The sequence below is a fragment of the Eubalaena glacialis genome, chromosome 6 (genome assembly GCF_028564815.1).
Source record: "Eubalaena glacialis isolate mEubGla1 chromosome 6, mEubGla1.1.hap2.+ XY, whole genome shotgun sequence".
Classification (NCBI taxonomy): Eukaryota; Metazoa; Chordata; class Mammalia; order Artiodactyla; family Balaenidae; genus Eubalaena; species Eubalaena glacialis.
The window spans coordinates 18,528,286-18,816,643 of NC_083721.1; the positions used below are offsets into that span (position 1 = coordinate 18,528,286).

Genomic DNA, 288,358 nt, shown 5'->3' on the forward strand with positions numbered 1-288,358 from the left:
CACAAGTCTCCTAGCAATTAATAAATCAAGCAAACAAAAGATATGGAAGATTTGAACAGCATAATTAACAAAGTGTTGGTCATATATGGACTGTTGCATCTTGTAATTACAGAATACACATGAAATTTTAAAACTGGAAAGACATTTTAGAATTCAAATCATATTTAAACAAAGAAGAAACATTGCCATAATATAGAATATGATATTAAATTTAAAATTCATAACAAAAAGATAATGTGAGAAAATGGAAACATTTTGAAATTACAAAACATGTACATACATAACTTTTGAGTCAAGGAAGAATCATAGTAGCAACTATAAAATACTTCACATTGAAAAAGGTGAAAATATTCACATCAAAATTCATGGAATTTAGGTAACTCAGTTTTTAGAAATTTATAATAATAAATTCTTATATAAATACAGAAAACTATCAGCAAAACAACCAAAGAGGTTAGAAAAAGAACAACATGGAAACCCTAAATAAGAGTAAGAGCACACTTTCTTAAAAATTACAGAGGGAAAATAAAATAAACTCAGTAAACATACCCAAAAGCTATTTGTTTGAAACAGCTATTTAAGTAAATACACCTCTAACAGGTGTTTGTTTTTTTTTAAGAAAAGAAAAGACACAAATAAACAATATAGGAGTAGAAATACACTCTGACAAAATAATACATTGAGCAATATTATACCAATAAATTTGAAAATTTAAATGAATTGTAATATTTCTTAGAAAAATAAAACTTGTCAAATCTGACTGAACACTTATAAGATTCCATTGCTTATAAATTATATTTTATCCTTGTCAGCTTGAGTAGTAAGACAAGATGAAGAAATAAGGATTAAATAAGAAGAAATCAGATCTCACAAATGATATGATTAGCTACATAGAAAATCTAAAACAGAAAAATTATTAGAAGTAATAAGAATCAGTGAGTTTGCTGAAAATAAGAATCTAACAAAAATTACTTGTCTCTCAATTAATAACCAATAAAAGTTTTTAAAAAGTACTTTTTATAATTGTAACAAATAAGTTTTCTGGAAATAAGTGTACCAAAATCTGTAGTAGAGCTATATAGAAAATACTATAAAATTTTATTGAAAACATTTACCTTGTAAATTAAATGGAAGCATACAGTCATGGATAAGAAGGTGTAATATTGGATAAATTGAATATAGTTACAATAAAAATTGTAACAGGATCTTATTTAAACTAATTTAAATTTTTAATCATTTTAAAACATTTAAAAAATGTATTTAGAAGAACTAAGGGTCAAATATATACAAGACAATACTGGAGAAATACTAATTTTGACTGGTGGAGAGGGTGATAGCCTACTGAATAGCAAAGCTCATGATGAAACTGTAGTAATAAAGACAATATATTCTTGACATAATAATAAACAAATAGACCAATTGCACAAAATGGAGATCACAGAAAAAAAAGAGACTCACATGAATATTATAATTTAATGTAATCCAGAGATGGTATTAAAATTAGAAATGAGGAGGATATAATGTGACCATTCAATAAATGGTGCCTGGACAACTGATTATTCAAATGGAACAAAATAAATCCCTGTAACACTTTACACAAATGCATGCATGTATACACACATGCCCTTCTAGATGGATTAAGACTTAAAGTGAAAAAAGCAAGGTATGAAGATTTCTTAAAATATAAAAGAATATATATATTTGTAGCCAAGGTATGAGTGGATTTTTTAATTAAAAAAGAAAGAAAAGACAAATTATGAACTGTAAAGGGATAAATCAGACTACATTAAAAGTAAAAGCTTCTATATATCAAAAGGTGCCATCTAAAAACAAAACTGCAAGCCCATGGCATAAAAATGATATTTGCAATGCATATAATTGATAAAAATATTTAAATATAGAATGCATCAAAAAACAGAAAAATTAGTAAGAAAAGTACAAACAACCCAACAGAAAAATAGCTAATGGATATGAAAAAAAAATTCCAAAGTTTGTGCATGAAATCATGCTTAATTTTATAAAATTGAGAAAAACAAATTTGAGCAACATTGAGATAACATTTAATCTGGTCACATAAGCAAACTTAAAAAGAAAAGAGAAAAATAATTACAAATACCATGTGATCTCACATATACGTAGACTCTAAAAAATTTCGGAAAAAAAGCTCATAGATACAGAGAACAGATTGGTGGTTGCCAGAGACTGGGGGTAGGGTGTGGGTGAAATTGGTGAAGGGAATCAAAGGTTAAAATTTCCAGTTATAAAATAAATAAGTCATGGAAATGTAATGTGCAGCATAGTGACTAAAGTCACTAATACTGTATTGCATATTTGAAAGTTGCTGCGAGAGTAGATCTTAAAAGTTCTCATCACAAGAAAAAAAATTCTGTAACTATGTATGGTGATGGAAGTTAACTAGACTTATTGTGGTGATCATTTTGCAGTAGACACAAATGTTGAATCATTATGTTGTACACCTGAAATTCATATAATGCTGCATGTCAGTTATACCTTAATTTAAAAAATGTTAAAGAAAATAAAGAAAAATCTAATCATCATAGCTGGGCCAGACTGTGGAGCACCTGGAACCCTCATACACTGTTGATGGGAGGGCAAATAGCCTCAGGCAACTTAGGAAGCATTTTGGCAATATTTTATGATATTAAACATGTATATATCCTGCCCTATGGTCTAGCAATTCTACTTTATATGACCTAGAGAAACTGACACTTATGCATAAGGATTATGAGATTGTTCATTGTGTCACTGTTTCTAGCAGGCAAACAAAAAACAAAAACAAAAACTGAATATTTCACCAGCAGATAAATAAAGAAGTTGGGATATGCTTTCACACACTAAAATAATGTAAAACAGCAATTAAAAACACATGAGCCATAACAATACCTATCAAGACAGATAACTATCAAACTGTAATCACACCCTCCTAAAGTTAATAATCATTATTTCAAGGTTAGTATTTTGTGAGATAAAGCCTTTTGATTTTATCTTACCACTTCTGAATAGCATGACCACAGGCGTTGCTGCCAACCAAATGTATTGAACTGGTGACTTACCTCTAAGACTGAGGCAGAAAGGAAAATTTCACATGCGTACATTCTACTTTTCAATTTTATTTTGAAGTCTTAAAAATCAAAGTCCCCAAACATAGAGCATTACCAAAAATTTGGTATTCAGTGAAATACTTACTGATAAAATTTTAACAGGAGATGAACTGAATTACTTCCATGTCATTAGCATTCCATTTGCTTCTGTAATGATTTCTGCATAATTTTATGTGCAGTAACACAATTGCAGAGATTATAAATACAAATTGATAAGAAAATGCACTATAGAAAAAGTCTGTTATTTCCAATGAACAAGACTATGATAATTTTTCAAGATGAAAATACACTTTTTAAAAGTGTAGCATATAAAGTAATGATTATTCCTTTCCATTATACATTATCCTATAGAGGAAAAGTGAAAAATTAAAATAACTATTTAAAATGAAAAGAGCAGGATAATTGGCACAGTGTCTTCTTTCTAGAGGTTTCCAGGTTCTAAAACTGCCAGATACACTTTTAGCCTGGAGCTTTAACAAGCATGAAAGGTCATTAATCCAAGGTCATAATAGCAAACTTCCATGGGAAAATAATCAGTCATGTAGAAATTATTTAAATGACCACAGAAGCATATCCAATTTAGTTTGGTATTTTGTATGATCCCTGTTGACCACTTTTCTACACATGATAGCAATACTTCAGAAAACTCATCTCTGGACGAGGGGAGACACATTTTAATTTTCAAACTCTGTTAGGTAAAGAAAGAGGGAGCCACCATGATTACCACAAACCACACATACGCTTACACACAACTCCTGAAAGCTGTGTGCCCACCTTAGTTTAAAAAGCTTGAGCACAAGATTCTCTTACCCCATTTGAGGCCATATTGTTGAGAATTTAGCTCTGTATAAATTTCAAAATTGCCCCTTATTAGGTGTATGATATTATACTTTTTTCCCCCTCTGCTCTAAAATGGGAGCAAAGATAATTACCTCTGCCAGGTTTTTGATGGGAAGAAAAGTTTAGCTAATCTTTTTCCTGTAGCATCTAGTAGGGTGGCAAGCAGTATTGCATGCCCCCCAAATGATAACCTTTTACTTAGGGACTGTACAAAACACCAGCACTGATAAATATTAACCAAATATTTTTCCTTCTTTAAACTTAGTTCAATTTTAAGACATTTACTTAACTCCTACTATGTATTAGGCACCGTGATCAATGAATAAGAAATAGCCCTCAACAAATTCAATGTCTAGTAGGGATGATACAAGTAAACATAATTGTAATATAATAAATGATAAGATACAGTAATTTCCAACAGCAGGGAAACTTAATCCAACAAAGTGGTAAATGGAAGGCTTCAGAAAGAAACACCTTAGCTGAGTATTGAAGGATAAATAAAAACAAGCTAGATTTTTTTAAACTGAGAAAGATGTTCCAGGCAGAGAAAATAGGCTGAACATATATGTTTGAGAAATACAGACTCTTTAGTTGGGTAACAAGTGCAAAGAGTAAAATCTCAGGCATAGATAACGGAAATGAAGCTCTTGAGATGGGCAAGGGCCAGGTCAAAGTGATCTTATACAATAGGGGTAGAAAATGAGCATCCTTAGACCATTTTTTTAAAGGTCAGATTTATTTGGGATAGCTATTTCTGGTGGGTGGATGGATTTCAAAAATGTCAAGCCTGGAAAATGGGAAACCAATTAAGGAGTTATCATAAAAGTTCAGGTGAGAGAGACAATAAGAGTCTCAAAGAGATGGTGGGTAAGGGCAGGAGTCTAGAAATCTTTAGGAAGTTAAATTGAGAGGATTTGGATGAGTGGGTTAAGAGAGAAGACCAAGGCCAAAATGACTCTTAGATTTCATGCTTGGGTGACTAGGTGGCTGGAGATTTCTCAAGCACAGATCTGGAGTATAGATGAGAGTGAGAGAGAGAGAGATTTGGGCAGAGAAGATGATGAGCTAAGTTTTAGGCGCCTGGGGAGAATCAGGATGGCAGATTTTGAGGATATCAGCATATGTGCAGAAAAAAAAAGAAAGAAAGAAAAATGGATGCAGTACTTACAAAAAATTCAGAGTTAGAAAAGACACAATTTGGAGCAGAACTCTGGGGAAAGTCTGGTACTGAGAAGATATGAAACGTGAAAATGGCTGAAGAAAAAATAAGAAGAGAAGTTCTCTTATAAATCCCAAGGAAGAGGAATTTTAAGAAATCAACAGCCACATATTTAATAAAACTCCACCCTAAAACAATTAATATCCACCCCCCACTGCATACTTTTTCTTAAAGATTTTCTAAAGTCATTTTAATTTACCTGAAGATAAATAGTACTTAACTGTCCTTTAATGCATATTTCCCACAGCATATATAGTGCCATATTAAAAGTATAAAGGATATTTTCTGTACTCCCAAGATAGTTTTTGGCTTGTTTTGAGTTTTTTTTTTTTTTACTAGTTTTAAATTTCTTATAGAAGTAAAACTTCAGTGAGATGTTCTTATACCTTTCCAAGCCTTGAAATCTTATAGGAAATTATAGGCAGTCTCACTTGGAACGTAAATTCATTCTGTAAATAAGGAAAGAAACTGAGAGTTTAAGGTATACATTCAACTGAACACCAGAAACATTTTAAAGAGACCTTTCAAAAATCAGAAGGGAAGAATTCACCAAATCTTTAGTACATGACTTGATCCATGTTCGTTCAATAAAGACTGAGTGCGGACCACTCCCCATTTTCCAGGCACTGTGCAGTGCGCTGGGGACAGAAGGACAATGAAAACACAGCATTGGTCCAGCATCCAACATCTCACAGCCTGGAAGAGACATAAATAAGGAAGCCAATCATTATCATAATGGGCCAGTAGTCTAAGACGTCTACAAGATGCTATGAGGGCTCAAGAGAAAATGATCAGTGATATTTTTACATTAATCAAATCACCAGCTTTAAAAGGGACAACATATTAAAAATTAACACTTCATAAATTAAAGTAGGATGTTATATGAAAACTCTTAATCAGGGAAAAATATTTTGCTCTTTCTCAGCTTGGTCATAGGGTCTTTACATTGAGGAAACAGGTTTCATTTGAGTAGGTTCAGTTTTGAGTTTTGCTCTCATCTTCCTAAATGATACAACCTGGGTTGAAGAACACTTAGAAAGAGAAGTTGGTGTTTGTTTATGGAAACAAATAGCAGGACATCTGTTATTGTTGTAAAATTTAAAGAAAAACATGTTATTGAGAAAATTTAATTCAGTGTACGCTTTATTTCTTGTAAACCAACAGAGACCAAATTAACATGTTTGAATATTATTTATGCAGTATTTTCATGTAAACGCTGTAAAAAGAGGAAAAATAATTTTCAGACTTCTTATGCTTTTTCTCCTTTTCCTGCATGTGAACAGCAAGCACGGAAAGTTATTTTTATGAATATTCTCCATTCACTGTGTAAATGCATTCTTTTCCTTGCCAAATGCCAATCTCTTACCTCCATATTTTCTACTTTGTTATGGAAAAAGATGACTGTCCTACAGATTTACATGCCTTGCTCTGCTGCCCTACAGATGTATATTCAACAAAGAATAAAAAGGATTAGAGAATGAGAAGCAGACTTAACTCATGGGCAGTCAAAACCAGAAGAACGTTGCTAACATCAGTTTCACTGGGATTCATAAAGGCAGTCTCCATAGCAACATCATTTTCACAAGACACAGAAATGCTGCTTTTTATTTTATTTTTTAATGGAAAAGCTGAAGGTCAGATTATCATTTTTTTCTCATATCCCATTTATCCTCTACCCTCAAACAGGTCCAATCGCATTCAAATGATTTATGGACATGAAAGATGGCTCCGTATTTAAGTGGAATAATACTCAACAGAATTTCTTATAGAAATATAGTGTTAGAGGATTTGGGACAAAATAAATCTGAGGGGAACTACTCCTGAAATTAGAAACAGATTACTTGACTCTTACTCTGAGAGCTTGGGAGCTAGTTATTTAAACCTGATGTTGTAAATCCAACAAAGGAACTCATTTAAGAGTCGAACTAAATCCAATTTGTGTGACTAAACAGCTAAGGGAAACATTTGGCCTCTTTCTGTTTTTCCACTTGCTTTGAGGATTAAGTTTAGGAGAATGATTATAGCTTTAATAAGTTTCATTAATAAAAATGTATCTATATTATCCTTCCAGATATTATTGCTTTTAGAATGCATATATTTTTTCTTCATGAAAGGTAATGGTGGAAGAAGAAATGGAAGGAACATTTGGCAATATTCTTTATTTACTAGGCTGTTTAAGGGATTATTCCTAGAAAAAAATAAAATTCCTTATTAATTTAAAATGGTCTCTTCTTAGTATTCAAACACTAAATATCTAACATCTCTTCAGTTTTAATGCTAAACTGCATTTTAAGATTATAATTGTATTACAATTATATAAGTGCATTTTAAAACTTTTTTTGGAAAATTCTAAATCAAACTTTCACTCAAGAGACTGGAATAACTCCATCATGAACAAATACCTATTTACTCAATAAACCAGAATGAGTCTCTTTGGAGCGTTCACGGTCCATTGACTAAATGCATTAATAGGTGAGAGGTTTTCTGATGTTTTTAAACCAATCACACCTTGCATCAGGCAAACCAGAATGCTGCTAATGAAAATATTTTACGCTATCAGTTAAACAAGTCATTATTTTGTAATACATTCATTCTATATAAAAGATTGCTAAAATTAATTTGTATTGATTATAATTACAAAAATGAAGAAGAAAATATGAAATTCAAATATATATATATATACTATAAACCTTAACAGGTCCTCCAGTACAATGAGGTTTTTTGTTTGTTTGTTTAGTTGCTTGATAATAATGGAACTAATGCTGCTAGAAGGAAATTATGCAATAACTATAGAAATTGACTTTTATATATTTTATTATGTATAATATCAATTATATAGCTTCTGGATATAAAATGTAGCTTTTTAGTTAAGGTTTATGTTTTCTAAGAAAAGTCAAATTTACTTGTCCACAAAGAACATTTGGTTGATGGGGGTCAAGAAATAGCCAACTCTAATGAAATAAAACAAAATTGACAAATGACTAAAAATCTAAACAGATGCAAAGCCGTAAGAGTAAACTGAGTTCTGAAAATCAAACCAGTTTCATAAAGATTATAAAAATATGTTAAACAGACATATCAACATCTAATCTTGGTGTTATCCTCCTTTGAATATGGAATATTTATATATGGCAAAACTTATTTTATTGAAGGATCAAAAGCAATCAAATATTATTTATCTTAATGTATCCATTGAATGAATGTAGTCTGTCTACTGCTTACATCATTGTAGCATAGTTTTACCAATATGTGGTTCCAAAATAGACTGTTAGCTTAATAATTCCAATTTTTCTTATACTTTAATACATGTTTGCTATTTAAAACCCTCTAAGGACTTTCTTATCTTTTATAGCAAGGAATCAAATAGAAACATTTTTAGTATCAAACAGAAACTTACTATTGCATTTACTTTTCTCTGCAGATATTTCTCACCTTATCCATCTGTTCCAATATCTATCATGTTTCTAACCCCCAAACACCATCAGTGCCAGCCTAATTTGTTGTGGTGCTCTGCACTCATTTTTCTGTCCTCCACCTATCAGTTTTGGGGTCCCTCTGAGCCCTGTATCACTTGATGTAGTCTTTTTATCCTGCCTGCTATTTGCACCCCTCTCTTCCTTTCAACAACAGTATACACCTTGAGTCTTCTGAAAAACCTTTTCCAAATAACCTCACTCTTTCTTAAACCTACCAGCAGAGTATCCATCAATGGGACTCCTATAATTATTGTTCGTCTATATTTCTTAAGGCTTCATGCATGCCTTCTCTTACCCTTCATATTGTTAATTCTAGAGAACAGGGAGAGTAAATTTATCTTGGATAGGACATGACTTCTGACAAACTTAATATATTTGAATCACTGTGAAAATGACTAATTTATGAAGTATTTCCAAATTCCCAGCAAATGGCTGATTACTCTGATTTATATACTATGTACATTTATAAATGAATTTTACTTTGAGGTTATAGTCAATGAATGATGTGATTATGCAAAAATTATCACTGGTAAAAGCTCATGCTTATGTTTGACTGGAACATGAATTATGGATCAAAATCTTTTGTTGGATGTATATCCTGTAGATCGACTGTCTCACCCATTGTTCCCACACAGATGAAAAGGAGAAAAAAACAAAAACAAAAACAACTTTCTTAGACTGGAGATGATGTAAGAAACAGGGAGGAAGGAAGAGAGAAAGAAAACTCTGCTGATGATGTATGTGACTGAAAAAGGAAGTTCAGGAACAGAAAATCTTAGGAGAGCCCAAAATAGGAAGTATTTTCTATGACACAATGTAGATAAGCAGATAAATACACACCCCAAAGAAATATAAGAATACATCTCTCTTAAATTAGTGTTATTAAGATATAAAACATGTAATGATGGTAGTCCTCTTGTGAAGAATTGTCTTCAGATATCCATCAGAATCTTCAGAATTTATCTAGGATTCCTTAACTACGGGATTTGTGTATAGAATTCAGAGATCATTGAACTTGGAGGGGAAAAAAATAAATTTTTATTTTCATTAACGTCTAAACAAATCAGCATTTCTTCTAATTATGAATGTGGGTAACAAACCACAATAGTTTTAACAATACCTATGCTTGTGTCGCCAAGAAATTACTGATACTTTCTTATATTGTGACTTTTACAGTTGCAAAATAGCATTTATGCTCAAAACTAACTTCAAATTACAGCAATCAGCCCACCGCTAGAACATATTATTTTATGCATTACTAGAAAGCACATATATTACTATCTCAAAATATTGAAAGCTTATTATTTTGATAATTGCATTTCCATATAGTTGATCTTCTTTGTGATTCTATTTATTTTTATCTTGTGAATTTAGAAACATACCGAGCAGGGCTTCATAGGCTTCACCAGACAGCCAAAACTGTTCATGGCCTACTAAAGGCTGAGGACCCCTGAACTCAACCTAACGTTTAGAAGCCTGCCTTATAGTCAGTTACATTAGCATGAAAGAGTTAAACTGTAGCACACACCCAGGAAAATTCACTTTCTTATGTTCTTTCAGGAGTCCACTCAATCTAGTTAGATGAAATCTTTTTGTGATGAAGTGATTCTGATACTTCCGTAAGAACTGAACAGGGTACAATGAGAATATGCCCTACACTAAACAGGACGCTATGTGCAACACATAGTGTGCAGTAAAGCAGGCAAAGTCCCTCCCTGGCCCTGTAGTCCAGGAGACACCAATGGTTATGTAGAGCTACAAAGTACAAATATGTGATGCCTGGTCATCGCAATACAACTTGTGGATGATGGAGCACATGGTGCTGGAGGCGTAGTTAGAAATCAGACCTGGAATCTGGCTGCTAGAGCCAAGCAACATGGCTTAGTAAATGCAGGTTTGCATCCACATTGTTAATTATTTAAATGTGACCTGGTGGGGGAATGAGCAGCTTGGTAAGCCCCAACTCAGCTTCTTTCAATCTGACAGGACCTCACCGTGGTCAGACAGAACACCATGACCAGGTCTTCTCCAGTGAAGACCTGGGAAGACTCAAGAGGTCATGATCACTGAACATCTCCAGCCTAATAGCCACTCTTATGCTTTGCTGCAAATCTGTCCTTTGAACTTATCAGCCAAAACTGTAAATGTGTCACAGTTATTATGTACACCAAACCCAATCATCTGCAGTATATTTGGGACGTTGCAATCTTTCTCTAGTTCTGTCAAGATGTTATTTTGATATTCTTTGATGTTTAACCTAAATTACATTCTAACCACAAAGGTGGAGGTATATATGTGCATTAAATATATACAAATAAACATTACATAGCAAATAAAGAAATATGCATGCATATACCAATTCTATTTCCCTTTGATAGGATAAATCACCCCAGGAAACACTACCATTTCTTTTCTCCTTCTTCTCCTTCTCCTTCTCCTTCTTCTTCTCCTCCTCCCCCTTCCCCTCCCCCTCTTTCTTTTTTTCAGATGTTCATCCAGTGGCTGTAAAGCCTGAGGCCTGAAATGGCCAGTCTCAATTTGAAGAAACTAGTGTGCCTCATGATAAAGCCATTTATTCCTTGGTTCCTAAATTCCCCCAACCAAAATATCCCAGAGTCCGGGGATAGAAGCAACATTTTGCAGGTGTGTACAAATATGAGAATTGTCACTTTCCCTTCCTCCACCTCCTCTCAGAATCAATATATTCTGGCTTGGGAGAATCAGCAGTACATATTAACTTCTGGTTCATAATGTATCTTGCAAAACTAGTCTCCTAGCTGGGCCATAGCTAGGTCAAAATAATTCTTTCTTTATTTTGGAAGATTGAAATCTTCTAACTTACAGGGTACATGATAAGACTAGTGAATCCCATGATTCTCAGCCCAGACCTTTTTTTTTAACTATAAGATGAGTTCTTTGGTTAAGAGCAATGTTGCATATGGTACTATGATGAAGCTTATAGATATTCAATAGGTTCAGGGATGAAGGTGTTTATGGCATGGTAAGAAGCAAAGAAAATCTAAATCCAGGATGACAGCATAAGTCAGGGAGAATAAATTACTTCCTTCCATGGTGGAAGGAGCCCAAAATCATCAACCTAGAGCCTGGGAAATTGCTGGTACCCCTCCGCCCCATGTATGGTTCTATATTAAAGGGAGTATCCATTAGAAAGCTTTCAGATACAAGTGATAGAGTACCCAATATGGTAGGCTGAATAATGGCACCAAAAGATACCCAGATCCTAATACCTAGAACCTGTGAATGTTACCTTATATGCAAAAAAGGGAATTTGCAGTTGTGATTAAGTTTAGCATCTTGACGTGGGAGATTATTCTGGATTATCCATTTAGGCTCTAACTATAATCATGATGGAGAACAGTGAGAGGGCTAGCTTTCTTCCTCTTTTTATTTTTTATTTTTATTTTTTGGTCACCCTGAGCGGCGTGCAGGATCTTAGTTCCCCGACCAGGGATCGAATTCGTGCCCCCTCCAGTGGAAGCACGGAGTCTTAACCACTGGGATGCCAGGGAAGTCCCATTTCCTCTTTTTATAAGGACACTATTTTCATCATGAGGGCTCCACCTTCACGACCTAATTGCCCTCCAAAGTCCTTACCACCAAATATAATCACATTAGGGTTTCAACATATGAATTTGGGAGGGACATAAACATAAAGTCCATAGCCGTGGGCACTAACATGGAACACAAACGACCTCATACTCCAGGCTCTTCCACATACCTCTTCCTCATCCTTCTTTTTACCCAATCTTCACATCCCAGACCACCCAGCAAAACCAAGGAAATAATGTTAACTTATACTTCAGACTATTCTTCCAGGTAAAATAGACAATCCAGTGGAAAGCTCTGTCTACTTCCTTTCTCTGGAAAGAATTCCTTTCTCCACTGTCCTTCAGAGTTGCACCTGGTAGGGTTGTAATGTTGCACATCTACTTACAGCCAATTTTAGAATTTTTGGAGGAACCTTCTATATATTAGGATTTATTCTCTTTTTTTCTCAGTCAACAGATCAAATGGAACTCCCCAGGGGATTCTAGCCGTGGGTAGTGGGACAGGTGGCAAGAGTGCAGCATGATGTATGCTGGGAGGAAGGACAACCAATTTTCTTTACTTAGTGTGTGCTCTGTATCAGTTAGTACCTGATCCCATATGTGCCACTTCCATTTGATGATATGGTGGCGCTGGGCAGGCCCTACTTTACAAATGGGTGGATCAGATAACACGCAGTTCATGAGGAGCAAAATGGTCCTCTGGTGTTACCATCAGGGTCCTAGTCTTTGCCTTCCAGTTTCCAGTACCAAGTCAAGAGCTGTTTCTTGAAAGGAAACAAGTTATTTGACCAGGCAAGCATGACTTTGCTCAAATATTCTAAAGAAGCAGCTTCCAAAAATTGTGGCCTCAGGACCCTGTAAGAAATGCATTCTAATTTGTAAACCAGTATAACATACTCAGAAGATCTTGAACAAAAGTAAACAAGTTTCAATAAATGTTGCCTTACTATAGGCTATGTACTCTGATATTTTCCTTTCGATTCTATCCTCTTTCATATTTTTTTAAACACTGCCCAAGACCTGTTAAATGGATCTTACAACTCACTAATGGGTCACAACACACAGTTTGAAACATGCTGCCCTAGAGGCCTCACAGTAATTCTCCTACTGGGATCTGTTAGAGGAACCACAGAACAACCCAATCAGCTAAAGAAAGTTCAAGCAAAATTGATTCTGCCGATTCAAAACATCCGAATGGCAGAGCTGCTTGCTCTGCAGGACCTGCTGAAGAAGATTTCCTGGACCACACTTAAGCCCAGTGGCCCACAGGATCACCCAGTAAGTGGGTCAGAGCAGTACCCCCAATGTGATATCCATTGCCATCAAAATAAAAGGGGCCTATGAAGCATTTTTCCTTCTCCTTAATATAAGATATAGCAACTGGTCTTTCAGTTTTGAGGAGATTTAACTTCATGTTTCAGTAGTGGGAATGATACGTTTGTTTTCAATACTACCTAAAGTACCTTTCTTACTGATAATCATCCTTCCTCCAGGGAATGTGGAAAATGAATCCCACTTTAGGAAGTTGGAGGACAGAACTGATACAGGAGAAGTCCCTCCCAGACCCAAAAAAAAAAGGAATTGAGAGAGACTTTCTAGGTCCCAGGTGGGGCTTGAGGGAAGAGGAGAAAAACGTGGTCAGACGTTCATGTTCAGGCTTATGCAATGGATGAATTTGCTGAAAACAGCCAGAGAAGTTTAGGAACCCCAGACCAGTAGGGTTTGGTTCCCAACGGGTCCTAGGGTATGTTTATGGTACCTTAGATGAGGGTACCATAAATGTATGTCAATGTGCCTTCCAGGCTGGAAATGGCTGATTGGCAAAATGAGCTGGAAGAAGACAAAGATCATAGAATTGATTTCTCTTAGATTTGAGATCAGTGTGGCAGAAATTCCGAGTTTTACGTGAGCCTAGAGAAGGAAGCAGGGGATTGCTCACACACAGGCCAACTCTCCCGACTCTCAAAAATATCCCCCAGGAAGGCAAAAGAATCCTACAGAGGGGCAATATTTGGATCACTTGCAAATGATTGGGAGGTACGGGTAGCAATCAGCACTCCACTGGATCTTCAGCTCCAAGATGCTGTGGAGGAGAAGCCTGAAGACTGTCAATTACACTTCACAAGGAACCAGCTACCAGAAGTCATAGCTCCAGAAACCAGAAGGATGGAGCCTGTAGAGAAGTTTCCCAATGCCCGGACATCAGCAGGGGAGAAAACACAGCTCACAGTATAACCAGAGCAGCCAGTTTTACAGCAGAAGACACAGAGCAGGTGCCCAGCTAGACAAGAGACCCATGAGAGTCTTGACAACACACAACAGTTCACAGATAGATCTGGAACCCTCCCCTCGGCTTCATGGGAACATGTGAACTATCTCTGCACTTGGGACATAGGATGGGGAACACAGAGGCCTGAAAGGGCGTTTGAATTTTTCTTGCCTCCAGTGACAATGGAAGGTTGTTAGGAATTCTTGACCAATTATGGAAAATAATGAAACGACTGTATTTTATAACATATGATTTTATTGCTGTACATAATTGATCCTACTACAGCTTCGAACTAGATTTAAGCTTATGAAACCAAGTGAAAGTGTAATGTTTGAAATTTAATGGTGCACCAAAATGACCTGTGGAGGTTGAGCGACAGTGAATAAAGAAAGATTCATTTTCTTTGAAAAAAATGAGCGTTGTGAATAGATAGAAAATGTCCATCTATTCATTCAGCAGACAATGAAATTGGGGTTGAGCAGTGTCGTTAAAAGTCATGCAATTCAAAACTGCACTTTGCAAATAATACACGAGACCAAGAGAGATAAAACTGTGCGGACAATGTCCCACACATACTTAACACAGAACAAGGACTGGAATCCAATCTAGTTCACTGTTTAGTCCAAAAATTAACTCACTCCCTTAAACTCTCTTTTATGAACACCCAACCTAGATTTGCAATGGGAGCATAAAAGTGGAAGAAAACATCTGTATATTAAATTTCTACTCACTACACATCAGCTGAAAAGGTGATGGCAGGAGATAAGTGAAACACTTCAATAACCTACTTCTGCAGTATTCATCTATTATGTATGAGCAAAAAGAAAGTATAATTGCCATAGAACCTTCAAGAGGAGATTAGAGGGTAAAGAAAATTTTTCATTAAGAACCTGTGATACACAAATAAGACATGCATCAGAAATATAGATAATTATCATAAGAGTAAATATTTAGCTGTGAGTCTAAAGGCAGAAAGTTACCCTAAAGTAATAGATTTTATATAAAATGACATTTGTTTCAAAGATAGTAATAAATTGTGTTTGTAACATATATTGAACCATATTCAGGTGAAGCAAAGATCTTAGACTAACACCACAGCTTTAAATATGGACATGTGTATAAATTCTCATATGGGAAAACTTCTTCTCAAACACAGAAATATAGTCCCAGATTCCAACCCACCTCTTATGTTCTATAAAAGGGCAACATTACTACCTACCTCTGGTTCATCCAATTCCCTCTTTCTTAGCTCACTTTCTGCATCCCCTTAACCTCTCAATAGCCTGTCTTCACTTCTCTCAACTCCCTCTAGCGGACGCTCTGGTTTGGGTCATGAATTCGCCCTTCTGGACTGATGTGCTCCTTCCCCAGTACTGCGCTTCCCCGCCCTCACCCCTCCATGGGGTTACCCTCTGCAGAAGAGAGCCACCTTGATCAAAGTCACAACCCCTTCCCAGGGGCTCCTGGCATCTAATGACTGGTGGATCCAAGGGTATGGAGGCCTGGACACATTGGCCTCATTTGGCCCAACTCTAAAAGGCCATCTAGCTTCAGCTACATGCCACGTTGGCAGAAGCCTAGGTGTCGTTGCAATAGAACTTGGCTTCTCTCTCTGCCCAGTTCTACTTCCTTCTCTCTACCACAGTGTTGATCCCAAGAGTACTCCCCACTGCAGCTTCCTGGACTTTAAAGCCAGCATCAGAGTCAGCTTCCTGGGGATGTGTCCCTAGCTCCCCCTCCTTAACCTGAAATCCCAAACTCTCCATGAAGCTACTCCTACGAAGGGGCTGTTTTGCTCCATCACAGCTACAAAAACTCACAAGAACAATACCTACAAATAATGAACACAAAATCAAATCTATTACATACATTTAGCATTTTTTTTATTGTGGTGAAAACCACATAACATGAAATCTACCATATGAACCAGGTTTTAAGTAAACAGTATAGTATTGTGAACTCTATGAGCACTGTTGTAGAGAGATCTCTGGAAATTTTTCATCTTGCAGGACCCATTGGATGGTAACTTCCTATCTTCCCCTCCCTTCTAGCCCCTGGCAACCACCATTCTACTCTCTATTTCAATGAGTTTAACTACTTGAGATGTCTCAAATAAGTGGAATCATACAGTATTGTCTTTCTGTGACTGGCTTATTTCAGTTAGCATAATGTCCTCCTGAGGCATCCATGTTGCCACATATGACAGGCTTTCCTCCTTTTTCAAGGCTGAATAACCTTCCATTGTATGTACATACAGCATTTTCTTTATCTATTCATCCATCAATGGACCTTTAGGTTGTTTCCACCTCTTGGCTACTGTGAATAGTGGTGCAACAAACATGGAAGTGCAAATATCTCTTCAAGATCCTGTTTTCAGTTCTTTTGGATAAATACCCAGAAGTGCATTTTATTATTAATTGTCTTGTTCACAGATTAACCTTATATACATGTCTTAATATCCTTAGAGACCAATTGGAAAATATGTAAATATGCTCATTTGTATTATGTCCCTCATGTCATGATCTTTGCACATTAATCTTTTGTTTACCTTAGGAAATTGTGGTGGGAAGTGTGTTATATACAGGGCTGATTTTATCTTGCCTGAGATCAAGAGTATGAACTAGACCAATTTTTCACAACTTATGATTTGTGAATGACCAGCAACGTGTCAAAGCATTCCAGAAAGTTCATGACAACTATTTCCATTTCTCTATTGCCTCATAAAACAATGTAAATAGTTTCCCTTTACAATGGAACAAGAGTGAGCTGATAGAGACCAGGGGAGTGGTCTGTTATTCCCCTGAGTATCACCCATGGATTTATGACTCAATTTTACCTGACTGGACACCATGGTAGTTTTGAGGGGTGTGAAGGTTTAATTTTTTTTTTTTTTTTACTCTTTCTTGCAAATCAAAACTACAAGGAGTTATCACCTCACACCAGTCAGAATGGCCATCATCAAAAAGTCTATTGAAACCTTCCAAGACTGAACCAGGAAGAAATAGAAAATATAAACAGACCAATCACAAGCACTGAAATTGAAATTGTGATTTAAAATATTCCAACAAACAAAAGCCCAGGACCAGATGGCTTCACAGGCGAATTCTATCAAACATTTAGAGAAGAGCTAACACCTATCCTTCTCAAACTCTTCCAAAATATAGCAGAGGGAGGAACACACCCTAATTCATTCTACGAGGCCACCATCACCCTGATACCAAAACCAAAGATGTCACAAAGAAAGAAAACTACAGGCCAATATCGCTGATGAACATAGATGCAAAAATCCTCAACAAAATACTAGCAAACAGAATCCAAAAGCACATTAAAAGGATCATACACCATGATCAAGTGGGGTTTATCCCAGGAATGCAAGGATTCTTCAATATATGCAAATCAATCAATGTGATACACCATATTAACAAATTGAAGGAGAAAAACCATATGATCATCTCAATAGATTCAGAGAAAGCTTTCGACAAAATTCAACACCCATTTATGATAAAAACCCTCCAGAAAGTAGGCATAGAGGGAACTTTCCTCAACATAATAAAGGCCATATATGACAAACCCACAGCCAACATCATCCTCAATGGTGAAAAACTGAAACTATTTCCACTAAGATCAGGAACAAGACAAGGTTGCCCACTCTCACCACTATTAGTCAACATAGTTTTGGAAGTTTTAGTCACAGCAATCAAAGAAGAAAAAGAAATAAAAGGAATCCAAATTGGAAAAGAAGTAAAGCTGTCACTGTTTGCAGATGACATGATACTAAACATAGAGAATCCTAAAGATACTACCAGAAAACTACTAGAACTAATCAATGAATTTGGTAAAGTAGCAGGATACAGAATTAATGCACAGAAATCTCTAGCATTCCTAAACACTAATGATGAAAAATCTGAAAGTGAAATTAAGGAAACACTCCCATTTACCATTGCAACAAAAATAATAAAATATCTAGGAATAAACCTACCTAAGGGTACAAAAGACCTGTATGCAGAAAATTATAAGACACTGATGAAAGAAATTAAAGATGATACAAACAGATGGAGAGATATACCTTGCTCTTGGATTGGAAGAATCAACATTGTGAAAATAACTCTACTACCCAAAGCAATCTACAGATTCATTGCAATCCCTATCAAACTACCACTGGCATTTTTCACAGAACTAGAAAAAAAAAAATTCACAATTTCTATGGAAACACAAAAGACCCCGAATAGCCAAAGCAATCTTGAGAAAGAAAAACAGAGCTGGAGGAATCACACTCCCTGACTTCAGACTATACTACAAAGCTACAGTAATCAAGGCAGTATGGTACTTGCACAAAAACAGAAATATAGATCAATGGAACAGGATAGAAAACCCAGAGATAAACCCACACACATATGGTCACCTTATCTTTAATAAAGGAGGCAAGAATATACAATGGAGAAAAGACAGCCTCTTCAATAAGTGGTGCTGGGAAAACTGGACATCTACACATAAAAGTATGAAATTAGAACACTCCCTAACACCATACACAAAAATAAACTCAAAATGGATTAAGACCTAAATATAAGGCCAGACACTAAAAAACTCTTAGAGGAAAACATAGGCAGAACACTCTATGACATAAATCACAGCAAGATCCTTTTTGACCCACCTCCTAGAGAAATGGAAATAAAAACAAAAATAAACAAATGGGACCTAATGAAACTTAAATGCTTTTGCACAGCAAAGGAAACCATAAACAAGATGAAAAGACAACCCTCAGAATGGGAGAAAATATTTGCAAATGAAGCAACTGACAAAGGATTAATCTCCAAAATTTACAAGCAGCTCCTGCAGCTCAATATCAAAAAAACAAACAACCCAATCCAAAAATGGGCAGAAGACCTAAATAGACATCTCTCCAAAGAAGATATACAGATTTCCAACAAACGCATGAAAGAATGCTCAACATCATTAATCATTAGAGAAATGCAAATCAAAACTACAATGAGATATCATCTCACACCAGTCAGAATGGCCATCATCCAAAAATCTACAAACAATAAATGCTGGAGAAGGTGTGAAGAAAAGGGAACCCTCTTGCTCTGTTGGTGGGAATGTAAATTGATACAGCCACTACAGAGAACAGTATGGAGGTTCCTTAAAAAACTAAAAATAGAACTACCATACGACCCAGCAATCCCACTACTGGGCATATACCCTGAGAAAACCGTAATTCAAAAAGAGACAGGTACCAAAATGTTCATTGCAGCTCTATTTACAATAGGCAGGACATGGAAGCAACCTAAGTGTCCATCGACAGATGAATGGATAAAGAAAATGTGGCACATATATACAATGGAATATTACTGAGCCATAAAAGAAACGAAATTGAGTTATTTGTTGTGAGGTGGATGGACCTAGAGTCTGTCATACAGAGTGAAGTAAGTCAGAAAGAGAAAGAACCTAGGGGCAGGATGGGAATAAAGATGCAGACCTACTAGAGAATGGACTTGAGGATACGGGCAGGGGGAAGGGTAAGCTGGGATAAAGTGAGAGAGTGGCATGGACATATATATACTACCAAACAAAACAGATAGCTAGTGGGAAGCAGCCGCATAGCACAGGGAGATCAGCTCGGTGCTTTGTGACCACCTAGAGTGGTGGGATAGGGAGGGTGGGAGGGAGGGAGATGCAAGAGGGAAGAGATATGGGAACATATGTATATGTATAACTGATTCACTTTGTTATAAAGCAGAAACTAACACACCATTGTAAAGGAATTATACTCCAATAAAGATGTTAAAAAAAAAAAATCTATTGAATAGGAGCACACATTTAAAGTGATTTCAATCATGCATTGTCAATATGCTGTGAGTTTAAGTAATCTTTATTTCCAAAAAGGCAAAAATCAAAGTAGAGGTATTCCATTTCTGTGTTTTGTCTTTTTAACATTAATTTTTAAACTCGAAGAATCATTTTAAGATTTTAGTTAAGAATTCTGACCTAGTAAAGATTACCCTGAAATTTTAGATTTCCATCCTTTGTATGCCTCTAATTACCTTCAATTCAAAATCGTTATTCCTTATGCTTCCTGCTTTTAATGAATGGTCTAATATGACTATATAGGGACTTACTTCCCTGGCAGTCCAGTGGTTAAGACTCCATGCTTCCAGAGCAGGGAGCGCAGGTTCAATACCTGGTTGGGGAGCTAAAATCCCACATGCCACATGGCACGGCCAAACAAACAAATAAATAAATAAATAAAAATAATATAAGTATACATTATACAGAATATGACCAAAATTAAAAACAGTAAAAAATTTTATTTTTAAAAATTTTTTTATGTATTGGAGTATAGTTGATTAACAATGTTTTGTTAGTTTCAGGTGTACAGCAAAGTGATTCAGTTATACATATAGAAGTATCTATTCTTTTTCAAAATTTTTTCCCATTTAGGTAATTACAGAATATTGAACAGAGTTCCCTGTGCTATACAGTAGGTCCTGTTGGTAATCTATTTCATTTTATTTATTTATTTATTTATTTTTAATTTTTATTTATTTATTTTTGGCCACAACTTGTAGCCTGTGGGATCTTAGCTCCCCGACCAGGGATCGAACCCATGCCCCCTGCATTGGAAGCGCAGAGTCCCAACCACTGGACTGCCAGGGAGGTCCCTGGTTACCTATTTTAAATATAGCAGTGTGTACATGCCAATCCCAAACTCCCAAACTATCCCTCCCCCTGCCCCAATCCTTTCCCCACCGGTAACCATAAGTTTGTTCTCTAAGTCTGTGTTTCTGTTTTGTAAATAAGTTCATTTGTATCATTTTTTTAGCTTCTGCATATAAGTGATATCATTTGATATTTGTTTTTCTCTGTCTGACTTACTTCATTTATTATGATAATCTCCATGTTGCTACAAATGGCATTATTTCATTCTTTTTAACAGCTGAATAATATTCCATTGTATGAATGTACCACATCTTCTTTATCCATTCATCTGTCAATGGACATTTAGGTTGCTTCCATGTCTTGTCTATTGTAAACAGCACTGCAATGAATATTAGGGTGCATGTATCCTTTCGAACCATGTTTTTCTCTGGATATATGCACAGGAGTGGGATTGCTGGATCATATGTTAGCTCTATTTTTAGTTTTTAGTTTTTTAAGGAACCTCCTCCTTAAAAAACTGTTCTCCATAGTGGCTGTACTATTTACATTCCTACCAACAGTGAAGGAGAGTTTTCTTTTCTCCACACCCTCTCCAGCATTTATTTTTTGTATTGATATTTGTTCAATCTAAAAACAAAACACAAAATTACCAAAAAATTACAAATAGCAAGATTTCCCAATGGCAGATGATTAAAGTTGTTTTTATATATTTTCAATACGATACTATTTAATATTCCACATACATTGGCTTCAAATATAAATGACATCTTTTTTATTATTTATTTTTAAGTCACACTTTTCCTGCATAATTAAGATAAATTAACCAGTGAATGTCACTTCTCATTTGAAATAAAAGCTAAAACTTGTCTTATGTGTCTTAAGAATAGTCATAAAAGTGTACTAAAATTTAACCTATTACACCAGGGTGTCCCAGGAGACACTGTTTCCTGGTCTATCTCAGCAGAGAGAATACATTTAGATGAAGCACCAGTATGACATCCAAGAGAAATTGGAAGGCAATTTAAATTTTTACTGCTGCTTTTGGAAACCATTAAAGAGGGACTATATTTTTAACTCTGAGCAAAATGTGTTAAAATCTCTTTATCTGAGAATCTCTTTCAATATCTTTCACAGTGTGGCAAGGTAGTCACTCCCAATCTCCCTTCTCCTTCCAAACCAACCATCAAATTCTTTCTCCCTAAATCTTTGCAGTTGCTTCCACTGTCCTGATTTAAGTTATAGATTTAAAGTAATAATAAAATAAAAAGGCAACCCTGAATGCTCCTCAAGCAATAAAAGAGTCTTTCTCTTAATGTGGACATGGAGAAAAGTTTGTTACTATTCATAGTCAATATTTTTTTCTTTGATCCTTGAACTTCTATTTTCTTCCAGTACTCTTAAAAATGATGTATGATTTATATTTTATAAAATGTACAGATCTTAAAAGTACAGTTGGATGAATTTTGACACATATGTACACTTGTGAATGTTCAAACTATATGGAATATTTCCATTAGCCCAGAAAGTTCCACTGCACCCTTGTCAACCAACAGGTTCCCTACAATTAATGGAGCCATTCAGTGTTTGATTTCTATTATTATTTTATGATTTATTCATACTTTTCATGTAGCAGTACTGCATTCCTTTTTATTGCTTGTTTTTATCCATTCTCTTCTTGAGGTACATTTGGTTTTTCCAGTTTTTGGCTCTCCTGCTATTTTGTGTTTAATAATATACAGATCTAATATGTTTTTACTTAAAACCAGTTTGTTAATTTCTCATCTATCATATACGCCAAAATTGAAGTCTAACAGTTGCCCATTTAGGGGAGATTATGGAGCAGCCAGAACTCATATATTCTGCTGGATGGAATGTAAATTATTATAATCACTTTGGAGAGCAATTTGGTAATATTTAAGAAAGCTGTAGAGATGCATTCTCCATTATCCAGTAATTCCACCCCTACTTACATATTTTAAAGAAACTCTCAGATATATGAATAAGGAAACATCGACAAAAATGTTCACAGCAGCATTTTTTATAAAACCTAAAACATCAAAACAGCATCAATGTGGTGTCAGAGAAGAATGGAAAAATTGTGATATATATCCTTAAATTGAACATTATTTGGCAATGAAAATAAGTGTGGGTTACTTGTATCTACTTGGATAATTCTCACAAATATAATATCAAGCAAAAAAGTTTAAAAGAATGTTATGATGTTTTTAAAAATGTATTTAAAACAACAAAATAGCACATATGTAGAAAAAACCAAGAAATACGTAAAAATGATAATCATCATATGGAGAATAACAGTTACCTCTGCAGAAACTAGAGAGAGATAAGAGACAGGAAGCTTCAACTAATTTTCTTTAAGCCGGGCTGCAGATACATGAGTGGTCACTATAATATTCCTTGTGTCTTCTATTATGTCTGAAATATTTAGCAATAATAACAAATTTTCTTTCATGATACTAAACCCAGAAGTGAACACATAATTCAACAAATTCCTAAGAGGATCTTTCAGAATGTATATTAACATTAAAAGAGTCTAAGCAAGAACGTTTGGGAAACACTGAAGGGGCAGAACTTCCAGATTACTGATTCTTTGAATCGGCATTGCAAACAGTCAAACATGCTGCGTGAGGGACTGAGTACCTACTGAAGAGGATCTGGTATCTTCTCAGGACTTGAAGGGTTGCTTTGAAAAGACATTTTCAGATGGATCCTTTTTACTAGTTATGCTAAAACATACCATTTAAATAGATCAGAATGTATATGCACATATAGATAATTCAGGGACAGTGATATGCTGGTAAATGTTTAACAACCAGCTTAGGGAGAGGAGGACTGATTTAGTAGGAGTGGTCAATTGCAATGTTGTAAACACTCCCACCATAGTTGATATACTACCAACTTGCTTTTGATGAATGCAAAGTTGGGAAGAGATGTTCACATTGGCTGGTACCAGCCAGCTCTGGCACATCACGGTGGGAGACAGGTGTCAGAGAAGACTTACCCTGAGATGGGAGAAGTCTGATACAGTGGAAGTCACCCATGGCCCAAAATGATACTGGGATTTTCCCGATGATCAAACTAATGCAAAGTGATTCAAAAACTACACTGAAGGAAGGGTAAAAGAGGAGAAGAGAACTTAACGGAAAAAGTTAACAGTATTTCTTATGTGAACCTAAAAGTAAAAATTTGCAACCTTGGGACTTCCCTGGTGGTGCAGCAGTTAGGAATCCACCTGACAATGCGGGGGACATAGGTTCATGCCCTGGTCCAGGAAGACCCCACATGCCTTGGAGCAACTAAGCCCATGCGCCACAACTACTGAGCCTGCGCTCTAGAGCCCACGAGCCACAACTACTGAGCCCATGTGCCACAACCACTGAAGCCCGTGTGCCTAGAGCCTGTGCTCCACAACAAGAGAAACCACCGCAATGAGAAGCCCACGCACCACAACAGAGTTGCCCCCTGCTCGCCACAACTAGAGAAAGCCTGCGCGCAGCAACGAAGACCCAATGCAGCCAAAAATAAATAAATTAATTTTTAAAAAAGAATGTATTTTTTCATAAATTTGAACTGATGCCTAAAATTTTTGAAAAAGAAGTTTTTTCCCTAATCTTTTGGTGTATGAACACTACTTGAAATGTCACCAAGACTAATCAACTAAAAAGTAGCCCCAGTGTGAAAATTACTGACTTTTTGGAAAAAAACATGTGCTCCTTTAAATGATATTTTTTTCACTCAGTAGTTTACCTACAAGGGAAACTTTCAATTAATATCGTAACAGCTACTTGAATCTCAAAGAGGAGCAGGTTGCCTGAATTGACCCAGGTTAATTACATTAGATGGAGACAATCTCTCCCAAAGCAACTGGATCAGCCTAAACCTTTAATTAAGGTTTATTTATTCCTTGGTAGTCTAAAGGGTTTTGGGGGGGTCTTTCAGACTCCCATTTAAAAGAAATTTTGCTATTTCTTTGTATCCATCCGTATTGTTTTTCTTTTTTTTTAACATCTTTATTGGAGTATAATTGCTTTACAATGGTGTGTTAGTTTTTGCTTTATAACAAAGTGAATCAGCTATACATATACATATGTCCCCATATCTCTTCCCTCTTGCATCTCCCTCCCCACCACCCTCCCTATCCCACCACTCTAGGTGGTCACAAAGCACTGAGCTGATCTCCCTGTGCTATGCGGCTTGATGCAAAGAAAATATGCTGTTTTGGAATGGGAGAAATATATATACAATGTTCCTACATAGGCTAATATTTAAGCTGCTGTCAACTAACACCTTGATGGCGATGAACTGACAGCTAGTTGAGAACTTTATAGTTACCTTTCAAGGCATAAGTGAGACAGAAATAAAGGAGGAAGATGGTAGAGAGAAAGGCGAAGAGCAAAGACTTATCTTCCCCTCGTTCAAAACACTGTCTCCGGGACATCTGTTTCAGATGCATTTTCTCATGCTGCCTTCAGGAAGTGAACCAAAATGACAGTAAAGAGATTAAAAAGGTAAAAGTCATAATTCCGTAAGGATAAAGAGAATTGTAGAAGAGACAAGAGCAGACAGGTCCAAAAACAAATTTTTTTTAATTAATTAATTTATTTATTTATTATTTTTGGCTGCGTTGGGTCTTCGTTGCTGCACGCGGGCTTTCTCTAGTTGCGGTGAGCGGGGGCTACTCTTCGTTGTGGTGCGCTGGCTCCTCATTGTGGTGGCTTCTCTTGTTGTGGAGCACAGGCTCTAGGAACACGGGCTTCAGTAGTTGTGGCACTTGAGCTCAGTAGTTGTGGCACACGGGCTTAGTTGCTCTGAGGCATGTGGCATCTTCCTGGACCAGGGCTCGAACCCATGTCCTCTGCATTGGCATAGGGATTCTTAACCACTGTGCCACTAGGGAGGTTCCCCCCAATATCTAGAAATAGAAAAACAGACAGATGAGTGATAAAGGATTTAGCTGGCTTGAGAAAGCTGAAAGTCACCTGCCTTCCCAAAAAGCAAATCTGCTGGCTCTACAAAAAAAAACGGCTGATGCAATATCTTGTAATAACCTCTAATGGAAAAGCATCTGAAAAAGAATATATATTCTTTTGCTGTACACCTGAAACTAACACAACATTGTAAAACAACTATACCTCAATTAAAAAAAAAAAAAAGGCTGAGGAACTGAAAGTGGGGGGCAGATAGGGCTTGAAACAAAAGGGATAATTGAGATACCCTAGAAGAAGCTGTTCAATAATAGATCCTTCCCCTACCCTGTGCCCCAGAATTGAGCACACTCTTGAGAAGAGGAATGAATGTTGGATTCACAATAGTGGGAGCCATATTCTTACCATACTCCATCCCCAGTCCTGGACAAGAAGGAAGGAAGGGGAGGAGGGAGGAGGGCAATTTTACTTCCTTTTACACACCCCATGGTGTAATAATGAAGTACTGAGATCTGCACTTGGATTGAAACAGACATCTCTCTTGGGATGCTGTGGCACATAACTCAAATGAGCCAATAATTAAAAAATCATTTCTATTTAGCTTTGAACTTCATTATGAGGATGGCAGCTTTTTAATTTTTTACACATTTTCTTAATTATGTTTTACTTTGTGCAATATTAAAATTAGTTTTAATTTCCTATTCATTTGCTGACTGAGAGTGGGGAGATACAGTCTGAAAGTGGAGTGGATGCTTAAAAATGTAGCAGCCACAGAAATGGATACCTGGTAAACACATTTCCTTCATAAAAATGTCAATTAAGTTAAATTTATATTGGATCTCTAAGACTAGATTCCAGCCATCTTAAGAATCAATAACAATCAGTAGTAATTCTAGGAATCAAGATGATCATTTAGAGTATATTTATTCCAAGTGAATAAAAGGCACATGACTTGAGTCCACAGGAAAATAGTCACAGACAAACTTAAATGCAAGGAATGATGTCATCTAAACCAGCTTCATCTCCTAGAATAGTGGCAAAACTCAGGAGTGTAGTCAGCAATGTATAAGAAATGTACAGAATGCTTTATCCCCAGTCCTGTTACTTGACAGATTAAAGATGCTCATTCCCACATGTTAATATGGCACCATAGGTTTGATGTGATTCTTCATTATTAAAAAGCAAGTAAACAAACAAAAAAGCAGACCACAAAATTTTACAGAATTAGCAGTAATGGTTATTTGTTCCAAGTGGATTTTCATCAGTTATTGTGAACCGCCAGATGTGGTTGGCCATTTGCATATTTCCATGAGCTCTTTTCTCACAAAGATTTCTAAAATGTATGATTTCAAAAATAATTTTATCCCAAACCAGCTTATGTCAAAAGAGAAATCATTTCTCTCCCTCTCATATTCTCTCTCTCTCTGTCTTTACATCCCAGTTGATAAGATGTTCATACTACCATGGACATAGATATAACTACAATGAAATAAACTGTTTCCTATAACACAGGGTTGAAGTCTATATTCTTCTCTCAGACCTCTTCTTTTCAAGGATAATTCTTTAAGTTATATTTATTTAAAGAAATAATAAAGTATTTTATGGAGAAAGATGTTATGAAAATTTTCAAATAAAATAAATATACTTTTCTTGACATTTTAATGTTCAACATGTCAATGATCTAGAGATCATTTTCCTTGCTATATTCATATATACTATTAGTTTTCATTTCTTCCTTTTAGAGTTACTCTTACCTTATAATTACTATACACATATGATATATACATTCCTACATATATGTGGGTTTTAAAACATGAATGAAAAGGTGTACATAGGAAGAAAAAATAGGAGTAAAGATAAAGGACACCAAATAGAAAACAGTAACAAATATGGTAAATATTAATCCAACTATATCAATAATCATTTTGCATGTCAGTGGTCTAAATGCACAAAATAAAGATGGAGATTATTAGAGTGGATCAAAAAACATGACCCTACTACATGTTGTCTACAAGAAACCCACTTTAAATATAAAGACTTATTCAGATTAAAGTAAATGGATGGTGAAATAAAAACCATGCTAATGCTAATCAAAAGAAAGAAAGCAAGGGTAGCTATATTAATTTCAAAAAGAGCAAACTTCAAAACAAGGAACATTATGAGAGATAAAGAAGGGCATTACCTAGTGATAAAGAGGTCAATTCTCCAAGAAGACATAACAGTCTTTAAGGCGTATGCGTCTAACATCAGGGTGCCAAATTCCACGAGGCAAAAATTGATAGAACTGCACAGAGAAATAGATGCATCTACTATCACAGTTGGAGACTTCAAAAACCCCTCTATCAGAAACAGACAGAAGTAGCAGCCAGAAGAACATAGTTGAATTCAACACCACCACCATCAATCAATTGGACATAATTGACGTCTATAGACTAGTTTATCTAACAACAGCAAAACACACATACCTCTCAAGCTCACGTGGAACATTCTCCAAGACAGACTACACGCCTGGCCATAAAACACACTTCATCAAATTTTAAAAATAGAAATCATAAAACGTCTGCTTTCAGACCACAGTGGAATTAAACTAGAAATCAATAACAGAAAGATAACTGAGAAATCCCAACACACATGGAGATTAAGCAACACACTTCCAAATAACACATGGATCAAAGAAGAAATCGCAAGAGAAATTTTAAAATATTTTGAACTAAGTGAAAATTAAAATACAACTTATCAAAATTTGGGGGGCACAGAGCAAGCAGTGCTTAGAGGGAAAATACAGAATTCAGTGCATATAGTAGAAAAAACAAGAGATCTAAAATCAGTCACCTAAGTTTCTACCTTAGAAAACTAGAAAAAAAAAAAAGAGCTAATTAAACCCAAAGTAAGCAGAAGAAAAGTAGTAATAAGAATTAGAACAGAAATCGCTGAACCTGAAAAGAGGAAATCAATAAAGAAAACCAATTAAACCAAAAGCTGGTCATTTGAAATGTTTAATAAAATCACTAAGCCTCTAGTCAGGCTTGGAGACCTGAATCTGAATCTTACCACTGGCCACATAGGAGAAAAAAAAGACCCTAAAGGCAGCAGTGCCAGACTTTCACGGAGATGGTTAGTCCCATCTCTCAGTGGAATATGTGCCAACTGACTTTCTCAATATATCTGAAGGGGAGAAGAAAAAGAATAGAGCAAAATGAAGTTGCTCTTTCTGTGGGCATGAATCTGATTCAACACACCTTTTCCTGCCACTGGGGACAAGGGACAGAAGAGAGAGCCATAACCATTTGTGCAGCCTCTAAACACAATTTCACCTACCCACTTGCAAAAGTATCCCAACTAAGGTCATATAATCTTACCACTCAGATGAATAACCCATTCTCTTCCTCGGGCAGAGAAAGAGGAGAGTTTCTTTGAGAGCTTTCTTTCCATCCTATCCCCACCACCCTCAACTCCACCAAACCCTTCACCTTCTCACCCTGAACCAGCACCCAGCAGAGAACCATTAAGATAGAAAGAAATTTGATCTTCACTAATGTAACTCCTTCATTTTGCCACTGTGGAAGCTGAGGGTCAAAGAGACGAAGCAACCTTTCCAACCAGCTAATTCCTGCCAATGTCACCTTTATTTATTAACACTGAAGTAGTCATCTGTATTATACTTTGTATCACAGTTAGAAAATTCCTTAAATGTCCTCTGCTTATATGGGTTCATATAAAATCTTGAACCTTGATAATAATAAATGAAACAATGTTTTAATGACCCATATTTTAATATCATGAATTGTGTTTTTATACTAGGGATCAATCACAGCCAATGCTTCCATACCTGGGAGTGAAGCATAAGGTATTTTTTTGTAAATCAATAATTTTCTGTAATTAAGCCATCCAGAAAGAAAATAAATAAATCAGCAAATTATTCTTTTTATTGCCATTAGCCAGGATTGCATTTTTAATTTGCCACTGTACACTGCTAATATACTTTAGATTTTGTTAATTTTCATTACTTTTAGGAAAATGTCTTATGATAGTGTTATGGCCTGAATTGTGTAACATCAAAATTCATATGTTGAAACCATGTCCTCCAATGTGACTGTATTTGGAGATAAGGCCTCTATACAGGTAATTAAGACTATATGAGGTCATAAAGGTGGGGCTATAATCCCAAATGACTGGTGTTCTTGTAAGAAAAGGAAGATTCACCAGAGATGTGTGCACAGTGGAAAGGCCATGTGAGGACACAGCAAGAAGGTGGCGGTCTGCAAGCCAAGGAGAGAGGCCTCAGAAGACACTAACTCTGCCAACACTTTGATCTTGGACTTCCAGCATCCAGAACTGTGAGAAAATAAATTTTTGTTTTTTAAGCTCAGCCTGTGGTATTTTGTTATAGCAGTCCAAGAAGACTAATACAGAGAACTATTTTTGTGAACTCGTAACCACTTGCCAAACAAAAATTCTTTTCTTTGAAAGTTTTACATTTGGAGGGACAAATGATACCATATATGCTTTATTATAATGTACTTAAGAAAATCAAACAAAGGAATATGGACCTACAGCAATTGAAAAACTGCGAATGCTTCTTTTGATGGATGGCAATGCTTGTTGTTACTTTTGCTTATGGTCCCCAGGATAATAATATTATTAAATTGCATAAAGTTTTAACGTTGAATTTTTAAAAAATCAAATGTAGGGTTGAAAATACTTGTATTCCAGTCTCTCAATATGTGATATGGAAAATGGCATACTACTTACTATTAACATTTTAAAATATTTCCATACATGTCTTTCACAGAGTCAAGGGATTGGGCTTTAAACAGATATAAGAGTTCATCAAATGGTAAAAATAATAACTTAGGAGTGTATATTATATGTCTTATATATGTTATTTTATTTTATTCTTACTATGATATAAGTAAGCAGAGAAGGTATGAATGCTCCTATTGCACTGTCCAGGAAATGAAAGTTCAGAATGGTAAAGGGTTAGCTAGCAGGACTCACTGTAAGTGAGCATTATTTGGAATTAGAATCCTGATCTTTTGATGTATACATTGCAATTTTTCCTATCACTCCATACTGACTGACATCTCACTCTGCTTTATTTCTAATAAAAAGAATTTACCTAAAACTTATTTTCCAAATATAGTTAAATACACACGTCCAATTTACACCCATCTTATAGTTTCTGGATTGATTTAGTAATTAAACACTATTTTCTTCATCCTTCCTCTGGCAAATTTATCACTCCCCATGGGTCACAAAGAGTACAATCGTTATTTTTCATTGCATATTCTCAGGGTTAGAGGGAAGAGACATTTGTTCTTGTGACAGAGGAGGGGAAATGAAGAACTATTGAAGGTAATGTTTTATTCTCTAGGCTTGAAGGTCACATATCTAGGAATGCCCCCAAAGTGCCATGACTCTGAGCCCATATACACCCTTCTAGATACTTAAACATATTCTAATCATATCTAGGAGTCTCCTGCGATCCCTTCTGAAATATGCTGGCCTTCTCCTGAAGTTGGCCACTGCTGCCCTGGCATAAGATTGCCACTCTGCCAGACTCAGCCATCCCGGACTGGCGCTCATCACTGCTGTCACTATGCTAAGCGTGTCTGACCACATCCTCAGCAATAGAACCAAGACCAGGCTGGATCTTTTAATGCCTCACTGAAGATTCAGTGATAATGGGGAAAAGTACAACTCAGAGAGTAAATTATCAACCTCTGCTGTATATACATGATCTCAGAGCCCCCAAGTTCATGCCCATTTTCAGGGTCCTACAGTATTCCTAGGTGCTGGTCACACACACACATGGCAGCACCAACTCACACCTCTATTCATCGTCCTGACTACCATCACGCTTCTGAGCGTAGTCGCTCCTATCCCAAGACCTCATCTGAAAGAAAACTTTCCTTTTCATCCTACTGTGAGCTTTAACTTCTTGTCACAGGATCTCCATTTTTCCTGGTTGATTAACTGAAGGACTATCTTCTCCCTTAAGGAGAAACCCCTCCCCACCCTCACAGAGATGTGGCATTTTCCACTGGCCCCAATAGAACCATCATATCTGAACACAGTAGCCCTGTACCAAGTCATTTCTCAGCATCCTTGTCATCCAGTCTTAGACAACACCACTGATTAGAAATCAAAGGTCCACAAAAACGTTTACGCTCAAAAACAAATGACTTTCCTTTTTCTCGTTTCTTTCCAGTATGTCTAAAATTATGTCTATCTCTTTCCTGAAATCCTCGACATCTGAGATCCTCATTCCAGAAAACAGCTGCTCGAGCAGTAATACATGCAATCTCAAAGAATAAATCACAGTATACAAGCAGACTACTTTACAAATATATTCATAAAGCAGAAACACATCTCTCAAAGAAGCAGCAAAATCTGTAGAGACATGACTTTGCCAGAAACTTATGCACAACAGTTAAAATCACCAAAGAGACTATAGCGTTTCTCAGTTTATAACATCTGCAGTCATGTTTACACACTGAGGAAAAGAGGCAGGGAGGAAAGAAAGAGATGTTAAAATGCAGAATAAGAGATCCATGCAGAAAAAAATTCTCCTGGGAGGATTGTAACCAGGAGATAGAAGGAGATGGAAGTTAGAACGTTAAGTGGACAGATTAACCTCAGATAAGAGGAGACGCTGGAGAAACCTTGGGAATAGAGGTCTGGGAAAAGACTCTAAGCTAAAACTGAAACCTCTAATATGATCTTGGGAATGGATAGAAAAAAAACACTAGATTTATTTCAATTCCACTTTTAGCACCTGGGTGGTTAGTAAAGAAGCTTTCTTACCTTCCTAAGTTTGAATTAACCTTATAAAAAAAGAAGTATTACTGCACCCCTGCTTACTTCTCACATTAAGAAACAAATAGAAAATATGTGATCACAAAAAAATGGAAGACAGCAAACCTTCATTAAAGTATATAATATCATGTTCATAGTCAAGAGGGAATATATACGAGAAGCCTTGTATGGTGGCTGGATAATTATAGAGCAGAGTCATTCCTTCCAGGAGACAGAAGATAGGATTTCCTCCTCATTAGCTTGAATGTCTCAGATTGAGTGTAGGTTAATCATTCGGTCTATGATATGGAACATGGGCCATATCATATGAAGGAGAGTCTGTGAGTCCACTAAAGCAGACCACCACCATGCCCACAATGTCATCAAGGCTGCCTCCTCTCAGGGCTGGCATAACAGGTTATAGGGAAAAGAGAATAAGTTTTGAAATCTTCAGATTTTAATATTCTGGATCCTTTGTTTATTAGCAGTGAATTAGACACATACATAAACTCCTTTAACATATGGTAATAAAAGTGGTGCTTCACGAGGTTGCCAGCTTTTCTCTCTCCTGTCTTAGTGAGGCAACACTGGTATGAGTCACTGTAAAAGACAGAACCACAAAAACAACATCAAGGGCGACCATGATCAAAACGTCTGGAGAGTCTAGGTAGGCTATCTTCAGCTTGTCTATGTGGGACAAAGCACTGGGCTTAGAAACCAGTCAGAAACTGGGGCAACGTCATAGAACCTCTCGGTTGGAGTGCCTCATGACTCAGTTTTTGGCCCTCTCTCTGTATATTTTCTCACCCTGAATGTTTTCATTTGGGTCCCTGACCTTAAATTCCATCTTATGAGTTTCCTGGGGTGCCATAGCCTAGTACCACCCACTAAGTGACTTAAACCAACAGGAATTTATTGTCTCACAGCTCTAGAAACCAGATGGTCAAAATCAAGGTGCCACTGTCGGTGGGAATGTAAATTGATACAGCCACTACAGAGAACAGTATGGAGGTTCCTTAAAAAAACTAAGAATAGAATTACCATATGACCCAGCAATTCCACTACTGGGCATATAACCAGAGAAAACCATAATTCAAAAAGAGTCAGGTACCACAATGTTTACTGCAGCTCTATTTACAATAGCCAGGACATGGAAGCAGCCTAAGTATCCATCGACAGGTGAATGGATACAGAAGATGTGGCACATATATACAATGGAATATTACTCAGCCATAAAAAGAAATGAAATTGAGTTATTTGTAGCGAGGTGGATGGAGCTAGAGTCTGTCATACAGAGTGAAGTAAGTCAGAAAAAGAAAAACAAATACCGTACGCTAACACATATATATGGAATATTAAAAAAAAAATGTTTCTGAAGAACCTAAGGACAGGACAAGAATAAAGACGCAGACGTAGAGAATGGACTTGAGGACACGGGGATGGGGAAGGGTAAGCTGAGGTGAAGTGAAAGAGTGGCATTTACATATACACACTACCAAATGTAAAATAGATAGCTAGTGGGAAGCAGCCGCATAGCACAGGGAGATAAGCTTGGTGCTTTTTGACCACCTAGAGGGGTGGGATAGGGAGGGTGGGAGGGAGATGCAAGAGGGAGGGGATAGGGGGATATACGTATATGTATAGCTGATTCACTTTGTTATACAGCAGCAGCTAACACAGCAATGTAAAGCAATTATACCTCAATAAAGATGTTAAAAAAAAAAAATCAACGTGTCAGCCGGGCCATGCTCCCTCTGAAACCTGTAGGAGAATCCTTTTTTGTCTCTTTCCAGCTTCTGGCAGTTTGCTGGCAATACTTGGCTTTCCTTGGTTTGCAGCTGCATCTTTCCAATCTCTGCCTTTGTCATCCCATGGTATTCTCTTCTTGTGTGTCTGTATCTCTGTGTCTCTTCTTATGATGACACCAGTCATGCTGGATTTAGGGCTCAAACTACTTCAGTATGATCTCATCTTAACTTGACTAATTACACCTGCAATGATCATATTTCCAGAAAGTTTACATTCTAAGGTACTGGGGGTTAAAACTTCAACATATCTTTTTAAGAGGTACAATTCAACCTATAACACCACTAATATACTGGTGATTCCCAAATTCATATCTTTAATATTGATTGACCCTGAGCAATCTCTCAGTTGCCTACTTGGCATTTCCATTTGGTTACCTAAGTAGGCATGTCAACATGTGCAAAAGTTATTAACTGTCCCAACTTCCCACCTCTAAACCTTTCCTTTCTCAGCCTTCTTCATCTCAGTAAATGGGGCTAACATCTGCCTCATTGTTCAATTTAAAAATCTAAAAGTCATCTGCTGTTCTTCCCTTACCCTCATCTCTTGCATGTATTCTAGCAACAGCTTTTTCTCACTCTTCTGCCTCCCGGACAGAAGCTGAGTCATCCATTTCTCTTATCTATTCTGCCACCACACAGGTCCAAATCACCATGGAATACAAAAAACTAGCCTCCAAAATTATTTCCTTATATCATTGTCTTTCTATAATCCATTTTTTCATAACAGCAATCAGAGTAATTTTCTAAAAAGATAAATCAAATAATGACATTCCTCTTCTTGAAATGCTCAAAATCTTCCTGCCATTTAGAATGACTTTTATGTATTTATTTTTATCTTTGGCTGTGTTGGGTCTTTGTTGCTGCACTCAGGCTTTGTCTAGTTGCGGTGAGCGGGGGCTACTCTTCGTTGCAGTGTGCGGACTTCTCATTGCGGCGGCTTCTCTTGTTGCAGAGCATGGGCTCCAGGCACGCAGGCTTCAGTAGTTGTGGCTCACGGACTCAGTAGTTGTGGCTCGTGGGCTCTAGAGTGCAGGCTCAGTAGTTGTGGCGCACGGGCTTAGTTGCTCTGCAGCATGTGGGATCTTCCTGGACCAGGGCTCGAACCCGTGTCCCCTGCATTGGCAGGCAGATTCTTAACCACTGCGCCACCGAGGAAGTCCTTAGAATGACTTTGAAACTTCTCACTATGGTCTACCAGGACTAACAAGGCTTGAGTCCAACACCATCATCTCATACCACTACCCCGTTGCTTGGCGGAGTCATGCTTGGGGGTCACTGATTCTAAAAACTCTCTCGTTCAAATTGTCCAGGGTCCAAATATGAGGTGCTCATAAGGATGCAAATGGGGTTGGAAGGAGTGGAGGAGGAGGGAGAGGAGAAGGAAAGCATAGTAACTGGCATTTCATGGTTGCAGAGGAGATATGGAGTCCACCCAGTTTGATAGATCCACTTTAAACAATCCTTTTTTTTTTTTAAATCTTTATTGGAGTATAATTGCTTTACAATGGTGTGTTAGTTTCTGCTGTATGACAAAGTGAATCATCTATACGTATACATATATCCCCATATCTCCTCCCTCTTTCGTCTCCATCCCACCCTCCCTATCCCACCCCTCTAGGTGGTCACAAAGCATCAAGCTGATCTCCCTGTGCTATGCAGCTGCTTCCCACTAGCTATCTATTTTACATCTGGTAATGTGTATATGTCCACTCTCTCAACCTCATCCCAGCTTACCCTTCCCCCTCCCCCTGTCCTCAAGTACATTCTCTATGTCTGCATCTTTATTCTTGTCTTGCCCCTAGGTTCTTCAGAACCAATTTTTTTTTTTTTTAGATTCCATATATATGTGTTAGCATATGGTATTTGTTTTTTTCTTTCTGACTTACTTCACTCTGTATGAAAGACTCTAGGGCCATCCACCTCACTACAAATAACTCAATTTAGTTTCTTTTTATGGCTGAGTAATATTCCATTAAACAATCCTTCTTGTTTCACCGGTCTTCATACCACTACTTTCCATGTTATCTGATACCTCCAAGTTCTGAGCATTGCAACTGGATTATCTTTTACTGATACTTAAGTTGTGGTATCTTTTCCCTCTGCCAGGTCAGATATTTCTCCTCAAGTGACTTTTTTAAAAGATTTTTTTGATGTGGACCATTCTTAAAGTCTTTATTGAATTTGTTATAACATTGCTTCTGTTTTATGTTTTGGTTTTTTGGCTGCAATGCATGTGGGGCCTTAGCTCCCCAACCAGGGATCGAACTCACATCCCCTGCATTGGAAGGTGAAGTCTTAACCACTGGACTGCCAGGACAGTACCATCTCCTCAACTGACTTTCTAGCTTCCAAAATTCATAGCAATCTCTTGTCCATGTGTCTCATCTCATTCTCTTTGGCCTTATGAATTGATACACTTTTAATTCTTAATTCTTCTTTAGTGAAGTTTGGGAAAGAGAGTAGATACATGTATGTAAACAATCTGCCTGATTAATGGGAAGTATCCCTAACATTAATGGTGATTTCTCTATTTCAACTCTTCTGTTATAAGTGGCAGAAAACCCTTAGATTCGGGACAAAGTGAACACTATATCATCTGTATAAGATCAATGAATGGGATGATAATTAAGAGCAGTGTTTCTCAACTTCAGCACTGTTCTCATTTGGCGACAGATAACTCTTTGTTGTGGGGAGCTGTCCCATGCATTGGTAGGATGTTTACCAGCATCCCTGGTCACTACCCACCCTCCAAGTCATGACAACAAAACGTCTCCAGAGACTATCAGATGCCTCCTGTGGGGGAGGGGGGAGGGGGGATTTCCCCTGGTTGAGAAACTCTTATTTAAAGATAAATTAGAGTACTGTTACCAGGGTAAGGAAGAAAGGGGCAAGCAAAAGAAAGATACTCTACTCCTTAATTTAATCAAAAACAAACAAAAAAATGACTTGGAAAACCTTGTAGAAAGACATATCTTAATACTTTTGACCATGTCAAAAGATACAAACTTCCAGCTATAAAATAAATGTCATGGGGATGTCATGTACAACATGATGACTATAGTTAATAACACTGTACTGCATTTTTGAAAGTTGCTAAAAGAGTAAATCTTAAAAGTTCTCATCACAAGAAAAAAGTTTTTTGTAATTGTATGTGGCAATTGATGTCATTTGACTTATTGTGGTGATCGTTTTGCAATTCATACAAATACCAATTATATTATACACCTGAAACTAATATAATGTTATATGTCAATCACACCTCAATTAAAAAATACTTTTGACCCTAAATTATTCTATGATCTCAGTAAAAAGAAATCAGACTCCAGGAGAGGTGAAAAATGGAAAGAGCCAAGGAGGCTCTGAGGAATCCAGTGGTAGTATCCCTTGATCGTCACACAAGTGTTTTACTATTTACAGCATTCAGTGTCTCTCCAGCAATCAGTATTTCCTTTGTCTACATTATATGTCATTATCAATTTATAATTACTGTATATTTTTAACAAATATTTATTTCTCACCCACAATATGTCAGGGACCACTGGGGACACTGCCCATACAGCAGTGTGTGTGATATTTAGGGCCCCCACCTTCACGGTGTTTGTATTCACATGGGGCAGTTGACAGTAAATAGTAAGCCAATCAATAAATAAATTAACTCTGGTGGTGAAATGTGTTAGAAATGATTGGTGATGGGGGAAGAAGCACAGAAAGGAAGATTAGACTGGGATTCAGCGAAGATCCACTGCAGAGGTGACACTGAGTCAAAACCCAAAAGATAATTAGAGGAGATAGTTAAAGGTTTCCCATATGAAGTTCTGAAAAGAAGACTCCAGGAAAAGAAAAAAGCCAGAACCATATATGTGTATGTATACATATGTGTGTATGTGTGTGTTGTATGTGCTATGGTCTAAATGATTGTGTTCCCCCCAAATTCCTATGTTGACATCCTCATCCTTAAAGGAGATGGTATTAGGAAGTGGGGCATCTGGGAGGTGATTAGGTCATCGGGGTGGAGCCTTCATGAATGGGATTAGTGTCCTCATATAAGAGATTCCATGGAGCTCCCTCAGCCCTTCTGCCATGTGACAATGAAAAGACAGTGAATTAGGAAGTGAAAAGACAGCCAAAGAGGAAGCAGGACCTCACCAGACACAGAATCTGCTTGCACCTTGACCTTTGACTTCCCAGCCTCCAGGACCGTAAGAAATAAATTTCCATTTTTTAGAAACCACTCAGTCTATAGTATTTTTGTTAAAGCAACCTGAACAAAGTCAGTATGTATATATTTGTATATTTAAGTTCACTTTTTCTCTACCTCCTTGCTCCTCTCTGGCTAACTTAGGCCAGCAAACGGCCCATTCTATCGATACTTGCCTGCTCTCTCCTAGCATCACCCTCCTCCACTTTCAGCTCCCACTATTACCTGTCTCATTATTTTGGTATTTCCTAATTTGAATTCATTTGATTGGCTGAACTTATCTTTTTGTTCCAAGTAATGCCAAAAAGTGCTTGCCAATATAAGGATTGACTACTTTTGGATCAGATGCCCTTTCCTAATCCAATCAAAAAGTGGGAAAAGGTCAGTTAGTACCAAAATACTTGCCTGCAGTTTCCCTTGAGCAGTACTGCAGTCAAGTCAGTTTCTCTTTAAAGAGTCTGTGGATAGGCAAGCTTCCTGACTGACAGATCTCCCAAAATCACCAGCTAAATCACCCTTTGCTGTGTACTCAAGGTCTTTCTACCCTTCAGCTCTGCTATCATTCATGTTCCATTTTTAATTTATCACCTGGAGAAATCCCTGGGAGATACCAGAAAAAATCATCCTAACAGTAGCAGAGGTTAAAAGTAAATATAAGTATATTTTTCCCTCACAACAGTGTAAGATTGAAACTGATTTTCCCCAGACACAGAAATGAACTTATGTTTTATATTTCTTAATTCACATTCTCTGGTGTGAGTCATAAACACATTTATGGAACCAAAAATTATTGCCCAGACATTTGAGCCAAACCACATTTAAAGCTTTGGATAAAATAGCCATGAACAGAATAGATGCAACTGTTACCTTTTGGAGCTTACACTGTAGTGGGGCCATGCAGTGACTATTTACCATACCTCTCTGACTGCCCAGCACTCCCTGAGTGCCCCTCCAGTGTTTTGTAAATTTTCCACCTAAGCAAGCCTGCCTCCCTAAGGAAGATCCCCAAAACTCAACATTCCAGGGTCTCTTACAACTAAATCACAGGCTTATGACCATAGCCCTGCCCCTCACATGCATTGTTGGTATTAAATGCAAAAGAACATGCCGTGAAGATGAAGGGACACACGGACTCCACATTTTGTGAGGGTTACGTGACATTGCAAAGTCATCCAGGCTAGAGAGGGATCAGTAAGAGGGATTTTTATATTTGGAACCCAAGATGCAGAGTCCTCAGTTAAGAAGCCTTATGGTCTAATTTGTGCATTTTCTACATTGGTGAGGTCCAATATGGTAGCTAATAGCCATACGTAGCTATTGGACTCTTAGAATGTGGCTGGTGTAACCGATAAACTAAATTTTTAAATTAAGATTTCAAAACTGCTGCTTCATTTAGTTATTAGAAAACTTTTACATATATTTGGTATTACACTGTATACATTACTTTTTATTTGAAGTCTTCAAACTCCTGTGTGTATTTTATATAACAGTCCATCTCGATCTGGGACATGGGGAGGGGGAAAGGTAAGCTGGGACGAAGTTGAGAGAGTGGCATGGACATACATACACTACCAAATGTAAAATCGAGAGCTAGTGGGAAGAAGCCGCATAGCACAGGGAGATCAGCTTGATGCTTTGTGACCACCTAGAGGGGTGGGATAGGGAGGGTGGGAGGGAGACGCAAGAGGGGGGGGGATATGGGGCTATATGTATACGTATAGCTGATTAACTTCGTCATACAGCAGAAACTAACACACCATTGTAAAGCAATTATACTCCAATAAAGATGTTAGTAAATAAATAAATAAATAAAAATAAAAAGTAATGTAAAATATCTCATTAGTGATATCTTAATTACATGTCATAATAATATTTTGGGTGGATCAAGGTAAATAAAATATATCCTTAAATTAATTTCACCACTTTCATTTTACTTTTTTAACATGACTATGGAAAACTTTACATACGCGGCTCATGTTATATTTTTATTGGATAACAATTTTCTAGACCAATGGTTCTCAAATTTTAATATGCATCTGAATTAACTTGAAGGCATGTTAATCAGTGTTTTAATTGACAGTAACAGAGGGTGAATCAAGGAAGAATCTGAAGAAGTAACCTTTCAGGTGAGGTCTGAAGTGAAGATTTAGGGAGAAACCTGCTACAGAGTGATGGAATAGCATAAGCTAGGATTCTGAGGCAAGAAATTGATTGGTATTTCTGGGAAGCCCCAAGAGGCTCTTGAGGCCAAATCATAGCGGGGAAGGATGAAAAGGTGGTAAGAAGTTGAGAAAGGCAGATGGGAACCGACCTGTGTGTGGCTTCTGTAGGTCTTCGTAAGGAGTCTGAATTTTACTCAAAGTGCAAAGGAAATAGATGAAAGAATTTCAGTCAGTGGATTATGGGGATCTGACACAATTTCTAAAAGATTATTCAGGCCAATGCCTGGAAAACTGATTGAATATGAGTAAAGTGGAAATGAAGAGAATAGTAAGAAGGCTATGACAGCAATAAAGGGAGGTCTAAGTAAAATATGTTAAGACAAGCTAATGGAATTCTAAATCGCTATTGACAATAATGATTATGAAGACTGTACAAATACTAAAAAAGTTTAGGATACAGTGTTAACTGAAAAGAGCAGGATATAAAATTGAACAGATATTATGCTTCAACTATGTGAGCTACATATGCATACAAAGACTTAAATGAGACTACACCCCAACTACGCCAAAAAAGAAAAAAAATATGGATAATATTTTTCCTTTATATTTATATTTTCCTCCAAAATTTTAAATTAATGTAATATTACTTTACAACATAAATTGGAAAATTTTCTTTAGTTAATTGAAAGATTTCTCTTGCCTGTCCTCTTGGTAGGGTGAAATATTTTTATCAGCCCAGAAGATAAAATTGTTGAGAAGTCAAATTTGCATTTGTGTTTATCATGGTAGAGGGTTTCAGTTTATTGTTTTTAATACAAAGAGGCATTCCATTAGCTTTCCTATATCATTATTTGCATTACAACCACAAAAAAGATATTATCTGCTTGAAGAATTCCTAGTTTTGTTAAAAATAATGCATCAGATCTCCAACTGGAAAACAATGGTGACCATCTGATTTCAAATCTCCCCATATAACCTCTCAGCAACAAAAAGAACATAATATTTTCCAAACAGTTATGATTTATGTACTTAAATGCTTAACAATTGTTACATGCTAATTCTATATCCTCTTGCCCTACTACCCTACAAAAAGAGATCAAAATGTATAGAAACTATACAAGTATGATTATTGAAGGTGAATTCCTCTATAACCTTGGAGTAGAAAAAGGCTTTCTAACTATGACTTCAAAATCCAGATACCAAAAAATAAAATTTAAAAATTTGACCTCTTAAAAATAAAAATTATTTGCATAGCATGAGCACCACAAGAAAAGCCAAAAGAGAAATGACAAACTGGGAGAAAATAATTGCAACATATGTCACTTTAAAAGATTTAATATATTAATATACAAAGAACTTTAGTTGAGAAAAAAACACCAAAATCCTACAGAAAAATGGGCAAAGATTTGAACATATAATTCACAAAACGATGAAAAATAATACATTATGAAAAGATGTTCAGGGGGGCGCCTTCAAGATGGCAGAGCAGTAAGACATGGAGATCACCTTCCTCCCCACAAATACATCAAAACTACATCTATATGTGGAACAACTTCTACAGAACACCTACTGAACGCTGGCAGAAGACCTCAGACATCACAAAAGGTGAGAAACTCCCCACGTATCAGGATAGGGTAAAAGAAAAAAGGAAAACCAGAGACAAAAGACTAGGGACGGGACCTGCACCTCTGGGAAGGAACTGTGAAGGAAGAAAAGTTTCAACACACTAGGAAGCCCCTTCACTGGCGGAGACAGGGGGTAGGGGGGTGGGGGGTGGGGGGGAAGCTTCAGAGCCACGGAGGAGAGCGCAGCAACAGGGGCGTGGAGGGCAAAGCGGAGAGATTCCCGCACAGAAGATCAGTGCCGACCAGAACTCACCAGCCCGAGAGGCTTGTCTGCTCACCCGCCGGGACGTGTGGCGGCTGGAGGCTGAGGTTCGGGCTTCGGAGGTCGGATCCCAGGGAGAGGACTGGGGTTGGCTGCGTGAACACAGCCTGAAGGGGGCTAGTGATCCACAGCTAGCCGGGAGGGAGTCCAAGAAAAAGTCTGGACCTGCCTAAGAGGCAAGAGACAATTGTTTTGGGGTGCACGAGGAGAAGGGATTCAGAGCACCGCCTAAACGAGCTCTAGAGACAGGCGCGAGCCGCGGCTATCAGTGCGGACACCAGAGACGGGCGTGAAATGCTAAGGCTGCTGTTACAGCCACCAAGAAGCCTGTGTGCAAGCACAGGTCACTATCCACACCTCCCCTCCCGGGAGCCTGTGCAGCCCGCCACTGCCAGGGTCCCGTGATCCAGGGACAACTTCCCCAGGAGAACACACTGTTGCAAAGTCATGCAGGCCTCTGCAGTCGCAGGCTCACACTGAATTCCGTACCCCCCCCCTCCCCCCTGCCTGAGTGAGCCAGAGTCCCCTAATCAGCCGCTCCTTTAACCTCATCCTGTCTGGGCAGGGAACAGATGTCCTCAGGCGACCTACACGCAGAGGTGGGGCCAAATCCAAAGCTGAACCCCAGGAGCTGTGCAAACAAAGAAGAGAAAGGGAAATCTCTCCCAGCAGCCTCAGGAGCAGCGGATTAAATCTCCACAATCCACTTGATGTACCCTGCATCTGTGGAATACCTCAATAGACAACGAATCATCCCAAAATTGAGGCGGTGAGTTTGGGAGCAAGGGTAGACTTGGGGTTTGCTTTCTGAATCTAATTTGTTTATGGTTTTATGTTTATTGTAGTTTAGTATTTAGAGCTTATTATCATTGGTAGATTTGTTTATTGATTTTGTTGCTCTCTTCCTTTTTTATATATATGTATTTTTTCTTTTTCTTTTTCTCTTTTTGTGAGTGTGTATGTGTATGCTTTTTTGTGTGATTTTGTCTGTATAGCTTTGCTTTGCCAATTGTCCTAGGGTTCTGAGAGTCCATTTTATTTATTTATTTATTTATTTAGTATAGTTTTTAGTGCTTGTTATCATTGGTGGATTTGTTTTTTGCTTTGGTTGCTCTCTTCTTTTTCTCTCGCTTTCTTTTTCTTTTATTACGTTTTAATGTTTTTATTTTCAATAATATTTTCCATTGTAATAACTTTATTTTATTTATTTATTTTTTCTTTCTTTCTTTCTTTTTCTCCCTTTTCTTCTGAGCTGTGTGGCTGACAGGGCCATGGTGCTCTGGACGGGTGTCAGGGCTAAGCCTCTGAGGTGGGAGAGCCGAGATCAGGACACTGGTCCTCCAGAGACCTCCAGGTCCCACATAATATCAAATGGTGAAAGCTCTCCCAGAGATCTCCATCCCTACGTCCAGACCCAGCTCCACTCAATGACCAGCAAGCTACAGTGCTGGACACCCTATGCCAAACAACTGGCAAGACAGGAACACAACCCCACTCATTAGCAGAGAAGCTGCCTAAAATCATAATAAGGTCACAGACATCCCAAAACACACCACCGTATGTAGTCCAGCCCACCAGAAAGACAAATTCCAGCCTCATCCATCAAAACAAAGGCACCAGTCCCCTCCACCAGGAAGCCTACACAACCTACTGAACCAACCTTACCCACTGGGAGCAGACACCAAAAACAACGGGAACTACGAACCTGCAGCCTGTGAAAAGGAGACCCCAAACACAGTAAGTTAAGCAAAATGAGAAGACAGAGAAATACACAGCAGATGAAGGAGCAAGGTAAAAACCCACCACACCAAACAAATGAAAAAGACATAGGCAGTCTACCTGAAAAAGAAGTCAGAGGAATGATAGTAAAGATGATCCAAAATCTTGGAAATAGAACAGAGAAAATACAAGAAACGTTTAACAAAGAACTAGAAGAACTAAAGAGCAAACAAGCAATGATGAATAACACAATAAATGAAATTTAAAATTCTCTAGAAGGAATCAATAGCAGAAGAGGCAGAAGAACAGATAAGTGACCTGAAAGATAAAATAGTGGAAATAACTATTGCAGAGCAAATAAAGAAAAAAGAATGAAAAGAATTGAGGACAGTCTCAGAGACCTCTGGGACAACATTAATCATACCAACATCCGAATTATAGGGGTCCCAGAAGAAGAAGAGAAAAAAAAGGTCCTGAGAAAATACATGGAGAGATTATAGTTGTAAACTTCCCTAATATGGGTAAGGAAATAGTCAATCAAGTTCAGGAAGTGCAGACAGTCCCATCAAGGATAAAGCCAAGGAGAAACACAACAAGACACATACTAATCAAACTATCAAAAATTAAATACAAAGAAAAATTATTACAAGCAGCAAGGGAAAACCAATAATTAACATACAAAGGAATCCCCATAAGGTTAACAGCTGATCTTTCAGCAGAAACTCTGCTGGCCAGAAGGGAGTGGCAGGACATATTTAAAGTGATGAAACGGAAAAACTAGAACCTAGATTACTCTACCCAGCAAGGATCTCACTGAGATTTGACGGAGAAATTAAAACCTTTACAGACAAGCAAAAGCTAAGAGAATTCAGCACCACCAGACCATCTTTACAGCAAATGCTAAAGAAACTTCTCTAGGCAGGAAACACAACAGAAGGAAAAGACTTACAATAACAAACCCAAAACAATTTAGAAAATGATAATAGGAACATACATATTGATAACTACCTTAAATGTAAATGGATTAAATGCTCCCACCAAAAATCATAGACTGGCTGAATGGATACAAAAACAAGACCCGAAAATATACTGCCTACAAGAGACCCACTTCAGACCTAGGGTCACATACAGACTGAAAGTGAGGGGATGGAAAAAGATATTCCATGCAAATGGAAATCAAAAGAAAGCTGGAGTAGCAGTTCTCATATCACACAAAATAGACTTTAAAATAAAAATTATTACAAGAGAAAAAGAAGGACATGACATAATGATCAAGGGATCAATGCAAGAAGAAGATTGTATAACAATTGTAAATATTTATGCAGCCAACATAGGAGCACCACAATACATAAGGCAAATGCTAACAGCCATAAAAGGGGAAATCGACAGTAACACAATCATAGTAGGGGTCTTTAACGCCCCACTTTCACCAATGGACAGATCAACCAAACTGAAAATCAACAAGGAAACACAAGCTTTAAATGACACATTAAACAAGATGGACTTAATTGATATTTACAGGACATTCGATCCCAAAACAACAGAACACACTTTCTTCTCAAGTGCTCATGGAACATTCTCCAGAGTAGATCATATCCTGGGTCACAAATCAAGCCTTGGTAAATTTTTAAAAATTGAAATCGTATCAAGTATCTTTTCCGACCACAACGCTATGAGACTAGATATCAATTACAGGAAAAAATCTGTAAAAAATAAAAACACACGGAGGCTAAACAATACACTACTTAATAACCAAGAGATCACTGAAGAAATCAAAGAGGAAATCAAAAAATGCCTAGAAACAAATGACAATGAAAACACGACGACCCAAAACCTATGCGATGCAGCAAAAGCAGTTCTAAGAGGGAAGTTTATAGAAATACAATCCTACCTCAAGAAACAAGAAACATCTCAAATAAACAACCTAACCTTACACCTAAAGCAATTAGAGAAAGAAGAACAAAAATATGCCAAAGTTAGCAGAAGGAAAGAAATCATGAATATCAGATCAGGAATAAATTAAAAAGAAATAAAGGAAATGATAGCAAAGATCAATAAAACTAAAAGCTGGTTCTTTGGGAAGATAAACAAAATTGAGAAACCATTAGCCAGACCTATCAAGAAAAAAAGGGGGAAGACTCAAATCAATACAATTAGAAATGAAAAAGGAGAAGTATCAACTGACACTGCAGAAATACAAAGGATCATGAGAGATTACTACAAGCAACTATATGCCAATAAAATGGACAACCAGGAAGAAATGGACAAATTCTTAGAAAAGCACAACTATCTGAGACTGAACCAGGAAGAAACTGAAAATATAAACAGACCAATCACAAGCACTGAAATTGCAACTGTGATTTAAAATCTTCCAACAAACAAAAGCCCAGGACCAGATGGCTTCACAGGTGAATTCTATCAAACTTTTAGAGAAGAGCTAACACCTATCCTTTCCAAACTCTTGTAAAATATAGAAGAGGGAGGAGCACTCCTAAACTCATTCTATGAGGCCACCATAACCCTGATACCAAAACCACACAAAGATGCCACAAAAAAAGAAAACTACAAGCCAATATCACTGATGAACATAGATGCAAAAATCCTCAACAAAATACTTGCAAACAGAATCCAACAGCACATTAAAAGGATCATACACCATGATGAAGTGGGGTTCATCCCAGGAATGCAAGGATTCTTCAATATATGCAAATCAATCAATATAATACACCACATTAACAAATTGAAGGAGAAAAACCATATGATCAACTCAATAGATGCAGGAAAAGCTTTCTATAAAATTCAATACCCATTTATGATAAAAACCCTCCAGAAAATAGTCATAGAGGGAACTTATCTCAACATAATAAAGGTCATATGTGACAAACCCACAGCCAACATCGTTCTCAATGGTGAAAAACTGAAACCATTTCCACTAAGATCAGGGACAAGACAAGGTTGTCCACTCTCGCCACTATTATTCAACATAGTTTTGGAAGTTTTAGCCACAGCAAACAGAGAAGAGAAAGAAATAAAAGTAATCCAAATCGGAAAAGAAGTAAAGCTGTCAGTTTGCAGATGACATGATACTAAAGATGCTACCAGAAAACTACTAGAGCTAATCAATGAATTTGGTAAAGTAGCAGGATACAAAATGAATAGAGAGAAATCTCTTTCATTCCTATACACTAATGATGAAAAATCTGAAAGAGAATTTAAGGAAACACTCCCATTTACCATTGCAATGAATAGAATAAAATACCTAGGAATAAACCTACCTAAGCAGACAAAAGACCTGTATGCAGAAAACTATAAGACACTGATGAAAGAAATTAAAGATGATACAAACAAATGGAGACATATACCATGTTCTTGGATTGGATGACTCAGCATTGTGAAAATGACTATACTACCCAAAGCAATCTACAGATTCAGTGCAATCCCTATCAAACTACCGATGGCATTTTTCACAGAACTAGAACAAAAAACTTCACAATTTGTATGGAAACACAAAAGACCCCGAATAGCCAAAGCAATCTTGAGAAAGAAAAACGGAGATGGAGGAATCAGGCTCCTGGACCTCAGAATATACTACAAAGCTACAGTAATCAAGATAGTATGGTACTGGCACAAAAACAGAAATATAGATCAATGGAACAGGATAGAAAGCCCAGAGATAAACCCATGCACACATGGTTACCTTATTTTTGACCTTTTTAAAAGAGGAAGAATGTACAATGGAGAAAAGACAGCCTCTTCAATAAGTGGTGCTGGGAAAACTGGACAGCTACATGTAAAAGAATGAAATTAGAACACTCCCTAACACCATACACAAAAATAAACTCAAAATGGATTAAGACCTAAATGTAAGGCCAGACACTAAAAACCTCTTAGAGGAAAACATAGGCAGAACACTCTATGATATAAATCACAGCAAGATCCTTTTTGACCCACCTTCTAGAGAAATGGAAGTAAAAACAAAAATAAACAAATGGAACTTAATGAAACTTAAAAGCTTTTGCACAGCCAAGGAAACCATAAACAAGATGAAAAGACAGCCCTGAGAATGGGAGAAAATATTTTCAAATGAAGCAACTGACAAAGGATTAATCTCCAAAACATACAAGCAGCTCATGCCGCTCAATATCAAAAAAGCAAACAACCCAATCAAAAAATGGGCAGAAGACCTAAATAGAGATTTCTCCAAAGAAGATATACAGATTGTCAACAAACACATGAAAGGTAGCTCAACATCACTAATCATTAGAGAAATGCAAATCAGAAACTACAATGAGGTATCACCTCACACTGGTCAGAATGGCCATCATCCAAAAATCTACAAACAATAAATGCTGGAGAGAGCGTGGAGAAAAGGGAACCCTCTTGCACTGTTGGTGGGAATGTAAATTGATACAGCCACTATGGAGAACAGTTTGGAGGTTCCTCAGAAAACTAAAAATAGAGCTACCATACGACCCTGCAATCCCACTACTGGGCATATACCTTGAGAAAACCATAATTCAAAAAGAGGCATGTGCTACAATGTTCACTGCAGCTCTATTTACAATAGCCAGGACATGGAAGCAACCTAAGTGCCCATCGACAGATGAATGAATAAAGAAGATGTGGCACATATATACAATGGAATATTACTCAGCCATAAAAAGAAATGAAATTGAGTTATTTGTAGTGAGGCGGATGGAGCTAGAGTCTGTCATACAGAGTGAAGTAAGTCAGAAAGAGAAAAACAAATACCGTATGCTAACACATGTATATGGAATCTAAAAAAAAAAAATGGTTCTGAAGAACCTAGGGGCAGGACAGGAGTAAAGACGCAGACATAGTGAATGGACTTGAGGACACGGGGAGGGGGAAGGGTAAGCTGGGATCAAGTGAGAGAGTGGCATGGACATATATACACTACCAAATGTAAAATAGATAGCTAGTGGGAAGCAGCCACATAGCCCAGGGAGATCAGCTCAGTGCTTTGCGTCCACCTAGAGGGGTGGGATAGGGAGAGTGGGAAGGAGACCAAGAGGGAGGAGATATGGTGATATATGTATAGCTGATTCACAGTTATACAGCAGAACCTAACACACCATTGTAAAGCAATTATACTCTAACAAAGATGTTAAAAAAAAAAAGAAAGCATGTTCAATTTCAATCATAATAAGAGGAGTTCAAGAGATACCACCAATCCCATAAAACTGATAAAAATGTTAAAATCAAAAGGTTTACAGTATATTTTGTTGGCAGAGCTGTGGGCAACAGACAATCAGATGCAATTCTTGTAGAAATGCAAAATGGTATATTCCCTCTATAAGAGAATTTGGCAATATTTAACAAAACTACACATGCATTTACCGTCTAACCCAGCAATTACACTTGTGCTTATTTACCCTGAAGATATAGCTGCAACAATAAGAAAATACATATTCCCAAGGTTATTCATTGCAGCATTATTTGCAATTGAAAATACTGGAAACTATCTAAAGATCCAGACATATGAGAAGGCTATACAATGAGATACTACAAAGCATTAAAAAATTAATGAGGACAATCTTTATGAACTGATATAAAGTGATTTCCAAAATGCATTATTGAGTATAAAACACTGAAGTGCAAAATAGCATGGATGACATGCTACCTTCTGTGTAAGAGAGAAAGGGAAATAAGGACATCTATACCAATAATTCCAATTTCAATCTATCACCCCAGATTTCTCCCTTTCTATTTCCAATTCCACAATCCTATAATGCATCTAAAATTTCTTTGCCCACTACAAAAAATAAGCTGCTCCTCTTTACAAACAAAAAGAAACACATGAGAGACAAACTAGAAAACAATGAAGCTGGTTCCACTGAAGGCACGGGGAGACTGAGATGAAAGGCCTATGGGAAGGACTGACACTTCTCTGAATACATCTTACTGTTTGCTTTTGACTTTCAGAAGCTCTACATATTCAAAAAACAAAATTAAATCAACAAAGATGGGGAAAAAACCCAAAAGAAACAACAATGATAACAGCAACAACCTCAAAAAACTAAAACTGAAAACAAATGGAAATAAATGAACCCAACTACATTTCAATTAAATTAAAGTTGGGGCTAGAGGGGGAGAGTTTGACTAATTCAAGTATATTATGAACACACTAATAAATTATATACCCTTAGTCTTGGGTCGAGTAGGGCGGGGGAGTAATGAAAACAATTTCTGAACTCTTTTTAGTGTTGGGTGTTTTGGGTTTTTTTTTGCATTATCATTTTTGATAGTGACATAAGCAAAGTAATTCTGAAACAATTTAAAATGTATTATAGGAATGCAAAACTAAGTTAATGTAAAAAGAGAGTTACAGATGTGAAATGGTGGAAATTGAGGAAGAGCCCTATGGTGATGAATTGGAATTGGAGCGTTGGTGTAGACTCATATATCAAACATGCATATATTTCTTATCTCTGCCCACTGGAAGGCCCAAGAAGCAAGGACACTCCAGTAGCAACAAGCACATCTAGTGATGAGATCTTGATTTCTAATACCATTATCCATTAAAAGGAACCAGGACTCCTCAGAGAAAGACTGATTCCAGGGCTGGGGAAGGGAAGATTCAATATGGTCCTGGAACATCTTTTATATCAGGAAGTTAAGAAGTGCCTGAAGTAATTATGGGATGTGTCACAAGGACATAGGAGCTAGTTTGAAGGGACTCCACTGGCCAAATGTGGGAGATTTTGAGATTAATAAATTATAAACCCTCAAAAAATAGGAATTCATGAGTCCTTATTGATGATCAATCAATCAATCAATAAAGGAGAAGCATTCTTGTTTTGAATGCCAAGTGCCAATTGGCCAATGCAGAGACAGATTTGGAGTTTGAAAAATCATCATTTTGCAACCATCATAGTAAAGACTGCTTCAAGCAAAAAGCATTCATATGTGTTAAATCTGAGGGAGAGAGGGATTTTGCTGAAGAGCAGGACGTTTGGTTTAATGTATTCCCACAGATTGCGTATTCCTAGGAAAGGAAAAAGCAGCAACTATATAGTAGAAACTTCCAACAAACTGACCTATACACTAAAGTATTTGGGGGAAAGAGATATGATGTATGCAACTTACTCTCAAATGGTTCAGCAAAACAATAATGCATACACATATATAGAAAAAGAGCAAATGATAAATATATGGGACAAAATGTTAACGATTGGTGAATCTGAGTAAACGAAACATGGGTGTCTTTGTACTACTCTTGCAGATTTTCTGTTTGACATTATTTCCAAACAGAAAATAAAAAACAAAGCAAAAAATAAATCTACACAAATGTCATTGTTTCATCATCCTCTGAGTAAATGAAAGTGTCACAAATGATAGAACAAACAAGAAAATATCCAAATGGTAAAGTTTCCATCTTGTCCTTTGTCCTTCTTTGAATTAGGGACAGATTGTTGGATATTTTACACAAACTTAAAGAAATGATGAAACATCTGATTTAAATAGTTAAATAAAATAGGCTACATTATGTACTTAGTAGCGATACTAGTATATTTCCTCTAAAATGTGAAGTTCTTACACTGCAGTCTTTTAAGAGCCAAGCATTTAATGCCACACAAGATGGATTACAAGAATAAAATTACTTCCCTGTGGATAGACTTTTAAAACTAAATTAATATTTCAAAGCATATGGCTGTTACATGAATTTCTCCCAAATTCCCTTTGAAAAGCTAATATGGTCATATTGAGTGGGAAAAAAACCCTCAAACTCAAATCCCACTTTTAATTATGAGATACTCATCAGAAATCCTTGTGAGACGTAAAATTAGAACATTTAAAAGGTGATTTGGGGGCTTCCCTGGTGGCGCAGTGGTTGAGAATCTGCCTGCCAATGCAGGGGACACAGGTTCGAGCCCTGGTCTGGGAAGATCCCACATGCCGCGGAGCAACTGGGCCCGTGAGCCACAACTGCTGAGCCTGCGCATCAGGAGCCTGTGCTCCGCAACAAGAGAGGCCGCGATGGTGAGAGGCCCGCGCACTGCGATGAGGAGTGGCCCCCGCTCGCCGCAACTGGAGAAAGCCCTCACACAGAAACGAAGACCCAACACAGCCAAAAATAAATTAATTAATTAATTAAAAGGTGATTTGCAGGGCTGTTAATAGTCGAACCATGGTGAAAATGTGAAGATGAGAAACAGCAGTATACTAAAATGGGTATAAGAGCTAGAAAGAGAAACCTGGATTTAAAACCTGCTTCTTTCTCTTAGAAGTCACTTGAGGCAAGGGGCAAGATTCTCTAAGTCAGAATTTTCTAAACCAGTGGTTTGGTTCTAGTTGTGGTACCCAGCCAGCAGCATCCGCATCAACCAGGAACTTTTTAGAAATGCAAATTCTCGGGTACCACCCTAAACCTACCAAATCGAGTTATGTCCAGTGACCTGTGTTTTAACAGGCCCTGCAGGTGCTTCTGATACACACTAAACTTTCAGAACCATACTTCTAAGCTACAACAAAAATAACAGCAATAAAACATAATAATAGTAATACAATCCATTTTAGGATTATGATGATTAAATGAGATATTACACATGCAGAAATGATTTCTAAACTGTAGCAAAAACACTCATCATTAATGGTAGATTATTATTGTGTGACATAGAATTGTGAGAGAAAAATCTTAAAACCAATAGTACTTTGTGCTTTTATCAAACTGCCCTTCTACAAAGTTTCAAAGAAGGTTAATTCCTTAAAACTTCCCACACTTGGTACTAGGTCTTGCACATAGGATTGCTCATTAAGCTTTATTGATGCTAACTGAAATAATTTCAGTTGACCAAGGTCATCGGCAAGTATTTTATCTCTTGTTTTTGATATGGTCAAACTGGGAATTTTAAACATCACCGAAACCAACCAAGCTATTAATTTTGAAAGGCAATTTAGCTTCTGTGTTTAGGGGCAGATGCTCTGCTTTGGAGTTACACTATCAGGCACCACTCGTTGCTGTGTGACTTTGGCAAAGTTATTTACCCACGCTGGGCCTCCTGACTTTGCTCATAGAACAAGGGTGATAATAATAATAGTATCCACCTCAATGGGATGTTGAGAGTATTAATTGAAATTTTAAAGAACTTAAAAATGGTCCTGGTACACAGCATTCAATATTCTTTCTACGCCCTGAATGCCATACTTAGTTCATCTCCCTTTTACTTCTTCATTTTTTCCCTCCTTGCTTTCCTTTGGGTTTTATGCCCATGTCTGCATGAACACTTTCTTTTCTTGGCATCTGCACATCTTTTAATGAAGATGAAGACCAGGCACACATAGAAACCTTAAATGTACATAAAATGATGTATATACTCTTATCCCCTATTATGAATTAGCACAGCTTTTGAAATATCAACTTCGTTGAGGTAAAATTTACATACACTAAAACATACACATTTTAAGTGTACTGTTAAGTGTACAATTCCATGACTTCAGCACATGTATACACCTGTAGAATAGCCACCATTATCAAGATATAGAACATTTCCATCACCCCAAAAAAGTTCCCTCATGACCTTCTGCCATCAATCTCCTCTTCCTACACACACCCTCAGGCAACCATTGATCTGCTTTCTGTCACTATAGATTAATTGTGCCTTTCTAGAATTTCATATAAACAAAATAACAGTAATTTGTTTGTGTCTGGCTTCTTTGCTCAGCATGTTGTTAGCAGAGATTTATCCGTGTTGTTGCATGTACTTCAAACTTTCTTTTATTGCTGAGGAGTGTTTCATTGTATGGATATACCACAATCTGTTTATCCATGGGTTACTTCCAGTTTTCCTTTCCCATTTTTCTTTTTAACTATATATCTTATGGATTTTCCCCATCATTTTAAAGTTTGGATATAACATGCACATATCCTAATTTACTTAATTGTTCTACCTCTGTTGGACATGCAAGCTCTTTACCATGTTTTAAAATGATAATAAACACTGTTATAAATGTCTTCATGAACTCAAATATTAATGGAATCCAATTTGGGAATAAGATTCTTGGACTATAGTCTTTATCTTTCAATGGTTTAGAAATATTTTCACTCTCTTTTAAATTCCAAGGTTGCAAATGAGAAGTTTAATGTCTGTCTGATTCTTTTTCTGAGACCTTTTTAAAATTATATATGAAAATTTATATGATTTTAATTTATACAAGTTCAAATAGGTCTCTGGCATATGTATATATGCATGCCTCTTTTTTAAAAAATTTTTTGGAACTCACCATTTTACATCAGAAAATTCAAATATTATTATAGCTCAGAATTTTTTTAAAATCTCTTTGCTGTTTGCTTCTTCATTTTTGTTTCTTCTAAAACTGCTTCGAGCCTGCATATTATTCTCATTTTGGGCCTCCTCTATGTGCCTTGGAGTTTTTTAATATTTTTATCGATGATTTCCTCATCTTTGTATTTCTTCTCTATGTTATGAATATGCTCTCTATTTGATTGAACAGTCTAAGTTGTTTTTGAACGTGACCATTTTATAATTTTTCTGTAATTTTTAAAAAATCTCAAGTCAAGCTTTATTTTACTTTCCAGAAACTGTGAGGCTGTAGGACCAAGTGATGAAGTTTCTCAGAAGCCAAGGATTAAATGTTTGGATTCTAACTTAAGGGCAACAGGAAGCCACTGAGTTTTAAACAGGTGAATGAATGTGATTAAATCTGTAGTCTAAGAAGAAATAATCTAGCTTCAGTCTGGCTGACGTCCCTTGAGGCAGGAGAACGGTTATCATGGAGACTACAAGAGCCTATATTAGGGCAGAAATGGAGGCCAAAATGCAAATTCATTTGAGTGGGGTTTAGGCGTACAATCTGGTACTTGGTGATAGACTGGTTATTGTGGCTGAGGGAGAAGGAGAAATTGACCAGGCTTCTTGCTGGACCTGGTGGATGGTTAGCTCTGCAATGATGCATAAAACACAGTAGGAAGCTCAGGTTATGTTTATTTTGGAGGTGATGTATCCTTGCATCCTCTAATACCCATGTGGCAGTATATTTATAAACTCCTAGCGGAGGACTAACTAAAGTGTTTGTGCATTTGAATTTTGATACATATTGCCACAGTGCTCTCCTTAAACCATACACTGTTTCTGTACTTTCCAATTCTCCTAGGTTTTCCTCACTGGCTTCTTTCTTTGTCTAACATCTTAAACCCTGAAAATTCCCTTCATTTGTGTAAAGATAAAATACAAAGCTTGTCTTCACTCATTACTTCCAAAAGAAAAATTGGAGGGGAGAGCAGGGCGATAAAGGAGCTTATTAAACTCCGTGTCGATAGCCAAAGCACAGGGTTAGAAAAAGTTCCTTCAGGAGAGGACCAAGCTCCTAGAGTCACTCTATAGAAGGAAGAACTGGAGCGTGGGGAGGAGTCGGGGCCACCCCCGCCCCCAGCCTCGCGTAGGTGCCACCCGCGGAGATGAAATGTGAGCCCGGGTGGCCGAGGACGCTGGGTCGGCCGCTTAGCCCGCCGCCCGAGCGCCGCGGGGACAGACAAAGAGACCTCCGCCCCAGCGCAGCCCCGCGCGGCGGCCCGGGCTCCCCTCGAAAGCTCCCAGGGCGATGGCCAGGTCTCCGTGCCACCCGGCTCTCCAGAGCGCTGCCCTCTCCATCTGACCGCCCTCCAGCTCCCCCGTCCCCTCCCGGTGCCGGGCTCTCCCTTGGCTCCCAGCCCTCTCTACAGACCGGTCTGTCTGTCTCTCTGTCCATCTGTCCTGGCGCGCAACCTCCGGCCACCGGCTTGGATGGACGCGCGGAGGGTCCCCGGGTGTCCAGGGGTCTTGCTTCCGAAGTTGGTCCTGCTCTTTGTCTACGCAGGTCAGTGACCTAGGGCGGCGGGAGAGGGGAAGGGGGCTCGGGGCGGCGCTGGGGTCACACTCCGGGCAAACACGGGTTGGGCGGGATGCGCGGGACCGTGGTGGGAGGTCAGAGACTGTGTGGTCCCCGCAGGCAGGAGCAGAAGCCCGCGCCCGCGCGCTACAGCCCTGGGCTTAACCTCCACGCGGTTGTGTTTTGTCCCTTTCCTTACACGTTTCCTTTTTTTTTTTTTTTTTTTTTTTTCTTTTCCTTTCTCTCTCTCCGCGAAGCAGCTATCCCCAACCCCACATTTAGGGGTTATTGTTTTTATTTTCTGGATAGCGTGCATTTTTTTTCAATCGTATCCAGGACTCGGGAATTTGGGGTGAGAGTGGAGACTGAGCTGTGAGAGGAAAGCATGTTTTTTGAAAAGCACCTGAAGTTAGGGAGGCATCGCTGAGGTTTCAAATAAGCTAATCTGATGACTTTTCCATTTCAGTAAATGCTACCCACTGGCCCCTCCACCTCCACATTCCGAATATTCCGGATTTTCCCTTTCAGAAATAAAAAAGCCTTAGACCTCTGTTTTTCTTCCTTAGAAGATGATCCTCAAGTGTGGTGGACAGGGTAATTGGAAGCTTTGAGTTGAAATATAGGGTTTTCGAGAGGCATAAATTCACCCAGAATCTGATCTGTTTTCGCTGAATTTGTTCAGCACTTGCTTATAGGTGACGGGCATCTCATTTCCCTCATCCTAATTATTCTTAGCGAGAATTGCTAATAATTGATGAAGCAAAGCAGTTTTCTTGTTTTGTGACTGATGGGGAGCCCAAAATGGCCTTTCATTGGTTATTCATGTATAAAGTTAATTACACATGCGGCTTTGCATCTGCTTCGTATTTTAAAAAACAGGATAAAAGCAGAGTTCTTTGTAAATGTTTTCATGTCTCTAAATTCCTATAACAAACACCACAGGCTTACCTATGACCTTGCAGTAGTAAGTTTATGTATAGCACTGTGACTTGCCTTTTGATACTTACAAAGATATTGCAACCAAAATGAAGACGTTCTTCAGCGTTCTTACCTGAACATCAGTAGAAGTGAATTTCTCATTCAACCTTGCCAGAAATGAATCACAATAACTTCTATAGAAGTTTCCAATCTGTTTATTAAAATGTAAATTAGTGGCTGTCTATAAGTTGTTTTAAAGATATTTTATTGTAGGGGAATAGCTGACCTTCAAATACAGAAATTTATAAAATAGGAAAAGTGCTTTCTATTTAATGAGGAGAGTCCACATTCTAATGTGTTTCCAGCACTTATTTCTTTTACTTAAGTCGTATAAGGTTTTTAGAATTTGAGAGTCTAACAGAATCAATTGCATTAATATTTGTTTTATATTAAAATCTCTTTATTAGTTCATTTGAAACAATGATAATTCTTTCCACTTCCTCTGTTTACCGAAAGAAAACAAAAATAAGAAAATAGAACGCAACAAATGAAACTTTAATTCCCTTGCTCATCTTCAGTCACACCACTGAACAACTTTTTCTTGTTCTTTTGTCCATTTTATTCTCTTTGGTGAGCCGAAAGCTTCTAATTTGCACTTTTCCTTCCCTTCTTCCTGTTCCCCCAATGTTAAGTGCACAGCTCCCCCAGGATTCAGGAAACCCGCCCAGCTGGCCAGCAGCAAGCTTGATCAGTTTAAAAAGTTTTCATTCCATTCATTTCTTCTCTCCATCCGCATCCCTCCCCAGTACGCTACAAAGTCATTGCAAGCCAATACTAGGTCGAGTTATCATCTTTGATAAGAAATGATTAGCTAATTGCTTTTGATATTAATTCCTGAACTCTATTTCAGAGGCCTTTTTATGCTTGCCGTATTCACTCAACTAATATTTATGGAGTGAGATGTGTTGAATGATACATAGGACAGAGGCCATGCTTTGAGTCTTGTCTGGGAGATCAGGTGTGCCCATTACTCTAAGGTATAAAAAGCTGTATTATAGGAGAGATACACCATGTGCTCTAGGTGTTCGAAGGAGGGGACCTTATTGCTGGCTTAGGAGTATATGCTCCATGAAGATGATGTCTATTTTGTTTAGCATAATATTCTCAGAGACTAGCAAAACACCTGGCCCATAAGAGGAACTCAGGAAATATTTGCTCAGAGAAATTAAATTGAGGAGGACTTTTTAGGACCTACACCTTTGAATTATAGGAAGCCTTGGACATAGGAGATGTAGTAGGATAGAGTGTGAACAAAGGCAAAAATCGTGAGATTTGTATATGCAAAAACAGATAACACAGTTGGGTTGGAACTAAGAGATAAGGCTGGAAGTGAGGATTGGGGTGAGATGGGGGAACACTGCAGAAATAGAATTAATCCAGATACCCTGTTAAATAAATTGCCAGCTTTAATGGGACGAAAACCTATGTAGATGCACTGTCCATAACCTGAATTATTTTCTCCAAGGAAAATGCATTAAATACAGGTTCCATTCGTTAAGGAAATAAGAGCAAGGTTTCTATACCTGAAGCATCGTGTCTGACTGTGGAGTCACTTTTGGGAAGGGATTCAACGAAGTGTTTATATTATTATCCAACTCCCACTGCAGGCTACAAAGACAGGATTTGGCCAAGGTTTTAACCTTCCCGACCCTAGCCAGTGATTTCTGTCCCCTCCCTTTCCTTCCTTTCTGATCCTTAGCTATAGATTACAAGAGCCAATTCTGAGCAAGTGCTTGGAGCCAGATGCTTTCCTGTACTACACATTTCTTAAGATGGGAGTGGGGAAGCTTCTTCCAGATCCTGCCTTTAACTAAAGTCATTGAAGAAAATTGGAATTAGCTAATTTTCGAGGATGTTAACTTGAATATTAATAATAATATTATTTATCTTCTGAGGGCCATTGGGATGTTTCATTCTTTTACAAGTGAGAAAATGCTTCTGTACTATCCCAACTGTGATCTTTATAGGATTATTCTCAAATAAACCGGAGAAAGCAACTAACATATCAAAATAAGTTTGAGGTGTGGTTGACCCCCCAGTTTGGAAATGTTGTGATTGTGAATGTATTTGCCATACTATTAAACTTTCCCGTTTCAGTTGTTTAATTCTGGGAAGTAGACAAGAGTGCTGGAAAATGCCATAAAAAATAATGAACAATGTGTGACAGGATCTAGATGTTTGCTGCAGGTATAATCCAGTTTCTTGGCTACAAGATTTGGGGCTTGGTTTCCTGTAACATTGGCTCAAAATATTTTGATAACACCATGTCCTTACAATAACAGTAATTGAATCTTCGATAATCATGGAGAGCTTAATAAGATGTCACTGTCTTGGGCATTATCCAAAAGGCACCCCATGAAGCTACTTAAAAATCACTTGTCCTGCTCTGACAGAATAAGGCGGGATGTCAGCTCTCCCGCTATCTGAACGGCTTTTAAGAGCATAAAGCAAAACATCCCAGCTAAGCGCTTGAGATAACTGACTAGTCTAAATATTTGACTTAATTAAACAGTACTAAAAATAAGAGCTATAGAAATTCCCTGGGAAAATGATAAAATAAACTGCAAAAAGCAGACACTGTCAATAAATCATTAGATCGTGTTTTCTGTCTTCAAAATTTTGGATTTAAGTAGAGTTACTGAATCTTACAAAGGTAGTTATTTTTTCCTTTCATGTCTTCTTACCACATCCCAGAAGAAAACATTAAGGTTTGTTCATTTATGAAGTAGAATAAAACTGAGGAAAAGAAAACATGAACTTCTGACTTGTTCCACAGAGGCCATGCATTATTGATAAAGGTGAAAGAACTTTGCTGGGTTTTGATTGCATCAATTTGTAAAGAATCATCTTGTCAGGGAGGTGATTTAAAAGCAAAATCTGTATTTTCCTCTCTAGACAAATCAATTACATGGACATGTAGGCATATATATAACATTTGCACTTTTATGTTATGACTTTGACAGAAAAACAAAAGTCTTATATAATTTAGATAGTAGTTATTGCCTTCAGAGATTGAGTTGGAAATGACCTATTTTGTGATTCATGAACACGTAACTTAAATTATCAGACTGTACTTAATGTTTTCCTACATGTACCTGAAACTCACATATCCATTGTAATATATACCATTGATTATAACTAAATGATAACCTTAACTTGTTAAACATAAACAATTTAGGAAGAATAAACAATTTTTTAAAGGTAGGGTAATTTTTATTTAACATTTTGGTATAATTTTCCTTGCCAAAAACACGGAAAAAAGACAGTAATTTGGTTTTGTCAGCTCTGGTATGTCCTTTTTAATCAGAAAATACATTTCCCTCTTCACATAGTGCTGTTTCATAGCTTATTGATTCTTAAATCTGGCATCAAATAAACTCTTAATTATTCACCAGTGAATTATCTATAAGAACTTTTCCCCACAGCTAACTAACTCATTATCTTCCAATCCAAATGGATTGACAGTATATGCATACTCATCTGTGGTACCCTATGTATACAAACTGTAATTATGAAGGTAAAAAATGGTAGAGAAAGGAAAGCATATAATGCATTGTGGTGAAAAATATACATTACTTAAATATTATCTCCAGTTGATATTATTCATGTCAACAACACTTTCCATTAAATGTAGTTGAAAGTAGCACCCTGAAGTCAAAAGACTTTATCATTTAAAAATAATTGCAAGAACACTGGTGACCAATTTAATGTCTGATTAGTTGGATCACTCATTCCTCCCTTCAATGTCTCATTCAACCAACTCTGACTACCAATTATGGTGCTCGATGGAGGAGGTTCAAAGACTGGTCTTTGCCTTTTCCAGATTTATGTCCAATAAGGAAGGAAGACTAGTTTAGATGCTTACAAATGTTTTAGAATTGTGAGCACGTAAAATGAAAGTCTAAATGTGCTAAAGAGTGGTCGTTGACCGATCAAGATGTGAAATAGAGTGATTTTTCGTAAAGCTGGGATTTTCAGAAATGTAACTGCACGGATATGGTTTTTATTTTGTAGAGGATTGCCTTGCTCAGTGTGGCAAAGACTGCAAATCTTACTGCTGTGATGGAACCACGCCCTACTGTTGCTCCTACTATGCCTATATTGGGAATATTCTCTCGTGAGTATTAATCGAATTTGGCCATATTGATACTTTTTCCCTTGCCCAGTTATGTTTTCAAAAAGTACTAAGTTATAGTTATGAGTAGGAAATTCTAAGATTGGCTGTTGACATAAAATCTTTACTGGAGACACTCAACACTCATCACTATCTAGTGTATTGTATTATTTAACTAAATGTGGAAATTAATATACAAAATAAATTGCTTTTGTTAGAAGGGAGTTTAAAGAATATTTTTTATTGTCTAATTTGTTTTATGATAATAATAATGTAATAGTAATAATAATGTTTTAAGTAGACCATATTCATATATTGATCAATTTTTAACATTGTAAACTATATTTTTTTGTCTGTTTTGTTGAAGGATTAGTAAGTTAGAATTTGTCATTTAATGATAGCCAGTTTATTTTGCCACGCATATATTTGTCTGACTCAGCCAGTAGATATCAGGGAAAAGAGACATTATGAATAAAAAACAGTTGAGATATGAAACGTCAGTTTTCTACATGATGCATCTAAAGCAACTTTGGGAAACAAGATAAGAGCCCAAGAAATCTAGCCTCAACAGGGTAAAGTGATAACCAACTACAAAAATCAATGAAACATACATGCAGAGAAGGTGTTAAGTATTTCTGTCTAACCAATTAAGGATTTATTTTAGAGATGCTTCTAGGCGAAGGGAAATGGACGAGCAGAAGCTGTCTTCAGGGTTGTATGTCTGAGGACTGTGCAACTCTCTGTTCCTCTACACGCACCTTCAAGTTGAGAAATAGAAGGTAGAGAATAGGAACATAAGAATTTCACCCATGGGTGACCATCACCCATGGCTTTCAGGAGTCTGCATTTTGTATTTTTCAATTGACTGTCAGGATGATTTGAAAGCTGTTCCATTGTGACTTAACTTGTGTTTTATGAAGGCTTACGTGGAGCCAGGAAAGATTAGGCAATAAGTGATGTGTGCCTGGCTATTTTAAGCATATATCCATTGAGATGGCTTATAAGTCATCCTCGGTTTCCTGAGAATAGAAAACCTGGCATCGCATAGACTTTCTAGAATCAAAGTGGGGCTGATCTTAGGGATCATGTCTCCATGAATAAGGCCAGAAAGAATCATACTTCAGGATATTCTTGAAGACTGTCATGGCGATGGAAGAAATGTCAGGCTGTAATAAAGATTGATGAACAGAATTTAAGCATTCTTTGAAATGCAAATAAACTCTAAAATGTTTTAGTTTTTTCTCATGGAAGATTTGGTGGAAAAACATTAAGTCCCTTTACATTTAGAAAACAGTCAGAATCAGCTCAGAATATAAATACATAATAATGTTTCTCATTTGTATATCACTTCATACTTTTTAAGTAAATTAAAATACTTCATTACTAAATTCAAATTTGATTTTTCCAATGATCTCCACATGCCAGAGGCTGTTGTTCCAGGTAGATGTGTGAGTGGGCCCCAAAGGTGGTATAGATTTGAGGAACCTGGGGTCAGAATGACTCTGATTCTTTGGTCCTCTGGCTCCTGGCCCATTTCTCTGCCCACTAACTACATCACAATGTGTGTGTTGTGCCCCTTTTTCTCACCTCATAGATACCTCCACCCTGATAAATATATATAGAAGACATAATTACTTACTAATCAAAATAGTTAAAAATTTTTTAATTTACAGTTGTGCTTTACATGTTTTATATTTGCAATCAGATTCATTTTTTATGGTACCTATTCTTAGAACTAATTTTATCACTTGGTTAAAGTAAAGAATTCGTTGAGTTATATCTTTATCTGGGTTATTAGGGCCATGTACTTGTTATGTTTGAAAAAAAGAATTGTGTTTTTTGGAGGGCGGAAATAAACACAGATGGCATTATATTTTAGGCAGTTAAACTGAATTTTCTGTTCAAAATAGAAACCACTAAGTAAATCCCTTGCTAAACAATTCTTAGAGAAAAAAAAGAGCTTTAAAGTGTTTTCCCCACTGGATAAAGGAGAATACATTTTCAGGATTTCCAGTTATTGTTTAAGATTTGAAAAGAGTTAACTCCACCCAAAGCTTTTCTCTTTTCTGAGTTAGGGTGGGTGTGTGGGGTAGAGAAAGAGAAAATAATTCCAAGAATGCTTACAAAAGTTCTTTCATGCACATGTTTTCAAATATTGCTATTTTGGAACTCATAAGCTATGCTTCTTCTCTTCCAAGCATCCAGGCACATTCTTAATAAAATCATTTCAGTCATCTTAACAGAGAATTTAATCTTCGTGGTCATCAGTAAGGTAATAGGGAAGAAAGCACTTAACACAGTGGAATGTTTTGTATCCTAAATGAATAACTTTATAAATCTGGCTTCGAGTCTTGTTTATTTTCAAATAGAAAATGTCTTGGCTTACCCTAAAATGAGCTAAAGAGAGTACAAAACACGATTTGGGTCATTCTAGACTGTGTAAATTGGTAAGGTAAGGCACGCTTGATCCTTCTTGATGAGGCCTCTCTAAAATAATCAGAGTAGAGATATTTAGCCCTTAATTCCGTTTACTTCAACTGCTCTTTCTAAACTTTTGCAAATTAACCGTTAAGATTTGTTTTCAAAGATATCACAAGATCTATCTTTCAATTTACCTTTTATACAGTTGAAAAGTATTATTTTACTCAGGTCTTTCCCTTTTACCCTCTTTTTATCAGTTAGGAATTTTAAAATTTATTTGTGTCTTGTGAAAACAATTTAAAAATTAAACTTTAAAAATAACGTATATACTTTTTAAAATTGAGATGTAATTGACGTGTAACATTATATTGGTTTCAGATGTACAACATAATGATTTGATATTTGTATATACTGCAAAATGATCAATACAATAAGTCTATTTGACATAAATCTATTAAAATGGCATGCCTACTTTTGCTCATTATGGTCACAGATATTGACTTCCATATAGAAAAGTAACAGTATTATTTTCCAGAATTTAAGAATAATTTTTGCAAAAGTCAGCATATACTATGCAATCAGTTATTTACAAATTCATATTGAGTGCCTGTTACCATGGCAGCATAGGATCCAAAGATGAATAAATGATGTTCCCTGACCTTTACAATCTCACAATCTTATAAGAGAAGAAAATGTAGACAAATAATTGTTCATAGAATTAATCTATGAAGTGTTATTGAAGGGCTGAGAAGAGAGAAAGCAGCTAAGTGTGTGTGTGTGTTTAGAAAGAGATGTTTAGAGGAAGTCTCATAAATAAGAAATTTGAACAGAGTTTTAAAGAAAGAGTAGATATTTACATAAGTGGACAGTGAAGAAAGGGAAGAGCATTCCAGACAGAGACAGTGTCCCCTACGAAGGCAAAGATTTGAGAAAGAAAATGGTCAGTTTGGGAAAACCCATGTTGTTCAGTGTTGCTAGAAAAGGAAGGTTAAACTTTGAATATAACATATAAATAAATAGGTAAGACAAAAGATACATCCTTATTTTACAGACTTTTATTGGTAGACTACATTCTTTTATTGGTTATGTCTAACAAAACTAAAATAAAATAGTTCAGTATTCTTCTGGAAATAAGAGCTGGTTTTATGTAAAACGGACGCACTCTTAGATACCACTAAGACAAGGGACAAAGGTGAGAAGGCACCAAATGAAGATTATTTTTACTTATTCCATAGAGAAAATATTTAGAGTGAACACTTTGAGATGTTACACTATTTAATACCATTTATGACGGAATATGTGACTTTGGAATTTTTTCTCCATTTTTGATCAGGAGTGTGACTACCTGACAATTAGAAACCTCACTGTGTTTGAAAATGAGAATTGGGCCAATTTACAAAGTAAACAATTTCTCATCAAACTGATTCTCAAACATTTCATCCAGCCACTTTTCTCCATGGAAAATAAACATTCTGTGATGAATATGGAAATGGGTATTTCAGTTTTGCTGCTGATGAAATTTGACTGACATTTCCTAGAGATAGGATCCAACATAAAGATAAGTTTTATGGAGTATTCTTTAGAACTAGTAGAATTCAAGGGCTCAGAGGGTTCAGTTGAGTGGCTAATTACTATTAGTAATGGGACAGACTAAAAGCAGGACTTTACTGAAAACGAAGAAAGAGTGTTATGTGAATAGGAGAATAATTGTACAATATTGAACATGAACCAAATAATGACTGGGTTGGACATAATGAGCCAGATGATAAGATATAAAATTTAATCCCCTCATTCAGAAATAGATTTTTGCTTTTCCATGTTGCTTTCATAGAATGCAGATATGTCTAGGGATCCTTCAGTGTGCCGTCTGGCCAACACAAAATCCCCACGGGGAAAAATGAAAAGGAAGAACTAATAATGGAGATGCTGGTGAGATTAAGTTTCTTTTCTTCTCAATGAAATGTAAAAGATGTATTGCCCGAAGTTTTGCAAAGGCAGCTAATAAATATCACAACTGTGATGTTAGAACCATGTTATTCATGAACGCAAAACTGAGTTAAAAGATAAAGGTTTCATATTTCCAAATGGCATTTGAGGTCCCATACTCACTAAGTAGCTGAGCATTCTGAATAAAATAAGTGAGGCTGTTCAAATAAGGACAGAAACGTAATACAGTTTGAAAGGCCTTTGGCATTGGTAAGAACATTATTTAAATTAAATGAATTAAAATGTTCTTAGGACTTAGATATGGTAAAACACCTCCGAAAGGTACATTCTGAGCAAATCAAAGTTTGTGGGAGTCTTGTTTTTGTTTTAATAATGACAGAAAGATAAATAACTAATATAATGGTAAAATGAATATGAACTTGGTTTTAATGTTAATGAGGTGACTTTTGGAAAGCACCTGGGGATGGGGGCTGGTTGCCAGGGAAACGAACCATGTGATTAGGGGGTTGGAACTTTCAATCCCAACCCCCGGACCTCTAGGGAGGGAAGAGGGTCTGGAGATTGATTTCAGTATCAATGGCCAATGATTTAATCAATCGTGCCTTTGTAATGAAACCTCCATGAAAATGCGAAAGGACAGGGTTTGGAAAGCTGCCAGATTGGTGAACACATGGAGATTTGTGGAGAATGGCACGCTCAGAGACATTTTTTTTAGTTTAAGTAATTGAATAAAAAAAATTTAATGTAGTAACAGATAATGTTTGCTATAAGAAGAAAGTCATTGTTTCTCAGAAGACATGTATTTTATGTATTACATAAATACATTTTATGTATTATTAAGAGCAAATATAAATGTGTAGATATCTAGAATTTTTTGAATCAACTATTCAATCATAATTGCCTTTGTAAATTAAGCTTCATTGTTAAGAACATAATTTGTTTTTAGGAAGGGCTAGATAAGTTTCTAGAACATGTTCCCAGCAATTTATTTCTATAATATGTACAGAGATATTCTATGTTCTACAGCTGGTAATGGAGGACATAGCCATGAATCAAACACAGTTCCTGCTCTTGAATCACTTATAAGCTACTGGGAAACATGAACTTAGAAAACAGACAGTTTAGTAGGCTGTGGAAAGGACTAAATGTAGTGGAATCAGAGAGAAGGAGTTTTTAGTCCAACTTTAGGGTGCTAGGAAGACTTCTTGAAGGAGAGCAATTCTAAGAAGAGCCTTGAAAGAAAGGTCAATTGATGAAATCCATCACTCGAGTTAAAAAAACACTTAGCAAACTATGAATAGAGAGGAAAATTTCTTAACTGAATAAAGATCTCAAAAGAAAAAACAAACCCTACCTCAAGAACCATACTCAGTGCTACACTGTTATGACCATTCCCTTTTAAGGCAACTATAAGACGAGCTAGCATCTAGCACCACTGTATTCAGCATCTTACTGGCTTGGTCCGTGTAACCAACGAGACAAATTAAACAGAGATGATTCCAATTGGAAAGGAAAGAACTAAATTGTTATTATTTACCAATGATACGATTGCCTATACTCCTCAGACTATAAAAACAAATAAGACAATTCATCAACACTGCAGGATGTAAGATCAGTGTACAAAAATTAGTGCATCCCTATACATCAACAACACTCAGAAAACGTAAAATATATGTGTGTACACAAATCTCACAACACCAGAAACTAAGTACCTAGTAAGAAATCCAATAATATGTGCATGGCACTTATGGAGTAATATAAATACATAAGAGTTTCAAGAGATGAAAGGGAGACCTAAAGAAATTAAGAGATATACCAAATTGTGGATGGGAATATTGTAAGGTTGTCAATATCGGGTTATGTCAATTCTTCCCGAACTATATGTATAATCAATACAATTCTAATAAAAACCCACAGGACCATTTTTTATTGAGTTTGACAGACTGAACCTAAAATGTATATGAGAAAGAAAAGGGTGTAGACAGAAGAAAACAGTTATGATAAACAACAAAGTGAAAAGACATGCCTAGGAGACATCGAGATTTATTATAAAGTTATGGAAAATAAATAGTGTCATACTGGTTCACAGATAAACTGATAGAATATAAAGCTTAGAAATTGACTCATGTGATAACGGAGATGATTACTGATTACAAACCGGTAGAGGTGGGTAGATTATTTAATAAATGGTGCCAAGACAATTAACTATCCATACAGATAAACGTTAAACTAGATCACCCCATCACACCACACCCCAAAATCTATCCTAATGGACTAATTACATAAAGGCAAGAAGCAAACATTTACAACATTTTAAAAAAGAGTAGAATGGCATTATAGTATCAGAATAGGAAAGATTTCTAAAATAAAAGCTAGAAAGCACAAACTGTAAAAGAAGAGATATACTAAATCACTGAACTCTACACTTTAAAATGATGAATTTTATGGTATGTGAATTATATCTCAATCTTTAAATTTTTAAAAAATATATAAGGCAACAATTCCATAGGCGAAGGGTCAGGCAAATTCCCCTCTTGGAGAAGATACTTGCAATTCATATGATTCACAAAAGATTAGTATCCATAATGCCTCAATAGGAAAATGGGCAATGTGTGTGCTCAAAAGAAGTAGTAGAGCAGAAAACCAGAAGGGCAATAAACACATGGAAGATGCTCCCCCTGGCTAGCTAAAGCAGGGAAATGCAGTTTAAAACAGTACAAGACTGTTCAGAGCTGTCAGGCTGGCAATACTCTGTAAGTCTGATAGCGCCAAGCCCTGTGGGCCAACGTGAAAGGGAACTCACACTGCTGGTGGGAAAACACAAACCATTATCAACACTTGGGAGCAATTTGACCGCATGCAGAAAAGATGAAGATGGGCATCCTTTAGGACTTAGCAATTTACCCCTTCTACACATATTCCCTGGAAAATCCTCAAATACGCACAAGGAGACATTGTAATGTGGGTTGGTATTATTTAAAATAGCAAAACATTGGAAGCAACCTAAATTTCTATCAGAGGAGAATGGATAAGTAAATTAGAGTATATTCATACAGTAGAATGGGATATAGCAATTAAATCCATGCATGTTAGTGTATCATTAGAGTAAATCTCAAAACTGTAATGCTGTGTGGAAAAGAGCTAACAGAAAAAGAATGTGCCAAACACGATACTATTTGCATAAAGCTAAACATATAAAATAATTCTGTGTATTATAGAAACGTGCGCATGTGGTAAATGTGTGGTAAATATGTGGGGGAGGGAAAGGTACAGATGACTTTCAGTATTTCCCAGAACTGAGGGGTTTTCTGGGGTGCAGGACTTTCAGTGCTACAATTTGGGACAGTCCTGGGACAAGTTTGTCACCTTTGGCAGAGGAGTAGGAAGGAGACCTTCAACTCTAATATTTTATTACTTAAGAAATACAAATCTGAAACAGATATTATAAACTATTAACATGTAATAAGTATGGGTAGTGGGTATGTGGGTGTTTTATATTAGTATCTATAATTCTCATATTTTGGAAAATCCTTATAATTAAAAGAAAGAAAGCAATGGAAATGTTTGATGAAGACAGTAAGAGATCACGTGGATACCTAAGATTTTAAGACCAGTTTCATTGTGTGGGTTTTCCAACACCACAAGCAATTAACTCCGTTCTGACACTATGTACCTGGAGAGAACATCAGATCCACAGGTTACGGGTCCAGTCCTATAAAACTACTCGCACCTCCGCCAACTTTAGCCACCAGTTGCAAGTCCATGGTGTCACCTGAGCTTCTGAACTATAAATTAGAGGTTTCAATGACCCTAGGATTCAATAAATTTGCTAGAGCACTCACAGAACTCAGAGAAACATTTTACTTACTAGAAAAAAAACATTATAACTCAGAGACAGCCAGATGGAAGAGCTGCATAGGGCAAGGTATGGGGAAAGGTTTGAAGCTTCCATGCTCTCTCCAGTCATGTCCCTCTCCCTAATTCTCCACATGTTCACCAACCCAGGAAGCTCTCCGAACCCTGTCCTTTTGGGGTTTTACGGAGGCTTCATTACATAGACATGATTGATTAAATCATTGACTGTTAATGATTTAACTCAATCTCCAGCCCCTCTCCCCTCCCTGGAGGTCTGGAGGTTGGAATGAAAGTTCCAACCCTCTAATCACAAGGTTGGTTTCCCTGGCAACCAGCCCCCATCCTCAGGTGCTTTCCAAAACTCACCTCATTAACATAAACTCAGATGTGGTTGAAAGGGGTTTGTTATGAATATTAAGACACCTTTATTACTCTTATCACTTAGGAAATCCCAGGGGTTTTAGGATCTCTGTGCCAGAAATGGGACAAAGATCAAATATTTATTTGTTAATATGAATATCACAGCACCTTGTTAACATGTGGATCCTGATTTGGTTAGGTCTGGCGTGGAACCTGAAATTTTGCATTTTTAACAAACTCCCAGGGGGTTCTGATGCTGCCCATCCTTCAAGCACACTTGTAGAGAGGGCTGGTGCTCTTTGACAATGTCCTGTACTGCAGGGCAAAGTGATAAAAGAGACTAAGAATTGGGGCTAAACAAGAGGAATAAGTACAGATCAAGTCTGAAGTTTTGAATGATTGCGTAGATAGTGTGTTCTGGGAACTAATGAGGAACATTCAAGAAGGTTCAGAGAGGGGAATGAATTCATTTTTAATATGTTGAGTGGTGGGGAGTGGGGATAATAGGCTTTATAGCCTATAAGACAAATTCAGTGAACCTTTCGTGGGTGGAATACACCAACTGAACCTCATTGGAGAGCCTGGAGCATCACATCTAGATTTGGGAGTAAAAGGCCTAGAGGTGCTGGTTGAAAAAGGTGTGGGAGGAGTGAATGGGATGTTCTGAAGAGAAGCGTAAGAAAGAGAACAGCAAGCCCACCATGGAGCCCATGAAAATTCGGGAATACACTGTATTTCTCCCCTTTCTGCATCTGATCAGCCTCCTGAAAAGTGTTCTACATCTATTTCAGCTTCCCTAAAAGTGTTCTCCATCCCTTCAAAATTCCTTCACTGTTAAAATTGACCTTTCCTTCACTAATCAGCCTGAATACACCTTCCATGGTGGCGGGAACAGTGAATACCTTAATTCTCTTCTACGTGCTATTTGTATTTTAAATTATGTAAAAGATAGGATTTGTGGTATTTTGGTTCATTCTGAATTGAATATGTTGCCATAACAAAGCAGTTTATGTGAGGATCCATCTTTATTTATTCATCCATGGGATTGTGCCCCAAACAAATCAACTCACAGCTGGTCATATATTCCAGGTTTTAGGGGCTACCTTCATTTGATAGAAGTCAGAGTTGGATATTATAAGGGAAAGAGTGTTTAGCGGTGGCAGAAATTATTAGAGTGAAGGGAACTATCATTTATTTAATGCAATCTCTGTCCCAGATGCTTAAAATATATTAGTTTATTAATCTTCAGAATAGCCCCCATTACCTGGGTATTATTATTCTTCTCTGTACAGATGAGGAAGTTGAGACTCAGAGTTAAGTAATTTGTCTAATTTCACACAGCTACTGTGTAATAAGCTGGCATTTAAAACTATGTGTGCTTGACCTTTTTCTGCTACTCCCCACTGGCTCCTGAAGAACTGATGGTTTCAAGATGGGAAGAATGAAAACTATTTATTGCTATAAGAACTTATGAAGATCTAAACACCATATTTTGGGGGGAGCTTTTTCTTAACTTCAATCTGGATTAAATTCCCTCCTATATGTTGCCATATTAGTATCCTTTCTCTGCCCTGCTATTATTTATCACTTTATTCAAGTTCCTAAATGATCTGTCTGTCCTTCCAAGAGGACAAGAAGCAGGTCTGCCAACTTACCATGGAAGGTACGGGGCCTGACCAACTGAATGATCCAGAGTGGATCATTTAAACACAAGTAATCCTCCATTTAAGCACGAAAAAGCTGACATTTTGTGAGTTCTAAATAAATATGTATTATCTGGGTAAATATTTGCTTAGAAATATCAACTCATAATTCAAATATGTTATTGATTTCAGAGAATTTCTTTCATGGGGTAAAAATCAGGTATCATTACAAAATAAAAGGAGTGATTTCTAGGGAGTCAGCTATCACTTTCGAGTCACACTGTTTATAATAAATTATAATCAGATGATAGGAATTAGAACTCAAAAGGCAATTTGATTATAATGATTTAACTTCTTGTCATATTTCATTGTAGAGCACATATTTGAATGTGCTCTAGCAATGCTCAGTGCTTCAGTGGAAAAAGTTGAAAAATGGCTCCACTACAGAAAATCCAGAACCCAAAGGTAGAAGGTGCTTTGCACTGAAGTTTGCTCAGCCATATACTAGGAGGCCTAGCTTTGGTCCTACCTACCTCCCATACAGGCTTTTGCACAATTCACATATTTGAATATGTTCTATCAATGAGACAGTATGATCTGCCAGCCTGTGACTCATCAGGCAACAGGCTCCTGTACAACTCTATTCAGCTGCATAATTTTTGGAGATAAAATGTTTTATCGATAAAATTGAGGAGGCAAGAATTATGCACACACAGTGATTTTTATTCCATTATATTGGAAGAATTCTGATGGACAGCTGCTGGCCAGAGCACACTACCTTCCAGCTGTCTCCCAATTGCCAAATGTTAGGATGAACACACCCATAATGAATGCAAATTTCAGAGGGAGATGATAACCACATAAAGTATAATAGGATACCATCAGAATGTTCCATGGGTGAAAGCCTTGGCTGTTTAACCCACAGTACCTCAGAGATAAATAGAATTTGTGGTTTAGATATGCATTCTTAAGGAAAGAGAAAGAAGAAAGAAAATCTTACAGTTAACAAAAAGATGTTTTTCATACCTTTGCCCAAATCTGACAAAAATAGAAAAAAACATGACAAATTACTTCAAACATACTTAGTATGAATTCACACTGTCAAAAAATGTAAACAGAATGATATCTCTCTGTGCTTCATTTTGCAAAAAATAAGTGCTACCTGTGGTTGCAAATAACCAGCTGTACAGGGAGACCTTCAAGATGGTGGAGGAGTAAGACGTGGAGATCACCTTCCTCCCCACAAACCCATCAGAAGTACATCTACATGTGGAACAACTCCTACAGAACACCTACTGAACGCTGGCAGAAGACCTCAGACTTCCCAAAAGGCAAGAAAGTGCCCACGTACCTGGCCGTGTGGCTGAAAGGGTCTCGGTGCTCCGGCCGGGTGTTAGGCCTGTGCCTCTGAGGTGGGAGAGCAGAATTCAGGACATCAGTCCACCAGAGACCTCCCGGCTACATATAATATCAAACGATGAAAGCTCTCCCAGAGATCTCCATCTCAACGCTAAGAGCCAGCTCCACTCAACAACCAGCAAGCTACAGTGCTGGACACCTTATGCCAAACAACTGGCAAGACAGGAACACAAACCCACCCATTAGCAGAGAGGCTGCCTAAAATCATAATAAGGCCACAGACACCCCAAAACACACCACCGTATGTGGTCCAGCCCACCAGAAAGACAAGATCCAGCCTCATCCACCAGAACACAGGTGACAGTCCCCTCCACCAGGAAGCCTACACAACCTACTGAACCAACCTTAGCCACTGGGGGCAGACACCAAAAACAACGGGAACTACGAACCTGCAGCCTGTGAAAAGGAGACCCCAAACACAGTAAGTTAAGCAAAATGAGAAGACAGAAAAACACACAGCAGATGAAGGAGCAAGGTAAAAACCCACCAGACCAAACAAATGAAGACGAAATAGGCAGTCTACCTAAAAGAATTCAGAGTAATGATAGTAAAGATGATCCAAAATCTTGGAAATAGAATGGAGAAAATACAAGCAACGTTTAACAAGGACCTAGAAGGACTAAAGAGCAAACAAACAATGATGAACAACACAATAAATGAAATTAAAAACTCTCTAGAAGGAATCAATAGCAGAATAAATGAGGCAGAAGAACGGATAAGTGACCTGGAATATAAAATAGTGGAAATAACTACCACAGAGCAGAATAAAGAAAAAAAAATGAAAGGAATTGAGGACAGTCTCAGAGACCTCTGGGACAATATTAAATGCACCAACATTCAAATTATAGGGGTCCCAGAGAAGAAGAGAAAAAAAAAGGGACTGAGAAAATATTTGAATAGATTATAGTTGAAAACTTCCCTAATATGGGACAGGAAATAGTCGATCAAGTCCAGGAAGACCAGAGAGTCCCATACAGGATAAATCCAAGGAGAAACATGACAAGACACATATTAATCAAACTATCAAATATTAGATACAAAGAAAAGATGTTAAAAGCAGCAAGGGAAAACCAATAATTAACATACAAGGGAATCCCCATAAGGTTAACAGCTGATCTTTCAGAAGAAACTCTGCAAGCCAGAAGGGAGTGGCAGGACATATTTAAAGTGATGAAAGGGAAAAACCTACAACCAAGATTACTCTACCCAACAAGGATCTCATTCATATTTAACAGAGAAATTAAAACCTTTATAGACAAGCAAAAGCTAAGAGGATTCAGCACCACCAAACCAGCTTTACAACAAATGCTAAAGGAACTTCTCTAGGCAGGAAACACAAGAGAAGGAAAAGACCTACAATAACAAACCCAAAACAATTAAGAAAATGGAAATAGGAACATACATATCGATAACTACCTTAAATGTAAATGGATTAAATGCTCCAACCAAAAGACATTGACTGGCTGAATGGATACAAAAACAAGACCCGTATATATGCTGTCTACAACAGACCCACTTGAGACATAGGGATACATACGACTGAAAGTGAGGGGATGGAAAAAGGTACTCCTTGCAAATGGAAATCAAAAGAAAGCTGGAGTAGCAATTCTCATATCAGACAAAATAGATTTAAAATAAAGACTATTATCAGAGACAAAGAAGGACATGACATAATGATCAAGGGATCAATCTAAGAAGAAGATATAACAATTGTAAATATTTATGCAGCCAACATAGGAGCACCACAATACATAAGGCAAATGCTAACAGCCATAAAAGGGGAAATCGACAGTAACACAACCATAGTAGGGGACTTTAACACCCCACTTTCACCAATGGACAGATCAACCAAACTGAAAATCAATAAGGAAACACAAGCTTTAAATGACACATTAAACAAGATGGACTTAACTGATATTTATAGGACATTCTAGCCAAAAACAACAGAATACACTTTCTTCTCAAGTGCTCATGGAACATTCTCCAGGATAGATCATATCTTGGGTCACAAATCAAGCCTTGGTAAATTAAACAAAATTGAAATTGTATCAAGTATCTTTTCCGACCACAACACTATGAGACTAGATATAAATTAGAGGAAAAAAATCTGTAAAGAAATACAAATACATGGAGGCTAAACAATACACTACTAAATAACCAAGAGATCACTGAAGAAATCAAAGAGGGAATCAAAAACTACCTAGAAACAAATGACAATGAAAGCATGACGACCCAATACCTATGGGATGGAGCAAAAGCAGTTCTAAGAGGGAAGTTTATAGCAATACAATCCTACCTCAAGAAACAAGAAACATCTCAAATAAACAACCTAAACTTACACCTAAAGCAATTAGAGAAAGAAGAACAAAAAAAACCCAAATTTAGCAGAAGGAAAGAAATCATAAAGATCAGATCAGAAATAAATGAAAAAGAAATGAAGGAAATGATAGCAAAGATCGATAAAACTAAAAGCTGGTTCTTTGAGAAGATAAACAAAATTGATAAACCATTAGCCAGACTCATCACGAAAAAAAGGGGGAAGACTCAAATCAATACAATTAGAAATGAAAAAGGGGAAGTAACAAGTGACTCTGCAGAAATACAAAGGATCATGAGAGATTACAACAAGCAACTATATGCCAATAAAATGGACAACCTGGAAGAAATGGACAAATTCTTAGAAAAGCACAACCTTATGAGACTGAACCAAGGAGAAATAGAAAATATGAACAGACCAATCACAAGCACTGGAATTGAGACTGTGATTAAAAATCTTCCAACAAACAAAAGCTCAGGACCAGATGGCTTCACAGGCGAATTCTATCAAACACTTAGAGAAGAGCTAACACCTATCCTTCTCAAACTCTTCCAAAATATAGCAGAGGGAGTAACACTCTCCAACTCATTCTACAAGGCCACCATCACCCTGATACCAAAACCAGACAAAGATGTCACAAGGAAAGAAAACTACAGGCCAATATCACTGCTGAACATAGATGCGAAAATCCTCAACAAAATATGAGCAAACAGTACCCAACAGCACATTAAAAAGACCATACACCATGATCAAGTGGGGTTTATTCCAGGAATGCAAGGATTCGTCAATATATGCAAATCAATCAATGTGATAAACCATATTAACAAATTGTAGGAGAAAAACCATATGATCATCTCAATAGATGCAGAAAAAGCTTTCTACAAAATTCAACACCCATTTATGATAAAAACCCTCCAGAAAGTAGGCATAGAGGGAACTTACCTCAACATAATAAAGGCCATATATGACAAACCCACAGCCAACATCGTTCTCAAAGGTGAAAAACTGAAACCATTTCCACTAAGATCAGGAACAAGACAAGGTTGCCCACTCTCACCACTATTATTCAACATAGTTTTGGAAGTGTTAGCCATAGCAATCAGAGAAGAAAAAGAAATAAAAGGAATCCAAATCGGAAAAGAAAAAGTAAAACTGTCACTGTTTGCAGTTGACATGATACTATACATAGAGAATCCTAAAGATGCCACCAGAAAACTACTAGAGCTAATCAATGAATTTGGTAAAGTAGCAGGAAACATTATTAATGCACAGAAATCTCTTTCATTCCTATACACTAATGATGAAAAATCTTTAAGAGAAATTAAAGAAACACTCCTATTTACCATTGCAACAAAAAGAATAAAATACCTAGGAATAAACCTACCTAAGGAGACAAAAGACCTGTATGCAGAAAACTATAAGACACTGATGAAAGAAATTAAAGATGATACAAACAGATGGAGAGATATACCTTGTTCTTGGATTGGAAGAATCAACATTGTGAAAATAACTCTACTACCCAAAGCAATCTACAGATTTCATGCAGTCCCTATCAAACTACCAATGGCATTTTTCACAGAACTAGCACAAAAAATTTCACAATTTGTATGGAAACACAAAAGACCCCAAATGACCAAAGAAATCTTGAGAAAAAAAAACAGAGCTGGAGGAATCAGGCTCCCAGACTTCAGACGATACTACAAAGCTACAGTAATCAAGACAGTATGGCACTTGCACAAAAACAGAAATATAGATCAATGGAACAGGATAGAAAGCCCAGAGATAAACCCACGCAAATATGGCCACCTTAGTTTTGATAAAGGATGCAAGAATATACAATGGAGAAAAGACAGCTTCTTCAATAAGTGGTGCTGGGAAAACTGGACAGCTACATGTAAAAGAATGAAATTAGAACACTCCTTAACACCATACACAAAAATAAACTCAAAATGGATTAAAGACCTAAATGTAAAGCCAGACACTATCAAACTCTTAGAGGTAAACATAGGCAGAACACTCTATGACATAAATCACAGCAAGATCCGTTTTGACCCACCTCCTTGAGAAATGGAAATAAAAAGAAAAATAAACAGATGGCATCTAATGAAACTTAAGCACTTTTGCCCAGCAAAGGAAACCATAAACAAGATGAAAAGACAACCCTCAGAAGGGGAGAAAATATTTGCAAACGAATCAATGGACACAGGATTAACCTCCAAAATATATAAACAGCTCATGCAGCTCAATATTAAAGAAACAAAGAACCCAATCCAAAAATTGGCAGAAGACCTAAATAGACATTTCTCCAAAGAAGATGTACAGATTGGCAACAAACACATGAAAGGATGCTCAACATCACTAATCATTAGAGAAATGCAAATCAAAGTACAATGAGGTATCACCTCACACTAGTCAGAATGGCCATCATCCAAAAATCTACAAACAATAAATGCTGGAGAGGGTGTGGAGAAAAGGGAACCCTCTTGGTCTGTTGGTGGGAATGTAAATTGATACAGCCACTATGGAGAACAGTATGGAGGTTCCTCAAAAAACTAAAAATAGAACTGCCATACGACCCAGCAATCCCACTACTGGGCATATACCCTGAGAAAACCATAATTCAAAAAGAGTCATGTACCAAAATGTTCATTGCAGCTCTATTTACAATAGCCAGGACATGGAAGCAACCTAGGTGTCCATCATCGGATGAATGGATAAAGAAGATGTGGCACATATATACAATGGAATATTACTCAGCCATATAAAGAAATGAAATTGAGTTATTTGTAGTGAGGTGGATGGACCTAGAGACTGTCATACAGAGTGAAGTAAGTCAGAAAGAGAAAAATAAATACTGTATGCTAACACATATATATGGAATCTAAAAAAAAAAAAGGTTCTGAAGAACATGGGGCAGGGCAGGAATAAAGGCGCAGGCATAGAATGGACTTGAGGACACAGGGAGGGGGAAGGGTAAGCTGGGACGAAGTGAGAGAGTGGCATGGACATATATACACTACCAAATGTAAAAGAGATAGCTAGTGGGAAGAAGCCACATAGCACAGGGAGATCAGCTCGGTGCCTTGTGACCACCTAGAGCGGTGGAATAGGGCGGGTGGAAGGGAGATGCAAGAGGGAGGAGATATGGGGATGTATGTATATGTATAGCTGATTCACTTTGTTATAAAGCAGAAACTGACACACCATTGTAGAGCAATTATACTCGAATAAAGGTGTTAAAAAAAAAACCTACCACAAATAATGAAAAAAAAAAAACAACTGTACAATGTTAATACAACATTTTTCCTCTATAAACACCAGGAATAATACAAGGTCAACTTCCAAAGTATTACATATAGGGAAATATTTGAATTTATATTTATCGAATAAATGGGGAACACTTCTTTCTGCTTTCAGTCTCAAGTAATTCCCATCCTCACATTAAGTAAATAGACCTTCTTGCCCTTTGTCAGGTGAAATTAAACAGGAAACAACTCTCTGTGATTCTATTCTTAATTAATATTTGTTTTAGCAATAGGGGGTGTAGAAGAACAACCAAGTTCACCAAATTGGTCTTGAGTTCCTCTTCTTTTATGCTGTGTAAACTCTATTCTTCTAATATCATTGAGCCTCTTTATTAATTTGTTAAGGGGGAATAAGAGTAACAACTTGCCTATCTCCCAGAATTAGACTGAAGGGTATATTAGCACATAAAAGTACTTAGAAGAGCTTTGAAATATGTTCCTGTCATTAAAGAAAACATTGGGCTTTGAAAACGTTTGGAGTCTGGGAAAAGAGGAAACAAATGGGGAGCAAAGTGACTTCTCCAAGGTCATTCAGAAAACCTATGACTGAGCTGCAGAGTGCCCCTTCATGTGCGAGGCTCTCTTTCTGGTTCTCTGGGCCAAAACATGGGCATCTCTCCTCAGGAGAGCTTTCTCAGCCTTGAGTGAAATAAACAGCCTTCTTAATCAAATGTGATTGCAGCCTGATAACTGCAAAGGCAGCTAATTAAGTACTGTCTCCTGCTGCCCAGCCATTGCTATAAGCATAATACAGCCAAAAAAGTCATGTGCCTTAAGTAGCAAATCTGCCATGTTGCCCTAGGCTGACCTGTGAATTAGAGAAGCTGACTCAAAAACAGGGTAAACAAGTCTAAATAAAAATATATAAATCAGCTTTATGAAAAAATCATACATGTAGTCCCAAAATCAGAGGGCAATGATTTTGCTTTACAAAAGGATTCATTGTAGAGTTCCAATTAAGTTCCTTTTCATAATTTATTTCACTCACAACTTTTCAGAAATATGTAGTGTGCATATGACTGGTTCATCTCTATTGATGACATGTCAATAATTAATGCAGAAAACGTATCCTAAGTGCTAGCCATTTCAGCGGAGTGATCCCAGTATGCTATAGATTTGAGCATGCCTTTGCATATAAAAGTTTAGAATTGCCCTGATTAGACTTTTTTCTTAATTGTTAATCAGCAGTTCTCTCAGTAGGTCAGTGTTTATGACTTACAAGAATGAAAAGGGGGATGAGTTTGCCTCCGATGATATCATACCTAACCAACCTTAGCAACAACCGCCAGACAAAGTGTTTTCAGTGCCAGCAAATAAATGCCAGATGGCATGCTGAATACAAAGTCATTGACCATAGCAAGGATCAGCTGAGGTCTATCAGTTCTAAAATGAGTTTCCTTTTACTCAGCTTGTTGGCTTTAAACAGCCAGCTTACTATACATGCTATGTGTTTCGCTTAGTGTTTCCTGTAAACTTGTTTTCGTCTCCTTACCTTTCATTGGGATGATTGGCTCCACTTCTGCATAAGACAGAGAGAGCACATCGCACTCTCTGCTCCCCACTGAGTGCAGCTATAGAATTTGGATGGAATGCCTGGAACAGCTATTTCACGTAGATGAAGAGCAATTTTATGCAGATTAAGGAACAAGACCAAAACTCAAAGTACTACCCAACTAGCTATGAGTTTACCAGTTCTTTCCCCTCTGTTTACTCCACTCTGGACCAAACACAGCCCAAAATACATAAGTAGGCTTCAGGACATGGGCAGAGAGAGATACAGGAAAATCTCTCTAGTTATGGCTAAATAAGCAAGATCTCTTCATGCTCAAAGACAGTGGGGGAAGTACCCCCAAAAGTTTTCTTTGTTCTCTTGTGTGGCTCCTAAGTGACCTTTTGGTTGCCACAGCAGTGGCAGTGACAGTGACAGCAACAGGAGCTGACAGGAGCCTAGAACTCTGAGAATGGCGAACCTTCCTTTCTGATCAGAATGATGTAATACTAGGAGAATGGGGTGAATCCCCATTGCTTTTTTTTATCTTTGTCCTCCACCTATTCAACCCTGGAAATAAGCCCATTTGAGCAGAGTAAATAAAGCCCCTGTTTCTGACCAGAGAACCACAAAGGGTGGCCCCAGGAAACCAGATCATCAAGATAGAAGAACTTAAGAAAGTGACCCCTAAAGTTGCTTGTGAACCCCTGGGCTCATCTCAAGTTGAACATGCATGGATCTGACCCTAAACAGTACACCATAGAACTTAAGAATTGAATACAGGATATACAACCACCCAAGTCCTAGATTGGCATTTGAGTGGTGTACGCATGGAACAGATCCAAACATGACTACAGAATCTTTGAAAATGGAACCTGCATTGAAACCACAACCCACAGAAATCTGATTGGAATTTGTGGTCTAAATTGAACCTGGTTGGTTGCCAGCTAAAACTAAAATATCAAAATTCCCCATAGACTTAAACAAATCCCAAGGTCTCATAACATAATATTCAAAAAGTTCAAGATATAGTCCAAAAATTACCCAGCATACAATGAAACAAGGAAATCTTGACTCACAGAGGAAAACACAATCAGGCAACAAAGATGTTGGATTTATCTGATAGAGACTCAGAAGCAGCTCTTATGAAAATGACCCAGAAAGTAAGGGTGAGCACTATTAGTGAAATTAATAGTGAAAAGACTGAATTAGAAAAAAGGAAATAGAAAATATCCAATCTGAACACCATTTTTCCAACAACATTTGCTCACTTCATGTCTCTGTATCATATTCTCGATATTTAATGTAACTCTTTCAATATTTCAAACTTTTCATTATTATTGTATTTGTTATAGTGATCTGTGATCAATGATCTTTGATGTTAACTACTACAACTTACTGAAGGCTCAGATGATGGTTAGCATTTTTTAGCAATAAAATATTTTTTAATTAAGGTAGGTATATTTTAGACATAATGCTACTGCACACTTAATAGACTACAGTATGGTGTGAATGTAACTTTTATATGCACTTTGAAACTGAAAAATCCATGTGGCTTGCTTCACTGTGATATTCACATTATTGCAGTAGTCTGGAACCGAACCCAGTCTCTCTGAGGTATGCCTATAGTCAAAAGAAGGCAGGTAAAGGGAATGAATCAAAAGAATGAAAAACAGAGAAAATAGCAGAAATTACTAATAAAATGATGAATCTAAATCCAAACAGATCAATAATTACATTAATGGTCAAAACAACACCAAATGAAGGACGGAGAATGGATTTTTTTAAACAGACAGAAATGTATCCTATCTACATGAAACTCACTTCAACTATCATGATATAAGTAGGTCAGAACTATGGGAGGAGGGGAAAATGGAGTTGGTCAAAGGGTACAAAGTGTCAGTTATGTAAGATGAATAAATTCTGGGGAACTAATGTATAATACTGTGACTGTAGTTAACAATACCATACGTGTAATTGAAATTTGCTAAGAGGGTAGATCCTACTTTTTCTCAAGACAGGCACAGGCACACACACACAAGAAAAAGGTAACTGCGAGGTGGTCAATATGTTAATTACCTTGATTGCAGTGATCTATTTCACTATATATGTATATAAAGTCATCAAGTTGTACACCTTAAAGGTAAACAATTTTTAATTGTCAATTATACCTTAATAAAGCTGGGGGAGGGGGGGAGTGGAGATGAGCTATCAAGCCAAGAAAAGAAAAATAAATAAATAAAAGGTTGAAAAAAGATTTACCGTGCAAACATTAACCAAAAGTAAGAGTGGTTATATTAATATAAGACAAAGTAAAGTCCAGAACAGAGACACCAGAGATAAAAAGTGATATTGCTTTATGAGAAAAGGGTCAATCAACCAAAAAGGCATAACAATCAAAAGGAGAGGTTCAAAATTTTGATATTTGGTTTTTATAAGCAGCAAATAAAGAAACTAATTTTGTTTTTTGAAACTAACCTTCCAAGAGACAAATAACAACATGTGTATGTTGACTTACATGTAGGATTAAATGAAATTATTTACATTTTCCTTTTCTTTTTCTTCATTTTTAATTATGTCATGTCAGTGAATTGCAGATAATAGCATGGAAGGTTAGATTTACTCTATTCTAATTCTAAACCAATCTAGAACTTGACAATCCCTGGCGTTTTTATGTGTAAACACCTCAACTAGGAAATGAGATCTTTAAGGAAATGGCCCACATATAATCCACCAAAAAGCCATTGGAGTGATGGTAGAAATATTAATTTAACTTACAGCATGGAGAGTATGCCCTGTAGACGACATAGAATAAAGATCAAGACATGAGCAGCAGAAAATTGTGTCGATAATTAAATTTTGTGATGAAAATGACTAAAATGATTAATTTCAACTTAGGTTTATTTAGAGAAATATATTGTTTCATGAAATGTGGAAGAGAATTTGGGAAAAGAAAAGAATGTAATATTAAACCCAAGACCCTTTAATCATTGGCAGGATTTCCCAACTATGTTCATACATTTTTAAAAATTCATTAAGCTTTTTAAAAGAATGGTCCTGGCTTTTTTCTTCTAATCTAAATATTTATGAGAAGAGAGAGCTTACTCAGAACTGCAAGACCCCAAAATTCATTCCTTTCAGGGTGCAGGAAGGAAGTAGTTCATAAGGGAAAAGAGCTTATCCTCAAACAATTTATCCAAAGCCAGTAAAATCTGTTCTACTTTTTAGATTATGCTATTAGGAAGACTAACCTCCCAGGTGTTTCAATTAATCGATGGTCTGATTTAAAGATCTGCAAAATCTTGTAGTTTTTTTTTTTCCTGTACTGCATCATTTGTTTCAAATAACACTTTCAAGCCTATATTAGCATACAAGAAACAAAAGCATATTTATTCATTTCCTAAATCACATTCAAGCTTTTAAATGTCTTGCAATTATAAACACTAGACAATTAGTTATGTCTGCTCACTGGAAAGTAGAGATTTCACAGCATTTAAATTACTTTAAATTAGGGGTTCCCAAACTTCAGTATGCATTATAATTACCTAGGAGAGCTTGCTAAAAATCCATTTTCTCGGAACCTAATCTAGAAATTCAGATTCAGTAGGTCCAAAATAGGGGCAGTAAACATATTTTTATTAGCCACCTCCCATTAGGAAATTATGGAACAGATGGCCCTTGGACCACACTGGTCTAAATAAACTATACCAGGGTTTCCCTGGTGGTGCAGTGGTTAAGAATCCACCTGCCAATGCAGGCGACACAGTTTCGAGCCCTGGTCCAGGAAGATCCCACATGCCACAGAGCAACTAAGCCCGTGAGTCACAACTACTGAGCCTGCGTGCCACAACTACTGAAGTCCGAGCACCTAGAGCCCATTCTCTGCAACAAGAGAAGCCCACGCACCACAATGAAGAGTAACCCCTGCTCGCCGCAACTAGAGAAAGCCTGCGCGCAGCAACAAAGACCCAACGCAGCCAAGAATAAATTAATTAATTAATTAAAAAAAAAAAAAAAAAACCATACCAAGAAACATTTCATTTTGGACTCCTATTATCTTGTTTAGTAATCAAATTAAGAGATATAATCTGTGATTTCATGAACTATGTCTTTTTCATACATACATAGACTTACATAAAGAGTTATTTCCTATTACTATGGTGAATATATTCAGGAGCCTTGAAAATAAAATCCTATGAAGATTTATTTATGTTTGCTCAAAGTAATTGGACATAGGAGGAGATCAATGAGTTCTCAGTGACCCCATGGGCAGTCAAATTTACAAAGCTTTTAGCACTGCCCAAAATAGGGTTGTAAAAGGGTGAGACCATTAGAATCTGTCCCATAGGTGGCTACAAGGAGTAAATTTGTTAATACTTGGGAACCACTTTAGAACAGCAGCTGGTGCTCAGTAGCCATTAGCTACCGTCTATTCTTCTCCAATGTGTGTTTCCATTACATCAGTTATCTCATACGTGATAGGCAAATCAGGGATTGGTATTAGTGCAACAGGAAAGTTATGTTGGTTCAAGCATGATTTTTCCTTGGCAAAGAGAGTCAAAAAAAGTGAGACTAGAATTACAATCTTCAGCGGGTAAGGACAAGACCTTTAGTTTAAATCAGCAGTCCCCAACATTTTTGGCACCAGGGACCAGCTTTGTGGAAGACAATTTTTCCACGGACCGCTGGGGCCCGGGGAAGGGGGCCGGTGCGGGGGAGGGGAGCGGGCGGAGAGGGGGCGGGGATGGTTCCGAAGGTAATGCGGGCGTTGGGAGCGATGGGGAGCATGAAGCTTTGCTCGCTCGCCCACCACTCACCTCCTGCCGTGCGGCCTGGCTCCTAACAGGTTGGGGAGACCTGGTTTAAATGCTGCACAGGCGGGATCCTTTCTTGTACTATTTTAAGAAAAATAAAAATGAGTGCTCACATCTGGGGCTCCCTAACCCAAAAAATGCACCCTCAGCCTTACTCAGCTCTTGACTTCTGGCAGATGACATTTCCATCTGCATTGTCTCAGTGCTGGGAAGCTGGCATTTCCACTAGATTGTTTTTGTGCCTTTTTAATATCCTCTGAGGCAGCCTCAGGCCACAATGAGCTTCCTCCTGGAGTTGGGCAAGTTATTTCCTGAGTATGCATCCATTATTGCTGCTGGACTACTCTAAGCCCAGTAGAATCTATTGTGACATTAATGAAGCTTTCTCTTCAAAGCTCTTATCTTGCAGCGGCCCCTACATTGTATCTAAGAGCGTGTACTCAAATGGTCATGCATTTTTGTAACACTTGCAAAGTACCATATTTTGACTGTCTCTTTTAAGACCACAGTCTCTTTCCACTTCAGTTTCTTCATCATCAGGGGCTTTGGAATGGCTGCACCATTTTTGGGTTCCAGATGGGAGAAGTGGAATTGTGGATGCATTCAGTCTAAGTTTAGTATATATTTAGGTGATTCCTAGTCACTTCCATGTGTAGCTAAATTATTGCAAGCCATTCCACTACAGGAATGGCTCCCCAAAATGATCAAATAGCTCACTGCACCAACTTACCCAGTGCTCTTGCAGGAAGGGTCGAAGCTGGAGGTCCGGTGGCAACGTGAATGTGTAATTGAAGTGTATCTTACAACTATGCAGAATGGAAGTTTATGAGTAGTGATGGAGAAACAAAATTTGACATATAGGAGCCAGAAGAAAGTCTGTGGAAAATTCTTCCAAATACAGTATTACTACTTGTATATGAAAGAAACCTAATAGAAGTTGTCTTAAATTTGATGAGTCCTAAATATTTACACAGCATTATCACTAATGAGTTGTGAGGCTAAAGAAAATTTTTACACCAAGAATAACCCCAAGCAAATTTCAATCCCTGCACTAGAATAAAGACTGCGTTATCTTTTTCTTCTCTGTTTGTTGCAAAGTTATTGTCATGTGAAGAAGAGCTGAAGGAATTTGCAGCCAAAAAATGTAGTAAAACATATGGGAATTTACCTTGCTGAGCTGTATCAGGCAGTTAGGTAATCTAATGTATTTTCCTTAAAAAGGGTCCTCAAAATTATACAAGTGTCAGACTTCAGGAAACACTGATCCACCACTGGCTTTGATGAGCAAGCTGCATAGATCTTAACTGGTCTCTCTCTAATCTGTTTTTCCCATAAGTCCTATTATTTTTAATTCATGATATAGTAGAATTTTTTTTTCAAGAATGCGTACATCTTGTTATAGCAGGAACATCTGTTGTTGCTGTTGTTTTATTATTATTATTATTATCATCGCTACAATTATTGGACCTCTGGATGAGGAGGGAGGGATACATTTAACCAAACCTCTTCAATAATAGTTTTTAAAGTATGATTTTGTATTTTACATTTTATTTTGTAGATTAAAAACTTTCCATTTTGTATTTTAAAAATTGCATTTTAAGAAAATATCAAGAGAATGAAAGCCCACAGAAATTTTGTTTTATTTATTTGTTTTATTGAGGTATTGTTGATTTAAAATATTATATTAGTTTTAAGTGTACAACATAGTGATTCAAAAAATTCATAGGTTATACTCCATTTAAAGTTATTATAAAATATTGGCTATATTACCTGTGCTGTACAATATATCCATGTAGTTTATTTATTTTATACATAGCAGTTTGTACCTCTTAATCCCCTACTCCTAGGAGTCTGTGAGTCTTTTTCTGTTTTGTTATATACATTTGTTCACTTTATTTTTTAGATTCCACATATAAGTGCTAACACACATTATTGGCTTTCTCTGTCTGACTTATTTCACTAAGGATAATACCCTCCAGGTCCATTCATGTTGTTGCCAATGGCAAAATTCTTTCTTATGGCTGAGTAATATTCCAGTATATATATATGTGTGTATACACACACACACACACACACATATATATACACACACCATATCTTTTTTATCCATTCATCTGCTGATGGACACTTAGGTGGGTTCCACATCTTAGCTATTGTAAATAATGCTGCTATAAACATTGGGGTGCATGTATCTTTTCGCATTAGTGTTTTCGTTTTCTTCATATATATACCCAGGAATGGAATTGCTGGATCACGTGATAGTTCTATTTTCAGTTTTTTGAGGAATCCCCATACTGTTTTCCACGGTGATTGCACCAATTTACATTCCCACCAACAGTGTACAAGGGTTCCCTTTTCTCCACCCTCACCAACATTAGCTAATTGGTAAACCCACAGAAATATTATCCCAACTTTTTCTGAAATTAAAAACTAAGCAGATCATTGTTTTCTTGATATAGTTACTGAACTTGCATTTTGTTTTAAAAGTTACAAACCATTTCTTCCAACTCTGTTTTATAAATCTCTGATATCTAAAGGTAGCAAGGGCCATGTCCCAACTAAGGAAACACCTTATTTATGGGCTTATTTAAATTAATTATCTGTTTAGTTTTTCATTATTGAGAAGTGAATAAAGTAAACCATCTTTAAGTTTTTTGGGAGTATCATGTTAACCAGAAGATAGAAACTTTACAGGGCTGCTGTTTGCCTGTGCTGTCATTCATTAACTTTCCCATCTTGGAATTAAACTGACAGTTGTTTATTAGCATCTTTCTGTGAAAAAAATAAATAAAGCTGCCTAAAGGAGAGTGATGTGGGTACCCCTTTAAACTGGATGGTCAGTGATGAGCAGATAAGGGGCCCAAGGAGGTGATATTTGAGCAGAGAACTTATCCAAATGGGAAAACAGCCATGTAAATATTTTGACCAATACCACTTCCCCAGGTGGGAGGCAAATCCAGAGAGTCTAAACAGGATCTGCCAAAGGAGAAAATAGAACTTTAAAAATAAATATTTCAAAATAGCACAAATATCTTAGACCTGTAACAAAATATATTATGTGATTTTAACATAAAATTATTTGCCAAATTAGAAATTTAACACAGACCAGGATTTATAGTAGAGAAATTTCGTCATTTAATGTGTCCTGGAATATTTAACCTGTTCTGAAATGGTTTTGGCATTGAAATTATTTTTTTCATGTCATTTTATAAAGTATAATTTATCTTATTCTCGAAATATTCAAACCCATAAACATTCAAATCTCTGTAATACAAAAAAATAGATTTTTGTTTTAATTATAAAAGTATCCTCTCTTGTTGCAGAGCACAGGCTCCACACGCACAGGCTCAGTAGTTGTGGCTCACGGGGCTAGTTGCTCCGCGGGATGTGGGATCTTCCCAGACCAGGGCGCGAACCCGTGACCCCTGCATTAGCAGGCAGACTACCAACCACTGCACCACCAGGGAAGCCCTATCTTTCCTTCTGACATTATCATTAATCAGTGTATCCTAAGCATCACCAGGGTACATCACAATGTGTACCCATCAAGAGTGTCATTAGAGATGGACCATGACTACAAAAGAATTTATAAAATTTAGTTTTTTAAGTCAGAAAGGAGATTTATAAACATTGCATTCTTATGGTAGACATTTGGCTAATAAATCCTAAATAAGTCTTGATTTATAAATCCTTTTATTGTCCTTAGGATTCAAGTGACTGATTTATGAGTCAGTATGCTAAAATCTATAATTTGATCAGGCACAAATCTTATTCTGTGATTTCTGTTTTGACATGTAATTCATAAATCCTGGTCAGTGTAGGGTTTTAGTTTTCTAAGTGCTCTGTATTTAGCAGTGCATCTTATAAGTATATATTTTAGGATGTCGATAATTAAAAGTGATAATTTGCACGTAATTCAGTTAAATAAAAACAGCAGCTAAGGAGAACTTTCTCTGAAGTCTACTGGGTGCATTGGTAAAAGTGAGATCTGAACTTATTGGTGATTTCAAAATATTTTAGCTTTAAGAACAGTAAAATATTATAATTAAAATTATCGTTGACTGTAGCTGCCAGGTTGGGACTGGTGTGTCAAAACCCACTAGCTGTCTTCTAATATCCTATCTCTTTTTTTCTGCAATAATATAATTTTCATAGAGCACAATATCTGCCCAAGATAAACACTACATTTGGCAGCCTTCCTTGCAGCATGACCATGTGACTAACTTACAGCCAATGGTCTATGAGCAGAGGCAATGGGCACAACCTCAGTACATATACTCTGGTTGGAATGCAAAAGTAGCTCAGGTCCAGAAGGGAAAAGGAAAGGGTATGGCCTGTGACATGAGGGTACCATCCTTTGAGCCCGGATGCACTTATGCCATGACAGATAGATGAAACAACTTCTCATATTTTAAGACATTAATTTAAATCTCTGTTATAGCAGACAAACGTTCCTTCATTTTTCAACAAATTTTAATAAATGTATTCTTTGTCAGCAACTCTGCTAATCATTGTGGACATAAAGGTAAATGTGATTCAATCCTTGCCTTTGTTAAATGTATTCCTAAGCAGTCATTTGTTTCTTAACCCTTGAATACATAAGAATTGTTTTTAGTTTTGTTTTCTGTTTGCTGCTATAATATAAAAATATAATCAGTGTTTATATATAAATCCTTATACAGTCTTGCTAATTCACTTAGTACTCCTAGTAATTATTTTGTACATTAGTCAGGATTTTCTATGTAAAAAATTGTCTTCTGCAAATAGAGTTATGCTTCTCTCTGATCTGTATGCCTTTTCTTTTTTTTACTTTGTTGCCCTGGAAATATTGAATATAAATTATTAGAGTAGACATCTTTGCTTTGTTCTAGAACTTAGGAGTAAAAATATTCCATTAAGTTATGATTAATGTAATTTTTTTGTTGATCCTCTTTGTCAGATTGAGGAAATTCTGTATTGTTCCTAATAATTGGGTGTTGAATTTCATCAAATACTTTTTTGCATCTACTGAAATGATCATATGCTTAGTTCTCTTGTAACGTGAATTATATTGGTTGATTTTCAAATTTTATACCACCCTTGCAGTCCTGGAAGAAACCCTACTTAGTCATGATTTTTAAATTTTTTAAATATATTTCTGAATTTAATTTGGTAAGATTTTGTTATGGATTTTTGCATCTATGTTCATGAGGGAACTTGGTCTGCAATTTTACTTCCTTGTAAATGTTTTTAGTTTTGTTCTCAGTTACACTAACTTCATACAACTGCCAAGGAAGTGCTCTTTCTTCCTCTGTTTTCTGAAAGAAAATATGTGAAACTGATTTATTTTTTCTTTAAAAGCTGGATGGAATTCATCAGTGAAGCCTCCCGGGTCTGGAGTTCTATTGGGGGAAATATTTTTGATAATGATTTTAATTTTTAATAGGTATGGAACTATTTAGATTTTCTATCCCCACATATATATTTTTCAAAAATCTTTTTCATTCCACCTAAGTCTTCGAACTTAATTTTATTAAGTTCATAATATTCCCTTATTGTCCTTTAATATCTCTAAGATCTGAGTGATAAACCCTCTTTTATTCCCAGTATTGCTAATTTGTATTCTTGTTCATTCTTTGTTTCTTTTTTAATCAGTCTACCATATCTAAAGGTTTCTCAATTTTATTACTAGTTTCAAAGAAGCAACTTTGGGCTTTGTTGAAGTTCCCTATTTTTTGTTACCTAACTCACTGATATCTACTCTGTTATTTCCTCCTATTTATTTTATGTTTGCACTGCTCTTCTTTTCCTCTTAAGATGGAAGCTTAGATCATTTAATCAGATCTTACTTCTTCTCTAATATAATCATTTAAAGATTATAAGTTTTCTTTTAAGCATTGTATAGTTACATCCCACAAATGTTGCTATGAACTTTCATAATCATTGACATGAAAATTTGTTCTAATTTCCTTTATGATTTCTTTTTTGATTCATCAATTATTTAGAAGTGTGTTTCTTAAATTTAAGATATTTGGAGTTTTACTCAATATCTTATTATTATTGATTTCTAATTTATTTCTGTTTTTGTCGAAGAACATACTCTGGGATATTTCAGATTTTGTACTTTAATGAGATTTGTTTGGCCCAGCATATGGCCTGTTTGGTGAATATACGTGTGTACTTGAAAAGAATGTGCCTCTGCATTCCTTAGGTGTAGTGCTCTATAAATGTCAAGTAGTCAAGGTGGTTGACAATGTTGTTCACTTGGTCTGTATCCTTACTGACTTTTTATGTAGTTGTTCTATTAATTGCAAAGAGAAGTTGTTAAAATTCCAACCATAACTGTGAATTTGTCTCTTCATCTCTTTAATTCTACCAATTTTTACCTCATGGATTTTGAAACTCTTTTTGTTCCTAAGTGCAAGTGTTCTTCTGAATGTTAAGTCTTCTGATGAATTGACCTTTTAACATTATGAAAATATGTATATATTTTCTTCCCAGCCTTTAAGGGAGTCTTTGAATTCAGGGTGCATCTAACTGAATTTTTGTATTTAAAGTACCTCGGATATACAAAGCATATAGTTCATGCCTTTTAAGCTATTCTGACAATCCCTGCCTTTTTATTGGAGTATTTAATTTCCATTTGATGTAATTATTGATGTGGTTGGTTTCAGGTCTATCGGCTTCCTCTTTGTTTTCTATTTGTCCCTTTTTTGTGTGTTCTTCTATCCCACCTCTCCTATCATTTTGAGTTCATTGAAATTACTTTTAGAATTCCACTTTAATTTATTGGCTTTTTCATTTACCTATTTGTATTATTTTGGTTGTGCTCTACAGATTACAATATACATCCTTAATTTTCAGTCTGTTGGAAGTTAATATAAAATGTAATAACTTTGCAATCTTTTAGGGTTTCTTTAAGTGCAATCTTACAGGTCTTTTACTCCCTGTAATTTATGCTATGGATTTCATGTTTACATATTACATGAGATTGTACATAAGATGCTATGCATGCATCATTTTCACTTTAAATGATCATAAATTATTTAAAGACATTAAGATCTGAATTTTCATCTGGAATCATTTCCCTTTGACTTAAAGAACTTCCTTTAGCTTTTGTTGTAAGGAAGGTCTGCCAGAGAATTATCTTTGTTTTTGTCCATCTGAAAATGCCTTTATTTCATCTTTATTCCTTGAAGTTATTTCTGCTCCAGAGAGAATTCTAGGTTGACAATTTGTTGTTTTCATTTGGCACTTTAAAAATATGTCATTGTATTCTTGCCTCCAACGTTTCTGCTGAGATGTCACTGGTAACTTGTATTTTTGTTTCTGTATATGTAAAGTGTCTTTTTTCTCTGGATACTTTCAAGATTATCTTTTGTTTTTCACATTTCCAAGGTGGGTTTTGTTTTTTGTTTTTTGTTTTTCCTATTTATACTATGTAGGATTCTCTGAGTTTTTTGAATCTGTAAAATTTTTGAAAATTTTGCCCATTCTTTCTTCAAATGTTGGGTTTACCCAGTTCTGTCTCTCATTTTCTAGTATATGACCTTTTAATATAGTCCCACAAATCACTGAGAGTCTGTTATTTTTTTCCCTTTCTTTTTCTCTTTGTTCTCCACATTGTATATAATTTCAACTGAAAAAAAAATGAAAAAAAAATTTCGATTGACTTGTCTTCAAGTCACTGACTCTTCTTTTACTTGCAATATGCTATTAAGCTCACCCAATGAATTTTTTGTTTTGGATATTGTATTTTTTTATTTCTAGAATTTCCATTTGGTTCTTTTTTCTTTTCTTTTCTTTTCTGGTTTTTTTCTTTTTAGTTACTATCTTTCTGCTGAGATTTTCTGTTTATCCATTCATTACAAACATATTTCCTTTGTATCCTTGGGCATAGTTAAAATCCTTGTTAGCTAATTCTAGCATCTGGGTCATCTCAGGATCAATGTCTTTAATTGCCTTTCCTCTTGACTATGTATCCAGTAATCTGAGATGTATCCTGAACATTGTGAAAAATACATGGTAGAAACTGGATTTTGTTATTTCCTCATGTTGATTTTTTGTTTGTTTGTTTTATCAGGTAGTTAATGTGGCAAGACTCAAGTTGCAGTCTTTGTCACCTCTGCGATGGATAGTTGCTAAAATCTCTGTTCAGTTCTTTTAGCCTTATCTGACCTGCTGGGAGTTTGCCCCATGCATGTATAGTTCAGAGATGATCCTGAGATTTTCCCACAACTTATGTGCAAAATTTAATGTCTCCTTTCCTCCATCATTTCTCCTTTTCCTGATTTCCACCCTCACTTTCCATCTACTTTGATAGTCCTAAACTCTGTCTTCTGGTTCTTAAAACCAGTACACTACAAGGGTTTCTATCTAAGAGTTAGTTAATTTGCTTAATCTGATTGGAGCATGCCTTTGAACAAAAAGTCTTATCAACAGGAAACAACCAATCCCATTTCCTTCTTGCAAGTTTTGACTCTTTTCCAATTTATGCCTGCTTTTGGTTTCTCTCCAGTTACTTCAGGGAGTTGCTTATTTTGGGGTTTTTTTAACATCTTTATTGGAGTATAATTGCTTTACAATGTGGTGTTAGTTTCTGCTGTACAACAAAGTGAATCAGCTCTATGTATACATATATCCCCATATCCCCTACCTCTTGCATCTCCCTCCCACCCTCCCTATCACACCCCTGTAGGTGGTCACAAAGCACAGTGCTTTTTATATTTTGTAAAGAATTCATAGTTGTTTTCTGTGGTAAGTTTGGACCCATAGGAGATACTCTACTCTTACCATTCTACTGGAAGAAGAAACTGCCCACTCCCTGGTTGTTGCCTTTGAGGAACTCATAGTCTAGTGTTCTAAGCAGAGAGACGAAAAGCATCTAGGGAAAGTCTAAGAAAAGTTCTTTAAAGAAATGATTTTCTTAAAACACAAAAGAGATATCTTCCTTAAAGTGGCATTGCCTATAACCTTGTTTTCTCACTTTTATATTAAATCAGAAATAAGGAGATACGCTATTATGAGAGGACAAAAAGATGTGAATCCCAGACATAATAAAATGCTCTTTATGAATGCATCAAAGCTTCTGATAAAACAGCATTGAATGCAAATGTCTATTTCTTCCTGAAGCCTCACAAAGCAATGACAGTAAAGAAATTAAGAGAAGGAAAAAAAAACCTCACAAGGACAGAGAGAAGATAACAGACAACAAAAGTAACATTTTGAAATCTGTGAAATAGTCTAACTGCTGGCAGCTGCTTATACTAGAGAAAGCAATGATCTGAGTGTGTTGCAGCAGAAAGCCAAAAAGCTAGTCATTTCCACACAAAACTACAGAAATCTTCAGGGATTGGAGACAACTGGTGCTTGAAAGGCAGGTGTGCAAAAAAAAAGACTGAAAATTGGAATGTGGACTGAACATCTTTAAAAGAGAAGGTAGACTTCCCATATCCCCTCTCCACCCATTCTTCATCAAGAGAAAACCTGGGGTCGATTTTGGAGAGGTTTTATCTACAGCCTCTGGATTTGGAGACAGCAAGCACAGTTGAGATTGGAGGGTGAGTTACTGTGCTGAAAACAGAGGAATTATGGGAAAATCTTCCCACTGCAGAGAGATTTGTTCTCCACCTGGCTCCCGAAAGGCCTGCAACCAGGCCCACATACTTGAGGCTGGAGATTGGTGAACTGCCTTCTGCAAAAGAATCGACCCACCCAAAAGTAAAGACCTACAGTAGGGATTTTTTAACCAGAGAGTCTATGAACATGAATGAGAACAATAACTCATTTTTGTTTTCACTAACCTCTGAAAGTTTGCATTTCCGTCATTTCTGAATGTGGGGAAGAAACCATCGTAGTATTAGCAGTATCTGTGACTTTGTCACCAACAGGAGTCATAGATATGTTCTTGTCACATTACTCATTGCATATATCTTGAAAGAGTATTTACACTCATCGTTATTTCAACAGTTATTAGACACAACTCTAAAGCTTATTACATGATACATTAATAAGCACATATTACTGTATCACAGATTTAATTTTTAATATTTTGATGTAATTGATTTCTTGCATTTAAAAACATTATTCTGAAACAGGCTTCACCAGACTGCTATGGCACCAAAACAGTTAAGAACCTCTAAACTGTGGATACAGGCATTTGGAGATTTCCCCTAACCAAACGAATGATCCCATGATAGCAACCTTACAGTGAGACTCGCAAAGTGATAAGCCACACTCATGTTTCTGAATAAGATTTTTTTGGGCCTCACTTTTAAATATGATTTGACAGCTAAGGAAGACCAGACATTTGAGGACAACCTCTACTATGAAAGGGAAAGACAGAACAAAAACAAAATAGAATCAAATCAGAAACAAAGAGGGGAGAGAAACAAAGTGGTGAGAAAATGAACCCATGAAAGTAGAATCACAATTAAATCCTAAGAGAAATAAGAGACTGTATTGTGTTCATAAAAGAAGACCAGGACACTACATACAAAGGAACAAGGAACACGAGGGAGCTCTTAGAAATTCTATTAAGAGAACTTCAATAAAAAGCTCAACAGACATGCAGAAAATAATATGAAGGACATTTCTGTTTTGCTTCTTCCAGGAAGTAGAGGAAAAAGTCAAAGAGATGGAAATGATATTTTATCCACCTTACCTATTATCCATTTACAAAACACCTCCTGATCTCCACTTCTGTACACTATCACTGCACTACAATGCCCTCACCCACACCTACCCACCCCTACAGTAGCACATGAGAGAAGGTGAGAGAATGGGTTGGTTGTAGGTAGGGCATCAGTATTTGCTCTTTCCATAGGCTGCAGTATGAGATCAATGAAGGTCCATCTCTGTAGTGATCATTACTGTTGCTCACCAAATATTTCTAATTTTCCACTTACCAGCCTCATGGTAGTAGGCTGCTCCCTCTGCTGTAGTTTGAAGTTGAGCCTTGCTCTGCGACTTGATTTGGCCAGTGAAATGTGCAACGCTTCTGGAGAGAAGCTTCCAGAGCTGGTTTACTATTTGGCCCCTGTTCTTCTTTGTATTTCAGTGAAGCCTCTGCCAGTCTGGGTCACTGAGTGCAGATACAGGACAAATACCCCTTCCTGCCAACCTCACGTTGGATATAAAGCTTGAGCACTAGCTAAACCTTGCTTGGACCAAGCACTGAGAGCCTGAGGTTGTTTGTACTGAGTATAAACTAGAATCTCTACCGTCTACCTCCCTGCATGGCTCTTTAAGTGTTCTGAGTTGTGAACCAAAGGGAAATGCCACACAGAAGAATAGGATAAAGAAAGCTCAGTTGGACCCTTTAAGAGCCTTGATCTTTTGCGTAAGTTACCTGGGTTGCAGTGGTTTTAAGTCAAACACTGCATAGACCCATAGCTGATTCCAGCACCACACAGCCACCGAGTCCCTGCACATGCCATTCTTTCTACCTGATGAACTCTCCCTAGACCTTCTCCTATACTCTTCAATCAACTAATTAACTTGTGTTCACCTATCCCAATCCCCTCCAACATCATTTCCCATGAAAACTTTTCTAAACCCAGATGCCATGCAAGGTCCCCAGGCGTTATGCTCCTACACTTGTCCTTTTCCTTCACAGTGTTTACAATGATCAGGGTTTACAGTTACAAATTCTTGGCACTTTTGCTTGACTTCATGAGTGCAGCATCTCTGTCTGGGCCTGGCACACAGTAGGTGCTCAATAAATATTTTTTGAATGAAGGAACACATGAAAGTAGCATCCAGAAAGCTGAGAATAAGTCTGCAGAATACAGAAATTATGCGGTATTGGGGAAAATGCAGAAATAAAGGTCAAGGCTGGGATGAAAACAGAACCAGTTCAAGGCCTGCAATTTAGTGGTGCCCCGGTAACATCAAGAAGAAGATCCATTTCCATTCTGGTGTCTCAGGGCTGCTAGTGTTATAAAAATAGTGACTAAAAAATCAAAGGGAAAATGTTATCATTTTCTTTCTACCTAAGTACTGAATTTTAAAAGCAAAGCTTCAGGCCCTTTGTAGTCACATTAGAGTGACTCCTGCCATGCTTTTCTAAAATGAAAACCTCTTAAGTATGGAGGAAATGGTGTTTAAAATGTACTAAGGTGACTTACACCATCCAAAAAAAGTCTTAAGTTCCTGCCATACCTGATTTTGAAATGTTATAATTTGACATTGCCTTCCTTTGATAATACACACAATTTCTTCATTCACATAGACTATACCTATACCCATACCCATTTGTTAAAAGCATAAAAAATCTTCATACAGAAAAGCAGGGCTTAATGCCTGTAGGGATTTCACGAATATATCACTTCTGCTTTTTTTTTTTTTCCATGTTTCTCTGGCAATTTAAGGCTTATGTGGCGAAGAAGACATACCAACTTACCGGTGGTCTATTGGATAGGCAAGTTGCCAATATCCTCCGGTGGAGATTCCTCAGAGTTCACTCGACTCCTGAAACTGATGGAGAAACTGAGGCAGCCCTTGGAGGGTGGGATCTGAGAGTGGCTACTGAATCACCATGGCATCACATGCAGAGAAAAGAACCCTCACAAAGCAGCCATTGTGTGTAAAACAAATGAAATTAGAGAGTCCCCTGGATTTTAGAAAGAACTGTAATAAAACCTGGTTGGAAACTCATTAACTTCACTCCACAGCCACTGAGTGAGGTACTAGTAAAAGTTTCTCACGTCTGCTGGCCACCCACCCCCGCCCCGATCCAAATTAACAGAATGACCAAAACTTCAACAGAACACTTCTTTATAATAGCAAAATTATTCTGAGCTGAGATGCCTCCATTCCTCCTTTCATAGCTTCCCTCCTCCCTTTTTGCCATCACTTAGCAAAGAGCACCTTTCAACTGTTTTATTCTTTTATCCAACATGACACCCACTCTGGGCCAGGCTGTCTCTGGGCCCCCTGCTCTGGCAGGGACTACACCTCAGCTGTCGCATTGTCAGTAGACAAATTTCCAATGACTTATGGGAAACAAAAGGAACGAATGGAAGTAATAAAAGTACTAGGGGTAGGATGTGTTTCTATCACAGTTATTCTGTAAAATGGGAATAGTCTTATTTTCTTTGCCACTGTGTGGAATAAAATTAAATACGTAAGACCTATGCAAGCAGCTGGTACCTGACAAGTTCCCAGAAGGAGATAGCACACTCAAACTGGAAAGTGAAGACAGTTTAATAGAAGGACCTTCAATAAAGGTGCAAGCAGGGGCTGGAGAAACCAAGAAAAGATGGTGCAGTATTATGGACTGTCAACAGCAGAGAGCTTCTATCATCCCTAACTGGAAAGGGACACGGGGAGGGAGGAGTAGCCAAAATCCAGAGAGAGTAGCTCCCAGAACTATGGCTGTCTACTGAAGGCAGCCAACTGGCAGCAACTGACTGGATGGGAGCCAGAACATCGTGGGTCCCATTCTCACTCTCCTCTCAGCCTCCTATCTCCCACATCAGGCTTCCATTAGCCAAACCCAAACAGAGGTCAGAGGGCACACTGATCTCTGATGCAGTCATTTTGGGTCAGCCTTCCCGATCACTGAGCAAGATGGAGAAGGGTGGAGGGTGGGTCAGAGGGGCAAGAAGATAGTATCTAGCACATTGACACATGGTAGAGACTCAGTGTATGGTCACTGATGCTGGGGCTGAGAAGTGAGAATCGTCGATTCACTCATTTAACATTAACCCTTTGTGAAGCCCTTATTATGTAAAGGAAGTCTGCTAGTTCCTGAGAATACAAAGAAATAAGACATCATTTCTGCCTTGAAAGAGTTGTAATGGAGAAATCAGACATGTAAACAGGCAAAGGACAATACCTCATAGTGATATTAGTGAAATATTGACAGTGTCTTCTTCTAAGGTCATTATTGTGAGATTCTGGTTGACAAATTGCTTAAACTGACTTGAAATAAACACTGACAGAGTGCCAGAAATACTGGTGAAGAGCTTACCACATGTGCTTGAGGCTCCAGGTGTGTGGTGCAATTAGAATTTGATCCTGAATTTTATATTATTAGAATCAACCTTAAAGCAAATACATCTGAGTCTTAAATTCTTAACAAAAGCTTGTAGGCCTTTTGCCATGAGAGAATAAGTTGGCTGGCTATGTCACATACACCAGTACTGGCTGAAGTTCACTTTTACAGGTCTTTTCACTCAGAACCTAGCACTGAACACAAAACACACACACACACACACACACACACACACCCCGCCACCACTACCACCACCAACAGCAATGGTAATAGCAACAGCCTGGTCAATGCTTTGTGATAATGTGCTGCCTGTAGTGTGGCCAAAATAGCAGGATACTCAACTTTTAGACACCAGTAAAATTTCTCCATTAAATAAAATGTAATTTTATTATAATGAAACGATCATGCAGGCTGATTATGAACAGCTTGGATTCCATAAGCAGTTTTTCAACTCCAGCGACTTCCATAACACACAAATACAGGCAAACTGGCTGACAAATCTAAGCTTCGCAGCACACCCCAAACCCTAGAGCTTGGGTTTGCTCTGGTCTCCAAAGGAAGACCTGGTTATTTACTTACCACAGTTATGGCATTGCTCACCAACACTAGCAAGTCAGCATTCCTGTTGATAAATATTAGTGTTGCTACACAGTTCATCACTGTCAGTGGAAATGTCAGTGGCACAATAATATAAAATTGTCAAGAAAGAGCTTTCGAAGAACCTTTGTTTCCTTCATTTTGAAGATTCGCTGTTACCATACGTCTAAGGGTTAACTCCTTAGCCACTTCAAATACACCTCTGCCCCTCAATCATTCTAGCAAACAAACTTGTTTGTTTTAATAGCATAAAATCCAATAGCACTGAACCACAGTGACCTCTGTCAAAAACAATGCTACCTATAGTTGAGATTTTAAATTAAGTGAAATAGAGACTAATGATATTGTTTATGACTGTGCAACCCATGTTCCCCTGTGCCTTCAGGATCTGTGTATGGACATGCCATGCTATTGGTCTATCCATCCTCCAAGCCTGCAGTACTGTGCTCTTGTTCCCAAATCGTGCTAACAGCTGCTGCTAGCTCCAGCAAAACCATGTTTTGTATAGATTTAGGCAAAGCCAAAACGATCATTTGTATTTAAAATATATGTATTTAACATATATATATGTTAATATATGGCTCAATCTATATAAGGTAATTTATATCCAGTTTACAGAGACTCAATTATTTCATAAAACTCTATATACCTTTTAAAAAATATGCAAAGGGAACATATGTAAGAAAATCTGAAGTGATTGATAGACACATGATAGGTTTTGAACTAAGCATATTTCTATTCAAATTGTCAAAAAAAATATTGCCACCTCTGCCACTTGTTAACTAGGTGACCTCAGCAAGTTAATAAGCCCCTCTGAGCCTTACTTTAGGTTAAGTGGCAATGACAATATGCATCTATTGGACTGTTGTGAGAAATAAGTTATATATGTGAGGTGTCTTTGTAAAGTGTCATTGAGAAGGACTCAAGAATTGTTTTAATCTCACCTATGCCCCTTTGTTTGCTCTTAATAGTGGACGAGATGTGTGTGAAATAGATACTAAACCAACAAAACTTTACATTGTTAGCCTGCCTGCCCCAGAAAAACCTTTGTTGAAAAGGCTCATGAGAGATTTATTTGAATGTTCTTTCTTCTCTTGCACATTTTCTCCTCCAATGGCCACATATAATCAGTAACCAAGCGCCTCAATAACTGTAGGTCAAATTGATTTCTGATCAGGAAATTGCTTCTCTCTGAGTATATAAATAATGGTACCATCCCAACAGATTGAACTGATTCTTAGATTTTACTTTCACTTTTTTCCTCATTTTAAGATCTTTCCAAAATTGCATCAACAAATTTCTGGAAAATATTACTTAACAAGAGACGTCTATAAAGAAACCAAAGGCTTTTAAATGCTAACCTTTGGCTCTGAAAGCAGAAATCTAGCTATTAACCAAAATGATAGTATTTTGGCATAAAATATTCCTATTTCTATTATGTCAAAATGGCTTTTCTGTAATGATATTTGTTTCTTTTTGATTGACAGTTGACCAGATTTCTAACAGAACATTTCTGGATTTTTACTCATGTTAAATGTTGCTGAATTTTTTCCTTGATCCTTTCTTTATAGGATTGCTAGAGTTTATTTCTTGAGCTTTCTATGTGCTCTTTTTATAAAACAGTTCACTCTATAATTTGAGCTTTTTTTCCCAAAAGGTAATAATAATGCCTTAACCTTCAGTACCTCTGACTTTGTTGAGTATCGTATTTCTGGAGACCCAACAGGTGAACAGAACTTGTGATCACTGAGCTATTATATTATTTGAACAAAATATTCTCCTGGGACCTATAAAAGATTCTGATCCCTCAAACCTGAATTTAGCTTTGAAGTTGGCAGCAGAACTCTTTGTAAAATAACAGTGTTCTGGAGGAGCTGAGCTTTCTTTGTATATGATTCATCTGGCCATATTCATGCAAAATAAAAGAAATGCACAGAAACAGCAATCAAACAGAGTATATTCATCCTAACTTAGGCCATTTTTACCTCATGATGAAAACAGATCTATTCAACTATCAGCAATTGTTATGTAATGGAAGATTCCTAAATTTAGGGAGAATATAAAAAGCTACTTATTAGATCTTCTTTTTCAGTTGGCCTTCTAAACTTCGAGGTTTATACAACATTCATTGGGAAAAAATAAGTGATTTGACTTCATGTGACTATGTAGACTGGATTATTTTACATAATTACAATATGCTGAGTTTACACAACTTCATGCCTGCAAAAACAAAACAAAATAGAAAGCCATAAAATTTCAGAAATTTGGTTAATTCCAAATTCTAAGCCCCAGTTTAATGACAGGACTACTTATTTTGGTAGTATTTTGACCTGTGGAGAAAGAAAAGAGGAAAACTGGCAGTGCTTCTGGGCTTTATTCCGGCTCTAATTTGCTCTAAATGTCCAAATGTACTATTATATGTTTCCTGGGCAGAATAGAGTTATTTGAGGGCAGCTACTCCCTAACATCTGATCCTGTTATGAACACACTGGTATATTTGCAAGAAAAAAAACTAGAAGAGTCCAGAGCCTCTTCACCTTTAGGGTCAACTTACTTTATTGTCTAATTCATTACGAGTGATTGACCTGAACTCTTGGCTTCTTTTATACAGGGATAGGAATGCTTGGTCTCAGGCAGAGTTTGAGAATTAACAAGGCCATAGTGTTTGGAGGACATGTGATGTGTTCCTAAGTGGGGTTCCTGGATTTTAAAACACTTTCACCTTGCTTATTTCCTTTAATACCTAGAACCCTGAAGTAAGGGCAGGAATTATTCTACCACACCAAACATGAAAACAAATAAAAACCAAGAGCCAAAGAGGTAAAGAACCTTACAGAGGATTTACACAGTCCCTCAGCTAATAGAAAGTTGTAGTAGGACTCAAAAAGAAGATAAATATCTCCACAGACAAAAAAAAAAAAGGAACAGAAAATCACAGGTGTTAGGGCTGAAGCCTCTGGAGAGGACACAGGCAGGGATGGTTAGATTGCTGATCTGAGATGGGAACTTGGTTTTCTGAACCTAACACTAGAATACCAAGGTGGAATATATGTTCATGGAATCCTGAAGTTGGAAGTGGAATTCATTTTTTCATTTGAAACACTTATACATTATTTTAAGTATAGCGGTGATTATCATATTCATCAAATAAATTATAATTAAAAATGGCTGTCATAGTTTCAGGTGCACAGCAAAGTGACTCAGCCATACGTATACATGCATCCATTCTGCCCCAGACTCCCCTCCCTGAAACTATCACAACATTGTTAATCAGCTATAATATAGCTGATTAAAAAAAATTTTTTAATGATTATGGTTTTAAAAAAATGGCTGCCATGATCTTAACATGGAAGTAGCTTTTACATTACAATAAGAGGTTAAAATGTAACTTTCGTAAAACAGTTTAGCAATAAATTAGCAGCTGCCTATAGTTAACTTTCAGCAAGGTAATAAAACACCTACAAAGTTAGCAGAGTGAAATGGTTTTAAACTGCAGGCAATGATTACAGAGGTTCAAGGGGGTCAGAGGGCCTAGAATAGCTTTAATGAATAAGTGGATTTCTTCAAAAAAAGGAAAAGCTTCCATTTAATATAGTGCTATAAATTCACTCATTAAATATTCCACATACACATTAGAATAACATTTTTAAATTTAAAAGTTGTTATAGGGCTCAGAAATAAAATAAATAGCTCCACGGATAAAAAATGAATAGAAATACACAGATGTTTAGTCAGGGCTGAAAACTTTCAGGAGGGAAGCAGGCAAGGATGTCTAGGAATTAGTTTCCAAAGTTCTGTACTCATTGTGGGGACCACAGAGCTGGGGGCTGAAACCAGACTAACTTCTTGAACCTGCAAGCTATTATGAAGCTAAGGTCAGCTCACCCACCTATCAGAGAGGCTGAAATAGCTGCGATAAAATAACATGATAGAGCCATTGAAAATGGTTCAGAATAAATATTATTTTAGAGTCTCAAAGACATGAAGAAGGCCATTAAAAAATTTGGAAGAGCAACAAAGAAAAACAGACAGAAACAGAAAGAAAAGTGAAGAAGGTGAAGAAGGAGGAGGAGGAGGAAGAGAGGGAGGAGGGAAGGGGAAAGAAGAAATAATTAGAAATCCTGCAAGTTAATAATGTGGCATTGTCATAAAAGAAAAATTTTGTAGAATAAGATCTGTGTATGGTTGAAGAGAGATTTAGTGAATTGGAAGATGGTCTGGAGGAATTTATAAGGGACACCAGAAAGGAGATGACAGAGGGAATATTCTAAAATCTTCCCATGTTGGTTATCAATTTATTGTTTCTTGGCTCCAAGTTCACCCTTCAATATATTCTCTGTGAGAACAGATGGAATTCCTTTAGGCTTTGCCCTTATAGAGTGAGTGTGATGTTAAGCTTTCTCAGTAGAGGGCACTGGAAGTGGGAGGAGGTCAGCAGTGTGGGTGTGAGGACATAAGGTGGAGCTCTGCTCCAGCCACCCACCCAGAATGCAAGATCTCTCAATACCTCTGCAGCTTTGGCCTGACACTAACCTTTCTCTGGGAGCCTTTAACCACAGAAACCAGAGCCCTGAGAGCTTTCTGCCTGCACAAAAGTTCTCTTGCCCACACAGGTACCTGGATTTCTTCTGTACGCTCCCTACTTGGCAGAGCATTCCCACCAACCCTCCACTCTCTCTGCAGATGCCCATTCAGCCCACCAGCACCCATAGAATTCCCACTTGCTCTACAAGCCCAGCCCCTGGTTTCTGATCATCTGGCCCAGTCTGCTCTCCAGAGGCGGCCTCCTCATTGCCCAGTGACTGCAGACCACCTCTGGCCAAATTGCAAACTTCTCTGCTGTCCAGGGACTGAACTACACCTCCAGCAAGTGAAACTTTCCCAGTCTGTCCTTCTTGGGTACCCTCCCTCAGCCCTAGCATACCATATAGAATTTCCATATATTTTATAGCTATTATTTTATCAACCTTAATAATTCTTTATGTATATACTTCCCCTGTTTAAACCACTGTGTGGTCTCTATCTCTGGATACAATCTCTGCACAGTTTGGAAAGTGAATGGAGACACGAATTAACTTTAGACTTACTTATGCCAGCTCTACATGTTAAACCCACTGAAAGAATAAAAATAGAATTTCTGAACTAGCACCAAGAAAAAGGCAATACATTGAATCAATTTAACCAACCTATTAGAAGATAAAAAGGAGGGGAAAAAGCAAAGGGGAACCATGATTATAAACACACACACATACATACACAATAATGCAATAGAAAGGTCCAAAATTATCATAATCACAATAAAGGTAAATCGACTAACTCACATATTAAAGGACAGAGATGTTTAGGTTGGACTTTTTTCATTTAATCCAATGATTGGATTTTTACAAGAGAAAAAATGACCAAAAAATGTTAGCATATAAAGGAAGGAGAAAGATACATCATGCAAGTATTAATCAAAAGAAAGCTTAGCATTATAATTTTAATCAGCAAAAAATCTTTAAAGCAAAGAGCACTATTAAGCAAACTTGAAAGCAAAAGGCTCCATTTTATAAAGAGACTTATGGAAAAAAGGAACAGTGCACCATTTCAGTTATCATGAGGAAGATACACAATCCTACTCCTATGCATCTATCAACATAGACTTAAATTATATAAAACTAAGGGTGACAGAACTACAAAGAGAAACTGATAATGCCCTATAATGACAATGGGAGATTTAACACCCTTCTCAGAAACTAGTAGACTTTTCAGACATATAATATATAAAGATCTAGAAGATTAGAACACAGGTAAATATGTCAGAAAACAGAAAATTTACTTTCCCTTCAAGAATATATGTGAGATTTACAAAGTATGAGAACAAAGAAAATTTAAACATATATCAAGAAATAATGTCATACAAACCACTCAAAGTACAATTAAAATTAAATATCAAGCACATAAATGTAGTTAAAATACAGCAACCTAAGTTTAGCATCACTCCTAAATAAATTTTGGGTTAAAGGGAGAATCTTACTGGAGATTATAAAATGATTTGAACTTAATAGCATTAAAGGTACTACAGACTTTTCTGAAATGCAAACTAAACTACTTAGAAAAAATATATAATCTTAAAAAGATTAAAAATAATTGAGTTAAGCACTCAGCTCAGGAGGTCTTTTTTTTTTTAACAATATTTATGACAATTAGCATTTATTGAACAATTATTAAACTCTAGACACTGTTGAAAGTGCTTTATATGTTGTTTTTTAATTAATTTATTTATTTATATTTATTTTTGGCTGTGTTGGGTCTTCGTTTCTGTGCGAGGGCTTTCTCTAGTTGCGGCAAGCGGGGGTCACTCTTCATCGCGGTGCGCGGGCCTCTCACTATCGCGGCCTCTTGTTGCGGAGCACAGCCTCCAGACACGCAGGCTCAGTAGTCGTGGCTCACGGGCCTAGTTGCTCCGCGGCATGTGGGATCTTCCCAGACCAGGGCTCGAACCCGTGTCCCCTGCATTGGCAGGCAGATTCTCAACCACTGCGCCACCAGGGAAGCCCAGCTCAGGAGGTCTCAGAACAGAAATAGAGTTTCAAAGAAAGTAGAAGAAAGGAAATGATTAAAAAAAATCTTTTCTGTACCATTAATTGGAATATAAATTGGTAGAACCTTTGACACATGGTGAAAGGGGCATATTCAAAGATGTTTCTTGGAGTCTTATTGTCATGAGAGAAAAAAACAACTAAATAAACCCCAAAATGTTCATCAAGGAGGGAAAAAGTAAATAAATTGTGGGATATTCAGGCAATGTAATAAGCACAGTGGTTAAGAAGAAACAATTTTGAGTAAAAGAAAATAACTTGTAGAAAAATACGCATAAGTAAATTTTTAATAATAAAACACTCTATTATTTATGGATACATATCTTTTAAAAAGTATAAAATGTGAAAATCTGGCCCAGCTAGAGCCCAACCTCATAGCAAGGGTTGTCTTTGGAGAAAAACATAAAGAAATGACTGTGGAAGGATATATCATAGACATTATCTGCAATTATTTATTTTCTTAGAAAAGTGTCTGAGGCAAAATGACAAAATGTTCATGGCATTTTTTTCTGGGTGATGGGTACATGGTTGTTTGTTGAGTGACCCTCTGTCTGTTTATGCAGAATGTTAAATTGGCAAAATTTTTAAAATTACAGAAAATAAGAAGGGGAGAGGGGAAGGATTGGGGGAGGGGGAAGGGGAGAATGGGAGGGAAGGAGAGAGACAGAGAAAGACAGAGGGAGACAAAGAGAGTAAGAGAAAGAGAGGGAGGTGGGGAGGAGCAAGGCATCATTGGGTTGCCGACTTCCAGGTTGATGGCCAGGCACCATCAGTTTCTAGGCATCTGAATCCAACAGAACTGCCTAAACCTCAGTTAAGCCTTTATTTCTCCACCACACAGTGCTTTGTTTCAGAATGTCTTGTAGAGTGTGTTGCTGGGGAAAGGAGACAAGGATTTTATATATATAGGCCAAATATCTTTCTTTCTGCTTTCCACAACATCAGCTAATGACTGGAGGGACCAAAACATTGAATGTAAGCTGTCTGTGAAATTGTTGGGTTAAATTCAAGAGTAGCAAATTTGAATATCCTCTTGGATTCAAGTTGAGTGTATGCACTTTTTAATGATACTGAGTTGTATTTAATTTCTGTCCAAACTTACATTTTAAGAAATAAAATGGCTAAAGAATAAGAATGTCAAACGGACTATATACAGATACATACATTGTTTGAGCTCTAAGAATACCCAAAACACAAAGTAACCCTCAGTATATGAAATGTTTAAACATAACAAGTATAGGCAACCCCTAACCTCCAAGTGGAATACAAATGTGTGTGCATTTATTTGTCTTACTGTCTAATCTGGATCTTAGAACTAAGATACCAACACACAAAGTTTTTGCCAACATTCATTGCTTTGAGGCCCTGCTAACCAACAAATGTTGGTGAAAACTTTGTGTGTTGATGTCTTAATAAGCTTGAGCTTTGATAATAAAATATCATAGCCCAGCTCACTTAAACAACAAACATTATTTCTCACAGTTCTGGAGGTTGGGAAGTCCAAGATCAAGGTGCTGGCAGATTTGGTTCTTGGTTAAGGACATCCTTCCTGTCTTGCAGAGGGCTATCTTCCCACTGTATCCTCACATGGCAGAGAGAGGAAGCTCTGGTGTCTCTTCCTCTTATAAGTACACTAATTCCATCATGGAGACCCCACCCTCCTGACCTCATCTAAACCTAATTATTTCCCAAAGGTCCTTCCTCCAGATACCATCGCATTGGGGGTTAGGGCTTCAACAAATGAATTTTGGGGGAACACGAGCATTCAGTCCCTGACAGCTGGATATTTATATATTAAAGGTAACAATACTAGAATCTTAAAGAGTTTTTCTTTCTTTTTCTTATTTGAGTAAGATACAGAGTTTGATTAGTTTTTGTGAAATGAGTAGCCACTTACAATGAGGTCAAGTTGAGCAGGTGCTAGTACTTTGCATTTCCCATTCGACAATGTGTTCTTTCCACAAATATTTACTGGCTCTTTTGCAATGGTGGAGATGTTCTGTCTCTGCTCTGTCCAATATGATAAGCACATGTGGCTCTTGAGCACTTGAAATGTTGTTAGTACAAATGAGGGACTGAATTTTTAATTGTATTTCATTTTAATTAATTTTAACTAATATTTAAACACCACAGGTAGCTGGTGGTTACTGGATTGGACAGAACCACACTAGACACTCTGCCAGAAACAGAGCAAGAAACAATCCAATCAAGATTCCCTGCTTGCTATGGAGCATTTATGGGTGGGGGCAACAGAGGGAGAAGAGTAGAGATATCAAACATGCAAATGAATGCACAAAAACATTTATTAAAGGCAGAAGGCTGTAATGAGATTGGCAACTTCCTTAGAATGAGGGTCAGCAAGGCTTTTCTGACAAGGGGACATTTGGTCTGGAACCTGGAAAGTCAGCCATGCAGAGGTGAAGGGCAAGAGCATTTCAGGAAGAGGATTCAGGCAGAAGAAAGTTTGGAGTGGTCCAGGAATGGGAAGAATATGGGTGTGGCTGGAGCATCGTGACCCAATTCAGGGGTCCTAGGGAATGAGAAGGAGATGCAGAGCATGTTGACATGGGTCCAATCACGTAGGGCCTGGCAGACCACAGTCAGAAGTTTGGATGTGACTCCTAAGTGTAGTGGGGATTTTAAATAGGGGAATTAAATGATTTCATTTGTATTTTATTTTAAAGGTCGTTTGCTGCCATGTGAAGAATTGTGAGGGGCAAGAGAGAAAGCAGAGACACAACTCTGGAGCTATCTCAGGGGCAGGGGAGAGAGAGAATGGGGGCTTTTCCTCAGATAATGGTGTGGGAATAAAGAGAAGTGGACAGATTCTGTATATGTTTTGGAGGTAGAATCAATGTAATTGGGAAGGAAGTTAGAAAAAGAAAACTTCTAGCTAGAAAAAGAAAACTTCTGGATTTCTAAAATAGAGGCAGGAACAACTGTATTCTTTTATTAATTTAACAAATTATCTTTTTTTCCCACCAGCTTCCTATTTTCTTTTTTCTTTTATTTATTAAACTATAGTTGATTCACAATGTTGTGTTAGTTTCAGGTGTACAGCTTCAGATTCTTTTCCATTATAGGTAATTACAAGATATTGAATATAGTTCCTTGTGCTATATAGTATATCCTTGTTGTTTATCTACTTTATATATACTGGTATGTATCTATTAATCTCTTACTCCTAACTTATCCCTGTACCACCCCTTTCCCTTTTGGTTACCGTAAGTTTTCTATGTCTGTGAGTCTGTTTCTGCTTTGTAAATAAGTTCATTTGTATTGTTTTTTTAGATTCCACATATAAGTTTATATCATGTAATATTTGTCTTTCTCTGCCTGACTTACTTCACTTAGTATGATAATGTCTAGGTCCATCCATGTTGCTGCAAATGGCAATATTTCATTCTTTTTATGGCTGAGTAATATTCCACTGTATATGTAATACCACATCTTCTTTAACCATTCCTCTGTCGATGGACATTTAGGTTGCTTCCATGTCTTGGCTAAGCAGCTTCCTATTTTCAATCTGTCTTCATTTCATCCACCAGAGTGAGACTTCTAAAATAATCCAGATTATAGCTCTCTTTTTTCTTACCCTTTAAATACTTCCTCATCACATTACATACACAGGTCTAGACACTTAGGATGGTCCCAAGCTCTTTGCAGTCTGGTCTGACCTTCCCAGACTTCCCCTCAGCCAAGCCCCTTCCCAGCCTGTGTTCCCACCAAACTGAACATCCATACCTTCATGCCTGTTGTTCTTTGCGCCCAGGACAGTCTAGCACTCCTCCTGTACCTAGAAAAATTTACTCATCTTTCCAGTCCCAGTAATCCCTGGCAGAATTCAGTATCCCAGGGATAACACTGCCCTTGAATTCATTTCCCGAATGATGTTTTTCACCATATATGATCATTAGCTGTGTCTATTATGTCTCTCCTGATAGACTGTGAGATTCTCACGGTCTTTTTATCTTTTTTCATCATTACATCTCCCAATGTATAATGGATACCCAAAAATATTGGCTGAAATAAATTAAGGTCTATTCCAGTATGAAAAATTATAACAGGTAAAATAAAATATTTTCTCCAGAAAATCAAGATGTGGAAGCAAAAGGTCCATTTCAATCAAAGCAGAACTGAATTTTGTGAGTAAATTGTTCACAAATTAGGAGAGTGTTCCTGATATATCAATAACCCTTAAAAAATACTATTTGTGCATTTTTCTAAGTCAGTGTGTCTTAAGTTCTTTTTTTTTTTTTTTCCCTGAGGGGGAGTGACATCACAGGTGCTTTGAAATTGTGATCAAAACTGTTGGATCATCTAACAGATTCATATCAATATACAACTTTGCAAATAATTTTAGAGGCTTCCAGGCCCACTATATTACACTCTTCTGTGAGCTTTTTTAAAATAATATACAGTAAATATTCTCAATAGTTGGAATATTGCCCACATTGTCAGTTATTACACTACAATTCTCATAGTGTGTGTGTCTAATACTACAGTTGGTTTAAATGTGCTTTGTTCTCGATGGCATAGAGCTTTGACAGAAGACCACACAGGACAATACAACATCAATGTGAAACTGTTGGTGAATTTCACTTCAGACAGAATTCATTTGTACAATGATGACAGGGTTCCTTTTCAATCCACACCACCACAGATCCCTTCCTGAAGGACAAAACAGCTAACAAGGAGCTCCATTAAAGAGGAAAAACGTTATATATGCTACCATAGCCCACTAAAGAAATGGATATAATTTATTCCTAAACATGAGCAAATATTTTATTCTGTCTCTTCATGTTCTCTTCTTTGAAATATGATGGTCCTGTTTTTGACTCTGAGATGATGTCAGATGAGATGTGGGTAGGTATATTGAAAAGTATAGCACGTATCCTGCATCTGATGAGATGATATTTTGTTGATCATTCTCTTTGGAATGAGATACACTCAAGAGTTCAACAGAGGCAGCAGTCCATCAGAAATTCTTTTTAAAAAAATAGATGGAAATTCCATTACTTGGTCAAAATTAAAACAAATTGAAGGAGGCCATTATTTGCTATTATTGATTGATGTGAATTTGAGTGTTCCTTTCAGATAAGTTAGTCCTGATGGCTTTTATTGGAAATTGTTATTGAATTCAGTGTCCATTCAGTGCACCACTGATTTACAAAATTTAAGAATTAAGAAAATACCTGAGCATATCTCCAGGTGAAAATTTATTGGCAGAGCTGTATCTATGTAACTAGATTTCGTTAGTATATGTATAAAGTACTTTGAGTCTAGGCTAGAGAGGATGATAGGTTAATTCATAGGGGGACCAAGTTTGCTGACTTTTAACCTCTTAAAAATACCTCTCACCTGGATTACTGCTTTGCCTCTTAACTTCATCTCCCTACTATATTCTCACTCCTGGCAGTCTCTTCTCAGTCCAGCAACCAGACTGATTCCTTTGAAAAACCTAAGGTTGAATCATGTCACTTCTCTGCTCAAAACCCTTCAGCAGCTCCCCATTTTCATGCAGAATAAGAGCCAAAGTCCTTAAATTGCGTACAAGTTGCTCCATGACCGGCCTCTTGACGTCTGACCTTGCCTCCTACCATTTTTCAACTTTAGCTACCTTGACTTCCTTGCCTGAATATATGAGATGTGCTTTAGGCTCCTGCTCTGGCTGTGCCATCTGCCCGGAATGCTCTTGCCCAGGTGTCTTGGCTCACTCCTTCACCACCTTCAAGTCTCTGTATCTCAATTCACGTGCATCCTTTCTCTTGATTCTCCTTATCCTGCTGATTTATTCTTTTATTCCTTGTAGAATTTAATACATTCTGACAATATTTATACTTTATTTATTTATTATGCTTATTGTCTTTCCCCCACTCCTTCCAGAATGTAATATCTTCAAGGACAAGTATCTTATTTGATAATACATTCCAAACATCTAAAATAGGGCTTGATACATAGTAGGGTCTCAGTAAATACTTGCTGAATCAAACAAATGAACGATTGGCTGTACAGCCTAAGTTTTACATATTAATTTATTCTGAGGGTACAAAAATGAATAAGAAGACATGATCCTACTCAAAAACTAACTGACTACCTCTAACCTTTGGAACTATATTAAAATGTTTGCCATTGATCACAGGCCTGAGTGATAGAGCAGGGATGGTTCTACCAAGTCTATTCAACTTTGGGAGAAAAGACATCTGTTACAAGGATTTCAGGGATACTCCAAAAATGTACATTACTGCCTATTTTTTTTTTAACTCAGAGTGATATCCTCTTCTTGGGCCCTTTACTTTTCTTAAGGTAATCACTTGGCGAGAAGTAAATTGAACCATTGGTTTGTGTATCAGAAGGCTAATCCTTAGGCAGATAGCACTCTGGGAGCGTCGTAAAGTATGGAGCTACAAAGAATAAAGCAGCATAATTTCTGCAGAGATTAAAGCAGTAGGTTCAAGAAGTTACTGTCCTGGACAACAATGTCAGGCGTCTAAGTCTGGATCTCAGATGGCTGCAGATACATAGGAGCTGATTTCTGCTTTCATGACCCAGACACTGTCTCAGCATGGCCCTCCCAAATGCTCAGGGAGTGGCTCCACCCCATTTGAAGTCAGCCCTTCCTTATTAAGGATCCAATGTCTTCATCATGGCTGTGTAGGTACTGTGACACAAATATTCAGTGATGTTGTGGGCCAAGACCTCAGGGCCATGTGAGAGGAATACCGATATACCTTCAGGTCACAGTCTGTTCAGGCTGCTATAGCACAATACCATAGACTGGGTGGCTTAAACAACCAATATTTATTTCTCACAGTTTGGGAAAATGGGAAGTCAAAGATCAGTCAGCATGGTTGGGCTCTTGGTCAGGGATCTCTTCCTAGTTTACAGACAGCTGCCTTCTTGCTGCAAAGATGGAGGGCATGGCAGAGAGAGAGCCGGATCTCTGGTCTCTTTTTATAAGGGCACTAATCCCATCATGGGGGCTTCATCCTCATGACCTCATCTAAACCTAATTACCTCCTAAAGGCTCCACCTTCAAATATCATCACCTTGGGATTAGGGATTCAACATCTGAATCTTGAGGGGACACAAATATTAGTCCATAGCAGTACCCAAGAAATACCTGTATGTGCCTGTTTGGAAATCTTCTAGGGTCTCTTAGATGTTTAATGAAGAATTGTCTGGGCTCCCCCTTTCCCACACCCTCCGACCTCCAACCTCTGTCAATATATCTGATTCCTCATCTCTCTGAATCTTCTCATTTTAGAAAAAAGAATAAAGAGGAAAATATTTTATATAAACTAAATATACCTCATGGATGAATACATTTACTGCTGCATTTTTCTTCCAGTTGCAAGCCACTTCTGGGAAATAATTAGGTTTATCTAACAGCAATACTTGAAAGATTAGAAGTAATATTGTATTAAAACTGTATATAATAACATGAAAAGCATAAAAAAAAATGGATACTTGAATGAATAGGTTCAGATAATCCTAATATAGGGTGTTCTGTTTCTTCCTTGTATATCACTTTATTCATAGGTACATATTTTTAGCCTTCATCATAGTCAAAATTATAATTGGATAGACTATCCTAGTGAATTTTTAAATCCTGGCTAAACATTTCTTTTATTATTCCCTAAAATCCCTTCATTACTTACTAGTTTGTAGAATAAATTTAAGTTAAGCAAAGAATTTTGAAGCAAATATCCCCTAAAATATATAACATATTCTAGAGGCCGGTAAGTGGCTTTATGCTTAACCATTATCATACATAATAGACACAGCTACTATTGTCTATTTGCAGAGATAATTAAGACTAATTATATTTGGGGAAGCCTCTGTAAATCTATCAAAACTAGGGAACTTATCATCCAGCAGTCCATTAGTTTGGTGTCCTGACATCAATATTTTTAAGCTGCAATTTTCAGAAGATATGTATTTCATGCTTTTAGCCTCAATAATGGTGAATTTTCTTGTAATCACTGCAAACTCAAGATTATTTCTTCATAATTTAGTACCCTTTGGTCATCTATTAATAAATGCATTAATATTTATCAAATGAGAAGAAAAAAGTCTCTCTTAATATGCTTGTTAAATGCCTTAAATATAAGTTTTGCCCTCTAATCCAAATCGGCTATCAAATGGCCCTTGTGAACTATCAGAGTGTCAGAATGATGTAAATTATGTAGTAAAAGAAATCATGCAGTTATTTAAGTAGAACTTCTTGGAAGTATGAGATCGTAAGATGCAAATCAGTGTATTTCATTAAAGACTTTGAAAAACAGATTGTATACCATAGGCCTGTACATACTATTGGTAGTGGAAAGTATTTTTAGAATCAGATCCTCACATTGGCTTTGCAAGTGGTATAAAACAAAATCTACTGTAAACCCATAGTTTACCTTCAGTACCAACTTCTTCTATTTCATACAACTGCTTCATTCTAAAGAATTCCAGTGACCAGAAAGGACTGTATTAGCTGGAAAGAACCAAGTCAAAAATAAGGGGGGGAGAAAAAGTTCTGAGGGGAAAATTGCCTACACAGAGGAGCCTAAGAACATGAAATTTCATTTACACATTATTCTTTAGTACTTATAGTTTTTTAAACACCTCTTTTGTATGACTGACACTATCAGGCACTGTGGGGAATAAAAAGATTTGTATAAACTCTAAAGTTCATAGAATTTATAGTAGGCACACAAGTATTATTTCAGATCAAATATAGAATCACATAAGTGGTATAGAAAGAAATGTAAGAGTGGGAGAGAGAGCATGCGAGATCATTTCTGAATAAATAGATCAAGGCAGATTTTATTGGGGAGGTAACATTTAACATAGAGGGCACAAGGTGTACAGTGGTTGGCTGGAAGACAGTAAGTAGCCCAAGAGGACTGAACAAAATAAAGTAATCATGGAAAGGAAATATATACTAGTTTGTGAAAGGCTTGGAAGGCCAGAAATCCAAAGCAACCAGAAACCTAGAGCAACCAGCATGTTCTTAGATTACTGTATGTACCTGTTTGTACATGGGACACAGAAAATCCATGGGTTGTGAGTCCAATGGGCCAGTAATAAAAGAGACAAAAGCTGCGTAACTTACAAGGAAAATAACTAGAGAAAACATGGGCAAAAAGATTAGTACTATCATACTTACCATGTTGAACTGTAAAAAAGACTGTCCATTCATAATTTTTCTACCTTCATTATACATTTAGTAAAATGTATGGGGCACGGTTAGTGCTAAAGAAAAGTTAGTTCCCTCCCACCATGGCCCCTTCCAGGCTCTGTTCTGTTCCTTCCTCTGTGTCTCTTGTCTTCCCCCAGAGCTAGGGCCAATTAATCCTTCTTTATAGGCTTTCCTGCTCTATAGATCCTAGAATTAAAGCTAAACCTGGGCTTCCCTGGTGGCACAGTGGTTAAGAATAGGGCTGCCAACGCAGGGGACACGGGTTCGAGCCCTGGTCCACGAAGATCCCACGTGCCACGGAGCAACTAAGCCCATGCGCCACAACTACTGAGCCTGCGCTCTAGAGCCCACAAGCCCACAACTACTGAGCCCGCGCGCCAGAACTACTGAAGCCTGGGCGCCTAGAGCCCATGCTCTGCAACAAGAGAAGCCACCGCAATGAGAAGCCCACGCACCGCAACGAAGAGAAGCCCCTGCTCGCCGCAACTACAGAAAGCCCACGTGCAACAACAAAGACCCAACGCAGCCAAAAATAAAATAAATAAAGTAAATAAATTTTTTTAAAAAATAATAAGATGGGGCAATTCCCTAAAAAAAAAAAAGCTAAACCTAAGCAGGAGTAATGTAAGGAACCCCTACCCAATATTTGGGACCCAGCTTGGTCACCCTATTGGTAGGAGTTCAGCTCTGATCTTGAGTGTTGTTTCTGTCTTTGGCCTTTGGCCCAGTCACCTCCTCAGAACCCCAGTCTCTCTAAGACCAAGTCTCTATCTTCTTGCCAAACTCCACAGCCCCCACTTTATTCTCTTTTCTGTTGTCTCTGCTGCCCTGGACCCTGTTCTGGTTGATAGAATCTTGCTATTTATAATGAACATCACCCAAGTTTAGGGCCTGACTGGTCTTCAGCGTGAGATCGCCTGCTTCTGGATTGGGTCTTCGGTTTGTGCCCTTCAAAGCTCTTGTTTGCTTTTTATGGAACTGAGCCACCCCTCCCCACAGAAGCTTTTTTAGAGCACTGACTTGGGTCTTTTGCCATGCCACTGGAATTTCCCTTGGACCCTGCAACTAAGGAAGTATGTGATTGCATGTGTACTCAGCCCTGGCGTGGTTTCTGGCACTAGTCCCTTGGTCTACAGGGATCTGTACCAGGCCTGTCCACATCCGCACCATTCTTAAAGGTACAAAGCTGAGTACAAGTCTTATACTTAAGGATCATATAATAGAGTAGGGAAAATGAGACAAGTGCATGACTAAGCACAGTGCAAGGCAGGATATGGTAAGCGTGTCAGAGAAGCGAGAATTCATACAAGAAATCACATTAGGTTGACACATTTCTGAACTGCCATGTTGAAAACATTTGAGCTGGGCTCTGAGTGTTAGATATCAAAGAGGAGCACGCAGCTAGAACAAAGAAGCAACATAAACAGACAAAAGGTACCAAGGAAAGAGTAAGTAGTGATGTGAAGGCTAGAGAGAATCTGGTCTGGGACTAGTATTAGAGATCAAGGCTGTAGTATACAGCCATACAGGCTATGCACTGCCCAACTCCACAAGGTCCCATTCTTACACATTGGGGGTTGACAAACATTTTCTGTTTTATCTGGCCAGATAGGAAATATTTTAGGCTTTGCAGGCCATGTAGTCTTTGTTGTAGCTACTCAACTCTGCCTCTGTAGCTCAAGAGAAGGCAAAGACAATATGTAAACAAAGGAGTGTGGATGTGCTCCAATAAAACTTTATTTGTGGACACTGAAATTTGAATTTCACAAAATTATTCCTTTGATTTTTGTCAACCATTTTAAAATGTAAAAAAATGTGTTCTTAGTTAATAGGCTACACAAAAATAGGCAGCAGGCCAGATTTGGCCCTCAGGTTATAGTTTGCCAACCCTGAGATAGACTCAATGCGAATGATACCCCTGGATTGTAAGACACAGTGGCCATGTGGAAAGCCATTGGTGGTGTCTATTAAAGACAAGCATAATATTGTCAAAGCTAGATAAGAGACAGATGTGAGATAGGAAACCTTTTCTTTTCTTTTTTTTTTGAGGAGGCTAGTTCTGAGGCTGCTGTCATAGTTCAAGCTGTGTGTGTGTGTGTGTGTGTGTGTGCACGCATGCACTATTTTTGACACATTTTTGAACTGCTATGTAGAAAGTGACTTTTGACCTAGACTTTGTTTTTCTACACTCTCTATTCCAAAATGACTATACAGTGTATGACCATCAACCTGGCACTGTGACCAGCTCTCTGAATGTCTTTTATAAAAGAGAGTGGCAGAAGTGTCTGAAGAGAATAAAAGGAGAAAAGCAGTCATTCTCAAGGTTGTAACAGTGGGGGAGGGAGGCACCCAAACCCTTGAGTCAAAGCAGTAGTGTAAGTTGTCAGCAAGAGGAAACAAAGGAGCATTCACTTTACGATATCCTGGTCCTTCCTATTTTATCACAGCGTCACATAAAACATCTTACAAAATTCACCATGCTTTCTGTTACTCTCCATTTGAAAAGCCAGCACTTCGGCAGGTGTCAGAAATCTTGGTTCGGTTACCTTCTGCTTCAGAAAGCTTTATCTCATCGTAGATATGCTGTCTGCATTCCAGCACGTGGCCGTGGGTAGCTATTTGTGGCTGGCCTTATTGGACCCATCTTCTCTTTGCTCATCACAGCAGAGTTATGTGGACCAGTGACTAGGCAGCAAAACTCCACGACAAGGTTCAATTAGAAAATTCTCATAGGGATTTTTATATGTTAGTTACCCTAATACCGACTGGTTTATAGTCTTTAACATTTCAGGCTAGCAATCTGTAATCTTTAAAAAATAGTAAAGATGTTCCTAATGTTTAGTATCTGTGTGTGCAGTACTGTTACTAGCAGCAAGAAACAGCTTCTGAACTACAATAATGGATGGAGGTCATACCTAGGCAAATATATGCTTAATATGGGAAATACTTTTCTATTAGATATAGATACATACAAATGGAATGAACTTTCTCGTAGATAGTAAATGGGATGCTAAGTCAATAAGAAATTCTCCTTAAGGACAATGTGTTAATTTGGTAGGATACTGGAGTCCAAGGTAGGTGCCTTGGACTCCCCTTATCATAATGTTGTAGGAGTCCACTGACTTTTCCAGAGAACCCAAAGCATATTTTAATAGTAGAATCTACATCTTTGAGTATTTTGCATTAAATGTATTTAAAAGATTACATTTGTTATTCACAACATTTCTTTGAATAGAGGAGATGGACAAATAGGTATCATTATTAACATTTTATCATCATCAATGATCTTGAGGTACTAACAAAATAATTATGTATAAATTCAGTATCTTTTTGAAGTCTGACAACACAGGTACTCATGAATTACCCAAATCTATAAAAACCTACTAAAAGATTTTGATAACTTCCTAAATACATTCCAATGAGATTTTTCAAATAGCTGACAGTTGGTCAATATTACACCTGATCCTAAATACACATCAATCCTTGGAACATAGGGTTGATGTTGTCGCCCAATAGCTGATCCAAGTGTGGAGGCCATATGTGGAGACCGTGGAGCCATAAGATGCACAGAGGCTGGATTACTTAGTCACTACATAGAGGAGAGCTGTCGTGGTGAGTCACCTAACTTAAGCAGACTTCAGTTAAGGAAGAAATAAACTTTCTCATTTAGTCACTGAAATTTGGGGGCTTGTCACAATGGCACAAACTCAGCCTATACTAACGTAATTCATCTAGACCTTTTCTGCAGCTCCTATCAGCACTTTACCATTACGTCCTAATACGCCATGATCCCTAATTAAGATGTTTAAGAAAGTACAAAAACTGCTCTTTGGTGCTATGGAGAAAATGAGGCAGGAGAAGGTGATAGGGATTGGTTAAGGTTTCGGTGCCTTTAGGTGTTTACACTGAGTGGTCAAGGAAGGACTCACTTAAGAGAGAACATTTGACCAGTGACTCAAAGCCATGCAGATATCTGCAGGAAATGCATCCTAGGCAAAAGGGAATATTCAATCATCTGATGTTTTAAGAGAAGCAAAGAGACCAGTGTAGCTGAAAGGCAATGACTGGAGGAGGAGGAGAGTAATGAGAAATGAAGTTAGAGGGGGGAAAAAAGCACATTATAGAGGGCATCATGGGCTGTTGTAAGGACTTTGGCTCTTACTCTGAGTGAAATTGGAAGCCACTGGAAAGTGTGGTGCTGTGTCGTGACATGGTTTGATTTATATTTTTAAAGAATTGTCTTCTAAAAGCATATCTATGACACTAAAACGTTATTTACAATGGATGATGTTGTTGCAATATAATCCTGGCTTCACTCATGTGTCGTTATGACCCTTGACTAATTCTCACCAATCCAATACTGGTGGTACTAACTTACAGTGCAGACTATATTGATGACAATCAGACTTCCATCTAAGTTTCCCAATGATACCCTAGGCTGCAGTGCCCTGATCTGAAACACTGCCATAAAACTATCAAAGAAATCTTTGCAAGAGTCTTTATTCTCCTGAACCTCCACTGTAAATTGTCAAAAAGAGTTGGATATAATTTCATAGCATATGAAACCAGCACTTGGAGCATCCTAGACAGAGATGCATTGATCTCACAAACTGATTACTTTGTCATTTCCACCTGGATACCCAAAAGACGTCTTTTGGCTCAGTATATGCAAAACTAAAATCATTCCCCACTCCCATCTACCTACTCCAGACATTATGTTCACTGTATTCCTGTTTTCAGTTCAGAAAAACCCCATTACCACAGTAGTTCAAGTCAGAAACCCCAAAGATTGGTAACCATTTCTAAAAGTTCCTTCTCCTACACACCTTTCAAATTCACCCCTTCCCCTTTCTTCCCCCAACACACCTTCAAATCTAGCCCCATTCCGTCTCTTGTGAACTGCTGAATCAGCCCCTAATGCGTCTCTCAGGCTCCATTCTCTCATTGGACACTGCTAAAGGAGCATCTTTCTAAAATACAAATCTGGTTGTGGCACCCTCCTCCTTGTAAAGAATGAGCTAAACTCTTTGGACTTAAAGATCCCTGACCATCAAGTTTCCGCCTGCATTTTACCACATCTAGATTGCAATTTTTGCTGCACCACACAAAACTGCTTGTTGTTTTCCAAACATCACAAGCAGTTTCACGCATCTGTGACTTTGCATTTGCCCTCTGCTGGAATATTTCTTCACCTTGTCTGACTGCAAAACTGCTCCTGCTTTCAGCCTCTGCTTATATGCTGTATCATTTGTGAAGTCTTCCCTGATGTCTCTTCCAGGGCCCCTCATGTGTAACTTTATTTCAGTGGTGACTTTGAGCTTACATCGGTCACCGCCATGAGACAACTCTTTGTATGTCAAGCCCCTAAGACAGAGGCATAGTAGATACATAGTAAGTGCTCTGTCCATGGTGAATGAATTAATACTCCAAAATACCAGTCTGGCTCTTGCCTGGCGCATAAGGAAGAGGATGTCATGTCTGTATCCCAACATCCTATGATGCTCAGTGGGTAGAAAGTGGCATTATGCTGTCACATTGTTTGTGAAGGAAAATGTAGTAATTTCTTTCAGCAGTTTTTTGGGTAAGTTGAACATAAACGATATTTTAATATTGAACTTGTCCTTACGGTTTTTTTTCTGGCATTTTATTGCTCCAGATTGATTTATCTTTGTAACTCTTCTTTGGCTTGCAGCCAAATGTTATTAAATGATTACCATTCTTCTTAGGGCTGACCTCATTTTCTTGTTTACTGGATACTTTGGCTATGAATGGGAAACGTGTTGAGAAAAATCAGCCTTTGGTTTCTTGGTTCATATGGGGATCTGAATTCTGAAATTTGTGTCAAAATAGATTTTATTTAAGAGAGCAGCTATCTAAAACTAATAATCTTTTTGATGCGATGGTAAATGGGATTGTTTCCTTAATCTCTCTTTCTCATCTTTCATTGTTAGTGTATAGGAATGCAAGCAATAATGGAAAAACTAAAGATGCCCGATTTTCTTAAGAAATTACATTTCAGTAATACAGCATTGTTTAGTGCTTGTATTTGGCTCTTCTATTCTTATTACAGGACAGCATATGTTCTGAGTTGGGACATTGCTGTTTTTGCCTGATCAACTTGAAAGCCCTCTCTAGTTGGCATAAGGCATGTTTGGTTGAATACTGCAATAATATGCTGATATAACTGGTGGCTGAGTCATCTGTTTTTACAGGATTGGTACTGTAAAGAGCTGAGTCATATGTCTTGTGTCAAAATTGAGTGTGAATTTTAGAGCCAAAAGTAAAATGAACCCTTGAGCGTACTCAAGTGAAAAATCACAGCAACTTGTGGGCTGAGGGTTTTCATAGCTACTATTTGATTTTTTTTTTTCCAAGCTGCATTATTTTACTCTTTGTATTTTCATGCAGCAAGTGGAAAAATCCAAGCTCAGAGCTCACTGTTACTGTTATGAAAAGGATGATGTTAGAAATGAATCTAGTTCTCTGTGATCAGCTATAAACCTTGATCCCCTGCTTATTATGAGCTTCATTTGCTTGTAGAGTTTCCAGTGGCCAAGTGCTCAAATGAGGGGCCAGGGTCATTTTTGCAAGTGGCAACTACTGAGATTACGTAGAGAGCCCACAGAGGTCTCAGAAGTTTTTTTCAGATAAATACCCAGAAGTGGAATTGCTGGATCTTATGGTAGTTCTATTTTTAATTTTTAGAGAAGCCTCCATACTGTTTTCCATAGGGGCTGCACCAATTTACAATCCCACCAACAGTGGACAAACGTTCCCTTTTCTCCACATTCTCACCAGCTTTTGTTAGCTCGTCTTTTTGATGCCAGCCATTCTAACAGGCATGATGGTTTTAATTTGCGTTTCCCTGATGATTAGTGATGTTGAGCACCTTTTCATGTACCCATTGGCAATTTGAATATCTTCTTTGGAAAAATGTCTCTTCAGGTCCTTTGCCCTTTTTTTATTGGAGATATATATGTGTGTGTGTATATATATATATATATATTGCTGTTGAGTTGTATGAGTTCTTTATATATTTTGGATATTAACCTATTATCAGCTATATTATTTGCAAATATTTTCTCTGATTCTATAGATTGCCTTTCCATTTTGTTGGTCTCTGTGTGTGTGTGTGATATGGAATTCTTATAGCCACATTTATTGTTCCTTTATTGTTGACTTTTTTCGCAGTTGTCTTCAGGCCATTTCACTGAACTTGCTGTTCAAAAGTCCTCTGGACTAAAGAGAATGTTAATAGACAGAGTTAAAAAGTACAGATATTAGAGCCTTTTAGAATAATTTTGAAAATTAATATAGATAAGCAATGGGGGGGGCCTGAAAATTTCTCTTTTTTTAAAAAAAAAGTGGACTTTTAATTTTTTTGCCGCATCTCCCTTTGGCATGGATTTTTTTAATTTAGAATTTTCCAAAGGTTTTTTTTTTTGTTCTTTGCACCCTACACTTTAGCTGTTATGATCACCTGAATGGGTAACATCCAGACAAGTATTTTATTGTGGCTTTAAAAAAATGTTACTTGATCGGGAGCAAGCTGATGATTTCTGTCAACCCCTTATTAGAAGTCTTAAATCTCCAAGAGGCCACGGCAGTGAATGTTCTTCAAGAGTGGTCTCCAGGCAACAGGATTCCAGGAAGATACTGCAGAGGACACAAAAGTGAACAGAAATAAGATGAGACAGTGAGTTTGTAAAAAGGAAGAATTCATAAAAAATATAGATGTATTTGAGAGATACATATCAGAACATTCTAGTGTCTTGGAGAGAGGAGTTAGAAGGAAAAAATATAAGCCATAATTCATTTCTTAAATTAGAACATGGGAGTTTTTAGTTATTGATTCAGGACTTGTTTAATAACATTTGAATTTTTGTCAATAAAATGTAAAGCTCATTAACATACTCTTAAAATATAATTTTGGTTCAATTTTGATAGTATACCTCACATTACTGAAATAAGTGGTTAAGGAAAGCAGGACTCAAATACTTGAAAGTCAAGAACAGACTCTAGGGCTTCCCTGGTGGCGCAGTGGTTGAGAATCTGCCTGCCAATGCAGGGCACACGGGTTCGAGCCCTGGTCTGGGAAGATCCCACATGCCGCGGAGCAACTAGGCCCGTGAGCCACAACTACTGAGCCTGCGCGTCCGGAGCCTGTGCTCCGCAACAGGAGAGGCCGCGATAGTGATGAGGCCGGCGCACCGCGATGAAGAGTGGCCCCCGCTTGCCACAACTAGAGAAAGCCCTCGCACAGAAACGAAGACCCAACACAGCCAAAAATAAATAAATAAATAAATAAACAAAGTAAACAATGCGTTTAAAAAAAAACATTAAAAAAAAAAAGAACAGACTCTAAATTTTCTCACTAACTCCTAAATAAATGAGGTCCCCGAATATTCTCTCCATTATAATAGTATCTCCCAGTGCTTTTAATGGTGATGAAATTACCCTACTGAAATTGGAATTAATGTCATAGAGACTGTTTTTGTGAACTCCAGTGTAGCTCTAAAACTGAACCTTGTGAAAAAAAGAAAAAGTAAGGTTAAGTCTGTTATGAGTTCCACCTACTTTTATCTTCCTTGTCCCACCTGCCTCCAGAATCAAGTATAAAACAGACACTTTTGACTACAGCAAATACACTCAGACCATATCTCTAGGGAAGAATATAAACATTTGGGCAAAAATAAACAAGCACATGGGAATAAGGAATAAAAGGAAAAAATCATCATCAAAACTATTCATCTATAGGAACAGAGCACCAGCTGTTTCACATATGGTATTAAAGATAAGAAGAACTTAAATAAAATGTCTTAGCTTTAACATTAGCAACAGCTGACTGGTGTATTACAACATAAACAATATGAAATAGAAAATATATTTTGAGTTAAATATGTTATAAATAGACTTATGACACCTGTTTTATGTGTACAAGGAATCAGAGCCTTCTAAAAAGAAAAGACAGACACTGTAATATCTTGTCCTTGTAGATACAAAGACCAAGAGAAATTGAAAGGGCCAAAATAATGTAACTATTCTCTATATGCTGGAAGGTTTACAGCCTGAAATAATTAGTGTACAGGAAGGAAACAGTGACTTTAACTTTCTCTAAAAATATTTAAATTCATAAATAACTCGTTCTTTTCTTATTGCTTTACAAATGTAACTTACTCTTCTTATCAAACTTGCTATGCATTTTCATCTGCTCCCTGAATATCCTTCAAAGCAAGCAACATTCAGATCCCCATTTCATCTCTATTTGCAAGACCGAAAAAAAAGCAGTTATCAAATTTATACATAGAGAATGAATTCTGCCCCATGCTGCATTTTGAATTGGGGAGGAAAGTATCCTTGATCTCTTTGCTTTGGCTTTATTTCTGAACATTTCTGTCTTTAGTCCTTTGCCTTCCTATATAGACTATTCTAAATTTCCAAGACATGTTGCTTGATTTCATTACATCCTGGGTGCATAAATCAGTGCTTTATTTTAAAAATTTAGCAGGATTTTTTAGAATGCAAAGAATATTTCACTATTAATGGGTTTATGGTCTTGGAATGTCAGGTTTTGTTATTGCTTTTATTTTTCTACTCAGATATTATGCATATTCCTTTCTACCCTAAGGCATTGAGGTACTAGGGTAAGCAAGCCAAGCTCCTTTGCTGGATGTTTTTTCCATATTCATTAAAATATACTTATCCGTTGACACTTAATAATCAGCTGTCTCTCAGGATGGGCTCTTCATCTTCAGTACATTTTCCTGACCATCATTAATTCTTACAACACTTCAGATAGGTACCTAAGTGGGCATCACTGGTCAGATTTTCATTCAGTCTAACTAGGAATCCTTCCATCAAGGTGACAGAATGAAAGTGGGACCCATTATCTCCACTGTACAGATGAAGAAAACGAGCACAAAAGATTAAGTGGTGAAGCAAGGAGAAAGAGAGAGAGGCTGTGTGAACAGAGTGGAAACGCTTTTTCAATCCCAGCTCCCAATCCTAGCTCATTTGTGTTTGATCTTGTTACAAACCTCTCTCTCGACTGGGGAGAACAGATGGAACCAGCTGGGATGCTTTAGAAACTTCTGTATAAACCTTTCTCCAAGAATTAATAAGAAGTGATACAATTAAAGGAAAACAAATAATCACACCATGATTTGTGATTCTCAACTGAGCACTAGGGAATTGGTTAGCATCTATTCAGAACGGGCTTTTGCCACCTTATTGATATGGTTCTGAGGGAAAAATTGATTACTAGGATTTCTTAGAAGAAATATCCATCGTTGTTTCTGAATGTCTAAACAGTACATTGAACAAGCATGATCCCACTGCCATTTTACAGGAAGCTTTCCCCTCTGATGGCTGAAACTTTGGCACATCTGTGGCCTTCTTGCTCACAGTTAGTCCTTAAATCTTCTAAGTCTCAAAACACTCTCATTTGGAAAGGTTCAATGTCTAATTTGAGATGTCCGTAAGCATTTCAGACTTCATGCCAGACTCCTCCCCATCTTCTAGCTGAGAACAGTAGTTGGTGGGTCACCTGTCTTCAGGGAGAGGGGCATGGCCAATTGCTCTCTTTTCCCACCCATTTCACACCCAGCACTCCCCCCTCCCAGTGCACCCCACCAATGTGAGAGCTGCAAAGGGGAAGAGAGAAAAGGAAGACATAGGAAAGTTCTGGCTCAGCTGTTGATACTTAACTGGATCCCTGCCCTCTGCTGGGTCCCTCTGACAGCAGCCCCTAGGACTCAGAGCTTCTCCCTTGCTGGCTTGGTGGGCTTGTTGGCATCCATTTCAGGTGGCCCCTCTCCCTTCCCCCTCTACCACCTCTGGCCTTCCATCATCCACTCCACACACAGACTCAGCTGTCTCCCCTGTTGCAGCCCCGCTGCCCCCTGGTGGTTCTCTCAGGACCTAGAACAGCTCTCAGCTGACTCTTTATCCCACATAGCCCACATCTAGTCCGTAGATAGATAGTCACATTCCTTGCCTGTTCTGGACTGAATGTTTGTCCCCTACCTCCAATTCATATGTTAAGCTCTAGTCCCCAGTGTAATGGTATTTGGAGGTGGGGCCTTTGGGAGATAATTAGGATTAGATGAGGTCATGAGCCTGGAGACCCCATGGTAGGATTAGTGCCCTTCGAAGAAGAGGAAGAGACTCTAGAGCTTTCTCTCTCTGCCATGTGAGGACACAGTGAGAAGGCAGTCATCTGTAAGACAGGAAAGGGCTCCTTGATCTTGGACTTCCCAGCCTCCAGAATTGTGGGAAAATAAATGTCTGTTGTTTAAGTCACCCAATCTATGGTATTTCTTACAGCAGCCTGAGCTGACTAAGACACTGCCCTGTGTTTGGCTGGGGTAAAAATTCCCCAGACCCAGCCCTTTTACCCCTTTTCCCTTCACTGCCATAGACCCCTCCTCTGGCCAGAAAATACTGCATTCTGTTCATTTTTTCCTCCCTTTCCAATTCTCCTTCAAATTGCTCAAGACCATAATTCTTCTCCTTCAGCCAGTCTGGTCCATTCACTGGTATTTTGGCATTCCATGTGCATTCAGACCAAGCAGCTTTTCACTAATACAACCTCCTGCCTGTCTGCCCAACTTCATTTCCGGTTTCACTCATGAATGCCCTTAGATCCTGCTCTACTGGACTTTTGCAGTGTCCCAAATGCCCTGTGTTCTCTCCCTCCTCCAGTGTCTTTCTCTTGCTTTACTGTATTTGTTTCCTATGGCAGCTGTTACAGATTACCAAAAACTGTAGCTTAAAACAATAGAAATTTGTTTTCATAGTTCTGGGGGCAGAAGTCTCACATCAAGGTGTCAGCAGGGCTGTGTTTCCTCTAGAGGCTTTAGGGAAGAGATTTTTCTCACCTTGTCCAGTGTCTAGTGTTTGTTGACATTCCTTGGCTTGTGTTCAGACTTCTGCCTCCGTGGTCACATTGCATTCTCCTCTTCCGCCTGTCAAATCTCCCCAGTGTGTCCTTCATAAGATGTTTGTCATTGGAGTTAAGAGTCCACCCAGATAATCCAGGATGATCCCTTGATCTCAAGATCCTTAATTTAATTACATCTGCAAAGGCCCTTTCCAAATAAGGTAATGTTCACAGGGTCTGGGAATTAGGACATGGACATATCTTTTGGAGGACCACCATTCAACCCACTATGCTTGGCAGTGCCTTTTCTCACCTCCCAACTGGTATCCCTGTCTCCACTTTTGTCTCAGGAAATCCCTTTGTCATTGTCACTGACATCCTCCTGAAACACAACTGTCTTCTTGCCACTGATGTCCCTGTTTTATAGTCTCCCTTTTACCATGGTTTTCAGGGCCCTTCATGACCTCATTGCTGTTTAGCTCCCCAAGCCTATCTGCAGCCATTAGTCAAACACCTTCCTACCATCAAAGCTGTAGACAGTACTTGCTCTACTGATCTTTTCTCTCTTAAAATGTGCCCTATTCTCTCCCAATTTCCCACAGGTTGTTGTCTCTTCATGAATCCCTTGTTTTCTTTCTTGACTAATTTACCTTTCAAATCTCATTTTAATTACAACTTCCTTAATATTCCTAAATATCTTATTATCTAACTGTCTTTCTTCCATGGTAGAGGTCAAAGCAGATGCTTTCTGGATCACTATTGTGCCCACAGCTCCTAGACAAACAGATGAATAGGTACTTCATCCATAGCTGATGAATATATGAAGAGATACGTTCCTCACTCTTTTTTCAATAACATCAAATGTAAAAGATGGGAATCTTGTCAAACTGATGCCAAATTTAGCTGCTTAGAGTTTAAAACCAAATGAAAATATATGATATAAATGAAATGGGAACTCAACTTGAGATCCAATTTAGACATTTTAATTTGGTGGAGGGCATAAAATCAAGATTTACACGTGGGTCTCCTGAAAGACCCATGTTTTGCTTGTCTTTCAGTGTAGAAAAGAATGTGTGTTTCTTAGGCATTTTGAAACATAATCTTTAGGAGCCTTGATCTTAAATTGATTAATTCCCCCAAAGCAATTAGTTTCACATTATCATGTTGTCAGAGGGAGTATGTACGATGCTTTCTGAGGTTGGTCTTGTGGACGTAAGCCACACTTCACTGAGTCCATGGCATTTAAATAACTTGAACTTAAAATAGTAAAAGACAAAATTATATTTCTTAGCCCCATGTGATACTAGAATTTCCCTTAGGGAACAGTAAAAGAAGCAAAGTAGTAGCAGAAGGGAAAAATAAAGGTCAAGATTTATAGAATAGAGCCGAAAGTTTCTGCAACCATTTTTCTTTGTACGCATGCTTCTGATAGCCCTCTTGCTAGCTGATTTGCTTTTAAAAAATGACCTTGTCTTTCTTACAGAATCAAATCCAAATTCTTGTTAAAGGGTCTATTTTATGTTCTATGAATTGAGTAATGCAAGATTGATGAAACAATCTTTGAAATCATGAACTAGTGAATTGATTGGCATAATTCCAAACAGTTTACATAAAATAAGTTATTGGTGTTGTTCCCTGGAATTTTTATGATTTAGATTTCCTGATGAGGGTATATTGGTTAGGAAAGGGCTCATTTGCAAATTAAAGCTGAGCAAATGTGAGAATATTTTAAGGACCAGTCAAAATTATTAAGACTGTTGGCTTTGATTTCAAGTAAAGAAGAAAAAATAAAAAGCCTTGATGCCAGTAAATTGAGTACTTTTAGTAACCTTCCTACATCATCAAAACCAAGTAATTAATATGTTAGTGTCCAACAAATGCCTTTCATTACTAGTAGATATTTTCAAGTTTGTCATTCCACTGGACCTTAGCGGTCCAAAAACAGGAGAAATTTGAGGAACAGTTATAAACGACTAAAGGAAATTAAGGTACACATTGCCATTAAGATTCACTCACATCTGATAGGAAATTAATCTTTCTTGCTGAATGTGGGGTAGGTCAGCAATAAAACAGGGCATTGAATAAATAAGAGGTCTGAACCAACTGGCAATTTCTAGGTTGCTGAACTAAATTTTCTCCCCATTTGGGAAGCACTGATCTGCCTATTTTCACAGAATCAAACATATATCAATTGTTCAGTTTCTTTATTTCTATAACATTTTGTTAATATTTTACTAGTTTTGTATATTACCAATCAGAAATATTTTTCTATGCTGAATATTCATGTGTACACCCATGATTTCTTCCCTTATTTTAAGTGCATTTAGTAGACTGAGAATATGATATGGAATGAGGACTGAAAAGAAAATAACAGTAATATTCATAATGATATTTATTCTGTGTAAGTCCTGTAGATGGAAATGTTTTGACTTAAATCACTATCTCTTTTTTGTTGAGAAATTGCTGCTAAAATCACTTCTTTTGCCAATTTCACATATCTGAGCCCACTTGGTGTTTCTTTCCCGAGCTCTGTCCTTCGCCTCCTGAACCGATTTCAACAGAGACAGAAAGCTTTTAGGCAGCTTTAGGTCTCTTTGTTACTCCAACTCATTGATTCCTAATTCTGGCTCTATATTAGCACAACCAGGGTAACTTAAAAAATATAATATCTGGATCTCATCCCCAGAGATTCTAATTTCATTGATTTGGTTTCCAGGTGTCAATATTGTTGTGTGACTTAATTTCAATCTAACATGAAGCCAGAATTGGGGACCAGCCTTCACTCTGAGGCAACATCGGATGGGCTCTCATATTCTTTACCAAATCAGGTGCCTTGTGGGGCCCATTCACCTCTGTCACTCGAGGAGCCTGAGACCCACACCTGATTCCTTACAAGTTTCATCTGTTTTAGGAGGCAGTATTTCCAGGGCCCACCACGGGACTTATATTTTGTTGCCTGAGTTGAAACCACTTATGATGTCTCATCCTGATGACGAAATTCTTGCGCCCAAAACTGAAGCTCAGAGACGTCAGGTCACAGAGGTCGTCAGTGGTGGAAATAAGATTTATACATTGGTATGCTGAATCCACAGCCCGTGCTCTGAGTCACAACACCGATGCCTTCTTCAGGATAGCTAGGCTATGCTGCAGAAACAGATAAACCCTGAAATCTCAGTGGCTCAACCCAACGCCATATTATTTTTTGATCACATCAGCAGCTCACCTGTGTGGCTCTCCCTGACGCCATGGCTCAGGGACTCTGCCTCCTTCCATATTGTGGACTCACCAGCCCAGAATCCTTTGCTTCCAGCCACCCAGGCTGGGGTAGTGAAAGGAGGTGAGGAAGCAACACCGCCTCTTAACCGATCTTGACAGGAAGTGACGCATTTCTTCCTTCAGTATTCTGTTGGGGAGAATTAGTCACACAGCCCCTCCCTTTCAAGATGTATGGACAGCTGGGAAATGTAGAGGAGCAGGTAGCTCTTACTGTCTCCACAGCAACGCTGCTGCCAGCACTCACCTGCCTTAGATGGACCTGTGGAACTAAAGATTATGACCCCCTTAATTCTCTGTTTCTGTGTTTCTTCTTGTTGGATCCACCTCTCTGCCCAGTCTGCAGTAATTTGGTCAGAAGAACCTTGACTTTATGGTGATGACCCACACTGTAATTTGCTATTCTGCCCATCCACACAGGTAATATAAGTTACTTAAGTAACTACTGTTTACCTCATCCCACCAGACTACACAGCTTATGTTGGCTAGTTATCTTCTCCCCAGTAAGAGAACTGTCATTTTTTGGGCCACTCCTCCTAAATTTTATCTGTACTATTAGATGCAACAGGATGAAGTCTGCCTAAAAAGAGACAATACTGACGTAATACCACTCTAGTGGTTCAAACCAGGCATAATCCCCTCCCTGTATGTTGCATGGCTGTAAGAGTGAGTAGCTCCCTGGCCCATTGGAATTTCAAAGAATACAGTGAAACATTCAAGCACATTATAATAGCTGCTCCTAAAATTGCAAGAATCCATCTGATTTTTTAATCTTTTATTCTATTTTAAAAAATCATGTAAAATATCTTCCACACTAACTGTTGTGTCATGGTATAGCTATTTTTGCCAAGATCTTTGAGACAAAACTATGACTTTCCAAAGTAGAAATAATTAATAAAGAGTTGGCTTGATAATATGCATGAGTGCATGCAGTTATAATTACTTAAAATACTGAATACTACCTTGATGATTTTTACATCTCCACAGACTTGAGATTGTTGCTTATATTGACAATAAATGAGATAAGAATTATTGAGAAGAGGTATTCTCTTTCTATCTCAGAATTGGATGTGATGTTGCGGAAGAGACTTGTATGAATAAATATAGCTTAAATTACAGTTAGCCAATATTCATTTTCTTGGACTGTAATTAATTATCACACTGAATTTTAACTTGCTTCTAATCTTTCTTCAGTGTTCATTAGGTTGAGATTTCCACCTCTGCTTTGCTTTCCTTTCTTGAACTGCAGCAGCTGTATTATTAAAGTGGAATTTCTGCTAATTAGTTGTGATACTGGGGAGCTGGAGGGGACATCGGGCATCATCTGATCCAATTAAGATTCTAACTGCACAAAGACTTGGATCGGAAGATCAGACTGCATGAAGCAATCTAAGAATAACTCAAAGACTATTATTTTTAATTTATGTTTTACAGAGGTTTAAGGACATGCATTTCAGAGAAGGGCAATTAAGAGTTCACTGATTAGACAAATAAAACAAACCTCCTATCTATGCATGCTCATTATGCTAAAAGTTTACGTAATGCAATATTAAAGAGTACATATGCTTTTTATAAACATACTCATTTTTGGAAAACACACTTGGTTGAAATCAGACCAGTAGACAACAAGCGTAAGCAAAGTTTATCTCCTCCCCTCTGACACCTTCTGGGCCTGACACTTCCCTTCTTTCCTATGAAAGGTCAGAGCTTTCCCTCTGCAGAGGTCCCTTCTTTGAGAGAGATAAGAGATCTGGTGAACTAAATCTACTGAAGTGTCCCACAGTTACAGGGAATTATTCAGTAATGGAAAAGAGGCCTCCAGACTTAGTGACTTTTAAGTGCTGGGAGTGTCCAAGAGCTTTGCATGCCTGCGGATAGCACAGAGTTATAATAAGCTTTTAGGAGTTTGAATTTGATGACCTGAAGGCACCGTTAACTTTACCTTCCATGTTATATGTTCTGAGTTTTTTAACTCCCTCCTCCCCACCTTCTTCCCTGCCCCAATTTCATTGTCAGGTTCAGTCTTTCACCACGTTTTGCCCAGATAATTACAATGGTCTTTCAATAGGACCACTTGGGTACAGCCTGGTACCCATTAAATCCACTCTTCACATTACTCTTAGATTGACCGATGCTTGCAGGTTTTCACTTATTTTTCCATTAACTCCAATAAAATGGTCAAGTTCTTTACAGTGTTATTGAAGACCCTCCTAATTGCCCCCCCAAACCCCTGCTTTTCCTCCAGCCTCATCTGCGTCTTTTCTATTTCAGCGACTCTCAATTTTTCATGGTCCCTTAAACAAGTCACAGTATCTTACATTCCTATGGCATTTATACCTTGTTCCTTTGATCTTAAATGTGTTTCTGCTCTAATCCCTTCAATCTCCGTTGATTAATTCCTCATCTTCCTTTAAGATTCAGAAGGGGTTACCTCCTTCAGGAATCCATCCATCCTCAAGCACCCCCAAAACATGCATATACACCTGCATCTTCTTTCAGTGATATACATTCTCACACACACCCATCTCTACTCACACACACACTCGCACATTTGCTATCCTCTGCTGTCATAGAACCTACTCCATGCTTCCCCGTTTGCAATCAATGCTGTGCATTATAATTATTTACATACATGCGAATGTGTCTTCCCCAGGCTCTGTCTTCCTTGAAACGCTAACATATATCTAGGAAATACTCAAATATGTTTAGTGTTATATAATTTAAGATTCTTTGAAATAAGGTCTTTCAAAACATGGCCACTAGAAATCCTTAGAGTCCCAAACCTCTGTATTTGTCTAAAGTTACTTTTCTGACTTTCTGGTACCACATATATATTTAGGTGAAGGATGAACAGAACTGAGATTTGTCTCTATCTGTCCTTCATTCTTTTTTTTTTTTTTAACATCTTTATTGGAGTATAATTGCTTTACAATGGCGTGTTAGTTTCTGCTTTATAACCAAGTGAATCAGCTATATATATACATATATCCCCATATCTCCTCCCTCTTGCGTCTCCCTCCCACCTTCCCTATCCCACCTCTCTAGGTGGTCACAAAGCACCGAGCTGATCTCTCTGTGCTATGTGGCTGCTTCCCACTAGCTATCTATTTTACATTTGGTAGTGTATATATGTCCATGCCACTCTCTCACTTCGTCCCAGCTTACCCTTCCCCCTCCCCGTGTCCTCAAGTCCATTCTCTACGTCTGCGTCTTTATTCTTGTCCTGCCCCTAGGTTCCTCAGAACCATTTTTTTTTTTAGATTCCATATGTATGCGTTAGCATACGGTATTTGTTTTTCTTTCTGACTTACTTCACTCTGTATGACAGTCTCTAGCTGCATCCACCTCACTACAAATAACTCAATTTCGTTTCTTTTTATGGCTGAGTAATATTCCATTGTATATACGTGCCACATCTTCTTTATCCATTCATCTGTCGATGGACACTTAGGTTGCTTCCATGTCCTGGCTATTGTAAATAGAGCTGCATTGAACATTGTGGTACATGACTGTTTTTGAATTATGGATTTCTTCATTCTTTATAATCCCAGCTTACAGCCGTAAACTCAGACTTGGGCTTGGAATCCTAATGTCAACTATACAAAGTTATCTTGTGTGTGAATGACTGTGCCATTGTTTGCCAAATTCTTGCCTCTGCTCCTGAATTGACCACCTCAATTTCCCCCACGTGTTTCTGCACTGGTTACATAGAGCAGGTCTGGGGACAGGCATTTGACCCAACCTGGGCTAATCATGGTATTCTTGGCCTTGGCCAAGTGGACTGTTCTATAGGAGGGTCCCCAACTCCACCTGAGCCATTCACATTCCTTCTCTGGGATTGAATCTACTGTAATGAGACATGATTGAAATCAGTTTTCCTCTCAAGGATAATTATACGGCATAAAACTCAGAAACTGTTTGTAGCTATTTGATTGATGAAGAAAGCAAGAATAACTCAAGCCAAAAAGTACCCTTTGAGAACTGGTTGGTTTGCACTTATCTCCACTGATCAAATTTTCTGAACAAATGCCCAATTCCTATGTTAGATTCGTAAAATGAGTTCAATGAAGATCAAATGCATATAATGATAGTAATATTAATAGTAGCAATTAAATGTTTTTTCCAGATATATATGATCATATATGAACATATTTAATTTTAATTTAGGAAAACAAGAATCTGAGTGAAGATTCCCTGAACTATATTACTTGACATACTCTGTATACTGGGTGGATTCCAAATGTCATGATCTGATTAGCTGTGATGAGGATGTACTGCTTGTTAATGACTTTAAGAATCATTAAAGTGAGTGTGAGGCTAGATTCTATGAGGCAGCCAAAGTGTGACCGTTCTGATCAACCACATTAGGCTGGTGCAGGTGAGGTTGTGAACAAGACTTTCAGAGAGGTGAGATCAGGCAGCCTCTCTCGGGTCTGGGCAGCCCCAGCCTGAGAGAGTTGTGTGCAGATAGTCAATGTCAGAACTGAGCAAATCATTGGCAGGACTAGAATGGAGACTTCCCGCAGATGGTGATCAGTTGCAGGTTTGTCTCGGCAGAGGATGGGACTTGCTAGGGTCCGGGAAGAGGACCACAGTTGTCTGAGTGGGCTGGCTACCTTGTAATGTATAGTCTAGCAGTTGACGGAGCCACATGTGAAAATACTGTATTTGGTGGCCCATGGTCTCACTGCCAGGGATCCATTACATCATCAAAGTCTGTTACCTGTTTCAGCAGTTAATCTGGAAAGGTTTACAACCTCCACCCCAGTCCTATGGGAACCTTATTAAATTTTCAAATGTCTAGGCCTAAAAGGTAGTTGCTGTTCTGCCAGATCAATAATTATATAAGCCTCCATATTTATTTGAAACTCTCCATGCTGGAGTCAATGGAAAGGAAATCGGATTATTCTGAGGGTTCCGATTTTCATAATCAGATTCAGTCTCTTAAATCTTACATGCTCTCAGGACTTAAATCTCAACAAATGGATTTTTAATAGAAATCCTTAGAGTTAGTGTTAAAAAAAAAAAAAACGGGTTTGTGATTATTTTTCTACTTAAAATATGATAAAAAGGTACAGGAAGAAAAAGAAGAAAGTCCTGTCTAAAGTAAACATCATAAGCAAGTTAAGGTAATTAGCTCAGTGTGAAGTTTCAGCAAAGGTCACTTCAAAGGGTGAACTGTGCCAAAGCATTATAAATGTAAGTCTAGAAGTAATTGGGAAATTTTTAGGTTTAGAAGGCAGAAGGCAAGGAAACCTGTGTGGCTTGCCTTCTGCCTGTATCTACTTAAATCTAGTTTATGATTCCATGTCTCATTTATTCTTCATTTCAAGACATTTTTATGGACTGTATATGGTACAGCAAGGGGCAGTCATCCACATGGAAGATATTCCGCACTCCTGCCTCTCATTTACTACCCAATTCAATCAGTCATCAGGTCTCAAGGTTTCAATTTCCCAAACATTCCAGGAATCCTTTCTCTCCTCTTCTTCTCTGCTTCCTAAGGAGACTTTGTTCATCTTTATATGCCCAGTGCTCGCGAGAGTGTCTGGCACAGCAGATAGACCCTATAAATGTTTGGTAAGTGGATGAAAGAATATGAGCAAGGCAGTCCACTGCCATATAAACAGCTCTGGGGTGAAAATTAGGATCGCTGAGCTCTATTCTTTACCACGAAACTAACTAGAAGATCGTTATTTTAGCCTCTCATGGATTTGATTTTTTCACCTGCAAAACAAGTGGGTTGAATTCTATTTCACAAAAGCACCCTCTGGGTCAAAAAACTATTATATGCAAGTCAGAAGTATTAAGAAATCACTACTATTCTCTTGAGTTTATTACATTCATTTTTTAAAAGATGTTCTCTTTTGCTGAGTATGATCAAATTTTTTAATTATTTTATTGACTTAGTCTTCTATGCCTGGAGATAGTGGCCTTTCAAAATCTCTCTTTTTGTTTAGTATCCCATACATGCCTCTAAAATCCTTGAAGACAGGTACCATGTATCATTCAACTTTGCATCCCAGCACCCAGAATAGTGCCTAGCACATGGTAGATAACCGATATATATTTCATGAATAAAGTGATGACTGTTACTTATCTAGCGATAGCTGTTTAAAATTACAAGCATGATGACTGAGGAATAAATCAAACATCTCAAGGCCATAACTGGAAACTTCAACCAATTTAAGTGTGGGTCAATACCACTTTTCCAAATATTGCTGTTAAATAAACAATGAAATGAATCACATTTGTGAATATTGCAAAAAACGTTTCTGGAAACTTCTGTAACTAGAGTGACTGAATTTAAATTTTGACTTACACTATGTTATGCTGTGCTCTCTCAAGGCTATACTGACAGCTAATCAGATCATGACATTTGGAATGCACACAGTATACAGAGTATGTCAAGTAATATAGTTCAGGGAATCTTCACTCAGATTCCTGTTTTTCTAAATTACAGTTAAATATATTCATATATGATCATATATATATATGGAAAAACATTTAATTGATATTATTAATATTAATATTATTTTATTATATGCATTTGATCTTCATTGAACTCACTTTACGAATCTAACATAGGAATGCATATTATATGCATTTGATCTTCATTGAACTCACTTTAGGAATCTAACATAGGAATCTAACATAACTTGTTCAGAAAATTTGATCAGTGGAGATAAGGGCAAACCAACCAATTCTCAAAGGGTACTCTTTGGCTTGAGTTATTCTTGCTTTCTTCATCAATCAAATCATTTACTATCGCACTCCAGTGATAAAGCGTTATCGTGCAGGTCACCCTAGCGTTCACAGCACATTCGAGACCATTTTTTATTCTCATTTTGTATACCTCTTTGACATCTAGGCAACGTAGGGATTTTTTGAAGGTCTTTCACTGAATCATACAAGTTTAACTCTACCTAAGATGGAAGATAAGTGATCTCAATTTAATAGAAGTTGAATGCAGTCTCATGCTTTCTTGGTTCTGGTATGCTTTTCTGGAACCTTTTCCCGGGGATCTCAGAGTACCTGTGCACTCCTTAGAACTATTTCCACGTGAAATATTTCTTTTTGTTTACCCAGTGTGCTTATTGGAGCAAAGAAGTTGTATTAGGTAAGATTAGGTCAAGCAGTGTAGCGCTCTCTCACACACACACTTAAACTAAAATAATAGAGGTTTTAATAAATTTTTTAAAAAACAGTGTGTTTCTGTCTCATGTAAAGGAAACCTAGAGATAGGCAACTTGGGAGTGATATAGCATCTCCATGTAGCTGTTAGGGATGCATACTCCATCAAATTCATACCTCCTGCATCTCTAGGTGGACTATCCTCATGGTCCTACATGGAGACGAGAGCTCAGCCACCACACCCACATTTCAGAAAGCAGGATGGAGGGTAAGATAAGGAGGAAGGAACAAAAATCCCTGAGTCAGTAAATGAAGTAAATTTAAACATTTAGAGAAAAATTAGTTTCTAATTTTATTATTCTGAGGACTACAGAAAAGTTACCTATAAAGCCCCAAGGATGAAGATATGTTGGATGATGTTATTAGAGAGAAGGACTAAAATGAAAAAAAAAAAGGCAAAATAAACATCTTCAACATATCTGAATTTTACAGGATTTTTTTGCAAGTAATACAGACTTATCGGGAAAATCACATGGATTGGTGTTTCTACTCTTCATACGCATTTAACACATGGAATTGTAACAATATTTAGCAATAATTTAACCACTTGAAGTTATAGTCATCTTATTTGATATATATATAAATGTATATGTAGATAAATAGGTAGAGATAGATACAGATTCAGATATAGATACAGATACAGATATATTTAGTTCTGGGGACCTACTATTATTCATTAAAGTGACGGAACTAAACACTCTCCATATTAAAAACCATACTCCATTGAGCTTGTTTTTCTATTCTTACTCTTCTGTATTGATTTATTAAAGCAACAATGAGGAAAATGCATCATTTTTAAATTAAGCCAGTAAGAGTTTTGCTAAAGTTATAGACTTTATAAATTGTGAATAGGTGTAGAATAAAATATGGGTTTTGAAGATTTTGAGCATGAAAATATTGTATTACATATTTTAATGCACTGGCTGAAAGAACAATTATTGAGCTAATGAAAGAGTCTGAAGAAGAATTTTGCCAAGTTTTATTTTTCTCATGTGTGCTTTTTCCTTTCAGCCCTACAGTTGAAATGATATTTTTTCATTGCTTTAATTAATCACTTATGGATTATTATAAATATATAGGATTATTTAATATTTCCTCTTTAATAGAAAGATAAAATGCTTTTGCTGCATTTATTACTTATTTTTCATTCTAATAGTAAATGAACTCATTTTAAGTTTATTCTTTTGAAATTGTAGTCAGTTATTCCAGAAAACTCTTTCTAAAAGTTTTCTCACTTAATATACTTCTTAAAAACTCTTATGTTCATTTGAAAAGTTTCTCCTAATGGAAATATTCTATAATTCTTCCTGCATCTTATGTAGGCATCAAATACCTCTGTGGCCTTTTTTTCCTATTTAATAGAGACATGTTACTAAATTATTGCATGGAATATTCATAAGTCCTTTGTATAAAATGCATTTGTAAATTGGTCATGTCAGAGAAAGAAGAGAAATAATCTAATGGCATTCTTTGCATACTTACTCTTTACGTTAAACATCAATTAATAGTAAAACCATGTCAAGGTATCTGTATTTTTAAGTTGCTGTATAGCAGTACCAAGGTTAAAATGTGTTGTAAATATTATTGTAACAATTGCAACATTATCAGAATCTTTTTTACTTATGAAAAGCTATTTATGGAATGAAATATATTGTCTCTGAGCCTTGTTACAAACCCCGGTTTCATAGTATATTAAAGCCACTACAAGTACATTTAATATCTTGATTATAAAGTCTCATTTTGGTACACATTTCAATCCATAATTTTGTTCAAAATTTTTTTATTATCTGCAAATGGTCAAAAACCATCCCACACTGATACTTAGATGTGTCCACAAAGATTTTTGGAGAACAGAGAAGAAAGCCTGTGGGGTGTCTTTCCTCTTGACACCAACCAATTCTCATATCAGCTGGGTGTCCTACAGTTCAATTTAATTCTGATGCACACTACCTGGAGTGAGTGTCAGACTCCACAGGTGTAACGGTTCGGTCCCATAAGACTGCCCTTATTTAGGAGGCCAGTCACAAGTATTGAGTCCCCAGGTTATACACACATCCATGCAACTTGACTACAAAGTCAGAGATCCCCCCAACCCCTTCCTTCAGGTTTGACTAATTGTTAGAACAACTCATAGGACTCAGAAAAATGCTTTACTTACTATTACCAGTTGATTATAAAGGATACAACTCAGGAACAGTCAAGTGGAAGCGATACATAAGGCAATGTATGTGGGGAGGGGCATGGAGCTTTCAGACCTGCTATGCCCTCTCCAGGTGCTCCACTCTCCTGGCACCATGATGTGTCCATCAACCTGGAAGTTCTCTGAACCCCATCATGTAGGGGTTTTTATGGTGGTATCCTTGTGTAGGCACTGTTGATTAAATCACTGACCATTGGTGATTAACTCACTGACCATTGGTGATTAACTCAGCCTCCAGCCCTGCCCCAATCTCTGGAGGTCAGAAGTGGGACTGAAAGTTCCAACCCTCTAATTATGCTTTGATCTTTCTGGAGACCAGTCCCCCTGTTAAAGTTATCTAGGGGCCCCCAAATACCAGTCATCTCATTAGCATACAAAAGACACTTTAATCACTTCAGAGATTCTAAGAGTTTTAAAAGCTTTGTGCCAGGATCTTGGGGCAAAGACTAAATTATTTATTTTTCATTATACCACAAAACATGAGTAAGTTTTGTATTGAAATAGCATCAGAAATGTACTAGAGTAAACAATATTAGTAGTGGCAATCAAAAAGAATATTCAGACCTTGCAACTCTTGTGAGTTTCTGATTAATGGAATTAAAAGAGCTTCCAAATACCATTAAATGTTAGATTTTTCAGTACAAGTTGTCTGGCCTGTGCTACCACTTGCTTTGTTACAATATCATTATTGACGTAATGTTTTAGAAAACGTCATCTAGGGAAAGGCAGCATTAATTTTTTCACAAGTGAAATAAATCAGAGTTCAGTACTTTTTCTACAAAGAGCAAGATGGTAAATATTTTAGGCTTTGTGACCATGTGGTCTCTGTCACAACTACTCGTCTTTGACATTATAGCACCAAAGCAGTCAAACAACAGGTAAACAAATGTGTTTGGCTTTGTTCCGATTAAACCTTATTTACTGAAACAACTTGTGGGCCCCATTTGGCCCATGGCCATAGATTGCCTACCCTTGGACTAAAAATTGACCAAAAAAAGTCATTCACTATAATAAATAATTATAATGGATAGTTTAAAAGAATAATTTGTTTATATAACCTTGGATTTTTTTGTCTGGTGATTCGTGTATGTAACCAAAAAACTAAATGCTTTTGTTTAGAACTGAGCTCACACAAAATTATTAAAGGCACGAAAAGATAATTACTTGTGAAATTGTAGAATTCATAAAAGGTGTTGCAGTAGCCTCCTGAAAACAGAAATTTCTCTTTGCATATACATTTACATGAATTATGCTTTATAGTCCAAAATATCAGCAGTTAAAAAAGAAAGAATTAACAACATCAAAAAGAAGTTATATTTCGTTCTTCTCCCAAGAAAAATGCCCTTTCAGGTTTCATTTGAATAGGGAATTAACACATGCCTTTAGGAAATACTTTCATTACAGAGAAAGAATTTTGTGGGTGATGATAGTTCCTAACAGTTTAATAATTGTGGGTAAGGTTAGCTTAATTTGTGTATTTATTAAAGATTTTTGAGCACTTTTTTTTTTAAATTTTTTTTTTAATGATATTCTTGTCTGCTTACATTCTTTTTATGTATGTATGTATGTATGTATGTATGGCTGTGTTGGGTCTTCGTTTCTGTGCGAGGGCTTTCTCTAGTTGCGGCTAGCGGGGGCCACTCTTCATCGCTGTGCGCGGGCCTCTCACTATCGCGGCTTCTCGTTGCCGAGCACAGGCTCCAGACGCGCAGGCTCAGTAATTGTGGCTCACGGGCCCAGTCGCTCCGTGGCATGTGGGATCTTCCCAGACCAGGGCTCGAACCCGCGTCCCCTCCATTGGCAGGCAGATTCTCAACCACTGCACCACCAGGGAAGCCCGAGCACTTTTCATATGTATAGGAAAAGGTTCAAAATCAGAGGAGATATATATATGTAGATCAATGGCAATGTTTTTCCCTAAAAACCCAACTATGTTTTTAAGGGTATTCATCACATTTTTAATCTCTTCTATAAAAATGTTTTTATATTATGCTTTTAAATATCACTTTACAATTTTAAACAATACCATTTATTGCAATATTTTATTTTTTCAGAGTAGATGTGCATTTCCCTATTCCTCCCTCTGTGTACAACTTTAAAACCCTAAATATTATATATAAAACAAACAAGAAAATTCTGAAAGGTGAAGAGAAGAAGGCAGAGCAGCTAGGAACTTCGTGGGCTGAAGAACAACATGACATGACAGTGAGCTCCCTGGGTTTTCTTTTTGCCTCATTTCTCCCAGGTTTGTAGATAAAGAAGCTGGCAACCCATAAACACCCATAGGAGCAGACAGTAAAAACCCCAACAAAGGCCTGATCTCTGCAGCCAAAGTCCCCAGAAAGAGACAGCCTAGCAAAACAGAAAACTTTGAGACAGTAACAATTTAACTAATTTGACTATAACCAAACACCATAAGAAAAAAAAAAAAAATACAGCCTTATCCCAATGCCTGTCAGCACAGGTCAAGTGCGGAGCCTAGACAGAACAGAAAAGCTGCAAAATATATGGAACAAAACTGATAGAACTGAAAGAAGAAACAAACAAATGCAAAATTATAGTTGGAAACTTCAGCATCCCTCACCAACAATTAGTAAAACTAGATAGAAAATCAACAGGATATAGAAGAACTGAACAATATCATCAACCAACAGAATCTACTCAACATTTATAAAACACCCTATCCAACAACAAGAAAATATACAGAAGCCCAAAATACTCCCAGACAGCATGGCCAACTTATTTTTGACAAGGTGCAAAAGCAGTGCAATGAAAGAAGGATAGTGTCTTCAATAAATGTGCCAGAGCAGTTGGCTATCAACAGGCAAAATAAATGAAACTCGATCTAAACCTGACACCATACACAAAATTAAGTCAAAATGGATGATAGATTTAAATGTCAAATATAAAACTATAAATCTTTTAGAAGGAAACATAGGAGAAAACCTTCAGAAACTAGGGGTTGGTGAAGAGTTCTTAGACATGACAACAAAAGCACAGTTCATAAAAGAAAAAATTGATAAGTTGGACTTCATTAAAATGAAAAACTTTTACTCTTGCAAAAGACTGTTAAGAGGACGAAAAGACAAGCTACAGGCTGGGAGAAAATATTTACAAACTACTTATCTGATAAGGGAGTCTCATATCTAGAATCTACAAAGAACTCTCAAAAGTTCAACAGTAAAAATACAAATAATTCAATTAGAACATGAGTAAAAGATATGAGACATTTCACTGAAGAAGACATATAAATGGCAAATCAGTTCATGAAAAAATGTTCACTAGCTTAAGGGAAATGTAAATTAATATTACAAAGAGAAATCACTGTACACCCATTAAAACAGCTAAAATAAAAAATAATGACAATATCAAATGCTGGCAAGGATGTATAGAAACTGGATCTCTCCTATACTGCTGGTAGGAATGTAAAATAGTACAGTCACTCTGGAAAACAGTTTGGCAATTTCTTTTAAAATAGAACATACGCTTATATATCCTAGCAATCCTACTCCTGGATAATTATTCCAGAGAAATGAATACTTATGTCCACATAAAAACCAGTACATGATTGTTCATCGCAGCTTTATAAATGGAAAAGCCAAAACTGGAAGTAAACAGAATGTCCTATAAGAAGTAATGGTTAAACAAACTGTGTTATATCTATACCATGGAATACTACACAGTAATAAAAAGGAATGTATTGCTATACAGAAAAGCCAGTATGGCTTCCAAGGACATAATGCTGAGTGAAAAAAGAGCATTTCAGAAAGTCACGTACTATGTGATTCCATTTGTATAACATTCTTGAAATGACAAAATTATAGAAATGGAGAACAGATGAATGGTGTCAGGGGTTATTGATGGTGGTGGAGGTTGGATATGACTGTAAAGGAGGAGCCCAGGGAAATATTTTGGGGTGATGGTATAGTACCTTGCTTGCTGAACTGGTTGTATGGATCTATGCACGTGTTAAAATGACATAGAACTGTACACACACTTTATACCAATGCCAATTTCCTGGTTTTAATGTTGTACTTTAGTTACCTAAGATGTAACCATTGGGGGAAACTGGGTGAAGGATACACAGGACCTCTCTGAATCTAGAATTATTTCAAAATAGAAGTTTAGAGAAGAGAAAATATGCAAACCTTGTAATGCATTCTTTCAAAAAAAGAATACATTCCCTAAATAAATCTTTTCAAGGATTTTATGATGCCAAATTTCTCAACTTAATAGCTTCTCTCTTTCCAACAGTTGACTAAACCAAATTATTTATATACTGGAAGGTGACTGTTTATTTTTTAAATTAATAACAGACTAAATAATGCTATAAATTTTATACTTGCCATGTCTTAAATAACTAATTTACAATTGCTAATGGGTATCAAAGGATCAAGGACATGAAAATCATGATTTAATCAAAAACCTCATTTAACACATTAGTTGCAACCTCATTATTGACCTCAAGGGCAGGCACTTTTGCTGAAACTGCCAACAAGAAAACAAAATGTGACTGATTTTTTACTTTTCTCTATTTAAAAAGGAATTAATGAATATAAATATGTCCCAAATTGATAGCTTCCATAACACATACTTTGGAAACTCTACACCTGAATAATTAGACCATTGATTATTTCTGGAACATAAATTAAGTCCTCCAATTTAGTCTTATTTAGACCTGAAAATTACAATAAAAAAGAAGTTTCCAGATTACTTTTAGTTTTTTTTAATTTCAAGTTATCACCTTTGATAAATCTTTTTTCTTGAAAAGACGTATTTATTGAACTGCTAGACTCTGCCATTCTTTAATTGCTAATAGCAGCCCATCCAAATATGTCTCACGTTCTACTTTCATAATTTACTAACAAAGTTAAAATGCATGTGGGAATATTTTAAAGGAGTCTATTGGAATGCATAATGGTACTCTGTTTTTTTAAATGAGTAGGGAAAAGTCAGAGAGAGAAGATCTCTTCTGAATAGTATAAATATACATCCACAGTCCCTTATCTGCAATTCTGAAGTCCTCAAAAACTCTGAAAAGTAAAGGTTTTATACAACTCAATCGGTGGCAAGACTGAACCTGAACAAACCTGGGGCTTTTTTTTATAGCTTCTATGTAATACACGAGTGTTAATATTCCTACCTTTACTGCAGAAATGTACATGTGTTATGCTCAGGATGCTGGCCCTGGGAATATCATATAATATACAGCATATGCATGTTCCCTTTTCAAAATCTGAACATTGCTGACTTATGAGACACATCTAGTCCCAAGGGCTTGGGATGAGAGATTATGAACCTGTCCTAGAAAAGTACAGGATAGATGTTCATATAGCACTTGAGAATAGGAACTTATTTATGTGGCAAATGAATCTAGGAGCACAGTTATTTCATAACATTAAATTTGGGAGGAGAGTCAGATAAGCACCAAGCTGACCTTTATTTCATTAAGAAGCAAACTGGGGCATTGAGCAACTTGCCCGAGGTTACCCAGCTACAGTTGGAACCATGGCAGTCTGGCTTTAGAAGTCATGCTTTTAAACCACAAAGATTTTGTTACTGAAGACTTAACCTGAAAGCCTCCTCTGTCATAGCAGAATGAGACTGAGTCTCTGAGCTGAAAGCAGGAGGGTTTTGTGAACGTCCATACCCTTATGGATAAAACCCCAGGCTCCAGGAAACTGGCAGCCCAGTTCAGATTCCCCAAGTATGAAACTGGAGGATCCTTTCAGGGAGTAAAAATGAACAGCTACAAAGAAAAACTTAGTAGCTTTGCTTAGTAGCTTTCCAATAGTAGCTTTGCACACTGAACTCCCAACCAGCTATTACTAAATAGCAGCTTATTACATAGGAATAGATTCAGGGATCACCAGACATTTAAGGAAAATGTCAAACATGAAACAGATCAAAGTAAACAATCAATAAGAAGAAGCCTAGACAGGACAGAGGAAACACAAAAAACAGATAAAATTTCAAAGAATATGTCATGAGTACTGTTAGAGATTAATAGAAGAAATTACATCCATAAAAGCAAAAAAAGGACACTATAAAACAGGTGGTGCAATAAAGGATAAGATAGAGCACGTGGAAGTTAAAAATATGATAGCTGAAATTTAAAAGTTCAATAAAAGTTTGGAAGATAAAGTCAATGAAATTCCCCGGAAAGTAGTTCAAGAAAACAGAGACAGGAAAAATCTGAGAAGTTATCCAGGAGCCTCAGAGGTTTATTTCAGAATAGGCTTTGCAGAAAGAGAAACAGAGAAAATGCTGCAAAGGAAATTATTAATTTATGGAATGGTTTCAAGAACTGAAAAACATGAGTCTTTTTTAACATTATCCTTAAGAACATATTTAAAGGGGCACTTGTCATGTAGTCATGGAACTATAGTTGAAAGGCTGAGGAATCTTTATGAGCCTTTTCAATAAATGTACTTTCGCTTTTCCTTTTTAGGGGCACAGCAATTGCTGGCATAGTATTTGGAATCGTATTCATCATGGGGGTCATTGCTGGAATTGCCATATGTATCTGCATGTGCATGAAAAACAACCGTGGGACGCGGGTGGGTGTCATCAGGACCACCCACATCAATGCCATCTCCTCCTACCCTGGTAAGCAAAACTGCTTACTCTTTCTGAAGGAAGAGTCAGATTTGTTAGTTATGCTGTACTCCTGGGGTAGAAGACTCTCACTGGAATAATCTCCAAGTATGTAGGATATTTCTAAATTAATGGAGATTGAAGCTCTAACTTTCAATGGAGATTACTTAGATCCACATCATAAAATCTACCTCCTATTTGAATACCTTCATATTTTCAGTGGTTGTCTTATTGACTACAGTTGCCAATCAGCCATAGTTAAGAGAAATAGACAATTCACACCCACTGTGTCTATTTGCTGGTGAGTTCTGACAAATAATTATAGAGAAAGAATAAGTTACATGGCTGAATTAACTGGCCTCTGATTCAATAGGTAGGTATGTCTTGAGAAAAAGTATTGAAGAAAGTTTTTATGTGTCCTCCTTACGCAAAGAAAACAGTCTTAATATAATATCAAAATTATCAGCAAAAAGGTAATTTTTTAATAATTTGACAAGTATTTCTTGAGAATTTACTAGAAGTTCCACATATAAATATATTGAACACGTAAACAAAGTGCTGCGTTTTGCCTTGATTTCAATAGCATTTTTAAGTCAATCTGTATATATATAATTTGATATATAAAAAGGAGTCAAGTTCTAAATTTAACAAATCCTTAGGAAGATACTTTTCTATCCATACTCATGTCCTCTCTCTCAGTCCCTATAGGAAAGGAATAAGGTAGCTTCTACATCCAGTCTGCCCTGAGTATCAATTCCCTAGTAACGTCTCTCCTCTCTTAACTTTTTCCCTATCATCTTCAGCTCGAGGGAGCAAATTTCCGATGACTGTGAGCATGATCATTTCCCCTGTCCTCTTTTGTCCATTCTCCCTCTTCTCCAATATCTCCATGCTAGAGTGCTTCAAGGCTCACTCCTGTGTCTTCTTCTATCCTGTATCAACGCTTACTTCTTTGGTTCTATCATTTGGCCTCATGGTATTAAGTACCATTTATATGCTAGATGCCTTCTAAAGTTATATATCTCCTTTCCAAACCTCTTTCCTGAATTTCAGACTCATTTGATCCCACTGCCTGTTGAACATCTCCACTTGGATGTCTGATTGATATATCTCAAATTTAACATGTCTAAAGCTGTACTTCTGATCATCCCCCCAAAGCCTCCTCCACTCACCATTTACCTTCTCAGTTGATGGCATCTCCAGCCTCCCAGCAGCTCAGGCCAAAGACCTTGGCGTCCTCCTGGACTCCTCTCTTTCCCTGACACCTACATGCAATCTAACAGGAACACTTCTCAGCTCCATCTTCCAAATATAAGAGTATCTGACTACTTCTCACTGTTCCTTCTCTGGTGGGATCCACCATCAGCTCTCCTACTCATTCCTATGAAAACATCCTAACTGCTCTGCCAGCATCCACTCGTGCCTCCCAGGTGTCTATTCCAAACACAGTAGCAAACTGAACACATTTAAGATGATTAAGTGTCAAATCATATCACTTCTCTGCTCAAAATTTTCCAGTGGCTCCCCATTTCCCCCAGGGGAAGACTTAAAGCCAGTGGTTTCTCATTTTATCCAAAGTAAAAGACAAATTCTTTACCAAGGCCTGCAAGGCAATGCATGAATTGGCTCTTCTTTTTTATTTCTCTGACCTCACTTCCTTCTACTCACCCTCTTGCCACCTGGCTCCACTCATACTTTTTCCTTGCTGTGCTGTGAACATACAGGGCACACTCCCATCTAGGTTTGCCTAGAACACTGACTCCCTCACTTAATTCAAGTCTTTGTCAAAGGTCACTTTCTGAATGAGGCCTTCCCTGATCACCCTACTTAAGATTGTAAAGTGTCCCTCCCCCATAGCACCCCAATCCTCCTTATTCTACTTTATGTCCAGAGTGCTTCTTTTAATCTTCTAAGATACCACATTGTTCACCTAATGGTTAAGTTTATTATTTATTGTCTATCCCCTCTTTCTGGAACATTAGCTCCATGAGGCAGGGATTGTTGTCAATTTTATTCACCACTCAATCCTAAGCATACAAGACTGGAACTGGCATGTAACGGGCACTCAGCAGACATGGCTGAACGAATGAATACCATGACAAAATCTGATTTAATTATATCAATGCCTAGAAATTTTACCTTCAATTCCACCCTGGAATGTATAGCTTTTACTCCCTACAAAAGCAATTCACTATTTTGAATCTTTCCAACTTACTAAGAATATTGTTAGGGTTAGTATAACAATGTTAAAACTATGGTATAAGGAAAAAATAGGGGGAGTTATTTTTTATTCTTCACATCTCCCTATTTTCACCTGGCCAATCCATAACCCAAGAGAAGAAGAGGAGAGTCTGACAGAGACATTAATTGGAGAGAAGGTGAGGAGAAGCACTCTGTACATAATGCTCCAGATTCACTTTTCTTGATCAAAAAGTGTAGTTAAAATTAATTTTTAAAATATTTTTTATAAAACTAGACTAGAAAATGCAAAATATTTTAATGTGTTGTCTTGTGTTTTCTGGGGTCTGAGGTTCCTATTTCATGCATGGAAACAGGTTTTCAAAAACTTTCTTCTAGTAGCATTATTTATACTGGCAGATCACAGCACCATGTTGCATTTTCAGTAAATGCATTGTTCTGGGAACTGAATAATGCAAAAAACATCATAAACCTTATGGTGGAAACATTTTCACTGCAAAAGACTAGGTCGTCGAAAACATGATTTGCTTGATTATTTCTCATTTCCTTCTCAAAGTCCCTAATTAAGCTTTTACTCAAAGGATCAGGAAACAACACAGAGTAGTATTGACTGCTTTTCAAAATCTTTCATCTATGGAAAGAAAAAATAATTTTACCCACATTAATTAATTAACCCTGTGCTAATTGAATAATCACTCAAGTTATTGAATAGTCCTACAGCCTGAAGGCCACATAAATGGGTAGAAAATAATTTAGTCAAGGTTATCTCATCCCTTGGTGAAAGCACTCAGTGGGGAACCCTACAGCGAACATTAATCTGCACTGGGAGGAGATTACCAAGAACAGGTAATCTGCCACACCCAACCTATTGTTGGACAGTGACCCTTTGAAATAGTTGTTGGGTGGCATGAACTGTGTCCCGTTTAATGACAACTATTTTTAAAACCATCAGTGTGAAACAAGAATTATTTGTCAAGTCTTACATTTCTCCTACTTTCCAGAACTTCAGTATAAACAAAAGAAAGTGATTATATTAACTCTTTTTTTAAAATGGGTTTGGATGACACACATCTGAAGGAAAATAACACAGAAAGAATGGAAGAAAAGGCCTGGCAAAGATATAAAAATCAAATGCCATGAAATACATTATTGAGTCCCTAATGGTAGGTAGGTAGGTAGGTAGGTAGATGATAGGTTGATTGATTGATAGATGATAGATAGACAAGATAGATAGACAAATAGACAGATAGATGATGATGATGATGATGATGAATTTAGATAGATAGACAGATAGATAGATAGATAAACAATGAAGAAGGATCTGAGTTTCTTGATAACAGAAAAATGCCAAAAGATGCATGTAGAAAGAAGTTGTGGAACTGGAAGAAAATCATCATTTAAAACCATCATAAGAAAAATTTAGAACAAGATTCATCAATTGATGCTAAATCTGGGGGACACATTGCTGAGGAGCAGGATATTTGCATACTCTCAACCTGTCTACCTCCAGATTTCTCATTAGTTACAAGGAGAGTAATAGTAACTACATAGTGGAGAAACCAGACAACATCTTGACAAGGAAGTAAAAATTAATATCAACAAAGAGGGACAGATGTACATCTTGCACCTTTGGGTGTTACTTTGAAGATCGTACAATTTCACGTGTGTAGTGTTCTGGCTGGAAGCTCATAGCCCGAATCTTAACATGAGAAATTATCTGACAAACCCAAGCTGAGGAACATTCTATAAAATAGCTGGCTTGTATTCTTTAAAATCTCTTGGAAATATTTCATTAAGAAACCAAGGGGCTTCCCTGGTGGCACAGTAGTTAAGAATCCACCTGCCAATGCAGGGGACACGGGTTCAAGCCCTGGGCCGGGAAGATTCCACATGCGTGGAGCAATTAAGCCCATGCACCACAATTACTGAGCCTGTGCTCTACAGCCCGCAAGCCACAACTACCGAAGCCGCATGCCACAACTACTGAAGCCCACGCACCTAGAGCCCGTGCTCTGCAACAAGAGAAGCCACTGCAATGAGAAGTCCGTACATCACAACGAAGAGTAGCCCCCGCTCACCATAACTAGAGAAAGCCCGCGTGCAGCAATGAAGACCCAACGCAGCCAAAAGTAAATAAATAAATAAATAAATTTATTAAAAAAAAAAAAAAGGAATCCAAACTCCATTTGCATCATTGAATTCACAATTGAGGGCAACCATATTAGTATATATACTGAACATGAAAAGACTCATGCACTCAAAGGATTTGGTGATATGAGCATGGTCTCTTCTGATTGTATCTATTTTCTTAGTGAAATAAGAAGCAAGTCGTCTTACGCTGCAAGTGGCTTGAGGAGGTGTTTGTAGCTAAGGAGAAAGAAAAAAGCATGAAACAGTAATCTCAGAGAATGGAGGGGTGGTGAAATGCCTAATGCGCAATTTCCAAGCAATGCCAAGGGCCTCCACACTTAAGAATATGGTCATGCATTTGAAGTGAGATGAGTCGGCATGACTGTGCATTTTGCTCTAAGCATATTAAGCTCCTAGATACAGATCTGGGGTAGCCAAAATGCTGGACTGGAGCTTTGTCAAGCAATGGGGAGAGAAAGAGATGAGAAAGTTGATGATAGATGCACAGGAATAATTTTTGTGATGGACCATAAATCTAAGCTGAATGAAGAAAGACATGAAGACAGGAAAGAGGTGACATCAGTTTAAATTAATTTGCTTAATGCCATCAGTAAATCAGAAATCCAGGTGAGGTCCAAGATGTATTGGGACGTATATTCTAGAAAGATAAGTGGGTGCTCATATTTACAAAATGGTACCGTAATTGGTTACAGTAAGGGTGAGAAACAGTTTTTTGAAGGCAAAAGGCCCAAAGGACTGAGAGGCAGGGTTACTTGTGTTAAAAACGGATTAAAGAAGATAATTTAGGTGATGCAAACTTCATGAATCAAAAAGTCTTCATGGGGAGAACAGTAAAATGGACAGAAGGCAGGAAGCTTTTATAAGGTGAAGCATAAAGAACGAAGAAGAGAAAAATAGAAACTATCTGATTGGCTGGGGCCACGGAGGCAGCCTTGTTTGGGGTGAGAAGGAACCAGGAAGTTAAGTATAGAGCCCAGAGTTGGCTTGGCGTTTGGGGATTAGTTGACTGGATATACTGAGTTTCTCATCAAGCGGAGCTTTTCAGTGATGTGAACGTTACCTAAGCTTCAGTTCGCTGATGTGGCAACCCAGGCAGGAGTGGCTCCATACTGGAGCTAGAAATTTATCTCAGCAAGTGGATGTGGAAATCACCTAGAATGATAACAGAAGTCTTGATGCAGAGAAGAGTAATGGGCTTGATACTAAAACTTCAATAAGTGAGATTTTGGGGTAGAGAGAACCACAGATATTGATAACAAGGAGGAGGAGAAAGTAGCAGAATCTCATGGCATATGCTACAAAAAAGCTCAGGTTTCTGTTTTTGTTTTTTAACTTTTAATTTTATATTGGAGTATAGCTGATTAACAATGTGTTAGTTTCAGGTGTACAGCAAAGTGATTCAGTTATACATATACATGTATCTATTCTTTTTCAAATTCTTTTCCCATTTGGGTTGTTATAGAATACTGAGCAGAGTTCCCTGTGCTATACAGTAGGTCCTTGTTGGTTAGCTATTTTAAATATAGCAGTGTGTACATGTCAATCCCAGACTCCCTGTCTATCCCTTCTCCCCACCCCTCCCCCCTGGTAACCATAAATTCTTTTGGATGGACTTAGAGATTGTCATACTGATGGAAGTAAGTCAGAGAAAGAGAAATATCATATGATATCGCTGATATGTGGAATCTAAAAAGAAATGATACAAATAAACTTATTTACAAAACGGAAACAGACTTACAGACTTCAAGCTCAGGTTTTTAAAGAGGGAAATTAGCTGTTTAAAAATGGCTGAATCACAGGGAACACCCTGCAGACCTCCTGGTCCCATAAAATGTAGGATGTGGGAGAAAAAGGATAGCTCTGATTTAATAGTGCTGCAGAGGAAGCTGTCCTCTCATGGAAAACCAGATTTTAATTAAATTAGAAAGGTGAAGCAAATGTTCCCTTTCACTCCCTGAGATAACTGTCTCATGTATTCTTCTCTCTTCTCAAAACTCGAAAAAAACCCTCAGCCTTTCTCTCTCTCAGCAGAAAATTTCTCAGCCGATGTTACTTCTCTGAGAAAACAGACACAATTGGAGGAGAACTTCCTTATAGTCCGAGCTGGGGTAACATGTAAAGGGATGAAAAGAGGGTGAGGGTACAAAGGGCTTTTCTGATGACAGACTTTGTGTTCCACTGAGCACAGTGAAGGGGGTGGGGCAAGTTGGGAAAATTAATTAGATTAGATATGCAAAGCCTTCCAGAGCTAAAGATCTACACTGAAGGGTGCTCTAGGAGCTTGTCCTTCTCACGCTGACAGAGGGATGTAAACGTGACAGGACGTGTCCTGATGTTATCTGAGAGGAAGGGGGACGCTAGGTTCTAATGATGTCACCCTTTCCGGAGGTGCATCTCGGGCCATTGTAGAGGAAGAGACGGGCAGGGCTGTGTTGTGTGGTGAGGAGCCGGCAGTGGAGGGCCTGCCAGGAGTTCTGTGGGCCTCTGCTCTGAGTGGGGTTCAGGTGAATTGTGAGTAGTGGGGTTTGGGGGAGGGTGAGGAGAAGGTTTGCTCCTAGTAATAATGTTAGAAGTTGTCCTTTTTTTTTTTTTTTTTAGAGTATAACTGCTTTACAATGTTGTGTTAGTTTCTGCCGCACAGCGAAGTGAATCAGCCATACACGTACACACATCCCTTCCCACTTGGACCTCCCTCCTCCACCCTCCATCCCACCCATCTAGGTCATCACAGAGCACCGAGCTGAGCTCCCTGTGCTATACAGCAGGTTCCCACTAGCTATCTATTTTACACATGGCAGTGTATTTATGTTAAACCTAATCTCCCAATTCATCCCACCCTCCCCTTCCTCCCCGTGTCCACATGTCCGTTCTCTACGTCTACGTCTCTATTCCTGCCCTGCAAATAGGTTCGTCTGTACCATTTTTCTAGATTCCACATATATGCGTTAGTGTACGATATTTGTTTTTCTCTTTCTGACTTAACTTCACTCTGTATGACAGACTCTAGGTTAATCCACATCAGGTTCCTTAAAAAACTAAAAATAAAACTATCATATGACCCAGCAATCCCACTACTGGGCATATACCCTGAGAAAACCATAATTCCAAAAGATACATGCACCCCAATGTTCACTGCAGCACTATTTACAATAGCCAGGACATGGAATCAACCTAAATGTCCATCGACAGATGAATGGATAAAGAAGATGTGGTACATGTATACAATGGAATATTACCCAGCCATAAAAAGAAATGAAATTGGGTCATTCGTAGAAGTTATCTTTTAAAATAAGTCATGAGTGATAGAAGTGTCAGCTAATGCGAAGATGTGTTAAAAGATAAACTGAGGCATATTAAAATCTTGAAGAGTTTATTTGAGCAAAAATGGGGCAGCACCAAACGCAAAGTTGTTAGGAGGGCCCTGCCTTATACAGAGGAAGCATGGAAGCAACAAAAGGAAATTATTTGATTTCCTTTAACTTAAAGCCTAGTTGGCTGTTTGTGATTGGTTGTCCTTAGCGTTTTGATTTCATAACTTTGAGGCACTTGCAGCTTAGATTTTGGTTTGCTTACATAGACACCATGGCATTAGAGCCACCTCAGTCTAATAACCTCCTTGTTTAATTAATTTAACAGGTGGTAATCATATTGCAATATATAAATGTATCAAATCAATACATTGTACCCCTTGAACTTACACAATGTTATGTCAGTTGTATCTCAACTGAAAAAATAAATTTAAAAAAAATGTGAAAAAATAAGTCATGAAATTTCACCTGTCCTATCAGATAGTAAAACCATTGAAAATCAATAATAATTAAAATCAGGTGTTTCTGGTAAAAAAAAAAAGATATGCCTTGGTAATTTGAACAGAACAAGTGATTAAAATTTCACAAACTCTAAAGGAGAGATAACAAAACAATGTGAAAAGTGAGGATTAAGAGGCAACGCTTCAATACTTTGGCTTAATCAAAATTTAAAACTTAGAAAAAATAAACTCTGATGTAAAATAACAGATGTAAGGAAGCACCAAATATATAAATTTACATGGAAAAACTCAAAAATAGATTGGTTATGAACCAGATATCTGAAAGACAAATGTTTAAACTTGGAAACAATACAGAAGAGATAAAAAGGATGAAGAACCCACGTATATTTTCTTAGATACAAGTTTTAAACTTCAGGATGTCAATAAGGTAAAAATACCATAGCTAATCATTTTGACAAAGTTATTTTTAGAAAGGTATAGAAAATATAAATAACTTTGTATACATATTTATATCTTGTTATCTTAATTGTATCTTAATTCTAATTACGATCCCAGTTTGTAAATTATCAGCCCAAAACAAACAAAAAAATCACACAATATGAATTACAAATAATAAACAAGATGTAAAACTATCAAAGAAATGTAAAATTAAGGGATATTTTAATAGTGAAATTTTTTCACTATTAAAATTACCAAAATATTAAATGACAGCCAGTTAGTTGATTCTGGGAATTTTATTCTAAAAAACTAAATCAAAGTAATAAAAAGTCTATATGTAGAAAGACATTTGTCACTCCACTATTTATAATAATAAAAAATTGCTAATCTCAAAATAAGTGAATGGTAAGTGGAATAATGTACAGCTGTTAACAATAGAGTTCATGAAGAATATGTAGCAGAATGAAAAAGACTGTTACAATACAGAGTGAAAAAGCATAGACTATTTTACATGACTACAAGGATATAAAAACACAAGTGACTAGAAGGGAGTATATAAAGATATTGTTTGTTAAATTGTGGTGACAGAATTATGGATGACTTTCCTCTGTTTCCACATTTTCTAAAATAATGTTGTACAATTTTTATAACACCATGCACCTTCCCTTTACATTTGTTTTAGAGATGTTATCCTGAGTGGGTAAAAAAAATTAACTTCCTCCTATGAATTTCATAGCATCCCTAAATTTTGCAAAATTCTACACAACTACATTGACATACATGATAAATGACATATTTGCCCTACTTAAGTCAGAGAATTAGAATTATTGGTTATGAAAGAATTTCAAAAGCACCATATCTCCAGCTGCATCCATGTATCTTTTAAAGATGATTTGACCTTTAAGAGAGAACAAAACCTCTTAGGGTTAATCAGGAATTCTAAAATTGATACCCTGAAAAGTTTACTTCCTAGTGAAACATTTTTATCTGTGAGAAAGAAAGATAGCACAGTCCACAGTTACACCATTATTATTTCGAAATGTCTTCCCACAGCTGGTACTATAAAAGATGTGCCGTGTTTATTTCATGATGGATATAGTCCTCCAAATACCACTCTTCAGCATTATATTATCACCTTATCAAAATACAAAGGCTCTATGAATGAAAGAACACGGTTTCATATCTTAGCTCTTCATGTTCAACATGCAGCTGTATAAACCATAGGGAATCTCCCTGAAATGTCCTCCAGCAGTTTTTATGCAGATGGAAAAATATAAATGCTTTATTACTGAAGCATAAAGACACACCACAGCTTCATGACAGAGAAGGATGCAGAGTCAATCTGTAGAATCATCTGGTGTGTGCTTCTCAAGTGGGAGGCAAGGAAAAGCTTCAACATAAAAACAGCTTAGAATCCACATGCTTATAAGAAACAGTTCAATGGGAATCCAGCTGTAACTTCCTGTTTTACATGGAGGCTGCATTTCTTGCCTTGGATAAAGTTTATTATAAATCTCTTTGTCTCAGTCCTCTTGGATATAATGAAGCAAAGGAGTAGGCGTAATGCAGAGGGAATGTGTGTTTAGACTCTGGCAGGAGTTATTCCATTTTGTTGTAGAAAACAAAGCTTGGAATAGGCCAGCCTCCCCGGGTCTAAAGCAGCCGTGGAGAAGCTGCCTTCTCCACAGATCTGTGTCCTCTGCTCTGAGCCCTTGGCTTGCTCAGCCCACAAGAGACTTGCAAAGCCTTTGCTCACCAGAGCATCCCTCAGAGGACATCCCACCCAGTTCTGTGTCTCCATCTTTCTCTTGTGTCAGGTGACTCAGTTCTGCTTCTTCACATCCCTAAGTATAGGCAGATCAGTAAATGGTTTAAATCATCAAGCTCCTGGTAGAGAGAGCCAAGTTAAAGAGATGCAGATGGGAAAAGAATCTAAAAAAGAGTGGGTATATGTATAACTGATTCACTTTGCTGTACAGCAGAAACCAACACAGCACTGTAAATCAACTATACTCCAATACAAATTAATTTTTTAAAACATTTTTTTAAACAAAGAGATTCAGAAGAAACTTTGTGTTTGCATATAGGGTGAAGCCCTATGTTTATACATGCATATTGAACAGAATACTGTCATAATCTTATTGGTAAGAGTACAATTTAGAAGACGTTTTAGAAATAAGTTTGTTGAAATGTTGCTTGTTCTTTTCTGCCATTCTAAAAGTAAAAGCTTGGCTGTTTATTTGCATTATTATAACACTAGTCTTGTGGTTTAGGTTACATTCACAGTAAGCAATTAAGACATGCCAATTTCCAACTAGAATCATTATCTTGATGATAAATCAACTACTGGAAAATCATCAGAGGCGTTGCTGAGAGGTTGCTCAGATGTTGCCGAGTGATTTGGTTCTTGAAGACATGGAGTGCTCAAGGAGTACCTCTCTTCCAACCCTGGAGACGGGATGGAGAGCACTACAAAATAGACGTCTATATATAGTCATAACAAACGTATTAAATGTGATTTTAAAACACACTGACATATAATAGTACAATAAAAAATTAAAGACACTTTTTCAAATAAGATTTAGAAAACTAAATTCTCCATCCTCATTTCTAAACCTGTTTGTCCTCCTTTTTTTTTTTTTTTTTTTTTTTCTTATTTCTGTAATGCCTCCATGACCCTCCAAGTTACAGGAGCCCAGTACCAGGTACCCAATACCTCGACACCTTCTTACTCTCGACCCCTTTTTCCACCTACCCAGTCATCACTTAAGCACTCAGCTGCTCAAGGGTTCCTATAATCCCCACCCCCAACTTCCATGAGTCCCTTATCATCCCTCACATATGCTACTACATCATCTTACCTGTTCTTTGCTCCACCTGAATCCATACTGCCGAAAGAGTCACCTTCCTAAAGCATATTCACTAGCATATTCAAAAAATCTCTGATGCCTGCATATCACACACTCCTTATGTGATATTCAAAGCGCAATGTCCATGTAGCCTATCTTACACCCAATAGTTTGTACCTCCCACTCCCCGACCCCTATGTTATACAACACGGGAATATAGCCAATATTTTGTAATAACTGTAATTGGAGTGTAACCTTTAAAAACTGTATGAAAAAAATTTTTTTGGCTGTGCCACACACCATGAAGGATCTTAGTTCCCTGACCAGGGGTGGAACCCATGCCCCCTGCATTGGAAGCGTGGAGTCTTAACCACTGGACTGCTAGGGAAGTCCATAAAATTGTATGAAATTTTTTTAAAAATTAAATTAAATTAGAATTTTGTTTGAATTTTATTTTATTTATTTTTTTATACAGCAGGTTCTTATTAGTTATCCATTTAAATTAGAATTTTTTAAAAGCCCACCATGATGGTGATACAATCAGATTCCTCAACATCTTTTCCCGTTTCTCTCCTCCATGTATTTTTTGCTTTGAACAATAGTTCTCTCTTGCTTTGGTGCTTTTGCTCAAACTTGAATCATCCTTTAGCCCCTTCTCTATATGCCCCTTCTACATCATCTTTCCAAGAAACTTGCCCTAAGCCACCAATTCCAAATACTTTAGCCAATGGCACCACTTTTTATAGCACTTGCCCTTTCATACATGTGTGTCGTCAGCCTGATAAAACTATGATTATTGAAAGCAAAACTTATGTCCTCCCCCAAAGTACCCAGCCTAGTGGCTCAAATATAGTGGACACTCAATTATTGCTAAATGCCTGATGCCCTTCTCCTTTTCTTTTCCAGTGGCACCACCCCCCTATAGTTACGACCATGAGATGGAACACTGTGCAGACTTGCCTCCTCCGTACTCCCCGACCCCAGCACAGCGTTCTCCACCCCCTCCGTATCCTGGAAATTCAAGGAAGTAATCCTTCTCCCAGAACAGAATATGTGCCCATCAGAGATCTTGCCCGGAATAAAATGTCTCTACTCAGAAACAGACAGGAAAGGATTGCCCTAAGGAATACCCTTTTGGGTTAGACAATTTGTCAGGTGGAATGTCCAGGCTAAGAGAAGAGATTCAGGGTTTCTACCCTACTCAGAGCTGATCCCATCTGGGGTATTATGTTGGGTTCAATGGGACCAGATTTGAAGAGCTCTACTGATCAACATAAGCACACTCAGAAAAGAGTAATGGATAGACAAAACATCGGAAATTCATGTTGCTTAAGGAACAAATGAAGGAAATTGCAACACTGATCCTGAAAAAGAGAAGATTTATGTAAGACAAGAGGATAACTTGGACTACATAAGGAAACAACTATACTCTGTAGCTTTAAAAGTCAGAACTAGAATTGTTCAGTCTTTCTGTTCATCAACAAATGCAGATCGAGTGCCTGAAAGCCTACTCTGTGCCTTACATTGTTGCAAACACTAGATGGAAGTTACAGGAAGAGAACTTTGGTTTTAGTATAAGAAAGGGCTGCTGAAGCTTTCGTATTGACTAGATTGCTTTGTGAAGCTCCCTATCACCAAGACTCCAAACAGAACCTGGCTGGCTACCCGGTAGAGACATGCTCGAGAAGGGAGAGCTAAATTAAATGGTAGATGGGTTCAGTGGGCCCCCAAAGCTCTGCTCATGTTTTAGGTAGATGTGAGGTGAATTTCTATGCCATCAAGAATGAAAATAACAGAGATGATAGTCGAATCCATCTAATTTGAGACTTAAAACAATCAAAAGGACTTAACAGCTGCTTGAAGCCAAGAACTCTTCAGTGCTAGATACTGCCACCTAAAAATCATCTGATTTTATTTAGTGTATTATGATAAAGGTTATTCCAACTGTGAAAAAAAATTGTACCAAGTTCCACAAGCAACCAATACTTCATTTCAGATTAAAAGATGAGAAGCCAGAATCCCATGGGATTTTACATCAGGGAGTAAAATTTCAGAACTCGACCAGGAAGATATACAAAAGTTTACAAAAAGAAGAGGGAAAAATGAAGTTTGGATTCTGTTCTGTGTAACTCCGCTCACATGCAGCTTAGACAAATTTCTATTTTTCTTGTAATATTTTAATAATCTATTCTCTTGAAAAAGTTATACAGTTAATGGAAAAGTAAGATATTGACATCAAACTGTGTTGCCTTTTGCCAAAACCCATATTTTATGAAGTGCCTACCTTTAGGTGTAAAAGTTTTTAATAAATAATTCTAATATGCCATACTTTGCTGCAAGTGACCTTAATTAACATTTCTATTTTTATGAGGGTCCTTTCATGTATTTTAAATTGTACATTGAGAAACTATTGGGAATAGATGATTATATTTGTTTGTCACTTTTCAATTAAATCTAAAATGTTTAATCCAACATCATCAGCACAATTCAGTGAAATCCCAAAATGATGCTAGGGATTTTTCTGAATAAAACAACCAAAAGAAATGTCTTAAAGTAAAAGTTATAGTTCAGGAACTCAGTAGTTGTAGTTGGGAAACTCAGTAGCTCATATAAGTAGCATATTTTACTTTCAAATACATTGATCTGACTGAAATACCGTCTAACTGCCAGTGAAATCTAAAAGCTAGATTTGTTTGGAATGACTTGCTTGATTTTTAGGCACTGGTGATTTTCTTGCTTATGAAGCCAGAAAGCATTCAAGCATTCCAGCCATCCTAGTAACTGAGATTTTAGCACAATTTTAACAGTGCATATGCTTTAATTTATCTCCCTTCTGCAAGTGCGATCAGACCCAATTACACTGTAGCTACACAATTCAAAGTGCCAGAGCCTCTGTGACATTCAGAATGATGTTTCCCAATGCACTTCTTAAGAAAAAATGGAGAGGAAAAGTCCAGCAGAAATTGAATTCTCATCATCTTCACTGTCAATAAATGTTTATTGTGCATACCTTCTACGTTCTGCAAACATGACCCACATAGGAGCTATTACAATCCACACCATCTCTCTTCTTTGAGTTTTTTTATGGCCTCCCTTAAAGCATATCACAAACCCACACACCTACAATAGATGAGTATTTTTACTATTTGTATTTAGTGTCACGATCGCGTAAATGTGCACAATATCAGTATAGACTTTTGGAGTTCACTGATTATTTTCATAGATGACACATCTTGGGGGGAAATAGTATATGATGTGAAAGCTTTGAATTATGGTTATTTAAAAACTAATGTATTTGCTATGTCCAAAGTGTTTATAATAAGCAATAAAATGAAATAACCCATTATAACAAGATTTATATTTTAAATTGTCTTGCGTCTATTTTGTTTCACCCTGCATCTCTGCTGATTTAGCCTCGTTTTTCTGTACAGGAAACACGGGACTGGAGCCAGATAAACTTTGTTTTGAATCCTGTCTCCTGCCTGTATGACGATTTGAGGCAGGCCACTTCATCTCTCTAAAATTCAACTTTCTGCTCTGGAAAATGTAAATAATAGAATCGACTTCATCGGGTTTTGTGAAAATTGGATGACTACACATAACATCGTACATATTGTGCCTGGCATGTAGAAAATGTTCTATAAATATTAGCCAAAAATAAATTAACAAAAGAATAACATAAGGATGACAGCCTCTAGAACTGTGCTATCTAACACATTAGCTACCAGTTACATATGATTATTTCAATTTAAATGAATTTAAATTAAACTAAAGGAAAAATTTAATTCCTCAGTCTCACTAGCCACATTTCAAATGCTACATAATCTCATGAGGTCAGTGGCTACCTTATTGGGCAGTGCTGCTCTAGAAAGTCCTCTTTACAAAATGCAAAGAGGTAGCAGGAAGGAGTTGAAGAAAAAAGCCACTATAGTCATCTTGTCCAGGAGGAACTGTGGACTTTGTCAGTTACCTGTGATGTCCTTCACAAATGTGTGAGGCCATTGCTCTGGAAGTAAGGTGGTGATCTGCAGGAGAAGGAGACCCGTGAACAATGAGAGACCCACCCACAATTTCATCAGGACCAGGGATGAGGAAGCTACTGCAAGAACTGGAAGGCTGATGGTAGAGGAGAGACCCCAGACCTGGCCCAGGAATCAGTGAGATGGGGCCACAGCCTGTGCTGAGTCTAATCAGTTCTGCAGCTGCCCTGCTCAGCTCTAGAATCCATTACACAGACATCCAGGGCCACCCACGCTCCTAAGATGTAGCACTGAGGTGGACTCCTTCATTGCTTCATCATCTTGTTCTCACCACCAAATGAAAGCAGCACTCACCACACATCCACTTACTCCCAACTGGTCCATGTTCAGCCAAACCCATTTTGCCAGCTTTTGGCTGTAGGTCAGACTAGATTGAGCCCATCAAATCATGGAACTCTGGGTGCTATTATTTTATGTTTTAACTTAATTTAAACAACCCAACACCAGCATGCCAAAGCTACATGATCACCTTACTCATCACCACAAAGACTTCTAAGGACTGTCAGATCCTCAGTCAGAACCTGCTTGAAATGTGCAGTTTTTATTTTCTAATTACAGGCCCAAGCTGCAGGGAACATGGCTGAACTTGTATAAGTTCAGTGCTTTTCTGTGCAGCCCCACTGTGTGGTATGGTCCAGTCCAAACTATGTCAGAAAGGAAAGTGACATAACTAGCTTGAAAAAAGATCTATAGGTGATTCTGATTTCCACCCTAACCTCAACCATACCACTGCCTCCTATGACTGGTTAATGCAGAGGAAAGAGCAAAGGCTTCAGAGTAAGATTCTAGTTTCTCTCATCTCTGTTACCTTCTGAGTTATGTGTTCTGAGCCAAATAACTGAGTTTCCATAACCTCAGTTTTGTCCAAAATATATTTGTGACTAACACCACCCTTGCCAGGATGTTGCAATGATTAAAAACAGTATAGGTAGGACAACGGTCATAAAGATTCTATCTAGGTTGGTGACAAAAATATACATACCTAATTCTCATTCCAACCTTTGTGCCCCCAATCCCAGGCCTTACCACTTCTATAAGCAGGTGTAACAGTTATCCATCACTGTGTAACAAATTACCCCAGAACTTGGTGGCTTGAAACAACAACATTTATTATCTCGGTTTCTATAGGTCCAGAATCTGGACGTCGCTTAGCTGGTCCTCCAGCTCAGGGACTCTCACAGGCTGCAGTCACGTCAATGTGCAACAGAGGAAAGATCAGTCTCCAAGCTCACTCACATGCATGGTCGTTGACAGGAGTCTGTTCCTTGCAGGCTTTTGGACTGAGGGCCTCAATTACTCACTGGCTGTTGGTTACCCCTATTCTTTACCATATGAGCCTCTCCTTAGGGCAACTCAAAAATATGTCAGCTTGCTTCTCCAGTGCAAGCCAGCAAGAAGAGCCATAGAGTGAAAGAACCTGGTAGCAAAACATAGTGCTAGCCAGAAGGGAGTCACAGACTTAAAACCTAATCTTGGAAGTGATATCCCATCACTTTTGCCATGTCCTATTCCTTAGAATCAGGTCCCTAGGTCCATTCTGTACAAAAGAGGAGGGGATTACACGAAGGTGCAAATACTGGGAGGTGAGAGCATTAGGAGCCATCTTGGTAGTCAGCCTACCAGAGCAAGGATAATTCATCTCATTCCCTTTAAATTCGTTATTTGGAGTTTAGGCAATCTTGCCTCTAACAAGAATGTACCAACTCAGCAGCTGAAAGAATACCAGAGCCATGCTTGGCTGTGATCAAATTGCTTTTAGTGACCCAGCAGGGGTAGAACGGAGCCAGCAACAGAGGCCCATGCTAACTGGGTAAGTGCTGCATTCCTAAGGAATATTGAAAGGAGACACTACATTTGCATTATTCATGAACTTCATTTACAAGCTGTACTAAAGTCCATCACATTTTGACAGGGAATGAAGTACAACACATACCACATACCTTCTGGACAAGTCTTAACGTGGTCCCAGTTCTAACCTCTGTTTCAACTTTGTTCCAAAATATTTAATCTTCATCAAGAAAAGAATTCCAAGACAAGTTTCCAGATGAGTGTTCAGTGGATCAAGTTGCTACCTAACCTAATCCTGAATACCTTCACTAAAAATGGAAAACAAACCCAAAGAATGTTTGGGACTGCAGAAACATGTGCTGGGAATGTTTGCCTTCTCTGGATGCGTTAAGAAATAACTGGTTTAAAACAATGATGCACAGTTAGACTCTTCAATTCCTATTTCTGCTCTGCTCCCCCTCTGATACCCCAGTCGTGAGGAGCTTTTGAGTGTTTACCACCTGCCATTTCTTAGGGAAGAGGAGGCAGAAGAATCATCTTCTGAATCACGTTTGGTAGTGAGTGATAAGTGAATAAGAGATCTCATATTGTTTCCATGGCCTGAAAGATCGATAATTTTTTCTGATTAAAATCCAAAGAGAACCAAATGATCTGATTTCCCCATTTTTGTATCTTGGAGTCAATGTCTTCATTATCACACATCTTGCGTATTATCTTCTCTGTTAGCTGGGAACAACTTGAAAGCAGTTCAGAAGAATGAAACTGTTGAAGTTCAAGTTCTTCTGTCTTGCCTGTGAAAATGCACTTGGAGACCCACCCCCTGGGTCTCACCACCACGTGAACGCACAAGACAAACTCCCTCACTTCCTTGCCTGGGGATAGGCCTCTCACTTCTGTAAAACCCCTGCTCTTCTTTCCGGATGGAGCTAAAGGGCTTATACTCTGAGAATTCTGATCATTCCTCCAATTAGAACTGAGTCCCACCTCTGCCCCTTTTTGTACCTATCTTTGTACTCCAAGGACTATCTCTTGGACATCTGTCATCCCCAGGTTGTCACTCAACGATATTTGAAATATGAAATAGATGACTGAATATATTAGGTCAGCAAATAATATTTGGCATTAAAGAAAGTTAAAATAACTTCAAGAATGAAAGGAAGAGAGTTTATAGTGAGTAGCATATTCTAAAAGGGGTCCATAATCCAAAATATGGGTCAGGGAACTGGGCAAAAGGCTATAGTTTTGTGGTTTTTAATTATGATGCATGTCAATCCAGATAAAGCTGGATTGTGTTTTTAAGCACAAGTTAACACGTGTTGGCTAAGGTAAATGCACACGCTAATCTTCACTGACTCACTTAGTCAAAACAAGACAACATGCTAGTTTGGGAGAGGCACTTTCATAATTCTTCAGATTAAAATTCAGCTTCTCATTTTTTCCATAAGAAAAATACCAACCAAATATCAGAAAAGAATTACCTCATAAATCACACTTCCATAGAATGGATCCTAATGTAATGTAGATTTCAGAAGCATTGTCCAAAGGATCCACTAAGGGCAGTTTTACTAAAATATGATGCCATTGTTTTCATATTACCATTCCTTCAAGGTATGTTGCAAAACCACTGAGTATTCTGAAATGAAACAAAAAAGACCAAAACTGCTGGAAACGGGTAATAAAATGGCTACCAGCTTTTGTGCTATTACTATTTAATATGTACAGAGAGCAATAGAGCATTTATCCAAGTCCTGAAAAGCAATAATACCATTGTAAAAAAGATTGATTCTCAATGGAATCCTCCCTAAAAATATCTAACTTTAAATCACAATAATAACAATAGTTTGGGGGGAGTGTTGGCGCCAGGCACTGTTGTAAGCAGTTTACATTTAATTACATTTAATCTTCTGGTCCCATGGTCTAGGCATTAAAATTATCCCCATTTTGCCGGAACTGTAGATACATCACTTCACAGTCCTAAAAAATATCTTTCAGTGACAATAAACTTTTAATGCTGCAAAGAAATATATCCATATCTACACTTTGCTTGTAAGAGCTACCCATGGCAATCTTGGAGCTGATCATAGAAGCTGCCTTTTCATGGCTTGAGTTCCAAGTGGATGATTGTACATGTCTGAACAATCATGATGACTCATATCCTTCACTTGGTCCATCTGTTGCAATTCATCATTTAGTCTCCATCGGTTCCAGTTCTTACATACACTGTGGCTGAGATAGAGAGTGACAGGACCCTTTCATTTCTGATACGGCACCTGGTCCCAGCAGATACTTTCACTCAGTTATCTCCCAGGTCATGACTTTTCACCTGTACAGAAACCACTATGAATTTTCAGTGGATGCTCTATATTTTCTTTTGACCAGACAAGAAATGAGTCAATATTTATGGAAAAGGGATAAAGGAAGGAGACATCTGCAAAACGATGTGAACTTTTAACTAATTTTGAAGGGATAGTCATAAATATTGGTAAGAATGAATAAAAACTATAAAAATTGGTGTCTACATTGTACACATCTCATATTGTTATGGAATTGGTTGTTGGTTTTCTGTTGTGCATTTTTTTTAGAAACTCGAGAGCTCTACAGAATTTTAAAAGAAAAAATACATATAAGCAAGAAAATATTAAAGGACATTAATAATATGTTAGAATAGTTAGGGAAGGATTTTTAAATGAGAAAAAGGTAATAGTAGCCTTCCAGATAATTCTGCATAAACAGCAGAGTTCTATGCCAATCAAAAAATACAACAAGTTTTGCCCAGCACACAGCTGTCTATACATGAATGTCAAAATTAAAATATTTATGAAGTCTGTGCTTCTCCAGGCCATACTAATCTAATAAATGATATTTCTCCATCTTGGGCCTCATTTGCTACTGTAGCACTTCCACACTCCTGCAAAGTACAACCTATAATTATATTTGGGAGTCCCCAGAGGATATTTCTTATGGCCTTTCAGTTACCAGGTTGCATCTTCCAGTTTCTTTTTCTCCAGCTTCCTTTTACTGATGTAATTGGCTAGACATTTGCCAACCACTAGATTGCATGAAGGTCACGTGGCACTGCCATGCTGCTGACGACCCCTGTTAAGATCTGTGAATTGGTTTGCTGTGCCCGGACACCAGGATTCCTTCCAGGAGCTGGTATGTCGCAGTATCACTGCCCACTATTGCAGTGGCTGAGCTACCATGAAGAATAACCCCGGGGGCTGTGTCCACCTCCAGATGTTGTTGAAAGCTATTGGCCTCAGGTGCTATTAGAGTTAGGACACACACATCCTGAGGCCTGGGCCACTAAAAGGGTAGAGAATCCAGTATGCTAGAGTTTCCTCTGTTCTCTCCCTCCCTCAACAAGCCAAGAAAATGTTGCACTATGAGATAAATGGGAAAACACTTCTTTTTCTTTTACTGAAGACTTTAGGCTCAAAGCAGCAATACTTCATGTTCCCAATATCTCAGAGGTTAATTTGTGAAAATAGATCTTTCAGTTTTGACCTCACATCTTCTCCTCTCCCTCAAACTTAGACATGGATCTATAAGGAAAGGACAAATTTTAGACAAATTCTAGTGATAGACACAGTGATATTATTATTAAAAAACCTTCCACTCTCCTCGGAAGACTGAGACATTTTTGGGGAATATAACTCTGGCTCTTTCCTCCTTTAAGATGAACCTTACCCAGGAGACTTCATAATCTCTCACAGAAGTAAACTCTTCGTGGACACACTCTACCACTCAGTCCTTTGGACATGTCGGAGTGAACAGTTTAAGCTCAACATGGGCAACTGCCTTCTGCACTACTTACAAAATCCTATGATTTCAATGACTAGCCCATTTCTCCCAGGAAAGAATAAGTGGCCAAAAAGTAGCACTTACCTGAAACTATTGTTTGGCTGAATTCAAATGAATTGAGGGAATAATTTTATCAAACTATTTAGATGGACTCATTATTTATTTCAATCTTTTATATGAATTGACTATCATTTTGGATATCTGTAGACAAGTTCTTAAAGATATGTCAGTAGAAACCAAAATAAGGGCCAAATCCAAAGGTCTCTTCGTCGTATAATGATTTTTGAGCAAATGTATGGTACACGCCACAACAAAGATCCTGCATGCCGCAACTAAAAAAAAAAAAGAGATCCCACATGCTGCAACAAAGATCCCACATGCAGCAACAAAGACCCCACATACTGCAACTAAGACCCAGCGTAGCCAAATAAATGAATTAAAAAAAAAAAAGATACCTTTTTGGTATCTTTAGTGTTGGATGAACAAAGTGTTGAATAGAAACAAAAGGAAAAAGAACCTTTTGCATTAAACCTTTCTGTACTGCCTACCTTCCCCCTTGCCCCTCTGGATCTAATCTCTACCCCTCTCCCCTCTATCTCTGCCTCAGGAGTATACACTGCATGACTGCATCAATGAGCTCCCTTGCCTACTAGGCTTCTGGTTGAGTCTGGTCAACAAGGAGCCCACTCAGAATATCATAAGGAAAACAGAGTAGGGATAGGGCATTTACTTGGGGTATTTCTGTGGGCTGTATCTCTCAAACAAAAGTCTCAATTCCCATGGGATGCCTTGTCCAAACAGCTATTTCTGTTAGCTCCCTCCTCTGGCCCATTCAGGACTAGGGCTAATAAAGCTTCCCCTCTGATACTAGCCCAGGGGTCCTGCATTATCCCTTGTTGCTTCCCTACACTTACCTATGCATTTCACTAAACTCTCTTCAAATTACCCTGTTTGACTGTGCCATTAGTTTCTTGCCCTGACTGAAACACTCATTCTTAAACAACAACAACAACAAATCTACACGAGTCATTTAATGTATTAAAGTAGACCAGAGTCTCTTCTCAGCTGCTCTAGGTTTCATCATACATTTATTTGTGAAAGCAGGCAGGAGATCTGGGTTCCAGTCTCAGCTCTACCATTAACTAGCTTCAGGACAGTGAAGAATTCTCCAGGGCCATTATTTTCTTAAAAACAAAATGAAGGTGTTAGACTAAATGATCTCTAAGATCATTTTTAGCTTTGTGTCCTATGAGGGACTAATAAATTACTATGTGGCGGCTCTCAAGAATGAACAAGCCAATAAAAAGAATTGCATAGACTCAGAGCTATAAGGCACCATGGGAATATTTTTATGTAACAGCTTTATTTCTTAGGTGAGGAAACAGACACAGAAAAGAGAAGAGACATATTCAGAGTCACTGGTGATGAGCCAACTTGTTGGTGGCAACTAATAGGATCCCAAAGTCCTTGCTCTTATCCACTGCACAATGCCACTTCTCTACACAGCTGTTGGTTCAGGTTGTTATTTCCATTCTCTTTCCAACCTCAGGGCATTTGCACATGCTGATCCCAGTTTTTCTCACTGTTCAGATCTCAGTTTAAATACCAAACCGTAAGATAAGGCTTCCCTGACAACCTGGTCTGAGTAAGTCTCCAACTACCCCTTACCATTACTCTGCACCACTATTTCCTGTGTGTTGTCTTCACATCACTTATTCCAAAATGTAATTAAATATTGTTTGTTTACTTGTTTCAATTCTGTCCCCTTTCTCCACTAGACTGTAAGCTCCCTGAGACCAGGGGCATGTCTGTTGGATGCATAACTCTATATGTGGCCCCCTAGTAAAATGCCTGGGGCAGTATAGGCATTCAAAAGAAAGTATATATTGAATTCACTATTGAATGTCTTCTACAAAACAACAAACTAGGGTTTAGACTGTAGTTGCCCAAATGCTCTTATAAAAGAAGAGTAAAGTTAGGTGTAAGCCCTCAATTCTCAAATTTCAAGGGGTCATCTCAGGAAATTATCTCCCTCCCTCTCTACTCTTTTTCTATACTGCCTCCCCTAAGGGGCATGATTCACAGTGAGGGCTGGTGGAAGAGGAAACAGCAGGCCAGAGGCTCACAACTCTTAACTAGATGAAATAGATGAGATCTTCATCTACACATAAGGGCTCACTGGACCATTAAAGGGCAAAATGTAGCTGTGTATGTGCTTTATCTAAGGTCAGGCTTATAGCTGACATCATTACCACTGCCACCCAGGCCCAGGGGGTCTCTGGAACAACATGGTAGCATTGAGTTGACACAATGCCTAAGGAGATGCTACTGGCATTTAGTGTAGCACAAAAGACAATCCTGTAAAACAAAGAATTTTCCTGCCCCAAAGGCCACAGGGGCCAACATTTTCCCCCAGATTTTGTTTCCTCAAGCACCTCAGAGTAAACCCAAAAGGTAAAAATCCACAATTACATGAAGTATCATTAACTTAGAAATGTTTCAGATAGTTAATGACCCCAAGACACGCCGTTAGCAGTGAATTGCTCCACTGTCTGTGTTGGTCTGAGGAACAAGGGAGTATTAATAAATCTTCTACCTTCATTCTCTTCTTCAAACTTCAAAGACAGGTGGTTAAATAGCAAGAATAGCTCAAGTAGTGTTTTGGTCTCTCTGGGTGCAGTTTTGCTTCGACAGCTATCTTTCACCCAAGTCATGGACATGTGTTCCGGCCTCCCAGTGATGGATACAAATATCCATTGTTCAAGTCAGAATATACTTCTAACTGACAGCAAACTGTATTCTGTTCAGAGCAAAGTTGCTGCATTTTATTGTTGGTGAAGAGGCGAGTGGTAACTTGTGGAAGTGTAAGTTGTTGGAGTATGAATAATTGATGTTGGACATAAGTCCTTTCTTTTATGGACTCCATTCATTAGGGGAAAATCCAATCAGGAAGCATGGTTTTCATGACACCAGGCTTAAGGTACGTCTTTGGAAATAAAAACATTGGCTTTTTATATGTCCTGGGCTTGGATTTAAAAAAATCAGGTCCTGTAACTGTGAGAGACGATTGAAATTAAAATATTAGAGGCCACTTTCCTACTTATATAAGGAGAACAAAACAGAAAATTACTAAATGGGTCAATTGATCTAATCACATCTCCAGGCCTGGGTTTAAAAATAAAATAAAATTGGTAGATTTCAAAGGAAGGATATGATAACGTCTTTCCAGCAAGTTACCAAAAGTAAGCCTGGAACATTTGTGGACACCCTCTTTAGAATTACTTTCATTCACTTATTCATTCATGCATTTGGGTATTTTTTTCAATCAATAGATTTTTTCTTTAATTGCAAACATCTTTTATGTCAGGCACTAAATGCTGGATTGATAGCAATGAAGAAAATGGACAAGGTCCCTTGACTTATAGAGATTACAGCAGTCTCTGCTTACTGTATATGAAAAATACCAGTCACTACAAAATCCATTTATTGGATCCAATTGTAGGAAGTGCTGTGAAGACATATCAGTCCAAGATGCAACCTTAGAAGTCATTAAGCTTGACCCCATTATCTCAAAGGTGGGAAGGATGAAGCAGAAGGAGAAGTGACTTAAGTGAGTGTATACAGGGGAAGCAGCATGCCTGCAGCTCACACCAGTGAAGCGATTTTCTTCTGCGCATAAGGCAGATAGGACCACTAATAGGCAAAATATAGCTGTGTATGTGCTTTAGCTATAATCAGGCTCATAGCTCATGTCATCTAAAGATTCTTCCTTAAGAACATTTGTCTTCTAAACCTGAGAGTTCTTTTTTTATTGTTTTAATGTGACCAACACTGACTGTTTTCATTTAGTTTTGTTTATTAAGCCTATATGTTATATCTATCTATGATTTGTTTGCTTGTCAGTTGGTTGGTGGGCTAGTTTTAGCAAGGCTTAACTACTTCACAGTTGTAAAAAGCCCTTTGTACAAGCCAATCAGAAAAGGCTACCTACTGATGACTCCAATTATAGGGTATTCTGGAAACAACAAAACTACGGAGACAGTAAAAGGATCAGTGATTGGCAAGGGTTAAGGGGGAGGGAAGGAAGAACAGGCAGAGCACAGAGGATTTTTAGGGCAGTGAAACACTCTATGATACCATAATGATGGTTACATGTCATTATACATTTGTCAAAGCCCATAAATGTACAACACCAAGAGTGAACCCTAAGGTAAAGTATGGACTCTGGGTGACAACAATGTGTCAACACAAGCAACAAATGTACCATTTTGGTGTGGGATTTTGATAGTGGAAGAGGCTGTGCTTGTGTAGGGGCTGGGAATATATGGGAAATCTCAGTACCTCCCCCTTGATTTTGCTGTGAACCGAAAACTGCTCTAAAAATTAAAGTCTATTTTTTAAAGCCCTTTATAAAGAGACAAATCAACAATTCAGTAAACAAGGAAGAGACAAGCACTGCTATCTAGGCCTACCTTTACTGATATGCCTTCATTCGTTCGACAGACGTTGACTGCACACCTACTACGTGACAGTCACAACTCTAGGTGCTGGGGATTTAGCAGGGAACAAAAACTCCCTGGAGCTTCATTCTAATGGGGGAGAAGGACAGAATAAATAAATCCATAAATAAATAAGTAAATAGTGTGTCAACTGTGGAAAAGTTCTGAAGAAAATAAGCAAGGTCAAAGGAGAGAGGACAGAGTTGGGTAGCAAAAGGTTTTTTTTCTGGTAGGAAGATCAGGGGACTCTTGATTCAATGCCATTTAAGTAGAAAATGTAAAGTAGTGAGGGACTGAGGCTTGCAAATATCTAGGGCAAGCGTGTACCAGGAAGAGGAAACAGCAAAAGCTAAGAGTCTGGGATGGGAGAACACTCAACCCATTTGTGGCAGAGCCAGGAGGCCACTGTGGCCGGAGAAGAGGGAACAAAAGGGAGATGCGGTCACATGAGTATCAGAACAGATAGGGGAAAGCCTTGTCAGCCATGGTAAAGATTCTGGATTTCATTCTGCATGAAATGGGAAGTCACTGGAAGACTCTGAGGCATATAATGTTACTAGAATGCGAGTGTTTAATTCAAATGGTAAAATGGTGTGATATACGTTCCCTGTAATATTTAACACTTGCATTTGCTCTCCAGATTTCAGTCATGCTTTCATCTGCATGACTGCATTTGTATCCTCCTAGGGGTGTTTAACGGGAAAGTGTGAGGAAGAGCTGTGAAATAAAGATGTATATGGGTTAAGGCAAATATGCAAATGCACAGCCTGAGACCATTTGGAATTAGACCATGGTTATCTGTCCCATCGTAGCATGGTTTCCTTTATCAGGACAGCCCTTCTTTTAGCACATCCTTAATGGATATTTGTAGACTGTAGAAGATAAAGAAAATTTTGGGAATTGGGTCACTGCCGTGGATCTTGAGGGGGCGGGGAGCAGAGCTGGGTTGTTGGGTAGCAGTTGGGAGTAGCTTACAGACAGGTGGTACTGGAATAAAATTAGGAGTACTTCAAAGTGGGGAGTTATGGTTCTCTGAAATTTTTTCGACCCAGAAATGTCCCCTAATGCCTGGAGAATACCGGTCAAGCTCTATCCAGCCCTTCTTAGCCTATCCACCAGAGGCACATCCAGAAATAAAACTTCCCAGCGCAAGATGAGGTGTGAAAAGTTCATTTTCATTTTAAAAAGCCTGTAGGTCTTCCCTCTGAAATGTTCTGTCGCCCTGTTTGTAGTTTCCTGGACTGGAAAATCTGGTTCTTCGCGTGGTTCTGCCTATACTTCCTGATGTTTATTATCTCTATAGTACACAAAAATACACAGCCAATTTCATTCTTTTTTGGCCGGTGGGTATGTACAAGAAGGGTTGTGTCAGATAATTAGAAGTATGAGGACTGGTAAGTCCTTGGTTTTTGTAAATGTTCTTATGGACAGTTTTACCACTGTTTTTTTTTGACAGAACTGACATGTAACGTAGGGCCTTTTACTTCCTAAATGTATTGTAATTTATGAAGTATATTTAATATCTTTTATGCATGCTTTGGGCAGATATGAAGTTAAGAATGGGAAATATTATTTTACTGTACTTCCCCTCTAAAATGAATTTAAGAAGTGTGTATACTTCTGAAAGAAGAAAATTTTAGTTTATTGCTATGAATATTTAATAGTCTACATTTCCAATGATGAGTAATTTGATATGTGTGTGTGTGATGCTCATTTAAGCATACATAATAGCAAATGGATATGGAGGTGATGTCCAAATCCAGAGAATCCATCATATATTTATGAATATAAATCATTTTTCATCCCCCAATTAGTCCATTACAAAATAAAATTTACAAACCAAGCAAATGTTTCCCATGTCAATTACCAGATTTTAATCCCTTACCCACATAAAACATTCAAAGGAGGACCTCAAATTTGGAAATAGCTACTGTGTTTTTCATTATAAGATTAATATTTTCCTTGAGTCAATAATTCATGACATTTTCCAGCTTTCTCTCAAAGCTATTCTTATAAGATGAATCAAACGAGAGAAGATAAATGTGGACATTTTAAAGAAAACTGCTATCTCTGCCATCAAACTTCTTTTTTCTGAAATAATGATGCCGCCTCCTAACTCAGAGCCAAAACATGACAATTTAGGGGTTGAATGATTATATTCTAAGGAAGTAATGCTATTTTATTTCTGACTTTTTTAATTTCCCATTTTCCATTTCTGAGTGGCATGAAGGAATGCACAAGCTCTTTGGTACGTACAGAATAAAAAGTAACTGAACTGAATATTGAAATTACCAAAGCACTCAATTTCTGAAGATGTAGCTGATCAAAAATAGAATATTCTAATTTCCTTGGAAAGAGCGGAAGAGGGTGAGGAGTTTTAAAAGCTCTAAAATGTATAAATTGTATCTATATACACACAGACATACAACCTATGGTTCTGTTTTCTGGAGAACACTGACCAACACACTATCTCACGGTGTTTTTCTGAGGATGAAAGAACAAGTTCCATATGTGCTAGAATATCGTAGGTGTTTAATAAGTTTTCATTTCTTTCCCCATTACTCACCCCCCCCAAAAAAAGTTACAGGGAGTCCAATCATAAGGCAAGTTCTGCAAGCAAATTGGCTTTGTCCTCTGGGCTTTGTAGGAGAATCAGGGAAGGGGGTAGAAGGAGAGAAAGTCACAAGGGATGGACTCTCCCACAGGGGATGGAGCTGCCTAAGACACAAAAATTAAAGTCCAGTGTGTCATTAGCTGTCACTTGACCCAGATCCCAGATCCAACCCTAGGCTGGGTGTGACTCCACCAGAGGAGAACGCTCTATGCCCAGCCAGAGTCATTTTAAATGAGAGCTGTGGGCCTGGTTTCTGGAAACCATCTGACATCAAACCCAGAACCAAACTGTGTTTCACTTGGGCTCTGGCATCTAAGAAGCATGTGGAGAAAAAGAATTCAAAAATAACTCCATCAGAAGAAGCACTATAAAATGAGGCTAAGGTTTTTTTCTCTGTCACTGAATGTGATAAAAATAATGCAATACCTTAAATACCATCACTGCTTTTTATCAGAATTCCTAAGGGAGAAACTTAAGCCAAAGTCAGGTAAGTGAAAAAGTTGACACTAGTCTCATATGGTAAACTGATCATATTTCTCAACAACCAGACATATAATTCACTCTCATCTCTCTCTCTGGACTCCCTGACTACCTTCTACTATGGGTTGAACTGATTTCACCTGGGAAGATGTTGAATTTTATGGTCATTGCTTAAGTAGACACAATCACAAACTTCCACAGTCAAACTAAACTGTTTCAAGACTTTAAAATTTTGGTGGTCTTCAAAATGCTTTGAAAAAAACTATTTTCAAAGATATGTGTCTAGTAAAGATGTGGGGTACAGGTACACTCATACCCTATGAGAATGTAAACTGGACAGCAGTTTGGCAAATTCTGGAGAGCACTTTGGCAACATACACCAAAATGCCAAAGGTGCTTATCTTTTTTTTCTAATTAATTTTTATTGGAGTATAGTTGCTTTACAATTTGTGTTTCTACTGTGCAGCAAAATGAATCACCTATACATACACATATATCCCCTCTTTTTTGAATTTCCTTCCCATTTAGGTCACCACAGTGCATCAAGTAGACTTCCCTGTGCTATACAGTATGTTCTCATTAGTTGTCTATTTTATATGTAGTATCTATAGTTTATATGCCAATCCCAATCTCCCAATTCCTCCCACCCCACCCCTTTCCCCCTTGGTATCCATACATTTGTTCTCTACATCTGTGTCTCTATTTCTGCTTTGCAAATAAGATCATCTATACCATTTTTCTAGATTCCACATATAAGTGTTAATATATGATAGTTGTTTTACTCTTTCTGACTTCGCTCTGTATGACACTCTCTAGGTCTATCCACATCATATCCTTTGATTTCATGTTTTCACTCTGTGGAAATGAGCTAAAAGAAATAATTGGACAAATACACAAAGGATGTATACATGAGAATCATAATTGCAATGTTGACTATAACCATAACATAAAATAATATCAATATAATTATGAATCAAGAAGGCTAAAGGCATAATGATCATTCACACAGGAAATACCCTACAACTACCACAAGTGAATCATGCAAAGCTATTTTATGTCTATATTGTATTAGGCAGAAAAAGGAAGATTTAGAGTGTGCTGCCATTTTGCTTTTAACAAAAATACTATATGTACATAAAGTCCAGAAGAATATATACAAAATATATACAAAAAGATTAAAAATTGTTATCTTTGGATTGTTAGATGCAAGAGTAGTACTATTTTTTTCTTTCTTTTCTTTTCTTTTTTTTTACTTTCAGGATGAATAGCCCACTGATTTTTATAATCAGGAAACAATAGTAATTTAAAATTCTAACTAGATACAAATTAATATAAAAATTTGTTTTCACATATTTTAAGGAGTTTTAATATATGGAGTTTCAGAAAATTGGTCAATAATTTTTAATTTTTGGAGTTTCAGAAAATTGGTCAATAATTCTTAATGTAAGGCAGAAGCAGAAGTGGATTTTTTCAGATTCAAACAAAACAGAATTCTCTGAAAGCCAAGGAAAACACAAGCCAATATTTAAATGCTCAATAATCCTACAAATAAGAGTGTAGGCTGAGATCCATGGTAACTACTGAATAAATACGTTTGTCGGTGTCTCTAAATCTGTGGAGCAGCGTAAGCGGCTTGTCAATAAATGACTTATCGATGGTATCGTGAAGATGAATTCCAAGCACTATCATTGACTCTATTATGAGCAAGTTGACAAAGCTTTTGTTATCTTCTCAGCTGGAGCGATTTTCACATTGTAAGTTTGTGTAGCAATTTCTCTCTGGGTATTCAAGCCCATCTTAAAATGAAACTTCAGCCAGAATATGGTTTAACATGCGTTCAGTGATAAAGAGAGATCAATCATTTTTGAGGAGGGATGATGTGTAGAACAGGAAAATATATTTGTCTGTCAAGACAACAAAATAAAGGGAGTAAACTGACTTTCTGTTCAAGGACTCAACTGTGAATAGGGAGCTGTGATCAGCCTAGTTTCTTCTAAGTTATATGAAAAGGGTGCCAATAAAATAAATATAAGTAATAAAATTAATAAATAATCATAGATAATACAATTTAATAATAGATAAGGCTGATCCTGGAGTCCTCTGGTTATGCCAGTTTTAATCCTTGAGTTTCTGCATAGTGGGGAGGTGGGACATGTGTCCTGTGGAGGAGAAAGTGCAGGGTGGGAGAATTTGGAGGACTCAGAAAAGCACCTATTTAGCAACTGGTATAAATTATTTCCATATTTTACCCATGCTGCAGCCCTCTGTATCTTTGATTCATGCAACTGGCATTGAGACTAGCCCTAGAAATGATGCCCTAAATCAGGATTTCCCTACATGTACTCCCTTAAGCCAGTGGTTCTAAAATGTGGGCATTTTTGCCATCCCCCGCCCACCAGGACATTTGGCGATTTCTGGGGACATTTTTGGTTCTCACAACTGGGGGAGGGGCTACCAGCATTTAGCAGGTAGAGGCCAGGAACACTGCTAAGCATCCTATAGCCCCACAATAAACAATTATCTGACCCAAAATGTCAATAGTGCCGAAGTCGAGAAACACTGCCATAAGCATTGAATATAAAAGCTATAATGAAGTTTTCTAATAGTATTCTTTGAATGGGTTAATTTGATACTTCAAAATTTGGCACTTCTCAAAACAATGAGTAAAATAATGGCCATTTCAAATTATTTTTGCTCCTGGAAATTTTCAGCCATTTCTGGAGTTCTAGAAATCCAGACATGACACCATCTTTTAGTGATGTTCATTCTACGGACCTGCAGAAGGCAATTTCACAGAAAGACTTCAAAATCTTTTGATACAGCAGGGGTCTAAGTGAAAAATCAGGCATGAAACGGCAACTTTCAACATAAGCAAACATTTGAAAATTTCTACCATGTGTTTCTTCTACAAAAGCGTATGAGGTTGCACAACAATGTGAATGTACTTAACGCTATTGAATTGTACACTTAAAAACGGTTAATACGGTAAACAGAAAATGTAGAAAACAAATGTATGGTTACCAAAGGGGAAAGGGGGGGCATAAATTAGGAGTTTGGGATGAACATATTCACACTACTATGTATATAATAGATAAACAACAAGGACCTACTGTATAGCACAGGGAACTATACTCAATATTTTTTAATAGCCTATAAGGGAAAAGAATCTGAAAAAAAATAGATACATATGTATGTGTAACTGAATCACTTTGCTGTACACCTGAAACTAACACAACATTGTAAATCAACTATACTTCAATTTAACAAAAAAGAAATAACAAGAACTTATGTTTCTTTTTTTCTTCTTTCTCAGGAAATCTCATTCTTGGGATCTGTTGTGTTACTACCACTGTTTACTGGTCCACAGAAATAGATCTTCTGAATTTCTAAAACAGATCTGCACCAATTATTCACTAATGATCTGTGATTATATGTGTGTATGTGTGTGTGTGTCTTCAATTTTTTTAAAAATGTTAAATTTTATGTTGTGTATATTTTGCCACACACACAAGCCTACGAGGAAAGCCTAGTAGGACAATCAATCCATGGAGTGAAAATTCTCCAGATGAGTCTCTTTCTAGAATTACAGGAATATATTAAAATTGAATCCATGCTAGAATCTCAGTATCACCTGTTTCTTGACCTCTCTTTAAGTGTGATGGGCTGCACATACTCATACATAAATGGTCTGTGTGTTGGATATCTTTAGTGCCTTTTCCCCTGTCCTCTTGGCTCAACTGTTTTACTGCAAGCTGTTGCTCAGGGACCACCTCAGGTAGCCTCCCAGCCCCTCTCCTCAGGTGTGCCACCCACTTATCACTTTCTGCCCTAGGGCTTCTCTGCTGCTACTGCCTGGGACACCTTCGGGAAAGCCACTCAGCAATTCTGATGCGTGCACAATGTAGAAGTAGGAGGGTGTTAACACCACATGGGAAATCGGGCAACTGTGAGTCACATTCTACACAGCTCATTACAGGGTTCCCAGCATATAGTATATCTATATCTATAGATGTATATTCTTGTATATTCAGCATAGAATCTCTCTGGAAGAATACCCAAAGAACTAGTGTCATTGTTGTTTCCAGGAAATGAAACTGGGTGGCTGAAGGACAAGGGTGAAGAGAGAATTTTCAATGAATCTTCTTTTATGCCTTTAGAATTTTGAACCATGTGAATATACTGCTTATTTAAGAATTAAATAAAATTAAAATTTAAATAAATGAAATTATCCTTCATTAAAGTTAGAAACTCTGGGACTTCCCTGGCGGCACAGTGGTTAAGAATCCGCCTGCCAATGCAGGGGACACAGGTTCGAGCCCTGGTCCGGGACGATACCACATGCCGTGGAGCAACTAAGCCTGTGCGCCACCACTACTGGCCTGCGCTCTAGAGCCCACGAGCCGCAATTACTGAGCCCGCGTGCCACAACTACTGAGACCGCGTGCCGCAACTACTGAAGCCCGTGCGCCTAGAGCCCGTGCTCCGCAACAAGAGAAGCCACCGCAATGAGCAGCCCACACACCGCAACGAAGAGTAGCCCCCGCTCGCCACAACTAGAGAAAGCCCGCGCAGCAACAAAGACCCAGTGCAGCCAAAAATAAATAAATAAATACATTTATTTAAAAAAAAAAAAAAGAGTTAGAACATCTTATTTGATGTGAGAAGACCTAATTATTCAGATTGATTCCAGTCCTATACATTGGGGGAAAAAAATAGATTAGATATGGCAAGGGTGTCAGGCTGAGAAATTACCTAAAAAAATCAAGCTTGTCACAGATTATCTGCCCATAAAGGGGGCTTTTTATAGAGGAAATGGCATTTGTAGTTTGGAAAGCAATCATCATATTATTTTGGTCATATTTTAAACAGCAAATGTCAGAAATTTTGGAATGAAACTTGGTTAGAAGATTTTTCTGGTGACTTCACATTGATTATATATCAAAAGTAGTGGAAAGGTGTGTCTCACACATCAGACTACTAAGCTAACTGACAAAGGCATTTTACTTTTCTGTGATATTTTAGTAGAAGCCTTGGTCTAGAAGCACAATCAGGTGAATCCAGATAAATTCTGTGCGATCATTTCAGAGGAAGAATTCCTTGATTTTGGTAGACTTCTCAAAATAGCCCCACCTGCTTCTAGTGTCATATCAAACTTTGGCTACAAAACAGATTTTCATATCCTAAAATATGGAAACTCTGTATACTTTCATTACTTCTATTATAAACACAGTGGCTTGCTTTATTGTTGCTCTCTGCTATGTTTTAAACAAGCATGAGATATGAAAATCTGTTTTATAGGAAGGTTAATCAATGACATTTCAAATAATCAGTTTTCTATTCACATAATCTAGATTTACAATGAAAACTTTCAGGAATATTTTTATGCATAAAACACTGTTATAATATTTTATATTACTTTAGATAATCTTCTTCCTAACTACAATTTTTCCATTTTTATACATGGGAAACCTGAGGCTAGGAGATGGATCTGGCTTGCCTACCTCACACAGAGAGACAACACAAGAAAGTATATACAGGTTCCAAACCTCTATCTGTCTACACAAAGAGGGTGCTTCTCATTTGCACAGGCCAAACCATAAGCTGTGTTTCCCCTACTTTCTTTCTGTGCTTTACTGATTAGCTAGGAATTTATTCTTGATAAGATTACAAAATCAAATATGAGTTGGATCAAACTAAGGAAAATGATAAAACTATGATTAAACTAGGCATTAAGCACAACAGCAAAGCAAAAAGAACTACCACACCATATGACTACCTTAAAAATTACACTATGGGCTGCAGTCCCAAGTGTTTGCTCACAATAATTCATGGGAAATACTATCACATGCTAGGAGAAAGCATAATTAAGCTTGCCTGCTGGCATTGCCCTACATGATATAATCTGTTTATTCAGAAGCCCCACTTTGTCTTCCAAAGGTTGATTCAGGAGCTTCTTAATCTGACAAGATAAGTTTTATTATGTTTTCCTTTGTAATGAATATTGGAATAGTTAATGTAGGGGATGATTCTTTATTAAAAACAATATATTATAAGAAAAACTCTTACTCCGTCTGCGAAAGTAATCTCCCTGTTCCAGTGTGGGCCTATTAACCATCTAAATTTGAACTTCTCATGAAGCTAACTTTTAATTGTCATCAACAAATACATGCAAGGTTTTATATCAGGGGGAAAAAAGGTGACTGTTTTAAGCTAAACACTTACTAAGTAGCAAAAGCAATGAACCTCACTTAGTTTGTATTTATTAGGCCTTATATTTACTGAAGCCTGAAACTCTGGTTATTACTACTTACATAACATTGAACTTGGTGCTTGTGTAAAAGCATGATAAAGGTGACATTAACCAAATTAAAAAAAAAGAAAACTCCCTATGAGAGATTATCTGCTCATCATCAAGGGACATTTTAGAACTACCTAGAGATTTTAAATACTAAAGTTAGCTTCTAGGGTAGTTCAGAAAAATATTCCCTAGAATTCTGAGGGTGAACCATTCAGTTTTGAAACACTAGTTTCCCTTCCTATAACTGAGGTTATTATGGAAGAATACATTTTTAGTCCCACATACGTAGTTTCTGGACCCCTGGTAACAAACGTTTTCTTTCTTCACTGCTCTAAAAATCCATAGTTTTCCTGGGAACAATAAGTGATTTTTTGGTTTTATTTTGTTTTGTTTTGTTACAAAAATAGTGTCTTTTAAATTCCAAAGTAGTCAAGGCATTGCTTGGGCAAATAAATTAGCCAATTCAACCCAAATTAAATCAATGATATCATGTACACAAAAACAAAATCGCTGGTGATGATATTTATTTAACCTGTCATTTGGTAATTTCATAGGTTTGAGAGCAAAAATATAAATTTATATTTTCAACTTTAACCCAGATGGAATTTATTCTCAATCCAACCTTGAACAGGTCCAGATGAAATACCAAGGAGATATTTCAAGGCTAGTCTTCTAGTGTACATTTTAAGGAGTGAAGAATCTGGACTGTTTTTTCTCCCAAACTCACCTGAAGCACCTTTAAAGTAGGAACACATCTTATCCATGAACTTGTTCAAAAAACATCTTTCTGTTTGTGACTCTTGGTAGCAGACAACTCCCCCCGGAGCTACTCTGGGCATGTTCGACACGATGCCTGACAGTATATCGAATGAGAAACGACAGGCTGACCCTCCAGTTGGAATCGACCTGTCCTCTGAACTTTGAAGCTTGAAGAGTTATTTGTCATTTTCACTCAGTCTGCAGGTATGGAATTCTCTCGTTAACAGTTTATGAGGTCGAAGCTTTGGTGGCTGTGCAGGACTCCATTTCTTTTCCTACTGCAGGGATGCAAGGCCTGAATATGACTTATAGCCCAGGCAGTAACCAAAGTGACAACATGTAGGAAAGAGTAAATTGACTGACCCCAGAGCTAAGTATCCATCTCAGAGATTTACAATAGGGACAACAAAGAGATATCCTGGAGCTGAGAAGTACTGCTAGACTCCTTGAATTCATGGTGTTCTTCATGTCAACCCACCTAAAAAATTGGGATTAAACCATAGTCTCACATCCTCCTCACACGACAGTAATGGTGGTAATGGTATTCATCCTATTAGTAGTAACAGTAATAATTGTCATAGAAACATTACAACCAATATCCTTAGAGTTCTACAGTACATTTTACCAGAGGCTTCTGAAGAAGGCTGAAGGAATCTAATAAAAGAACCACTAGCCTATGTGTGATAAAGCCTCTTTTTTGTTTTTTAACATCTTTATTGAAGTATAATTGCTTTACGATGGTGTGTTAGTTTCTGCTGTATAACAAAGTGAATCAGCTATATGTATATATATATCCCCATATCCCCTTCCTATTGCATCTCCCTCCCATTCTCCCTATCCCACCCTTCTAGGTGGTCACTAAGCACCGAGCTGATCTCCCTGTGCTATGCGGCTGCTTCCCACTAGCTATCTATTTTACGTTTGGTAGTGTATATATGTCCATGCTACTCTGTCACTTCGTCCCAGCTTACCCTTCCCCCTCCCCGTGTCCTCAAGTCCAATCTCTATGTCTGCATCTTTACTCCTGTCCTGCCCCTAGGTTCCTCAGAATCTTTTTTTTTTTTGATTCCACATATATGTGTTAGCATATGGTATTTGTTTTTCTCTTTCTGACTTACTTCACTCTGTATTACAGTCTCTAGGTCCACCCACCTCACTACAAATAACTCAATTTCGTTTCTTTTTATGGCTGAGTAATATTCCATTGTATATATGTGCCACATCTTCTTTATCCATTCATCTGTCGATGGACACTTAGGTTGCTTCCATGTCCGGGCTATTGTAAATAGTGCTGCAGTGAACATTGTGGTACGTATCTCTTTCTGAATTATGGTTTTTTCAGGGTATATGCCCAGTAGTGGGATTGCTGGGTCATATGGTAGCTCTATTTTTAGTTTTTTAAGGAACCTCCATACTGTTCTCCGTAGTGGCTGTATTAATTTACATTCCCACCAATAGTGCAAAAGCATTCCCTTTTCTGCACAACTTCTCCAGCATTTATTGTTTGTAAATATTGTGATGGCCATTCTGACTGGTGTGAGGTGATACCTCATTGCGGTTTTGATTTGCATTTCTCTAATGATTAGTGTTGTTGAGCATCCTTTCATGTGTTTGTTGGCAATCTATATATCTTCTTTGGAGAAATGTCTATTAAGGTCTTCTGCCCATTTTTGGATTGGGTTGTTTGTTTTGATATTGAGCTGCATGAGCTGCTTGTATATTTTGGAGATTAATCATTTGTCAGTTTGCTTCATTTGCAAATATTTTGCAAGTCTTTTCATCTTGTTTATAGTTTCCTTTGTTGTGCAAAAGCTTTTAAGTTTCATTAGGTCCCATTTGTTTATTTTTGTTTTTATTTTCATTTCTCTAGGAGGTGGTTCAAAAAGAATCGTCAGAGAGGGTTCTGCCTATCTTTTCCTCTAAGAGTTTTATACTGTCTGGCCTTACATTTAGGTCTTTAATCCATTTTGAGTTTATTTTTGTGTATGGTGTTAGGAAGTGTTCTAATTTCATTCTTTTACATGTAGCTGTCCAGTTTTCCCAGCATCACTTACTGAAGAGGCTGTCTTTCCTCCTTTGTATATTCTTGCCTCCTTTATCAAAGATAAGGTGACCATATGTGCGTGGGTTTATCTCTGGGCTTTCTATCCTGTTCCATTGATCTATATTTCTGTTTTTGTGCCAGTACCATACTGTCTTGATTACCGTAGCTTTGTAGTTTAGTCTGAAGTCAGGGAGCCTGATTCCTCCAGCTAGATTTTTCTTTCTCAAGATTGCTTTGGCTATTTGGGGTCTTTTGTGTTTCCATACAAATTGTGAAATTTTTTGTTCTAGTTCTGTGAAAAATGCCATTGGTAGTTTGATAGGGATTGCACTGAATCTGTAGATTGCTTTGGGTAGTAGAATCATTTTCACAATGTTGATTCTTCCAATCTAAGAATATGGTATATCTCTCCATCTGTTTGTATCATCTTTTTAGTTTCTTTCATCAGTGTCTTATAGTTTTCTGCATACAGGTCTTTTGTCTCCTTAGGTGGGTTTATTCCTAGCTATTTTATTCTTTTTGTTGCAATGGTAAATGGGAGTGTTTCCTTAATTTCTCGCTCAGATTTTTCAACATTAGTGTATAGGAATGCAAGAGATTTCTGTGCATTAATTTTGTATCCTGCTACTTTACCAAATTCATTGATTAGCTCTAGTAGTTTTCTGGTAGCATCTTTAGGATTCTCTATTAATAGTATTATCTCATCTGCAAACAGTGACAGTTTTACTTCTTCATTTCCGATTTTGATTCTTTTTATTTATTTTTCTTCTCTGATTGCCATGGTTAAAAGTTCCAAAACTATGTTGAATAATAGTGGTGAGAGTGGGCAACCTTGTCTTGATCCTGATCTTAGAGGAAATGTTTTCAGTTTGTCACCATTGAGAATGATGTTGGCTGTGGGTTTGTCATATATGGCCTTTATTATGTTGAGGTAGGTTCCCTCTATGCCTATTTTCTAGAGACTTTTTATCATAAATCGGTGTTGAATTTTGTAGAAAGCTTTTCCTGCATCTACTCAGGTTATCATATGGTTTTTACCCTTCAATTTGTTAATATGGGGTATCACACGGATTGATTTGCATATATTGAAGAATCCTTGCATTCCTGGGATAAAGCTCACTTGATCATGGTGTATGATCCTTTTAATGTGCTGTTGAATTCTGTTTGCTAGTATTTTGTTGAGGATTTTTGCATCTTAGTTCATCAGTGATATTGGTCTGTAGTTTTCTTTTTTTGTGACATCTTTGTCTGGTTTTAGTATCAGGGTGATGGTGGCCTCGTAGAATGAGTTTGGGAGTGTTCCTCCCTCTGCTATATTTGGAAGAGTTTGAGAAAGACAGGTGTTAGCGCTTCTCTAAATCTTTAATAGAATTCACCTGTGAAGCCATCTGGTCCTGGGCTTTTGTTTGTTGGAATATTTTTAATCAGAGTTTCAATTTCAGTGCTTGTGATTGGTCTGTTTATATTTTCTATTTCTTCCTGGTTCAGTCTCGGAAGGCTGTGCTTTTCTAAGAATTTGTCCATTTCTTCCAGGTTGTCCATTTTATTGGCATATAGTTGATTGTAGTAATCTCTCATGACCTTTTGTATTTCTGCAGTGTCAGTTGTTACTTCTCCTTTTTCATTTCTAATTCTGTTGATTTGAGTCTGCTCCCCTTTTTTTCTTGATGAGTCTGGCTAATGGTTTATCAATTTTGTTTATCTTCTCAAAGAACCAGCTTTTAGTTTTATTGATCTTTGCTATCATTTCCTTCATTTCTTTTTCATTTATTTCTGATCTGATCTCTATGATTTCTTTCCTTCTACTAACTTTGGGGGTTTTTTGTTCTTCTTTCTATAATTGTTTTAGGTGTAAGGTTAGGTTGTTTATTTGAGATGTTTCTTGTTTCTTGAGGTAGGACTGTATTGCTATAAACTTCCCTCATAGAACTGCTTTTGCTGCATCCCATAGGTTTTGGGTCGTCGTGTTTTCATTGTCATTTGTTTCTAGGTATTTTTTGATTTCCTCTTTGATTTCTTCAGTGATCTCTTGGTTATTAAGTAGTGTACTGTTTAGCCTCCATGTGTTTGTATTTTTTACAGATTTTTTCCTGTAATTGATATCTTTCTCATAGTGTTGTGGTCGGAAAAGATACTTGATATGATTTCAATTTTCTTAAATTTACCAAGGCTTGATTTGTGACCCAAGATATGATCTATCCTTGAGAATGTTCCATGAGCACTTGAGAAGAAAGTGTATTCTGTTGTTCTTGGATGGAATGTCCTATAAATATCAATTAAGTCCATCTTGTCTAATGTGTCGTTTAAAGCTTGTGTTTCCTTATTCATTTTCATTTTGCATCTGTCCATTGGTGAAAGTGGGGTGTTAAAGTCCCCTATTATTATTGTGTTACTGTCTATTTCACCTTTTATGTCTGTTAGCCTTTGCCTTATGTATTGAGGTGCTCCTATGTTGGGTGCAGAAATATTTACAATTGTTATATCTTCTTCTTGGATTGGTCCCTTCATCATTATGTAGCATCCTTCTTTGTCTCTTGTAACAGTCTTTATTTTAAAGTCTATTTTGTCTGATATGAGAATTGTTACTCCAGTTTTCTTTTGATTTCCATTTGGATGGAACATCTTTTTCCATCCCCTCACTTTCAGTCTGTATGTGTCCCTAGGTCTGAAGTGGGTGTCTTGTAGACAGTATATCTACGGGTCTTGTTTTTGTATCCATTCAGCCAGTCTGTGTCTTTTGGTTGGAGCATTTAATCCATTTACACTTAAGGAAATTATCGATATGTACGTTCCTATTACCATTTTCTTAATTGTTTTGGGTTTGTTCTTGTAGGTCTTTTCCTTCTCTTGTGTTTTCTGCCTAGAGAAGTTCCTTTAGCATTTGTTGTAAAGCTGGTTTAGTGGTGCTGCATTCTCTTAACTTTTGCTTGTCTGTAATGGTTTTAACCTCTCCCTCGAATCTGAATGAGATCCTTGCTGGGTAGAGTAATCTTGCTTGTAGGTTTTTCCCTTTGATCACTTTAAATATGTCCTGCCACTTCCTTCTGTCTTGCAGAGTTTCTGCTGAAAGATCACCTGTTAACCTTATGGGGATTCCCTTGTATGTTATTTGTTGTTTTCCCTTGCTGCTTTTCAATTTTTTTCTTTGTATTTAATTTTTGATAGTTTGATTAATATGTGTCTTGTTGTGTTTCCCCTTGGATTTATCCTGTATGGATTTCTGTGTGCTTCCTGGACTTGATTGAGTATTTCCTTCCCCATGTTAGGGAAGTGTTCAACTATAATCTCTTCAAATGTTTTTTTCAGACCTTTCTTTTTCTCTTCTTCTGGGACCCATACAATTTGAATGTTGGTGTGTTTAATGTTGTCCCAGGAGTTTCTGTGACTGTCTTCAACTCTTTTCATTCTTTTTTCTTTATTCTGCTCTGTGGAAGTTATTTCCACTATTTTATCTTCCAGGTCACTTATCCATTCTTCTGCCTCAGTTATTCTGCTATTGATTCCTTCTAAAGAATTTTTAATTTCATTTATTGTGTTGTTCATCATTGTTTGTTTGCTCTTTAGTTCTTCTAGGTCCTTGTTAAACATTTCTTGTATTTTCTCCATTCTATTTCCAAGATTTTGAATCATCTTTACTATCATTATTCTGAATTCTTGTTCAGGTAGACTGCCTATTTCCTCTTCATTTGTCTGGTCTGGTGGGTTTTTACGTTGCTCCTTCAGCTGCTGCATATTTCCCTGTCTTATCATTCTGTTTAACTTACTGTGTTTGGGGTCTCCTTTTTGCAGGTTGCAGGTTCATAGTTCCTGTTTTTTTTGGTGTCTGCCTTCAGTGGGTGAGGTTGGTTCAGTGCCCTGTGTAGGCTTCCTGGTGGAGGGGACTGGTGCCTGTGTTCTGGTGGGTGGGACTGGATCTTGTCTTTCTGGTGGGCAGGGTCACGTCCAGTGGTGTGTTTTGGGGTGTCTGTGAACTTCGTATGATTTTAGGCAGCCTCTATTCTAATGGGTGTGGTTCTGTTCCTGTCATGCTACTTGTTTTGCATGGGGCGTCCAGCACTGGGGCTTGTTGGCCATTGGGTAGAGCTGGGTCTTAGTGTTGAGACGGAGATCTCTGGGAGACCTCTTGCCAATAGATATTATGTGGGACCGGGAGGTCTCTGGTGGTCCAGTGTCATGGACTCAGCTCTCCCACCTTGGAGGCTCAGGCCTGACACCCAGCTGGAGCACCAAGACCCTGTCAGCCACACGGCTCAGAAAAAAAGGAAGAAATAAATAAAATTTTAACAAAATAAAAAATAGTAATAAAATTTTTAAAAAAGGAAAAGAAGAGAGCAACCAAACCAATAAACAAATCCACCAATGATAACAAGCACTAAAAACTAGACTAAGATAACCGTAAAAGTCAGAAACAAATCAGTCACAGACAGCAAACCCCAAGTCTACAGTTGCTCCCAAAGTCCACCGCCTCAATTTTGGGAACATTTGTTGTCTATTCAGGTATTCCAGAGATGCAGGGTACATCAAGTTGATTGTGAGGATTTAATCCACTGCTCCTGAGGCTGCATGGAGAAATTTCCCTTTTTCTTCTTTGTTCACACAGCTCCTGGGGTTCAGCTTTGGTTTTGGCCCTGCCTCTGCATGTAGGTCACCCTCAGGTGTCTGTTCCCCACCCAGACAGGAGAGGGTTAAAGCAGTGGCTGATTAGGGCTCTCTTGCTCTCTCAGGCCAGGCAGAGGGAGGGCTATGGTAGTCATAATTGGAATGCAGGGAGAGCCTGCAGTAGCAGAGGCCAGCACAACATTGCAACAACCTGAGGCATGCCATGTATTCTCCCAGGGAACTTGTCCCTGGATCTCGGCACCCTGGCAGTGGCAGGCTGCACAGGCTCCCGGGAATGGAGGTGTGGGGTAGTGACCTGCGCTTGCACACAGGATTCTTGGTGGCAGCGGCAGCAGCCTTGGCATTTCATGCCCATTTCTGGGGTCCGAGTTGATAGCCACGGCTCACACCCATCTCTGGATCTCGCTTAGACAGTGCTCTGCCTTCTGTGGGCACACAGGGAAGGAATCCCCTCTCCTCGTACACCCCAAAACAATGGTCTCTTGCCTCTTCGGCAGGTCCAGACATTTTCCCGGACTCCCTCCTGGCTAGCTGTGGCGCACTAGCCCCCTTCAGGCTGTCTTCGCACAGCCAACTCCAGTCCTCTCCCTGGGATCTGACCTCTGAAGCCCGAGCCTCAGCTCCCAGCCCCCACGTGCCCTGGCGGGTGAGCAGACAAGCCTCTCGGGCTGGTGAGTGCTGGTCAGCACTGATCCTCTGTGCAGGAATCTCTCTGCTTTGCCCTCTGCACCCCTGTTGCTGCACTCTCCTCCATGGCTCCGAAGCTTCCCCCCTACCCACCCCCCGTTTCCGCCAGTGAAGGGGCTTCCTAGTGTGTAGAAACTTTTCCTCCTTCACAGCTCCCTCCCCGGGGTGAAGGTCCTGTCCCTATTCTTTTGTCTCTGTTTTTTCTTTTTTCTTTTGCCCTACTCAGGTACATGGGGAGTTTCTTGCCTTTGGGGAAGTCTGAGGTCTTTCGCCAGCATTCAGTAGGTGTTCTGTAGGAGTTGTTCCACATGTAGATGTATTTTTGATGTATTTGTGGGGCGGAAGGTGATCTCCAGGTTTTACTCCTCCGCCATCTTGAAGGTCTCCTCAGGCTCTTTTTTCTTTTTTTTTGGTCCAGTTTTATTGTGATATAATCGACATACAGCACTGTGTAAGTTTAAAGTATACAGCATAATGATTTGACCTTCATATATTGTGAAATAATTTCCACAATTTAGTTAAGATCCATCATCTTATACAGACATAAAAAAGAGGAGAAAAGTGTTATTTTCCTTTTAATGAGAACTCTTCAGATCTTTCTTAAAGGTTCTTGACAAGAGGAAAAAGGAAGAATCTTTAGGTGATGCAGAAAAAAATTGATGAGGACAAGCAAAGAATTTGGACTCAAAAAAAATGTATACTCTTAAGGAGCTATACAGACTTGAGTTATTCTAACCTCCCTGGCTCTCAGTTTTATCACTCATACAATGAGAGACTAAATGACATCTAATTGCCATCTCAATTTTGAAATTCTAAGATTCTACTATGAAATATGTCAAAGTGAATATTAGTTTCTTACCAAAATTACTTTAAAATTACCATGTTTCATAAAATTACCATATTAAACATTTTGTATAAGGATTTTTTTTTCATATTTAACCCTGCGCAACACTTGAGGAGGCATTTGACCAAGACTATCAAATACATTTCTTCATAGGGTGACTAGTAGTTAAAACAGGACTGTCTCAGTTTTACAGTTCAGAGGCCTGTGTCCCAGGACTCCCCTTGGTCACCGGCAAGCCAGGAAGGCTCATCACCCTACGTCATCACAACACTATCCTAGTCACTCCCTTCCACCACCTCCATAGCTCCCTTCTCCTACAGGGATTAGTTCCTTCAATTGTCAGATTCAGTCCCAACCAGTTACTGATTCAATCTCAACCAAGAAAGACCTTCTATAAGGAACTATAATCTAGAATTGTCTTGGTTCTATTTCTCAGCTGCCATTTAATGAGCCTGGGAGAACCTTGGCCAGCTGCTTGCCCACTGAGAACTTGTTCCTGTATTGGTGGGAAATCCTGCTGTAACAGCCTGACCTCTCATCTGTGGCCTTGACAACTTGGCATGCCCTTCTCCCACTCCCATATGGGAGCTGTACCTGCCATTTGTATTCCTTGATGAAGGTCTGAACCTTGAAATTTGAACCAATTCAACTTTCCACCTGGTAGTAATAGACGTGAACCTCACTTCTACTCCTTTCATTTCTATGCAAAAACTCCCAGACTGGGCTGCCCTCTCACTATCCCAAACCACCCAAACACTCCTGAAAGAGAATCTAGGCCAGCCCAAATCTAGCTAGATGGCCATATCCCTATGAGCACCATAATTTGTGCCAACGGCCGTCTTTGCAACCATCCTTGGTTCCTCTCAATCCTAGCTTCCCTGTTCTCCCACTAGCTTGCATTGTTGGAGGTTCCAGTATGAGGTATGGGGGTTCCAGTCCAAATGATGGCCAAGCTCACCCACAATGGGATATGGCCCTGTCATTCTAAATGAGTCGAATTTCTCATATTCGACTCCTTCAGCTTGAATTTACTGTTGAAGGGACAAGTGATGCTAATGCTTGAGGCTCTGCTCCTTGCCCACACTGGTACCAACTCTGTCTCAGCATCGCTGGAGCACAGCTACAGAAAGGATGAAGTCAGTAGGAGAATGAGCATGCTAACCCATCTCAGTCTCTTCAAATAATTGATGGCCAAATAGAATTTCATGCAATCTTTTTAATATACGTGGATTATATTATTTCAACACAGAAGAGTGTTCCTCAGAAAGAAATCAGGATCTTCAGCTTTAAATGATGTTTTCAGAGGATACTGGGGAGGAATCAGATCTGCTGTCAGCTGTCAGTCAATAATCCAACCAGGAGTATTGTCTGAATCTAATTCACTCTTCCTGCGGGAGCTCTTCAGTCCTTAGTGGCAAGACCCAGGAATAATGAGCACAAGCTGAGTGAGAAATTAAGACCCCTCCCCCCACGACTCCCACCCTACGGTTAAGGTGGTGGCCATCTCCCAACCTTTAGGAAAGTAAGATCCTCACTCTAAGCTGAGACATGGACCCCACAAAAGGCCCAGTCAGATGTGGGAAGGAGAGGAAAAGCATGAAAGTAAGTATTGTTCACTGGCCCTTTCCCCAAGAGTAGTTTCAGAGGATGGGATTCAAGTGCCTCAGAAAAGGGACAAATCTGACGTTAAATAGTGCAGAAGACCTGTGCATACTACCTGTAGGTAGGGAATGTCATACAGCTTGGGAAATCTGGGGTAGAACAGAAAACAGACACAGAGGCAAATTTAGTAGCAACAGGGAAGTGAGCGATCATGGGGCAGGAGGCCAACAGCCGCTGGAGCTGGAAACTGCTGGAGAGGCAAGTTGGCAGCAACTCTAGAAAAGGGCAGCAGAGCTGAAGGAAGAGACAAAGGGAACTAAGCAAGTCAGAGCAGCAGCAGCTGAGTCAGGGCAAAGCCTAGTTCTGTCTGGACAAGACAAAGCCAGACTGAGACCAAAAGAGGTGTCATAGAGGTGACTCATGAATGCAACAGGTGGGAAACCATGGAGATGGGAATCAGTGGGTTGGCTTGCCCGTTATGACTTCATTGTTAAAATTCTTGACAAAAGGCACACCTTGTTAAGTTCTTGTTCCAGCTTTTCTTCACTGTAATCATTGCTTTCCAAATGCCAGAAGAATCAGTGTGTGAAACCACGTGACCAACCAGATATTTAAGTAGTCAACTAAAACACATCCAAGACTTGTATAGTCGGGGACCATGGAGGAAAAAAGTGATTACAATGACCTGCACCTACTGAAAATTTATACAGAATCTGAGAGTGATGAAATTGGCCAAACTCATTTTGCTCAATAGCACTCACCACTGCCATTGGATTTTGGGTGTGTGAGATGGAGTACAGGACAGGCAATTGGCTTAGAAAGAGACAGTGTGTTTCTCTACTAATCCTCCAATTACCTACCCCCCCATCACCCCTTCCCCCGCCCCGCCAAAAAAAATCTACATTGGAATAAGAAATCCTGAATCAATAGTTAAGAAACCAAAGGTCAAGATAAGAATATGCCACTCATAAATTATAAAATCTTAGACATTACCTAAATGTTCAGGAACTCAACTGCTTTATCTGTAAAATGAGGGCGATGATGCTGCTTTCAAAGTGGAATGTGAAGAGGGTAAGGTACTATAAATGCACACTACAATTATGACCATATAGAGATAACAGGAGAGGCATTTTAAAATTTCTATTTCGTTTCCTTTCTTCCTTATTTCTTTTTTTATTTCTCTACCTGAACAGACAGGGTATATTCTACTTTCTGACTGAACAACTTTCTAATTGTCTTCAAATAAGATAAAGTACAGAGAAGCCAAAAGGAATTTGGAACATCAGGTTTATCAGAAATGCTATTTATTGTGGGATGAATTGGGAGATTGGGATTGACATATATACACTAATATGTATAAAATAGATAACTACTAAGAACCTGCTGTATAAAAAACAAATAAAATAAAATTCAAAAATTCAAAAAAAAGAAAAGAAATGCTATTTATTAAGAAGAGTTGTTAGATAACGTCTGCTTACTCATCATCGACAGAGGATTAGCATCAGCTCAATAGCACTAAGACATCACCAACAGCCCTTCCTCTATGTTTTCCTTCCTGTCCTTCCCTCATACATCTTACTTTGTTCTCCCTCCAAAATGGTGTCACTTTCCTGATTTTCAGCCAAGTAAGTCTTCTCGTCCTCGTGTATAGAATTTAAAGTCACTTGATTATACACAGAAACATTGTTAAAATAAACTTTGTTTTAAAATATCTACATAATACAGTGACAGTGTCTATTATTCGTCAGAGTCTCCATCTGATGGAGACAATTTCTGAAGCCACTGGTCTGGCTTTTTAACTTCCTTTACCCTCTAAGAAAAGGAAAGGGGACAGGGGAAAGTGAAATAGAGAGAAATTGGAGAGTTGGAAATATTAGCAATAATTTAATTTAGAATTCGAAGTTGCCCTGCGCTATGAACTGAATATTTATGTCTCTGCCAACATTCACATGTTGGAACCTAATCCCCAATGTGATGGTATTTGGAGGTGGGGCATGTAGGAGGTGATTAGGTCATGAGGTTATAACCCTCATGAATGGGAGTAGTGCCCTTATAAAAGAAGCCATGGAAAGATCCCTTGCCCCTTCCGCCATGTGAGGACACAGTGAGAAGGTGCCTGTTAAGGAATCAGGCACTTAACGGACACTGAATATGATAGCACCTTGATCTTGGACTTCCAGCCTCCAGAACCATGAGAAATTAATTTCTCTTATTTATAAGCCACTCAGTTGATGGTATTTTGTTATAGCAGCCTGAAGGGACTAAGATATCCTGGAATCCCTCCTCTCCTGTATCTTCCACATCCAAATGGTCACTAAACCTATTTTTTAAATATATTTCTATTCTAGCTCCTCCCTCTTTTATTGCCATTTCTCTATTCCATATCCTTGTGATTAGAGATCTTATAATACTCTTTTAACTGGTTCCTGCTTTCTGCCCTTTAATCTCCAGTCCGTCCTCAACTGTCATCAAGCTTCTCTGTTTAAAGACCTCTAATGGTTCCCTATTGCTTATAGTCTGACATCAAGTCTCCAGAGCCTGACCCCAGATCAAACATCTAGTAGATCTGTCTTAACACTTTTTCACCATGTATTCTTCTCTTCCATCAGAGTGGACTATTTATAAATTATCACCATGGTGTGATTTTTTTTTAAAATGAAGGCTCATAAAAAATCATTTTAGAACAATCATATCTTTTGAACTCTGAAGATTAGCCTTTCATTTAAAAGGTCCTTCTTTTCAAGAACTCACTGTTTTTCCCATAGAACTTAGACCAGGGGAGAAAAACATTACAAATCTAAATTTTAACATACTGATGTGGTTGCAGATTTCTTTTATTCTCTCAACAAATATTTACAGAGTGTCCATCGTGTATTCTTCTGTGTTTGGTGCAGTAGACCGAGTGAATGGTCACTGTCAACTGTGACTATTAAGGAATGCTTTGTAGAAGAAACAGAAATCCATCTAAGGTCCTGTAAATGGCAAGGAAAAGGACATTCCGAATGAAAAAGCCACAGGTGTACACGTGTATGGGGAAAAGGTTAAAGAATGACATGGTTATAATGGGCATAGTTTGTTGGAGAATGGAAAATCAAAATATAATACCGGGCTTCCCTGGTGGCGCAGTGGTTGAGAGTCTGCCTGCCAATGCAGGGGACACGGGTTCGAGCCCTGGTCTGGGAAGATCCCACATGCCGCGGAGCAGCTAGGCCCGTGAGCCACAACTACTGAGCCTGCGCGTCTGGAGCCTGTGCTCCGCAACAAGAGAGGCCGCGATAGTGAGAGGCCCGCGCACCGCGATGAAGAGTGGTCCCCGCTCGCTGCAACTGGAGAGAGCCCTCGCACAGAAACGAAGACCCAACACAGCCAAAAATAAATAAATTAATTAATTAATAAAAAATTAAAAAAAATAAATAAATAATACCAAGGTCTACTGCCACCTAAACGTTAAGGAGTTTTTATAGACATTTTTGGAGATAAAAGTCATTATCATCTGACTGGAAGGGGATAAAAAATAAGGGTAAGCTTCATGATATACATGCTCAATGGATCACTTTCAGCACCCAGGCACGGCAGGGCTTATTGTGCAGAAAAATTTTGATAGAGCACAGGAATGGAGAAAGATGAAACAAAAGGAAGGAGCACCCCAGAACTGAGATGTATGTCAATATTTTTCAGTATTTGGATCTCAAACAAAATGATAGGTAGGCAAAATGGTACCATTGAATAGGCCTTTCGATGGCATCTTTTGCTATATCTGCAAAGAGATACGTTGGTAGTATTAATTTTTTGTGTTTGACTGACTTACTGGGTCAAACCATTTCGGGTCTTTTAGGATTGGAGTTGGGTTTCGTCATAATTTATTTGGATAACATACTAATTATTTATTCTCATATGACTCTTGGAGTAGCAGAGCATATAAAATACTGTTCCAAAAGAGTTGAGGAGCAGAATCAAAAGTCCAGAAATAGACTCATGGATTTATGATCAGTTGAGTCGCAACAACTTGGGGAAAGGAGAGTAGAGAGTACAGCTTGACCATAAAAATGAACGACACATGCAAAAAAGTGGGTAAATCTCAAAAATAGTATGCTGAGTGAAAGAAACTAGACACAAAAGAGAACATGCTGCATGATCCTATTTATATGAAGTTTAAGAAAAGTCTAATAAATCTATAGTGATAGAAATCAGATCAGTGTTTCGTCTGGAGTTGGGAGGAAGGGTGGAGACTGACTGCAGGAAGACACCAGGGAACTTTCACGGGTGATGATAATATTCTCTATCTTATTTGGAGTGATGACTACAAGGTATATCAGTTTCCTAGGGCTGCCATCATGAAGAATCACAAACTGAGTGACTTTTAAACAAGAAAAATTGATTGACTCACCATTCTGGAGGCTAGAAGTCTAAGATTAAGATGTCAGCTGGTCCCTGTTCCTTCTGAAGGCAAAAAAGGGATCTGATTCAGGCCTCTCTCCTACCTTGTGGTAGTTTCTTGGCTTGTGGAAGCATAAGTGCAAACTTCACATGGCATTCTCCCTGCGTGCATGCCTCTGTGTCCAAATTTCCCCTTTTTATAAGGTTATCAATTATATTGGATTAGGGCCTACTTAATTACTTCAATTTAACTTGATCACCTCTGTAAGACCCTGTCTCCAAATAAGGTCACATTCTGAGGTACTGAGGGTTAAGAGTCCAACATATCTTTTTTTGGGGGGAGGGCACAATTTAACCCACAGCACATGGCTTATACATTTGTCATAAGTCATAGAACTGTACACTTAAAATGTGTGCATTATATTGTATACAAATCAGACATCAATAAAGTCAATTTTAGAAAAGCTTGACATCTATGAAATTTGTTGTTGTTGTTGTTGAGAGTTATGTTTTATTAGGCGGAAATTTTTAGGACTTCAGGCCCAGGGGGCAGCATCTCAAGTAACCCTGAGAGAACTGCTACGAGGAGGCGAGGTGGGGAGGCAGGATATATAGGAGTTTTGCAACAAAGGGCAGGTAGTCCGAACATCAAAAGATTATTGTTAATTAAAGAAAACCAGATATGTCAAGTTAAGGAATTTAGCGCTTTTCTATGTATGGGAAGATGCAAGAGTCTGGGCTCACTGAAATCATTCCTTTGATAGGCACCTCAGTTATCTGGGATGAGTATCCTGTGTTTTCACATCCTGAGTTTCCTCAGGGAAAATTTTGACATCTGAAATGCATATTATAGAAGAGAACTCTTCTCTTAACCCTCTCGTATTATAGAAGAACGCTCTTCTCTCAGTACAATAGTGTATTGTAAGGACAAACCCTCATTTTGTCCTGCCTTTTTCCCAGCTATATTAAACCCAGCATATTAAACTCAGCAAAAAGACACCATTTGTGGGACTTCCCTGGTGGCACGGTGGTTAAGAATCTGCCTGCCAATGCAAGGGACACAGGTTCAAGCCCTGGTCCGGGAAGATCACACATGCCGCAGAGCAACTAAGCCCCTGTGCCGTAACTACTAAGCCTGTGCTCTAGAGCCCACGAGCCACAACTACTGAGCCCGCATGCCACAACTACTGAAGCCCGCAAGCCCTAGAGCCCATGTCCACAGCAAGAGAAGCCACTGCAGTGAGAAGCCCGCACACCGCAACTAGAGAGTAGCCCTCACTTGCCGCGACTAGAGAAAGCCCGCGCATAGAAATGAAGACTCAACACAGCCAAAAATGAATAAATAAATTTATTTTTAAAAAAGATACAATTGCCAAATGTTTCATAAGGAATTTTTTTTTTTTTTTAAAAGACACCATTTGTCCCATTCATCCTCATGCAGGAAAGTAACCAACTCTTACTGAATGCTGCTTATACCTTACATAACCCAAGTGACTTCCTGATGAAGAACTCACTCTTTTAAATACAAGGGTATGAATACAGTTAGACTTGAGGTAATGAAAACAGTAGCCAACATTTAGGATTCCAAATGATTTTAAAACCCTTTACTTTGGTCTCATCAGTGGAGTGCAGTGTTGAAGAGGAGTATACCTCAGTGGAAAGAAATCTAGCCCTGGAATAAATTGGTGTGAACTTTATAAATCCAGAAACTTGTAGAGCAGTGGTCCCCAACATTTTTGGCACCAGGGACCGGTTTCGTGGAAGACAATTTTCCATGGACCAGGATCGGGATGGGGGAGATAATTCAGGCAGCAATGCAAGTGATGGGGCGCAGCAGATGAAGCTTCTCTCGCTCACCTGCCGCTCACCTCCTGCTGCGTGGCCCGGTTCCTAACAAGTCACGGACCGGTAGTGATCCACAGTCCAGGGGTTGGGGACCCCGTTGTAGAGTGAAAAACCATCGTAAAAGCCAACAAAACTACCCTCTTTTTGGAGACATAGAGAGGTTAGTGCTTTGCCCAAGGTCACATGGCTACTGAGAGGTAAAACAGGAACTGGAAACCACATTTTCTGACAACTTGACTCATACCCTTTCCAAGCCCCTGCTCTGTCTACACTCAGTTCTTGTTATGCTCTGTGTGAAATGCAAAAGAGAGAAAGAAGAGTCTAACACAATCACCACAGAAAGGGGAGGACAGAATTTCATGTCCAAGAAAGTCAGACTCTAATTTCTTTGTATGATAAAAATGCAAAAGTGGAAAAATACAATACTCCAAAATTGAATAAATCATCTGTATATGTCTTTATTGTGGATATGTAGTTTTTCCAGAAATTTCTGTCATGAGGAGTTGATATGTAAAAGCTTGAAAAACACAGATAATTTTGTCTTAAATGGTTCTCCACCTACAATTTAAGTATATTTGTAAGAGTTCATATCTTTGGTTAATTAAAACACACTCATATTTTCCTTTCAATGATAGAAAGTTCTTTTGCTTTAAACCTAGCTAAGTCGTAGAGAAAGAATGTCACAATCATTTTAATACTTAAAGCAAAGTGAAATTATTTTGCCTCATTAAATAATATTTTTAACATTACAGGCATAGTTGTTGCAAAATAAAAAATTATCTGAAGATCCAGTAATTTTAGATATGATCTCTGTGTAACTCATGTACATACACATATATTTGTGTTCATTCTTTCATTTCTTAATTCATTTATTCAACAAAAATTTGTTGAGCACTTATTATGGGCCTGGCTCACTACCACAAGGTTTAAAACATAAAAATACAAAATGTTCTTTCTGTTTCCTTATCAGAAATAGTTACTTAGACCTTAACAACTGTTAGAGCAAGATAACTCCAGGCCATCTGTCAAATTTACCATTATCAAAACTCTCCCTGGAGGGAGTTGCAACTTTGGCTCACCTCACCAGCAGTAATTTAATTTTTCCTAGGTTCAAAGTGTTCTAAATGCCTCAGGCACAGCAGAGAAATAAAATAAGATCCCTGGCTCTGGGAAACTTACATTCCATTGGAAGGAACAAAAATAAACAAATAAATATACAATATAACTTCAGGTAGTACAGAGTTCAAAGAAGAACAATAAGTGTAGTAGAAAGATGGCAAGCATGGGGGGAGGGGGTGGCTATTCAAATAAGGTGGTCCAGAAAGTCCTCTCTGAATAGATGACATTTGCACAGAGACCTGAATAAAATAAAAGCAAGCCTGTGTATATCTTGGGTGAAAGCCATGTAGCCAAAGCAAACAGCAAGGGCAAAAATGAAACTTATTTAGTATGTTCAAGGAACAGCAAGGAGACCGGTGTGGCCAGGGTGCATGGAAAAGGGGGAGCGTGATAGAAAATGGCTTGGAAATGTAGACCCTTGTCTTTGTATTTTATAGTCACTGGGATGCAAAGTGTTTTGGAGGGTTCCGAGATAAGAACGGCATAATCTGATTGGCATTTCTAAAAGATCACTTTGTTTTCTGTACGCAAATTAGGCTCTAGGAGAACAAGAGTGAGAGATGAGTTGAAGGCTTTTGGTGGCGGTCCAGGTGAAAGCTTTGACAAGGGTGATAATGATGAAGAATGGCTGGATTTTTGACATATTTCAGAGGTAGAGCCAAAAGATTTACTAGCATATTTGGGGTATAAGGAAAAGAAGCGCGATGGTTGAGGTTGAGTAACCAAGTAAGTGGTGGTGTCTTTCATTGAAATGGGGAAAACTGGAGAGAGGAAGACATCAGGTTTCAGCTCGAGGACATTGGTAAGTTTGAGACACTCACTAGACATCTAAATGGAGATGTCAAATAATTGAACACTTGACTCTGGAGTTCAGGGAGAACTCCTGGCTAGAAATAAAGATTTGGAAACCACCATCCTATTGATAATTTTTAAAACCTCAGGATTGCATGAGAGCAACTAAGAAACGAGTGTTAATTAGAAAAGACGCGGGCCAAAGACTACATCCTCAACATCCTATGGACCTGAAAGAGGAAGAGGAGCAGGAAAGGGTTCTGATAAGGAACAGCCAGGGGAGAAGCAGGAAACCTGGAGAATGTGGGATTCAGGGAGGCAACAGAAGAAAATATATCAAGATGGAAAAAATGATCAACTGAGTCAAAACTGGTGAGAGAACAAGGCGAGGACTAAACACTCATCCCATGGAGATAAAGATGGAGGCTAAGACCTTGTCAACGCAGAGGGCATTAGTGATCTTGGTGAATGCTAGCGACAACACCTGCACAGAGTAGGTGCGAGAGAGTATAGAAGGTAATGGTAATGTAGCTAACAAGTAGTAGAAACATTTTCCAAGAGTTTGGCTATAAAGAACAGAGATAGGTGGCAGTAGCTAGAGGAGAAACACGTTCATATATTCTAGATTTTCTAGTTATAACTATAAAATAATTTCTGCCCTACAATCAATGTAATGTTGGCGGGGGTTTCTACATGCACAGGCCTTTTCTTAAATTAGAAATTTTAATTTTCATAATGGCCATAATAAAACAAATTCAAGTTCAGGATGCACTTTTGATATTATCTGGAAATGTTCAGCAGGAAAAAAAATGCTGAGAAATGCAAAGCAATATTTAGGTTCATTTAAGCTACCCAGTATCTGAGAGCTCTTCTGCATCTCCCAGAGGACATAACCATTACCATGCACACCAAAACTCAGTAAATGCTATTTAGATTGAATTTGACACCACCAAATCCAGAGAAATTAAGGTTTAAAGAAATACCAGAACAAAATATCTGAGGTTGCCTGCAGATAAGGTTCTGCCAAGAAATCTTAATGGCCATTTTCATAAAGCGTAGTACAAAGTCAAACCAACTATGTGGGCAATTTGGATAAGATACATCGAAATAAAATCTGGAAAAGCTAGAAAAATGAAACCAAATCAACCAACTGAGAGAGAGGTAGATGCGGGGAATTTCTCTACATTTTTATTTTATCCTTTGTGTCTTGTATACTGGAAATAAGGAGTGAGTCCTTTTTCAAAAAGTTATATTAGTTCTCCATATAATCATTTGAGTTTTTTTCTGAATCTGGCAACATTTACAAGATCACTTCCTTTAATTAAAATGATTTTGGCTGTGCCCTCTGGGTTAAACATCTCCTCTCTATGCACCCAAGACTCCATCCTCAGGAGATGACAAAAGCCTCATGTCCTCAAAGTGAGACCACCCCTCCCTGGCCTCCACAGATCATTCAGAAGCCCTGAAGGGGGTGTCCCAGGCCCCCACTCCTTACTACCTCTCAACATTCAAAGAATCAACCTTGAGGCCATGAGGATTCACCTAATTATGGCCCATCCCACTAATTATATGGGTCAACCCAAGAAACTCCAACTCTCCTAGGTGACCTTTCATCTCCTCTAATCTAATCTCCCAGATCTCGCCATATCCCTGGGTCTGTTTCAATCCCTGACTCTCCCCTGAAACTCTTCCACTGTGCCCTCTGGAACTCGAGCCAGACGCCCTCAAAACATCCAATCACCTCAACTCTCCGCAGGGGCTTTATTGCCCTTCCTAGTCTAACAGATACCTGGATCTCCCCGAGGCCATGCTGCCCCCCAAACCCTCTCAAGAGGTGGTTACTTTCTCCCACTGCCTCAGATTCTGAGTGGAGAGCTTGGGAAATGTCTTTCTTGATCCTCACTTCTACACCGTCTATCCTTCCTAAAAGCTCAGCTTCGAATTCCTCTTGTATCTCAAGAACCTTAGCGCCCAGCTCACTGTCATTCCCTCTCCAAAACTACCTCTATCTTTAATCCTAAGTGATTTTATTACTCACATGAATGATGTTCGCAACACCCCGGACTCTCGGCTCATTAAACTCCTCTCTTCCATAATCTTGATCTGAACAGTTTCTCAGCCACAGACTCCCCTGGTCATAACCCAGGCCTAGTCATAGTAAATAAATGCAACCCCTCCTTAATATCAATTTCAAAAATTATATTCTCTAACATACAACAATCCTGCTCCAATAAACAGTCATTCCTTTAACCCTGCCCCCTTTCCACTCATTCTCTTAGTGTCTTCCTTTTCCTCCTGACCCAAAACTTAAATTCCACTTCAATCATTGTAAAACCTCCCTGGTGAACAATCTCAATCCCTTGCTCCTCTCTCACTCTGTAATACATTTTTAGCAAAACTTGAACCCTGGTCAAGTTCATCTCTCTACCTTCTCTACATTTGCATCTCTGCAACTAAACATGGCGAGGGTAAAATGGAAAAATCATGTTGGTTGGTCTCATTTTAAATTCATGACTTACAACTTCAAGTGGGTTCTGTTGCTGCCCCAAAATTATGCTACACTTCCTTAGACCACCCATACTCACATTTATTCAATGATTGTGAGATACCTTCTCCTCTCTCCTGAATCTTTGACACCGTCCCACCCTTTCATCACACTCTCAAATGATCAGCTCTCTTTTCACTTCACTGAGCATCTTTAAATCATCAGAAGAGAACTTCCTCAAGTCGACCCACCTACCATCATTGGCCCCAATACACTATAATTTTCTCCTATTACTATAATCAGTGATCCTTAAAGAGTGGTCCCCAGCCCAGCAGCACCAATATCACCTGGGATATTAGAAATGCAAATTCTCAGATGGACTCAGATCTACTGAATCAGAAACTCTGGGGGTGGAGACCAGCAATCTGCATTCTACCAAGTCCTAGGAGTGATTCTGACACATGCTAAAAGCTTGAGAGCCATCTGGTAAACATTTTTTTTAAATGTGTCTAAAAGTCCTCCCCCAGAGACTGTTTTTAAATTTTAGGGGATAAGAGGTGGACAACAGGAGTTTTAAAAGCTCCCCCAAGTGATTCTAATGGGCAATTTTGAAAACCACTGCTATGAATGAACGGTCCACACTCATATCTAAGGACAACCTCTCAATATGATCAGTAGCTTCCCCCACCTTTGCCTCCTCAAAGACAATTCACCAGCAATTTCTTCTCTTCTCTCTCTCCTGAATCTTTGATTTTTCTTCTCCGCTAGAGCGTGCCCATCTCCCTAAAACATGCTGTTCTACCTCGTTAAAACAAATTTCTCGTAACTCCATCCACTTCCAGTTACTGCCCTATTTTTCTACTTATCTTTACAGCAAAACACCTCTTTTTTTTTATAAATTATTTTATCTTATTTTATTTATTTTTGGCTGCATTGGGTCTTCATTGCTGTGCGCGGGCTTTCTCTAGCTGCAGTGAGCGGGGGCTACTCTTCGTTGCGGTGCACGGGCTTCTCATTGCGGTGGCTTCTCTTTGTTGCAGAGCATGGGCTCTAGGTGCGTGGGCTTCCGTAGTTGTGGCACGCAGGCTCAGTAGTTGTGGCGCACGGGCTTAATTGCTCCACGGCATGTAGGATCTTCCCGGACCAGGGCTCGAACCCATGTCCCCTGCGTTAGCAGGCGGATTCTTAACCCCTGTGCCTCCAGGCAAGTCCCAAAACACTTTGAGTGGTATGTTTTTTGATACAAAACACTCAAGAGAAATCTATGCTAATTATTTCCAGTGCACATCTTTCCATTCCCATTCTCATTAAAACCACTCTAATCAGCTTTTCTCCCCACTACCCTAGGAAATCTGGACATGCTAAGGACACTAAGGACCTCCAAGCTCCTCGAGCCAATGGTTCATCTCAATCCTCATTATACTTGATTTATCAGCAGCAGCTGACACTGTTGATTACTCCCTCTCCCTGGAAACATGTTCTTCACTTTGTTTTCAGGAAACCATCTCCTCTTCTTGTTATTTTTTTCTCCCTGCTGTGCTGGCAGCTCCTTCACTGTCTTCTTTGTTGATTTCTCCTTCGTGTTGGAGTGCTCCAGGCCCCAGTCTTTGGTCCCCCTCTCATGTCTCTCCACACTCACTCTTTTGGTGATCGCATCTCATTTAATGAATTTAAAGACCATCTAACATTAACATCTACAAAACTTCTATTTCCTGGTAAGACCTTACTCCAAGACTCATAAAGCCATCTGTCTATTCACTATGTCCCAACAGACACCTTAAACTCAACATGTCCAAAACTGATTGCTGAGCTTTCCTCCCAAAACGATGCTCTTTCCAGTCTTCCCCAAATCAATCAACAGCAACTCTGTCCTTCTGACTAGGAGTCTTCCTTGGTTCCTTGACTCCTCTCTTTTGCACACACACACATATGCCATTCGGTCTGTCAGCAAATCCTGTTGGCTCTACTTTTAAATTTATTTGGAAACCCACCATTTCTTACAATCTCCATTGCATCCACCTGTAAACTACCATCTCTCTTGCCTGAATTAGGCAACAGCATCCTCGTTGGTCTCACGATTCCATCCTTGTCTCACCACAGTCTATTGTTAACCCAGCATCCAGAGAGATACTTTTAAGATATGTCAGCCCTCATCACCTTTTCACACAGAACTCTCCATCAGTTCCCTGTTTCATTCATAGTAAGAGCTAAGGACATTACAAGCCCCAACAATGCTATCCAATTCTAGTCTGCTGTTTCTCTGACTCATTTCCTGGAACTCCTACTCAATCACTCCTCTGTAATCACAGGGACGTCCTTGCTATTCCTCTTCATGTCAGCCATGATCTCACCTCAGAGCTTGTGCTGAGTGTCTTCAGTAGGCCCCTCCAGACTCTCTCCCCACCCTTCTCAGCCCTGCTCTGTACCCTGGAAGGATGAACTCCATGAATGACCGCAACGGTCCCCCTGGTCCTCTGCTTCCAGGTGGATTCAGCCAGGGCAGAGCACAGCAGAAGATATGAAGGAAGGACGAATGCGAGGTTAGAGTCTCCTTTTCTCTCCTTTGTGGTGCTTCTTTCCTGCAGTGTTGGTGCAGGCACTGCATCCCTCATCCTAAGGTCACAGCTCCCATCAGGCAGACTCTCCACACAGCCTCCTATTCCGAGGTTCCCAAACCACTGCCCAGTCACCCCCTCAGGACTAGTGCCGATTATAGTACCCACATCTCTAGCTTCAGGAAACCATGCTGTCCCTTATCATTTCCTTACAGCCAGCCCACAGTTTTTTTTAATTGAAATATAGTTGATTTATACAATATTGTGTAAAGTTTAGTGTTATATATATATATATATATATATCTTTTTTCTGATTCTTTCCTGTTATAGTTTATTACAAGATAGTATGGAGGGTCCTTTAAAAACTAAAAATAGAGTTACCATATGATCCAGCAGTCCCACTCCTGGGCATATATCCAAAAAAGACGAAAGCTCTAATTTGAAAATATACGTGCACTCCAATGTTCATAGCAGCACTATTTACAGTAGCCAAGACATGGAAGCAATCTAAAGGGCCCACATTTTTAAAAATAATCACTTTTTTCAACTCTCCTCAAAATATCCAATTTGATTGTATCATCCGTCTCCTGCTCTGACTGATGCAGGGCCTTTGCACTTGCTGTTTCCTCTGCCTGGGCGCTCTTTTCCAAATATGTACATCACTCGCCCCCAAGCCTCTTTCAAGTCTTCACTCAAATGTCACCATCTCAGCGAGGCCCTCCCTGTTCTTCTGATTTAAAATTGCACTTTTCCTCACCCTCTTTCCCTGTACCTCTTCCCTACTTTGCTCTTTTCCATGGCATTTATCATCTTCTAATATGCCAACTTATTTATTTTATTTATTGCTTATGTCCCCCTCCTCCCACTAGAATTGAAACTCCCTGAAGACAGGGATTTTTGTTTGGTTTTATTCACTGCTTATATCATGAACATGTAGAACAGTACTTAACTGCATGGGGCCAGTATGCAATAGAAGTTTCTTAAATGCATGCAAAACAAAAAACAAAAACAGAACAAGCAGAAAAGCCCTCCTAAGATGCCAGGAGGTTAAGAAAACTTGAAAATATTGCCAAGTTTTAGTAATGTGATCGGTTTAGCTTTATCCAAACCCAGGCGAATTGTTAACTAGAGATTTTATTGAGTTTCACCACTGGTGACTTAAGATTCCTATTTGAACAGGTAAAGCCTAGAAAGACAGACTTGCCCTTCAAATCCCACTTTTAAAGTGAATGTTAAAGTCTATAAATCATTTCAGTTGCTTAATTAGACATAAAGCCAGGTCTCAGAAGTGTACAGCAGAAATAGCTTTAGTTTGATTACACGTGATTACTCAGTGTTTTCTATCTCCTGGCAATATATTGAGGCTGCATTTTGTGAGTTTGTAGGAGAAAGTAATTTTTTACTCAAGTAATTTTGCATGGATGAATTCTCAGCACCTCAGTGCCATTATTCCTGACATGTAGAAAAGCCCAAAGCCCTGCATTTCTCTCAGTCTTTGGATCTATAATTCTTTCTATAATTTTCTTGCTCCCTTAGTTCATCTTCCCCTCATTGAAATTAGAAAAATTTTATTCTTTTGTGAATGAAGCCCTCTTGACACCAGCCTACCCAGGATGCAGGTATATAACCCATAAATTATTTAAAGTTAAAAGAGCTGTCATTCTGATGATTTCACTTGCATCTTATCCTTAGGAGTTTCCTTTCATGTGAGGATCTGAAAATGTTTTACAAGCATTATTGGATGATGATACCTGAATGTCCTCCTGCAGGTACCCTGGCCTGCTTTAAAAGTCTCCAGCTCTGCCTTAAGCCTGTCAGGAGGACCCCACTGTTTCAACAGAAATAAAATGATGCTTTCCAAGGTTTGTGTATTGTGATTAATATCTTTCCAATGGTCCGTTTGAACATCTTTTACACCCTGGTAGAAATACAGGATACAATTAAAGTAGGCAATATCTAGGGACTTCCCTGGTGGCGCAGTGGTTAAGAATTCACCTGCCAATGCAGGGGACACGGGTTCGAGCCCTGGTCCGGGAAGATCCCACATGCCGCAGAGCAACTAGGCCCGTGCACCACAACTACTGAGCCTGTGCTCTAGAGCCCGCGAGCCACAACTACTGAAGCCTGTGCATCCAGAGCCCGTGCTCCACAACAAAGAGAAGCCACCGCAATGAGAAGCCCACGCACCGCAACCAAGAGTAGCCCCCGCTCACCGCAACTAGAGAAAGCCTGCATGCAGCAACGAAGACCCAACACAGGCAAAAATAAATAATAAATAAATTAATTAATTATTTAGAAAGTAGGCAATATCTAAGGTTGATGCCCATTTCATATGCCAATATCAAATTTACAATATGAACTGATATGACAGAACAATCATTTTATTTCAGATTCACAGGTGGATTCATAACTCCTTGATTTATTATGATGGAATGTGTTTACGTGGTAGGGATCTGAATGTAACAATCTGAAATGGATATTTAATATGGAACTAATTGCTCAACAGTTAAAATTAGTTGTCGTATATTATGATAACTTATATTTCTTTTCTGACTAAAAAGTCACATTTATTGTTAGAAATGTGGAGTACATATAAATGCAAACTAAAGGAAAATAAAACTCACTCTCAGTCCCATGGGGCAGTCATAGAGACGTGTCACTCAGATGATGTTCAAAGAAGGAATTGTTGTCCAGCTTCAGTAAATGTGACTGGCTGACAACCTCCAAAGGTTAACTCCTTCAGCACCTGCCTCGGCTTCCAAGCTGAGGTCCTGCTCATCTCAGGGCAACCCCCAAACAATGACTGAGCAAGGCCATGGTAGCCAAATTCATGGTAACCAAAGTCAAGGAAGTGATGCAAAGGACTAGCCATTTCTGCCCAACGTGGCCCCTTCTAATGGGCTATCTTTGCTCCTGAGCTCCTACTGGCCTGATAGGGACTGTCTACAACACAATCTGGTGGTTCTCCTACTTAATATTCCTTCCTCCCCTTTTCTTTCACAGGTGTTACTCCCCAATACTCCATTTTTTTATTTCAATTGTGGTGAAATAATACACATAACATAAAATTTACTTTATTAACCCTTTTTAAGTATACAGTTCAACAGTATTACGTATTCACATTGTTGAGATTGAAACTCTGTACCCATTTAACAACTCCCCATCCTGCCCTCCCCCAATCCCTGGCAACCACCATTCTACTTTCTGTTTCTACGAACTTGACTGCTCTAGATGACCTCATGTAAGTAGAATCATGCAGTATTTGTCTTTTTGACAAATACTGAGTACGATGTCCTCAAGGTTCAAGGATGTGTCAGAATTTCATTCCTTTGTTAAGGCTGAATAACATTACATTGTATGTATAAATTACATTTTGTTCATCCATTCATTTGTTCATGGACACTTGGGTTGCTTCCACCTTTTGGCTATTATAAATAACACTGCTATGGACATGGGTATGCAAATATCTCTTTGAGACACTGCTTTCAATTCTTTTGGATATATACCCAGAAATGGAATTGCTAGATCATACAGTAAAAATATTTTTAGTTTTCTGAGGAAGCACCATATTGTTTTCCATAGTGGCTGCACCATTCTGCATTCCCACCAACAATGCCCAAGCGCTGTATTTTCTCCAGATCCTCATCAACACTTGTTATTTTTAATTTTTATTTTTTGATAGCAGCCATCCTCATGGGTATGAGGTAGTATCTTGTGATTTTGATTTGCACTTACCTAGTGATTAGTAATGTTGAGTATCTTTTCACATGCTTGTTGACCATTTGTATATCTTCTTTGGAGAACTGTTTATTCAAGTCCTTTGTCCATTTTTAAGTTGGATTATATGTTTTGTCTGTGTGTGTGGTTGAATTGTAGTTGTTTACATACTCTAGATATTAACCTCTTTTCAAATATATAGTCTGTGAATATTTTCTCCCATTTCATAGGTTATCTTTTTGCTCTGTTGATTGTCCTTTGATGCACAGATGTTTTTAATTTTGATAGAGTCCAATTTACCTATTTTCACTTTTGTTGCCTGTGCTTTTGGTGTCATATCCAAGAAATCTTTGTAAAATCCAATGTTATCAAACTTTTCCCCTCTTTTCTTCTAAGAGTTTTATAGTTTTAAGTCTTATATTTAGGTCTTTGATCATTTTGAGCTAACTTTTGTAGTATGTGGTAGTATAAGGTAGGGGGTCTAACTTTGTTCTTTTGCATGTGGATATCCAGTTTTCCTAGCACCATTTGCACTCCTAACTTTGTCACAGTGTCTGCTTCCCAGATGACCCAATTAGCACATCCCTGAATCAGAGGTAGCAACTGCTAAGGTTCTGTATCTATCCTTCCAGTCCTGTCACTCTCTCTCCTCTCCCTCTCTCCCTACAATACACACACACACATGCCCTTCTTCATACTGCTGTGTGTGCTGCTATTTAAACATAACAATATATTGTTATGTTTCTGTTTCATTAGATATTTTCAGCACCATCAAGTTTAAAAACTCTGTAGTGACTCATGTGGATGTACCATTATTTGCTTAACCAATACACTATTTTTAATGACATATATTAAAAGATTACTTCATTTTTTTTAAATATCCTGTTTCCTTTAGAAGACTAACCTATGAAAAAGTATATGCTTGAATTATGGAAAAAAAACTTTACTGGAAATGTATTGATTATTGTTTCAATTATTCTTAGTTTTTTTCTTCCTTTATAGACTTTTGTGTAAAATCTGAAAAAAATAAATATTTAGGCTTCTATGCCTTAAATAAGAACAGAATTCGCTAGACCCTTCATATGGTGCACTGGGAGACCTAAAAATGCACTTCATCCAGGTTCTGGTTGGAAGTGATAGGGTTTTAATTCCTCGAGGAACAAGATGCCCTGGGATGGCAAAGCTATTTAGTGCACTTGTTAGTGCATTTGACCTCAGGGCTGACCAGTGCTAAGAAACCCACTCTCCAGCAACCTCCAACCCACTCTCCAGTTCTCTTTTCCTTGGCTCTCCTTGCTCTATCTCCAGCAACTTACTGACTTCACTGGCTGCCAAAACTTTGAAAGATTCCTAGCAACAGGGTAGAAGCAACTACAGGCAGAGCAAAGCCATGGAAGATGGGAAATCGAGTTCTCCTCTGGCCTCTTACTGGCTCTGTGATTCTAGTTACATCTCTTACACATTCTGAGCCTTGTTTTCCCCATCTTTAAATTAGCGGTAGTAATTACCTTCTGCTCAAAATTGTTGTGAGCTTCAAATAAGGTAACATGTGGGGAAGTAATTTATAAATAGAAGGCATGATACAAATTTCAGTTGTTATTCTTAATAATTAGCGAGTGTGGTCAAGCGTGCAAGTAACCAGTGGCTTCAGTGCCCCGGGTTTCTTGGGGAAACAGGAGGGCTGGCAAACTTCAACTCTCACATGTAACAAACAACTTCACTCACCACAGCTTGCCACATATTTGTCAAGCTGAGCCAAGGCTCCCAAACACTACTCACTGATGGACTGATCTGCAGGTTTCAGCCCAGTCAACGGCAGCTTTTTAACCACCACTGAGTATCCATAACAACCAGCAATGGAGATTTGTTCAGTCCTCAGACATTCAGTGGTGCCCAGCTGGTCTAAGTCCTCCTTACCAGAACAACCAGAGATTCCAGGGAGGGTTGGCAATCCCCTGGAGGAACAAGAAAATGCCATTCGTTCCAGGCTATTTGATACTGCGTAAGAGTGAAGTCACAGGAACTCAGATGTGAAGAAAGTGCAGACTGCCTCACTGACCCTTGTGAAAAGTTAAAGCCTCCGTATAAGTACCAAAGGGCAGAGCCAACCTGGAATTCTATATCCTCCAGCATCCTCAGTCTCTGAGGTATAAAAAACAACTCCATCGGAGGAAATTTCCACATCCTTTCGACTCCCACTCTCTTCACTCCCTCCCCCACCCACCCCCACTGCAATGAAATGCTTCTCAAATCAATGGACTCCAAAGTATTTTGAACATAAAGATGAACAGAACGTTCACCATGGTCCCTTTATAGGACTATAAATGCCTGTGCCCCTACTCTGGTCAAGAAAGGGAGAAGCTGTTTTCTGATTCTTGTATTAAAACACCTGAAATATGACACTGTTTAATCTTTCAATCAAAGGGAACTAAAACTGGAATCAAGGGTTCGGCCTGCTTCTAAGGGAAGGATCAAGACTTAGGGAAATAGAAAGTCAGGTTGACATTGTTGAGAACTCAGGATACAGCACTGTGTCAAATAAGCATCCTATTCCAGCTCAAAATCTTCCCCTGGCAGCATGGCGGTGGGGATTGTTCATATGAACTCACTGAAAATAAAAAAAAATGTACTGGTGGTGAATTAAAATCAGAACTTCTATTTTCTAAGCTCCTGTGCTTCTGTAGGTAGAGAGAAAGAGGTAAAGAGGGAAGAAAGAGAGAAAAAAAATTTTGATACTTAAAGAGTTAATAGTATTCGTGCAGGTTGCAAGTCTGAATAAAGCTAGAAGGAGATATATAAATAGTATCTCCCTTCATTCACACATTTGAAAGAAGTCAAAAATCTATTTCTTAGGGCTCTCAAAATAATTGCTGTTCAAGAAAAATCATTCCAACATTTCCTTGGAGTCAGTCCCCTCCCCCAACTCCTTCCCATCCGGCTCTAACCACCATCCCACACTTCCCTCAGCCTATACCTTGGCTGCTCCAATCCCTCACTTCCATCTACTCCTCTATCTGCTACATGGGTCCAGCTTCCTCAATAACAAGTTGATTTTATTTTTGATAAGTTGAACAATGACCCTGACATCATCAGATAAAATGGACATATTTCTGTTCTTCTCTTACTTGTCCTTGTTGTGATACTTTCCATCACTGGCCGTCTCAGCAACCCTCCTCCTCAGCATCTGGGATATCTCTCTATTCCAGCTTTAATCCCATTTCTCCTTCTGATCCCTTTCAAACACCTTTTGCACATTTCATTCTCCTTTGTAATCTATGAAATGTTTAGGTTTCCACAGCTCTATTCTAAGCCCCCTGCTCTGATCGGTCTACGAACCAGCCATTGGTCAGCTGATCCATGTTTATGTGCCGATGGTTGTCTTCTAGCTCGTAACCCTCTGCTGGACTTCAATCCTGTATAACTGACTGCCCATGTTTTGCATCACATGGGCATCTGAACCCTCTCAAGCCTGACCTTCCTATACTTCTAAGAATGGCCCTACCTTCCACCCAGTGATCACAGCCATAAACCTCATCGACATTCTAAACACTCTCCCTTTACTTGCTCTTCCACATCCAGTTAGTCACTGTCTTATAAATTCTATCTTCTTCATTTGTCTCAAAATCATCGTTTCCCTCAATCTCCACTGCCATTGTTTAAGTCCACACTCTCATCAGTTCACTCCAGGTTTAGTTAAATAGCATACTAATCCATCTGCCCACATCAACTGTGCCACTATCTCCCTTCAACCTCTATTCTAGTTACAACTATGAGAATGGTGATTAAAAATTTCAAGTTTTTTAACTTCAAAGTATACTACAAAGCTACAGTAATCAAAACAGTTTTGTACTGGCACAAAAACAGACACATAGATCAATGGAACAGAATAGAGAGCCCAGAAATGAACCCACACTCATATGGGTAATTAATCTACAACAAAGGAGCCAAGAATGTACAATGGAGAAAAGTCAGCCTATTCAATAAATGGTGTTGGGAAAACTGGAAGACTACACGCAAAAGAATCAAACTGGACTACTTTCTCACACCAAATATGAAATTAAACTCAAAATGGATTGAAGTCTTAAATGTAAGACCTGAAACAATAAAGCTTCTGGAAGAAAATATTATACTCTTTGATATCTGTCTTAGCAATTTTTTTTGGATACGTCTCCTCAGGTAAGGGAAATAAAAGCAAAAATAAACAAATGGGACTAATCAAACTAAGAAGATTTTACACAGTGAAGGAAACTATCAACAGAATGAAAGAGCCACCTACTAAATGGGAGAAGATACTTGCAAAAGATACATCTGATAAGGTGTTAATATCTAAAATATACAAAGAACTCATACAACTCAACATCACAAAAACAAACAACCCGATTAAAAAATGGGCAGAGTAGCAAATATACATTTTTCTAAAGAAGACATACAGATGGCCTATAGGCACATGAAAAAATGCTCAACATCACTAATCACCATGGAAATGCAAATCAAAACCATCCTGCTTTGTGACCACCTAGAGGGGTGGGATGACGCAAGAGGGAGGGGATATGGGGATATATGTATACGTATAGCTGATTCACTTTGTTATACAGCAGCAACTAACACAACAATGTAAAGCAATTATACTCCAATAAAGATGTTAAAAAAAAACCACAATGAAATATCACCTCATATCTGTTAGAATGGCTAATATCAAGAAGATAAGAAACAGCAAATGTTGACAAGGATGTGGAGAAAAGAGAACCACTGTGCACTGTTGGTGGGAATGTAAACTGGTGCAGCTAATATGGAAAACAGTATGGAAATATCTCAAAAAACTTTTAAAAAACTACCATATGATCCAGCAATTCCACTCCTAGGTATTTATCCCCCCCAAAATGAAAACTCTAATTAGAAAAGATATATGCACCCCTAAGTTCCTTGATGCATCATTTACAATACCAAGATACAGAAGCAATCTAAGTGCCCATCAATAGATGAATGGATAAAGAAGATGTGGTACGTATATATATAAATAATGGAATATTACCCAACCATAGAAAAGAAGGAAATCTTTCCATTTGCGACAACATGGATGGACCTAGAAGGTATTATGTTAAGTGAAATAAGTCAGACAGAGAAAGATAAATATTGTATGATTTCACTTATATGTGGAATCTAAAAAACAAAATAAAAGAATAAACAGAAACAGAAACAGAGTCATCGATACAGAGAACAAACAGATGGTTGCCAGAGGGGTTGCCAGGGACTGGGATTAAGAGAGAAATAGGTGAGATAGATTAAAAGGTACAAACTTTCAGTTACAAAATAAATGGGTCACAGGTATGAAATGTGCAGTGTGGGGAATATAGTCAATAATTATGTAATATCTTTGTATGGTGACAGATGGTAACTAGACTTATCAGGGTGATCATTTTGAAATGTATGGAAATATCGCATCACTATGTTGTATACCGGGAACTAATATAGTGTTGCAGTTCAATTATGCTTCAAAAACAAACAAACTTGTAGAAAAAGAGATCAGATTTGTGGTTACCAGAGGTGGGGGCGTAGGGGTAGGGGGAATTGGATGAAGGTGGTCAAAAAGTACAAACTTCCAGCTCTAAGATAAATAAGTACTAGGGATGTAATGTACAACATGATAAATATAATTAACACTGCTGTATGTTATAATATATAAAAGCTGTTAAGACAGTAAATCCTAAGGACTCTCATCACAATGAAAAAGAATTTTCTACTTCTTTAATGTTGTATCTGTATGAGATGATGGGTGGTCACTAAAGTTATTGTGATAATTATTTCATGATGTATGTAAGTCAAGTCATTATGCTGTACACCTCAAACTTATACAGTGTTGTATGTCAATTATATCTCAATAAAACTGAAAGAAAATAAAAAATAAAAAAATAAATATTTGAAAAATTAAAAAATAAAAGGGAAAAATGAATTTCAGGATTTTCAGTTAGAGGTTTGAGAATTCTGATCACACACTAACCAGATCCCTATGGGAAACTTCTCTAAATTTCCATTTCCTTGCCTCTATAACGAGCCTAATTATACTTTTTTGGAGGTTTGTTAGGAGAATTGAATGAGATACTATGCAAGTAGCTCTTAAACATTGCCTGGCACATAAAAAGTTCTCAATAAGTAAAGAAACTCCATCTTTGTTAATGTTACCTTATCATAACAAAATTCTGATTATTTTACTTTCCTGGTTATAACCCTAAAATTACATTCCAGTGCACCCAGAATAAGTTCAGACTCTTTTTTTTTTTTTAATTTTTTTGGCTGTGTTGGGTCTTCGTTTCTGTGCGAGGGCTTTCTCTAGTTGCGGCGAGCAGGGGCCACTCTTCATCGCGGTGCGCGGGCCTCTCACTATCGCGGCCTCTCTTGTTGCGGAGCTCAGGCTCCAGACGCACAGGCTCAGTAGTTGTGGGACATGGGCTTAGTTGCTCCGCGGCATGTGGGATCTTCCTGGACCAGGGCTCGAACCCGTGTCCCCTGCATTGGCAGGCAGATTCTCAACCACTGCGCCACCAGGGAAGTCCTAAGTTCAGGCTCTTCATTTTAGTTTCTATGAACTTCATAATCCGGCTTCTGCCTTCCTTTTGCTTCATCTCCTTAACCGCCCTCACATGCCATGTCTTCCCTAGACACATGGGACACCTATAGTTTCCAAAACATACCCTGCTATGTCCTCAGCATATCCACATTGCTGTCACTGCTCTTGAATGCCTTTATTCTTTTTATCAGCCAAAAGATTCCTATTCATTCTTTAAAACTCAGATCAAATCTCAAAATCTGCTGGGAAATGTCCTTTTTCCACACAATCTCATTTGTCCACATCTATGGGAATCGCATCTTGGGTGTACCTACATCTTTGTGTAACTACATCAAAGCTTTTATCATCTTCTTCTCTTTGTGCTTCTTAGCTTGACTCTCTCTCCCTGTCCCCCCAATCCAGTACCATAAACTCTATTGGTACATGGGTTTTGTCTGTGTGTTCACCTCCTCCTATGCCTGGCACATAGCAAATGCTCAAAGCAAGTAGAGGAAGGAAGGAAGGAAGGAAGGGAGGGAGGGAGGGAGGGAGGGAGGAAAAGAAGGAAAGAAAGAAAGAAGGAAAGGAGCAAATGGGAAGATAAGAGTAAATAGATGAAAAAAGGAAAACCAGCCATTTCTTACTAGGCTGAAGTCCCATGGTATTAATTCTTCAGCTTCTCAAGTCTCATGGACCCCCATTTTGCTGCAGCAAGAGACATTACAATCTCTCATATAGAGAGTTCGTGTCTTCATCTCCCTGCAAACAATCACCCAGGTAGCTTTGCTTCTGTGCTCCCTATTCAATGGAATCCCTGCCTCCAGCCTTTTTTTTAATCCACTCTGATCCACAGATCTTCATCCTAACAAATGATCCTTTATTAATTCTGGAGAGATTTATCCCTTTGACTTTTTACAGTGCACTTTCAATGACGGGAACAAAAGGACAACCTGTGAAAAGAGCTAGAGAGAGGAAATTGTGCTTTACTTGTATGACTCCCCAGTAACTCAGCGATTCATTGAAAAAATATATTTTGAACACTTGCTCTTTGCCTAATAGTACATGATGCACAAGAAATACAAAAGTTGATACGCGAAGGTCCTGGTTTGGCAAGCTCACAGATTAGTGGATTCTTTCAACTGACATTGTTTTGAGTGCCTACTATGTGCCAGGCATTGTACTAGGTGCTGGGGAAGTAGCAGTGAACAAAACATAAAAAGCTCCTGTTCTCATGGCAGTGAAACCCTAGAAAGAAAAGCAGACAATAAACATTTGGGCTGCTCTGAGGATAAAAGAATGAAGAGGAACAAAGGCGAGCCCCGGGAGATCAATTATCTACTTGAGGTGGACCAATCAAGAAGTGATTGTACATTTCTTGGAGTAGGGTGGTAATGGTGGTAAAAGAAAACAAAACAAAAACAAAGAACTATTGAATTCTGTGGCGTCAACTGAATCTGCTGACAGATTGAACATGAGTTCTTAAAGAGAAACATGAGTCACACTGACATCAAGTATTTTTGAATAGTACCTGAGAGAAAAGAGCTGCCTTTCCTTGATTTGGAAAAGTCTGCAAGAGTAGATTTTTTTAGTGAAATAAGAAGTAAGATGATGATCTGAGAGTAAAGAGTGAAGAGGAAGTGTAGAGAAGAGAGGAGAACTAGTTGTCTGGGAAAGTATTTAATTGTCTATCCCCTCTGTGGTTTGAAGGTGAGAGGAAGATGAAAGATAAAAATGTTTAATTTTATGTGGTATGTTTGAGATGCCTAGAAAGAATAACAGCATTTATATATAATCACTGGAAGATGTAATCACTAAAAGACATAACGGTGTAAATTTAAATCAGGATATGTTGTGTTGGTGGAACTGTAACAGTGATATAACTTATCACAGTACGGGTTCAGGACATCATTCTCCTGCATTAGAGTTAAGACAGGGGAACATTTTGTATTTTAGAAGAGAATTGCTTTATTCTTTGTGGATTAGGATAAAGGACCACCAATCCTTTAGGAGTATAATCTTTCTTTATGGCAGCAGAAGTTATAGATCATGAGTAATGGGGCTTTTGTCGCAGAAATAAATGAATATTCACCAGTAGCCGAGAAAAGCATGGTTAATGCCTCTCTGCGGCGACATTGGCTTATTGCACGCCCAGCTTTATTAAACATTTAGCCTCAGTTGTAAAAACTGTGGAAAGCAAAACCTTCAGTTCATATGTCAGAAGAATCAGAACGCATCTCAAAGTTTATCATCTGTATTTCAACCAAAGAACATTTGGTGGATTTTGGTAGTGCTTTATGTAGAATGTGTTGAGTTCTTATATTTCAATAAATAGAATTTATCCCCTGCTTACATGGTAAAAAAAAAAAAAAAAGTGTTTTAAGAAGGAAGAAATGATGAACTGCAACAAATGTTACTGGTGGTTAAAATCAAATGAAGGCTGAGATTTACCTTTGAGCTTGACAATTTTAAAGTCATTAGTGACCATGACAAGAACAGTTTTTGAGAAGTAAGGGGGAAGAGGGCCTGACAAGAGGAGGTTCCAGAGAGAACAAAAGGAGAATAACTAGAAATACAGAATATAAATAACTCTTCTAAGGGGTTTTTCCCAAGAGGAGCAGAGATATGGAGTCAGAGCTGCAGGAACATATGGGTTAAGGGAGGGTTGTTAAAATGGAAGAGCTTATGGTTCCTTTGAAAGCTAATAGAAATGACACAGTGTGAGTAGAAATGATGATGCAGGAGGAGAGAAGTCGTAGGGAAGTAGAGAGAAAATGGAAACTAATGATGAAATAGAGGAATTGGCTTTAGATAAAATGAGGGAGGACAGATCAACCATGGCTACTGGAGATTAAGGCAAAGAAAAGATGTAAGTATTAGATTTATTAAGGGAACATGTCAAATTCTCTTTTTTTTAAGGGTTTTTTTTTTTTAATGTGGACCATTTTTTTTAAAGTCTTTATTGAATTTGTTACAATATTGTTTCTGTTTTTTTTTTTTATGTTTTGGTTTTTTGGCCATGAGGCATGTGGGATCTTAGCTCCCCAACTAGGGATCGAACCCACACACCCTGCATTGGAAGGCGAAGTCTTAACCACTGGACCGTCAGGGAAGTCCCTCAAATTCTCTTTTGATTGTTTTTATTTTTCGGCAAAATACAAAGCAAGGTTGAGACTCAGAAATGGGGAGATGGTGGAGGCTTGGGAGAAAGCAGAAGGGATGAACCAGTTAGTTACCTGGGACAGGTTTTAATTGTCTGTCCTCTCTGTGGAATATTTCCTGCAGAAGTCCCCCATCAAAACCACGTGAGTCTATGTCATGGCCACAAATCATGATGGAGAGGTGAGCCCTTGTTCTAAATCTGGTTAATTCTGTCTTCTCTTAAGACCTCAACCTCCTGGATAAGCCTAGGAGTGAGGACCTCACACAAGATGGGCGAATACTGATTCCTTCCATGGGAATTTTGGACCTGGAAATGAGAGTGTCAATCTCCCTCTGGAAAGGCTTGATTTGTGGAAACGCAAATCCTTATTTCATGCCAGGGGAAAGTGAAAAGCACATCTGCGGGGACAGGGGTGGGGGAGAATAAAGTAGATGTGAATAAATAGCAAAGTGAGAGAGTCCTGAGAGTGTGGTTAACCCTAACTCCAGGCATTCCTGAATCCTAGACCTTGGATTGCAAGAGAATCCTTAATACTGTCCCATACCCTTTTTTGCTTGACATAGCTTGACTTTGTTTTCTATCACATGCAGCTATAACGTTCCAAAATAAGCCACCCTCCACCATGGCTGGCCTGGTGAATAGGCAGAACAGGGACTAAGGGTATATAATATGAGGGATTCAGAAAAGTGAACTTTCTTGAGCAAAGCATCTTCCCCGATTCACCAGCTGTGGTTTATGAAATTCCACAATGAGGGTGGAAGGGACTCACCATTTACCGAGTAACTTCTAGAAGTCTAACCCTAAGCTAGGTGTCTTAAAAACATTATCTCATTGAGATAGTCAGTCCTTCGGCACTGGAGAAAAGCTTAATTTTCCAGAGCCCATGGAAGAAATATCCCTTCCTAAAATATACACATAGATGTCCAAAATATCATTGTATATGCCTTTGTCCAGCTTTAGGTGGGAGTAACATTAATTATGATATTTAGAAATGATAAAATTATGATTTAATGAGAAGAAAGCAGTGAGGTAAGAAAATGTGAATTCTTGAGCTGGAGACAAAGACACTGAAAATAAGATTACAGTAGACAGAGGGCTAGGAGTGAAGTGGCAGTCACGAAAAATACAACAGCAGACAGAGGTAAATCAGGCATAAAAAGAAAAGCTATAGGCAGCTGCTGAAAGCAACACATCCAGACAGATAAAAAAAGTGTCTGGGAAGGAGAAAGACTGGTGTGTGGAAATGCCTATTAAGGGAATCAATTATTGCTCAATATGTCAGGTGAGCGTTCTCAACTGGATTATAAGGTTGGAAGGGATTACATAAAAAGTAATGTCCTTAGTTATCAGAAGTTCAAAAAAGAAAGGTCTGCCTGGATTCAGATGAAAAGCCAGTGGAGAAAAAGAATGTGATACAGAAAATAAATGTCCATGAAAGCCAACTCTCTATCCCATGGAAAGCTTTTTATTTTCAGCTAGAATAAATAACAGGATGCTGTACTTACTGAAATTTAGCTACCAAAACAGAGAGATATCTAATGCATATATATTTATATAATACATATACTGGACACATATTGTATATCTCTTTGATTTTGTGGCTAAACTTAAAATATACAAATATAAATATATAAAGAAATATATACATATATAATGCTCTACAAAAAATATTATTAAGAAAGGATTATGGGGAGGATTCAAAGTTAAAGGGGCAAGGTTGTCATTTGGGGTGGAGAAATCCTTAGCAATGAGCTACCTGCAGTGGAAAAGATCAACAGAATCCTTACACTCACCCCCCCTTCTGGAACCAGGAAATCTACCCAATACTTAGTTTAAATCTTTGTTCTAGAATTTTTCTTCTCCCAGCATTCAGGGCCTGCTGAAGGAGAGCTCTTTACAATCTGGGAAGTATTCATACAATTATTTAGACTCAATTCTCCCTTCTCCCTTTTCTTTTTCCATCTGAGACTCATTTGAGAGACTTTGCCTCAAGCAATTCTCCAATCGAGGTGTGGGAAAAATATTTCTGAACAAAAGGAATTGCAATGGTTTTCAAAATGGCATATCCAAATGTGATTTGAAATGAATAACCCAAAACTTTAAAATTTTTCCCATCATCACAGACACATACAATGAAAATGAAATGAATCTGAAAAGGAATTTAGGAACCATATGGTACAAAATGCTTATTTTGTTCATAAATAAACTAAGGCCCAGATAGCCAAAAAGAAAGGACCACGGCCATACTGATCAGATCACACAACTGGAAGGAAATCAGAGGTGTTCCACTCCCAGCCCCAATTTCTTCTGAAATATACCTTCTGGGACTTTTGAAGAACTTTCATAAACTCCTGACAGCATTTGAGTCTACACATTAATAGCTAACATAAACGAGATCACTAAAAAGATGATTAACTAATTCAAAAATCTAGACAGAACATACCCTTTGTGAATGAAACGAAGCAATTCATTAAAAATTGGAAGGGGAGAAAAAAATCTTAAATAGTAAAAATTATGCTCTATAGTTAAAGTTATCCATGTACCACATAGATGAGCACCATAAAGTTACCCCTAAAATCTCATTCATTATAGAGTCACCAAAAAATGACTCTGGAAAAAAAAAAAAATAGCAGAACCCTAGAAGGAGTGGTTACTGAGAGAGAATATCCAATTGATGGTCTTTTTCCATCAAAAGCATTGACAGCAGAGCACAACAGGTCTGCATCCAAGAAGATAGCTGAGAAAATACTAGAGTAGCTGGACAGGTACAGCAGAACTGAGAATTTTCTCTATTAAATTCAGGAACTGTTTTACATAGAAAAGGTTTGTTAAAATATAAGAATGAAGGCATTGATTAAATAGTAAAATGAGGTAGATTTCACTGAAGTCACTAAAGGGGGGCACTCACCCCAGCCTAGATCTACTGCTCCCTACCCCGATATGGGGCAGGACTCAGAGACGGAAGATGTCAGCTGACTGGACTGAGGTCCGGAAACTCAGATGAGGTCTTTTCCAGGGCAGTTAAGGAAGGGTGGAAAGATAGGAAACATGGTGTAGGAAGAAAGGTAAGAGACGAACCCTGCAGAAATGTGAGGAATATGGGAATAAAAGTTGAGTCAGGCACCAACAGAGAATCCATCAAGAACACAAATTGGGTGAGTAGCTTAAAGGGTCATCAGCAGCCCCACCCAGTAGACAAGAGACCCAGTCAGGCTCAGCAGGCCAGCTTGGTTCTGTCTTAACGGACCCTTTGATGAGGCAACCTGGGGCCTTAGCTCAACCCAGTGACTATGAATCATGTGTTTCAACACTAAGCCATTTTAACATAACGCCAAATGAAAGTAAAGAAAATAGGGTGCCTGCCCAAAGGGGCAGAAATAATGGGCCTGCGAGAGCCCATTATTTCTTTGGTGTATTAACCTTCAGGGGAGAAAAGAGCTTTAAGGCCAGAGGAAGCAGCAGCTTCTCAGGCATTAAGAAGATTAAGGGAAATAGTATTGGACTGGAACAGAGAGGAAATTATTTGCCTGTCTTGGAGGGGACATTTCTGTTGTTATTGCCCCTATAAACTATCTTCACCCTCAGTTCCAAATCAGGCAGGGCTGATGGGATTTGTTGAGGCAATATATCAAATTAGTCTTGCCGAGGAAACTCTGGAGGGAGGCCTGGAGCCAAGGAGTGTCCTAAATTTATCTAAGTGACAGGACACTTATAAGAGCAAATGGAACTCTAGCTGCCACTGTGGACATCAAAGCCAAAATGATGCTAATTAGAAGGCCTGTGCCTTTAGTTCCAGGGAAGAAAGGAAGATTCGGAGAGCAGACCAATGTCCACCTAAAGTCTTTATTACCAGGCTTGAACTTGCATGAAAATGAAAGAAAATGTCATGAACACAATCAGAAGTTCAGAGATTTCCAGCACCATTAGGAGAACACATGAGGGCTATAATGATGCACACCTACCCCGTTCATTGGATTGAGAATGATCAAGATCACACAAATATTATAAAAGCAAGTAAACTGTCTACGAAGCTTTAAGACAAGAGGCTGTGGAAAGATATTCACCGGCTGAGTGAACCCTGAGAGGCCCCGAGGGGCTCTGAGGAGCCCCCTCCAGCCTGGAGAGCTGCCCTTTCGTCATCCTCAGGGTGTAGGAGGCATACATTGTGCTTAGCAAAGCCATAAGAGTCATCTGACCTTCTCAGTGTAATGCAGTCAGCTTCAATATACCACAGCCAAACACATCCTACGATTTATGTTCTTGAGGGTTCATAGCAAGTTCATCGTCTTCACACAGACCAGCTAAGCCCTCCCTGTCCCCCATCAATCTCCCCTGTCTCAAGCTGGGCTCCTCAAGAAGCAGACCCTAAGAGTTTAATGCGCAGAATGTTTACATGGGAGAGCCCTAAGTTTCAACACCTGAGCAAAGAAGGAAAAGGAAGCAAGATTCGGCAGAAGTTGAGTCATGATGCAGACCATGACAGCCTCAATCAATGTCATGGGCAGCTCTGAGGCAAGACGCCCCTTCAGAGTTGTCCTGAGATGGGTCAAGATGGCCCTGATCAGTCACTAGATGTGGACCACTCGGGGAAGTGTGCGACCATTGGGCAGGGCAGCTCACTGTAGTTCAGGCAGTCTTTGAAGGGGCTGACAGCTGAAGGCTGGTGCCAACAGCATCGCAACAGGTGGAGCAACAAATCCGTCCTTAAAGGAGGATCTGGACAGCACATCACTGTATCTACCGCATGCTCTCCACGTGTTTTCTAAATTTCCACGCAACTCCAGGAAGTGAACGTGGAATTGAAGTTTGAACCTCCCAACCATTTTCAATGCAGAAACCATGGCAGGAAAAGAAAAAATGCCAAGTATGAAAAATGTTTTGGTGCCAAGCACCCTGAAGAATTGAAGTAACAGCCTCTGGTATTGCAATTATGAGACCAAAACTAAAAAGTGGCTTTGCTTTAAAACAATGTCTTCCCTTTGTCCCCTTCTGAGAAATGTTCACAAGTTTCATTCAATCAGTGACTTCCTATTGAGAGTCTGCTATGTGCTCGGTATTGCACTAGATCCAGCTGTAGGAGATGCCAGAGAAATACAGAACATGATCTCTAACTTTGAGGATGTTTTGGTCTAGATGGGAAGGAAAATAAACACACAAGAGCATAGGAGAGCATCTTTTTGCTCAACTACAAGCTCTTGGGAGGTCAAGGTAGCATAGTATAGCATCGTATGGCAAATTTTTACTTAATTACCGTATGAACTTGGTCACATTATTGATATGAGGTTGATCGGGACAGCTACATCTATAAGGACCACTTTCCTCTTTTTTTTTTTAAGTACGGTTGATGTATAATATATAAATTGCAGGTGTACAATAGAGTTTTTCACAAATTTTAAAGGTTATACTCCATTTATAGTTATTGTAAAATATTGGCTATATTCCCCCTGTTGTACAATATATCCTTGTAGCTTATTTTATATCTAATAGTTTGTACCTCTTTCCCTCCTACCCCTATATTGCCCCCTCCCCGCTGGATCTAGATCTACCATACCTAGCTTACAAGTGTGTTGTGAAAATTAAGTAAGGCAAGGGTTATAAGCATGCTTTGTAAGTTATAAGAAATAATGCGAATATTTGCTGCTCCTTCCATACCTGACTCTTACTGTGTCAAAGAAGGGAGAGAAAAACTGATGAGCTGGACAAGTTAGTGATTTCAAAGAAGGAGACCTGAACATTGGAGCAAAGGCTGCGAGCTTTCAGTGCTCTGCTGGCCCAAAGTGCCCACAGCCTCTGTGATCTGTCCCACGCGATGTTACCTTTTGTTTATTCTGAATACCTTTAGAAGGGGCGCATCATTCTAAACACGTTCTAGGTTCGAGCCAGGCACATCATTCCCACTGTCTGTAAAGCCCACTGATGAACAAGCACTGGGAACAGAGCCGTGTCAAAGAGTTCGTTATTGAACTTGCTGCAGCATGGAGTAAACGCCCGAGGAACTGAGGGCCGTTGCGTGGGGGGGGAGGTGGGAGGAGCTTCTTACGGGGTGTAGGCCTGTGTGAGAGGAGTCCGAGGAGGACGGAAGGAAGCCGGAACCAGCTTGGACCGGAGGCTGTCGGGAGGTGGGGTTTTTTCATGACTGATTAGCTTATTAAGTTTTATGTAGGAGGTGGGAGGGTTAAATTGAGGTTTAGAGTTGTCATGGGTATGTAGTAGACAGAAGAGGGGGAGCCTTAGTCATTTTTGTGTTTATAGCACGGTCCTGTCTCGTCCCCAGCGTGGTGGCACTGCAGCCCTGTCTGAACAGTGTATACACTCTGTGAACACGTTTAGGATCCTCTGGGAAGGTCACGGCCTTGCGGGCAATGAAGCCACTTTCCATGTCTCGTATCTTCCATCCCACCACACGCACACATTTGCATAAGTCTCTGGGTTTCTTTAGACATCTGGATTTGCTACTCTTATGGGCTGAATTGTGTCCACCTAAAATTCGTATGTTAAAGCCCTAACCCAGTATCTTAGAATGTGACTGTATTTGGAGATGGGGCCGTTAGAGAGGTGATTAAGTTAAATGAGGCCATTAGAGTGGGCCCTAATCCAATCTGACTGCATCCTTATAAGAAGAGGAGAGTAGGACACACAGAGGGACATCAGGGATGTACTTCACAGAGGAAGGACCATGTGAGGACACAGGAAAAAGACAGTTATCTGCAGGCCAAGCAGAGAGGCCTCAGAAGAAACCAAACCTGCCAACACTTTGATCTTGGACTTCCAGCCTCCAGAACTCTGAGAAAATAAATAATGTCTGTTATTTAAGCACCCCCAGTCTGTGGTACTTCATTATGGCAGCCCTAGAAAATGAATACAGCTACCCTCCCTTAATTGAGATAGAATAACTTGTGATTGAGAGTCCAGGCTGAAAGAACCCTAACTCTGCCGGGGGGCAGCTTTCAAGGAGCTGATGTGAAGAGTAGTCTTAAGGATGAGTTAGAATGTGGCACGCAGAGAGGCAGGCAAGGGTATCCCCTACAGCAGAGAATCTGGAAGTGTGGTCCCTGCACCAGCAGAATCAGCCTCACCTGGGAACTTGTCAGAAATGCAAATTCTCACCACCCTTCTCACAGGTACTAAATCAGAAACTCTGGGGTAGGGCTTGGCCATATTTAACAAGCCCTCCAAGTGATGCGGATGCCGGCTAGGGTGTGAAAACCACAGCCCTACAGTAGGCGAGAAGGCTCCCAAGTGCAATCCTGAGTAGTTCAGTTTAGCAGCTAATAAATACTAGCGTGACTCGGGAAGGTGTAAAGAGAGAAGTGGGAGTTGAGTGGAGCCTTGAAAGAGGTAGAAAGGTGGGTCAATGCGAGGAGGAGGAGAGGCAGTCGGGGATACAGAAATAACGAGTGGAAACTCCTGCCTCTGGCTTAATCCTTGGCTTAGGACTTGAGGTCTAAACATTGCAGTGCTCCAAGGTCAAACTCACCCTAAAATTAAGAGGCTTAGGACCAAGGGCACATTATCCTGGATTTTCTACCAAAACAAAGACTTAATGAAGAACTTGTTCAACATTAATCTGAAGTGGTGAAAAACACTTAAAACAGTCCATCTGGAAAAGTTAAAAGTTCTCAAGCAGAGAATTGAAAGAGATATTGAAAGAGATATTTTAGAGCCAAATTGAAAAGGATGTAAAAGTTGCATTAATCGTCCAGAAGGCATCCTTTGTGTGGAACGCAACCTCAGCTATAGGCGTTTAGTGAAATGAAACCTCTTCACACCTCGCCAAACTTGTGACTTTCCCATATGAGGGACTGGAGCCCACCTTCTGGAAAAGGGTTGCCGCAATGCTCACCTGCCAGTGTTTTACTGGCGGGGGGTTGGGGGAGGGTAGTGATGCAGAGGCTGAAGAGGAACGAAAACCATGAGCCCAGTGAAGAAAAGACAATCTGCATCATGATACTTTGGACTTAACAAAATTCGCTGTTAGCAAATTGAGTCATTCAAATCTAAGATTGGAAAGTTTTAATTAGTCTTTCATTCATGCTGGGTTGTTTTTGTTCTTTGTTTTTACAGAATTGATTGAGTTGCTTTTGCTTTCCCATGCCACATGAATGCACCTGACCAATTATTTATCGTTTCTACCCCCTTGACAGGGATGAGACTGTGTCCTGTAAATCATCATCCCATTCAGTTTATTTGCTTGGAACTTGGACTTCTGTGTTGACAGTGTGTGACTAATTTGCATGTTTCTATCTGCCCCCTTTCTCCATACCTTGCACAGATGTTATCATTTATGCTTTAGCTTTTTCAGATCCCTTTATAGCATAAACTAGTTTCTTCATGTTCATTTAATTGCACCCTGAGAAATTATCTATCCACATACTCAGTGGCAAAAGACAAGAACAGATGGCTCTAAAACTGAAATAGGAATTCTTCTGGAAACTTAAAGGGAAAGATTGTGTTCAGGGACTGGATTGTGTGTATTTCATGTTTTTAGTTCCCATAAAAAAGTTGACTTCCTCAAATCAGATATAGATTTGACAAAACCATTTATTCAGCAATGGCTTCCTTGCCCTTCTTCAGCAGTGACATAAAATACCTGAGCATTTTCTTTCCTCGCTGATAAGAAAACTATTCAAATGCACTGCCATAGTATTTATTTAATTAGTTTGCTGAAATCTTTCTACGGAGAAATAAATGTGACTCTACTCTTTCCCTTTTAGACTTGTAAAATGAAGCTGACTTCCAGTGCTACAATATTTTAGTGTCCTTTGAGTCTTCCAAAGATGAAACCTAGAAAATACAAATTTAAAAGGAGCCTCATATAAACTGTACTGTTATTTTAATCAGCACTTCTATTCACTTTCTTTCTTTTAATTTGCCAGCTTTTCTTCTGATTGTATCATAATAACTGTCTAGACACTGTTCTCAACTGTGATGGATTTTAAGAGACTGTACAAACGGGGCCAGAAAAAAATAAATTAGCAGTACTGTGCATTAAAGTGCCACAGTTTAAAACGTTATGAATAGAAAAATCATTGACCACTTACATGTCAGCTAAGATAGCCTGCTATCTATTCATTTTCTTCAAGGTTATAGCTTTTGATTAGGAAGTTCTTATCCACCTTGCTGTTAAAAGGTATAATACATAGTGACTTACAACAGTATGTTTCTATGTTCCCCATTTAACTTTTTGTTTTACACTAGATGTAAAAGCTTCATGGGAATCTTGATTTGGGGTTAAGTTACAGCTATGATTATAATGGTCTTGGGGACTGGTCTTATGAGTTTCCGACTTCTTTGGGGATTTGCAGGACTGCCATAGGTTCAAAGCCACAGTTATTAATGTTTTACTTCAAGCAATACAAAAATAACAATGACAACAAACAATATCAGAAACAATTCTCCCAGTCTGATATTTAATCAGTAGGAACTGGTATAACCATAATGAAAGACTTCCTAACAGTCTGAAAATCAGCTTATGCCCTAAGCATCCCCTAACCCAAAGCCCTACCACTCCACCTCTGCTGCCTCAGCCCCTTCTCCAGTATCTCCATCTCTTAATGACCTGACACCTAAAATTTAACATCTGGCCCAGTAGGGAAACTCCGTTCATGGTACGTTCCGACTGGCTACTACTCACTGATAAGCAAATATGCTATAAGTATTTTTAATGTTATTCCTGATTAAACCTCATCACTTAACCATCTCAGCGAGCATGTTAGTATCCAGGAAAGCCAGATAAAAATGGGTCTCAGAACAACTCCTAGATGTGTGAAACGAAAAAGAAGGAGGTAGAGGAAATCGCGAAGGGGGGAATAAAAAAAGATGTATGGGGAGAGGGTTTCTGCTGCGAAGCTTCAAAAGACTGTTATAGTTGCAAACAAATCTCTATTTCAGCATTTTCTTTCAGGTCAACTTATCTTTGCCAATTACCTAATTGCTCTATAGGATTTTCTCAGAGGCAGGATGACTTACCATGTTCTGCAATGTGACAAAAGATATATTCAGCCCTTAAGGTTAGAATTTGGGAATATTCGTAGGTGGGCAGGATTCTGCCTGCAAGCTTACATGTATCCAGTAGATGGTACCCCACCCAGACCTCCTTTACTGAGCCAATGCACCCATCCCCCAGCAGCTGGTGTGAGTTTCTAGTGGTTCACAGGTGCACCCTCTTACAGGTAATTTGTGTCAGCCAAGGAGATCACCCTTGCCTGCAAATGCCTGGGAGGTGTGCTTCCACCACCAGCAGAATAGCTTGCTCCTAAGGACTGATTCTATCCTTGCAGGATAATTTTCTGGTGCCATTCATGCTCCAGAGCCCTCGTGGAATCAGGTTGAGCTAGATAACCACACCTTTGTTTAGCTTCTTCTCCTGCACCAGCCTGCTTTCCTTGTGTCCTTGAAGACTTCTCCTGAAAGCACTCCCTTAAAGAATCCCTGTGTCAGTTTCCACTTTTAGGTAACCCAATACTTTTTTATTCTTGAAGACAGAATTGAAGACGTTTTTTCCTAAATATAAATGACAAAAAATTATATTTTTACACTTTCATCAAGTCTAATTTTTAGACTTTTGTCAAACAAATTTGAGGGACGTTAATAATGTTTAATGTTGATTTTCTACAAATTATACCATTACAAATCTAAAATAGAATGTAGTCCTAGTTTTCTTTTCTGTTGCAATACTTTTTTTCTTTTTGTTGGACTTCCGTATTTGAAACTCATGTTTTCCATTATGTTTTCCCTATTTCTGATTATCCTGCACATACAGAGATATAAAGGAAAAGTGTCAATACATTGTAGAATACAATTAGCTACCTCAGCTAATAGAGAAGGCATCTGGGTATTTTTGATTTGCCCCCCACCCCATCCACTCTCCACCCTTCTCCATCCTGCTCTGAGCCCCAAGACTTTAACTTCTGGGGACTGTACCAACAGGCTTCCTTGCCCTCCAACTTTCAGTTCAGCCAATGGAAGACATTTGCAAAGAAATTGAAGGATTAGTGAAGAATGAAGCAAGCATTTTTATTCCAGCAGCAAACTCCCTGCCAGGTCATCACAGGCTGGCTCTGACCCTCTGTCCAAGGCACCAGTTCCTTCTGGGCAGCCCTTTCCATCCAGCTCTTTTCTCTGTATTCCAGTAACTAATTGCTCCCCACCCCAGACCCCTCAGAACTCCTGCTTTTGCTGGCTCTAGGGTACTGCCCTATCCTTTGTTACTTAACCCTGCCCACATCATTATAAACACTCCCTTCATTAAGCTCCCTTCAGTGGTCCCTTTGAGAGTGTGATCTGTCTGGACATTGGGTGAAACAGTAGGATGTCCTAAGTTGGCTAACACTGGAATGGAAAATATTTCTTACTTGGGAAAAAATGAATCTGCTAAAAATACTTAAGTCATTCCTAGGGTATCTGTTTACTTAGGAACTCCTAGACTCATTATTACCCATTGATTTTTTTTTTTTTTGGTTATAGTCATTCAATCATTCCATTTTTTCATTTATTCCATAACCAGTTATTGATCACCAACTAAGACTGATGCTCTGTGAGCTATGGTAATCATGCAAGGCACAGAACTACAGTGTCATGCACTACATCATAAATTTCTCCCTGTGAATGATTTCCAGGTTACCTTTGAACAGTGACTGTAGGCGAATGAAAATGCTAAAGAATGGAAGTAAACATGCTGACCTCTATTTGGTACTGAAATGAGAAAGCCCAGGGATTAAAGGAATGAAAGTGACTTGTAAGACAATTGCTCTTACAGTAAGCGATTGAAGTACCACTCTGGAGAGGTCTCAATGGATGAAGAGGTTATCAACCCTTTGTATGGAAAAGCCTGTGCTCTAGAAGATGCCTGGTAGCTAAGTGGATGGTCTTAAAGCTGTGCTGAAAATTGGGGTGAAAAAAGCTGTGAATCCCAAATGCTTTGGAAACAATTTCCCAGGCTGTCTTACCTAAGGGGCACGTCATTCAACAGTGACTGAACAGTCAATTTAGTGAAAGTCAGTCAAACAAACTGTTTGATATTCTCAAGACTAAAAAAACCAGTTGTGTGACCAAGTTTTTCATTTTTCAAGGCAGTCATTGTCGAAAGAATCTAAATTTTTCAGATGATTGCTTTTAGAATAACACTGAGGTTTAATCTCTGAGTTGTTCTTTCTGCTACAGACATCTTGAAACAGAGGAAATAAATGCTGCAGAGTAAAAAAAAAGTCTTCAGGACAAAAGCGTGGTTTAGGGTACCACTTACAAAATATTTCTACATTTTGCTGCATATTCTATATTGCTGAATCATAACTAAATATGTTTTCCCCAAAAAATGTATTTCTTTAAATTAAAGGAGCTAGGGAAATGCTGATATAATCAAGAAAAGGTATTGAACTTAACAAAAGTATAGAGGGTTGCCTTCATTCTTAACCCCTACCACTTGGTCCAGTTTCCTGGCACTTCTGATTACGCCATGCAGATTGTTGAATGACTAAAAAAGAGCAGAAGTTATTTGTAGATGGCAATAATTCCATCTGTGTCTAAGAAGACGAAGAGACATTTGACAATGATATTGACCAGTATAATAAATATTTGAGAGCTGGCCAATCTATGTCAGGTAAATTTACCTGAAATAATATTATGCATAGATATGTAAGCTCCTATTGAAATATAAAGATTTGCTGATATTTTTGTGAAATACAGTGTTGTTTCTAGCCTATGCTCATATTCATCACAGCTGCTATATGCAATCTGAAGACATTCAGATGGGGAATGGGAAGCATTAAATACTCCAGTTGCAAATTATCTTCAAGAAGAGTGGGACTAACTAATGAACATTCCTTTGGCTAAACAATCAAATGTGGCACACTGTTGGTTGGCTGATCTCTGTCAAATACAAGGGTTCCCTCATATGATAAGAAATTTGGGAGTGAAACGAATTGTCAGCACAGGGCCTCTGAGTGCCTTGGGAGCCAGACGGTATGCCATTTTTATCTTGATATTCCAAAACCTAGGTCAGTGCTTGGTGTACGCTACACACAGTATATGCAAACACTGGTCATAAATATCTGTGGAGTGAACCAGTGTGTTTTGAGTTTTAGCAAAGGGTAACAATCAGTGCCCCTCTTTAGGGCATGAAAGTGTCAAAACAATAAATGACCTCATTTGGCCGGGTAGGAAACAGGTATGTCCACAATTTGACATGAAGTAACGCTGTGAGAGAGAAACGTAATAAGCACAATGGATTTATTTTCCTGGAAAACCAATGGCTTCCATTTATATTCAAGCCAAAAGGTTCAGTTCTTTATACATAGTCCTCCATGGTCAGCTCTGATCGAGATGAATTTTGTCCACACTAAGTGGGAGAAATATCACATCTTTGTTTCTTTAAATCAGCTTAGTTCAACTGTGATCCATCCCATTGGAATTCCTACTCATGCTTAGCCCCAGCCTCCAACGCCCACCTCCATGTGTGCACGAATGTGCGCACGCGTGCACACACACACACACACACACACACACACACAGATGAGGCTCTGATGAGGCAAAGATAAGAATAAAACAAAGTTCTAGTCTTTGGAAAGGTCCTTCTAAGATCCTTCAATTTTCTCTCTACTTCTGAGTATGTTTAGTATGGTTCCTTTGTGTCTCGTAACCTGCCCCTGGGTCACACTTGGGGTATAGGGATTTGGGTGAGTCTGAGCAAACAGGGCCACTCCTTCCTGAGGGCTCCTCACTCTCCCTGGTGCTGTCAGACTGAAGAGCTTGAGTTCACAACACCAGCAGCCCGTGGTCCTTTCTCTCCTTTTCATTCTGACTTAGCTCTTTCCCTGCTTCCAAATCCTCTCCCTTGTTCCTCACCAACTCTGGCACTCCATCACTTCTAAAGGGCTGAGATTTTTATATAAAAGAAAAAAGAAGCTTTGGGTTTGACGGCTTGTGTTTTCTACCAGGCTAACATTATCCATGAAGCAAGAAATTTCAAAGCCTGGATTCTGCCTTGAAATAGAGCAAGGAAAAAGCAGAAGTAGAACAAATACGATTGAATGTCTTAAATTGTCTGCTGCAAAACAAAGCCAAAGTGTTTTGGGTGAAATTCAAGAGGATGGTAGATGGATATTTGTAATACTAACGTTGGCTAAAGGTGAATTTTAAAACTGTATTTTAGGAATTGTTTATTAATTACTCATTATGATTTTGAAAGAATCACTTTGATTGTACACTTTTACTTATGTCACCTGAAATTCTAGTAGATGATCTAGTGGTAGATTTGTGGTGGGACCGCACTCAGTGTGATTTGTGAGGGTGTATCTTATATCTGTGTATAAGTTTCCTTATAAACTCTTACCCTGCAGTATAATTTTCTCCTAAGAGCTTAGCTGCTTTGAGAAATAAATTTAGAACTCAGGTGAGGTGTCTGTTAAATAAAACCACAGAAAGCCTGGAAAACAAATTTTCTAATATTCTAATCTACCTCCAATTGGCAGGATTTACCATAATTCTATTTCAAACTTGACCCAACCTCTCCATACATATTTTTCATATGTGGCATGTTTTATCAAATATTTTACTTTAAATACAAAGAAAGTTCCTTTGTGAAAAAAACATATATTAAATCTTTTTCCTAACTGAGATGTTGGTCTAAAGCAATGTTTAAAATTAATGTAGAATTTTTTATTCTTTTTATAAGATCGCTAAGACTACTTTTTGCCTAACAAAGAAAGGACCATTTATGGTAGGTAGGAAAGTGGATGGATAGATGTATTTTACATTAGGAAAGAGTAATAAATATTTAAGACTCAATAGGCGTATCACTGTGCTATATAGTTTGTGTGGAGTACATTTTCCTAAAATTTTGACCACCTGTTTTTTGAGGAAAAAAATGCCCAGGTAATGTAGTCACTAAGCAACCAATTGGATGCCTGTTTTCAAGGACAGTTACACATATACACATACACATATAATATGCTTGCATGTATTTACCAAGTGTTTCCAAAAGGCTTTGAAATCCAAACACACTCTAGGAATTAGCACTACTCTCAAATACGTCAAGGGCTCTGCAGTTCCCAGTAATAATCTGGATCACAGGCCATTATGCATCCCCAGTTGGGCTCAACATCTGCTCTGAATATGTATTTATTAGTGAACACTTTAAGAATTTAGAGGCTAATCTGGAAGGACCAGATCAATTTGACCTGTGTTTTAATGTTCCTGTGTTTAATGCAATCTGTATTTGAACTCTTTGCTGACTCTCTGCACTTTTTCTTGAAGTTCCCGTCTAGTATTGAAGAGAAAGTTCCCATCTAGTATTGTGGGAGGATCCCTTTTTTATTATTTGTCTCATTTGGTTAACAGATGCAGTTTGATAAAGAGTAAGAAGTCTTCGCAGGTGAGAAGGGTCTCAGATGTGGGCTCTTTCCTTGGCTCTATAAACTATTTTACTGTTTCTGAAATAGACTCCCAACCTGTTATAGACAAATCGATTTCACTGCATGACTTATAGAAATGTTGGTTGTCTCTGGGGCTTGTATTTGGCTGGTATGACTGGTTATTAAAATAGAAATCCTTGGGTACCCTTAGGATTATCCTAAAACTCCCTCCCCCACCACCCTTCCACCACCCTTGGGTCCCACTGACCTCCCCTGTACTCTAGCTCTATGACTGTGTCTGCTCTGATTGCTTTGTGGCCATCCATCAAGTTGTTAAATATTTTTCACATTATCTAAGTTCTTTTAATTATACTTGTTCTTCTGTGCTTAGAGATAGTAAGCCACATGGATGGTAGGGTTACCAGAATATTCTTTGTCGAGTGAGCTGTTCTCCATTATGAAATGAATCTTTTAATTCAAAGAGTGCATTACTTTGGAGACCCTACTAATGTTATCATCAGGGCAGACAAGAATTGGAAATTAGATCATGTACCTAGTACTCCTCCACCCCCCAGATTCTCATGATGACCCATGGAGCTGGCACTCTCCGCTCCGTTGTGTAATGTATATGCCTTCTTCCCATCCCACTCTCATACACCTCACATTCAAATTGGTTTTCTTCATTCAACTTGCCCTATCTAGGACATCCCATGTTCACCTTCACAAATTCCTCCCATCCTTTTTTTTTATTGTGGTAAAAGTCACATAATATAAAACGTACTATTTTAACCATATTTACTCGTACAGTTCAGTGGCACTAAGTACGTTCACATTGTTGTGCAACTCTCACCATCATCCATCTCCCGAATTTTTCACCTTCCTAAACTGAAACTCTGTCCCCATTAAACACTAACTCCCCTCTCCCCCTCTCCACGCCCCCCTGCCAAGCCCCAGCCCCCGGCATCAACCAATGTACTTTCTGACTGTGAATTTGACTATTCTTGATACCTCATATAAGTGGAATCTAACAGTATTTGTCTGCACCTACTGTATACTGGAATGCATTTTTAAGGTTAATTTAATATATGTTCTACAAACAGATTGTACCTTTTTTATTCCCCTGTGCTAAACAGTAGGTTCTCATTAGTTATCTATTTTATACATAGTAGTGTATACATGTCAATCCCAATTTCCCAATTTATCCCACCCCCTCCCCTTTCCTCCTTTGGTGTCCATACGTTTGTTCTCTATGTTCATGTCTCTCCTCCCCTCCTTTTTATACAGTCCCTCCATCCATATGGCTCTGTGCTCCTCCTTAGGACTCTGCTTTTGGCATTCAAAGAAATTGATTATCTAAACACATCACTGCTGATGTGATGTTTACGGCTATCATGAGAAGAAAAGACTTGTACCTAGTGAACTGGGTTTTGACTGTGACATTCTGGAGTCACGGTCCTCACCCGTTCTTTATTAGCCAAACCAAAAGACACTCTTAATCGGTGAGTCCTACAGGCCTGGGAGGGATGCTGACTCACAAGAAGCTGGCTGAACCTTTCGGAGGCATCGTTACTCATGCCTCCTTCCCATCTGTGCAGTCCTTTCCAGAAGAAGGAGCATTTTCCAAAAATTGTACTGATATAGTCTGAATGAAGCAGAAGTTTTTATACCATTATTTAGTGAGTTTAAGAGACTGTTCACATTGCCTGCTTGCATGGGGCAAGCAAGGAAGAATAAATCAGTCTGCTTTAATTTTTCAGAACGGCTGGATTGGGTCCCAGATCATCAAGTTGTTATGGTACCTTCCTTTTGCTTTGGCCCCAGAGTCACTGCTGAGTAATATTCTTTAACCCAATTATATTCACGCTTCTCTCAAGTCCTCTTGTGTTCAATAAGGATAAACATTATTTAATGGCATATTACTTCTTTAAAAGGTTTCAAACAGCATGAACTTTAGATTCCATTTCTTCTAGCACAATCGATCAGCCACATCTCACTGTGCCTGATACTTCACACCTCAAATATCTAAAATCTACTCACTATTTGCTCATTCAAATTCATGTAAGAATCCATCACGCCAAATAAAATTTATCTCAGCTATGGGTTTTCTCTGACGGACCCCTAATATTCTGCCTCTGTCCATATTCTAGAAGGGTGGTCGTATAGCATAGTGTTCCCGTTCTGATATTTAAGAAAAATCATCAGAATATACAGGTTTGCTAAAAAGGACCCAAACCACTTGAAGGAGAAACAGTAGCCAAGAGTTTGGGGGTGGAAATGGCAAAGATGTTGCTGGTTTTCAGAAATATCAGGACCATCTGCTTTGTCAACAACACTTCTGCCACAGTCAGAACCAGCTGGTGAGAATAACGGCTCGGCAGGATCGCAGCCCCTGAGATGACAGAAGTCGGTCTTCCTGATAGGGGAAAGTTTGTTTTGGAAGGGGTTTGACAGGGGAGACAGCGAGTGGGGAGCTGCAGGCCCCAACAAGGTCTGTGTTTGCAAACACAACGTAGATCATACGACTGATGAGGGCTGTTTGTCCTGGCCTTGTCTCAAGAATGCCTTAGTCACACACATGGCGCTTATAGAAGTCAGGTGCCATATTACTCACTGGAACGCCTTGTCCACACCTTGACTGGAGATGTTATGGGGCATCGATAAATTGGATTCTCTACTCTTCTTGGAGTTGTCCTGGGACAGCATGAGAAAGCAGTAAATGAAGGCTGGCCATTGTGGTGTGGAGGATTATCTTGATACTATTCTGAGCCGTGGTGCGTTTGCCTACATGAAGAAGCAGTGGGTCAGATGACTCACTGGGGGAAGTGAAGAACGCTCTCCCAAGAAAACATTCCCTAAGCTATGTCTGCGCAGAAAACATTCCTGTCACCATTTACTTCCTCCTGGCCCCAAATATCCATCCACTTGTCACCAAAAATTCATGATTTGGGTTTAATCTAAGGGCCACATGAAGAATGCCATCATCATTTCAAGGTAGACAGAATGTCATGTGATAAATGGTAAAACAAAGACCTGCATTAGATCAGGTGTATCATTAAAGTCTGACAAAGTGGAAAAGATGTGATTCAATTTTACTTTGGTTTAAATTCTGTAGAATGCTAGAATTGGTACGATCTTGCCATTTTTAGGTCTAATCTATTACGGTATAACAGTAGTTACCTTTAGCCTCTTTCAAACCTGTATAAATATAATAATTAGGAATATGCAGCAGAGATTTTGTGTGTGTGTGTGTGTGTGTGTGTGTGTGTGTGTGTGTAACTGTTCCTCTGGCTTTCAGTCCAACTATTGACAAGTGCTGTTTTGTTGTACTGTCCTATGGCAATGGTTTTTCAAGAAAATTAAGCAAGTGATAGGCTCCATTTTAGTACATCTTAGGTAATCTCCTAAAAACTAAAATGACTTTTCCTATATAATGACAGAATGGTCCATCCTCCCAATTTGACTTTATTTATACAGGTAATTCTCAGAATCCTCAAAGTAGCCAGTTTCCAAGACAGCTCCCTTGAATAATCCATAAGATCACTTTTATTGCACTGTAGTCCAAATGTGAATCTTGCAGAGATTTTTTTTTCATGGCAGTTCATAAACATTCTAGTTCCTTTTTAGCTAGACTTGTCACTAACAAAGCATTTACAGTCAACATTTGCAAGGTGGCTATCAAAACTGAATTCTGTTCCTCCATACTAAAGATATTTATGTACTTATGAAAACAACTACTCAGATTCATTAAGTACAGCTATAAATCTTCCTCCTGAAATGGTGATTCTGCTGTCTTCAAGTCTCTACAGAAACACAGTGCTAACTGCTGCAGGTTGACTTTAGCCTAGAGGCAGACTGCTACAGAGACCGTATGGTAGCATAGATAGAATGTGAAAAGAATCCACCCCCCCAGTCTGCCCTGAGGTCCCAGGCAACCTTGAGCAAGTCATTTGGGCTTTTCTTTGCATTTCAGAGTTTCTTTCTACAACAATGGAAAAATCCTTGCATCTTCTCTCTTTGCAAGAATCATTCTAATATTGCCTTAATTTCTTCCTATTATATACATTTTTACTATTGTTTTCCTATTTCCCTTATGGTATGATCATCCAACATTCCTGGGTAACTGTGTGATTATGTCAGAGAATCAGAGGACATTTATGCTTTGGGCAGGAAGCTGGATTAGAATAATTAGGCAACTGTTAAGGCCTATGATTCTCCTTCATTTCTCATGCTTCACTGAAATGTTACAATATTTTCTTCATGGCCTTCTTTTTTTCATATGTGCTCCATGCCCCTTCCTCAGTCTTCTTTTATATAATCCACATTTGTTTTTAATATTTCAAACTTCCTAAACAAAAGAAAGGGCTACATATTACTGAGTTCTAGCATATGGGAGATGATTTATTCATTCAGCAAGCATGTAATCAATAACAGAGTTGAAGGACTGTCAGACAAAAATAGGACAAAGTTAGGAGAGTTTCAAAGAGAAAAATTTTTGACTCAGCATAAATTTTTTTCTTCCCATGTCGACTTGCTTAAATGTGAGACATGTAGGACAGAGAGCATTGCTTTGCTAGAAGAAGGCCGTGTGCTGAAAAAGAAGGAAATTCTGGGCACTACCACAACCTGCATACAACTACCCTAGTTGCTCAGGCTGGGCCAGCAGAATCACTGGCTTGTCCAACAGGGTTGTCAGAACAGGCCTGATGGAATCAAGCAGTGATACCAGTGGACCCTGTTCAGCTATTGGGAAGGAGGTTCCCTGGCTATGATGTGAAGTCGGATTTCAAGACTTTGGAACATTATCCCATCCTCAACAGCACCCTAACCAATGGCTAGAGAACCACCACCACCACCATTGCCCTCATTCTCAGTGAAAAAGGACTGCCTAGAAATGGGGATAGTATCTGCCCCAACATACCTGGGTTCTAGCCCTGTCCTAGTTTTAGAAAGAAACTGAGATTCTGGGTAGTATAACCATGCAGACTACTGAGAAAAGAAAAGGGAAAAAAGCAGCCCTTGACATCCAGAAGATGGCCTTGCACACACAGCTAGGTCATGTTATTTTCCTATTGGACATCAACAATCTCACAGAATACCAACATCAGACAAGGTTACTCTGAGACCAAGATAAAGTAAGACAAAACAAGCCTACTTCATAATCTTGTCTAAGTACAGATAAAACCGAGGTCACCGTACCACCCATAAAATACCAAACACCCCTTCTCTTGGCCACAATGAGTGGCTGCTCCTTCTTTACTACTTTGCCCTGTCTATAGGTAAGATTTCTTGATACCCGATTGTAGAACTGGCCCTACTTTCTGACAGCATCCAATCTAGAGTGAACCCCCTGCTTTTTTAGACCTTCCCTCATATCACTCAACCATAGCCCAGATCCTCTAAGACAGTGGTCCCCAACCTTTTTGGCACCAGGAACTGGTTTCCTGAAAGACAATTTTTCCACGGACAGGGGGCAGGGATGGTTTCGGGATGATTCAAGTGCATTATTGTGCACTTTATTTCTATTATTATTACACTGTAATATATAATAAAATAATTATACAACTTACCATAATGTAGAATCAGTGGGAGCCCTGAGCTTGTTTTCCTGCAACTGGATGGTCCCATCTAGGGGTGATGGGAGACAGTGACACCGGAAGTGTGTGACTTATGTCCAGTCTACTCCGTAATCTCAGTTTCGTTGCTGTCACTGCAGAAAACCCTGCTTCACAAAAATAAAATGTTGGAAATGGAAGCAGGCTTTTCAGTGCTTTTGTGGCAATATCAGGACATTCCACCTTGACTTTAATCCAGAACGTATGGAGATTTGAAGTTGTCTCAAACATACGTTTAAGGCCACCGTCATTTGCAATCTCAAGCAGTTGATCCTCTTCTAGCACGGACAAAGTCGATTCACCTGGCTTATTCACAAATGGGTCACGGATCCATTCCTTCCCAGTTCGGTGGTCTTTTGTGGTTGGGAAGTAATGCTCAAACTCTTTTGAAAGCTGAGATAGGTGATCATGCACCAGCTGGGAGAAAGAAGGCCCTGGCTCAGTCTCTTTCAAAATCTCTACTAATGTTTGAAACATGTCAAAAATCCCAATGTTCACTCGTCGCCCCATAATTCCAGTTTGGCTTTGAATGCAGCCACTTTATCTGCCAACTTGAACACAGTTGTCATTCCCCCCTGAAGTGACAGACTGAGTTCGTTGGGCAGGTTGAATATGTCACACAAGTAAGCAAGTTTTGCGACCCATTCTGTGTCACTGAAATGTGCTGTCAGTGGTGACTGTTTTTCTAAAAGAAATCTCTGGAGCGGCTCTCATAACTCAAAAGCTCTGACCAGTGATCTACCTTTAGAAAGCCATCTCATTTCTGGTATAAGAGAAGACGTATGTGCTCTGCGTCCATCTCCTCACAGAGCTGTGTGAACAGATGTGAGTTAAGAGCATGTACTTTAATGTTGTTGATAATTTTGATCACATCCTGCAAAACGCTGTTAAGTTCAGGTGACATTTTTCGGCTAGCCAGCATTTCTCTATGGATGACACAGTGCGTAGACTCACATTCAGAAGCGATCTCTTTGACCTGAGTAGTGAAACCAGAAAGCTGTCCAGTCATGGCAGCCACTCCGTCCAGGCATATACTGTCACAAAATGACCAATTCAGTTTTCTTGATATGTAACCATTCAAAGACTTGAATACTTCTGCAGCTGTGGTGTTGGTTGGCAACAGAAGTGCCACATAACATATCCTCGTGCACATCCTCCTGAAAAATATATCGCACAAAAACAAGCACTGTTACCTTGTTGCCAACATCGGTAGACTAGTCAACCTGGATCATGTACCATGGTGACTCATTAATCCTCTCTAACAATTGTGCCTCAATATCCTCTGCTATTTCATCGATTCGTCTAGTTATGGTGCTATCCTAAAGAGGAACACGTGCCACCTTTTGAACTGCAGCCTCTGCTAAAAGTTCACGACAAATGTCCTTAGCAGCAGGCAGGATCAACTCTTCACCAATAGTAAAGGGCTTCTTAGCTTTAGCAATGTGGTCAGCCACTAAGAATGATGCTCTCTGTGCAGATACATTTGATGAAGTGGTGGCCTTCAATAATTGCTTCTGTTCTTCCTGTTCATGTTTTTTTTTCTTTTGAAAAACTCCAGAGTCTTGTCTTTTAATGCAGGGTGCTTGGTCTCCATGTGGCAAAGCAGTTTTGAAGGTTCCAGGGCTTCCATGGCCTCGCCACATATTATACAAAGCAGGCTTGGAGGATGTGAATCACCTGTTGCAATGAACCCGTAATTTAAGTAGGACTCTTGGTATTTTCTTTTAAATGCAGTTGGCAGTCTTAGAGTCTTTTTGTTGTCAGTCTTAGAGTCTTCTGCTGTCTCATCACTGGGTCTTTCCCCCTTTTCAAAGAAGCTCTCCAGCAACATTTGTTTTTTACTCATTTTGTCTAGGGTTAGCTTGTGGGCTTACCAAAACTGTGACTGAGACAAGTGCATAGTGCAGGAAAGAGCCGCCGATGGAAGTGGTAAATAAAATAATGGGTGGGCCACACGTGGACTAAAATGTGTCAGATTCTGACTTAAATCCTGCCACCAGATGCAGCTGTACAATTGAAGTATAGCAACTCACTTGCCACTGTAAAGCCTGCCACCAGATGCAGCTTAATTGTCACTTGCCATTCACTGATAGGGTTTTGATATGAATCTGCAAGCAACTGATTTATTATGGTCTCTGTGCAGTCAAACCTCTCTGCTAATGATAATCTGTATTTGCAGTCGCTCCCCAGCGCTAGCATCACAGCCTCAGCTCCACCTCAGATCATCAGGCATTAGATTCTCATAAGGAGCATGCAGCCTAGATCCCTTGCGTGTGCAGTTCACAGCAGGGTTCAAGCTCCTATGAGAACCTAATGCTGCCACTGATCTGACAGGAGGCAGAGCTCAGGTGGTAATGCAATCGATGGGGAGCAGCTGTAAATACAGATGAAGATTCACTCACTCACCCGCCACTCACCTCTTGCTGTGCAGCCTGGTTCCTAACAGGCCACGGACCAGTACTCAGGGGTTGGGGACCCCTGCTGTAAGAGGGTCTTTCTCATTTCTTACAGAGACACCCCATAGTTTCCTATGGTGTGTGTTCTCCCTCGCTGAAACAAGTGATAAACCCAACTTGTCCAATTGCAGGTGTGCTCCTGATGGCCTTTGGCTGCAGGGATTGACACGGCAAAGTTGAATTCAAGACAGAAGCCCAGTTCTAAGGAATGAGCCAACATTTAGAGGATGAGCATTTATTACAACTGTAACACGTTTGGAGTTACACAAGCAGCTGAGGTTTGCCTCAGGCCTGGACCTTGGAACTAGTTCTCACCACAAGTCAATTCCAAACTACTCCAGAAAGTAGAGCTGATGTCATAGTTCTGGCTGAAATTGGGATCTTTAGGGTAACAGGAAACACTACTTGGGCCTGCCGTGGGGAGTTAGGGAAAGAAGAAGCAAAGAGGGAAGAAAGCAGCAGTCAGTGAGCTGAGCTGTTTTTATGATACTCAAAAAGCCATGTGATGTTACAGGCAAGGACCTTCATAATCAGAACTATCAAATCTGTCAACCACCCAGAGATGCATGAAAGAAAACCAAAAATAATGATATTACTGTTGCTAGAATCTAGGAAAACCTTAAGAAAGTCTAGCTATGAGGCCATTTATACAGTATCCTTTTTATTTAGTTTATGCTCTCTTGCTTTCACTCTCTCTCTTTCATACACACAATACCTTGTTATCAGTGTATCTTTATTGTTTTCTATTTTCAAGCCTTTTATACTTATTCTCAAGGCTAGGTGTTCTAACTTGTTTTATTTTCTGCTTAAAGCAGTAGTTCTTGACTTTGGTGGCTATGCATTAAAATCCCCTGGGGAACATTAAAAAAAAAAAAAGTTGCGTCTAGGACATACCCCAGACCAATTCAGCTAGAATCTCTGGAGTAAAACTCTGATATCAGTTTGATGTTTTGTTTTGTTTTATTGTCTTTCTCTTATGCACAGGTGACTCCAATGTACAGCCAAGATTGAGACCCACTGGCTTAGAGTTTCTGCCTTAGCTTTGCTAAGAGTCTCCTTATTTAACTGGTGAGTTCTTTTCCAAAGAACAGACCATACCCTTCAGCCATATTCCTCTAACACAATTCTTGACTTGCCTAGGTCCCACCTAGGGGCTTAATTTGAGAGTGCTGGGGTTGGCTCAGTCACCTGTATTGAGCACTGAACTTCCACCAGGTACACAGGGGGAATATTTAAAATAAGAATAGTTCATACCAACCAGTTAGAATAGGTGATGGCAGCTGTGCTGGGGGATTTGTGGGAAGAGGGTCAGAGAGACCTCCAAATGTGCCAAATATCAAATCTTAATTGCTGGATGAAGGTGAGGCACAAGGGATCCGAAGAAGTGGTCTGGGAAGCCAGGGCAGTCAAGTGTCATTTGGACGACCTGCAACCAGCAAAGAAGCATTTTCATGCTTTAACATCTGGTGCAGGCTTTCCTGTGAGTATGACCAGAATATCAGCCCTCCACGAGCCTGCAGCTAGAGTAGCACCTGTCACTCTTGTGTAGCAACTATATATTTGCTATTTGAGAATGCATATCATGTGCTCAATAGATGCTTGATAAATGAATGAATGCATGAACTTTAATGCAGAGAGCCCTTTTATTCTTTCTCACAATCTTTAAAAATATTTTCTCTTTTAGACCATAGCCACCATCTTAGTATCTTTATAACTGTAAAGACCATGAAGAATATCATAATGCCTTTTTTTGAATATTGAGCATACTGTGTGCTTAACATGGTATTTGGTATTATAAGGAAGAGCAGAAAGTATAAGATAAGATTTCTGAGTTCCAGGTGCTTATGGATACCAGGTTAGACCCTTGGTGCCATTTCACCTCATGGTCTTACCAGGCCCTATGGAATCAGCACCCAGAGGGAGCATCTACAATGACAGCATCTCAGGTCCCATGGCTGGCTACTGGGGAAGGACAACTGGGGGCATGAAGACTTTTCTTTTACCCTATTCCTTATAAATAACTTCTTATTCATAGACACAAGAGATGAAATTTCCTGATCTATATCAAGCTATATGTTGCTTGATATACATTATTTTAAGAGGTACCTCTTGATCCAATTACTTAACAAAGCAGTGGAAGCCAAGGTCAGAACATTCAACCATCCTAACTCCAGTCATTAGTTCACATTATTTTTCATGCCTCCCTCTTGAAGAAAATTAAACCAAAGCCACCAGTAGGTAAAAAGCAGAAAGAAGAACTGCATTTTATTCCATAGACAGAGCCCATAGTGAGCATACATTTATACAGTGAGCATACATTTTAGCATTTCAGAAGTCTTAAAGTGATTTATTGATTCCAAAAATGTCCTAATTTTAAAGAACCTAGGCAAACAATTTTTCATTATATTTAAAATATATGGTTAATATATTTGATTTGGTTTAAATATTTGATATCCCCACAATGATTCATATGATACACACATTTTAATCAGTCTTGAGAATTAATAATGATTATATTTGTTACTGTGAAATATCCACCCAAAGGTGCTCTCATGGGCATACAGTGCCCAAAACAAGTGTGGTCCTTGGCCAGGACCCTAACTTTAAGGATTACTTTCCTGGTCTTTCTCCAAACGGTGCCTCCATAGATAGAATGACTATCTTGATTTTTGGTCCAATGCACCTTCTCTTTATCTTAGAGTGTTTCTTTGCTATAGTGGCATTAAAAGTTTTTACAATTAGTTAATATCCAACACAGATCCATGAAGATAAATACTGGTCTATCCTATCAATGACCAAAATAAATTACTCAGTTTTCCATTGCACAGGAAAAGCCCATTTTCATGTTGGTATCAGGAAACACATTGAATGACCAGAATTTAATCATATAACTACAGGGTATTATTGTATGACGCTCTTATCATTCAGGGACTTAATTTGAAGGTTGGTATTCTTTATGATAAATGTCTGCATAATATTAGGTTTTGCTCCAGTTATTTGAATACCCAATGGAAGCCTAACATTCTATTAAGGTCAGTCTTCTGAAAATAAGCTGTGAGTTTAAGTTTTTTTAATGTATTCTTTCTTTGGTATCTCTCTATGTTTGATTTCTGTGAACACCTGTGTCTACAGGACACAGCTGGATGAATTTGCAGCTGGAATAATACATAAGCAGAAAAATATTCTGGGAATTCATATGAAGAGATAAAGCTTTCAATGCAAGGCCCAGCTAGCACAGAATAGTTAAGTTGAGAAATCTAACTCACAGAAGAAGAACTGGCTCCATGCAGAAGGAGTAAAGCCTTTAAGTAAAAAGGATGGAAAGTAAACTCAAGCCCGTTCCTGGCCAGCCCCACTGTTGAAGGGATCTGAACTGAGGAATCAGGATGGAATGAGGCACTGGGACTTGTCTGCAGTGCTAGCTGTCAACTAGTCATGTGAGACATGGGGATTTGCAATTGGAGGCAAGGCACAGCAGGCTGAGAGCAAACACCCAGAAACCTAGGGCATGGATTAGAATGAAATGGCAACAATAGGCTCCCCAGCTCAGCAACTGAGCTATCAGAGTAAGTACTACAGCCCACACACAACCTGAACCCCAGTTGGGTCACACAAAGAAGGCAGTCACTGATGGAACTGTAAAAAGATGCTCTTGTCTAACATGTAAGGTTCCATTTACCTCCGGGCACTTAAACATCAAAAACGGCAGCCTGGGCTTCCCTGGTGGCACAGTGGTTGAGAGTCTGCCTGCCAATGCAGGGGACACGGGTTCGAGCTTTGGTCTGGGAAGATCCCACATGCCGCGGAGCAACTAGGCCCGTGAGCCACAACTACTGAGCCTGCGCGTCTGGAGCTTGTGCTCCGCAACAAGAGAGGCCGCGACAGTGAGGGGCCCGCGCACCGCGATGAAGAGTGGCCCCCGCTCGCCGCAACTAGAGAAAAGCCCTCGCACAGAAACGAAGACCCAACACAGCCAAAAATAAATAAATTAATTAATTAATTAATAAAACAAACAAACAAACAAAAAAACCGGCAGCCTGAAGAATATTTCCAGAACCTCTTGGCTACTTACTGAGGGAACAGCCAAGAGATCCATATGACAAATAAGTTAGAAAGGAGAATGAAAAAGATGATAACAGAAAAAATGCAAGGTCTCAGGACTTACTGATTGTTGTGTTCTGTTAGTAAACCAGATCAGTTCTAGGGCATATTTGCACTCCGTCAAGACCAAATTCTCAAATGCAAATTAGCTTTCAATAAAATTGAACCAGACTCAAAATAAATCAGACTTAAGAAGACAAAATTTGTAATTTAAAAAACTGAATGATAAAACCAGATGCAATGCCATTGCAGCTTAGATGCATCAACTCATTAATTTATTCATGGAGCAAACATTTGTTGAGCAAATAACATGTGGTAGGCATTGTTCTACACACCAGCGGACAAGACGCAGAGATTTCTAATGGTGTGGGGGGGCAAAAGAAATTAACAATAAAAATACAGAATAATTCCAGATATTGTTTGTCACAGGAGGATAACAAAGTGGGTTCATGAGATTGGCTGTGGAGGGGAAGTGAGAGGACTTCTTTATATAGAGTGGTCAGAAGAGGCCTTTCCCAGAAGGGGTAGTTTTTGACTGAGACCTGAATGGTGGAAAGGAGCTGGCAGAGGAAAGAGTTCCAAGCATAGAGTGAAGCCGTATCTGCTGCTTAGGGTTCAAGCACATCTGGACGTGTTTGATGAACTCATTTTCAGGTCCAAGAGATCCCAATGTCTATGATATCACCTGCTCATAGCCCTTGGTGTTTGGCTAAGAGAGATAGGAGCAAGGACCTGGTAAAAAGCAATGGAAGCATTGAGGAGGACTGAACAGTGTCTGTTACCCAGCCTGGGTCCAGAGACCACCATCTGAGACAAATGAAAACACCTGCTGCAGGTCAAAGATGGAGGAAGGCACTGTTTTCCAAGGGGCTCATGAGACACAAAGGAACACCATCTAGGGGACAAAGCACATTCCAGTGTAGAGGAGGGGCATACCCTCTATTTTGCAGGGGGAAGCACGGTATATTTCAGGCTCATTGTAGACAAAAGGGAAAACAACACCACTTTGACACCATGAGGGATGCAGAAAGTGTAGACATCAGCATATTCATTAAGAGCCCCCCTGTTGAGATGGTAAGAACTGCAACTCTCAAGAACTCTGGGGGAAGGATACTCCACAAATGAGCTAGAGCAGAGGAGCAGGAGTAGACTGTTTACAAATGTGTATATGACACCTGACTCCTAGAAGTATCTGCGGTCCACAAGAGAAACAGGGATTTAAGTTAGTAAAGCATGTATGTTACCACATTCCCAGCCATAAAATCCCCTAGAAATTCACCCTCTTCTCTGAATCTTCCCTTCACTTTTTTGTACCCCTGAGGATAGTTTTTCCTGCTGCTCCAAGGGGTGGCCTTGATAACATTGGGTCTGCAGGTAGGGTAGGTGTCCTCATTGTTCTTTGTTGCCTCTTTCAGACAACTCTACTCCCTTTATCCTAACCCCCATCTCCAGCATCAATAACATGTAATTATCAGTGTTATGGACTCAAATGTGTCCCTCCAAATTCATATGCTGAATTCCTAACCCCCAGTACCTCAAAATGCAACTGTATTTGGAGACTGGGTCTTTAAAGAGGTAATTAAGGTTAAATGAGGACTTTAGGGTGAGCCCTAATTCAATATGACTGATGTCCTTATAAGAGGAAATTTGGACACAGACACTCACAGAGGAAAGACCATGTGAAGACAAAGGGAAAAGATAGTCATCTACAAGCCAAGTAAAGAGGTTTCAGTAGAAACCAACTCTGCTGACGGACACCTTGATCTCAGATACCTAGCTTCCAGAACTGTGAGAAGATATGTCAGTTGTTTAAGCCACCCAGCCTATGGTATTTGTTCTGGTGCCCCTAGCTGACTAATACAATCAGATACTCATCTTCCTTGCTTCTGTTTATCTGTAGCCATCTTTGAAATTTTTTATTCTTAATTTCGTCTTGTTCCTCTCTCCTATACAACCTCTGTCTCAATCTTTGGTGATTTCTAGAACTATATGCATGATCCTTCCAACACCTCAGCTTCCCAGTTCCTTGTTCCTTTCTCTGACCCAGTCACCCACTCCCAAGGTCATCATAGATCAGAACTCCTGAGTAGAGAGCTAATCTGCCCTCAAAGAGGCTGAGAATTGTGTGAGCCTGCAAAGCCCTCAGCCAATCACTACTGGCTTCAGGCCAGATTACTGTACAGATATGCTATAAACTGTTACCCCTTTCTATGTGACCACGACAGGAAAAAGTGCTAGAAGGCACTGCACTAGATCTTATCACTACTAATAACAGCACCCCATTCACAGCCTCACCTCAACAATGACTTTTTTACAAATCACCATCTCCCATTGTTCCGGCCTCCTTTCTCTAGTTATCTAAATCCAGAAATTTTTTACCCCATTAGGGCCTATATGCTATTGAAACTTCCAAAATTAGTATTGGTTGAATAAATGAATAAATAGATGAAATAAAAATAGATTTTTAGTGTCATCCCACCTTCTCTTTAACCTTTCTTTTTCCCAAAAGTCATGAGATTAGGATGGGGCTATTTGTGTTTCACTGGGGCTATTTGTGACTTTCCTAATACACATAGGGCAAAGGAATTAATCTCAAATTAGAATTATAATCTGTGGGACACAGCCTGAGAGCTAGGAAGCCCTCAGAGCAGCCCCACTCCACCTCTTCTCATGCCGCTCATCATGATTATCAAAACGGCATCAGGACTTTGTTTTTAGGGTTCTGAATATTTTTTAGATGTTGTTCATCACAGCTGTTAACAAAAGCAAGTATTTTGCACTTGTCTTCAAGGACAGTGTGAAGCAACTGCTGTTATTCTGCAGAGAGTTGTCCATGTTTTATTTAAAGATTAGATGTGACAGTAAATTTGGAAAAAAATCCACTCGACGTGGATTGGGAAAAGTTCAATAGTCTACAGAAAATGTTGCAATCTGCTCAGATGTCCTATTATTACCTATCTACTATCTTCAAAAATGTGTAACTTCTTTCTTCTAAAGGTTTATATATGTATCTTCAAACTCTCCTCCTCAAATAATCTCACTGAGCTATGAAATTATAACTCTTGGCAAGACCATCAGAATTCACAATGACTGCAGCTTCCCTGCCAAGATCAATGTTCTGGTCTTTCACCGGCCATTGACCAGAAGGCTGTCACCCACATGGTTGCTTAAAGCTCTGTCTCTTTAGTTACCCTCATCTTACCCCCTCCTCCTCCAAATTACAGAGACTTCTCTGTTCTTGTTTTCCTCGTTCCTCCATTCTCATAACTATTTTACTTTTAATTCTCTAGAGTCTAGAAAATATATGCCTTGTGGAAAGAATATGTTCCAAAAATATTAAAAAGCATTACTGTATATCATCATGCAGCCTACTACGATTTTTAAAAAAAGAATTTAATGTGTATTCATATCTCAGAGAGACATTTATATATAGCTAAAACTACATATGGTTTTATGGCTGTTACTAGCACTTTGTTCTTACTTTACAACACTTATTATGGTATATTACGGTCAACCATTTAGGTGTCTGTTTCCCAACTAAACAATAAGTTCTTCAAGGGCAAGTACAAGGTCTTGTTCTTATTCATATCCAAAAGAATCTTGCCAAGGGTCAAGCACTTAGAATAAGTTGAATAACTATTTTTTTCAGTGGAAAAGGCTACATGAAGTTATTTTATTTTGTGTGTGTGTTAATTTAAAAAAAAAACTGGCTGTTGAGTTCTACCTTCAGGAAAGTAAGTAAATACATAGGCCAAAATTCTATTTTAGGAATTTTTTAAAAAGACCTACAACCAAAAATATTTCATTGCAGAAAGAGAGAAGCAATCACAAACATGTGGAACAGTCACTCTAAAAGTGGCTTTGGAAGCTGGGCTTTGACATCATTGGTAAAACTGCATTGCCACCGAGAACAGAACAACAGATCAAAAGTTGCTAAAAAAGCACAATGTGTAATGCATATTTGAATCACTATGCTTAAGGTCAAAACATTTCTCTTCTAGTTCACTATACATATATATGTGTGCTATGTATATATATATACTTCACACACACACACACACACACACACACACACACACACTTTCCTAATTTCAAGTGTAGCCTTCAGGTCAGTTACAAAAATTTATACCCAACTATCCCAAGTCACTTTGAGAAGAAAAATAATTGATTGTGCTAGTGAAAAAAACTGACCATTTTTTTGTTGTTGCTGTTTTGAATTGGAGTATAGTTGTTTTACAATGTTGTCTTAGTTTCTACTGTACAGTGACGTAGAATTCCCTGTGCTATACAGAAGGTTCTCATTAGTTATCTATTTTATATATATTAGTGTATATATGTCAATCTCAGTCTCCCAAATAATCCCACCTCTCCTTTCCCCCCTTGGTGTCCATATGTTTGTTCTCTACATCTCTGTCTCTATCTCTGCCTTGCAAACTGGTTCATCTGTACCATATTTCTAGATTCCACATATATGCATTAATAATGATATTTTTCTCTTTCTGACTTACTCCACTCTGTATGACAGTCTCTAGGTCCATCCACATCTCTACAAATGACCCAGCTTTGTTCCTTTTTATGGCTGAGTAATATTCCATAGTATATATGTACCACATCTTCTCTATCCATTCGTCTGTCAATGGGCATTTAGGTCACTTCCATGACCTGGCTATTGGAAATAGTGCTGCAATGAATATTGGGATGCATGTATCTTTTTGAATTATGGTTTTCTCTGGGTATATGCTCAGTAGTGGATTGCTGGGTTATATGGTAATTCTATTTTTAGTTTTTTAAGGAACCTCCATACTGTTCTCCATAGTGGCTGTATCAATTTACATTCCCACCAACAGTGTAAGAGGGTTCCCTTTTCTCCACAGCCTCTCCAGCATTTATTGTTTGTAGATTTTCTGATGATGGCCATTCTGACCAGTGCGAGGTGATACCTCATTGTAGTTTTGATTTGCATTTCTCTAATAATTAGTGATGTTGAGCAGCTTTTCACGTGCCTCTTGGCCATCTGTATGTCTTCTTTGGAGAAATGTCTATTTAGGTCTTCCGCCCATTTTTTGATTGGGTTGTTTCTTTTTTTGATATTAAGCTGCATGAGCTGTTTGTATATTTTGGAGACTAATCCATTGTCTGTTGATTTGTTTGCAAATATTTTTTCTCATTCTGAGGGTTGTCTTTTTGTCTTGTTTATGATTTCCTTTGCTGTGCAAAAGCTTTGAAGTTTCATTAGGTCCCATTTGTTTATTTTTGTTTTTATTTCCATTACTCTAGGAGGTGGGTCAAAAAAGATCTTGCTGTGATTTATGTCCAAGAGTGTTCTTCCTATGTTTTCCTCTAAGAGTTTGATAGTGTTCAGTCTTACATTTAGGTCTCTAATCCATTTTGAATTTATTTTTGTGTATGGTGTTAGGGAGTGTTCTAATTTCATTCTTTTACATGTAGCTGTCCAGTTTTCCCAGCACCAAAACAGACTGTCTTTTCTCCATTGTATATCCTTGCCTCCTTTGTCATAGATTAGTTGACCATAGGTGTGTGGGTTTATCTCTGGGCTTTCTATCCTGTTCCATTGATCTATATTTCTGTTTTTGTGCCAGTACCATACTGTTTTGATGACTGTAGCTTTGTAGTATAGTCTGGAGTCAGGGAGCCTGATTCCTCCAGCTCCATTTTTTTTTTTTTTTTTTCCCTCAAGATTGCTTTGGCTATTCGGGGTCTTTTGTGTCTCCATACAAATTAAAAAATTTTTTTGTTTTAGTTCTGTGAAAACTGCCATTGGTGATTTGATAGGAAAACTGACCATTTGAATAGCCAACTGAATCTAGTCAATTTGTTAAGAACCAGCTATCAATTATAGGCATACCCTAGAAATACTGTGGGTTCTATTCCAGACCACCTCAATGAAGCAAATATAGCAATAAACCAAGTCGCATGGACTTTTTTTGTTTCCCAGTGCATATAAAAGTTATGCTTACACTATACTGTAGTCTATTAAGTATGCAATAGCATTATGTCTAAAAAAACAATGTACATACCTTAATTTTAAAATATTTTATTGCTATAAAATATTAACATTTATCTGAGCTCCAGCAAGTTATCATCTTTTTGCTGGTGAAGGGTCTTGCCTTGATGATGATGGCTGCTGACTGACCAGAGTGGTAGCTGATGAAGGTTGGAGTGGCTATGGCCTTTTCTTAAAATAAGACACCAATAAAATTTGCTGCATCAGTGACTCTTCCTTTCAGGAACAATTTCTCTGTAACATGCAATGCTGTTTGATAGCATTTTACCCACAGTAGAACTTCTTTCAAAACTGGAATTAATCCCTTCAAACTGTGCCACTGCCTATCAACCACGTTTATATAATATTCTAAATCCTCTGTTGTCATTTCAAAAATCTTTACAGGATCTTCACCAGGAGTAGATTCCATCTCAAGAAACCACTTTCCTTGTTCAACCATTAGAAGCAACTCCTCATCCACAAAGTTTTATCATGAGATTGCAGCAATTCAATCACATCTTCAAGCTCCACTTCTAATTCCAGTTCTCTTGCTATTCCACCATATCTGTGGTTAATTCCTCCACTGAAGTCTTGAACCTCTCAAAGTCATCCATGAGGGTGAATCAACTTCTTCAAAACTCCTCAAAATGTTGATATTTTGACCTCTTCCCATGAATCATAAAATGTTCTTAATGGCATCTAGAATGGTAAATCCATTTCAGAAGGTTTTAAATTGATTTTATCCAGATCTATCAGAAGAATCATTATCTATGGCAGCTATAGCCTTATGAAATGTATTTTCATTTTTTGTATTATTGATATATAATTGAAGTTCAATATTATGTTACTTTCAGATGTACTACATAGTGATTTGACATATGCATACATTATGAAATGATCATCACGATAATCCTAGTAACCATCAGTCCCCATACATAGTTACTGCAATATTATTGACCATATTCCTTATGTTCTATATTACATCCCTGTGGCTTATTTATTTTATAACTGAAGATCTGTACCCTTCACTTATTGTACCTCTGCAACTCCCTCCCTCTGGCATTCACCTGTTTGTTTTCTGTATCTATGAATCTGTTTTCATTTTATTTTGTTTGGGTTTTTTTGTTTGTTTTTTAGATTCTACATATAAGTGATATCATACAGTATTTGTCTTTCTCTGTCTGACTTATTTCATGTAGCATAATGACCTCTAGAACCATCCCTGTGGTCGCAAATGGTAAGATTTCATTTTTTTGGCTGAATAATACACACACACACATAGAGAGAAAAAGAGAGAAAAAAATAATACACACACGTGTGTGTGTGTGTGTGTGTGTGTGTGTGTGTCACATCTTTATCTATTCATACCATGAGCATGGTACATCTTTCTATTTGTTGGTGTAATTTGAGAAGGATGGGTGTTAGCTCTTCTCTAAATGTTTGATAGAATTCACCTGTGAAGCCATCTGGTCCTGGACTTTTGTTTGTTGGAAGATTTTTAATCACAGTTTCAATTTCATTACTTGTGATTGGTCTGTTCATATTTTCTATTTCTTCCTGGTTCAGTCTTGAAAGGTTATACCTTTCTAAGAATTTGTCCATTTCTTCCAGGTTGTCCATTTTATTGGCATAGAGTTGCTTGTAGTAGTCTCTTAGGATGCTTTGTATTTCTGCAGTGTCCATTGTAAGTTCTCCTTTTTCATTTCTAATTTTATTGACTTGAGTCCTCTCCCTCTTTTTCTTGATGAGTCTGGCTAAAGGTTTATCAATTTTGTTTATCTTCTCAAAGAACCAGCTTTTAGTTTTATTGATCTTTGCTATTGTTTTCTTTGTTTCTATTTCATTTATTTCCGCTCTGATCTTTATGATTTCTTTCCTTCTACTAACTTTGGATTTTGTTTGTTCTTTTTCTCTAGTTCCTTTAGGTGTAAAGTTAAATTGTTTATTTGAGATTTTTCTTGTTTCTTGAGGTAGGATTGTATTGCTATAAACTTCCCTCTTAGAACTGCTTTTGCTGCATCCCATAGGTTTTGGAGCGTCGTGTTTTCATTGTAATTTGTCTCTAGGTGTTTTTTGATTTCCTCTTTGATTTCTTCAGTGATCTCTTGGTTATTTAGTAATGTATTGTTTAGCCTCCATGTGTTTGTGTTTTTTAGGCTTTTTCCCCTGTAACTGATACCTAATCTCATGGCATTTTGGTTGGAAAAGATGCTTGATACGATTTCAATTTTCTTAAATTTACCGAGGCTCGATTTGTGACCCAAGATGTGATCTATCCTGGAGAATGTTCCGTGCGCACTTGAGAAGAAAGTGTAATCTGCTGTTTTTGGATGGAATGTCCTATAAATATCAGTTAAATCTATCTGGTCTATTGTGTCATTTAAAGCTTGTGTTTCCTTATTAATTTTCAGTCTGGATGAACTGTCCATTGGTGTAAGTGATGTGTTAAAGTCCCCCACTATTATAGTGTTACTCTCGATTTCCTCTTTTATAGCTGTTAGCATTTGCCTTATGTATTGAGGTGCTCCTATGTTGGGTGCATATATATATATTTTTTTGGGGTGCATACATATTTATAATTGTTATATCTTCTTCTTGGATTGATCCCTTGATCATTATGTAGTGTCCTTCCTTTTCTCTTGTAACATTCTTTATTTTAAAGTCTACTTTATCTGATATGAGTATTGCTACTCCAGCTTTTTCTTGATTTCCATTTGCATGGATTAACTTTTTCCATCCCCTCACTTTCAGTCTGTATGTGTCCCTAGGTCTGATGTGGGTCTCTTGTAGACAGCATATATATGGGTCTTGTTTTTGTATCCATTCAGCGAGCTTGTGTCTTTGTGTTGGAGCATTTAATCCATTCACATTTAAGGTAATTATCGATATGTATGTTCCTATGACCATTTTCTTAATTGTTTTGGGTTTGTTTCTGTAGGTCCTTTTCATCTCTTGTGTTTCCCACTTAGAGAAGTTCCTTTAGCATTTGTTGTAGAGCTGGTTTGGTGGTGCTGAATTCTCTTAACTTTTGCTTGTCTGTAAAGCTTTTGATATCTCCATCGAATCTGAATGAGATACTTGCCAGGTAGAGTAATCTTGGTTGTAGGTTCTTCCCTTTCATCACTTTATGTATATCGTGCCACTCCCTTCTGGCTTGTAGAGTTTCTGCTGAGAAATCAGCTGTTAACCTTATGGGAGTTCCCTTGTATGTAATTTGTCACTTTTCCCTTGTTGCTTTTAATAATTTTTCTTTGTCTTTAATTTTTGTCAATTTGATTACTATGTGTCTCAGCATGTTTGTCCTTGGGCTTATCCTGCCTGGGACTCTGCGCTTCCTGGACTTGGGTGACTATTTCCTTTCCCGTGTTAGGGAAGTTTTTGACTATAATCTCTTCAAATATTTTCTCGTGTCCTTTCTCTCTTTCTTCTCCTTCTTGGACCCCTATAATGCGAATGTTGGTGCGTGCATTTAATGTTGTCCCAGAGGTCTCTTAGGTTGTCGTCATTTCTTTTCATTCTTTTTTCTTTATTCTGTTCCACAGCACTGAATTCCACCATTCTGTCTTCCAGGTCACTTCTCTGTTCTTCTGCCTCACTTATTCTGCTATTGATTCCTTCTACTGTATTTTTCATTTCAGTTATTGTATTGTTCATCTCTGTTTGTTTGTTCTTTAATTCTTCTAGGTCTTTGTTAAACATTCCTTGCCTCTTCTCGATCTTTGCCTCCATTCTTTTTCCAAGGTCCTGGCTCATCTTCACTATCATTATTCTGAATTCTTTTTCTTCCAGGTTGCCTATCTCCACTTCATTTAATTGTTTTTCTGGGGTTTTATCTTGTTCCTTCATCTGGTATATAGTCCTCTGCCTTTTCATTTTGTCTATCTTTCTGTGAATGTGGTTTTTGTTCCACAGGCTGCAGGATTGTAGTTCTTGCTTCTGCTGTCTGCCCTCTGGTGGATGAGGCTACCTAAGAGGTTTGTACAAGCTTCCTGATGCGAGGGACTGGTGGTGTGTAGAGCTGGGTGTTGCTCTGCTTGGCAGAGCTCAGTAAAATTTTAATCTGCTTGTCTGCTGAAGGGAGGGGCTGAGTTCCCTCCCTGTTGGTTGTTTGGCCTGAGGCACCCCAGCACTGGAGGCTACAGGCTCTTTGGTGGGGCTAACGGCAGACTCCAGGAGGGCTCATGCCAAGGGGTACTTCCCAGAACTTCCACTGCCAGTGTCCTTGTCCCCGTGGTGAGCCACAGCCACCTCCCACGTCTGCATTCAGGAGACCCTACAACATTAGCAGGTATCTCTGGTTCAGTCTCCTATGGGGTCACTGCTCCTTCCCCTGGGTCCTGATGCACACATTACTTTGTGTGTGCCCTCCAAGATTGGAGTCTCTGTTTCCCCCAGTCCTGTCAAAGTCCTGCAATCAAATACTGCTAGTCTTCAAAGTCTGATTCTCTGGGAATTCCTCCTCCCGTTGCTGGACCCCCAGATTGGGAATCCTGACATGGAGCTCAGAACCTTCACTCCAGTGGGTGGACTTCTGTGGTATAATTGTTCTCCAGTTTGTGAGTCATCCACCCAGCAGTTATGGAATTTGATTTTATTGTGATTGCGCAACCCTTACCGTCTCATTGCGGCTTCTCCTTTGTCTTTGGCTGTGGGGTATCTTTTTTGGTGAGTTCCAGTGTCTTCCTGTGGATGACTGTTCAGCAGTTAGTTGTGATTCCAGTGCTCTTGCAAGAAGGAGTGAGCACACATCCTTCTATTCTGCCATCTTGAACCAATCTCTCGGTTGCATTGTCTTGTAGAATAAATATGAATAAAGCCAGCACTAGCCCCCTGAGGTACCCTGGATGTCAACAAGGTTTATTATTGGTGTAAGTTCCTCACTCCCTTTTCCATTCGACCACACACTGTTTGCACACCTTATTATAGCACTTATAATTTTGCATTGTGAGTGATTACGCTCTTTTCTGTTTTACCTGCTTTTCCTTAAATTTATCCAAGTAACTAACTACATCTTATTCATTTTGAATCACTACTGTACCTAGCAGAGTTCATAGTTAAAGAGAAGTAAATGTTCTTAAACTAAATTACTCAATTGATCAATTCTACCCAAAGATCAGTGCAGTTGCTTAACAAATGTCAGGTTTTTCATTTAAAATCAGCTTTCTAAAATATGAAGGCAAAAGTCAAAATTAAGGTAAAAAGAAGTGCTAAATAGAAAATATCCTGAGCGAGTAGTCCCTTGAATATGTTAAAGGGAGCCTGAAACCCACTGGTGGGTCACAGGCTCCCTCTCGCCATTACCTCTATGTCAGCACTGTCCATGTTACATCAAATATGTTCATTTGTGTGGCACTATATTAAAAGTTTCTCATGCCTTATTCATCTTTGCAACCCCAGTGCCTAGCACAGTGTGTGACATTAGGTAAGTGTCCAATAATATTAAACTATTAAAATGTCAAGTCCTGAATCTTAACTTTCTGAGAAAAATAAAGCTCTTAATGCTAACATGGATGAGATTTACATATTTTGACTCATCTTTAAAGAAATAAATTTCCTTCTCTTCTCCTCTTCTCTTGAGCATTATAAACTCATTCAAGTTTCTATCCAATTCTCATCTGTCCAAAAAGGGCTCCCCTTGACTACTTTTTCTAAAGTAGCTCTTCCTCGGTACCTCTCTATCCTTTCCCTCTATTTCTACCTTTTTTGTTGAATTGAGCACTATGTGAATTCATCTTAGCCACCTGTTTTTGGTCCTCCTTTTCCACTCTGGAACATAAGTTTCCTTATCATCTTCCTGGTTTGCCTCTGTATCCAGTATCTAGAACAACTTTGCCCATACCTAATCTATATTGGAAACACAGGGAGCTTTTAAACAGATAGGTGTCCTGGCTCAATCTAGGACAATTAAACCAGACTCTGGAGCAAGAGACTCAAGCATCACTATTTCATCTTGCTTTAAGATTAACAAGTAATTGTAAAAGGCAGCCAAGTCAGAGAACCACTGACCTGGAACATAATGGATGATTACTAAGTACAAATGAATGAATTGACTAGAACTCAGTGCTCATTGTTCAGTATCTGATTTTTACATAGGATACACCCCCTTGTTTTGTTTCAAAGCCACAGCTGGAATCCTAAATAGCTCTCGTGGATATAATGGCTTTTAATTTAAGCATCATCTCTTTACTGCAACTGGAAAAGCTACTTGTGACGAGTCAGTAGCAGATTCTCTGTTTATTAAAGGCAGTGCATTATGGAAACAGAATAAGTAAAGGAAATCCTCAAAAATTCTAAGGATAAACAATTCTGTACATGATAAATGGATCAGTGTGATAAAGGAATTGACTAGCACAAACCAAGCCATATGCAGATTTTGAAAAATGGGAGATGTCAGCTATACAGACAAAGCAAATATACACTATCCAAAATCACCATAACATGAAATTATTTTAAAATATTCTTGAAAAGATTTGTTTATTCTGCCTTCTCTCAATCATTAAACTCCTCATGCAGTTCTCAGAGGAGGAAAGTCACGATGATATCTTATACATAAGTGAGCTTCTTGGACTAGACGGATTTATTTCTGCATTTTGTAAGTTATTCCATCACACTCTGGTTCAGTCAATAGTAGAGAAAACATCAAAAATCCTATCAACTCTGACACTCTAAAAGGCAGTAATAATTCTCTTTTTGGGTATTCCATATTTTTCTTTAGTCCTTCCCATCAGCCATGGAATGACAAGGATCATTTTATCCAATTTCTAATTTAAAATGCTGCAAGTAACAACTAGGAACACTAGTTATTTAATAGAATTAACAATTCTTCAGGGTGGATACAAGCATAGAATTACCTTTGGGTAAAAATTATTGGCTAAACTATTTCTTTCCACAGTGAGAGTAATTTATTTGACTCTAGGTAATACTCGAGAAAATAAAAGAGATAGAAAGGAATTCTATATTTTAAAAGAGATACCAACCAGTTGCATTGTATGGATCTTATTTAGAACCCAGTTCAAATAAACGGAAAAACAATTTTTAAATTCTATAAGACAACTGAGGAAATGTGAACACCGACAAGGTATTTGATGATATTAAAGAAATATCAAGTTTTTTTCAATAATGGTATTATGGATGTATTATATTTAAGAGTCCTTTCCTTATAGAGATACATACTGAAATATTTACAATGAGATGACATGTCTGGGAATTGCTTTCAAACAAATCTAGAAGTGGGAATGTATGGGGGTATTGATGAAACAAAAATGGCCATATATTAATAAATGCTGAAGCTACATAATTAGATATAGTTTTTTTTTTTTTACTCCTCTCTCTCTCTCTGTATAGATAGATAGATATGTATAGATATGTACATCTATCTATACTTTTTTATTTTAGGAATTTTCAAATATACATATGTATACCAAATATGTATATATATTTGAAAATTCCCATAATAAAAGTTATTTTTATGGAAATTTTTATGGGAATTTTCAAATATATATACACATATATTTGAAAATATATGTATATATTTGAATATATGTATATTTATATGAAAATATATATGTGTATATATGTACATATATGTATACTTGAAAACTCCCATAACGAAAAGGTAAACAACCAAAAACACATTAGACAATAGTAAGGCCAATGATTACAGTGATCAGATATTTCTTGGTGTGGTAATGCCAAAAAATAAAAATAAATAGAAAAATGTGTACAACAAACTTTGATATATTGTACTTCGACCTCACCTTCATATCATTGAATGAAAAATAGATTTCAGTCCAGAACAATTCTATCTAGAACTCTATCCAAACAAATTTAATCCTGAAAAGTAAAAAAAAGTCTTACTATATTAGATAGTCCCCCACATGGGCTATAGAGTAAGAAAAGCAGTCTAAGATACTCTATTTAAATTTTATGCTGTCCTGTTTAAATGGATTGCCCTTTACCATTTATTCCTTCAATAAATATTCTCCATCATATACTGTGTCTCAGGCACTATTCCAAGTGCTCAGAAGGAGGTGATGAATTGTATGGTCTCTGTCCTGGAAGAGCTTACTGGCTATGGGATAAACGCTGTTGAACAGATCATCAAACAAATACACAATGAGGTGTGTGACAAAAAATAAAATAAAATAAAATAAAAGCTTTTATTTTAAAGCACTATAAGATTAAAATTACAAGCTATTTATTTTATAGAGAAATTTGTTATATGGAAACATATAACAAGGCCACCTGATCTCCTCTGCGGGGTGGTGATGAGTAGCAAGAACTCATAAAGGAAGACTTTCCTGAGTCTTGCTCCTGATAGAAATGGGAAACCTTTGCAGGGTTTTAAGCAGATATGACATGATCAGATTTTCATTTTTATAAACAACTAAAGTACATCAGTAGAACATAGAAGATAAGTATAGAAGTCCCAGTTTTGCCACTTACTAGCCGTCACCTTCAGTGTCCACATCTTTAAAGTCATAAAACTATAATTCCTCCTCTGAGGATTGTATTGATATTAAAGATCAAATGAGCTAGTCCATAACAAGTTCTCAGAAATATTACCAATTTTTAACACAAGAGAAAGAAGATGGGAACTTGGGCCAGTCTGTCAAATGCCAAGGGTTTGATTTGATGATTGAAGAAAAAACACATTTTCTTTCTATTAAGTATGCCTTTTTTGATATCAATACTTGGCTTTTAGAAGTCTTTAAAATTATAGCCAATTCTTCAAAATAAAAATAGTCAATTTTCAAACTGATAATTAATGTAGAATACTCCCTTGTTAAAAGGTTAATAACACTTCTAAAAAATCTATTTTATGTTCATATGCTGTGCTCATTTCTCATTTACAAGAATATCAGTTCATCTAAAGTGCATTAATAACATCGAAGTATTCAACCACAGCAATATTTTCTTAACTTTATCATTAGGTTCTGTCAAGTCCATAGTCATGAAAACTATAGCTTGGCCAAGTAAGGAATTAGTCTGCATTTTGACTCCTACTTAAATATCTCATCATGTAACATTCAAACCATTACAGATTTTTGTAAATCCCCAGATTTTTTATTGTATCCTCATTACCATTGTAAAAAAAAAAAAAATCCACAAGCCTACTATTCTTTGTTCACCAATTTTGGCTACTGCGAACTTCATGACAAGATAAAGAATTATGTTATTCCTTTGTTTCTTAAAAATTTTTGACAAAGGTTAAAATTTCTCTTCTAATAGCTAGCTATGTTTAGAATTCTGTTTCCTGAATTTTGTTTTTCTTGTGTAATAAATTTCAGTGTTGTTCTATTCACAAATATCTAGAAATGAAGAGCAAAGATTAACTGGCTGGTCACTACTGTCTGCCACTTTCACTGATACAGCATCAGGCCCATAGCACAGGTTACTTAGAGAGGAAACAGCACTGCCCGGAAGTAAAGGCAATTTGCTTCCAGGGCCTGACTTTGCAATTGATAGTTGTGTGACTTTGGTAAATCTTTCACTGATGATGGCACTCTGATCCAATTATCAGCAAAATGAAGGAGATTGACTAGATTAGGGGTAACAAATTTGACATCTATGGACCAGGTTTCTTTGCAAGCCAAATCCATTGTCTTTTGTCAGCCTACAGAATGCAGATAGGCAGGACATTCACTTTCTGGTACATCATAGCCCCACTCCTTCATTTTAATCTTTTTAAAATCAACAGACATCATTTTTGAATAGTCTTATATTTACAGAAAAATTGACCAGATAGTACAGAGTTATATATCCCCTGCACAGTTTCCCCTATTATTACCATCTTATATTAGTATGGTACATTTGTTACAAGGAATGAACCAATGTTGTACAGATACATTATTATTAATAAAATCCTTAGTTATTTGAATTTCCTTACTTGTTGCCTCAAGTCTTTTGTAACAGAGAACAAAAACCTGACTCTATATTGGATCTGTTCCTTTAGCTTTAACCCTTGTGCTCTACTGCCTGTGCTTAGTCATGCTGCCTCTGCACCTTTTGTAAAAGGATATTGCCTATAGCCTGAAATATACATGATAGCCCATTCTCAAGGCTCTGACCTTTAAAACCTAACACTTTTCCATTCATATAGAGATAGAAAGTTGCAGAACAGAGAATAACATTCGTCTTGTTGGAGGTTTATGGAACATTGTGACCTACATGGGCAGCTGCAAAAACAAGGATTCCTGCACCAAGAAGTTTGCAACAGGCAGCCACACCCCCTCCCCTTTTAGTACAAAGAAAGCCTGAATTCTAACTCGGGTAAGATGGTTCTTTGGGACACTAGTCCACCATCTTCTCGGTCTTCAGGCTTTCCAAATAAAGTCACTATCCCTTGCCCCAACAACTCATCTCTCAATTTATTGGCCTGTTGTGCTGTAAGCAGTACAAGTTTAGACTCAGTAACACTTTTTCTGTTCTGGGATCCCCTCCATGATATTATATTTCGTTTAGTCATCATGTCTCTTGGGGTTAATCTGGATTGTGACATTTTCTCACACTTTTCCTTGTTTTTGATGACCATGACAGTTTTGAGGAGTACCGGTCAGGTATTTTGTAGGATGCTAATCTATTGAAATTTTTTTTTTTCCCTTAACTTTTATTTATTTATTTATTTATTTATGGCTGTGTTGGGTCTTCGTTTCTGTGCGAAGGCTTTCTCTAGTTGTGGCAAGCGGGGGCCACTCTTCATCGCGGTGAGCGGGCCTCTCACTATCGCGGCCTCTCTTGTTGCGGAGCACAGGCTCCAGATGCGCAAGCTCAGTAATTGTGGCTCACGGGCCCAGCTGCTCCGCGGCATGTGGGATCTTCCCAGACCAGGGCTCGAACCCGTGTCCCCTGCATTGGCAGGCAGATTCTCAACCACTACGCCACCAGGGAAGCCCCTAATCTATTGAAATGTGTCTGATGTTTTTCTCATAAACAGGCTGGGGTTGTAGGTTTTGGGAAGGAAGATCACAGAAGGAAAGCACCATTCTCATCACATCATATCAACAGTACATACTATCAACATGATTTACGACTGCTGATATTGATCTGATCACCTGGCTGAAGTAGTATTTGTGAGGCTTTTCCACTGGAAAGTTACTCCTTTTCTTCCTGCCCACACCATATACTTTAGAAGGAAGGAACTATGTGCAGCCCACACTTAAGGAGTCGGTAGTTAGACTCCTGCTCCTTGAGGTGGAATATCTCCACAAATTATTTGCAATTTTTCTGTATGGGAGATTTGTGCCTTTTCCCCTTTTAAAATTTATTCAATCACTTATTTATATCAATATGAACTCATGGATATTTATTTTATACTTTGGGGATTGTCCTAGCATTTGTTATCTGAAGCTTTTTCAGTTGGATCCTTTTCTTTGACACACCCCCATCAACGTGGGTTTGGACTTTTTTTTTTTTTTTTTAGCTCTTTCTTACTTTCCGATACTATAAGATGCTCAAGATTTATGTTTTACATTTCCTGCCCCAGTCCTAGAATCAACCATTTCTCCAGGAGCCGTCATTCCTTTTATTGGAGAATGGTATTAGAAACCAAGATCTGGGTGGTAGGTATGCTCATTGCTACCAGGGTGTTGTTTCTTTTGGGTCCTCTCAGCTCACAGAGCCTCTCTTTAATTTTACACCTGACCTGAGTCACATATTTGGTTACTAGTCTGGGCATTGAAGACATTTGAGTTTTCTTGACCCAAGATCTAAATTACCTCTAAGTTTCCTTCCAACTGTTATAGCATTGTTAGTATTCCCTCAGTCAATGAAAAGATCGCCAATTATGGGCCCAAATTGAAATGTAAGAAATGAAAATGGATAAATTTCAGGACAAATTTATTATGGGCTCTACCCAATCAGACACATCTTCCCATGAGTTCATTCTTTTCAATGACTCTGATATATATTGCTTCTTTTATTTACATTTCACCCTAGTCCAGATCTACCTCATCACCATGGACCTTTCCAATGCAAGATTTCTCAAACTTAACACCATCGACATTTTAAGCTGGATCATTCTCTGTTGTGTGGGGCTGTCCTGTGCAATGTAGGATGTGTATGCATGATGTCTACCTCCTAGATACCAGTAGTACCACCTCCCATTTTGGTGTGACAACCAAAATTATTTCCAGACATTACCAAATCTTCCCGAGGAGGCCAAATCGCCCTGGCTTGAGAACCACTGCCCTAAAATGTAAAGTTAAATTTTCAGAACCTGCTGCTAAATCCTTCTGACACCACAGTTCACCTGCCTGCCTGGATAGACATGTTCATTTGGGAATGGAGCCTGTACTACAATGAGTACTATACTAAACTATCCCCAATTGTCTGCCTTGCCCCTGTGATCTCAGGGCTCTCGTTTTCTTATACTACCTTAGCCAACTACTGAAAAAGCCCTGGCTATGAACAACTCATTGTCTCTACCCTCTTGGTATTTGCTGTTTGCTATTATCTCTTCATATGAATGCGTCTATCTCTACTTTTAACCTGCAAACATTTCAAAGTCAATGACTATAATTTGAGCTTCTCTTTATCTCAGACATGTCTAGAAATGGCTACAATGTATAATTGTTGGTTCACTGATCATTTTCCAACTCACTACATTAAGGAATCTCAGTATATCAAAACAGTTTTTGATAAAAAATCAATAATAATTGGGAACAAGAGTAAAGTAAGTTTAAGTTATCTTCTTTGCCAAGTTAGAAATATTATTTTAATGGAGCAATAAGCTTTTATTGTTCTGGATCCCTATTCAAAGATTTATAAGGAGCATTTGGGGAATTATTTTTCCCCCAAATTGATTTTTGAGCTCTCTGCAACCCCTTGATTGTGGCAAAGATTTTTGTGTAACTAACTATGGGACTAGGGAAGTGAAAATTTAAATGAAGATGGAAAAGTTCACTTTTTTCTATTGTTTCTTTATATTATGGCCTACTACCTTTCAGTAATGCCCACACAGTGGGCATCTCTTCTGGACTTCCCAGCACTTGCACCTACTTCTAGCAACAGCATCTCCTGCCCTCCTTGAGGGAAACATTTTTCCCCCACTCAAGACATGATTATGGACAAGCTGAAATCTCAGTGCTCTACTTTTAACCACATAGAGTGGATTTTTGGGTGTGGCCAATCAGTCATGGTTTTGTAAAGTAAAAGCTCCTTCTAACAAATCAGCCCATCAGGGATGTTCAGAACTAATTCCTGGAGAGAAGTCCTTCTTCTTTTTGTTTCTAACAAGGAGAATGTAAACTTAGAACTGCTGTTCACTTCATCTTCCTTTCCATAGTTGGAAGAAGCAGAGATGGTTACAACTGTGCCCCCAGTTCTAGGTCTGTCTCCATCTTCAATGATTCATCTTAACATCTGTGGTAGATTCTATTATTGCTCACAATGATCTGTGGCCCTCTCTGTAAGAGGACTCTACATCCCTTCCTTGGTCATGTCACTTGCAATATCTCCCTGTGGGAGGTGATACTTCCCTCACCTTTGCCATCAGTCTTGGCCACGTGGCTTGCTTTAACTGACAGAATACAACCAGAAGTAATTTATGATACATCCAGGCAAAAATTTTATGAGCCACCACCAGGTTCTACAATTATTTCTTTTCTTTTCCACAAGACTGAAATCAGGGGTGCTCCTTCAGCCCAGTTCCCAGAGTGAGAATGTATGTGAAACAGAGACACAAGCAGAATGTAACATGAACAAGAAACAAACATCTGTTATTGTAAAACAAAAACTCCTTCTAATAAATCAGCCTCTCTCTCTCTCTCTCTCTCTCTCTCTCTCTCTCTCTCTCTTTCTGTCTCTCCCAGAAGATGGTTCCACCAGGTTTCTATCCTTGTAACTGGAAGCATTCTGACTAATTATCCTATGACTAATATATATTCCTTATTCCATGACTAATACATACAGTTTAGCAACACATTTACAAAGCATATTACGAAGATCCAAAATGTGTGAACAAGTATACATTTAACTAGTCTATCCTAGAAATGGTTATTTTAATGCCAAAGAAGAAATTATCTTAACATTAAATATATGCTCAGAGATGCTAAACAAGTTTTCACAGTAACACTAATTTGTTCTCTCTAACACTCATATTTACATTATAGCTAATGTTTGTTTTAAGTCTCTTATCAAATACAAAAAATTATAATTTCAACTTCTTTTAATAATTCTTTCAATGTATTTTCACTGCTTTTTATAGTTTAATAAAATTTAATTAGTTCTTAAGAATTGTTAAATTTACTTTGAACATGCAATATTATTTGTTTCATGTTGAAACTGAAACATATTAACATTTTCATATATGTTTAGATATATAGTAAAATTTTGAAATTTCTCTATTTCCATTAGCTAATGTGTTATAGACTACTAGTGCATAACCATATTTGGTTCTCCTTTCCTTCTTACAAACACAAGATGACCATTTTTGTCAACAATCTTGCAGTTAGAGCTGAATGACTAGTTCTAGTTCAATGGCTTTCAACCGAGAGCAATTTTCTCCCTCACTCCCCACCACTCCACCAGGGGACATTTAGTAATGTCTGGAGACATCTTTGGTTATCACAGCTGTAGAAGGTGCTACTGGCAACTAGTATAAAGAGCCCAGGATGCTGCAACACATCCTACCAAGTACAAGACAGCCTGTCAATAACAAAGGATTATTCAGCCCCAAATGCCAATAGGGCCAAGGTTGAGAAACCCTGTTCTAGGCAATGAAACTTAAGTGGAAGTAATTTAGGTCACTTCCAAACTGTGGCCTTCACGAGCCTCTCTTTGCTTTAGGAAGCAACCTTGGAAGCCAGGTGTTGAAATGGAAGAACCACAGGAAGCAAATGGACTGGGTTCCTGAGTCATCACATAGAAAGGAGCGACCCTGGAGAGTTGCTTGAGCCTTAACAGTTTTTGTGTAATCATTATATAAATCTCGTTTTGTCTCTAATCTTTATTGTGTGTCTTAGACCAGATTTCAGGGCTAATTTGTTACTGCAGCATAATTCATCCTATCCTTACTAATACCACTAGTTTCACAAATTTTCACTTATGTGCATATAAATATACTACATTTTTTAAATGCCAGCTCATATCATATGCACAGCGTCAAGTAGCTTTCAAATATAACTTATTTTTAGGTAAATATCTTTTATTATTTCAGTCATTAATACATGCTGAAGATAGAGATGACATTATTCAAGCACGAACAGGATTTGAAGAATGTATTTTAAAGACCAGTTGACAGTACACTCAATAATCTTCCAAATGTAGAACATAATTGTGGGAGTGTGAGAAGAGGAGATCACTCAGGTTTGAAAATGAAACTGAGAAATTCTGACTTCCAGGGAGTGTAGAATGTTTTTATCCACAAGTCATAAGAATATAAAATAAAGTTTGAAAATGAATTTTTTCCTCAGCAGAGTAGATACTGTGCTGCATTTCACAGCTGCCTAGCTACAGCGAGTGATGTACGCTCATAACACAGTGGATGTTGGCTTAGGAAGGTAATCCAATAAAATCTATGCTGGAGCCAAGAATTCAATTCAAGGAAAATGCCTCTAGTTAATCACCATAATCACTCCCCCTGTGTGCCAGAGAAGGGCTCACTTTCTAATTCAGTCTTACTGTAGATTATTTAAATTAGCCAAGAGCAGTACTACAAGGCTAAGGCTCCCAAAATTTTAACTTAAAGGCAAGAGTTACCTGTTTTTTCATACTTTCCACTTTTTTTCCTTTTTCAGTTAAAGGCATAATAATAATTTGTGAATCTTTCAATTCACGCTTTAAAGTTCTTAACAACCATCTTATTATGAGATATAAAGTTGTTTGAAAAGGAAGAAAAAATGAATAAGAAATGTGAGTCCTACTGTGATGATGCCAGCGTGCAAAATATTGACAAGCTCCAAAATGGCAATACTTGCAGCAACTGTGTATTTAACTTCAGATTTTCCCAATGGAAACATTTTATTGACAAGGAAGCAATGAAAACCAGAACTCATATATATCTTTTTTAATCAAAAATTAATTCTATATGAGCATATCTCATGGTTACCTGGAGACCATTTTGATGTAAGCAAGGAAAACAATAGCTTTATCTAATAATTATGTTTTTCCTTGATCAATAACTTTGACCTTGTGATGGTGCTTATTATTCTAAGACAGTCTCATGGAAGTGACACTGTATGATGTTCTGGAAGGTGAAACTGGTTGTAGTTCTGGGATTCAAATTCTGATACTAAAGAACTTCTAAAACTCTAGACTGTTATGTAAATATTGCTGAGTCTCAGACAGTCTCCACCACAAAACACTAGGACCTCACTTTCACCTGGAGAGGGGAAGAGGGAAAGTCCACATTTGAGACCACTGGATACTCAACTTTGCTGTAGGAGTAACCAACAAATTAATATATTTTGTTCTGGGTCACGTAGAGCAGTCAGCCTGGTTCACACAGGTATGACTGTTCAAGAAGGTCCAATCCAAAGGGTGGGATGGACCAATAGGAGCATAAGTGACAAGACTAGTTCCTGTTGATGCTCAGAGAGGGAGGACGATCAAGTAGCTGATAGTACAGGAAGGATGATACAGCATCACTTGGGAAACACCAGGGCCCTGGCCTCATAGATTGGAATTCCCAGTTGGGGGGTCCAAGCACTACAGGAAACTCTAGAGTGCTAGAGACACAGAGGTGCCAAACCCAACCCCATGACCTGGGCTACCTCAACGGAGGAATGTACAGGCTGTCTAAGGAAAAAGAGTAGCAGGATTATGTCTGTAAAATTATATCACCTTCTACTTCCGGGTGGAACTAAAACTCCAAATTTACTCTCCATCTTCGTCAGAACTGGTGTCAAGACCAGAAAGGATGTTTGCTGGTACTCACTTTGGAGTTAGGGAAAGGCCATAACTGAGAAAATACAAAGAATGAAATTTTTTTCATCTTAACATTTTAAAAATGCTTCTATACTGTCCTTGGAAGTACAAATGTAATCTCCTAATCCAAATGCTATTCAGTGTATAGGCACTCCTGCACTGAGCATAAATGGCATCAGTATTCTAATCTCACATTGACAGTATATAAGAAATTAGAAATTCAAGAGTTAAAATTAAGAGAAAATACTCAGCTATTTAGAATTGTCATGTAGTTAGAAACGAAAATAAATATTGAAATCAGTTTATTCAAAGTATAACATAAACATTGTAAGAAACATTAAATTACATGACCTTTATTTTCTGACTGCATTTAAATTGTATCCACTGGTGCTAGACTGTGAAGATGGGTTATTCACCTTTCTAACTCTTCCAGTTTCATGACTCACAGTAGGGACTAATGTTCTCAAAAGGAATGTGTTCAAACCATGGCTGTGACATCTGCTTTATGATCTCAACTTTGACAGTAGGTTTACTGTACTGAAATTATGGCTATTTTACCCACATGGTCAATCAATAAAGTAACAACATTTTTAACAAGTACAAAACCCCCTGGGGTTTCATGAATTCAGTTCTAACTTGGTCCATAGGGAAAGCCATGGTGATTATAGCTCTAAAATACAATTATCACACTGCAACAATAGACCTTCATGCAATTGATTAGAGTTAGGTAATAGCTGCCTCTTTAACCAAGCATAAGCACTCTGGTTTCTCATAGTTACAACCACTTCTTGACTCTGAGATCTGTGTTATTTGCTATTTGTCACTCAATTTGAGTTGTTAAACTCAGCCTGCCCAATCCCTGTGGGCATCTGAGTTTGTCCCTGCTATTTAGCCTTGACAAAAAAGCATCCTGCATTATCTTGCAAGTGTCCTCTCCTAGCTCTTGATTTCTCTCATATTTCCTGCAAAGCTTTGGAAAGGACCCATGGAAATATGACGAAGTCAGAGGACACTCACATAGCCAGCCAGACCAATGGCCTCAACCCATGCTATCTATGGAAACAACTATTATACTTAAGAGCATTCTTTTCTCATGTCTGACATGCAAACATCATGAGGTCAGTATGTTACTTTTAAATGCCTCATTACAGTGATTTCCACTGACCACATATTTTCTAAATGCCAAATATATCAAGAACCTTAATTTTTAAAGGCAAAAATTAAGGAAGTTTTCTTGGTATCATGATGTTATAATCATTTATCATAACTTCACAGTCTGGGTAGGTATACAGTTGCCCAAAACAACTCAAAGATGAGGTCCTTATAAAATAAAGAGAGATAACAGGCTATGCAGAATATATTATTTTGCTGAAAGTCTTTAGTCAGCCACTAGGTTCATTTTTCTGAATGCCCAGTTTTCTCCTTCAGTGATTTTGATTAAAATTCTGGAAACAGATGCAACTCTCTGGTAATATAGCAGGCAAAATGTAAAGCAGACCAGATTAACCTGTCACTAGCTTTAAATATTCCTTCTCTTGTCTCGTACAAAACGAGCCTCATCTACCATGTATTTTCATTCGTCTGGCTCCTTTCAGGTTATTGATGTTTGTATTATTTCTACAAGCACATGGAAAGGTTTTATTATGTGTCTGAATTAAATCTATGATGCATAGAGGCTGCTTTACTCAGCCGAATGTGTCTTTAATACACTTCAAAGTGAATCTTTTTAAAAAAAATCATCATTAAGAACTGTTTCCCATTATAACTTCTAAAATTACTTGATAGCCTTATGTAGTTTTACAACATGCACTAAATATACATGAAGAGCAAATAAAAATAAATATTACACTCATCAGGAGTGATCGTAAAACCACTGTGTAATTGTTCTGTCCTCTAACTAAGCCCAAGAAAGTAGCACCTAAAATCCTATTTTTAATGTTCTACACTTTCTATTAAAACCTTATGACTGCTCCCAAGATAAGGCCATATGCTTAAACCAACATTAGGCAATTTCTCTTTTTCTCCCATTAAAGCAACAAAACAACACAAAAAAATCCAGAAGCTAAGCAAATTTAGCTTTGGCTTTTTAGTATCAACCTTTTTAATTAGGAAGATAAAGCATTTTAATCTTAAAAGCCAATTATTTATTCCTCAGCAGTTTATTTTTCCATAATATGTAATACAAAATGTTCTGAGCACATTATTTAAAATAGTAGATGGGTCTCTTGGTCCCAGGGCATAAATACACACCATGATACTCTAACAATGAAGAAACAGTTTATTCTCTTAATTACTTACAATGGTTTTGTTCTCTAATAACATTTATGGTGTGTTAAGAAAATAAATCAAGAACAATTTAAAAGTAGAAATATATGGAACAATCTCTACAGAGGTCACAAAATACAGCTGAAAGAAAAATGGAAATCTGAGTAGTTGGGGGCTCTAACACTAACCTTGGGTGTCCACTTTCATGTAAATCATTTATTCTATTCCCCCTCATTAATTATTATTATTAATAATATTATTGCTATAATATTAATTCTTAAATAATGTAATCATATTAATGTGAGTTAATATTTAATTAATAATCAATCTGTAGGAATATGTAATTTATATACCCATCCAAAATGCTATTGTGCATTCTGATAGCAGACGGTATAACAATAGCATCTGGGGGACTAAAATTAAGATAGGAAAACTATCTTAAGAACCAGAATCAAAATCCACAATGTATACAAAGATGAACACAAAGTGCAGCAAGGTTTAAAGTTCTCTGGGAATAAATCAATATGCAAAAAAATTAAATTCCGCCTATGAAGGACTGACTAGTTCTTCCTCTAATTTGCCCAAGTACAAATAGAAAGGAATTTTCAATTTAAAAAAAAGGGGGATTTTCAATTTAAAAACAGTCAAAAACCTTGAAAAGGGATTTTATCAAAATAGCCAATAAGCATATGAAAAGATGCTCAACATTACTCAATAGGGAAGTTCAAATTAAAACCCAAAATAAGATACCACTGAACACCTACCTGAATGGCAAAAGCTAAAAAGACTAACAATTCTTTTTTTGTCTTTCGTTTTTTATGTTTGTTTTTCTGTTTTTATTGAAGTATAGTTGATTTACAATGTTGTGTTAGTTTCAGGTGTACAGCAAAGTGATTCAGTTATACATACATATCTTTTTTTTTCAGATTCTTTTCCCTTATAGGTTATTACAAAATATTGAGTATAGTTCCCTTGCTATACAGTAGGTCCTTTTTGGTTATGTATTATATATATAGTAGTGTGTATATGTTAATCCTAAACTCCTAATTTATCCCCCCTTTCCCCTTCAGTAACTATAAGATTTCTATGTCTGTGGGTCTATTTCTGTTTTGTATATAAGTTCATTTGTATCATTTTTCTTTAGATTCCACATATAAGCAATATCATATGATATTTGTCTTTCTTTGTCTGGCTTACTTCACTTAGTATGATAATCTCTAGGTCCATCCATGTTGTTGCAAATGGCATTATTTCATTCTTTTTTATGGCTGAGTAATAGTCCATTGTATAAATAGACCACATCTTCTTTATCCATTTATCTGTCGATGGACACTTAGGTTGCTTCCATGTCTTGGCTATTGTAAATAGTGCTGCTGTGAACATTGAGGTGCATGTATCTTTTCAAATTACAATGTTCTCCAGATATATGCCCAGGAGGGATTACTGGATTATATGGTAGCTCTATTTTTAGTTTTTTAAGGAACCTCCATACTGTTCTCCATAGCAGTTGTACTAATTATATTCCCACCAACAGTGTAGGAGGGTTTCTTTTTCTCCACACCCTCTCAGGCATTTATTGTTTGTAGACTTTTTGATGGTGGCCATTCTGACTGGTATGAGGCGATACCTCATTGTAGTTTTGATTTGCATTTTTCTAATAATTAGCAATGTGAGCATCTTTTCATATGCCGAAAAGGCTAACAATTCTAAGTGTTGGCAAGGACATGGAGCAAGTAAAACTCTCATACATTTTTGGTAAGAGTGTGAATTGCTACAATAAATTTGCCTTGGAATAGTACTTGATAGTATCTATTAAAACTACTTATATACCTAACATATACTATCATCAAATAATTCCACTCTTACATATATATCCAAGAGAAATGAATGTATATGTCCACCAAAAAAAAAAAAAAAAAACAAGAATTCTTAGCAACCTTCTTCATAATCACCAAAACCTAACAACCCAAATGTCTACTAACAGTAGAATAATTACCTAGCAGTTAAAGAGAAAAAGAACATTGCTTAATGCAATGAACATGAATGATTTTCAAGGGCATAAACAGTAACAACTATGTAATATGATAGCATGTGATAGAGGATAAAATTCTTCATGTAAAACTTCCTAATAAACAAGTCAAAATTTCCTAAGAAACAAGCTGAACAAATGTAGAAATGTTTGACTAAAAATATAAAATTTGTCCTTAACTGAAGCTAAGAAACTATGTTTTCTGTTTTCTCTTTTCGGCCCACCTTAAGCAATAATAATATATATTTTTTATAATTCAATACATTTACTTTTCAAATATCAAACATTATGTCTACAAGTTTAGAAATAGCAGTGTCTTTTACAAACATGCATTCCTTCTATTCTTTCCAAAATTATGTTATAAATATGTGTACTTTATATGAACTTTATATGTATACTATATATGTTCCAAATGAATTCCCTATTGTAATTAAGTATCTGAATTTATATTAGTGAATATTGAGCAATTATTTATATAAAAGAGATATTCTACTAACAGAAAAAAAAACCTATAAGTAATTTATGGGTATTGTAATGTAATTCCATTTACAAAATGTAATTCCATTTACAAAAATTCGATTTTCATACAAGTATTTATCTTTGCATAGAATGAGACTCATCTCTGTCACTTATTTAAAATGCAGTGGTTATTGCATAAGAAACAACTTTGGTTTTCACCAGCTGGGTAAGTGATCATCACAAACCAAATATCCTTAACTGCTTTTTTGTCCTCTCAAACGTAAAAAGAGAATTTCTATTTGTTAAATAGCTGCACAAAAATGGAGAATTGTCTTTTATTGTTGTGCAAAAGACAAGATTCTATGAAAACTGCTAAGAAGCATTTTCCTGCAATGGCATATTATGAGGTGTGGAGTTAAAAAGGCTTTTCTATTACCAATATTGTAACTGGGCAGAAGTCTGCTGCAAATATCCATGTCTGCGGGAATAAAGATGCAGACCTACTAGAGAATGGGCTTGAGGACACAGGGAGGGGAAGGGTAGGCTGGGACAAAGTGAGAGAGTGGTAGTGCATATATGGACATATATACACTACCAAATGTAAAATAGATAGCTAGTGGGAAGCAGTCGCATAGCACAGGGAGATCAGCTCAGTGCTTTGTGACCAGCTAGAAGGGTGGGATAGGGAGGGTGGGAGGGAGGGAGACGCAAGAGGGAAGAAATATGGGGATATATGTATATGTATAACTGATTCACTTTGGTATAAAGCAGAAACACACCATTGTAAAGCAATTATACACCAATAAAAATGTTATAAAAAAAAATCCATGTCTGCATTAAGAGCCAGATTTTCCTAAGAGTTGACTATTGGAAGAACTTTGGATTATAGCACAAAATACTCATTAGTTTGTAAATGAAAATTTTAGTTCCCTTGAATATTTTTTAGGTGTTTTAGAAGATGGCCTTTAAAATGGAAAACATAGGCAGTGGGACAAGATGTAGCAAACCAGATACAAGAACATAAAGGAGAACAGCAGAGGCTGAGGGCTAGACCTTTTACAGAAGCCAGTAGCCGTGTCCTATCATGGAGGCATCTTCCTCAAGATATGCTGGGATTCCAAATGGTCTGGCAAAATGGGGAAGGGTGCCAGAATGTAGTCTACCGGGATTAGGAGATACTACTTGGTTATGGATGCAAGTTAGGGGAGAATAGCTAAGAGTATAACAAACTGTGCTTAAGTTTCAGTCATAACCAAGTTCAAATACTATGTCAACTATTTATTAGTTGTGTGACTAGTAAATAATCTACTCTGACATCCTAAGACTTACTTTACTTATCCAAAAAGCATGGATAGAAGTGGTATCTACCTTGTAGAGGTATGACTGGCATTTAGTGAGTAGTCAGTAAATGGTATTATCATTATTATTATTTTATTATTGCTTAGGGAGGTGATGAGGTAAGGCTCAACTAGTGTTTTCTGTTTTACTAGAAATTATACCTTTTCCTTTTCCTCTTTACTGAAGAAGCTCTAGAAGAGAAGGTGAAGTGATTCTGATGCTCAACCCCAGGTGAGAGCCTCCATCAAAAGGAGAGAAGTTTGTCAAGAGCTAAGCAGAATATCCAGTCACCACCCATGCAGACTAAGATACAGGGCAACTGGAATATGCATTCAGGGGCCAATGGAAAGGACCAGATATGCAGATTTGGGAAACTCAGCAGGGTTTTGAGAAGATGCCATTTCTCTGGACAGGTAGGACTTAGAGTCTCAGCCCAGATCCACTTGCTTAGACAAACTCCTCTTGCTGATGGGGCCATGGCCCTTGTGCTATGTGGAACTGGTTGCACAATAACAAGAGGGACAGACTTTGCTGGAGACCAGTAGTCATGGGCTGAATTGTGTTCCCCCCAAAATCCATACATTGAAGTTCTAACCCCAGAACCTCAGGATGTGATTGTATATGGAAATAGAGCCTTCATTTAAAGAGATAATTAAGTTGAGGGGCTTCCCTGGTGGCGCAGTGGTTAAGAATCCCTCTGCCAATGCAGGGGACACAGGTTCAAGCCCTGGTCTGGGAAGATCCCACATGCCATGGAGCAACTAAGCCCGTGCGCCACAACTACTGAGCCTGAGCTCTAGAGCCTGCAAGCCACAACTACTGAGTCCACAGACCACAACTACTGAAGCCTGCGCACCTAGAGCCTGTGTTCCACAACAAGAGAAGCCACCGCAATGAGAAGCCTGCACACCGCAACGAAGAGTAGCCCCCGCTCGCCGCAACTAGAGAAAGCCCACGTGCAGCAATGAAGACACAATGCTGCCAAACATAAATTAATTAATTTAAAAAAAATTTTTTAAAAGAGATAATTAAGTTGAAAAGAGGTCATTAGGGTGGGCCTTAATCCAATATGAATAGTGTTCTTATAAGAGGAATTTGGACACTGACACATACAGAGGGAAGGACATGTAAAGACACAGGCAGAAGACCGTCTATAACTCAAGGAGAGAAGCCTGGGGCAGATTCTTCCCTCATGGCTCTCAGAAGAAATCAAATCTTCAGATACCTTGATCAAACTTCTAGCCTCCAGAAATGTAAGAAAATAATTTCTATGTTTAAGCCACCCAGCTTGTGACCTTTTCATCTATCTTCACGTAATTTTAACCATGCAAATACACCCACACGAACACGTCCCCACAAGTTAGCCTGTACGATGGAGCGATATTTTATTGAGTAGATTCCAAATTACAGATTTTCCTCAGAATCAGGAAGGTTTATTGTGCCTGTTCACCAATGTCCATGAGTCCTAGACAGCTGTTCCACTGTGAATGTTTGAGAGTCATCGGTACTTCTGATTCTGACCCTATAACCACCATTGCTACCAAACAGTTGGTCTTAATTCTAATTAATCAGGTGTATATTGAAGGTACCGTTGGATGGGGCCTCTAGCAGAGATGCAACTATTTTTAGCAAGAGAAAACCAGCGTTGTTTGTATCTTTTATTTTACAACTGTAAGATAAAAAAAAATTATGTGTTGGGTAATTAACACGTATGGTTCTTAAATGTAAATGTTTAAATTATGATGGCTCTTCCTTCATATAACACACATGTCATTCCAGGCACTGTGCTTGGCATTACGAGTGCCACTATGTACAGGACAGGTATGATCCCTGCTGTTGAGGAGCTTACATTCAGGTGAAGGAGGTGGGAAAACAAAGTGTCAAATAATTAAATAACTATTAGTGGTGGTAGCTGTGTGAAATAAAGTAACAAGAATGAGCTAGGGAATAATAGCAGAGAGTAGATATTTTACAGGATAGTCTGGAAAGACCTCTCTGAGGAGGTGGCCTTTCTTTCAGACTTGATAATTGAACCACAGTCATGGTAAATTCTGTTCCATGATCAGAATTTGAACATTTCAGCTATAACGTACAATGTAAAAATGACGAACTTCTTCAATTAAACCTAAGTTACACACCTCATGTCCCTCTAAAAGCGTGACAATCACTTGGACACGAAAAAGTTGATGTAAAAAGAAGATAAATGAGTAGGTTCTCAGGCTTTGTCTTCTACTTTTATGAAATTCCAAACTCACTGTAAATAGCTTACAGAGACAAGCAGTTCATTGGGTTCAGTCCCTAGCAAGACAGCACATGGCGCTTAATCCTCACCAGAGTATTACTGGTACATTCAAGTCTATAAGAGAAAGAAATCTCAGCACTCAATTACCAGCTCTAGTCACAGTGCATAGAAACAGGGAAAGATGTATTTACCCAATGTGAGAATAACGTGAGTACTCAAGCAGTTTACTTGCTTTGGTAAGTTGTAATAAATTACTATGTACTTTAGCCAATGGAATAGCCAAAGGTACATAATATATACAGTTCTTTCTAAGTTTTCAACAAATTTCAATCTGTTCTAGTTTGGAAATTTTCCTTTATTAAACTAACTGTAGGCTTTATTGTAGAAAGATCACAAAATGCAGGAAAGCAAGGGAAAAAAAGAAAAAAAGTGTACCCCTGTGGTAGATCAAAGGTAATAATGGCCCGAGTTTGTCATTCATCCCTATAGCTATACCCTTTGTCTGTAACTCTATAGCAATCTCCCATCCTGTGCTCAGATATTTGACGCGCTTTAGGCCAATAAGATTATGATGAGTGTGACACAAACAAAGGCATGGAAGGCACCTGCATGATTGAGCTTACTTCTGCCACTGCCATAAAAAGGACATGCCCCAGCAAGCCCTCTTGTACCAGGAGGAGAATGAGAGATGCAAGGACCACAGCTGAGCTGTCCCAGTCATCCTAGCAGGACCATCCTAGAAGCCACCCAGACGTGGAAGAGAGCTTAGCCAAGCTCAGCAGAGCGCCTACCCAACCTATAGCTGACTGCAAACACATGCAATGAGCCCAATCCAGGGCTGATTGGCTGAACCTGCAGACCTAGAAGCTAAATAAACACTTACTGCTGTATCACACTGAGATTGTTGTTGTTTATTAAAGAGAATTATTGTGACAATCAATTTCTGATACACACACTACCCTGAAACAGAACAATTTAACATTGCTCTAATTTTACTTTAGCTTTTTGTCCAATTTATGGACTTTCTAAAGGTTAAAGATAGCAAACAACATCAGCATAAAGCACTATGAGTTCTAGTTTCCTAGATTTAATCATCCCACTGGGCTAACAGAGATACTAGGAGAGAAAAATCCAACTGTAGTTCTGATATTGAAAGTTCACTACAGTAAATTAGAGTAATTTCTGATTTGCCATCCAGGCAATCAGCGAGGAAAAATTCTAGGGGGAAATAGTAGGCTATCCCACCAAGTCAAGAAAGTAAAATGGGCTAGATGTAGGGCGTGAAGCTGGAAATAGGGTTGTGTTGGGGGAAGACATTCCAAATGGAAAGAATACTGTGACACTTAGGACTCTTTCCTTGCCAGCAACTCTGGCTAACTTAGGTAAACAGAAGAACTTATTAGAAAGTTTCTGGGTAGCTCACAAAATCAGAAAGAAAGCCAACCCAGCAAGCTTAAGTAAGGATAGGTGAGGGTAGCCCAAGAGAGCTCAGCGGCAGTAACATGTCTCTTCTGGATGCTTCCTCTAGAACAAGTCAGTTTTAACCACCTTTAGCCTAAGTTGTTACTCTGTTCAAAGTTAAAGACCTGGCAAAGATTATCCAAATGTGCCAGGGTTACATACACTCCCTTCCCCCACTTACCGAGCAGGGGAAGAAGAGCAGGCCACTGTGGTTGACAGCTCTCCCGGATCCACGGAGTGAGCGGGAGGGATATGTATAAAGTAAGGGGGAAGTGTTTCAGGACAGGCAAAAATGATACATGTCTACTAGAAACACGAAGAGCAACTGAGCAAGAGTTCTAGTTTATATGAGACAGTAAAGGGGAATAAACCACCTACTTTAGATTGGATTCCAGCTGAGATGGGAAATGGTCCATGTGCACCAAGGGACAGATGTCTCCAGAAAGGTCTCTCCATCTTAACAAGGGCTGCTCCTTTCTTACCCTAAAGGAGCTTAGCAGCTGGGAGGTCTGTCTTGCCATGAAAATGTGATTGCTTCCCAGCATGGCTCTCAATGGCCCACAGGACACTGGAAAACGACCCAGTAAAAATAGCAAAGCATATGCATCAGAGCAAAGGCAATGGGGACCATGTGACTGACTCCAATGGGTGAAATGAATATGACCATAATTCCTAAAAAGAAATTCTCTATGCCCCATTATCTTTTTCTAAGCCAAGTAAACTGAATTATCATATGAAAAATTAAATTTAAGGTTTCAATTGGGAAAATTTTTTACTTCACAAGGTATGCCAAAGTGAATCTCGTGCCACACAAAGTTCTGCTGACTTTATCCAGAAATGATCCAACAGGGACAAGTGGTCAGCTAAAGCCCCCACATTTGCAGGGCTCAGGGCAAGAGTACAAATGGAGGCCCCTATTGCATCTATCTTTAAAAGATTTTTAAAGAGTTAAATCAAGTTAATACACTGTTAAATTAAATAAGTCCTACTCTTCTGCCTTGACAAATCCTCCTGCATGACAACCTGGGAGGCCAGGTTCAAATTTAGAATTCTCCAACATTTTGGGGTACTTTGCCAGAACATGAAGTGAGGGAAGAGCCAGCCCCCAGCCTCTGGACTGAGGCCTGCTCAATTCCTTCCTACTCCCGCTCCATGCCATACCTCAAAGGCCTTCATAAACTTGCATGTAGAAATCCCAGCTCAACACCTGAAGCTCAACCCCAAGGCCCCACACCCCACAATCAGCCTCCCCTTGGCCACACTTGGGAGCAGGGTACGTGTGCCAGTGCAGTTATCTCCTCTTTTGATAACAGACTCGAGGAAGGGGTCTGCCATAGTGAGCCCTGTGATGTGACTCCAAGACCCCCTTCAATGAAAGACTTGTTGCCCCACCGTACGGGAGCGCTGCAGGCAGATAGATCATTCTTTGTTATTAGCTTCTTTAGGTTTGCTCAGCTGCCTCACCCAAGGTCATGCTCATTCCACGGGCACCCCACATTCAATGACCGACAGATGTGAGACTATACAGGCCTGCCTGACCTGGCCCAATTCGAGCTCCCGAGCTCCCATGCAGTCAGCTAAGACTTTTGCTGGACCTGTAACACAGCTCAACTTCTCCCTCTGCCCAATCCTGCTTCCTTCCCCGAGCTTCCCCAGGTTTCCATCTCAAGACCACTCCTTTCTAAACATACTGCATGCTGAGCTCCTCAGAATATGATTCCCAGGAAATCCAATCCGAGCACTGGCAGAGACACTAGAAGTAGGTTCAGTGATATGTGAGCAGGAATTCCAGGATGCTGTGGTCCAAAAAGGCAGGGCACAGGCTCAGACGGGCACATTCCCTCCGCCCCATGGACACTTCATCTTCTGGTAAGAGGTCCTTCAGAGCAGGGCCCTCACAAGAATAAGGCATAGCGTAGCGATCCTCTTGACTGGATCTAAGAGCAGCACTAATCAGCTATGTTGCTTTTTAAAGGTCCCCAAATTGCCGCAAACTGAATGACTTACACACCAAGACACATATTAATCAAACTATCAAAAATTAAATACAAAGAAAAAATATTAAAAGCAGCAAGGAAAAAACAACAAATAACACACAAGGGATTCCCCATAAGGTTAACAGCTGATCTTTCAGCAGAAACTCTGCAAGCCAGAAGGGAGTGGCAGGACATATTTAAAGTGATGAAGGAGAAAAACCTACAACCAAGATTACCCTACCCACCAAGGATCTCATTCAGATTTGATGGAGAAATTAAAAGCTTTACAGACAAGCAAAAGCTAAGAGAATTCAGCACCACCAAACCAGCTTTACAACAAATGCTAAAGGAACTTCTCTAGGCAGAAAACACAAGAGAAGGAAAAGACCTACAAGAACAAAGCCAAAACAATTAAGAAAATGGTCATAGGAACATACATATCGATAATTACCTAAATTGTAAATGGATTAAATGCTCCAACCAAAAGACATAGACTGGCAGAATGGATACAAAAACAAGACCTGTATATATGCAGAAATGATAGCAAAGATCAATAAAACTAAAAGCTGGTTCTTTGAGAAGATAAACAACATTGATAAACCATTAGCCAGACTCATCATGAAAAAAAGGGAGAAGACTCAAATCAATAGAATTAGAAATGAAAAAGGTGAAGTAACAACTGACACTGCAGAAATACAAACGATCATGAGAGATTACTACAAGCAACCCTATGCCAATAAAATGGACAACCTGGAAAAATGGACAAATTCTTAGAAATGCACAACCTTCCAAGACTGAACCAGGAAGAAATAGAAAATATGAACAGACCAATCACAAGCACTGAAATTGAAACTGTGGTTAAAAATCTTCCAACAAACAAAAGCACAGGACCAGATGGCTTCACAGGCAAATTCTATCAAACATTTAGAGAAGAGCTAACACCTATCCTTCTCAAACTCTTCCAAAATGTAGCAGAGGGGGGAACACTCCCCAACTCATTCTACGAGGCCACCATCACCCTGATACCAAAACCAGACAAAGATGTCACAAAGAAAGAAAACTACAGGCCAACATCGCTGATGAACATAGATGCAAAAATCCACAACAAAATACTAGCAAACAGAATCCAACAGCACATTAAAAGGATCATACACCATGATCAAGTGGGGTTTATCCCAGGAATGCAAGGATTCTTCAATATACGCAAATCAATCAATGTGATACACCATATTAACAAACTGAAGGAGAAAAACCATATGATCATCTCAAGAGATGCAGAAAAAGCTTTCGACAAAATTCAACTCCCATTTATGATAAAAACCCTGCAGACAGTAGGCATAGAGGGAAATTTCCTCACCATGATAAAGGCCATATATGACAAACCCACAGCCAACATCATCCTCAATGGTGAAAAACTGAAACCATTTCCACTAAGATCAGGAACAAGACAAGGTTGCCCACTCTCACCACTATTATTCAACATAGTTTTGGAAGTTTTAGCTACAGCAATCAGAGAAGAAAAAGAAATAAAAGGAATCCAAATCAGAAAAGAAGAAGTAAAGCTGTCACTGTTTGCAGATGATATGATATTATACATAGAGAATCCTAAAGATGCTACCAGAAAACTACTAGAGCTAATCAATGAATTTGGTAAAGTAGCAGGATACAAAATTAATGCACAGAAATCTCTTGCATTCCTATACACCAATGATGAAAAATCTGAAAGTGAAATTAAGGAAACACTCCCATTTACCATTGCAACAAAAAGAATAAAATATCTAGGAATAAACCTACCTAAGGAGACAAAAAACCTGTATGCAGAAAATTATAAGACACTGATGAAAGAAATTAAAGATGATACAAATAGATGGAGAGATATACCATGTTCTTGGATTGGAAGAATCAACATTGTGAAAATGACTCTACTACACAAAGCAATCTACAGATTCAATGTAATCCCTATGAAACTACCACTGGCATTTTTCACAGAACTAGAACAAAAAATTTCACAATTTGTATGGAAACACAAAAGACCCCGAATAGCCAAAGCAATCTTGAGAAAGAAAAACAGAGCTGGAGGAATCAGGCTCCCTGACTTCAGACTATACTACAAAGCTACAGTAATCAAGACAGTATGGTACTGGCACAAAAACAGAAATATTGATCAATGGAACAGGATAGAAAGCCCAGAGATAAACCCACACACATATGGTCACCTTATCTTTGATAAAGGAGGCAAGAATATACAGTGGAGAAAAGACAGCCTCTTCAATAAGTGGTGCTGGGAAAACTGGACAGGTACATGTAAAAGTATGAAATTAGAACACTCCCTAACACCATACACAAAAATAAACTCAAAATGGATTAAATACCTAAATGTAAGGCCAGACACTATCAAACTCTTAGAGGAAAACATAGGCAGAACACTGTATGACATAAATCACAGCAAGATCCTTTTTGACCCACCTCCTAGAGAAATGGAAAGAAAAACAAAAATAAACAAATGGGACCTAATGAAACTTAAAAGCTTTTGCACAGCAAAGGAAACCATAAACAAGACGAAAAGACAACCCTCATAATGGGAGAAATTATTTGCAAATGAAGCAACGGACAAAGGATTAATCTCCAGAATTTACAAGCACCTCATGCAGCTCAATATCAAAAAACAAACAACCCAATCCAAAAATGGGCAGAAGACCTAAATAGACATTTCTCCAAAGAAGATATACAGATTGCCAACAAACAGATGAAAGGATGTTCAACATCATTAATCATTAGAGAAATGCAAATCAAAACTACAATGAGATATCATCTCACACTGGTCAGAATGGCCATCATCAAAAAATCTACAAACAATAAATGCTGGAGAGGGTGTGGAGAAAAGGGAACCCTCTTGCACTGTTGGTGGGAATGTAAATTGATACAGCCACTAGGGAGAACAGTATGCAGGTTCCTTAAAAAACTAAAAATAGAACTACCATATGACCCAGCAATCCCACTACTGGGCATATACCCTGAGAAAACCATAATTCAAAAAGAGTCATGTACCAAAATGTTCATTGCAGCTCTATTTACAATAGCCAGGACATGGAAGCAACCTAAGTGTCCAACGACAGATGAATGGATAAAGAGGATGTGGCACATATATAGAATGGAATATTACTCATCCATAAAAAGAAATGAAATTGAGTTATTTGTAGTGAGGTGGATGGACCTAGAGTCTGTAATACAGAGTGAAGTCAGAAAGAGAAAAACAAATACCATATGCTAACACATATATATGGAATCTAAGAAAAAAAAAAGTTCATGAAGAACCTAGGGGCAAGACGAGAATAAAGACACAGACCTACTAGAGAATGGACCTGAGGATATGGGGAGGGGGAAGGGTAAGCTGTGACAAAGTGAGAGAGTGGCATGGACATATATACACCACCAAACGTAAAATAGATAGCTCGTGGGAAGCAGCCGCATAGCACAGGGAGATCAGCTCGGTGCTTTGTGACCTCCTAGAGGGGTGGGATAGGGAGGGTGGGAGGGAGGGAGATGCAAGAGGGAAGAGATATGGGAACATATGTATATGTATAACTGATTCACTTTGTTATAAAGCAGAAACTAACACACCATTGTAACGCAATTATACTCCAATAAAGATGTTTAAAAAAAAAACTGAATGACTTAAAACAACACAAATTTTATTATCTTACAGTTACAGAGGTCAGAATTTCAAGACTGGGTCTTATGGTGCTAAATCAAGTTGTCTGCAGGGCCGCGCTCCTTCTGGAAGCTCTAGAGGGGAATCTCTTTCTTGCCTTTTCTGGCTTCTAGAGGTGTTGCCTTCCTTGGCTCGTGGTCCCTCCCTCCAACTTCAAAACCAGCAGTGTAGGATCTTCAAATCGCTCCTGCCTCTCTCTTATAAGGACATTGTGATTACTTTTAGGGCCCTCCCAAATAATCCAGGATAATCTTTCTATTTCAATATCCTTAATTTTTTTTCTTTTTTTTACTTAAAAAAAATTTTTATTTTATATTGTACTATAGTTGATTTATAATGTTATGTTAGTTTGAGGTGTACAGCAAAGTGATTCAGTTATACATATACATATATCTATTCTTTTCCCATTTAGGTTATTACAGAATATGGAGCAGAGTTCCCTGTGCTATACAGTAGGTCTTTGTTGGTTATCTATTTTAAGTATAGTAGTGTGTATATGTTAATCCCAAACTCCCAATTTATCCCTCCCCCTTAACCTTTCCCCTTTGGTAACCATAAGTTTGTTTTCTATGTCTGTGAGTCTGTTTCTGCTTTGTAAATAAGTTCATTTGTCTCATTCTTTTTTAGATTCCGCCCATAAGTGACATCATATGGTAACTGTCCTTCTCTGCCTGACTTACTTCACTTGGTATGATAATCTCCAGGTCCATCCATGTTGCTGCAAATGGCATCAAGATCCTTGATCACAACTGCAAACTCCCTTTGGCCATGGAATATAACATAGTCAGAGGTTTGGAGGATGAGGACATGGACATTTTGGGAAGGATATTATTCTGCCTACCATACCATCTTAGAGTGGGAAGTCTACATTTTAGCTAAGTTTGTGAAGTTTACTCCTTCTTCAACTTGCTTCAGCCCCACTGGGCTTCCCAATATTCCTACATGCTCCAGGCATGCTCCCATCTTAGGGTCCATGTACGTGCTGTTTCCTCAGATGGAATATTCTTCCCACAGATATTGACATGGTTCACTTCCTCACCTTCTTCCAATCTTTATTCAAATGAGACCTTCTCAATCAGGTCTCCCCTAGAAATACTATCTAAAATTACAACTCACCCCTTCCCCCAGACATTTCCTATCTCCCTTACTTTTTTCTCCTTGGAATTTATGAAGTCTCATGAAGACAGCTTATTTGTTGTGTCACTTTCTGCCTGTCCCACTAGAATGTCGCTCCATGACGGCAGCATCTGAGTCTGCATCCACATCCCTCACAACAGTACCGTCTGGCACATGGTCAGTACTCAGTATGTAATGGCTGAGTTCCACATCCCTCACAACAGTACTGTCTGGCACATGGTCAGTACTCAGTATGTAATGGCTGAGTTAGTTAACTGAATGTTCTACAGAGGAAGGGGGAAAGTCCAGCATTGCTGGGGAAGAAGGCAAAAGGATGATGCCTTAGTTAGAGTTCCCCTAAGAGAAGAGCCTAGAATAAGGACTTGGTTACAGTTAAGTTTTTTTGGAAGCTGATCTCAGGAAGCAGAGGTGAGGAAAGAGAGTCAGGCAGGGAAGGAGGAAAACCACTAGAGAGATGGTGCTTTAATGACGTCTCTGCTATAGGCATCAAGAGTGGGATTCTGGGGCTTCCCTGGTGGCGCAGTGGTTGAGAATCTCCCTGCTAATGCAGGGGACACAGGTTCGAGCCCTGGTCTGGGAAGATCCCACATGCCGCAGAGCAGCTAGGCCCGTGAGCCACAATTACTGAGCCTGCACGTCTGGAGCCTGTGCTCTGCAACAAGAGAGGCTGCAATAGTGAGAGGCCCGCGCACCGCGATGAAGAGTGGCCGTCGCTTGCCACAACTAGAGAAAGCCCTCGCACAGAAACGAAGACCCAACACAGCCATAAATAAATAAATAAATAAAATTAAAAAAAAAAAAAAGAGTGGGATTCTGCCAGAACTGCTGAGAAAGCACTCATGAAATGCCTCCCAGAACTGATCATCTGAAAGATGAGAGAGTGGAACATTTTCCCACTGGCTCCCATCTCCCATTGGACACGAATCCCTCCGCCATCCCTGCACCTCTGGGTTTCCCAATGTGAGCCAGCTGGGGGCCCGTGCATTGAAGAAGGGTGTGGGGAAGACTACAGAGAGACAGATGCAAGTGCTTGCAGCAAGATCCTGTCAGGAAGAGAAGAGTCTGAGCTTCCACGGTCTGTCCACCACAGCTGTGGTTAAAATCAGAAGACAGCTGAGTAAATGCAACATGGGCACCAAGGGCCTCTGTTTCAGATGAGGACAGCAAAGCATGAAGCATGTTCTTTACAACTCACTCTCACTTAATGAAGATTTCTCATTCTTGCCATGCGGCTTAAAAACAATAATAATTCCTAATATTTATATAGCATGTTCATACATATTTAGATGTCCCAATTTCCCCACAAGGCAACTATTACCATTGTTTTTCAAGGTTAAAATAAAAGAAAGGAAAATTAATATGTCTTATGGAGCTACCAATGTGGCAATCAGAGATAAAAAGGATAAAAATAATAAAAACAATTAGAGACCATTTTGCCCAGCAAATTGGCAAAGTTCTTCTTAGCATTATATTCCCCAGTGACAATGAGAATACAATGAGATGGCACCCTTGTACACTATGAAGGGAGAAACTGATATATCCCTTCCAGAGGGAAACCTGAAAATATGCACCAAACATTATTTTAAAATAGTCATTCATATGGAATACTACTCAGCCATAAAAAAGAAGGAAATTTTGCCATTTGCAGCAACATGGATGGACTTGGAAGGCATCATGCCAAGTGAAATAAGTCAGACAGAGAAAGACAAATACTGTATGATATCACTTATATGTGGAATCTAAAAAATACAACAAACTAGTGAATTTAACAAAAAAGAAGCAGACTTACAGATATAGAGAAGAAACTAGTGGTCACCTGTAGGGAGAGTGAAGTGGGGAGGGGCAATATAGGGGTGGGTGATTAAGAAGCACAAACTATTAGGTATAAAATAAGCTATGGGAAAAAAAATAAAATAAAATAAGCTATGGGGATATATTGTACAACACAAGGAATATAGCCAATATTTTACAATAACTGTAAGTGAAGTACAACCTTCAAAAATTGTGAACCACTATATTGTACACATGTAACATATAATATTGTGTATCAACTATACTTCAATTTAAAAAATAAAGTAAAAATAGTCATTCATGACACTTGATCCAGTAATTCCCTCAAAAGTGAGTAGAAAATTTATGAACAAAAATAGTCATTGTAGTCTCATTTTTAATAACAAATAATTGGAAACAACTGAAATACTCCAAAACGTAGGATAGTAAAATAAAATGTGGTGCATCCATATGCTCTTATCCTCTGCATGCCTCAAAATTCATGTTTTTGAAGAACACTCAATGACATATTATTAGGCAACAAAGTATCATTTAAAACTATCCAGCATATGAAAAATTTGGTTTAGGTATAAACATATATACATATACCATATATAAGTACGGTAGTGTATATTCATATATGCTTTAATATGTCTAAATAGAAAAACACTAGAAGGAAGTAGAACAATATATTAATAATTGATAATTCTGAGTAGCTATCAGCGTAGTTACCTGCGTAGTGGTAGATAATTCAAGGCACTTTTTATTTTGTTTTTATACTGTTCAGTATGTTTTAAATTTTTAGATGTAAATTCAGAAATGATTGTTTTA

General features: G+C 38.1%; 1 protein-coding gene across 1 annotated transcript; it reads left to right on the forward strand.

Annotated features, from left to right (window-relative positions):
• The first annotated feature begins 56,106 nt into the window (after positions 1 to 56,106).
• CYYR1 (cysteine and tyrosine rich 1) lies at positions 56,107 to 161,443 on the forward strand. Its single transcript, XM_061194015.1, is given in 5 exon segments — positions 56,107 to 56,329; positions 56,331 to 56,505; positions 61,510 to 61,612; positions 146,525 to 146,682; positions 158,983 to 161,443. Coding segments are annotated over 5 exon segments (783 nt in total). The 5' UTR covers position 56,107; the 3' UTR covers positions 159,108 to 161,443.
• The last annotated feature ends 126,915 nt before the right edge of the window (positions 161,444 to 288,358 follow it).